This window comes from Anomaloglossus baeobatrachus, chromosome 3 (genome assembly GCF_048569485.1).
Source record: "Anomaloglossus baeobatrachus isolate aAnoBae1 chromosome 3, aAnoBae1.hap1, whole genome shotgun sequence".
NCBI classification, from domain to species: Eukaryota; Metazoa; Chordata; class Amphibia; order Anura; family Aromobatidae; genus Anomaloglossus; species Anomaloglossus baeobatrachus.
The window spans coordinates 470700116-470988473 of record NC_134355.1 but is presented as its reverse complement, the minus strand read 5'-3'; the positions used below and the strand labels follow the sequence as shown (position 1 = coordinate 470988473).

General features: G+C 47.8%; 2 protein-coding genes across 3 annotated transcripts; one reads left to right on the top strand and one right to left on the bottom strand.

Moving 5' to 3' along the window:
• Nucleotides 1-37864: 37864 nt before the first annotated feature.
• On the top strand, nucleotides 37865-122796 carry TTC14 (tetratricopeptide repeat domain 14). Its single transcript, XM_075340587.1, is given in 13 exon segments — nucleotides 37865-38045; nucleotides 40160-40284; nucleotides 50718-50917; nucleotides 51016-51100; nucleotides 53150-53279; nucleotides 63611-63763; nucleotides 65678-65749; nucleotides 65843-65962; nucleotides 84879-85001; nucleotides 94995-95112; nucleotides 105070-105179; nucleotides 121606-122356; nucleotides 122358-122796. Coding segments are annotated over 13 exon segments (2148 nt in total). The 5' UTR covers nucleotides 37865-37911; the 3' UTR covers nucleotides 122385-122796.
• A 6756-nt stretch (nucleotides 122797-129552) lies between these two features.
• On the bottom strand, nucleotides 129553-267264 carry CCDC39 (coiled-coil domain 39 molecular ruler complex subunit). 2 transcript variants are annotated; one of them, XM_075338542.1, is made up of 20 exons: nucleotides 266993-267264; nucleotides 255050-255169; nucleotides 237144-237290; nucleotides 212667-212825; nucleotides 212307-212399; nucleotides 211762-211890; nucleotides 208848-209039; nucleotides 203134-203237; nucleotides 195382-195514; nucleotides 191619-191813; nucleotides 189090-189254; nucleotides 188440-188577; nucleotides 186670-186878; nucleotides 186268-186391; nucleotides 173916-174075; nucleotides 170865-170971; nucleotides 153266-153406; nucleotides 141884-142063; nucleotides 135059-135141; nucleotides 129553-130600 (listed from the first exon to the last, which is right to left on the bottom strand). In XM_075338542.1, exons 1-20 carry the CDS (start codon nucleotides 267080-267082, stop codon nucleotides 130441-130443), a joined length of 2829 nt encoding a protein of 942 aa, XP_075194657.1. In that variant the 5' UTR covers nucleotides 267083-267264; the 3' UTR covers nucleotides 129553-130440. The 2 variants fall into 2 exon arrangements, with proteins under 2 accessions (XP_075194657.1, XP_075194658.1); XM_075338543.1 differs by lacking the exons at nucleotides 129553-130600; nucleotides 135059-135141; nucleotides 141884-142063; nucleotides 153266-153406; nucleotides 170865-170971 and adding an exon at nucleotides 171708-172646.
• Between the last annotated feature and the right edge of the window lie 21094 nt (nucleotides 267265-288358).

The window sequence follows — 288358 nt, the reverse complement described above, 5'->3', positions numbered from 1 at the left end:
CTGGTTCTTCACCACCAAAAGAGTCTGAAGCATCAGCAGCAAAAAGGGGACCGGGGACTGAACCCCTTAAATAGTCCAGGCTGCCTGCAATAGGACCAAGAGAAACAGAGGGGTTTCCAAGTAGCTCTAGACCATGGGAGCTTATCAACAACAAGTGTGCACGGAGGACAGCCAACCCAGGTCACAGCTGGCATGGAGAACAAGGGGAGCAGATACACCTGGGACCGGCACCCGTGGGTTCAGGTACCAGCACAGCAAAGTAAACAAGGCAAGTTAAACTACAACACTGATGTGGACTGTTTCCTTAATGGCGTGCACTCACATAGACTGTTCCCAACTACAACCCCCATCGTCCACTGCTGGGACCTGTCCCTGCTTGCGGAGGGCTCTAACCATCCAGGCTGCATCACTCCATCAGCCCCAGCAGAAACCTGCAGCGGCGACCCCAAATCACCTGGCCGCACACCGCAAGTAGCGTAGTCGACAAAAACTCTTTTTATTTTATTTTCTTTTATTTAAAACCCCCTTTTATTTACCCCAAAAGAATCGGACCCCGCCACGTTTGACCTCCCCGGACTAGTCCGGCCTGGTTCTGAGTCCCCCGGCCCTGGGGCGGACGCGTCATATGTAAAAAAGTATACACACATTACATCACAAGATCATAAATATTTTTTCTTGGAAGTAAAATATTTTTAAAAAACAGCAGAGACATATTTTACCTCACAAAAAGAATCAGTTATAATCCTGTGCTGTAATGTATTTATAATTTTTACAGCCTCCCCGGCCCAGGAGATGTGATATGATCAGACCATGTCCCTGTAAAGCTAGACATAACAATTAAGGGGGTGTTACACGCAGCGATATCACTAGCGATATCGCTGGTGAAAGCACCCGCCCCCGTTGTTTGTGCGTCACGGGCAAATCGCTGCCCGTGGCACACAAAATCGTTTGGAGCCGTCACACGTACTTACCTGTCTAGCGACGTCGCTGTTGCTGGCGAACTGCCTCCTTTCTAAGGGGGCGGTTCGTGCGGCGTCACAGCGGCGTCACTAAGCGGCTGCCCAATAGAAGCGGAGAGGCGGAGATGAGCAGGACGTAACATCCCACCCACCTCCTTCCTTTAGCATTGCTGGCGGCCGTAGGTAAGCTGCAGTTCGTCGTTTCCGAGGTGTCACACGTAGTGATGTGTGCTGTCTCGGGAACGACGAACAACCTGCGTGCTCAACAATCCGCAGGTATGTCCGCAGGTTTCCTGCAGCTGCTCCCCGGAATCCGCAACTATACATAGCTGCGGGATCCCAGTGAAACAGCTGCGGTAAACCTGCAGACATTCGTACGACTTACCTACGGATGTCCCTCCCTGTATCTCCATAGTGGACAGGCGGTATTTCCGAAGGTATTTCCCCAGGAATAATTGACATGCAGTTATGTGCAGCTGTGGGACATATTCCGCAACATATTCCGTAGCCGCATATACCGCAGCATGGACACAGACACTCCCCATGTCCCATAGGATAACATAGGAAGTGTCTGTACTTGCTAAAACCTGTGGATTTATCTAGAAAATCCAGATAAATCTGCAGGTTTTCCGCGGCAAAATCCACGGGTACAGAGTTCTGTGGGCATATACTGTAGCCTTAAGACAAAAAGACCCACAAACAAGCAAATACTGAAATCAGTTTCAGCAAAGGCCTGGCAAAGCATCATAAAGGAGGAAACCCAGAATTTGGTGACGTCTATGGCTTCCAGATTTCAGACAGTCATTGCCTAAAATGGATTCTCTACAAAGTACTAAAAATGAATATAATATTCCTCATAACCATCTATGACGATGTAGGTCTACGGATGCCCCAAAAGGGGGACAATCCATAGCCAGCACCTACTCCATAGTATCAATAGAAAACAGGAGAATGGGAGTACTATATAGTGCAAAATCTAGCAAAAATTTATTAAGCAATGCAATATACAAAAAACACACACACAAGGAAAAATTGGCTATGATTAAAAATGACATTAAAGAAGGGAATTTTGTTTACTTACCGTAAATTCCTTTTCTTCTAGCTCCAATTGGGAGACCCAGACAATTGGGTGTATAGCTACTGCCTCCGGAGGCCACACAAAGCACTACACTAAAAAGTGTAAGGCCCCTCCCCTTCTGGCTATACACCCCCCCGTGGGATCACGGGCTCCTCAGTTTTAGTGCAAAAGCAAGAAGGAGGAAAGCCAATAACTGTTTTAAAGACAAATTCAATCCGAGGAACAACATCGGAGAACTGAACTCTTCAACATGAACAACATGTGCACCCGAAAAAACACAATCCCTAAGAAAACAGGGCGGGTGCTGGGTCTCCCAATTGGAGCTAGAAGAAAAGGAATTTACGGTAAGTAAACAAAATTCCCTTCTTCTTTGTCGCTCCTAATTGGGAGACCCAGACAATTGGGACGTCCAAAAGCAGTCCCTGGGTGGGTAAAAGAATACCTCGTGATAGGGCCGTCAAACAGCCCTTTCCTACAGGTGGGCCACCGCCGCCTGAAGGACTTGTCTACCTAGGCTGGCATCCGCCGAAGCGTAGGTATGCACCTGATAATGCTTGGTAAAAGTGTGCAGACTCGACCAGGTAGCCGCCTGGCACACCTGCTGAGCCGTAGCCTGGTGCCGTAATGCCCAGGACGCACCCACGGCTCTGGTAGAATGGGCCTTCAGTCCTGATGGAATCGGAAGCCCAGCAGAACGGTAGGTGTGAAGAATTGGTTCCTTGATCCACCGCGCCAGGGTGGATTTGGAAGCTTGCGACCCCTTACGCTGACCAGCGACAAGGATAAAGAGTGCATCCGAGCGGCGCAGGGGCGCCGTGCGGGAAATGTAGATCCTGAGTGCTCTCACCAGATCCAATAAATGCAAACCTTTTTCAAATTGATGAACTGGATGCGGACACAAAGACGGTAAAGTGATATCCTGGTTGAGATGAAAGGAGAATACCACCTTAGGAAGAAATTCTGGAATTGGACGCAGAACTACCTTGTCCTGGTGAAATACTAGGAAGGGAGATCTGCATGATAACGCCGCCAGCTCGGACACGCTCCGAAGAGACGTGACCGCCACTAGAAAGGCCACTTTCTGTGAAAGACGAGAAAGGGAAACATCCTTCAAAGGCTCGAAAGGCGGCTTCTGGAGAGCAATTAGGACCTTGTTCAGATCCCAGGGTTCCAACGGCCGCTTGTAAGGGGGGACGATATGACAAACCCCTTGCAGGAACGTGCGTACCTGAGGAAGTCGCGCTAGGCGCTTCTGAAAAAATACGGATAGCGCGGAGACTTGACCTTTAAGGGAGCCGAGCGACAAACCTTTTTCCAACCCAGACTGCAGGAAGGAAAGAAAAATAGGCAATGCAAATGGCCAAGGAGAAACTCCCTGAGCAGAGCACCAAGATAAGAATATCTTCCACGTCCTGTGGTAGATCTTGGCGGAGGATGGTTTCCTAGCCTGTCTCATGGTGGCAACCACTTCATGAGATAAACCTGAGGCCGCTAGGATCCAGGACTCAATGGCCACACAGTCAGGTTCAGGGCCGCAGAATTCAGATGGAAAAACGGCCCTTGAGACAGCAAGTCTGGACGGTCTGGCAGAGCCCACGGTTGGCCTACCGTGAGGTGCCACAGATCCGGGTACCACGACCTCCTTGGCCAGTCTGGAGCGACGAGGATGGCGCGGCGGCAGTCGGCCCTGATCTTGCGCAGCACCCTGGGCAACAACGCCAGAGGTGGGAACACATAAGGTAGCCTGAACTGCGACCAATCCTGAACTAGGGCGTCTGCCGCCAGAGCTCGGTAATCGTGGGATCGCGCCATGAAAACCGGGACCTTGTTGTTGTGCCGTGACGCCATCAGGTCGACGTCCGGCATCCCCCAGCGGCGACAGATCTCCTGAAACACGTCCGGATGAAGGGACCATTCCCCTGCGTCCATGCCCTGGCGACTGAGAAAGTCTGCTTCCCAGTTTTCCACGCCTGGTATGTGAACTGCGGATATGGTGGATGCCGTGTCTTCCACCCACGTCAGAATCCGCCGGACTTCCTGGAAGGCCTGCCGACTGCGTGTTCCCCCTTGGTGGTTGATGTATGCCACCGCTGTGGAGTTGTCCGACTGAATTCGGATCTGCTTGCCTGCTAGCCACTGCTGGAAGGCTTGTAGGGCAAGATAGACTGCTCTGATTTCCAGAACATTGATTTGAAGGGTGGACTCTTTCCGAGTCCACGTACCGTGAGCCCTGTGGTGGAGAAACACTGCTCCCCACCCTGACAGGCTCGCGTCTGTCGTGACCACCGCCCAGGATGGGGGTAGGAACGACTTTCCTTTCGACAATGAGGTGGGAAGAAGCCACCACCGGAGAGAGTCCTTGGCTGTCTGAGAGAGGGAGACATCCCTGTCGAGGGATGTCGACTTCCCGTCCCATTGGCGGAGAATGTCCCATTGAAGTGGACACAGATGAAACTGCGCGAAAGGAACTGCTTCCATTGCTGCTACCATCTTCCCTAGGAAGTGCATGAGGCGCCTCAAGGGGTGCGACTGGCCCTGAAGGAGAGATTGCACCCCTGTCTGTAGTGAACACTGTTTGTCCAGTGGAAGTTTCACTATCGCTGAGAGAGTATGAAACTCCATGCCAAGATATGTTAGTGATTGGGTCGGGGTTAGATTTGACTTTGAAAAGTTGATAATCCACCCGAAACCCTGGAGAGTCTTCAGTGCCACGTTCAGGCTGTGCTGGCATGCCTCTTGAGAGGGTGCCTTGATAAGTAGATCGTCCAAATACGGAATCACAGAGTGACCTTGCGAGTGCAGGACTGCCACTACTGCTGCCATAACCTTGGTAAAGACCCGAGGGGCTGTCGCCAGCCCGAAAGGTAGAGCTACGAACTGCAGGTGTTCGCTTCCTACAACGAAGCGTAGAAAACGCTGATGCTCTGGCGCAATCGGCACGTGGAGATAAGCATCCTTGATGTCTATTGATGCAAGGAAATCTCCTTGAGACATTGAGGCGATGACGGAGCGGAGGGATTCCATCCGGAACCGCCTGGTTTTCACGTGTTTGTTGAGCAGCTTTAGATCCAGGACGGGACGGAACGACCCGTCCTTCTTTGGCACCACAAACAAATTGGAGTAAAAACCGCGACCTCGTTCCTGAAGAGGAACGGGAGTCACCACTCCTTCCGCCTTTAGGGCGGACACCGCTTGCAGAAGAGCATCTGCTCGGTCGGGAGGTGGAGAAGTTCTGAAGAAGCGAGTTGGAGGACGAGAACTGAACTCTATCCTGTACCCGTGAGACAGAATGTCTCTCACCCAACGGTCTTTGACCTGTGACAGCCAAATGTCGCCAAAGCGGGAGAGCCTGCCACCGACCGAGGATGCGGAGAGAGGAGGCTGAGAGTCATGAGGAAGCCGTCTTGGTAACGGTTCTTCCGGCTGTCTTTTTTGGTCGTGATTGAGTCCGCCAAGAATCTGAGCCCCTCTGATCCTTTTGAGTCCTTTTGGACGAGGAGAATTGGGACCTGCCTGAGCCTCGAAAGGACCGAAAACCAGACTGTCCCCTCCTCTGTTGGGGTTTGTTTTGTCTGGGTTGAGGTAAGGATGAATCCTTACCCTTGGAGTGTTTAATGATTTCATCCAAACGCTCACCAAACAGTCGGTCACGAGAAAGAGGCAAACTGGTTAAGCACTTCTTGGAAGCAGAATCTGCCTTCCATTCTCTCAACCACAAGGCTCTACGTAAAACCACAGAGTTGGAAGACGCCACTGCCGTACGGCTCGTAGAGTCTAGGACAGCATTAATCGCGTAAGACGCGAATGCAGACATTTGAGAGGTTAAGGGTGCCACCTGCGGAGCAGATGTACGTGTGACCGTGTCGACCTGTGTAAGCCCAGCTGAAATAGCTTGGAGTGCCCATACGGCTGCGAATGCTGGCGCCAACGACGCTCCAATAGCTTCATAGATGGATTTCAACCAGAGCTCCATCTGTCTGTCAGTGGCATCTTTAAGTGCCGCCCCATCTTCCACTGCAACTAAGGATCTAGCTGCAAGCCTGGAGATTGGAGGGTCCACCTTGGGACACTGGGTCCAGCCCTTGACCACGTCAGGGGGAAAAGGATATTGTGTATCTTTAAGCCGTTTGGAGAAACGCTTATCTGGATAAGCGTGGTGTTTCTGGATAGCGTCTCTAAAGTCAGAGTGGTCCAGAAAAGTGCTCAATTTACGCTTGGGATACCTGAAATGGAATTTCTCCTGCTGTGAGGCTGACTCCTCCGCAGGAGGAGCTGGTGGAGAAATATCTAACATTCTATTGATGGACGCTATAAGATCATTCACTATGGCGTCACCATCAGGTGTATCCAGATTGAGAACGGTCCCAGGATCAGAATCCTGATCAGCCACATCCGCCTCATCACACAGAGAGTCGTCCAGCTGGGACCCTGACCAGTGTGATGAAGTTGAGGGCCGCTCATAGCGAGCCCGCTTAGGCCGTCTGGGACTGTCGTCCGAGTCAGAGTCGTCACCCTGGGGTGCATGCGACACCTCCTGAGCTCGGGAGAGATCCAGCTGAGGGGGACCAGGGAGCAATGATTCAACAGTGCCCATGGTCTGAGTTATTGGTCTAGACTGCAATGTTTCAAGAATTTTAGACATAGTCATAGACAATCTGTCAGCAAAAACTGCAAACTCCGTCCCTGTCACCTGGACAGCATTCACAGGTGGTTCTCCCTGGGTCACCTCTAGCAGCGGCCCCGGCTGAGCAAGTGCCACAGGGGCCGAGCACTGCACACAATGGGGGTCAGTGGAACCTGCCGGTAGAGCAGCCCCACATGCGGTACAAGCAGCATATAAAGTCTGTGCCTTGGCACGTTTGCTTTTTGCGGACGACATGCTGTTGTCTGCCTTGAGTAACCTAGGAGGGTATATAGCAGAGAGTCACCAGCGACCGTACAGTGTAATGTATAGGATGCAAGCACAAAAATACAAAGTACACTTCGGCACAAGTGGGGGTGAGCCCTTGAGGGCTGCTTACCGCCCGCTGAAAAGCGGGTGTGAGGTCGCAGAATCCCGTGTCTGGGTCTCCCAGTCTCCCCTCTCCAGCTCAGCGTGCAGACAGGAATGGCTGCCGGCGTCCTGTGAGGAGGGGCGGAGCGTGGGCGTGCCACAAACAAAGAGCGGGAAACTGGCGTCCCACTGTGCCCAGTGTGAGGGCTGGAGTATGTAAAGCAGACTCCAGCCCTCAGCGCTGATGGTCTGTACAGCGTCCCGCCCTCCCCCTGACTGGCAGGTCTGGGGGCGGGAACGAAACGAACTAGGCCGCAAAAGCCGGGGACTGTAGTAATAAGCGCGGCCGTCATACATGCACGGCTAGCGCGGAAGTCCCCGGCGCACCACAAGTCCCAGCCGCGTCGCAGTGAAAACTGACCCCAGCGGCCGGCGCGGCCGTTCGTACTAAGTCTACTCACTCAGCAGAGCTGTAGTGAGGAATGGCACAAGCGCAGCAGCGCTGATGTCCCCGGCGCACTAACACGCCCAGCATGCTGCGGTGTGCGCGCGGTATGCCCGGGGACACAGAGTACCTTAACGAAGCAGGGCCCTGTCCCTGACGATACTCAGCTCCATATCCACCCGATTCTCCGGGGGCTGTGGAAGGAGCACGGTCTCAGTGCCTGGAGACCGGTAAAGTCCCACTTCACCCAGAGCCCTAATGGGGATGGGGAAGGAATCAGCATGTGGGCTCCAGCCTCCGTACCCGCAATGGGTACCTCAACCTTAACAAACACCGCCGACAGAAAGTGGGGTGAGAAGGGAGCATGCTGGGGGCCCTAGAATGGGCCCTCATTCCTTCCATCCGACATAGTCAGCAGCTGCTGCTGACTAAACAGTGGAGCTATGCGTGGATGTCTGACCTCCTTCGCACAAAGCATAAAACTGAGGAGCCCGTGATCCCACGGGGGGGTGTATAGCCAGAAGGGGAGGGGCCTTACACTTTTTAGTGTAGTGCTTTGTGTGGCCTCCGGAGGCAGTAGCTATACACCCAATTGTCTGGGTCTCCCAATTAGGAGCGACAAAGAAAACAGCATGAAAAGGGAGAGTAACCCCTAATTATGGGGACAACGATGGTATTAAGCACTCATATGCCAAAGATGGGTTATTGGTATAGCACAATATAACTGTTATGTGCAAAAACAATGTTTATACAATTGCCCCAAACTGGAGAGGACAGTATACAACCTAATCACATATTAATCATAGAGCGTCAAAAAAGGTTCACACAGTGGCAGGTAGGCATGTAAATCACACTGTCCAAAGGGTATAAGTCAAAAACACATATGGTAAAGTGCTAAGTGCAAAAGAAAATTGTCCCAAAACAGGGGATCCCCCCATGAAAATGCCCCCAGACCATCTTATGTACGTTTCGCCAAAAATAGATACCCATGTGGTTAGGGCTTCATCAGGGAAAAAGAGGCCTCTTTTTCCTTGTGTGTGTTTTTTGTATATTGCATTGCTTAATAAACTTTTGCTAGATTTTGCACTATATAGTATTCCCGTTCTCCTGTTTTCTAAAGTATTAAAAAATGAACATTTTATTTATGGTAAAGTTACTTTGTCCAATTACTTTTGAGCACTTAAAATGAGGAGGATTTGTAGAGAAATGATTGCAATTCCTAAACATTTCTCAGGATTTTTTTGTTCAACCCATTTAATCACACCGTAAAGTCTGCACTTCAATTCAGTGGTTTCATTTTAAATAAAAAATATTATCATGCAGAGGCCAAATCACGAAGATTCAGTCACTGTCCAAATATTACTGGACCTAACAAACTGTCATAAAGCATCTAAAAGCTGTAAACAGAAACTTGGGCTTTAGCTGCCTCTATAATCATGTAAAGGATATGAAATAAAAAATCTACAATTAAAAAATAAAACAGATTAGAAAAGTAGAGTATGCTTCACAATCAGGTTTTAGTTCTTAAAAATACTATAGGTGATACATTCTTATTATGTTCAGGTACTTTCTACAAATGACCTAGATAGAGCAAGTATCAGCAATTCTGCATACTCAACCGGTCATATACAATAAATGCATTATTTTGTACATTTATATATATTTTATATCTTTATTTTCATTATTATTTTAACTGTCAGAAATAGCCAGTACTAGAGAAACTATTCACAAATAATGCAGTTGTCTTAAAATAAAGTCTTCACTTATTAACGTAAACAGCTACAGATCAATAATGTGACACAAATAAGTTCCAACAAAAGTTTTAATTTGGAAAACTAGTTCACACCTCTATAGCTAATGGTTGGAGAAAAATGGTGTTTCGCAGTATGATTTTTTTTAATGCTGTATTCAAAGGTGTCAGAGCACCCTCTGGTGGAAGTTCAAACAAATGGTAGGACAGACTGATTTTTATTCCCTTGAAGAATATAATATTTCACATTAAAGTCTCCAATTGATACATGCAAGCAGTGCTGTGAAGCCGGTAACGTTCCAACTATGTCTCCTTTTATGTTTCCACACTCTGACCAATGAATGGCCAAAGATTAGTAATAACTAGGGCTGGGCAGACCCGTACTGTAAAAGTCGATCCAGGCGGTTTCAAAGATGCCCAGGTGCAGGGCCCGGAGTTCTAGGTGTTTGATCTGGATTCGGCACTGGGGAAATTTAAAAAAAATAAAATAAAAATAAAGAAAACAAAAATGAAGCGAACACTTCATACTTACGAATGTCATGGCGGCACACTGCTTTTCACGTTGCGCATTCACTTCCTGTGCCACGCATTATGCTCATTGCATACACACGGCTTTCCCTGATTTCCCCGCCCACTGGGAGTCCTGTCGCCTGTGATTGGTTGCAGCCAGACGCGCCCCCCGCCTGTGACAGTGTCTGCCTGCAATCACTGACAGACGCTGTATACGGGTCAGTACCAAGGTATAAAAATAAATAAATAAAACAATTGTAGCAAGGTCCCCCAGTATTCTAATACTTAGCACAAATAAAGCCCATGGCTACAGGCTACCGACCCAGTCCTGCACTTATCTTGGCTGTGTATCAAAAGAAGAGGAACTGCATGCGGCTTTTTTTCCCTCAGTTATTTAAATAAATAATGAAAAAAAAAACAATTTTCATACCCAGCCATGATAAAGCCAGCTGGGGGCTGGTATTTTCAGGCTGGGGAGACCCAGCCTAAAAATATCAGCCTACAGCCTCCTGAAATTGTTGCATCCATTAGATACCACCGAATGCCCTGGTGTGGTGGCAATCAAGGTAATAAAAGGGGTAAGTAACAGCCCACAGCTGCTACTAAACCCTAGCATCCCTTGGCCCAGAAATGCAAAAAAACCTCTTTTATTCTGCCAGGAAGTGCAAATTAGGTGCTGAAATCTGGTGCAGGTGATTTCAGCACCATAATATGCAACTCCTGGCAGAAAATCACAGCAAAAATATGCGTCAAAAGAAACTTTTTTTTTTTCTTTGCCAGAAGGTGTAGATTTGGTGTGAAAAGATAATCACCAAATCTGCATCTCTTAAGCCCGCTTTACCTGCTTCAATATATCTCACAATCCGTCGTTGGGGTCAAGTTGTAAGTGACGCACATACGGCATGGTTTGTGAGGTATCTGCGTGTGACACCTACGTGCGATCAGGATTGAACGCAAAACCGTTGATCGCAAACACATCGTATCTTTGTCTAGAATTGAACGTTTTGTTGCACGAACCTAGTCAATTGAAATGTGTGACATCCCTCATACGATTTTGATGTCTGAGGCTATGTGCGCAGGTGTGCGCTCTGCACCGCAGCTTAAAAAAGGTCCGCTTTAGAGCGCAGCTGAAAAGCTGCGTTCTGAAGCGCCTCACAATGTCTGTCATTCACTAATCTCTGTCAGTCGGTCACTATCTCTGTCCCTCTCTCTCTGTCCATGTCAGTCTATCCCTCTTACCCCCTCTCTCATACTCACCGATCCCCGGCGCGGCGCTGCACGGCATTCACAGTGCTCCGGCGGCTTTTACTATTTTAAAAAAGTCGGCCGCTCATTAAACAATCTCGTATTCCCTGCTTTCCCCGCCCACCGGCGCCTGATTGGTTGCAGTGAGACACGCCCCCACGCTGAGTGACAGGTGTCTCACTGCACCCAATCACAGCAGCCGGTGGGCGTGTCTATACTGTGCAGTGAAATAAATAATTAAATAATTAAAAAATCCGTCGTGCGGTCCCCCCCAATTTTAAAACCAGCCAGATAAAGCCATAAGGCTGAAGGCTGGTATTCTCAGGATGGGGAGCTCCACGTTATGGGGAGCCCCCCAGCCTAACAATATCAGCCGGCAGCCGCCCAGAATTGACGCATACATTAGATGTGACAGTTCTGGGACTGTACCCGGCTCTTCCCGATTTGCCCTGGTGCGTTGGCAAATCGGGGTAATAAGGAGTTATTGGCAGCCCATAGCTGCCACTAAATCCTAGATTAATCATGTCAGGCGTCTCCCCGAGATACCTTCCATGATTAATCTGTAAGTGACAGTAAATAAACACACACACACCCAAAAAAATCCTTTATTAGAAATAAAAAACACAAACATATACCCTCGTTCACCACTTTAATAAGCTCGAAAAAGCCCTCCATGTCCGGCGTAATCCAGGATGGTCCAGCGTCGCTTCCAGCTCTGCTGCATGGAGGTGACCGGAGCTGCAGAAGACACCGCCGCTCCTGTCACCTCCACGCAGCAACTGAAGACATCCGCGCGATCAGCTGAGCTGTCACTGAGGTTACCCGCTGTCACTGGATACAGCGGTGGCCGCGGGTAACCTCAGTGACAGCTCAGCTCATCGCGTGGCTGTCTTCAGTTGCTGCGTGGAGGTGACAGGAGCGGCTGTGTCTTCTGCAGCTCCGGTCACCTTCATGCAGCAGAGCTGGAAGCGACGCTGGACCATCCTGGATTACGCCGGACATGGAGGGCTTTTTCGAGCTTATTAAAGTGGTGAACGAGGGTATAGGTTTGTGTTTTTTATTTCTAATAAGTAGATTTTGGGTACTCACCGTAAAATCTCTTTCTCGGAGCCTTCATTGGGGGACACAGGAAACCATCGTTGTATGTTGCTGAGACTAGGAGGTGACACTATGCAAATAAGAAAGTTGGCTCCTCCCACGTAGTATACACCCACTGACCGGAGCTGAGGAGATCAGTTTGTGTAAAAGCAGTACGAGGAGAAGCTTGAAATCTAGAACATTCCGGATCCATTGAAGTCTTAGAAAAGGGCGGGTGCTGTGTCCCCCAATGAAGGCTCCGAGAAAGAGATTTTACGGTGAGTACCCAAAATCTACTTTTCTCTATCGCTTCATTGGGGGACACAGGAAACCATGGGACGTCCTAAAGCAGTCCCCAAGTGTGGGAAGAGAAAGACCCGAAAACAGGGTTAGCAGAGACAAGATTCTGTGACCGGAACCTGGTCCTAGACCCCGTAAGGAACCCCTACCCGGCCAGGGCCCGAAGTATAGGAGAAGAGTTAGAGTACTAGGGAGTAATAAGAACTAGTGTAAAATGCGTGTGCTGGGGAATAGGATGATCAGGGAGAAACTGCATCCTCTGAGATCTGTACCTAAGGAAGCTAAGAATCTAAGGCGACTGACAGCAATAGTTCGGGCTAAGAGCAAAAAACCCAACAGGCCATGGTACTACGTCTGAGAGTGGAAGAATGAGCAAAGAACTAGGGCACCTGGTAGAGGTAGGTGCCAGGTAAGCGGAGGCCAACGGAGCCTTGGCCCTTTACTGCCGCAGGACAACTAAAAGGGAAAATCGACTGCCTAAAATGGTGCAGGGGAGTCGAAATACTCGAGAAGAGTGTAGGGGGATTCCGCCATAGGGGAACTTGACCTGTTGATTACACAGCACCTGAGGGAAGTGATCTGACCCTAGTGGACGAAACAGCCTGCAGGCGGGAAAATAATACGGGAGATAATTCCCTTGTGTAAAGAAGCGGTCCAGAGAACTTGTGAAGTCCAGAGAAAAAAGAGAAGGGTAAGGAGCCAAGGAAATCCAATAACCAATTTCCACTATGACGTGACAGACAGGAGAAGGGAGTCCGGGCATCTACAGTGGCGTGACTGGGAAAACTCGAACTCTGGAATCGGGTACTAGATGACCATTGAAGTGAATTACTGGAAGGAGAACCCCCTATGGGGGAGGGCTCTTGCGAATGAAAAAAAGGGCACAAGACCTGGGATGTATGTCCTGGAATGGGAGAGGGGAGAACCCCTTCAAGGGAGACTCAAGGAAGGGCTCGGACTATGTGACCGGCCTAAGCGCTAGCCGACCAGAGGAGTGACGCCTATCCTTGGACGGTGGCAAGGAAAAAACGGAGGAGTGACAGAAGAATGAGTAAAATGTTATTATCATTATTATTATAAAACGCGTCACCACGTCACAACCAGAAGTGACGACGAAGGGAAAGAAATGACAGAGAATATGTGAGTCTAAATGGTCTGGCAGGAACTCTGATTGAATAGTGCAAGAATGCACAAGTGTCTGAGACCAAGCGGTGGCGAGTGGTCGCAGAATTTGGTATGGCGGGGACTTCGGAGAGATCTAGCATATCTCCAAGAGCCATCTAGAATGGCTACGAGAGGGGGAAAAGGAGGTAGACCAGGGACAGGGAAAATGAAGACCCCTCTTGGCCGGAAACTGAAGCAGGTCATGTCTAGGTGTTAGCGGAGATTAGCAGATCAGACAGGGACCACTCGCTGTAGTGTGGAGTGTTCGGGTGGGAACACCCCGTGGCCTGAGCATTCAGGGCTCCCTGAAGAATTCTGCTGCGGAAAGTAGACAGAAGACAATTATTTGAAACCTTACAGCTTGTCCGGAAGAGTGGTCCCACTGGGCCGTCAGGATACTAGAAGTCCCTTGGTGAAACTGGTCCTCCGTGGAATCCATACTGGTTAGACGATCCTGTGTCTGGTTCTTAACTTCATCTGTTGACTGTGAAGGGACTGAGGGAATCTGATCTCTATCTGAAAGGGAGAGAATGTAAGTAATGATCTAAGGTTTAAACCTTTACAGTACCTGGCCGGAACCCTAGTGGAGGGCGCAGCCAAGGCTGTTCTAGGCCAAGGAATAGGCAGATACCAGAAGTACTACGAACCACCTGAGGAAGGTGGCAGGAAGTAAAACGGACAACATACTGGTTAGCAGACAGAGCTGCACCTTGCTTACCTCATTTGAGAGCCAAAATGACTGCTGCTTCAAGAAACGACGCAGCCAACGTACGGTCAAGAGATGGTGTGAGGTAGGAGAAGGTCCCGGGCCACTGGGAAGCGACCAAATGAGAGCTGCTGCTGCTGTGCTGCGTTATGGGGTCCGTGGTTGCTGCAGGGAGTGAATCACATGACCCTCCAGTCAGAAGGTCGCGTGTTACCTTACCTCGAGATCACGTTACACGTATGGTGTGAGGTAGGAGATGGATGCAGATCGCTGAGAAGTGAGTAAATAACTGCTGCAGAAAGAGAAGACAATGAACTGGCCAGAGGACCATGGCCTACCTTCTGTTTACCTGAATGAGTGGTTTGAAGTAGGAGAAAACCCCCGGGTCACTGGGAAGCAACCTAATGACAGTTGCTGCCGTACCGCATTAGGGGTCCATAGAGACCAGTCCTCGCCTCAGTCGAAGATGAAGGCGATACATGACCCACTAGGTGAGGTAAACTGTTCGACTCACTGGGTCGTGAGCAGAGCAACACATGCCTGTTACAGTATCCAGCTTCTGGTCTGGAGAAATGCCAGCCTATTGAACAGCGGGCAGGATCATCGATCTTGAATACTGGCACTGAATGTGACTGCTGCTGGCGTGCCGCCTCATGGGGCAGTGTTGGATGGAGCTCTCGCCTCGGTCAAAGATGAGCGGAAAAGCTGAACAAGGCACTCAAGCCTGTTGCTGTATTCGGCTTCTGGTTCTGATAAGTGCTGGCCCATAGGCAGGTGGGCAGGCTCATCAATCAATGTCCCGCTGTAGTAGACAGGTGCATACAGAAACACTGGCACACAGAATAGAGGGTACGTTCTGGAAAACCCTAGCACACTGGATGGTGGGTAGGTGCATAGAGAAACACTGGAAGTACTGGCATCCTGGAAGATGGACCGACATATAGAGACACTGGCACACAAGCAAGTGGACGGGTCTATGGAACTGTCAATCTGGATGATGGACAGGTTGACAGAAAAAGTTATAGCACACTGAAACTGACAGGTGCAAGAAGAAACCTGATACCCTAAACAGTGGGAAGGCTCACACAACACTGTTACAGTGGTGTAGACAGGTGCGCATAGAAACCCTGTTACACTGAGTAGTGTGAGGGCTTGTGAAAACACTGGTACACCAGAGTAAACAAATGCACGTAGAAACATTGGCCCACGGAATAGCGGGCAGGATCCCCAAAGCACCTGTGTATTGGAGCACACAGGCATGACGCAGGCACTGGCACACTGGATAGTGGACAGGTACAGGGAAACGCTGGCACACATGAGTAGGTCCGTGCAGAGTGAGAGACGCTGGGCCACTGGATAGTGGACAAGTAAGAGAAAACACTAGCACACAGTTGAAAACTAGTACATAAAGAAACACTGCCACACAGGTGTAGGCCAGCGCGTAGAGAAACGCTGGCATGCCGGTGTCGACCAGTGCGTAGAAAAACACTGGCACACCGGATAGTGAACAGGTACATAGAGACACTTGCACACTGGTGAAGACTAGTGCATAGGGAAAAGACAGGCACACTGGATAGTGGACAGGTGCGTAAGACACTGACACACAGGTGGAGATCACGGGCACACTGGTGTAGACCAGGGCAGAGGGAAACACTGACACACTGGGTAGTGGACAGGTACATGAAGACACTGACACACTGGATAGAGGGCAGGTACCTGGAGACACTGGCGCACTGGTGTAGTAGACTAGTACGACGAAAAAATACTGGTACACTGGGTAGAGGACGGGTACTTGGAGACACTGGCACACTGGATAGTGAACAGGTTGACATAAAAAGTGGACAGGTCAAGAGAACACTGACCCTGTGGTAGATAGGTACAAAAGGAACACTGACACGCTAGATAGTGGGTACAGGAGAGTAGGCAGGAGCACGAGACACATTGACAGTGGAAGTGGACAGGACCACAGAACACTGGGGTACTCCTAGAAATGGGTAGGTCAGGGACAGCACATTGGAGAAGGGTGACCTGACAGAGAGCCAGTGGTCCCTAGCCGAGCGTGCGTGTAAACGGGTGCTATCCCGAACTTGTAGAAGCAGGGGAAATCTGGTGAGGTAGCTAATACTCCCGGGCTGAAGTAGTTCTGTAGAGCAGAGGTTCCAACTCCAGTCCTCAAGGCACACCAACAGTGCATGTTTTCAGGATTTCTTTAGCATTGCATGGGTGTTGGATTCAGCACCTTTGCAGGTGATTAAATTATCACCTGTGCAATACTAAGGAAATCCTGAAAACATGCACTGTTGGTGTGCCTTGAGGACTGGAGTTGGGAACCTCTGCTGTAGAGATATATTGTGGGTAACAGGGGAGACAGGTCACTGTAAGTGAGCGGGAGCTCCGGCAACAGGAGTAGATGCCTATCGGGTTCAGAGGCATGGTAGAGGTGTCTTTTTTTTTCTTCTTTCATTTGTCTTGCAGAGACTGGGGGCAGAGGCCAGTGGTGACTGGACAGCCCAGAGAAGTTACTGCGGTGGGAAACCTGGCTGCAGGTAGCGCAGGGAAGCTGTTTGGCTGCGAGTGCGCGCTGGACCCTGAATCGCTCTGGCTGGCTGCAGGGAGCGCTGAAGCTGCAGCGGCGGCACTTACCAAACCGGGAGGCTTGGTCCGTGGGGCTGGAGGGGCGGGAGGATGACATCCCCCAGAGGTCTCGGCGCCGGGAAGTGACATCAGGCGCCAGGAATGAGGGGGGCGGCGCCTGCACGGGGAAGCAGGAGGGTCGGATTGTGGACTCGCGCGACAGGGGAGGCGGGCCCAGTTTGAAAAGCCTGCGCGCGCAGGCAGGAGAGATTCTGGCTGAGGGCGCGCAAATGCTTAGCGGTGAGAGGCCGGGACGCTGAAGGGGGCGTGCAGCTGAGGAAGGAGGCCGCAATGGAGCCGGGGGCTAAATTTTCTAAGGTAGGCCGCCGGAGGGGACGCCTATTAAGGAACGGCACAGCAGGGGATAAGCCTGGGGGAGAAGGAAGGGGGGGGAAGGGTCTGCCGATCGGGGGAGCGCAGAGAGATCACACTACAAGGGGAGCAAGCTATAGACAGAGATGGCTATAGGGGAAAAATCAGGACCCCCTGACCGTTGTGAAGGGGCTGTGGTGGATATAAAGACAGGATCCCTCCCCCCATGGCCCGGAACGGGGGAGGGGAGAGTACTTATCTTGAAGGTCCCGGCTTGTCCTGAGGTGATCCTGGAATCATCCTGGAAGGCGAAGACATCTCGACAGTCGTCCCGGGCATCGTCAAAGGGAGCCGAAGGGGTACCTCTCCATCCCAGGTACGGTCTTCGTCCTCCTACCCCACAATCAGGCTCGGGAGCGAGAGAGTTTGGGGAGGGGGGCAAGGACCATCCGCCTGTCCCTCTGTGCGGATGCCCCCCAAACCGTTGAAAGTGTTAGGGGGGTAGGGTCCTGCCAGACAGACACAGAAGACAACAGTAGTGGCGGACGGACGCCACTTCTGTGTGACCGGTCTCTATGTGGGAGAGCAGGGTGAGCGATTACACCCTGTCGCCCGACGAGCTGTGTCTGAAAAACAAAGGGAAAACATTAATAAAACACAACACTACAAACCTGAGGGGCTGAGAGCAGCCCCTGCGTGTCCAACCTCCTCGGACACTAAGCAAAAACTGATCTCCTCAGCTCCGGTCAGTGGGTGTATACTACGTGGGAGGAGCCAACTTTCTTATTTGCATAGTGTCACCTCCTAGTCCCAGCAGCATACACCCATGGTTTCCTGTGTCCCCCAATGAAGCGATAGAGAAAAGGGATTTTTTCGGGTGTGTGTATTTATTTACTGTCACTTACAGATTAATCATGAAAGGTATCTCGGGCAGACGCCTGACATGATTAATGTACGATTTAGTGGCAGCTATGGGTTGCCAATAACTCCTTATTACCCCGATTTGCCAACGCACCAGGGCAAATCGGGAACAGCCGGGTACAGTCCCAGAACTGTCGCATCTAATGTATGCGGCAATTCTGGGCGGCTGCTGGCTGATATTGTTAGGCTGGGGGGTCCCCATAACGTGGAGCTCCCCATCCTGAGAATACCAGCCTTCAGCCGTATGGCTTTATCTATATACGGATAAGGCTGCACATCAAACTTAGATAATGGTATAATGCCTCAAGCATATGGACAATTATTGGAATATACAATGAAAAATGCTACTTGCTAATTTGAACATGTGAATAATGAATTGCATACCTGCCATGAATATTAGGAAAAAGGAGATATTTAGCAATCGCATTGATCAATGTAACTGAGCCCCAAGGCCTCGTCAAGGCATATCTCTATATTGGGGTCCCTAGCTCTGTGACCCTAACTGTGTGTCATCTCATTGCAATTAAAAACTGCTATGGGTGGAGAGGGGTAACTAAGGACTTTCTTATATTGGAGATGGAAAAAACATGGCCGAAAGGGGCGGAGCTGTGTTCACATTCAGAAAAAAACTACATATAACTGAATAGGATAACTGAAGTGAGCACTAATATATATATTATGAGTGCAAGCCAAAAATTACATACTATATACGGATAAGGCTGCACATCAAACTTAGATAATGGTATAATGCCTCAAGCATATGGACAATTATTGGAATATACAATGAAAAATGCTACTTGCTAATTTGAACATGTGAATAATGAATTGCATACCTGCCATGAATATTAGGAAAAAGGAGATATTTAGCAATCGCATTGATCAATGTAACTGAGCCCCAAGGCCTCGTCAAGGCATATCTCTATATTGGGGTCCCTAGCTCTGTGACCCTAACTGTGTGTCATCTCATTGCAATTAAAAACTGCTATGGGTGGAGAGGGGTAACTAAGGACTTTCTTATATTGGAGATGGAAAAAACATGGCCGAAAGGGGCGGAGCTGTGTTCACATTCAGAAAAAAACTACATATAACTGAATAGGATAACTGAAGTGAGCACTAATATATATATTATGAGTGCAAGCCAAAAATTACATACTATATACGGATAAGGCTGCACATCAAACTTAGATAATGGTATAATGCCTCAAGCATATGGACAATTATTGGAATATACAATGAAAAATGCTACTTGCTAATTTGAACATGTGAATAATGAATTGCATACCTGCCATGAATATTAGGAAAAAGGAGATATTTAGCAATCGCATTGATCAATGTAACTGAGCCCCAAGGCCTCGTCAAGGCATATCTCTATATTGGGGTCCCTAGCTCTGTGACCCTAACTGTGTGTCATCTCATTGCAATTAAAAACTGCTATGGGTGGAGAGGGGTAACTAAGGACTTTCTTATATTGGAGATGGAAAAAACATGGCCGAAAGGGGCGGAGCTGTGTTCACATTCAGAAAAAAACTACATATAACTGAATAGGATAACTGAAGTGAGCACTAATATATATATTATGAGTGCAAGCCAAAAATTACATACTATATACGGATAAGGCTGCACATCAAACTTAGATAATGGTATAATGCCTCAAGCATATGGTCCATATGCTTGAGGCATTATACCATTGTCTAAGTTTGATGTGCAGCCTTATCCGTATATAGTATGTAATTTTTGGCTTGCACTCATAATATATATATTAGTGCTCACTTCAGTTATCCTATTCAGTTATATGTATGTTATATGTAGTTTTTTTCTGAATGTGAACACAGCTCCGCCCCTTTCGGCCATGTTTTTTCCATCTCCAATATAAGAAAGTCCTTAGTTACCCCTCTCCACCCATAGCAGTTTTTAATTGCAATGAGATGACACACAGTTAGGGTCACAGAGCTAGGGACCCCAATATAGAGATATGCCTTGACGAGGCCTTGGGGCTCAGTTACATTGATCAATGCGATTGCTAAATATCTCCTTTTTCCTAATATTCATGGCAGGTATGCAATTCATTATTCACATGTTCAAATTAGCAAGTAGCATTTTTCATTGTATATTCCAATAATTGTCCATATGCTTGAGGCATTATACCATTATCTAAGTTTGATGTGCAGCCTTATCCGTATATAGTATGTAATTTTTGGCTTGCACTCATAATATATATATTAGTGCTCACTTCAGTTATCCTATTCAGTTATATGTAGTTTTTTTCTGAATGTGAACACAGCTCCGCCCCTTTCGGCCATGTTTTTTCCATCTCCAATATAAGAAAGTCCTTAGTTACCCCTCTCCACCCATAGCAGTTTTTAATTGCAATGAGATGACACACAGTTAGGGTCACAGAGCTAGGGACCCCAATATAGAGATATGCCTTGACGAGGCCTTGGGGCTCAGTTACATTGATCAATGCGATTGCTAAATATCTCCTTTTTCCTAATATTCATGGCAGGTATGCAATTCATTATTCACATGTTCAAATTAGCAAGTAGCATTTTTCATTGTATATTCCAATAATTGTCCATATGCTTGAGGCATTATACCATTATCTAAGTTTGATGTGCAGCCTTATCCGTATATAGTATGTAATTTTTGGCTTGCACTCATAATATATATATTAGTGCTCACTTCAGTTATCCTATTCAGTTATATGTAGTTTTTTTCTGAATGTGAACACAGCTCCGCCCCTTTCGGCCATGTTTTTTCCATCTCCAATATAAGAAAGTCCTTAGTTACCCCTCTCCACCCATAGCAGTTTTTAATTGCAATGAGATGACACACAGTTAGGGTCACAGAGCTAGGGACCCCAATATAGAGATATGCCTTGACGAGGCCTTGGGGCTCAGTTACATTGATCAATGCGATTGCTAAATATCTCCTTTTTCCTAATATTCATGGCAGGTATGCAATTCATTATTCACATGTTCAAATTAGCAAGTAGCATTTTTCATTGTATATTCCAATAATTGTCCATATGCTTGAGGCATTATACCATTATCTAAGTTTGATGTGCAGCCTTATCCGTATATAGTATGTAATTTTTGGCTTGCACTCATAATATATATATTAGTGCTCACTTCAGTTATCCTATTCAGTTATATGTAGTTTTTTTCTGAATGTGAACACAGCTCCGCCCCTTTCGGCCATGTTTTTTCCATCTCCAATATAAGAAAGTCCTTAGTTACCCCTCTCCACCCATAGCAGTTTTTAATTGCAATGAGATGACACACAGTTAGGGTCACAGAGCTAGGGACCCCAATATAGAGATATGCCTTGACGAGGCCTTGGGGCTCAGTTACATTGATCAATGCGATTGCTAAATATCTCCTTTTTCCTAATATTCATGGCAGGTATGCAATTCATTATTCACATGTTCAAATTAGCAAGTAGCATTTTTCATTGTATATTCCAATAATTGTCCATATGCTTGAGGCATTATACCATTATCTAAGTTTGATGTGCAGCCTTATCCGTATATAGTATGTAATTTTTGGCTTGCACTCATAATATATATATTAGTGCTCACTTCAGTTATCCTATTCAGTTATATGTAGTTTTTTTCTGAATGTGAACACAGCTCCGCCCCTTTCGGCCATGTTTTTTCCATCTCCAATATAAGAAAGTCCTTAGTTACCCCTCTCCACCCATAGCAGTTTTTAATTGCAATGAGATGACACACAGTTAGGGTCACAGAGCTAGGGACCCCAATATAGAGATATGCCTTGACGAGGCCTTGGGGCTCAGTTACATTGATCAATGCGATTGCTAAATATCTCCTTTTTCCTAATATTCATGGCAGGTATGCAATTCATTATTCACATGTTCAAATTAGCAAGTAGCATTTTTCATTGTATATTCCAATAATTGTCCATATGCTTGAGGCATTATACCATTATCTAAGTTTGATGTGCAGCCTTATCCGTATATAGTATGTAATTTTTGGCTTGCACTCATAATATATATATTAGTGCTCACTTCAGTTATCCTATTCAGTTATATGTAGTTTTTTTCTGAATGTGAACACAGCTCCGCCCCTTTCGGCCATGTTTTTTCCATCTCCAATATAAGAAAGTCCTTAGTTACCCCTCTCCACCCATAGCAGTTTTTAATTGCAATGAGATGACACACAGTTAGGGTCACAGAGCTAGGGACCCCAATATAGAGATATGCCTTGACGAGGCCTTGGGGCTCAGTTACATTGATCAATGCGATTGCTAAATATCTCCTTTTTCCTAATATTCATGGCAGGTATGCAATTCATTATTCACATGTTCAAATTAGCAAGTAGCATTTTTCATTGTATATTCCAATAATTGTCCATATGCTTGAGGCATTATACCATTATCTAAGTTTGATGTGCAGCCTTATCCGTATATAGTATGTAATTTTTGGCTTGCACTCATAATATATATATTAGTGCTCACTTCAGTTATCCTATTCAGTTATATGTAGTTTTTTTCTGAATGTGAACACAGCTCCGCCCCTTTCGGCCATGTTTTTTCCATCTCCAATATAAGAAAGTCCTTAGTTACCCCTCTCCACCCATAGCAGTTTTTAATTGCAATGAGATGACACACAGTTAGGGTCACAGAGCTAGGGACCCCAATATAGAGATATGCCTTGACGAGGCCTTGGGGCTCAGTTACATTGATCAATGCGATTGCTAAATATCTCCTTTTTCCTAATATTCATGGCAGGTATGCAATTCATTATTCACATGTTCAAATTAGCAAGTAGCATTTTTCATTGTATATTCCAATAATTGTCCATATGCTTGAGGCATTATACCATTATCTAAGTTTGATGTGCAGCCTTATCCGTATATAGTATGTAATTTTTGGCTTGCACTCATAATATATATATTAGTGCTCACTTCAGTTATCCTATTCAGTTATATGTAGTTTTTTTCTGAATGTGAACACAGCTCCGCCCCTTTCGGCCATGTTTTTTCCATCTCCAATATAAGAAAGTCCTTAGTTACCCCTCTCCACCCATAGCAGTTTTTAATTGCAATGAGATGACACACAGTTAGGGTCACAGAGCTAGGGACCCCAATATAGAGATATGCCTTGACGAGGCCTTGGGGCTCAGTTACATTGATCAATGCGATTGCTAAATATCTCCTTTTTCCTAATATTCATGGCAGGTATGCAATTCATTATTCACATGTTCAAATTAGCAAGTAGCATTTTTCATTGTATATTCCAATAATTCTCCATATGCTTGAGGCATTATACCATTATCTAAGTTTGATGTGCAGCCTTATCCGTATATAGTATGTAATTTTTGGCTTGCACTCATAATATATATATTAGTGCTCACTTCAGTTATCCTATTCAGTTATATGTAGTTTTTTTCTGAATGTGAACACAGCTCCGCCCCTTTCGGCCATGTTTTTTCCATCTCCAATATAAGAAAGTCCTTAGTTACCCCTCTCCACCCATAGCAGTTTTTAATTGCAATGAGATGACACACAGTTAGGGTCACAGAGCTAGGGACCCCAATATAGAGATATGCCTTGACGAGGCCTTGGGGCTCAGTTACATTGATCAATGCGATTGCTAAATATCTCCTTTTTCCTAATATTCATGGCAGGTATGCAATTCATTATTCACATGTTCAAATTAGCAAGTAGCATTTTTCATTGTATATTCCAATAATTGTCCATATGCTTGAGGCATTATACCATTATCTAAGTTTGATGTGCAGCCTTATCCGTATATAGTATGTAATTTTTGGCTTGCACTCATAATATATATATTAGTGCTCACTTCAGTTATCCTATTCAGTTATATGTAGTTTTTTTCTGAATGTGAACACAGCTCCGCCCCTTTCGGCCATGTTTTTTCCATCTCCAATATAAGAAAGTCCTTAGTTACCCCTCTCCACCCATAGCAGTTTTTAATTGCAATGAGATGACACACAGTTAGGGTCACAGAGCTAGGGACCCCAATATAGAGATATGCCTTGACGAGGCCTTGGGGCTCAGTTACATTGATCAATGCGATTGCTAAATATCTCCTTTTTCCTAATATTCATGGCAGGTATGCAATTCATTATTCACATGTTCAAATTAGCAAGTAGCATTTTTCATTGTATATTCCAATAATTGTCCATATGCTTGAGGCATTATACCATTATCTAAGTTTGATGTGCAGCCTTATCCGTATATAGTATGTAATTTTTGGCTTGCACTCATAATATATATATTAGTGCTCACTTCAGTTATCCTATTCAGTTATATGTAGTTTTTTTCTGAATGTGAACACAGCTCCGCCCCTTTCGGCCATGTTTTTTCCATCTCCAATATAAGAAAGTCCTTAGTTACCCCTCTCCACCCATAGCAGTTTTTAATTGCAATGAGATGACACACAGTTAGGGTCACAGAGCTAGGGACCCCAATATAGAGATATGCCTTGACGAGGCCTTGGGGCTCAGTTACATTGATCAATGCGATTGCTAAATATCTCCTTTTTCCTAATATTCATGGCAGGTATGCAATTCATTATTCACATGTTCAAATTAGCAAGTAGCATTTTTCATTGTATATTCCAATAATTGTCCATATGCTTGAGGCATTATACCATTATCTAAGTTTGATGTGCAGCCTTATCCGTATATAGTATGTAATTTTTGGCTTGCACTCATAATATATATATTAGTGCTCACTTCAGTTATCCTATTCAGTTATATGTAGTTTTTTTCTGAATGTGAACACAGCTCCGCCCCTTTCGGCCATGTTTTTTCCATCTCCAATATAAGAAAGTCCTTAGTTACCCCTCTCCACCCATAGCAGTTTTTAATTGCAATGAGATGACACACAGTTAGGGTCACAGAGCTAGGGACCCCAATATAGAGATATGCCTTGACGAGGCCTTGGGGCTCAGTTACATTGATCAATGCGATTGCTAAATATCTCCTTTTTCCTAATATTCATGGCAGGTATGCAATTCATTATTCACATGTTCAAATTAGCAAGTAGCATTTTTCATTGTATATTCCAATAATTCTCCATATGCTTGAGGCATTATACCATTATCTAAGTTTGATGTGCAGCCTTATCCGTATATAGTATGTAATTTTTGGCTTGCACTCATAATATATATATTAGTGCTCACTTCAGTTATCCTATTCAGTTATATGTAGTTTTTTTCTGAATGTGAACACAGCTCCGCCCCTTTCGGCCATGTTTTTTCCATCTCCAATATAAGAAAGTCCTTAGTTACCCCTCTCCACCCATAGCAGTTTTTAATTGCAATGAGATGACACACAGTTAGGGTCACAGAGCTAGGGACCCCAATATAGAGATATGCCTTGACGAGGCCTTGGGGCTCAGTTACATTGATCAATGCGATTGCTAAATATCTCCTTTTTCCTAATATTCATGGCAGGTATGCAATTCATTATTCACATGTTCAAATTAGCAAGTAGCATTTTTCATTGTATATTCCAATAATTGTCCATATGCTTGAGGCATTATACCATTATCTAAGTTTGATGTGCAGCCTTATCCGTATATAGTATGTAATTTTTGGCTTGCACTCATAATATATATATTAGTGCTCACTTCAGTTATCCTATTCAGTTATATGTAGTTTTTTTCTGAATGTGAACACAGCTCCGCCCCTTTCGGCCATGTTTTTTCCATCTCCAATATAAGAAAGTCCTTAGTTACCCCTCTCCACCCATAGCAGTTTTTAATTGCAATGAGATGACACACAGTTAGGGTCACAGAGCTAGGGACCCCAATATAGAGATATGCCTTGACGAGGCCTTGGGGCTCAGTTACATTGATCAATGCGATTGCTAAATATCTCCTTTTTCCTAATATTCATGGCAGGTATGCAATTCATTATTCACATGTTCAAATTAGCAAGTAGCATTTTTCATTGTATATTCCAATAATTGTCCATATGCTTGAGGCATTATACCATTATCTAAGTTTGATGTGCAGCCTTATCCGTATATAGTATGTAATTTTTGGCTTGCACTCATAATATATATATTAGTGCTCACTTCAGTTATCCTATTCAGTTATATGTAGTTTTTTTCTGAATGTGAACACAGCTCCGCCCCTTTCGGCCATGTTTTTTCCATCTCCAATATAAGAAAGTCCTTAGTTACCCCTCTCCACCCATAGCAGTTTTTAATTGCAATGAGATGACACACAGTTAGGGTCACAGAGCTAGGGACCCCAATATAGAGATATGCCTTGACGAGGCCTTGGGGCTCAGTTACATTGATCAATGCGATTGCTAAATATCTCCTTTTTCCTAATATTCATGGCAGGTATGCAATTCATTATTCACATGTTCAAATTAGCAAGTAGCATTTTTCATTGTATATTCCAATAATTGTCCATATGCTTGAGGCATTATACCATTATCTAAGTTTGATGTGCAGCCTTATCCGTATATAGTATGTAATTTTTGGCTTGCACTCATAATATATATATTAGTGCTCACTTCAGTTATCCTATTCAGTTATATGTAGTTTTTTTCTGAATGTGAACACAGCTCCGCCCCTTTCGGCCATGTTTTTTCCATCTCCAATATAAGAAAGTCCTTAGTTACCCCTCTCCACCCATAGCAGTTTTTAATTGCAATGAGATGACACACAGTTAGGGTCACAGAGCTAGGGACCCCAATATAGAGATATGCCTTGACGAGGCCTTGGGGCTAAGTTACATTGATCAATGCGATTGCTAAATATCTCCTTTTTCCTAATATTCATGGCAGGTATGCAATTCATTATTCACATGTTCAAATTAGCAAGTAGCATTTTTCATTGTATATTCCAATAATTGTCCATATGCTTGAGGCATTATACCATTATCTAAGTTTGATGTGCAGCCTTATCCGTATATAGTATGTAATTTTTGGCTTGCACTCATAATATATATATTAGTGCTCACTTCAGTTATCCTATTCAGTTATATGTAGTTTTTTTCTGAATGTGAACACAGCTCCGCCCCTTTCGGCCATGTTTTTTCCATCTCCAATATAAGAAAGTCCTTAGTTACCCCTCTCCACCCATAGCAGTTTTTAATTGCAATGAGATGACACACAGTTAGGGTCACAGAGCTAGGGACCCCAATATAGAGATATGCCTTGACGAGGCCTTGGGGCTCAGTTACATTGATCAATGCGATTGCTAAATATCTCCTTTTTCCTAATATTCATGGCAGGTATGCAATTCATTATTCACATGTTCAAATTAGCAAGTAGCATTTTTCATTGTATATTCCAATAATTGTCCATATGCTTGAGGCATTATACCATTATCTAAGTTTGATGTGCAGCCTTATCCGTATATAGTATGTAATTTTTGGCTTGCACTCATAATATATATATTAGTGCTCACTTCAGTTATCCTATTCAGTTATATGTAGTTTTTTTCTGAATGTGAACACAGCTCCTCCCCTTTCGGCCATGTTTTTTCCATCTCCAATATAAGAAAGTCCTTAGTTACCCCTCTCCACCCATAGCAGTTTTTAATTGCAATGAGATGACACACAGTTAGGGTCACAGAGCTAGGGACCCCAATATAGAGATATGCCTTGACGAGGCCTTGGGGCTCAGTTACATTGATCAATGCGATTGCTAAATATCTCCTTTTTCCTAATATTCATGGCAGGTATGCAATTCATTATTCACATGTTCAAATTAGCAAGTAGCATTTTTCATTGTATATTCCAATAATTGTCCATATGCTTGAGGCATTATACCATTATCTAAGTTTGATGTGCAGCCTTATCCGTATATAGTATGTAATTTTTGGCTTGCACTCATAATATATATATTAGTGCTCACTTCAGTTATCCTATTCAGTTGTATGGCTTTATCTGGCTGGTTTTAAAATTGGGGGGGGGACCGTACGCCGGATTTTTTAATTATTTAATTATTTATTTCACTGCACAGTATAGACACGCCCACCGGCTGCTGTGATTGGGTGCAGTGAGACACCTGTCACTCAGCGTGGGGGCGTGTCTCACTGCAAACAATCATAGGCGCCGGTGGGCGGGGAAAGCAGGGAATACGAGATTGTTTAATGAGCGGCCGGCTTTTTCAAAATAGTAAAAGCCGCCGGAGCAGTGTGAATGCCGTGCAGCGCCGTGCCGGGGATCGGTGAGTATATGAGAGAGGGCTGCTCACTTCAGTCACTCAGGGGATTATCGGTCACCGGTGAGTCCTTCACAGGTGACCGCTAATCAGGACGCGACACAGACAGAGCCGCAGCATAACAATGAAGTCGGGTGAAGTTAACCCGAGTTCATTCTGATCGTGCGGCTCTTTCTGTGTCTGCTGTCATCTGCCATTCAGCTCTGCTACATGGCTGTCTGTGTCTGCTGTTAGCGGCCATGTAGCAGTGCTGAATGGCAGATGACATAGTAAAAACGCATCCCTACACATTACACACACTTGGCAAGTCAATAAATAAATAAAAAAAAAGGGTGCCCAATGCATACGTCACAGAACACATGATCTAAAGGATCGCACACAAAATTGATCAATTTAACATAGACTACTAACGCACGTGTGACAGCAAATGAACGACCAACGTGCAATCTCATTAGATCACATGCGATCTGGGCGTGTCACATCGCAAACGTGATTGCACAACAAATTGCAACGTGTAAAGCAGGCTTTAGTAAAAAACTGTGGTTTTCTACCAGGAGATGAAGGCCTGTGAACTCAGTGACCTCACCTGAGGTCAGGTTACCTGTGATCGCAGGTGGGAACCTCCAGCTGTGACCACAAATGACCTGAGTGACGTCACTGCTCATTACGCAGCTCATTCATTCTCTGCACTTAAAGCGGGCAGTCATGTTCTATGCCCGCTCGCTATGACTTTGAGCTGAATCGCTGTACGATCTCATGAGGATTACTTCGGACCTGCAATTGTGTTTGGGGGTTGATAAAGTGTTGAAAAGGGAGCTTTTTTCAGTGTTTATGTGGGAATAGGAAGGTAAAGCGCCGGGGTTGTCTCATATAATGGATATGACAATTCTGAGCGGCTGGAGGCTGATATTTTTAGGCTGGGTCTCCCCAGCCTGAGAATACCAGCCCTCAGCTGGCTTTATCACGGCTGGGCAAAATTTAGGGGAACCACATGTCGTTTTTTAAAATTATTTATTTAAATAAAAAAAAAAAATAACTGGTGATTGACTTGGCCATTGTTGAATATTCCACCTTTTTGCCTTACAAATCTCCTGGGTTGCTTTCGCAGTATATTTTGGGTCATTGTACATCTGTACTGTGAAGCCCCATCCAATCAACCTTGCTGCATTTGGTTGAATCTGAGCAGAAAGTATCGCCCTGTACACTTCAGAATTCATCCAGCTACTTCTGTCTTTAGTCACATCATCAATAAACACTCGTGACCCGGTGTCATTGGAATCCATGCATTCCCAGCCATCACACTGCCTTCATCATGCTTTACAGAGGATGGGGTGTACTTTGGGTCATGAGCTATTCCAAGCTTTCTCCATACTTTCTTCTTCCCATCATTCTAGTTGATCTTAATTTCATCTGTCCAAAGATTGCTTTTGAAAACCTACAGAATTTGTCTGAAGCCACTGAGCAGACTGTAAACCAAACATACTGGTTGTATTCAAATATACAATTATTAAACCTACTAGAAGGTGGCCCGATTCTACGCATCGGGTATTCTAGAATTTACGTATTGTGTAGTTCATGTATGATTTTTGTTATATATATATATATATATAGAGAGAGATGTTGTTGTCTGTAGTTACCAAGTGTTTGTGTAGGCGCTGTACATGTTCTGGGTGTTGTCTGGGTGTGACGGGGGGTGAGAGCGGTGTTGTATGTGTGTTGCGTTGTTTGTGGAGCGCTGTGTGTCTGTAGCGTTGTGTGTGTGTTGCGCGGTTTGTGTGTGTGTGGTGTGTTTTGGGGGGAGGTATGTTTTGAGCAATGTGTGTGTTGTGCGGTATGTGCGTATATTTGTGTGTGCCGCGGTGTTTGTGTGTTGTGTGTGTGCAGCGTTGTCTGTGTGTGTGGGTGTCTGTGTAGGGCAGTTGTTTGTGGTTCCCAGTGTGTGTGTGTGGTGTGTTGTGCAGTGCGCGCGCGTGTGTGTGTGTGTGTGCATCAGCCTCTCTTCTCTCAGCCTACCTCTCCCAGCCTCCCTCCTCCCAGCCTCCCTCAGCATCAGCCTCCCTCTCCCAGCCTCCCCAGCATCAGCCTCCGCCAGCATCAGCCTCTCTCCTTCCAGCCTCCCCCAGCATCAGCCTCCCCTTCCCAGCCTTCCCCAGGATCAGCCTCTCTCCTCCCAGCCTCCTTCCTCCCAGCCTCCCTCTCCCAGCCTCCCTCAGCATCAGCCTTCCGCTCCCAGTCTCCCCCAGCATCAGCCTCCCCAAGCATCAGCCTCCACCAGCATCAGCCTCTCTCCTTCCAGCCTCCCCCAGCATCAGCCTCTCTCCTTCCAGCCTCCCTCAGCATCAGCCTCCCGTTCCCAGCCTTCCCCAGGATCAGCCTCTCTCCTCCCAGCCTCCTTCCTCCCAGCCTCCCTCAGCATCAGCCTTCCCCTCCCAGTCTCCCCCAGCATCAGCCTCCCCAAGCATCAGCCTCCACCTGCATTAGCCTCTCTCCTTCCAGCCTCCCCCAGCATCAGCCTCCCCATGCATCAGCCTCCACCAGCATCAGCCTCTCTCCTTCCAGCCTCCCCCAGCATCAGCCTCCCCTTCCCAGCCTTCCCCAGGATCAGCCTCTCTCCTCCCAGCCTCCTTCCTCCCAGCCTCCCTCTCCCAGCCTCCCTCAGCATCAGCCTTCCGCTCCCAGCCTCCCCAAGCATCAGCCTCCACCAGCATCAGCCTCCCTCGTCCCAGCCTCCCCCTCCCAGCCTCCCCCAGCATCAGCCTCTCTCCTCCCAGCCTTCCCCATGATCAGCCTCTCTGCTCCCAGCCTCCTCCAGCACGCCGTGCTCCTCTGCCGACACTCACACACCCGATCGCATCCACTCACACACACCCGATCGCATCCACTCACACACACCCGATCGCATCCACTCACACACACCCGATCGCATACACTCACACACACAGACACTGACGATATCGCACATACGCGCTTATACTCACAACATCCGGGGATATCACATGCTTCTGGCCATGTGATCCTCCGGCAGGTCCTGGAAGATCACAACAGCCAGTATCGCCGCCGAGAAGCAAGCGATATCCCAGGATGTTGTGAGTATGTGGATGCGATGTGATGTGTGTGTGTGTGTGAGTGTGATCTGATTTGTGTGTGTGTATGTGTGTGCTGTTATGTGTGTGTGCTGTTATGTGTCTGTATTTTCCGGCGCTGCAGGACCTTGATGTGTGGATGCGATGTGATGTGTGTGTGAGAGTGAGTGTGAGCCGGTGTACACTGGTAACTATGATACACATCGGGTAACTAAGGGACCGATGTGTATAATGGTTACCAGCGTTCACGGTCTCCGTGAAGATCCCAGCATCGCAAGGTTATGTCTGGCGCTGCTGGGATCCTGACGGAGCCGGTGTAGTAGCAAGCGATATCCCAGCATGTTGTGATGTGTGAGGTGTGTGTGAGAGTGAGTGTGAGAGTGAGTGTGATCTGATGTGTGTGTGTGTACTCACCTGGGAATCGGGGCTCCGTGTCAGTTGGGCCAGAGCGAGCGAGCGTGCATTGCGTGAGGGGGGCGGGGCCTGCAGAGAGCCGGGGCGAGAGGCCAATCCGTGTGGGGGGGCGGGGCCATGGCGAGCCCAGCGGCCAATCAGCTTTGTGTCACCGTAAGGACACAATTTCGGAGCATGACAGACAGACAGAATAAGGCAATTATATATATAGATAAAGAAAGATTACTCTTACCATAAATAATAAAAAATAGCTTAATTATTAACATAAAGAAAACCAAGAAAAAAGAAAAGATGTGCAGTGACAGGGCGCTGACCGATTCCCAACCAGATGCTAAACACCACTACAGGACTCGGGGTCCTTCCTGTGTGATGCCTTATGACACCATTACAGCATTGCCTGTGATCAGAGATTATCTGCCTTCCTGGATGGGGCACACTTTGGGATTCTGCATCTGGACACTTGGTGTTTGCTATTATCTATTTTGGGCCTCTTGATGAACCGCATGAACGGGGAAATGCGTCGAGGCGGGCAATTATTTACTTATCTCACATAAAGAGGACCTTTTCCATACAACAAGTATTTAGAACAAGTGGACTTCCAAAGGTGGAGAATTCCACAGAGACGCTGATTGCTGGATTAGGGCGTTTTCGACGAATGTATAAAAGACACATGTGAAGGACTATCTATAATATATGAAGCTAAGTATTGCTCATTGTGCATCTCCTTACTAATTATGTGTACATCTTATGTCCTTGTGTGAATATTACCATTATGGTGTAAATCCAGTTTCTGTTCAACCTTGCCTTCTGAGGTATATCTTGGGCTACTGGATAGCCAATATCCATCTAATCTTCATCTTTTTGTCTTTATTGGCTCCAGGGAGATTAAAGTCTATATGGTGGAAGGCTGGATTTAATGGGGTGGATTTTTTCCATATGTTAATTTAATTCTATGGAATAACAAGCTGTACCCTATACATACTATGATATAAGAATTGCACTGTCTGTCTATACCTGTTTAGTGTGTTTTTTGCACGGTTGCGTCTAAATTTTAATAATTTATTGTAATAAAATTTGGATTGGGAAATTTTGTGAATTTTTTTAGAGTATATATTTCCCATATGTATATTTTCCCTAAATGCACAAATACAATATACTATGTATCTCCTGAGTGAAATGACCTTATGTGAACTGGTTGGCTACGCCAAGAGTGCACCAATTGCCTGGGCTTGAACAGTCATTTTGTACCGACAGACTCCTTTCAACCCAGATATTTTTTTTATTTTTGCACTTTTATTTTTATACCCATTGCTCAATGGGTCATAACTGTTTTCATTTTTCTCTCAACAAAGCCATTTGAGGGGATGATTTTCTTGTGGGACTAGTTGCCATTTTGAATGATATTAATAACATTATCATAACTTATTAAATTCTATCTGAATCATGATAACAATATTGCAACATCATCCAACTCTGGCCACATATAGGCTACATGCACACACTGCAGTTTTAACTACACCCAACTGCAACCAAAACTGCCCATTGTCACAGGTAAGAGCCTGGAAATGAAGAAAGAAAAAAATGCTTGTAACGATGGTACGTTTTTGCTGCAATTTTGTTAATGCGTTTTTTAAAGGAGAAACAAAATATGATAGGATAATTGATAAATAGGTAGAATAGATAGAAAGAATAGATAGAAATAATAAATAGAAGGAATAGATAGAACATATAGAATAGATGTAAGAAAGAATAGATAAAAAGAAATAAGAGAATAGCTCGAGAGGGATTGCTAGCTCAGCCAGCTGTTTTTTTTTTTTTTCTGATAAAAAAAAGATGATGTGGGGTCCCCCCCATTTGTCATATCCAGCCAAGATACAGCAGCAGCTGCAGGCTGCAACCCTCAGCTGTCTGCTGTACCTTGGCTGGTTATGAAAAATAGAGGGGATCGCACATTTTTTTTTTTAAATGATTTTATTTAAAAAAAAAAAAAGACATCAGGTCCCCCCCATTTTTCTAAAATCAGCCAAGGTACAGCAGACAACTGGGGGCTGATATTATTAGGGTGGGGAGGGGCATGGTTATTTGGCCCTTTCCAGCCTAAGAATAGCAGCCCACAGCCGCCCCAGAAGCGCCGCATCCATAAGATGCACCAATTCTGGCGCTGGATCCAGCTTTTCACTTTCCCCTGGTGCGGTGGCAATAGTGGTAATAAGGACTTAATAGCAACCTATGTAGCTATTTAAACTCGGCGCCCTTTTCACGCTGACGCCCCCCCGTAGAAGCAGGGCGATACATATGTCAGGGTGTGAGGACCGAGGCACTCTGCACTTTTCATCCAGGTAATTACCGTAGGCTATGATTGACTCACATTATGCCCATTTTGGGAGTTGTGGTTCCTTATGATATAATTTATGCATAAACATTATTGCACTATATATTTTACTTATCATACTATTGCCATCTGGTGGACATCTGATCTCATTACATAGCCTTTTTCTTGTTCTTTGAGCATCTGTTATATTTAAATGGACAACTCTGTTTTTATTTACAAATTACTGCAGTAGACACGTTATGTAATAATCCATGATAGGGGCTATTGACACTTGTTCTGTCTCTATATATAATATTGGAGTTTATTATCACTATAATATAGGCTATTTTCATATCATATTGCATGTATTAATTTATGCACAGAAGTACTTTATAGAATTTGACTATTATTGCACTTCACATTGCACTTTAGTGAGGAATTTCCTTGGAGTTGCCTGTATTTATCAGTTTTTATTAATTATATACAAGTTGATACCGTATATTCCCATTAATCATTGTGGTAAAATTTTGTGGCGCTCATTGTTAGATTTGAGTTATGGTCCTCCTATTTATTGTGCAACAATCTCATGTTTTATTTATTTTTCTACTTTTAATGGATATCAATAAAAATAATTGTTTTATATTGGAATTCTTGCCCCTTTATTTTGGAGGATTACAGGATACACCTCCAATCCTTTGATACATAATTTATTGCAGTTTTTCCTTGAGATACTGGGACCAATTTTTTGCTAAGTCCGTTTTTTTAACCCATTTTTTCTGAGGAAAACACTTCCTAAATTCTGCACACCTTGATAAAGGGTATTGATATTGTTGGACCATATCCTCCATCATTACACAAATACTCATCACCTGGTAATCTTCATTCAATAACCCCTGGTAGTATTATTCTGAAGGTCAGTAACATTAAAGTCTAAATAAAGTGATGTTTCTTTTAGTGATTAAATAATTGAGACCCTTATTTAAAAAAAAATAAATAAATAAAAAAATAATAATAAAAAAAAAAGTCTGTCTCCATTTTCTGAGGCCCATAATGTTTTTATTTTTCCATCCATGGATCTGGATGACAGCTTGTACACAGAGAATGACAGAATAACAATGAAAAGGCGACATATGGTAACACAAAGATCCCCGTGTGAGCCGGCTAGTCTGATCAGGGGTCACACGATGATGAAGAGGATCGGATCGCTGATATCATAAATAAGAAAAGTTAAAAAAAAAAATGTTGCTTCATCGCTAGTAGCCAAGTGGCCATAACATTATTTCTAGCATTTTGTCCCATTGAGCAGAATATCCCTCCACTCTTCTTTCAACATACAGTCCCATGTAAATAATCTCACTCTCTATTTTTCCATCCCTTACAAAAATCTCATGTAAATAACACCACTGCCCTCCTTTCAACAGTGTCCAATGTAAAACATCGCTCTGCCTTTTTAGTGTTCTCCAACACAGTCCTATGTAAACCTGAATTTCCCCTTTCTAGCCCCCTCCAACATAATGTATCGATATCACCTGCCCCCCTCAGCCTCTTCCAATATACAGTCCTAGGGAAAACCATAATTCCCCCCCCCCCCCTCTTTTCAGACCCCTCCAGCAAATAGCCATGTTATAATTCAGGATTTACAGTTTAAAGCAGGGCTGTGGAGTCGGTAAGCCAAACCTTCGACTCCGACTCCGACTCCTCAAATTCTCTTGCACCGACTCCGACTCCGGCTCCGACTCCGACTCCTACATATATTGCTTAGATAGGTGAAAAATTTATTGTGGTACATGAATATGTGTATGTGAACATCAGACATTTAATAATTTTTATGATACGATAATCAAGATATTTGGATAGAACATAAAATATATTTATTGGAATACAACTTTAGAACACAAAAAACTGTAATAAATTGTAAATATGTAATACACTATGTAATATACAGTAGATTACATATATATCTTGTGTGTGTATATACACTGTGTGTATATATATATATATATATATATATATATATATATATATATATATATTACATATTTACAATTTATTAGTTTTTTGTGTTCTAAAGTTGTATTCCAATAAATATTTTATGTTCTATCCAAATATCTTGATTATTGTATCATAAAAACAATTAAATGTCTGATGTTCACATTGTACTACAATAAATTTTTCACTTAAATATAAGCATTATACTAAATGTTATTATTTAGTAAAATATTCAGCACATTCTGCATTGCACTCCTGTCCCCAATTTATTATATATTTTAGGAGTCGGAGTCGGTGCATTTTATACCGACTCCGACTCCACGACTCCGACTCCACAGCCCTGGTTTAAAGCAGGCCCATGTAAAACCATAATCCCCCATTTCAGCCCCTCCAGCACACAGTCCCATGTAAAACCATAATCCTCCTTTTCAGCCCCCCAGCAAACAGTCCCATGTAAAACCATAATCCTCCTTTTCAGCCCCCCAGCAAACAGTCACATGTAAAACAATAGTTCAGCCCCTCTAGCGCACAGTCCCATGCAAACCATGGTCTCCCTGTGCAGACCCCTCCAGCACACAGTCCCATGTAAACTATACTCTCCCTGTGCAGACCCCTCCAGCACACAGTCCCATGTAAACCATAATCTCCCTGTGCAGACCCCTTCAGCACACAGTCCCAAGTAAACCATAACCTCCCTTTGCAGACCCCTCCAGCGCACAGTCTCATGCAAACCATGGTCTCCCTTTGCAGACCCCTCCAGCACACAGTCCCATGCAAACCATGGTCTCCCTTTGCAGACCCCTTCAGCACACAGTCCCAAGTAAACCATAATCTCCCTTTGCAGACCCCTCCAGCACACAGCCCCATGTAAACCATACTCTCCCTTTCCAGACCCTTCCAGCACACAGTCCCATGTAAACCATACTCTCCCTGTGCAGACCCGTCCAGCACACAGTCCCATGTAAACCATACTCTCCCCTTGCAGACCCCTCCAGCACACAGTCCCATGTAAACCATACTCTCCCTGTGCAGACCCCTCCAGCACACAGTCCCATGTAAACCATAATCTCCCTGTACAGACCCCTCCAGCACACAGTCCCATGTAAACCATACTCTCCCTGTGCAGACACCTCCAGCACACAGTCCCATGTAAACCCTAATCTCCCTGTACAGACCCCTCCAGCACACAGTCCCATGTAAACCATACTCTCCCTGTGCAGACCCCTCCAGCACACAGTCCCATGTAAACCATACTCTCCCCTTGCAGACCCTTCCAGCACACAGTCCCATGTAAACCATACTCTCCCTGTGCAGACCCTTCCAGCACACAGTCCCATGTAAACCATACTCTCCCTGTGCAGACACCTCCAGCACACAGTCCCATGTAAACCCTAATCTCCCTGTACAGACCCCTCCAGCACACAGTCCCATGTAAACCATAATCTCCCGGTGCAGACCCCTCCAGCACACAGTCCCATGTAAACCATACTCTCCCCTTGCAGACCCTTCCAGCACACAGTCCCATGTAAACCATACTCTCCCTGTGCAGACCCTTCCAGCACACAGTCCCATGTAAACCATACTCTCCCTGTGCAGACCCTTCCAGCACACAGTCCCATGTAAACCATACTCTCCCTGTGCAGACCCTTCCAGCACACAGTCCCATGTAAACCATACTCTCCCTGTGCAGACCCTTCCAGCACTGGCGCAGCTCTCATCTCTCAGCTTCCTGGTCCGAGTTCTGCACTGTGCGGAGGCTCCGCCCCTTCCCGTGACGTCACCCCTCACAGGCGCAGCTCCATTGTATACAGGCCGGTGATGGCCGCCGTGCGGTGAGGTGCTGGTGTCATGGACAAGGACTTGGTGCGGCAGAGCCTCAGCTACCACGGCCCCACTCTGCTCTCCCTGGTGAAGTGTGAGCAGCATGAGCACGCCGGCTTCAGGCAGCTGCTGGGAGAGCTGTCCAAGTGGCCGCAGTACAGGTAATGCAGGCGGGGCAGGCTGGGGTCACAGCAGAGCAGGGTGTATGTATGTTTGCTCGTGTGCTCTTTGTCCCCCGTGAGCTCCATTACTGGGTGATGCTCAGAGTTAGGGCACATTGCGGCTGAATACGGTCCGGACCCTTGTGGTCCCTTCCTCTTCCAGCTGCTCCTCCTGCCACCTTCTATGTGTCCATATGTTTCTCACATGGAGCTTATGGGAGTGGAAAACCGACCATTATTTCCAGCAGAATTTGCCTTAAAGACCAATTTGGATTGATCCCATCACTGCTCGATTTGCCCCATTTAGGGTGGTCTATGCCTACCCTCTGTAACTAACACCACTGAATCCTCGCAGCGTACAGTGTGTGCAATGTGAGGATTAACAGTCTGCAGTCACTTGGAGGGACACACACTGACTGCAGATCGGGGATCTAGACTATGCAGATAAGCAGGATTAAAATCTCTGGATGATAAATTTCCTATTGCAAATAATGGGATCTGTGCACATTTTTATTGAGGATCTTACAGCAAAATATTTGACAATCCACAAAAAACCCCTGTAGGCTGAATGTATAAATATGCCTAGTGCTGTCACATGAGTAAATGTAGCGCCCCATGGGGCAGGCGGGCAGCCTACTTGTTGCCGGGTCGTTTCGGGTCAGGTCAGGCATTGTCACGGGGTGGCCTTGCCTGGTTCCATTGCTTCAAGGCGTACAGTTAAATGGTGGGGGAAGCGGGGTATTGCGAAAAGTTTGTTGTGACGCCACCTGTGGTATGCGGCCGGGGCAGTTGTTAAGGCAGCCAGGATGGTGTCGCTCCCCACAGGCGGAGCGGGCCCCAGGTGGATGATGAGGGTTTTAATAGCCGTTGGCGCCTAAGCGCTGGGCGGCGGCACCATTTAGAACGAGCCAAACACAGTCTCTTCGGGTTCAGGGTGTAGTTTACTCACAGCTTCAGCTGCCAGCCCAGTCACACTGGTCACTGCCGTGATGGGCTCCGGTCAAACCCAAATCCGGTCAGGGGTCACCACCGGTGTTTTGAGTGAGTCCTATTTCTAGGGTGTCCCCCTCTGCAGTTAGGTACCCCGGTTGAGCGCCCGCTCCAAGCCCCTGGGCCTAGGAAAGTGCAAGTTTTCCAAAGATTTGTTGCCAGAACTATGGTCCTGACAGGTCTGTTCTCCCCTTGAAGTGTGTTGTGCCTATTTCTACTCCAGGCGGAACCAACCCCCCCAGGTGGCTGGCTTCAGTGATCGGGAAGTCCATGTTTGTATGGCCAACCCACTCTGTGTGAAGGTTCCTAAGCTGTGAGTAGTGTGTGAATGTGGAACACCGGTGATTAACCCCCCTCCTTACTTGAGATAGATACTGCACCCTAATTGGGGTGCAGTACCCTGTGGCAACGAGAGCCTCAGGGGCACGACATAAAGAGGTAATAAAAGAGATCTGTACAGTAAGTTTCCAAAAACTGCTTTTTTTTTCTAATTTTAAAGTAACAAAACTTAATTGGCAGTTAACATTTTGTTGCCATATATATTTCTGTTATAGGCTTCTCCATCTCCAGACAGTGAGTGTTCGTGAAAGGGTTCAAAGCCTCTAAACTGGGCTGTTGGTGTCCATTCAGCTTTCTCCCATGTGTGGGGTTTTTTGTTTGGTTTTTAGAAGTGGATGGTTCCTATTCCAAGGAATTTGCGACTTTTTATTTTATGCTAGTTGTTGTTTCCAGTATTTTTGGCCGATAGAGGGTCCCAGGCAGAGGTCCTCAGCCTCTTATGTCCATATGCTGACTCAGGCTAGATGTGGGTTGTGGGATCCAGTGTCCCCACTTCACACTTAACTTATACTTTAGTACTGCTTAATGAATCTGTGTCTCTAGGTGATATTAGCCTCTCCCCTCTTGTCTATTAGTGTTATAGAGGACACACTATAGTCCGCAGCACTTTCTGGGCAGACCCTATTATGAGTCTGTAGGGGGATTTGTTGAGATTTGGGGGTTTCTTCTAATGGCTGCACTAACAGAATCTGTGACACTGCTAGGAGTAGAGCCAGGTTTATCTTTGCCCTTGCACTGACAAATCACCATTGATTTCACTGTTTCCTCTTTTTTTTTTTTTGCAGGAAAGAGAGGAATCTTGACAGCATTGAAATTCAGCAGTTCATTGCTAGGAAAGCAGATCTGCTCTTTGCCCTGTCATGGAAATCTAATGTCCGGGAACATGCAGCATCACATGAATCGTCAGAAGGTACACTCACATTTCATGCTTGATGAAACTGCTTCATGCTCTTCTAGCGTCTTGGAATGGAAGAATGGCCTGCTACAGGTCAAAAATTGTATAAAAGAACTGAAGTCCTCAGTGGTTGATACCTTTTTAATGGCTAACTGAAAAGATGGTGATAATAGCAAGCTTTGGAGACTACTCTGGTCTCTTCATCAGGCTCAGTATAACTCAAAATCTGAACACAACATCATATTTATACACAACAGGACATAGAATGGGGCAGTAAATAAAACAAGTTATGTGAAGCAGAACTATCACTATGGCAAGAGGACAAACTGTTGTGGCCATAAATATGGCTGCAGTTCATAGATAAGCAGTGTGAAAGTATCTACCTGTGGGCGAACATTTCTGTAACCCCGACCACGGCATCATGGACATGACATTGCTGGTATTGAAAGGAAATTTCAAGTCCCAGAGAGACAGGAGACTCTGGGAGTACAAAGTTATGATGACCTTTGATACATTCAGAGCAGGAATGAATGTGTCACATGGATTTATGTCTTTTTAGATCAATTAAGAAATGTGCTCCTCTGAGCATCTGGGGGCAACACAACTCTGGACCAGATCTCAATCAGAGGACAATAAAACTTTACCACTGCTTATTTATGAACTGCAGCAATATTTATGGCCACAACAGTTTGTCCTCTTGCCATACTGATAGTTCTGCTTCACATAACTTGTTTTATTTACTGCCCCATTCTATGTCCTGTTAAGAATAAATATGTGACTCTTCAGATTTTGTGTTATACCATGCCTGATGAAGAGACCTGAGTAGTCTCGAAAGCTTGCTGTTATTACCATCTTTTCAGTTAGCCATTAAAATGTATCCACCACTGAGGACTTTTTTTTTATCTCTACTCGCTAGCACGGTACAAAGATATATTTCTTTGTCGCTCTATTGGGAGACCCAGACAATTGGGTTGTATAGGCTATGCCTCCGGAGGCCGCACAAAGTATTACACTCAAAAGTGTTAGGCCCCTCCCCTTCTGCCTATACACCCCCCGTGCTCCCACGGGCTCCTCAGTTTTTTGCTTTGTGCGAAGGAGGTCAGACACGCACAGCACAGCTCCACAGATTGGTCAGCAGCAGCTGCTGACCATGTCGGATGGAAGAAAAGTGGGCCCATATAGGGCCTCCAGCATGCTCCCTTCTCACCCCACTCTTGTCGGCGGTGTTGTTAAGGTTGAGGTATCCATTGCGGGTACGGAGGCTGGAGCCCACATGCTGCTTTCCTTCCCCATCCCCCTCAGGGCTCTGGGTGAAGTGGGATCCTATCGGTCTCCAGGCACTGAGACCGTGCTTCATCCACAACTCCTGTGGAGCCTGCTGGATAGGAGCCGGGTACCGTTCAGGGACATGGCCCTGCTACTTGAAGGTACTCTGTATCCCTGTGGGGACCGCGCACGGCAACACCTCAGCTTTGCTGGGTGTGCTAGTGCACCGGGGACCGCGGCGCTGCCGGGTTAAACTGTGCCATTACACACTCAGCGTCGCTGAGTGTGTTTTATATGTAGGGGCTACCGCGCTAACCGCCGCTGCCTTGGGAAACTGCGGCGCGGCTGGGACTTGTAGTTCGCCGGGGACTTCGGCGCCGGCCGCGCTTTTACGGCGGCCATGCTTATACTCGAGTCCCCGGCTTTCTTGCGGCCTAGTTTCCTTTTCTCCCGCCCCCAGCCCTGACAGGCAGGGGAAGGGCGGGACGCTGCACGGAACGAGCAGCACTGAGGGCTGGAGTATGATTTGCATACTCCACCCCCCTCACTGTGCACAGTGTGAGCACCAGTTCCCGCACTTTCTCGGCCACGCCCACGGCTCCCTCCTCTCGTCAGGACGCCGCAGCCATTCCTGTCAGCTCCTCCGACGCTGCAGAGAGGGACAAACCCTGGGAGACCCAGACACGGTCTCTGGTGGCCTCACAACCGCTTTAGGCGGCTGGTAAGCAGCACCTGTGGTGCTAGCCCCATGGTGCTGTAGTGTATTGATACATTATTTGTTATAGTATATACTCTACACTGTATGAGCACAGTTCATTCTGGCTATATACCCTATTGTGTTACTCAGGGAAAACAATAGCATGGCGCCCACAAAAGGCAGGGGTGCCAAAACACAGGCTTATTATGCTGCCTGCGCCGCATGTACGACCCCGCTACCGGCAGGTTCCACTGACCCTCATTGTGTGCAATGTTCGGCCCCTGTGACACTTCTTCAGCCAGAGCCTCTGCTATGAGGGGCCCAGGGGGAGCCACCTGTTGACACTGTCCAGGTGACGGGGACTGAGTTTGCAAAACTCTCTGAGACTATGGCTAAGATACTAGAAGCCTTGCAGTCCAGGCCGGTATCTCAGCAAAGGGACTCTGTTGAATCATTGTTCCCTGACCCCCCTCAGTTGGTCCAACAATGTCCTCCCGGGGTATCTCATACATCCCAGGCTGAGGGTTATGACTTAGACCCCAGCCCCAGACCGAATAAGCGGGCTCGCTTAGAATTTCCCTCGACATCATATTGTTTAGGGTCTCAGCGGGGGGAATCTCTGGTTGATGATGCGGAGACAGCTGATCAGGATTCTGATCCTGAGGGCGCTCTCAATCTTAATACTCCAGACGGGGACGCCATAGTGAACGATCTTATTGCGTCCATCAATCAAATGCTGGATATTTCTCCCTCAGCTCCTCCGGCGGAGGAGTCAGCGTCTCAGCAGGAGAAATTCCGTTTCAGGTTCCCCAAGCGTACACCGAGTATGTTTCTAGACCACTCTGATTTCAGAGAGGCAGTCCAGAATCACCATGCTTGTCCAGATAAGCGTTTTTCTAAGCGCCTTAAGGATACACGTTATCCTTTTCCCCCTGACGTGGTTAAAGGTTGGACTCAGTGTCCCAAAGTGGATCCTCCAATCTCCAGACTGGCGGCTAGATCCATACTTGCAGTGGAAGATGGGGCCTCGCTCAAAGATGCCACTGACAGGCAGATGGAGCTCTGGTTGAAATCCATCTATGAAGCTATCGGAGCTTCTTTTGCCCCAGCATTCGCAGCCGTATGGGCGCTACAAGCTATCTCAGCAGGTCAAGCGCAAATTGAAGCAGCCACATGCACGGCCGCGCCACAAGTGGCATCCATTACCACCCAGACCTCGGCAATTGCGTCTTACGCTATTAATGCTGTCCTGGACTCTGCGAGCCGTACGGCGGTTGCGGCCGCTAATTCGGTGGTACTCCGCAGGGCCTTGTGGCTACGGGAATGGAAGGCAGATTCTGCTTCCAAAAAGCGCTTAACCAGTTTGCCAATTTCTGGCGACAGGCTGTTTGGCGAGCGTCTGGATGAAATCATCAAACAATCCAAGGGAAAGGATACATCCTTACCCCAGCCCAAACAGAACATACCCCAACAGAGGAGAGGGCAGTCGAGGTTTCGGTCCTTTCGGGGCGCGGGCAGGTCCCAATTCTCCTCGTCCAAAGGGTCTCAGAAAGAACAAAGGAACTCTGATGCATGGCGGTCTAAGTCACGTCCTAAAAAGACCACCGGAGGCGCCGCTAACAAAGCGGCTTCCTCATGACTTTCGACCTCCTCTAGTAGCATCCTCGGTCGGTGGCAGGCTCTCCCGCTTTTGCGACACCTGGCTGCCACAAATAAAAGACCGCTGGGTGAGAGACATTCTGTCTCACGGTTACAAGATAGAGTTCACCTCTCGTCCCGCGACTCGATTCTTCAGGTCATCCCCGCCTCCCGAGCGAGCCGAGGCTCTTCTGCAGGCGCTGGGCACTCTGAAGGCAGAAGGAGTGGTGGTCCCTGTTCCTCTTCAGCAACAGAGCCACGGTTTTTACTCCAACTTGTTTGTGGTCTCAAAGAAGGACGGGTCTTTCCGGCCGGTCCTGGACCTGAAACTGCTCAACAAACACGTAAAAACCCGACGGTTCAGGATGGAATCCCTCCGCTCCGTCATCGCCTCAATGTCCCAAGGAGATTTCCTTGCATCGATCGATATCAAAGATGCTTATCTCCACGTACCGATTGCTCCAGAGCACCAGCGCTTCTTGCGCTTCGCCATAGGAAACGAACACCTGCAATTCGTGGCACTGCCGTTCGGCCTGGCAACAGCCCCACGGGTTTTTACCAAGGTTATGGCTACTGTAGTAGCGCTCCTACACTCGCAGGGTCACTCGGTGATCCCGTATTTGGACGATCTGCTGATCAAGGCACCCTCTCAAGAGGCATGCCAACGCAGCCTCGACGCTACCCTGGAGACTCTCCAGGGTTTCGGGTGGATCATCAATTTTCCAAAGTCAAATCTGACACCGGCCCAATCGCTGACATATCTTGGCATGGAGTTTCATACCCTCTCAGCGATAGTGAAGCTTCCGCTGATCAAGCAGCAGTCACTACAGAAAGGGGTACAATCTCTCCTTCAAGGCCAGTCACACCCCTTGAGGCGCCTCATGCACTTCCTGGGGAAGATGGTGGCAGCAATGGAGGCAGTCCCTTTCGCGCAGTTTCACCTGCGTCCCCTTCAATGGGACATCTTACGCAAATGGGACAGGAAGCCGACGTCCCTCGACAGGACCGTCTCCCTCTCTCAGGCGACCAAAGCTTCCCTTCGGTGGTGGCTCCTTCCCACTTCATTATCGAAGGGGAAATCCTTCCTACCCCCATCCTGGGAAGTAGTCACGACGGACGCGAGTCTGTCAGGGTGGGGAGCGGTTTTTCTCCACCACAGGGCTCAGGGTACGTGGACCCAGCAAGAGTCCTCGCTTCAGATCAATGTTCTGGAAATACGGGCAGTGTATCTTGCCCTGAAAGCGTTCCAGCAGTGGCTGGAGGGCAAGCAGATCCGAATTCAGTCGGACAATTCCACAGCGGTGGCATACATCAACCACCAAGGCGGCACACGCAGCCGGCAAGCCTTCCAGGAAGTCCGGCGGATTTTGATGTGGGTGGAAGCCACGGCCTCCACCATATCCGCAGTTCACATCCCAGGCGTGGAAAACTGGGAAGCAGATTATCTGTCGCCAGGGCATGGACGCAGGGGAATGGTCCCTTCACCCGGACGTGTTTCAGGAGATCTGTTGCCGCTGGGGGGTGCCGGACGTCGACCTCATGGCGTCCCGGCACAACAACAAGGTACCAATGTTCATGGCACGGTCTCAAGATCCCAGAGCTCTGGCGGCAGACGCCTTAGTTCAGGATTGGTCGCAGTTTCAGCTCCCTTATGTGTTTCCTCCGCTGGCACTGTTGCCCAGAGTGTTACGCAAGATCAGGGCCGACTGCCGCCGCGTCATCCTCGTCGCTCCAGACTGGCCGAGGTGGTCGTGGTACCCGGATCTGTGGCATCTCACGGTCGGCCAACCGTGGGCACTACCAGACCGACCAGACTTGCTATCTCAAGGGCCGTTTTTCCATCTGAATTCTGCGGCCCTCAACCTGACTGTGTGGCCATTGAGTCCTGGATCCTAGCGTCTTCAGGGTTATCTCAAGACGTCATTGCCACTATGAGACAAGCTAGGAAACCAACGTCCGCTAAAATCTACCACAGGACGTGGAAAATTTTCCTGTCGTGGTGTTCTGCTCAGGGTATTTCTCCCTGGCCTTTTGCCTTGCCCACTTTTCTGTCCTTCCTTCAATCTGGACTGGAAAAGGGTTTGTCTCTCGGCTCCCTTAAGGGACAAGTCTCAGCGCTCTGTGTTTTTCCAGAAGCGCCTAGCCAGACTTCCACAGGTACGCACGTTCCTGCAGGGGGTTTGTCACATCGTCTCTCCTTACAAGCGCCGTTAGAACCCTGGGATCTGAACAGGGTGCTGATGGTTCTTCAGAAACCACCATTCGAGCCAATGAGGGATATTTCTCTCTCACGCCTTTCGCAGAAAGTGGTTTTTCTAGTAGCAGTCACTTCACTTCGGAGAGTGTCTGAGCTAGCAGCGCTTTCATGCAAAACCCCTTTCCTGGTGTTTCACCAGGACAAGGTGGTTCTGCGTCCGGTTCCGGAATTTCTCCCTAAGGTGGTATCCCCCTTTCATCTCAATCAGGATATCTCCTTACCTTCTTTTTGTCCTCATCCAGTTCACCAATGTGAAAAGGATTTGCACTTGTTAGATCTGGTGAGAGCACTCAGAATCTACATTTCTCGTACGGCGCCCCTGCGCCGCTCGGATGCACTCTTTGTCCTTGTCGCTGGCCAGCGTAAAGGGTCACAGGCTTCCAAATCAACCCTGGCTCGGTGGATCAAGGAACCAATTATCGAAGCTTACCGTTCGGCTGGGCTTCCGGTTCCCTCAGGGCTGAAGGCCCATTCTACCAGAGCCGTGGGCGCGTCCTGGGCTTTGAGGCACCAGGCTACGGCTCAGCAGGTGTCAGGCGGCTACCTGGTCGAGTCTGCACACTTTCACGAAGCACTATCAAGTGCATACCTATGCTTCGGCGGATGCCAGCCTAGGTAGACGAGTCCTTCAGGCGGCGGTTGCCCACCTGTAGGAAGAGGCCGTTTTACGGCTCTCTTACGAGGTATTATTTTACCCACCCAGGGACTGCTTTTGGACGTCCCAATTGTCTGGGTCTCCCAATAGAGCGACAAAGAAGAAGGGAATTTTGTTTACTTACCGTAAATTCCTTTTCTTCTAGCTCTAATTGGGAGACCCAGCACCCGCCCCTGTTTTTTTGTGTACACATGTTGTTCATGTTGAATGGTTTCAGTTCTCCGATATTCCTTCGGATTGAAGTTACTTTAAACCAGTTTATAATTCTTTTTCCTCCTTCTTGCTTTTGCACCAAAACTGAGGAGCCCGTGGGAGCACGGGGGGTGTATAGGCAGAAGGGGAGGGGCCTAACACTTTTGAGTGTAATACTTTGTGCGGCCTCCGGAGGCATAGCCTATACAACCCAATTGTCTGGGTCTCCCAATTAGAGCTAGAAGAAAAGGAATGTACGGTAAGTAAACAAAATTCCCTTCTTTACCTGCTACAGGTCAATCATTATATTTTTTTAAACCTAAGTCTATGGTATGTATAAAATATAGATTTTAAAGGGGTGACCCCACTAATCACCTATCCCCAGCATGTGATGTGTATAATAAGCAGCAGTCCAACTGCTCAGATGCCCACCAATCACAAAAATGGAAGATCTTTGACCACCGTTCTATTCATGGTGTTTGGGAGTTGTGGACACATTGAGACGTATATATGTGAATCGGTAATCATGCATGTACATTACTGCCTCCATAAAGCCATAGTCATGCATGCACACTACTGCTTTATTGGGAGCCCCCAATTTTCAGGGTCAGTGGGGTCCCAAAAGTCAAATGCCTTCTGATAACACATTTATCACTTATCTTGTGGATTAGATGATAAAGATTTTATCTAAAACCAATATCAATTTTTATCCTAAGGGTGCACACTATCAATGTTATCAGCGTTTTGGACCAATCATGTTTTTGCTGTGTTGTACAGTACAAGGACAGTGTATGAGATTTATAGAAATCCCATGCCCACTTGCTTCTTTTAGACACCCCCTAAACAGACATGTGGTGCAGCTTTCCGAGCAGCAGCATGTGAATTTATTCTTGTGGCGACACGAGTCTTCTCAGCAGTAGAACACAGCGAAATTACACTGCATAAATCACCCTGATCATGTGCACGGAGAGTGTGTTTTCCTGCACAGGACACTAGTATCTCAGCAAGAGAAAACATGCTGCATCTGTTTTCTCGTACATTTTAATTAAAAAGTTCCTATTGTTCCCGCTTTAATATATGCTTTTTTTTTTTTTTTTTTTTTTTTTTTTTCTTTCTTTCTTTCTCTTGTATCTAATCCGTTTTGATGACATTGTGTTTGAGAATCTCCAGTGCATGCTGGGATACATAAATGGGAAGTTGGCAGAGGCTGCATCATCAGTAACCTCCATTTCTTTCAATGGACAGTGACAGTGCACTCACTCGCCGAATTTAATAAGAGCCAGCATGAAAGAGCACTGTCAAAACAAATGCCACTTTTAGGACCTCTGCTCGCCCTGCTTCTGTGTTTACAAAGTGCACTGACATGGAGCACTCTTGCTGTATTTACACTATATCACGTTGCGCAAATGCTACTTGTCTCTGACTTTGCTAAATGTTTGATGCAAATGAGTTAATATAGTGTTCAAATCATCAACCATTAAGGCTATGTGCCCACGGGGACAGTGTCCTGCGGATATATCCGCAAGACATTCCGCAGGTGCTCCCAGAAATCCGCAACAGAACTTTCTCTGTTTCAATGCTGCGGATATACAGCGGAATGTTGTGCGGATATGGTGCGGACATTCTGCATTGAGGATACAGTACCATGGCTTCGGCACTGCTTCCTCAATGCAGAACAAGTGCTGCAGTGATCGGGGTGCTCATACTTACCTCCATCATGCAGCACCTCACTTTCCGGCGGCCGGGTCACTGTCCGAGTCTGGTCTGGTGCACTGTGCTGGAGGTGGGCGGGCCTGAACTAGCTCCGGCTGTCACATGACCGTAGCTCGTGCAGGCCCCGCCCACCTCTTCCTTCCTGTACCTGGCTGGATCCACCGCGCTGCTGTACACTGGACGGAGAAAGTGACTCGGGTGTCTATCAAGGCAGGTAAGTATATGGAACCCTGCGGAGAAATCCGCAACAATAATTGACATGCTGCAGATTTTTCCGCACGAAAATCCGCACGATTTCCGCTGCGGAAAAATCCACAGCGTGGGCACAGCATTTCCCAAATGCCATAGAAATGGCAGGGAAGTAGCTGAGCTGCAGATTTCTGGAAAATCCGCGGCTTTTCCGCGAGAAATTCGCGGCAAAATCCGCGCATTTTCCGCAGCGTGGGCACATAGCCTAAGAGTATAAATTACAAACCTCCTAATGATATGAAAGCAAAAGTAGTCGGCAGTCCGAAATCGGACACGCCCCATCGAAACATCCCGTTAGCAATGAGTTGGCTGGCACCCCCATGTTCATTAAAGTGTAGCTGAACCCTTCAATACTGGCAGATATCTTACATCAGACTATTGGATATGGGGGGCTTCAGGAGATTGCATTTCATCAATTGTTGGAAAGTGTGATATCTACACCTCGTTCTCCGTATCCTTTAAAGGGAACCTGTCAGGTGTAATATGCACCCAGGAGCACGGGCAGTTCTGGGTGTATATCTCTAATCCCTGCCTAACCATCCCTGTATACACTTGCAAAAGTATTTCTAAAGATTTTACCGTATGCTAATGAGTGAGGGCACTAGTCCCCTGGGCGTTAGTTTCCTGGCCAGTCGCCCCCATTAGCATGTTATTACGTCCCTGTGGGTGTGCTAACATGCTAATGAATACGCAGCGTCACAGGATGATCTCACTTGCCTCTCTGCTGCCATCATGTCCGACGGGTGATTGCGGGTCAGTGCGCATGACCCAAGAGTTTGGGTCATGCGCACTATGAAGCCGGGTGTACGCGTCCTGGCTTCGTACTGAAGTATTGCGCATGATCTAAACTCCGGGGTCATGCGCACTGAGCCAAAATCCAGCAATGGCGGTGGAGAGGTGAGTGAGCTCATTCTGTGACGCTGCGTATTCATTAGCATGTTAGCATGCCCCTGTGGGTGTGCTACCATACTAATGGGACACCCAGGGTACTAGTGCCCTTGCTCATTAGCACACGGTAAAAGATCTTTAGAAATACTTTTTCTAAAGATCTCTTTATCTATGCTAGTGTATACAGGGACATATTGGCAGGGATTGGCAATATGCACCCAGAACTGGTGGAAGTCTAGGCCCTGATACACCCAATCAGTCATGCGTTAGACCCCAGACCCTGTGCTCAGCAGACAGGAGGACACATGCAGTTCTATAGAAATAAAGCCACTTTTTCAGTAAACGTATACAGCACCTGTCATCAGAGATCACACCTCTGAGTGTCTGAATGATGGATCACAGTGCATAGAGCAATAGTGAATATTTGTGATCACCACTCACTGTGTAAACGGCTAGTTTACATAGCCAAGCACTGGTGAAGGCATAGCGCCACTGTTTTACAGGGACCATATAGCAGTGAATATTTGAGTAATAGAAGTCTAATATACAGTAGTTCTAATACAACCCCATTGTGAGATTTGGAATTTTACCCTTGCATTCTGCTATTCCATCCAACCATAACTGCTGGAGATGCTTCACTAGATGCCAGGAATGTCTGGAAGTGTAAGATGAAAATAAAATATTAACCCAACCTTAAACCACTGAAACTGGTCTTCACTTCGACACTTCCTTACACCACCCAAAGTATCACATATACTTTTTCCGTTGTCTGGGGTGCATCTTATAGTCTGAAAAATCGGGTATGTCTTGCATCTAGTCAAACACCTCCAATGTCTACTGCCTGGATACTGTCCACGAGAAAGCTTAATCTGCTTTGTATTTTTATACTGTAGGTTGCTATGTAGTCATGCCCCCTTTGGAGCAATTCATGGAGGTCCCTGGCGGTCAGAAAAGAGAATTGTTCTTCAGAGATGTTGAGCGTGGGGATGTTGTAATTGGAAGAATAACTTCGATCCGTGACTTTGGATTTTTCATGGTGCTGATCTCAATGGGCAGTGGCATTTTGAGAGTCCTAGAGCCATTAGAGATAAGTGTAGGTATTTATTCTGTTGGGCCTCCTAATTGTGTTTTGTGATCCGATTGTAGTACCTAATATATTTTTAATGTTTATCATTTTATTTTCTAAATCAGGCTTTGTGTCCTATTAGAGATGTGCCTTCCCAAAGTAATCATGGAGACCCTTTGTCATATTACCAAATTGGAGATCTAATACAAGGTAACACTTTACATTGCAATGTATACTTCATATAGAGATTAATCCCAATTCTATTTATAACATGGGGACCCTTTATTCGCATGGATTTATGACCGCTCTGTGTGCGATTCAAAAATTGCTTTCGATCCTTCCATGACAATCTATCCTTTATTTTACTTTGAAGCTGAATTTAGAAGTCCACTGCCTGATGTGCAAACCAGCTGCCGGTCACCTCATCCAAACTCAACATCTTCATACATGCCTATAAGGTTATTTAGATTGGGTGAGGAGACAAGCAGCCTGTCCAGATATTGTGGACCTTAAAATGTGCTTAATGGACATCTGAATTTGGCCTTACCCAGAGCTGTGTAAATGCAGCCTCCATGAACATGACAGAACCATGGGCATCGAGGTCATAAGTCTCTAGTATATGCACCCTTTGTTGGGCTTTGTGTTATGCTCTAGAAGAAATGGTTTTAATGGCGAATACCTCTGCACATAAAATAACTAAAATACAGTTACCGCCATTAGTGTACAAGGAAATGGTACTACATCTACAGAGACTTTTACATCTTTACTAGAGTCCAGGAGTAGGCACTAACGTGATCACAAACATGCAATTTGCTTACATACATGTGGTCACATGCAGACTAGACGTGCAGCCTCATTTAAAGGGAACCTGTCACCACTTTTTTGGCCTATAAGCTGCTGCCACCACCAGCGAGCTCTTATATGCAGCATTCTAACAAGCTATATATAAGAGCCCAGGCCGCTGTGAGAACATAAAAAACACTTTATAATACTTACCTAATGGTTGCACGGTTGGCCATATGGGCGTCTCCGTTGTCCGGTGCCAGCGCCGCCTCTTTTGGCCATCTTTGTTCTCCTTCTCTAGCCGCGGTGCATGACGCGTGCGACGTCATACACACTCGTGAGCATTCAGGTCCTGAGCAAGGCAGATCGAAGTATTATAGTGCGCCTGCGCACGACCGGTGAGTGTGTATGACGCAGACGCGTCATGCACACAAGCTTCAGAAAGAGGACGAAGATAGCCGAAAGAGGATGCGCAGGCACTGGACAATGGAGACGCCCATATGGCCAACCGCGCGACCATTAGGTAAGTATTATAAAGTGTTTTTTATGTTCTCACAGCGGCCTGCGCTCTTATATATAGCTCGTTAGAATGCTGTATATAAGAGCCCGGTGGTGGTGGCCGCCGCAGCTTATAGGGCAAAAAAGTGGTGACAGGTTCCCTTTAATATAAGGAATTGAGCAAGGCCAGACACATCTAGTCCAAATGTGGCCATAAGTATGCATATTGGAGAATCCTGACCATGCACATACTGCAGGCTGTGAGGATTCACAAGTCTACAGTCACGTTGTGACTACAGACTTGAGCCCCAAGCCTGGACAACCACTTATAAGGCCATGTGCCCACAGGAGAAAATATTTGCGGATTTTGCCTCGGAAAACCTATGGATTTTCCAGACAAATCCGCAGGTTTACGCAAGTACAGACACTCCCCATGCTATCTTATGGGATTTGGGGAGTGCCGAAGCAATGCTGCGGTTTTTTGCGGCTGTGGAAAAGGCTGCGGATTTCTCGCAGCCGCACGTAACTGCATGTCAATTATTCATGCGGATTTTTCCACGCGATCCTTATACTTGCCTGCCTTGATTGAAGACACCGGAGATTCTTCCTTCGGTGTAGAAGAACGGGACGGAACCAAGAGCGGACTGCAAGAGGTGGGCGGGGCCTGCACGAGCTGTGGTCATGTGACAGCCGGAGCTTGTCCAGGAGCCGGCCGGATAACCAAGTTGCTGTGTGATACAAGTAAGTATGAACTCCCCGATCACTCAGCACTTGTTCTGCATTGAGGATGCAGTGCCGAAGCCATGGTACTGTATCCTCAATGCAGAATGCCCGCAGCATATCCGCAGGACCTCCGCCACAAAAACACAGCACAACTCGGACAAAGTTGTGCTGCGGATTTCTGGGTGTTATCAGATGCGCTTATGTGTTCTGAATGCAGTTATTAGATGTCACTTCATTTCTACCAATCTCTTCCAGCTGCTGTAAAGGACATTGACCGCTACCATGAAAAGATCACTCTGTCTCTGCATAAGTCTTCACTTCCAAGTCATCTGTCTCATTTAAAGCTTGGAGTTATTAACTCTGAAGATATGCCTGAATACTATAAGTATGATTAGAAAGCTTCTCTCAGATATTTCTTCTTTAATATATTTTGTGTCTGAAAAGTAATTTAATGCTTTGATAAACTTTCATTGGCATAATCGGGTCTGGCAAGTTTCCATAAGACATTCTGATATTTTCTTCATCGTTCCTTATGGGAGACCCAGACCATGGGTGTATAGCTTCTGCCTCCGGAGGACACACAAAGTACTACACTCAAACGTGTAGCTCCTCCCTCCGGGCTATATACACCCCCTGGATGACAATCTAACCAGTTCAATGCTTTGTGTTTCAGGAGGTCACACACACACACATGCATTCTCTGATTTTTAATTGTTAAGATTTTTGATTTCAATGATATGGAAGAAAAGCGGGTCCAGTCTGGATTCCCGGCATGTCCCTTCTCACCCCACTGTGTCGGCGGTGCTGTTAAGGTTGACTTTACAAGGCTGGAGCCTTCACATGCCGCGCTCCTTCACCATCCCCTGGGGCTCTGGCTTGAAGTGGGAGCCATCGCGGTCCTCTCTGCTTTGCAGAAGACCGGTCTCCATCCGCAGCCCTGTCAGGTTCCTGCCGGACGGAGCGCTTAACCCTCTCCCAGGGACATGGCCCTGCGTCTCAAAAGCTAAGTATTGAGACGCTTTTCAGGGGTCCCGGGTACATTTATTGTGGGGAGAGTGTGTTTTGTTACTTTGTTGTGATTTCCGGCCGGTTCTCTGGGTTTTTCCTGAGAACCGCGCCGAGGGTGCCTGCTCGTCGGCCGCATGTAAAAATCTAGGCCCCGGCTTTAGATGCGGCCTAGTTTCGGTTTCAGCTTCCCCTGCATGTCATTCATGCAGGGGAACAGTGTGGCGCCGCCCACCGGCCGTTCAGCAGAGGGGAGGACACTCCTCTCTGAGGAGATGTTTCCCTCCCCTGTATCTCTCCTTGGCCCTCCGGTTTCCCGCTCTTGGGCTAATCCCCGCCCCCCCTCCTCACCCCAGCGCCATTTTATCAGCGTTCTCACACTGATCGGCGCTGGCTGCTGCAGCTCTGCATCCTCGAAAGCAGAAGCTTCACTGGGGGTCCGAGCTGTGGAATCCGGAGGGCACACACGGTCTGGTAAGCCACAACCTCTGGTTGTGGGCTTTATTATACACTCTTAGGGGGTCATTCTACAGGAGTGTATTCTTACTGCAGAGTCTCCACCTCAGCAGCATGTGTGTCACTAGGAGCAAGTCTGCTAAGCTGTACGCTATATGCACTGCATGTAAGCTCATTCTGCCAGAACCGAGCACATATCCACATTGTGAAGCCTGCTCTAACATGGTGGTGCCTCAGCCTGGAGCCTCTTCAGGGGTCCCTCCGGCTGCTCCGGCCCCGGTGGCTGAACCCCCGGCTTGGGTAACATCTTTTTCTAGAGCTATTTCCCAGTCTTTTGCCGACTCCATGGGACAGCTGTCCCGGACTCTGCTGACCATGCATCAGCCCCCTTCTCAGGGCGCCTCTGCTGCTCCGAGCTCTGCAGAGCCCTCAGAGCATGTTTTAGGACCCCGTCCTCCTAAACGGAGACGCAGGGACCCTTCTCCTTCCTTGTCCCACGGCTCTGATTCACAAGCTGAATTGCAGGGCGAGGAGGATACTTTTACTGTGGGCTCAGACGCTACCTCTATGTACCCCATTGACTTATCTGAGGGTGATTCGGATGTTAGTGACTTGATTGCATCCATTAACTCCGTACTGAACCTCAATCCCCCAGTGTCAGAGGAACAAGCCTCTCTGGTAGAAATACACCAGTTTACCTCTCCTAAGAGAGCTAGGAGTACGTTTTTTAACCACTCCAGTTTTCAGGCCACTGTTACCAAGCCCAGGGCCTGTCCTGACAAACGCTTCCCAAAGCGTAGTTCTGATGACCGTTTTCCCTTCCCACCAGAGGTGGTTAAGGAGTGGGCTCAGTCCCCAAAGGTAGACCCTCCGGTGTCTAGAATCTCAGCCCGGACAGTCGTATCTGTGGCCGATGGCACCTCTCTTAAGGATCCCACTGACTGCCAGGTTGACCTTCTGGCCAAATCTGTATATGAGGCGGCAGGAGCCTCGTTCTCCCCGTCTTTTGCAGCAGTGTGGGCTCTTAAGGCAGTCTCTGCCTCTCTGGCGGAGATACATTCCCTCGCCAGGGACTCTATACCCGAGATGGTTGCTCTAACTTCCCAGGCTTCGGCTTTTTCGTCCTACGCCATGTCTGCCATTCTGGAAGCTTCTCACCGCACGGTGGTGGCTTCCGCTAATTCTCTCGCGATCCGCAGGATTTTGTGGCTTCGAGAGTGGAAAGCAGACGCTTCTTCTAAGAAGTACCTTGCTGGGCTCCCCTTTGCTGGGTCCCGGCTGTTCGGTGAACAACTGGATGAAATTATTAAGGAAGCTACTGGCGGGAAGAGTACTTCCTTGCCACAAACTAAAACCAGGAAACCTGTCCAGGGCAGGAACCAGTCGAGGTTTCGTTCCTTTCGTTCCTCTAACTGGTCATCCTCTAAGCCCTCAGCCTCGTCCACTAACCCAGCCAAGGATCGCAAACCCAACTGGCGCGCGAAGCCGCGTCCTCAGAAGAACGGAGGAGCAGCTGCCACTAAGGCAGCCTCCTCTTGACTATCTGGCTGTGCCAGCAACGTCCTTGGTCGGTGGCAGGCTCTCCCACTTTGGCGACGTGTGGTTTCAGCACGTCTCCGATCAGTGGGTGCGGGATATCATCTCCCACGGCTACAGGATAGAATTTTCTTCCAGCCCGCCAAACAGATTTTTTCTGTCCATTCCCCCCTGCTCCAAAGCTGCCGCCTTCTCACAGGCCGTGGCATCCTTGCAGGCCAACGGTGTAATTGTTCCGGTTCCTGCCCGGGAACGGTTCAGAGGTTTTTACTCAAACCTCTTCCTAGTCCCCAAGAAGGACGGTTCCTTCCGGCCCATCCTGGATCTCAAGCTTCTCAACAAGCATGTTCAGGTGCGGCGCTTTCGCATGGAATCTCTGAGATCGGTCATTGCCTCAATGACCCAAGGATATTGGAGATTTCCTGGCATCCATCGACATCAGAGATGCCTATCTGCATGTGCCTATTGCGGTTTCCCACCAACGTTGGCTACGCTTTGCAGTCGGAGAGGAACATTTCCAATTCGTGGCTCTCCCCTTCGGGTTAGCCATGGCCCCTCGTGTTTTCACCAAGGTCATGGCAGCAGTGGTTGCGGTCCTGCATCTCCAGGGGTTGGCAGTAATCCCTTACCTGGACGACCTTCTAGTCAAGGCCTCATCCAGTGCAGACTGCCAGCGGAGCGTCTCGCTCACTCTCGCCACGCTTGTCCAATTCGGGTGGCTTGTCAATCTGCCCAAGTCCACTTTGTCCCCGACCCAGGAACTTACGTACCTAGGGATGCAATTCGAGACCCTGCCGGCACTTGTGAAGCTGCCCTTAGTCAAACAGCAGTCCCTTCATCTGGCGGTGCGCTCTCTGTTGAAGCCCCGCCGTCATTCCATCAGGCACCTCATGCAGGTGCTGGGTCAGATGGTGGCGTCAATGGAAGCGGTTCCCTTTGCCCAGTTCCATCTGCGTCCCCTGCAGCTGGACATTCTCCGCTGTTGGGACAAGCGGACCTCTTCCTTGCACAAGCTAGTGGCTCTGTCGCCGCAGACAAGGAGCTCTCTTCAGTGGTGGCTTCAGCCCCTCTCTCTGTCACAGGGACGCTCCTTCCTGACTCCATCCTGGGTGATCCTCACCACGGATGCCAGCCTCTCCGGCTGGGGAGCAGTATTTCTCCACCACCGAGCACAGGGCACTTGGACTCCGTCCGAATCAGCCCTCTCGATCAATGTGCTGGAAATCAGGGCTGTTCTTCTAGCTCTAGTAGCTTTTCACCACCTGTTGGCGGGCAAGCACATTCGAGTCCAGTCGGACAACGCGACTGCGGTTGCCTAGATCAATCACCAGGGCGGAACTCGCAGCCGCCTGGCGATGCTGGAGGTTCAACGAATCCTTCAATGGACGGAGGACTCCAAGTCCACCATATCCGCAGTCCACATCCCAGGCGTAGAAAACTGGGAGGCCGATTATCTCAGCCGTCAAACCGTGGACAGCGGCAAGTGGGCCCTGCATCCGGCAGTGTTCAGGTCAATCTGCCGCAAGTGGGGCACGCCGGAAGTGGATCTGATGGCATCCCGGCACAACAACAAAGTTCCGGTTTACGTGGCTCGCTCCCACGATCCTCAGGCTTTCGCAGCGGACGCGCTGGTTCAAGATTGGTCCCAGTTCCGTCTGGCCTATGTATTTCCACCTCTAGCGCTCTTGCCCAGGGTTCTGCGCAAGATCAGAATGGAGGGCCGTCGGGTCATAATCATTGCTCCAGACTGGCCCAGGCGAGCTTGGTACCCAGACCTGCTCCGTCTGTCCGTAGAAATGCCGTGGCTTCTCCCGGACCGCCCAGACCTTCTCTCTCAAGGTCCGTTTTTCCGCCAGAATTCTGCGGCTCTCAGATTGACGGCGTGGCTCTTGAGTCCTGGATCCTGACGGCTTCAGGCATTCCTTCTGAGGTCATCTCCACTATGACTCAGGCTCGGAAGTCTTCCTCGGCCAAGATTTACCACAGGACTTGGAAGATTTTCCTGTCCTGGTGTCGCTCTTCCGGCCATGCTCCTTGGCCGTTCTCCTTGCCGACCATCCTGTCCTTTCTACAGTCCGGTCTGCAGCTAGGACTGTCCCTCAATTCCCTCAAGGGACAGGTGTCGGCTCTGTCGGTATTATTCCAGCGGCGTATCGCCCGACTGGCTCAGGTGCGCATCTTCATGCAGGGCGCATCTCACATCATTCCACCTTACCGGCGGCCTTTGGATCCCTGGGACCTTAATTTGGTCCTCACGGCCTTACAGAAACCCCCCTTTGAGCCTCTTAGGGAGGTTCCCTTGTTTAGACTTTCACAGAAAGTGGTCTTTCTGGTGGCCATAACTTCTCTCAGGAGAGTCTCTGATTTGGCTGCGCTCTCTTCGGAGTCACCTTTTTTGGTGTTTCACCAAGATAAGGTGGTTCTCCGTCCGACTCCGGATTTTCTCCCTAAGGTGGTGTCTTCTTTCCACCTTAACCAGGACATTTCGTTGCCTTCCCTTTGTCCGGCCCCTGTGCATCGCTTTGAGAAGGCGTTGCATACCTTGGATTTGGTGCGGGCGCTCCGAATCTATGTGTCACGCACCGCCGCTTTTAGGCGGTGCACCTCACTTTTTGTGCTAACCACGGGTCAGCGCAAGGGTCTCTCGGCTTCTAAACCGACCCTAGCTCGTTGGATTAGGTCGGCCATCTCCGATGCCTACCAGTGTTCTCAGGTGCCCCCACCGCCAGGGATTAAGGCGCACTCGACCAGAGCTGTCGGTGCCTCCTGGGCTTTCAGGCACCAGGGTACGGCTCAGCAGGTTTGTCAGGCTGCCACTTGGTCTAGTCTGCACACCTTTTCGAAGCACTACCAAGTGCATGCTCATGCTTCGGCAGATGCGAGCTTGGGCAGACGCATCCTTCAGGCGGCTGTCGCCCATTTGTGAAGTTAGGTTTTGCCTACTTCTCAGTTTGGTTTATTTCCCACCCATGGACTGCTTTGAGACGTCCCATGGTCTGGGTCTCCCATAAGGAACGATGAAGAAAAAGAGAATTTTGTTTACTTACCGTAAATTCTTTTTCTTATAGTTCCGACATGGGAGACCCAGCACCCTCCCTGTTGCCTGTTGGCAGTTCTTGTTCCGTGTGTTTCACCGGCTGTTGTTGTAGACAGAGGTTCCGGTTTTTCCGAGTTTTACTCTCTCTACTTATGGGTGGATGTCCTCCTTCAGCTTTTGCACTGAACTGGTTAGATTGTCATCCAGGGGGTGTATATAGCCCGGAGGGAGGAGCTACACGTTTGCGTGTAGTACTTTGTGTGTCCTCCGGAGGCAGAAGCTATACACCGCTGGTCTGGGTCTCCCATGTCGGAACTATAAGAAAAAGAATTTACGGTAAGTAAACAAAATTCTCTTTTTTGTACTGCACTTCCTCATTCCGCAGTACTAATCTTGCCATCAGAAATGTGGTTTCACTGTCAGACCCCATTAAAGTTAGTAGCACTACCAGGATTCACTAGCATACACTTGAACAGTGACCCAGCATAGCTGTTGTCTGTAATAAAGGGAAGTCAGGAACCTTGTGTGAACACAGACCAAAGCAGTACTTAAATATGCTGTCTAAGTTAAAGGGGTATTCCCATCTCCAAGATGCAATATAGTTCTCCTGATATAGCCATGTTTCTTACCTCATGTGTAGGGCATTGCATGGCCACGACTACCAGCAACTGACTAATTTGTCACCCTGGTGGTGTGGACCCACTACTCCACTGGGACCGGGCTTACCTTTTTGAGGTGCGTGCCTAAGCGAGTACCTTGAGCTACTGATGGAATGGTTACATCCACTCATATCGTGACAGTTCGTTGCTCTTGGTTGTAACCAAGGATATCTAAGCTGCAATGCCCTGCACATGAAGTAAGAGACATGGCTATATCAGGAAAACTGTATTACATTTCTAATTGGAGGTATTTGCTAATATTTTTATTATTACATATACTACAGATTGAGATTAGGATTTTGGAGATGTGAATAATTCTTTAAGATGAGCATATGAAAGATCATATATTTGTCAGCCACAAAAATAAAGCAGCCAATTTTTCATTCAAATATCCTTTAAACATAGACGTAAAAAAAAATTTTTTTTTCATCCACAAGTAAAAACAATTTAAAAAATAAATCTAATTCCGTTTCCCTTTTTAAAGCTTGGCACTGGATGGTTAAAAAAAAGATAAAAGTGAGGCGGAGTATGAGTTGGCATACATGTAGCTTGTTGACACATGTAAGGTTTTAATATTAGAGAGTGTAGGTACTGTCCTGACTGGGTACACCTTGTCGCGGTGGGATGGCTTTAAGCTTTTTTTTTATGATGATAAAAAAGTGTTTACTAAGCTCCCTATGTTTATTTATATGCATTATGCTTCTATTTAGTTACAGCAGAGTATGTTTATATCTTCTTCTTTGGATTTCATTAAAAAAAGATGCAATATAGATGATCTCAGTATGGCATCTGTTTCTTTTAGACACAGTACACACAGAGCTCTATGATCGAGTGTCATCTGTATAATTGAAGAGACTGCTGCTTTTTTTTTTTTTTTTTTTTTCTTCCACTCTCCCCTCTAACATTACACTTGGTCCATGTGAAAATAAACTCTGATCAGAACTATACTATTCAATAGCAGTTGTTCATGTGGTATCTGTTTTGCACAAGCACATGGGCAGTATACTAAAAGCATGACCATCGTTTTAATTTGTATTTCCTAAATCAATAGCACACATGAAAATAAGCATCTTTGATATATATTTTATCAGCTAAATCTGCTTCTTTCTCTGCCAGAATTGATCAGTCATTATCAAAATTCTCAATTCTGAGGTAAAATCTGTATTCAGTGAAGACTTTCCCATTACTGAGAGAAGGTGGGGTGGGTAGTGATGAGTTTCCATGATGGGAGGAGCTACAGGCAGAGCTCCTCCCCCTTCTATCTACAAAGAATCTCATCAGTACCATGTAGATAGAAGTGGGAGGAGCTCTGCCTGTAGCGCCTCCCATCATTAAATCTTGTAACAACTGCCATCTCCTATCTCAGTAATGGGAAAGTCCTCACTGAATACAGATTTTTACCTCAGAATTGAGAATTTTGATAATGGCTGATCAATTCTGACAGAAAGTAGTAAATTTGTCTAAGAAGATATATTACAGAGTTGCTTTATTTTCATGTGTGCTATTGATTTATGAAATAATTAAAATGATGGCTGCTTTTTAAAAAGTAACTACTGTTCTCATGTTTAGTCCATAAATCAGTAGCACACATGAAAATAAGCAATTTTGTAATATATCTTATCCGACAAATCTGCTTCTTTCTCCTCCTGGACTTTCGACCTCAAAATGTATTTCCAAATGGGTAAGATCTGTATTCAGTGAATAGAATTTCATAGAATCTCATCAGTAGTAACTAATCTTTCTCAGTCATGTAAAAATCTATGTAGAAGAGAGAAAAGCGGGAGATGGGAGGAGCTTGAGGCAGAGCTCCACCCCCTCCTACCACTTTGCTCTACATAGAATCTTATCAGCATCAACTGCCATCTCCTATCGAAGTAATGTAAAATATCTTTCTTCACTGAATACAGATTTTATCCGGGAACTGAGAATGACCAATTCTGGCAGAGAAAGAAGCAGATGTCATTGATAAGACATATTACAAAGTTGTTTATTTTCACATGTGCTATTGATTTGAGAGATATAAATTAACACAATGGTTACTTTTCAACTTGTTTTCATCAGGCAAACCCTTTATTGCCATCTAAAGGCCGGGTGATAACTTGATTGGTGGGGGTGCCAGCAGTAGCATGCTCACCAATCAGTATAATGGGAAAGTTTTACCTCTTTAAACAGGAGTGGCGGTGCGCATAGGCGACTGTCTTTAGTAATTCCCTATAGTCCTCTGCTTTTCAGCAGTCCTATATAGAATGCTGTATCACACAGGTAGAAGAGAAGACCGGGTTTATGCCGCGCTAAAAACCACTGATGCGTGTAAATTAATAGATTTCCTTTTTATTGGACAGTTCCTACGCGTTTCAGAGACATCCGTCTCCCATCTTCTTCCTTGATTTCTTTTCCTGAGGAAGGAGACGGATGTCTCTGAAACGCGTAGGAACTGTCCAATAAAAAGGAAATCTATTAATTTACACGCATCAGTGGTTTTTAGCGCGGCATAAACCCGGTCTTCTCTTCTACCTGTGTGATACAAAATTCCTCTCCCGGGGCTGCAGCTAAACCACCGGGCACTCACAGGCTATCATAAGGGGTTGTGACTGGCACAACCTCACCAGGTGAGTGCTTCTTTGTCTTGTCTGTCCACCCTCATCCCGAGTAAGACCCTATTGCGCTTTTTTCCCCTTTACAGCTATATAGAATGCTGATTGCTTCAGATCTCGCTGGTGGGACACCCATAGATCAGCATGTTATCACCTAGCCTATATATAGGCGATAAAGGTGTCGTCTTGTAAAAATAAATGAAAGTACAGTGGAACCTTGCTTAACGAGAACAATCCGTTCTGGGACTGTGCTTGTTAATCAAGGTACTCGTTCAGCAGAGCAAGGTTTCCCATAGGAAATAATTGCAATGCCGACGATCCGTTCCACAATGTGTTAAATGTCCCATCCTGGTCCCCTATTCTATCATTCCACACATGTACAAATGCACACAAACATGTACAAACACACACAAGCACACACACACATATTATATGCTCACCTTACCTTCCGTTCCATCGCCGGTCTCCTGGGACTTGCTGTTCTCCGGTGCGGGCCGTGTATCAGGTGACCATAACAACGAGGGCGGAACTTCCTGCCAGAGCGCTGACGTCAAAGGCAGAGCCGCTTGCCTCTGATTGGCCAGCGCGCTACCTTTGACAAGCGGTGACAGGAACCAGGAAGTTCCTGCTTCGTGGCTATGGATGCCGATACCTGGAGCAGAGCGGCGCGGCGCACTACAGGACCCAGGAGGCCGGTGATAAAACGGAAGGTACAGATATTATATGCTCACCTTACCTTCCGTTCCACTGCCGGCCTCATGGTACTTGTAGTTCGCCGCGAGGACATCGCGATGTCCCGGGAACTACAAGGACCATGAGGCCGGCGGTGGAACGGAAGGTAAGGTGAGCATAATACAGTAGTGTGTGTGTGTGTGTGTGTGTGTGTGTGTGTGTGGACAGTGCAAGTGCGGGTCAGAGTGTGGTGGATGGACGAAACCGGAAGTGTGTGCGGTGAGAATTTCGCTCGTACAGCAAAGCTTTCTCGTTAAGCGGGTTGCAAATTTACAGAAAGCTTTGCTTGTTAAGCGAAATTCTCGTTAAAGAGAGTTACTCGTTAAGCGAGGTACCACTGTACTGATATAAGTTAAATACAGATTGATAAGAGCTGAAGTTACACTAATGAATCTGTGGCCGGCAACATGCCACATGTTTCAGGCAAACTGTTAGTCACTGTAATAGCTGCCTCCTAGTAATTATCACCCTGTTATGTTCAATTCTTTCTTTTTTTTTTTTTCTTCAGCTGTCCAACAAGTTTGCTGTGATAGTTGTATAAGTATATATTTGTTTTCCCCATAAAACGGCAGACAAGAAATTTATGAAAACCTGAAAAAAATTTCTATGTCGGCAGATAGAATAAAATAGTTTGCACTTCCTTTTTACTGCAATGATAAGCGTAAACTAACTGCTGGGTAAATTTGTGTCCATCTAGACACAGTACTGCCTTCTCCAACAGCAACAACACTTATGAAAAGGTCCTGCGGCAATCTTTGGCGTTTTCCAACCCATCTACTGTGGAATTCCTCTTAAGTACTCTTGGAATTGATGAATCTAAGCCACCATCTCTAATACGAGGCCTTCAAAGGTGATGTTACATAACAAAAACAAGCTCTAAAATTATGCGATTTAGTTGCAGGAGATGCTGCTGCATGTTGCCTTGTCCCATTTACTAATGCTATGAACTTATGAAATGCTACTGTGACTAATAAATCACTCCCACTGCATGGTTTTTCAATCATAAAACAGACTGCCGCCACTCCTCTGCATTTATGCTAGATGTTCTTTTGTCTGTGTTTTGCAGTGTGATCCTAAAGGGAATCTGTCGGCAGGTTTTTGCTACTTTCAATGAGAGCAGCATGATGTACGACTTTGAATCCAATCATGTCACACTGATTGCTGGCTGCAGCCATTCTGACACAGGATTTAGATTTACCGAAGCAGCAGAGCTGAGAGGTGTCCCTGCCCACACCAGGCTCTCGATAGAGATTATACATTGACTGAGGTGTCAATCACAGGAGAGGTTGTGCCGAACAACATGGCACGAGCCAGCTAGTCACATCCATGATAATCACTAAAGGTGGCTTTACACGCTACGTCACGGAATTTGTGACGCACATCCGGCCGCTTTAGCGATGTCGTTGCGTGTGACACCTATTAGCGATTTTGAATCGTTGCAAAAACTTTCAAAATTGCTAATCGGTGACTTGCCCCCCTCTTCCCAAATATCGTTGCTGCTGCAGTAACGATGTTGTTCCTCGTTTCTGTGGCAGGCAGACAAAGCTCCGTGTGACACTGCAGGAACGAGGAACCTCTCGTTACCTGCGTCCCGCCCGCAATGAGGAAGGAAGGAGATGGGCGGGATGTTCGTCCAACTCATCTCCGCTTTGATTGGGCGGCCGCTTAGTGACGCTACTGTGACGTCGCTGTGCCGCTAAATGAACCGCCCGCCCCCTTAGAAAGGCGGTTCTCCGGTCACAGCGACGTCGCAGAGCAGGTATGTGCATGTGACGCTGCCGTAGCAATAATGTTCGCTACGGCAGCGATCACCACATATCGGCCGTACGATGGGGGGCGGGTGCTATCATCCTCCACATCGCTAGCATCGGCTAGCGATGTCGCAGCGTGTAAAGCGGCCTTTAGTGATAAAGCAATTAGTTTAAGGAAACAGCACAGTCTGAGGCAGTTTTTTTTTTTTTGTTTTTTTTTTTTAAAACCCCGAAACCCCCCCTTCCCCCTACAGCATGCTGTCCTCAGATTACATAGTCAAAATCTGTTGGCAGATTCCCTTTACGGCCATAACACATTTTTAAAGCTATACTGTGTCCTACCATTTGTGATTTTTTTTTTTTTTTTTTTTTTTTTTCTTTTTTCCACCCAACCTTTGTGCCACTACTGCTACGCAAAAATGGTGTATAAATAAATGCTATATTCTCAACTGTTTTGTACGTTTCTACTGCACTTTTTTACTAGTGCATATGCACGCACTTTAAGACCTCTTTGGTCCTTAACAGGTATTTCCATTATCAAAGATGACTATAACTGAAAAGTGCTTATAAAAACAATTTACTGTTCACGAAAATGTCCCCCTTGATGATTTAAAATTGCAAATAAATTCCTGTCTTGCAGCAGTTGCTGGACATGCACAATGCTGACAAGCTGTTGACTGTTGTGCTTGAGAGCGATGCACTAAAGCTGGGCAGGATCTCTGGAGTGCAAAGTTCGCTCCGATTCCTGGCTAGCTTGCTTCTCCAATTCTGCAGAGACCAAACGGTCTCATATAGCAGCATCGGAGAGTGCACAGTTCACGCCAGTTGAGCGGTCCCACCCCCACCAAGCAGGAGGTTGGCGAACACTGCGTTCCTGAAAATGGAATCTAGGATAAACCCTTTTTAATTGTTATATTAAGGCATTTGTGTAAGTTGTTGTTGTGTTTTTTTTTTTTTTTTTTTCTCCAGCCTTCAGATGGCGAAAAATTAAAAAAATAAAATTGTTTCCACAGGGAGAATTTTTGTGATCAAGATTATGCTCCTTCTTTAAGAAGAAAGCAGTCATCCTCATGGGCATTAAAGTGGTAATTTTATTTTCATTTTTTGTGTGCTGGTAAAATGTAAGTTTGAATAAATATTAAAATGCCTTTTGACTTCCGTATTTATTTTTTTTTCAGTGTGAAGATGGGAGTCGATTTCTTCAAGCTGGGACGTCATGTTGATGCCATGAATGAATATAACAAAGCTTTGGAAATTGATCCCAAAAATGTTGAAGCTTTAGTAGCGCGAGGTGCCTTGTGAGTATCTCCAAACTGCCATATTCTTATGGGGAGTCTACAAGAACTTAAAATTGGGGATTCATGTGTCATAATATATGGCCATGTTAATCATAGGTGGAGCTATGTTATTTAGTTTGGTACATAAGTATTTTGATCCGTACTCATCCTTGCAGTAGGCGTGATGTCCTCTCCCCTCTCAAGTCTCGATGCGGAAGTGAGGTAACCTTTAAATGGCTGTGTATCAAAACTGCAGCAAGCAGGCCAGTAGGTGAATGGATCAGGGTCTCTGTCTGCATCATGCTGCTTTCAGATGGTATATCCAAAACCTAGTGGCAGACTCTTTTTAAGAAGGCCTTCACTGCAATGTTTGGTTTTTTTTTCCTTATCGTTCCTATGGGAGACCCAGACATTGGGTGTATAGCTTCTGCCTCCGGAGGACACACAAAGTACTACACTAAAAATTGTAGCTCCTCCCTCTGAGCTTATACACCCCCTGGAGAACCAGATCTAGCCAGTTTATCGCTTTGTGTTCAGGAGGCATACATCCACACATGCATTCTCATCTGATTTTTCATTTTTAAAAAGAGTTTGAAGAAAAGCGGGTCCAAGCCTGGACCCCCGGCATGTCCCTTCTCACCCCACTGTGTCGGCGGTGCTGTTAAGGTTGATTCCAAGGCTGGAGCCTTACATGCCATGCTCCTTCACCATCCCTCCTGGGCTCTGGCTTGAAGTGGGAGCCAGCACGGTTCTCCATGCTTGGCAGGAGACCGGTCTCCATCCGCAGCCCTTCAGGATCCTGCTGGACCGGAGCACTCATCCCCGGGGACTTGGAACCCTGCGTCTCAGCAAGCTAAGTACCTGAGACGTTTACATATTGGGGGTCCCTGTACTTTATTGTTGTGGGAGAGTGTGCTGAGTGAGTTTTATGACATTTCTGGCGGGTTCTCTGGCTGTCGCTGGAGAACCGCGCCGATGGTGCCTGCGCGCCGGCCGCACCGCTCAAATTTAGGCCCCGGCTTCGCCGGAGGCCTACTTTTGGTTTCACTGCCCTCGCATGTCATTCATGCAGAGGGACAGCGCGGCTCCGCCCAGCGGCCGTTCTGCACAGGGGAGGGACCCTCCTCACTGGGTACATGTCTCCTCCCCTGTAAGTCTCTATGGCCCTCCAGATCCCGCTCTCAGAGTAGGTCCCGCCCCCTCTCTTCGCTCCGGCGGCTATTTTCTCAGCGTTTTTCCCTGCGATCAGCACTGGTCTGCAGCATCCCTGCTGAGGTGCTTGGGGGTCCGGGCTTCGGGATCTGGAGGGCACACAACACCGCTCCAGCGGTCTGGTAAGCCTCAACCTCTGGTTGTGGACCTTCTGTATATACTCTCTGGGGGTCATTCTGGCAGAGCCCACACTCCAGCAGCATGTCGCACACGAGGAGCAAGGCTCCAAAGCTGTATTCAGTATGCACTGCATGTAAGCTCCTACTGCCTGAACCGAGCACCTATCCACATTGTGATGCCTGCTCTAACCTGACGATGCCTCAGCCTGGAATCGCACCCCCAGTGGTCCCTCCGGCTGCTCCGGCTCCTGTGGCTGAACCCCCGGCTTGGGTAGAATCCTTCTCTAGGTCAATCTCCCAGTCTTTTGCCGACTCCATGGGACAGCTGTCCAGGACTTTGCTGAACATGCATCAGCCCCCTTCACAGGGTGCCTCTGCTGCTAGGGCTCTCTCAGCGGAGCTCACAGAGGATTCATCATCTGGTCCCAGACCCCGTCCTCCTAAAAGGAGACGCAGGGCTCCCTTTCCTTCCTCGTCCCGCGGCTCTGTTTCAGAAGCTGACTCGCAGGATGAGGAGGATGCCTTTACAGGGGGCTTGGAGGCTACCTCAATGTGCCCCATTGATCTGTCCGAAAGTGACTCAGATGTTAGTGATTTGATTTGCGTCCATTAATTCTGTACTGGATCTCAATCCGCCAGTATCAGAGGAGCAACCCTCTCTGGCAGAAAAGCACCAGTTTACCTTGCCTAAGAGGACAAAGAGTGTGTTCTTTAACCACTCCAGTTTTCAGGCCGCTGTGACCAAGCCTAGGGCCTGTCCTGACAAACGCTTCCCAAAGCGTGGTTCTGATGACCGTTTTCCCTTTCCACCTGAGGTGGTCAAGGAGTGGGCTTATTCACCAAAGGTAGACCCCCCGGTGTCTAGACTCTCAGCCCGGACCGTTGTATCAGTGGCTGATGGCACCTCTCTTAAGGATTCCACTGATCGCCAGGTTGACCTTCTGGCCAAATCTGTATATGAGGCGGCAGGAGCCTCGTTCTCCCCAACTTTTGCAGCAGTGTGGGCTCTCAAAGCCATCTCTGCTTCTCTAGAGGAGATGCATTCCCTCGCCAGGGAATCTATGCCCGAACTGGTTACCTTAACTTCCCAAGCTTCCGCTTTTTCATCCTATGCCATGTCTGCCATGCTGGAGGCTTCTCACCGCACTGCGGTGGCTTCGGCTAATTCCCTCGCTATCCGCAGGATCTTGTGGCTTCGAGAGTGGAAGGCAGATGCTTCCTCAAAGTACCTTGCTGGACTCCCTTTTGCTGGGTCCAGGCTGTTCGGTGAACAGCTGGATGAAATTATTAAGGAGGCTACTGGCGGGAAGAGTACTTCCATGCCACAAACCAAAACCAGGAAACCTGTCCAGGGTAGGAACCAGTCGAGGTTTCGTTCCTTTCGTTCCTCCAACTGGTCGGCCTCTAAGCCCTCGGCCTCGTCCACTAACTCAGCCAAGGACCAAAAATCCAACTGGCGCACAAAAGCGCGTCCACAGAAGACCGCAGGAGCTGCTGCCACTAAGGCAGCCTCCTCTTGACTATCTGTCCGCGCCAGCAACGTCCATAGTCGGTGGCAGGCTCTCCCACTTTGGCGACGTGTGGTTTCAACACGTCTCCGATCAGTGGGTGCGGGATATCATCTCCCACGGCTACAGGATAGAATTCTCTTCCAGCCCGCCAAACAGATTTTCTTTGTCGCCTCATTGGGAGACCCAGACAATTGGGTGTATAGCTTCTGCCTCTGGAGGCCACACAAAGTATTACACTTTTAAAAAAGTGTAACCCCTCCCCTCTGCCTATACACCCTCCCGTGGATCACGGGCTCCTCAGTTTTATGCTTTGTGTGGAAGGAGGCACACATCCACTCACTCATTCTCATACATAGTTATGTCGGATGGAAGAAAAGAGGACCCCGATGGGGTCCCCGGCATGTTCCCTTCTCACCCCACCCCACGCCATGTCGGCGGTGTTGTTGAGGTACCCATTGCGGGTACGGAGGCTGGAGCCACATGCCGTCTCCTTCACCATCCCTTATGCGGCTCTGGGAGAAGTGGGATCCTAAGCGGTCATCCATGAGCTGGGACCGTGCTCCATCCGCAGCCCCTGGTGGAACCTGCCGGCCGGAGCTTCTTCACCCCCAGGGACCGGGCCCTGCAACTGGAAGGTACTCTGTGTCCCCATGTGGGGACCGTACAGAGAGGGTCGCACCTTATCCCCGGAAGCCGCGGTAGTTCCGTCCGTTGTCTTTTCGGCAGACTTCCGCGCCGACCGTGCCTGCTTGTCGGGCACGGCCTTAAATTTAGTCCCCGACTTCGCCGCGGCCTAGTCGCGAAAAATCCCGCCCCCGAGCCTGCCTGTCAAGGGTTAGGGCGGGATTGCCGACATGACGTCGGCTTTGAGGGCTGGAGCATCCTGCATGTTTCCCTCCCCCCTCATTGACCACTGTGGGGACTCCAGATTCCCGCTCTTTGCTGGCGCCGCCCTCGGCTCCACACCCCCCCTGAGAGCTCCGGCAGCCATTTTTAGCATTCTGCCGGTGGATGCTACTCAGCAACAAAGCTCTGCAGCTCCGGGGGATCCACGACAGGGAATCTGGAGGACACACTCCGCTCGTTAGCGGTTGGTAAGCCACACCGGTCACAGTGCTGGTCCCCCTAGGTTGCCGGGATATATATATATATATATATATATATATATATATATATATTTCTTTGTCGCTCCTAATTGGGAGACCCAGACAATTGGGTGTATAGCTATGCCTCCGGAGGCCACACAAAGTATTACACTAAAAGTGTAAAGCCCCTCCCCTTCAGCCTATACACCCCCCGTACTGCTACGGGCTCATCAGTTTTTATGCTTTGTGCGAAGGAGGTCAGACATCCACGCATAGCTCCACAGCTTAGTCAGCAGCAGCTGCTGACTATGTCGGATGGAAGAAAAGAGGGCCCATAACAGGGCCCCCAGCATGCTCCCTTCTCACCCCACTCTTGTCGGCGGTGTTGTTAAGGTTGAGGTATCCATTGCGGGTACGGAGGCTGGAGCCCACATGCTGCTTTCTTTCCCCATCCCTCAATTAGGGCTCTGGGTGAAGTGGGATCCCATCGGTCTCCAGGCACAGGAGACCGTGCTCCATCCACAGCTCCTGAGGACCATGCTGGATAGGAGCCGAGTATCGTTCAGGGACATGGCCCTGCTACTTGGAGGTACTCTGTGTCCCCGTGGGGACTGCGCACAGCAACACTCCAGCATTGCTGGGTGTGCTAGTGCACCGGGGACAGCAGCGCTGGCTGCATGTGTGCCACTATACACTCAGCGTCGCTGAGTGTATTTGTGTAGGGGGACTGCCGCGCTGACCGCCGCTGCCATGGTTATGCCTGCGGCGCGGCTGGGACTGTTAGTGCGCCGGGGACTTCCGCGCCGACCGCGCTTATACGGCGGCCGCGCTTATAACTATAGTCCCCGGCTTCTGCGGCCTAGTCTCATTCTTTTCCCGCCCCCAGCCCTGCCAGTCAGGGGAAGGGCGGGACGCTGTACAGGTCGGCAGCACTGAGGGCTGGAGCATGCTTTGCATACTCCACCCCCCTCACTCTGCACAGTGGGGCACCAGTTCCCGCACTTTTCTGGGTCACGCCCACGGCTCCCTCCTCTCCTCAGGACGCTGGCAGCCATTCCTCTCAGCTCTGCTAACGCTGGAGAGGAGAGACAAGCTCAAAGAGACCCAGGCAGGAATTCTGGTGCCCACACAAACGCTTTGCGCAGGCGGTAAGCAGCACCTGTGGTGCTGGCCCCACTAGTGCAGAAGTGTATTTATAGTTTATATGATTATAGTCTATACTTTACACTGTATGGTGCACTGTTGATTTGTGGCTATTTACCCTCCTGTATTGCTCAGAGGAGACAACAGCATGTCGTCCACAAATAGCAAGGGTGCCATGGCACAGACTTACTATGCTGCCTGTGCAGCATGTACGGCTATACTGCCGGCAGGTTCCACTGACCCTCATTGTGTGCAATGCTCGGCCCCTGTGGCACTTTCTCAGCCGGAGCCTCTGCTAGGGGTGGCCCAGGGAGAACCACCTGTTAACACTGTCCAGGTGACAGGGACGGAGTTTGCAGTTTTTACTGAAAGACTTTCTGAGACTATGGCTAAGATATTAGAAGCCTTGCAGTCCAGGCCGGCATCTCAAGCCAGGGGCACTGTGTTATCATTGTCCCTTGGTTCCCCTCAGTTGGAACAGCAATGTCTTCCCGGGGTGTCTCATGGATCCCAGGGTGAGGTCTCTGACACGGACCGCAGCCCCAGACCGACTAAGCGAGCTCGCTATGATATCCCCTCGACATCATCACAATGTTCAGGGTCTCAGTGAGAGGACTCTCTGTATGATGAAGCGGAGGTAGCTGATCAGGATTCTGATCCTGAAGCCGCTCTCAACCTTGATACTCCTGATGGGGACGCCATAGTGAATGATCTTATTGCGTCCATCAATGAAATGTTGGATATTTCTCCCTCAGCTCCTCCAGTGGAGGAGTCAGCTTCTCAGCAGGAGAAATTCCGTTTCAGGTTTTCCAAGCGTACAAAGAGTATGTTTCTGGACCACTCTGACTTCAGAGAGGCAGTCCAGAAACACCGAGCTTATCCAGATAAGCGTTTTTCCAAGCGCCTTAAGGATACACGTTACCCTTTTCCCCCTGACGTGGTCAAGGGCTGGACTCGGTGTCCCAAGGTGGATCCTCCAATCTCCAGACTGGCGGCTAGATCCATAGTTGCAGTAGAAGATGGAGCTTCACTCAAGGATGCCACTGACAGACAGATGGAGCTCTGGTTGAAATCCATCTATGAAGCTATCGGCGCGTCTTTTGCTCCAGCATTCGCAGCCGTATGGGCACTCCAAGCTATCTCAGCTGGTCAGGCGCAAAATTGACGCACTCACGTACGTCTGCGCCGCAGGTGGCGTCCATAACCTCTCAAACGTCGGCATTTGCGTCCTACGCTATTAATGCTGTCCTGAACTCTGCGGCCCGTACGGCGGTTGCAGCCGCCAATTCGGTGGTAATACGCAGGGCCTTGTGGCTGCGGGAATGGAAGGCAGATTCGGCTTCCAAAAAGTGCTTAACTGGATTGCCATTTTCTGGCGACCGTTTGTTTGGTGAGAGATTGGATGAAATCATCAAACAATCCAAGGGAAAGGAAACATCCTTACCCCAAGCCAAACCAAAAACACCCCAACAGAGAAGGGGACAGTCAAGGTTTCGGTCCTTTCGGGGTGCGGGCAGGTCACAATTCTCCTCGTCCAAAAGGCCTCAGAAGGATCAGAGGAACGCCGACGCATGGCGGTCTAAATCACGCCCTAAAAAGACCGCCGGAGGTGCCGCTACCAAGGCGGCTTCCTCATGACTTACGGCCTCCTCACACCGCATCCTCGGTCGGTGGCAGGCTCTCCCGCTTTTGCGACACCTGGCTGCCACAAGTAAAAGACCGTTGGGTGAGAGACATTTTGTCTCACGGTTACAGGATAGAGTTCAGCTCTCGTCCTCCGACTCGATTCTTCAGAACATCTCCGCCTCCCGAGCGAGCCGAGGCTCTTCTGCAGGCGGTGGGCATTCTGAAGGCAGAAGGAGTGGTGGTCCCGGTTCCTCTTCAGCAACAGGGTCACGGTTTCTACTCCAACCTGTTTGTGGTTCCAAAGAAGGACGGGTCCTTCCGTCCTGTTTTGGACCTAAAACTGCTCAACAAACACGTAAGGACCAGGCGGTTCCGGATGGAATCCCTCCGCTCCGTCATCGCCTCAATGTCCCAAGGAGATTTCCTAGCATCGATCGATATCAAGGATGCTTATCTCCACGTACCAATTGCTCCAGAGCATCAGCGCTTCTTGTGCTTCGCCATAGGAGACGAACACCTTCAGTTCGCGGCACTGCCGTTCGGCCTGACGACAGCCCCAAGGGTTGTCACCAAGGTCATGGCTACAGTAGTTGCGGTCCTCCACTCTCAGGGTCACTCAGTGATACCTTACTTAGACGATCTGCTGGTCAAGGCACCCTCTCAAGAGGCATGCCAACACAGCCTCAACGTTACTCTGGAGATTCTCCAGAGTTTCGGGTGGATCATCAATTTTCCAAAGTCAAATCTGACACCGGTCCAATCACTGACATATCTTGGCATGGAGTTTCATACTCTTCCAGCGATAGTGAAGCTTCCGCTGGACAAACAGCGTTCACTACACACAGGGGTACAATCTCTCCTTCAAGGTCGGTCACACCCCTTGACGCACCTCATGCACTTCCTGGGGAAGATGGTGGCAGCAATGGAGGCAGTCCCTTTCGCGCAGTTTCACCTGCGTCCTCTTCAATGGGACATCCTACGCAAGTGGGACAGGAGGCCGACGTCCCTAGACAGGAACGTCTCCCTCTCTCAAGCAACCAAAGCTTCCCTTCGGTGGTGGCTTCTTCCCACCTCATTATCGAAAGGGAAATCCTTCCTACCCCCATCCTGGGCGGTGGTCACGACGGACGCGAGCCTGTCAGGGTGGGGAGCAGTTTTTCTCCACCACAGGGCTCAGGGTACGTGGACTCAGCAAGAGTCCTCACTTCAGATCAATGTTCTGGAGATCAGGGCAGTGTATCTTGCCCTAAAAGTGTTCCAGCAGTGGCTGGAAGGCAAGCAGATCCGAATTCAGTCGGACAACTCCACAGCGGTGGCTTACATCAACCACCAAGGTGGGACACGCAGTCGGCAAGCCTTCCAGGAAGTCCGGAGGATTCTGCTGTGGGTGGAAACGCCTTAGTTCAGGATTGGTCGCAGTTTCAGCTTCCTTATGTGTTTCTTCCTCTGGCTCTGTTGCCCAGACTGTTACGCAAGATAAGGGCCGACTGCCGCCGCGCCATCCTCGTCGCTCCAGACTGGCCGAGGAGGTCGTGGTACCCGGATCTGTGGCATCTCACGGTCGGCCAATCGTGGGCACTGCCAGACCGACCAGATTGCTGTCTCAAGGGCCGTTTTTCCATCTGAATTCTGAGGCCCTCAACCTGACTGTGTGGCCATTGAGTCCTGGATCCTAGCGTCTTCAGGATTATCTCAAGAGGTCATTGCCACTATGAGACAGGCTAGGAAACCAACGTCCGCCAAGATCTACCACAGGACGTGGAAAATATTCCTGTCGTGGTGCTCTGCTCAGGCGTTTTCTCCCTGGCCATTTGCCTTGCCCACTTTTCATCTCAATCAGGACATCTCCTTACCCTCGTTTTGTCCTCATCCAGTTCACCAATGTGAAAAGGATTTGCACTTGTTAGATCTGGTGAGAGCACTCAGACTCTACATTTCTCGTACGGCGCCCCTGCGCCGCTCCGATGCTCTCTTTGTCCTTGTCGCTGGCCAGCGTAAAGGGACACAAGCTTCCAAATCAACCCTGGCTCGGTGGATCAAGGAACCAATTCTCGAAGCTTACCGTTCCTCGGGGCTTCCGGTTCCCTCAGGACTGAAGGCCCATTCTACCAGGGCCGTGGGAGCGTCCTGGGCCTTGCGACACCAGGCTACGGCTCAGCAGATGTGTCAGGCAACTACCTGGTCGAGCCTGCACACTTTCACGAAACACTATCAGATGCATACCTATGCTTCGGCAGATGCCAGCCTAGGTAGGCGAGTCCTTCAGGCGGTAGTTGCCCACCTGTAGGACGGAGCCGTTACGGCTCTATTATGAGGTATTATTTACCCACCCAGGGACTGCTTTTGGACGTCCCAATTGTCTGGGTCTCCCAATTAGGAGCGACAAAGAAGAAGGGAATTTTGTTTACTTACCGTAAATTCCTTTTCTTCTAGCTCCAATTGGGAGACCCAGCACCCGCCCCTGTTTTTTGTATACACATGTTGTTCATGTTAAATGGTTTCAGTTCTCCGATATTCCTTCGGATTGAATTTACTTTAAACCAGTTTATAATTTTTTCCTCCTTCTGGCTTTTGCACCAAAACTGATGAGCCCGTAGCAGTACGGGGGGTGTATAGGCTGAAGGGGAGGGGCTTTACACTTTTAGTGTAATACTTTGTGTGGCCTCCGGAGGCATAGCTATACACCCAATTGACTGGGTCTCCCAATTGGAGCTAGAAGAAAAGGAATTTACGGTAAGTAAACAAAATTCCCTTCATCTGTTCGGAAAGGCTGTATACCCTTTTCCTATATACCCTCAGTGGTCACTCTCCTAAGAGACAACAGCATGTCGTCCACAAGGAGCAAAGCTACTAAGGCACAGATTTTTTTCGCGGCCTGTACCTCTTGTGGGGCTATGTTGCCTGCGGGATCCACCTACCCTCACTGTGATCAATGCTCGACTCCTGCCACGCTTGCTCAGCCGGAGCCTAGGGCATTTGTGGGCCCCTCGGCTCATGTAGATCCCCCTGCTCCCACTGAACAGGCTGCAGGGACAGAGTCACCGTCGTTGGCCTCTTTCGCTGAGAAACTCTGTCACTTTCTCAGTCCATTGCACAGTCTATGTACAAATGGTCATCTAAGCTCCTTGAAGCTTTGCAGTCCAGACCGGGCCCTTCACAGGCCCCGGCCCCTGTTAGTCTGTCTCCTCCAGGCCCTTCTCGGTCCGCGCCGCAGCGCGCTCCCAGGATAGCCCCTAGGCCCCAGGCGGAGGACTCCTGCACGGACCGCAGCCCCAGACCGGCTAAGCGGCCTCGCTGGGACTCTTCCCCGGCCTCCTCACGCTGCTCTGGATCCCAGCTTGAGGACTCTCAGGACGACGAGGCGGACGGGGGAGCTCAGGGCTCTGACCCTGACTTCGCCCTTAACCTTGATACCCCTGAGGGGGACGCCTTAGTAAATGATCTTATCTCGTCCATCAACCAGGTGTTGGATCTCACACCACCGCCGCCTCCTGCAGAGGAGTCGGCCTCTCAGCAGGAGAAACACCAATTCCGTTTCCCCAAACGTACGCGCAATACGTTTTTTGATCACTCTAACTTCAGGGATGCTGTCCAGAAGCCCAGAGCTGTTCCGGACAAGCGCTTTGCTAAACGGCTCACTGACACGCGTTATCCCTTTCCACCTGAAGTCGTTAAGGGCTGGGCACACTCTCCCAAGGTGGATCCTCCAGTCTCTAGATTGGCTGCTAGGTCCGTTGTGTCTGTTGCCGATGGCTCATCCCTGAAGGATGCCACTGACAGACAGACAGAGCTCTTGGTGAAGTCTATTTATGAGGCCACGGGCGCGTCTTTCGCCCCGGCCTTTGCGGACGTGTGGGCTCTCCAAGCAATCTCGGCATGTCTGACTGAGATTAATGCTGTCATGCGGAATTCTGCTCCACATGTTTCTTCCTTGACCTCTCAGGCATCAGCATTTTCGTCCTACGCCATGAACGCCGTCCTGGACTCTGCTAGCGTGTACGGCTGTGGCATCCGCTAACTCCGTGGCAGTCCGCAGGGCCATGTGGCTGCGCGAATGGAAAGCAGACTCTGCTTCCAAAAGGTTCTTAACTGGTTTGCCTTTTTCTGGCGACTGTTTGTTTGGCGAACGGTTGGATGAGATTATTAAGGAATCCTCGGGAAAGGACTCCTCCTTACCCCAGTCCAAACCTAAGAGACCTCAGCAGAGAAAAATCCAATCGAGGTTTCGGTCCTTTCGTCCCTCCGCCAAGTCCCAATCCTCTTCGACCAACCGGCCGGAGAAAGGCCAGAGGAACTCCTATGCGTGGCGGTCCAAGTCACGCCCCCAAAAGGCCACAGGAGGCACTGCCTCCAAGACGGCCTCCTCATGACTCTCGGCCTCATCTAGCCCCATCCTCGGTCGGTGGCAGGCTCTCCCGCTTTGGCGACGCCTGGTGGCCACACGTTGAAGACCGATGGGTGAGAGACATTCTGTCTCATGGTTACAGGATAGAGTTCAGCTCTCGACCTACGGCTCGTTTCTTCAGAACCTCCCCACCCCCCGCGCAGGCCGACGCACTTTTTCAGGCAGTGGACGCTCTAAAGATAGATGGAGTTGTGATTCCCGTTCCCCTTCAGGAACGTGGTCGCGGTTTTTACTCCAACTTGTTCGTGGTGCCAAAAAAGGACGGGTCATTCCGTCCCGTTCTGGACCTCAAGCTGCTCAACAGACATGTGAGAACCAGACGATTTCGGATGGAATCGCTCCGCTCGGTCATCGCCTCGATGTCACAAGGAGACTTCCTAGCATCGATCGACATCAAGGATGCTTATCTCCATGTGCCGATCGCACCCGAACATCGTTTCCTGCGTTTCGCCATCGGGGACGAACACCTCCAGTTCGTCGCATTGCCCTTCGGCCTGGCGACAGCCCACGGGTTTTCACCAAAGTCATGGCATCCGTCGTGGCGGTCCTGCACTCTCAGGGCCTTTCTGTGATTTCCTACTTGGACGATCTCCTAGTCAGGGCTCCTTCTCGGGTGGCGTGTCAACGAAGTCTTTCAGTCACTCTGGAGACTCTCCAGCAGTTCGGGTGGATCATCAATTTCCCGAAATCCAAGTTGACGCCGACCCGATCACTGACTTACCTCGGGATGGAGTTTCATACCCAGCCAGCGTTAGTCAAGCTACCGCGGGACAAACAACTTTCTCTGCAAGCGGGGGTGCAATCACTTCTTCGGAGTCAGTCACACCCCTTAAGGCGCCTCATGCACTTCCTGGGGAAGATGGTTGCAGCTATGGAAGCAGTGCCGTTCGCGCAATTCCATCTACGGCCACTCCAATGGGACATTCTTCGCAAATGGGACAAGAGTTCGGCTTCCCTCGACAAGAACGTCTCTTTCCCTTGCAACCAAAACATCACTTCAGTGGTGGCTCCTACCCACATCTCTGTCTTGGGGAAAATCCTTCCTACCTCCAACCTGGGCCGTGGTCACCACGGACGCGAGCCTGTCGGGTTGGGGAGCGGTTTTTCTCCACCACAGGGCTCAAGGAACCTGGACTCCAATCGAATCGTCCCTTCAGATCAATATCCTGGAGATAAGGGCAGTATATCTAGCCCTATTGGCTTTTCATCGGTGGCTGGAGGGCAGGCAGATCCGAATACAGTCGGACAATGCCACTGCCGTCGCATACATCAACCACCAAGGCGGCACTCACAGTCGTCAAGCCTTCCAGGAAGTCTGCCGAATTCTGCAGTGGGTGGAAGACACAGGCTCCACCATCTCCGCAGTTCACATCCCGGGCGTAGAAAACTGGGAAGCAGATTTTCTCAGTCGTCAGGGCATGGACGCGGGGGAATGGTCTCTTCACCCAGACGTGTTTCGAGAGATCTGTCGCCGCTGGGGAACGCCGGACGTCAACCTCATGGCGTCACGACACAACAACAAGGTTCCGGCCTTCATGGCTCGGTTTCAGGATCACAGAGCTCTGGCATCGGACGCCTTGGTCCAGGATTGGTCGCAGTTTCGACTGCCATACGTGTTTCCCCCTCTGGCGATGCTGCCCAGGGTACTACGCAAGATCCGGTCCGAATGCCGTCGCGCCATTCTCGTCGCTCCAGACTGGCCGAGGCGGTCGTGGTATCCGGATCTGTGGCATCTCGCGGTGGGTCAACCGTGGGCACTTCCAGACCGCCCAGACTTGCTGTCACAAGGCCCGTTTTTCCATCTGAATTCTGTGGCCCTCAACCTGACTGTGTGGTCATTGAGTCCTGGCTCCTAGCGTCTACAGGGTTATCTCAGGATGTCATTGCCACCATGAGACAAGCCAGGAAGCCAACGTCCGCCAAGATCTATTACAGGTCTTGGCAAATCTTCTAATCCTGGTGCTCTGATAACGGTTTTTTTCCATGGCCGTTTGCCTTACCCGCATTCCTTTCATTTCTACAATCTGGAATGGACAAGGGTTTGTCACTCGGCTCTCTCAAGGGCCAAGTTTCGGTGCTCTCCGTGTTTTTTCAAAAGCGTCTAGCCAGGCATCCGCAGGTCCGCACGTTCCTGCAGGGGGTTTGCCACATGGTTCCACCTTACAAACGTCCGTTGGAACCTTGGGATCTTAACAGGGTCCTGACGGCTCTTCAAAAGCCGCCTTTTGAGTCGCTGCGGGATGTCTCTCTCTCCCGTCTTTCCCAGAAGGTGGCCTTCCTGGTGGCAGTCACATCACTTCGGAGAGTGTCTGAGCTTGCAGCGCTGTCATGCAAAGCTCCCTTCCTGGTTTTTCACCAGGATAAGGTGGTTCTGCGTCCTTTCCCGGAATTTCTCCCTAAGGTGGTATCCCCTTTTCATCTAAATCAGGATATCTCCTTGCCTTCCTTTTGCCCTAATCCAATTCACCAGTGTGAAAAGGATTTGCACTCTTTGGATCTAGTGAGAGCACTCCGGCTCTAAGTGTCTCGCACGGCGCCCCTGCGCCGTTCAGACGCGCTCTTTGTCCTTGTCGCTGGCCAGCGCTAGGGCTCTCAGGCCTCCAAGTCGACCTTGGCTCGGTGGATCAAGGAACCGATTCTCGAGGCCTACCGTACTTCTGGGCTTCCGCTCCCTTCAGGGTTGAAAGCCCATTCTACCAGAGCCGTAGGTGCGTCCTGGGCATTGCGGCACCGGGCGACGGCTCAGCAGGTGTGTCAGGCAGCTACGTGGTCTAGTCTGCACACTTTCACGAAGCACTATCAAGTGCATACCTATACGTCGGCAGACGCCAGTCTAGGTAGGCGAGTCCTCCAGGCGGCGGTTGCCCACCTGTAAGAGGGGGCCGTTTTTCGGCTCTTTCTATTGAGGTATTGTTTTTTACCCACCCAGGGACTGCTCTTGGACGTCCCAATTGTCTGGGTCTCCCAATGGAGCGACAAAGAAAAAGGGAATTTTGTTTACTTACCGTAAATTCCTTTTCTTCTAGCTCCTATTGGGAGACCCAGCACCCACCCCTGTGCCCTTCGGGCTGGTTGTTCTTTTGTGTACGCATGTTGTTGATGTTCAATTGTTCTTTTGGTTCATGGTCTTCAGTTCTCCGAACATCCTTCGGATTGAATTTACCCTAGACTAATTTATAAGTTTTCTCCTTCCTGCTTTTGCACCAAAACTGAGGAGCCCGTGATCCACGGGAGGGTGTATAGGCAGAGGGGAGGGGTTATACTTTTTTAAAAGTGTAATACTTTGTGTGGCCTCCAGAGGCAGAAGCTATACACCCAATTGTCTGGGTCTCCCAATAGGAGCTAGAAGAAAAGGAAATTTACGGTAAGTAAACAAAATTCCCTTTTTTTCTGTCAACTCCCCCCTGCTCTAAGGCCGCCGCCTTCTCTCAGGCCGTAGCATCCTTGCAGGCCAACGGAGTAATTGTACCGGTTCCCGCCCGGGAACGGTTCAGAGGTTTCTACTCAAATCTCTTCCTAGTTCCCAAAAAGGACGGTTCCTTCCGGCCCATCCTGGATCTCAAGCTTCTCAACAAGCATGTTCAGGTGCGGCATTTTCGCATGGAGTCTCTGCGGTCAGTCATTGCCTCAATGACCGAAGGGGATTTCCTGGCATCCATCGACATCAGAGATGCCTATCTGCATGTGCCAATTGCAGTTTCACACCAGCGTTGGCTACGTTTTGCAATCGGAGAGGAACATTTCCAATTCGTGGCTCTCCCCTTTGGGTTAGCCACGGCCCCTCGGGTATTCACCAAGGTCATGGCAGCAGTGATTGCGGTTCTGCACCTCCAGGGGTTGGCAGTGATTCCTTACCTGGACGACCTTCTAGTCAAGGCTTCATCCAGCGCAGACTGTCAGCGGAGTGTCTCGCTCACTCTCGCCACTCTAGCCCAATTCGGGTGGCTTGTCAATCTGCCCAAATCCACTCTGACTCCGACCCAGAGGCTCACGTACCTAGGGATGCAGTTCGAGACTCTGCCGGCACTTGTGAAGTTGCCCTTAATCAAACAGCAGTCCCTCCAACTGGCGGTGCGCTCTCTGCTGAGGCCCCGCCGTTATACCATCAAGCACCTGATGCAGGTGCTGGGTCAGATGGTGGCGTCAATGGAGGCTGTTCCCTTTGCCCAGTTCCATCTGCGTCCACTGCAGCTGGACATTCTCCGCTGTTGGGACAAGCGGCCTTCCTCCTTGCACAGGTTAGTGGCTCTGTCGCCACAGACCAGGAGCTCTCTTCAGTGGTGGCTTCGGCCCCTCTCTCTGTCTCAGGGGCGCTCCTTCCTGGCCCCGTCCTGGGTGATCCTCACCACGGATGCCAGTCTATCCGGCTGGGGAGCGGTATGTCTCCACCACCGAGCGCAGGGCACTTGGACTCCGTCCGAGTCAGCCCTCTCGATCAATGTGCTGTGGAAACCAGAGCTGTGCTTCTAGCTCTCCTAGCCTTTCACCACCTGTTGGCGGGCAAGCACATGCAAGTCCAGTCAGACAACGCGACAGCGGTTGCCTACATCAATCACCAAGGCGGGACACGCAGTCGCCTTGCAATGTTGGAGTTACAACGTATCCTTCAATGGACGGAGGACTCCAAGTCCACCATATCCGCAGTCCACATCCCAGGCGTGGAAAACTGGGAAGCAGATTATCTCAGCCGTCAAACCGTGGACAGTGGCGAGTGGTCCCTGCATCCGGCAGTGTTTCAGTCAATCTGCCGCAAGTGGGGCACTTCGGAAGTGGACCTAATGGCATCCCGTCACAACAACAAGGTTCCGGTTTACGTGGCTCGCTCCCACGATCCTCAGGCCTTCGCCTCGGACGCTCTGGTTCAAGACTGGTCCCAGTTTCGTCTGTCCTACGTGTTTCCCCCTCTATCTCTCTTGCCCAGAGTCCTGCGCAAGATCAGAATGGAGGGCCGTCGAGTCATCCTCATTGCTCCGGACTGGCCCAGGCGAGCTTGGTACCCAGGCCTGCTCCATCTGTCCGTAGAGGTGCCGTGGCATCTTCCGGACCGTCCAGACCTTCTCTCACAAGGTCCGTTTTTCCGCCAGAATTCTGCGGCTCTCAGATTGACGGCGTGGCTCTTGAGTCCTGGATCTTGACGGCTTCTGGTATCCCCCCTGAAGTCATCTCCACTATGACTCGGGCCCGTAAGTCTTCCTCTGCCAAGATTTATCACAGGACTTGGAAAATTTTCCTGTCCTGGTGTCGCTTTTCCGGCCATGCTCCTTGGCCTTTTTCCTTGCCGACCCTTCTGTCTTTTCTACAGTCCGGTCTGCAGCTGGGACTGTCCCTCAACTCTCTCAAGGGACAAGTTTCGGCTCTGTCAGTGCTGTTCCAGCGGCGTATCGCCCGGCTGGCTCAGGTCCGCACCTTCATGCAAGGTGCGTCTCACATCATTCCGCCTTACCGGCGGCCCTTGGATCCCTGGGACCTCAATTTGGTTCTCACGGTTTTGCAGAAACCCCCCTTTGAGCCTCTTAGGGAGGTTTCTTTGTTTCGTCTTTCACAGAAAGTGGTCTTTCTAGTGGCCATAACTTCCCTCAAGAGAGTCTCTGATTTGGCTGTGCTCTCTTCGGAGTCACCTTTTTTTGTTTTTTCATCAAGACAAGGTGGTTCTCCATCCGACTCCGGACTTTCTCCCTAAGGTGGTTTCTCCTTTCCACCTTAACCAGGACATTACCCTACCTTCCTTTTGTCCGGCTCCTGTTCATCGCTTTGAAAAAGCGTTGCATACTCTGGATCTGGTGCGGGCGCTCCGGATCTATGTGTCTCGCACCGCTGCTCTTAGGCGGTGCACCTCTTTTTGTGCTAACCACAGGTCGGCGTAAGGGTCTCTCTGCTTCTAAGCCGACCTTAGCCCGTTGGATTAGGTCGACCATTTCGGATGCCTACCAGTGTTCTCAGGTGCCTCTCCCGCCGGGGATCAAGGCACACTCGACCAGAGCTGTCGGTGCCTCTTGGGCTTTCAGGCACCAGGCTACGGCTCAGCAAGTCTGTCAGGCTGCCACTTGGACTAGCCTGCATACCTTTTCAAAGCACTACCAAGTGCATGCTCATGCTTCGGCAGATGCGAGCTTGGGCAGACGCATCCTTCAGGCGGCTGTCGCCCATTTGTGAAGTTAGGCTCCGCCTACTTCTCAGTTTTTCTGTTTATTCCCACCCATGGCCTGCTTTGAGACGTCCCAATGTCTGGGTCTCCCATAGGAACGATAAAGAAAAAGAGAATTTTGTTTACCGTAAATTCTTTTTCTTATAGTTCCGTATTGGGAGACCCAGCACCCTCCCTGTTGCCTGTTGGCAGTTTCTTGTTCCGCGTGTTTTCACCGGCTGTTGTCGTGGACAGAGTCTCCGGTTGTTCCGGTTCTTGCTCTGTTTTTACTTGTGGGTGGCTATTCTCCTTCAGCTTTTGCACTAAACTGGCTAGATCTGGTTCTCCAGGGGGTGTATAGGCTCAGAGGGAGGAACTACACTTTTTAGTGTAGTACTTTGTGTGTCCTCCGGAGGCAGAAGCTATACACCCAATGTCTGGGTCTCCCAATACGGAACTATAAGAAAAAGAATTTACGGTAAGTAAACAAAATTCTCTTTTTTCTTTTTTCTTTTGGACGCTAAACTTCTTTTGTAAAATCGTTTCCTGGTGTGACACACTTCCTATTACATACAGTGGTGCGTCAGTCATTGCCCCCTCTATTCCTGCGCAACCATTTTACCTTAGGTATGTAGTAACATCAAAGTGGGGGTGTAAGAAATGGAGCGCTTTCTCTCAGGACCTCTTGATCCTGAATATGCAGAAAATGTATGAAGCTGGCTGACAAGCTGAACCGTTGCCATACCTGGCACTTGTTGGCACCTACTTGTTACAATAGTGATTGGAGTAGAGCTTAAATGCTGCAGTAAATTCCGAGTGCAGTTTTGGGTGCCCATTAGTCCCCCACAAACTGTTTAAGGTGGGCTGATAGGCTGCCACGTTAGTATTCCTGAGAAGTCCAGATATACAGCGGGTGAAATAAGAAATTGGTCATGTGTTCAATACTTAAAGCGCACCAATCACCAGGATTTTCGTATATAACCGAAAGCCAGTGCTATACTAGCACTATCAGGGTGATTTTAGTGGTCAGATCGGATGTATAGGTTTTGAAATCCAAAAAAGAAAAGTTTATAAAATCAGCTGCTTGTTGAGTGTCAGTTGCAGTGGAGTAGATAATATATTCATAGTTATACCCTCCCCTCCTAGAATTAGCATAAGTATTTTACAAACAATTCACTTTGTTGCAGGACCTGTTTGAGGTCATACCCATGTGACCTGGTATCCAGCTTGTTCGCTGAGGCCCCGCACCTTCTGGTCACATGGGTATGACTCTCGGACAACTCTTCTGATAATTCTTTTCACTTTTCTGTCTGAAATCTTGTGGGGAGCACCTAGTTGTGGCCTGTTGATGGTGAAATTGTTATTTCCACTTCTGGATTATGGCCTCAGCAGTCTGTTGAATCAACATGCTGCTTTTATTTTTATAAACTAGTTTTGATATAAACAAGTATTATTACTCGCGTTCTCCCTTTTTTTGGATGCTAAAAACATCTTCCTTTTTCCTGCTTGAAAAATGGTATCAATAACACTCAGTGGAAAAAAACCAAAACAATCTTTCATATGTCTATGTCGAGGGGAAAAAAAATTATGACTTGAAAACAAAGGAGTATAAGGAAAAAACACACAAACAAAATTGGCCAAAAATGGCAAGAAGTTAAGGTTGTGCAGACTTACTGATGAAATGTAATGTGCTCTCCTTATGTGTTTCCTAGATATGCTACAAAAGGCAGCTTAAATAAAGCAATTGATGATTTTGAAGTTGCCTTAGAAAACTGCCCCACTCATAAGAATGCAAGAAAATACCTTTGCCAAACACTTGTGGAGAGAGGTGGCCAGTGAGTATACGTTATGCTTTGTCAGATCATTATTTTCCATCTGTAAAGTACATGTTTTCCTTACTAACTATATTTGCCTTCTTCTTAAACACAAAAGGCCCAATATATGCTTATTTATAAATTTTAACGAGTTACTTGCTTTTTTTATTTCATAAAAATACTGAGCTAGAATGTGGCAATTGTTACTGATGACATTCTGTGTGTGTATATATATATATATATATATAGATAGATAGATAGATAGATATAGATATATAGGGTGGAGCTCTGCCTCTAGCTCCCCCACCCCGCCTCTAGTTTCTCTGCCTGTAGCTTCCCCGCCCCTCTGCCTGTAGCTTCCCCGCCCCTCTGCCTGTAGGTTCCCCACCACCCCCACACCCCTCTGCCTCTAGCACCTCCCATGGTCATGGAATCTCACCAGTACCAACTGCCATCTATCTCAGTAATGGGAAAGTCTTCACTGAATACAGATTTTACCTCCAGAATTGAGAGTTTTGATAATAACTGATCGATTCTGGCAGAGAAAGAAGCAAATATGTCTGATAAGATATATTACATAGTTGCTTATTTCTCTGACGCCTCATTGGGGGACACAGGACCATGGGTGTTATGCTGCCTATCCATAGGAGGACACTAAGTAGATGCAAAAGCATAGCTCCTCCTCTGCAGTATACACCCCCTGGCCGGGCCAGGCAAGCTCAATTTTAGCTTAGTGTCTGTAGGAGGCACTTCCTTTCAAAGTTTATTTTTTGAGGGCGACGGTTTCCTTTTGGGACCGATCTCCCACTACCATCAACGGGCGGGAACGTGGAGTGTCGCCTCCACGTATCCCCTCATGCGACGCTGGATCCTGCTCAAGGGCGTTGGACGCCCCAGGAGTCTTTCCTACCCATCAGCAGCCTGGAACTCCGCGCGATCTTCCTCACGCTCAGAGCGTTCTGCCCTCTGCTAGCAGGTCGTCCGATTCGAGTCCAATCGGACAATGCGACAGCTGTAGCCTATATCAATCGGCAGGGGGGCACCCGCAGCAAAGCGGCTTATCTCGAGGCCCACAAGATCCTCAGCTCGGCCGAATCGACGGGATCAGTGATATCAGCGGTACACATACCGGTGGTAGAGAACTGGGCAGCAGACTTTGAGTCGCCAAGGCCTGGGTGCCGGAGAATGGTCTCTCCACCCAGATGTGTTTCTACACATCTGCACTCGCTGGGGCACACCAGACGTGGACCTAATGGCCTCAAGGTTGAAAGCAAAGGTACCCGCGTTCATAGCCAGGTCACGCGACCCGCAGTCCATTGGCGCGGATGCTCTAGTCTGCTCCTGGCACCACTTCCGCCTGCCTTACATATTTCCACATCTACTCCTGCTGCCGTGGGTAATCAGGAAGATCAAGGCAGAGGGAGTCCCGGTGATACTGATGGCATCGGACTGGCCCAGGCGCGCCTGGTACGCCGAATTAGTACAAATGCTCACAGACGCACCGTGGCGCCTTCCAGACATCCCAGACTTGCTGACCCAGGGGCCCATTTCCCATCAGAACTCCAGAGCCCTGAAGCTGACGGCATGGCTATTGAGACCTGGGTATTAACAAGAGCGGGATTCTCCCCCGCGGTTATTGCCACCATGATCAGCGCCCGAAAGCCTGCTTCATCCCGCATTTACCACCGTACGTGGACAATCTTCCTTTCATGGTGCAGGGAAACTAATGTCCAGCCTATGCCTCTGGCCATCCCCAGAATTCTCGACTTTCTACAGTCTGGCTTGCAAGCGGGGTTGTCTCTCAGTTCCCTTTTAAAGGGCAGGTCTCAGCGCTCTCAATCTTCTACCAATGCCGCCTGGCTCAAAAACCGCAAGTCAAGACCTTCCTCCAGGGCGTTTCCCATCTAGTTCCCCCGTACAAACGGCCGCTGGAACCATGGGACCTCAACCTCGAATCCTCCCTTGCTCTTCTGTCTTGGAAGGTAACATTCTTGGTGGCAATTACGTCCATCAGACGTAATTGCCGCGAGCCTTTTCTGATCTTTCACCAGGACAAGGTGGTTCTGCGCCCCCTTCCGGATTTCGTTCCAAAGGTTCTTACCCCGTTTCATTTGAACGAGGACATTGTTCTGCCTTCCTTTTGTCCACACCCGGTTCATAGGGTGGAAAGGTCTCTGCATTCGTTAGACCTCGTCAGAACTCTCAGTTATTACATATCCAGGACAGCTCCCTTTAGGAAAACGGACTCTTTCTTTGTCGCTCCATTGGGAGACCCAGACAATTGGGTGTATAGCTTCTGCCTCCGGAGGCCACACAAAGCACCACACTTTAAAAAGTGTAACCCCTCCCCTCTGCCTATACACCCTCCCGTGGATCACGGGCTCCTCAGTTTTATGCTTTGTGTGGAAGGAGGCACACATCCACTCATGCATTCTCATATTAGTTATGTCGGTTGGAAGAAAAGAGGGCCCCCACGGGGCCCCCGGCATGTTCCCTTCTCACCCCACTACGTCGGCGGTGTTGTTAAGGTTGAGGTACCCATTGCGGGTACAAAGGCCGGAGCCTCATGCCGTCTCCTTCACCATCCCTTAGCGGCTCTGGGAGAAGTGGGATCCTGAGCGGTCATCCATTTACTGGGACCGTGCTCCCTCCGCAGCCCCTGTGGGAATCTGCCGGACCGGAGTCTATTCAACCTCAGGGACCGGGCCCTGCATCTCAAAGGTACTCTGGGTCCCCATTGGGGACTGTGCAGGGAGCGCACCTTCTTCCCGGACGCTGCGGCAGCTGCTGAATTAAGAAGGCCGGCGGACTTCCGCGCCGACCGTGCCTGCTTGTCGGGCGTGGTCTCAAATTTAGTCCCCGGCTTCATCGCGGCCTAGTCGCAAAAATCCCGCCCTCGGGCCTGCCTGTCAGGCGTAAGGGCGGGACTGCCGACCTGACGTCGGATGTGAGGGCTGGAGCATCCTGCATGTTTCCTCCCCCCTCACTGATCACTGTGGGGTCCCCAGATTCCCGCACTTTCCTGGCGCCGCCCACGGCTCCACTCCTCCCCTGAGAGCTCCGGCAGCCATTTTTTTTTTTTTTTTTTTTCGGCATTATGCCGGTGGAGGATTCTCAGTGAAGAGCTCTGCAGCTCCGGGGGACCTAAGGCAGGGAATCTGGAGGACACACACACTCCACTTGTTAGCGGTCGGTAAGCCACACCGGTCACCCGGTGCTGGTCCCCCTGGGGTGCCGGAATAGATACGTATTTATATATATATTTCTGTTCGGTCGGGCTGTATACCCTTTTTTGCCCATATACCCTCAGTGATCATTCTCCTAGGAGACAACAGCATGTCGTCCACAAGGAGCAAAGCTGCTAAGGCACAGGGGTTTTTTTGCGGCCTGTACCTCTTGTGGGGCTATGTTACCTGCGGGTTCCACCTACCCTCACTGTGAGCAATGCTCGACCCCTGTTTCGCTTGCTCAGCCGGAGCCTCGGTCACTAGTGGGCCCCTCGGCTCATGTAGACCCCCCTGCTCCCCCTGTCCAGGCGGCAGGGACAGAGTTCGCCTCTTTGGCTGAGAAACTCTGAGTCACTTTCACAATCCATGGCTCAGTCTATGGACAAATGGTCTGCCAAGCTGCTAGAAGCTTTGCAGTCCAGACCGGTCCTTACACAGGCCCCGGCCCCTGTTGGATCGTCGCCTCCAGGCCCCCCTCGGTCCGCGCCGCAGCGCGCTCCCAGGTTGGGCCCTAGGTCTCACGTGGAGGACTCCTGCCCGGACCACAGTCCTAGACAGGCTAAGCGGGCTCGCTGGGAATCTTCCCCGACTTCTTCACGCTGCTCGGGTTCCCAGCTTGAGGATTCTCTGGAGGACGAGGCGGACGTCGCAGCTCAGGGCTCTGACCCTGACGTCGCCCTTAACCTTGATACACCTGAAGGGGACGCCTTAGTGAATGATCTTATCTCGTCCATCAACCAGGTGTTGGATCTTTCTCCCCCTGCCTCCTACTGTAGAGGAGTCGGCGTCTCAGCAGGAGAAACACCAGTTTAGGTTCCCCAAACGTACACGTAGTGCGTTTTTCGATCACTCTAACTTCAGAGACGCTGTCCAGAAGCCCAGAGCGGTTCCGGACAAGCGCTTTACTAAGCGCCTCACTGACACGCGTTACCCCTTCCCCTCTGAAGTCGTTAAGGGTTGGGCTCAATGTCCCAAGGTGGATCCTCCAGTCTCTAGATTGGCGGCTAGATCCGTGGTATCGGTTGCAGATGGCTCATCGCTAAAGGATGCCACTGACAGGCAGAGCTCCTGGTGAAGTCCATCTATGAGGCCACGGACGCGTCTTTTGCCCCGGCCTTTGCAGCCGTGTGGGCACTCCAAGCTATCTCAGCTTGTCTGGCTGAGATTAATGCTGTCACACGCAATTCTGCTCCGCAAGTTGCGTCTTTGACTTCTCAAGCGTCAGCTTTTTCTTCCTACGCCATGAACGCAGTCCTAGACTCTGCTAGCCGTACAGCTGTGGCATCCGCTAACTCTGTGGCAGTCCGCAGGGCCATGTGGCTGCGCGAATGGAAGGCAGACTCGGCCTCCAATAGGTTCTTAACCGGTTTGCCGTTTTCTGGCGACCGCTTGTTTGGCGAACGATTGGATGAGATTATTAAGGAATCCAAGGGAAAGGACTCCTCCTTACCCCAGTCCAAACCTAAGAGACCTCAGCAACGGAAAATACAATCGAGGTTTCGGTCCTTTCGTCCCTCCGCCAAGCCCCAATCCTCTTCGTCCAGCAGGCCGGAGAAAGGCCAGAGGAACCCCTATGCGTGGCGGTCCAAGTCACGCCCCCAAAAGGCCGCAGGAGGCACTGCCTCCAAGGTGGCCGCCTCCTGACTCTCGGCATCCCCTAGCCGCATCCTCGGTCGGTGGCAGGCTCTCCCGCTTTGGAGACGCCTGGTGGCCACATGTTCAAGACCGATGGGTGAGAGACATTCTGTCTCACGGTTACAGGATAGAGTTCAGCTCTCGTCCTGCGGCTCGTTTCTTCAGAACCTCTCCGCCCCCCGCTCAGGCCGACGCACTTTTTCAGGCAGTGGACGCTCTGAAGACAAAAGGAGTTGTGATCCCTGTTTCCCTTCAGGAACGTGGTCGCGGCTTTTACTCCAACTTGTTCGTGGTGCCAAAAAAGGACGGATCATTCCGTCCCGTTCTGGACCTCAAGCTACTCAACAGACATGTGAGAACCAGACGGTTTCGGATGGAATCTCTCCGCTCGGTCATCGCCTCGATGTCACAAGGAGACTTCCTAGCATCGATCGACATCAAGGATGCTTATCTCCACGTGCCGATCGCACCCGAACATCAACGCTTCTTGCGTTTCGCCATCGGGGACGAACACCTTCAGTTCGTGGCATTGCCTTTCGACTTGGCGACAGCCCCACGGGTTTTCACCAAAGTCATGGCATCCGTTGTGGCGGTCCTACACTCTCAGGGCCACTCGGTGATTCCCTACTTAGACGATCTCCTAGTCAGGGCCCCTTCTCGGGTGGCGTGTCAACACAGCCTTACCGTCGCTCTGGCGACTCTCCAGCAGTTCGGGTGGATCATCAACTTCCCGAAATCCAAGTTGACACCGACCCAATCACTGACTTACCTCGGGATGGAGTTTCATACACAGTCAGCGGTAGTCAAGCTACCGCGGGACAAACAGCTTTCTCTGCAGGCAGGGGTGCAATCACTTTTTCGGGGTCAGTCACACCCCTTAAGGCGCCTCATGCACTTCCTGGGGAAGATGGTGGCAGCAATGGAGGCAGTGCCGTTCGCGCAATTCCATCTGCGGCCACTCCAATGGGACATTCTCCGCAAATGGGACAGGAGGTCGGCTTCTTTCGACAGGAACGTCTCTCTTTCCCTTGCAACCAAGACGTCACTTCAGTGGTGGCTCCTTCCCAACTCTCTATCGCAGGGAAAATCCTTCCTACCCCCAACCTGGGCTGTGGTCACCACGGATGCGAGCCTGTCAGGGTGGGGAGCGGTTTTTCTCCACCACAGGGCTCAGGGAACCTGAACTCCGATAGTCTTCCCTTCAGATCAATGTTCTGGAGATAAGGGCAGTGTATCTAGCCCTATTGGCTTTTCATCAGTGGCTGGAGGGCAGGCAGATCCGTATCCAGTCGGACAACGCCACTGCCGTCGTATACATCAACCACCAAGGCGGCACCCGCAGTCGTCAAGCCTTCCAGGAAGTCCGGCGGATTCTGCAGTGGGTGGAAGCCACAGCCTCCACCATCTCCGCAGTTCACATCCCGGGCGTAGAAAACTGGGAAGCAGATTTTCTCAGTCAGGGCATGGATGCGGGGGAATGGTCTCTGCACCCAGAAGTGTTTCGAGAGATCTGTCGCCGCTGGGGAACACCGGACGTCGATCTCATGGCGTCACGGCACAACAACAAAGTCCCGGCATTCATGGCACGGTCTCAGGATCACAGAGCTCTGGCGGCGGACGCGTTAGTTCAGGATTGGTCGCAGTTTCGACTGCCTTATGTGTTTCCTCCTCTGGCGATGCTGCCCAGAGTGTTACGCAAGATCAGGTCCGACTGCCGTCGCGCCATTCTCGTCGCTCCAGACTGGCCGAGGCGGTCGTGGTACCCGGATCTGTGGCATCTCACGGTGGGTCAACCGTGGGCGCCTCCAGACCGCCCAGACTTGCTGTCTCAAGGCCCGTTTTTTCCATCTGAATTCCGTGGCCCTCAACCTGACTGTGTGGCCATTGAGTCCTGGCTCCTAGCGTCTACAGGGTTATCTCAGGATGTCAATGCCACCATGAGACAAGCCAGGAAGCCAACGTCCGCCAAGATCTATTACAGGTCTTGGCAAATCTTCTTATCCTGGTGCTCTGATAACGGTTTTCTTCCATGGCCGTTTGCCTTACCCACTTTTCTTTCATTCCTTCAATCCGGAATGGACAAGGGTTTGTCACTCGGCTCTCTCAAGGGCCAAGTATCGGCGCTCTCCGTATTTTTTCAAAAGCGCCTAGCCAGGTTTCCGCAGGTCCGCACGTTCCTGCAGGGAGTTTGCCACATAGTCCCACCTTACAAGCGTCCGCTGGAACCCTGGGATCTTAACAGGGTACTAACGGCTCTTCAGAAGCCACCTTTCGAGCCGCTGCGGGATGTCTCTTTATCACGTCTTTCGCAGAAGGTGGCATTTCTAGTGGCAGTTACATCACTCCGGAGAGTGTCTGAGCCGGCAGCGCTGTCATGCAAAGCCCCCTTCCTGGTGTTTCATCAGGATAAGGTGGTTCTGCGTCCGGTCCCGGATTTTCTCCCTAAGGTGGTATCTCCTTTTCATCTCAATCAGGATATCTCCTTGCCTTCATTTTGCCCTAATCCAATTCACCAATGTGAAAAGGATTTGCACTCTTTGGATCTGGTGAGAGCACTCCGACTCTACGTGTCTCGCACGGCGCCCCTGCGTCGTACAGATGCGCTCTTTGTCCTTGTCGCTGGCCAGCGTAAGGGTTCGCAGGCTTCCAAGTCAACCTTGGCTCGGTGGATCAAGGAACCGATTCTCGAAGCCTACCGTTCTTCTGGGCTTCCGCTTCCTTCAGGGCTGAAAGCCCATTCTACCAGAGCCGTGGGTGCGTCCTGGGCATTGCGGCACCGGGCTACGGCTCAGCAGGTGTGTCAGGCAGCTACGTGGTCTAGTCTGCACACTTTCACGAAGCACTATCAAGTGCATACCTATGCTTCGTCAGACGCCAGTCTAGGTAGGCGAGTTTTTCAGGCGGCGGTTGCCCACCTGTAAGAGGGGGCCGTTTCGGCTCTTTTTATTGAGGTACTCTTTTACCCACCCAGGGACTGCTTTTGGACGTCCCAATTGTCTGGGTCTCCCAATGGAGCGACAAAGAAGAAGGGAATTTTGTTTACTTACCGTAAATTCCTTTTCTTCTAGCTCCTATTGGGAGACCCAGCACCCACCCCTGTTCCCTTCGGGCTGGTTGTTTTTTTGTGTACACATGTTGTTCATGTTGAATTGTTCTTTTGGTTCATGGTTTTCAGTTCTCCGAACATCCTTCGGATTGAATTTACCCTAGACCAATTTATAAGTTTTCTCCTTCCTGCTTTTGCACCAAAACTGAGGAGCCCGTGATCCACGGGAGGGTGTATAGGCAGAGGGGAGGGGTTACACTTTTTAAAGTGTAATACTTTGTGTGGCCTCCGGAGGCAGAAGCTATACACCCAATTGTCTGGGTCTCCCAATAGGAGCTAGAAGAAAAGGAATTTACGGTAAGTAAACAAAATTCCCTTCTTGTTCGTCATTTCTGAGGGGCCTAAGAAGGGAAAGGCAGCTTCAAAGGCGACGCTGGCTCGCTGGATTCGCTCTGCGATCCAGGAAGTCTACCGCTTGCAACTCAAGCCCGTTCATAGTGGGTTGCGGGCTCATTCCACGCGAGCAGTTGGCGCTTCGTGGGCCATTCGGCATCAGGCTTCAGTGGAACAGGTGTGTAAGGCTGCGACCTGGTCTAGCCTACATACGTTTTCAAAGCATTACAGAGTCTATACCCAGGTTTCAACTGAGGCAAATCTGGGTAGGAAAAATCTGCAAACGGCAGTAGAGCACCTCTCTCAGTAGGCGCTCCAGGCTGTCTCGGACTGGTTCCTAGTCCTTGGGTTGTGTTGTCGTCTTTTATGTTTCCCACCCATGGGCTGCTTTAGGACGTCCCATGGTCCTGTGTCCCCCAATGAGGCGTCAGAGAAAAACGGATTTTTGTGTACTCACCGTAAAATCGTTTTCTTTTAGCCATCATTGGGGGACACCGCACCCACCCTGTTGCCCTGTTGGGCCTTGGTTCTCTCAGTACCTTATTTGGTTATGACTCTTCTTTTCTCATGTTCCTCTGTTGAGGTAAGTTTTTACTGTTTTTTTTTTTTGGTTTTTTTTTCCTCCTACTGCTTGTGTACTAAAACTGAGCTTGCCTGGCCCGGCCAGGGGGTGTATACTGCAGAGGAGGAGCTATGCTTTTGCATCTACTTAGTGTCCTCCTATGGATAGGCAGCATAACACCCATGGTCCTGTGTCCCCCAATGATGGCTAAGAGAAAACTATTTTACGTTGAGTACACAAAAATCCGTTTTTTCCAGTGTAGTATTGATTTGTGAAATAAAAATTAAACAATCACTTAGTTAAAACTTTATCATCCTAATTTTTAATCTGTACATTTATTCTGCAATCCTTCAAACAGTGGTGGCACAAAACCACTGGTAAATATTTACTGATCACTAGTTTTTTAGTAGTTTAGTTACGCAGGCAGTCCTCTTAATTGATTGTAGGACTATCATTCTCTGCAGCGCAGGCCTCTGGATAATGTGATGCCAAGAACAGTGATTTTTAAGCCCGCTAAATTAATTTCACACTATAAAACAAGCATTTTTTTTTTTTCTTGATGATTGGCAGTTAGTTTATGTTGAAAGATTACCGTGAAACAAGCTCTCCTAAGTAGACATGAGCGGACCTGTTTAAGTTCGGGTTCTGCAGGTTCAGCCTGACTTTAGATAAATTTCTGCTTTGGACCTAGACTTAACCTGAACCTCATTGAAAGTTACTGATTGGGCATTTTGGGTCTCCACACACATACAGCCAGCCATTAACAGCACTTCTGGGGTCGGGGGTTTTCATCTTGTAATTATTTTTTATTTTTTTCTGGGAACACGCATCTAATAACATTGATGTTACGTCCAGTGCGGAACCATTTATAACAATGGAAGCGGCTCGCACTTGGCTGAGCTACGCGTGTACCCGAGCACAGCGATGCTCCCTCGAGTGGTATGCATATGTAATATGCATATGTAAAGCACCTGAACTACGAACATGAACTCTAAAGTTTGGCATTCGCACTGAACACAGACTTTACAAAAATATCAGAGTTCGGGTTGCTCACCTCTGCTCCTAAGAAGTAGTATTGTTCATAATAATCTTTCAGTGTACATGCACCTTAAGTCTGGTATGTTAAAGCTAACATGATGACCTAATTACAGGTTGGAGGAAGAGGATAAATTACTGAATGCAGAGAGTTATTATAATAAGGCTTTAACCATAGACAAATCCTTCGTAGAGGCTGAGGAGGCTCTGAACAAAGTGCGCCAATGTATACAGGTGAGACTTTATTTTCTCAATATTCTATGAACCGGGGACAAATGAGCAAGATGCTAGCCTTATAGTAGCTCAAAAATATCAATATAAAGGTTATGTGCCCACGGGGGAAAGTGTCCTGCGGTTATATCCGCAGGACATTTCGCAGGAGCTCCCAGAAACCCGCAGCACAACTTTGTCTGTTTCCATGCTGCAGTTGTATTGTGGAATGTCCTGCGGATATGGTGCGGGCATTCTGCATTGAGAATACAGTACCATGGCTTCGGCACTGCATCCTCAATGCAGAACAAGTGCTGCAGTGATCGGGGAGTTCATACTTGCCTCCATCACACAGCACTTCTCCCCGGTGTCTGTCAGCATCTCTACACTGTGCAGGAGAAGGTGGGCGGGCCTAAACTAGCTCCGGCTGTCACATGACCGGAGCTCGTGCAGGCCCTACCCACCTCCTCCTTCCTGCTCATGGATCCACCACGCTCCAGCCTCCTGTGCACCGAGGGAAAGTGACTGGGTGTCTGCTATCAAGGCAGGTAAGTATGGGACCATCTGCAGGTGAATCCGCAGGAATAATTGACATGCAGTTATGTGCGGCTGCGGGATATCCGCAACATATTCCGCAGTCGCACATTCTGCAACGTGGACACAGACACTCCACATGTCCCATAGGATAACATGGGGAGTGTCTGTACATGCTAAAACCTGCGGATTTATCTGGAAAATCCAGATAAAGCCGCAGGTTTTCCGCGGCAAAATCCGCAGAAGCAAGCTCCCGTGGGCACATGGCCTAAGAACTTCAATACAAGCTGCTATTTCTCAATAATTAATACTTAAGGGGCTCTCCAGATATAAATGAGAACAGCTTAGAATATTATGAAATAATAAAGTAAGTGTTCTTGGTGCTCTGGTTTGGCGCTCTCTGGTCCTACAGCAGTCTCTATACTTGCCTGCAGCTGATCATGTGCCGTCTACGCACAGGACAACTGCAGCCAATCGGTGTGCAAAGCTACAAGCAATGGCTGCAACTGTCATGCTGGTAAACCAAATTATCAGCTATAGGAATGTTCAGACACTCGGGTCTTTTTTAAGAGGACTCAAAAACATTAAAAAAGGACCTTTCCTTACCTGATACACAGTGGAATATTGGAAGCAGAGCTGAATAAAAGCCTTTTTTTAATTCTTAGTGGATGTTGTCCGTTTTAATTGGGGGTGTGTACTTATCCATGCATGATGCTGACCAATCATATGCAGGCAGCAACACTCAAAGGAAAGAAGAACATGCATTCACCATTGCTTAGAGCAGATTTGTCACCATGTGACCAGATACAGCCCTGGTCTCCTGGTCAAACCTCCTACATGAAGTTGGTGTGGGGGGAGGGGCACAAACCCTTCTATAATCTCTCCTCTCAAAATATGGTCACCTCTGCTGTGCTGGCCCTCCCCTGTTGTGCTGAACTTGTAAGCGCTCTGCAGTGAGATGAGCAGGATGTCATTGCATCTCACATTGTAGTCCAGAATAGGCAGAGTACTCTTGTGATATGTAATGACAGCCCTGATTTCACTACAGAGTGAGTAGAAGTTGCCTCAGCACAGCAGCCATACATGTGATACTCGCACACTTTGTAATCAGGAGAGCTGATAGAAGGGTTTGTAATGTAACAGTGCTAAATTTATCTATGCTCCCCTTGCCCCCACAGAAACCTTTATCTGAAGGGAGTTGTTAATCTAATCATGCAGGAGGTTAAGGCCACGTCTCACTAAGCAACATCGCTAGCAACATTGCTGCTGAGGCACGACTTTTGTGACGTAGCAGCGATGTTGCTAGCAATGTTGCTGTGTGTGACATCCAGCAATAACCTGGCCCCTGCTGTGAGGTCGTTGGTTGTTGCTGAATGTCCTGGACCATTTTTTAGTTGTTGCTCTCCCTCTGTGAAGCACACATCGCTGTGTGTGACAGCGAGAGAGCAACAACTGAATGTGCAGTGAGCAGGGAGCCGGCTTCTGCGGACGCTGGTAACCAATGTAAATATCGGGTAACCAAGGAGCCCTTTCCTTGGTTACCCGATATTTACCTTTGTTACCAGCGTCCGCCGCTCACACGCGGCGAGTGCCGGCTCCCTGCTCCCTGCACACATAGCCAGCGGCTCCCTGCACACATAGCCAGACTACACATCGGGTAGTTAACCCGATGTGTACTCTGGCTAGGAGTGCAGGGAGCCAGCGCTAAGCGGTGTGCGCTGGTAACCAAGGTAAATATCGGGTTGGTTACCCGATATTTACTTTAGTTACCAAGCGCAGCATCGCTTCCACGCGTCGCTGGGGGCTGGTCACTGGTTGCTGGTGAGATCTGCCTGTGTGACAGCTCACCAGCAACCCGTGTAGCGACGCTCCAGCGATCCCTGCCAGGTCAGGTTGCTGGTGGGATCACTGGAGCGTCGCTTAGTGTGACGGTACCTTTAGACCCAGGAGATCAGGGCTGTCTGTTAAGCATCTTCCGAGAAATCTGCTCTAAGCTATGGTGATCTTCTTTCCTTAAATGCTGCTGCCTGCTTTTGATTGGCCAGAATCATACAGGAAGAAGTTCCCGAGCCCAGTGAAAACTCTCAACACCCACTTCGACTTAACGTCTTTGGAACTCGTTAGGTGCTAAATTCTTTGATTACTGATGTCTCCATAACAAAGAGGCAAAAAATGTTTATTCTGCTTTGCAACCACTATTACACCCTAAAGGCCGCTTTACATGCAATGACATCGCTAACGAGATGTCGTTGGGGTCACGGAATTCGTGACTCACATCCGGCCTCGTTAGCGATGTCGTTGCGTGTGACACGCACGAACAACCGTTAACTATCAAAATTACTTACCTAATCGTTGACGCGTCGTTCTATTCCCAATTATCGTTGCTGTTGCAAGACACAGGTTGTTCGTCGTTCATGTGGCAGCACACATCGCTATGTGTAACACCGCAGGAACGAGGAACATCCCTGTCCCTGCGGCCACCCGCAATGAGGAAGGAAGGAGGTGGGCGGGATGTTCCGCCCGCTCATCTCTGCCCCTCCACTTCTATTGGGCGGCCGCTTAGTGACATCGCTGTGACGCCGCACGAACCCCCCCTTAGAAAAGAGGCGGTTTGCCGGCCACAGCAACATGGCTAGGCAGGTAAGTACGTCTGACCGTTCTTAGCGATGTGTGCCACAAGCTGTGATTTGCCCGTGACTCACAACAGACAGGGCCGGGTGCTTTCACCTGTAAAGCCCGCTTAAGCCAAGTTCAATAGGAAAAATTTTGCAAATACTCATTTTCTGGGGTTAACAATTTTTTTATTTCTTTTTCGTTCCTATGGGAGACCCAGACATTGGGGTGTATAGCTTCTGCCTCCGGAGGACACACAAAGTACTACACTAAAAAGTGTAGCTCCTCCCTCTGAGCCTATACACCCCCTGGAGAACCAGATCTAGCCAGTTCATTGCTTTGTGTTCAGGAGGCATACATCCACACATGCATTCTCATCTGATTTTTCATTTTTGGAAAGAGTTTGAAGAAAAGCGGGTCCAAGTCTGGACCCCCGGCATGTCCCTTCTCACCCCACTGTGTCGGCGGTGCTGTTAAGGTTGATTCCAAGGCTGGAGCCTTACATGCCGCGCTCCTTCACCATCCCTCGGGCTCTGGCTTGAAGTGGGAGCCAGCACGGTTCTCCATGCTTTGCAGGAGACCGGTCTCCATCCGCAGCCCTTCAGGATCCTGCTGGACGGAGCACTCATCCCCAGGGACTTGGAACCCTGCGTCTCAGCAAGCTAAGTACCTGAGACGTTTATATTCTGGGGGTCCCTGTACTTTATTATGGTGGGAGAGTGTGCTTAGTGAGTTTTCTGACATTTCCGGCCGGTTCTCTGGCTGTCGCCTGAGAACCGCGCCGATGGTGCCTGCGCGCCGGCCGCACCGCTCAAATTTAGGCCCCGGCTTCGCCGGAGGCCTACTTTCGGTTTCACTGCCCTCGCATGTCATTCATGCAGAGGGACAGTGCGGCTCCGCCCAGCGGCCGTTCTGCACAGGGGAGAGACGCTCCTCACGGAGTACATGTCTCCTCCCCTGTAAGTCTCTTTGGCCCTCCAGATCCCGCTCTCAGGGTTGGCCCCGCCCCCTCTCCTCGCTTCGGCGCCATTTTATCAGCATTTTCTCTGCAATCAGCACTGGCTGCAGCATCCCTGCTGAGGTGCTTGGGGGTCCGGGCTTCGGGATCTGGAGGGCAAACAACACCGCTCCAGCGGTCTGGTAAGCCACAACCTCTGGTTGTGGGCCTCTGTATATACTCTCTGGGGGTCACTCTGGCAAAGCCCCCACTTCAGCAGCATGTCTCACACGAGGAGCAAGGCTCCAAAGCTATATTCAGTATGCACTGCATGTAAGCTCGTGCTGCCTGATCCGAGCACATATCCACATTGTGATGCCTGCTCTAACCTGACACAGCCTCAGCCTGGAATCGCACCCACAGTGGTCTCTCCGGCTGCTCCGGCTCCTGTGGCTGAATTCCCGGCTTGGGTAGAATCCTTATCTAGGTCTATCTTCCAGTCTTTTGCTGACTCCATGGGACAGCTGTCCCGGACTTTGCTGAACATGCATCAGCCCCCTTCACAGGGTGCCTCTGCTGCTAGGGCTCTCTCAGCGGAGCTCACAGAGGATTCTTCATCTGGTCCCAGGCCCCGTCCTCCTAAGAGGAGACGTAGGGCTCCCTCCCCTTCCTCGTCCCGCGGCTCTGTTTCAGAGGCTGACTCGCGGGACGAGGAGGATGCCTTTATAGGGGGCTCGGAGGCTACCTCCATGTCCCCCATTGATCTGTCCGAAAGTGACTCAGATGTTAGTGATTTGATTGCGTCCATTAATTCTGTACTGGACCTCAATCCGCCAGTATCAGAGGAGCAACCCTCTCTGGCAGAAAAGCACCAGTTTACCTTGCCTAAGAGGACAAAGAGTGTGTTCTTTAACCACTCCAGTTTTCAGGCCGCTGTGACCAAGCCTAGGGCCTGTCCTGACAAACGCTTCCCAAAGCGTGGTTCTGATGACCATTTTCCCTTTCCACCTGAGGTGGTCAAGGAGTGGGCTCATTCACCAAAGGTAGACCCCTAGGTGTCTAGACTCTCAGCCCGGACCGTGGTATCAGTGGCTGATGGCACCTCTCTTAAGGATTCCACTGACCGTCAGGTTGACCTTCTGGCCAAATCTGTATGAGGCGGCAGGGGCCTCGTTCTCCCCATCTTTTGCAGCAGTGTGGGCTCTCAAAGCCATCTCTGCTTCTCTAGAGGAGATGCATTCCCTCGCCAGGGAATCTATGCCCGAAATGGTTGCCTTAACTTCCCAAGCTTCCGCTTTTTCATCCTATGCCATGTCTGCCATGCTGGAGGCTTCTCACCGCACTGCGGTGGCTTCGGCTAATTCCCTCGCTATCCGCAGGATCTTGTGGCTTCGAGAGTGGAAGGCAGATGCTTCTTCAAAGAAGTACCTTGCTGGGCTCCCTTTTGCTGGGTCCAGGCTATTCAGTGAACAACTGGATGAAATTATTAAGGAAGCTACTGGCGGGAAGAGTACTTCCATGCCACAAACCAAAACCAGGAAACCTGTCCAGGGTAGGAACCAGTCGAGGTTTCGTTCCTTTCGTTCCTCCAACTGGTCGTCCTCTAAGCCCTCGTCCACTAACTCAGCCAAGGACCAAAAATCAAACTGGCGCACAAAAGCGCGTCCACAGAAGACCGCAGGAGCTGCTGCCACTAAGGCAGCCTCCCCTTGACTATCTGTCCGCGCCAGCAACGTCCTTAGTCGGTGGCAGGCTCTCCCACTTTGGCGACGCGTGGTTTCAACACGTCTCCGATCAGTGGGTGCGGGATATCATCTCCCACGGCTACAGGATAGAATTCTCTTCCAGCCCGCCAAACAGATTTTTTTCTGTCAACTCCCCCCTGTTCCAAGGCCGCCGCCTTCTCTCAGGCCGTGGCATCCTTACAGGCCAACGGAGTAATTGTACCGGTTCCCGCCCGGGAACGGTTCAGAGGTTTCTACTCAAATCTCTTCCTATTCCCCAAAAAGGACGGTTCCTTCCGGCCCATCCTGGATCTCAAGCTTCTCAACAAGCATGTTCAGGTGCGGCATTTTCGCATGGAATCTCTGCGGTCAGTCATTGCCTCAATGACCCAAGGGGATTTCCTGGCATCCATCGACATCAGAGATGCCTATCTGCATGTGCCAATTGCAGTTTCTCACCAGCGTTGGCTACGTTTTGCAATCGGAGAGGAACATTTCCAATTCGTGGCTCTCCCCTTCGGGTTAGCCAAGGCCCCTCGGGTATTCACCAAGGTCATGGCAGCAGTGATTGCGGTTCTGCACCTCCAGGGGTTGGCAGTGATTCCTTACCTGGACGACCTTCTAGTCAAGGCTTCATCCAGCGCAGACTGTCAGCGGAGTGTCTCGCTCACTCTCGCCTCTCTAGCCCAATTCGGGTGGCTGGTCAATCTGCCCAAATCCACTCTCACTCCGACCCAGAGGCTCACGTACCTAGGGATGCAGTTCGAGACTCTGCCGGCACTTGTGAAGTTGCCCTTAATCAAACAGCAGTCCCTCCAACTGGCGGTGCGCTCTCTGCTGAGGCCCCGCCGTTATTCCATCAGGCACCTGATGCAGGTGCTGGGTCAGATGGTGGCGTCAATGGAGGCTGTTCCTTTTGCCCAGTTCCATCTGCGTCCTCTGCAGCTGGACATTCTCCGCTGTTGGGACAAGCGGCCTTCCTCCTTGCACAGGTTAGTGGCTCTGTCGCCACAGACCAGGAGCTCTCTTCAGTGGTGGCTTCGGCCCCTCTCTCTGTCTCAGGGACGCTCCTTCCTGGCTCCGTCCTGGGTGGTCCTCACCACGGATGCCAGTCTATCCGGCTGGGGAGCGGTATGTCTCCACCACCGAGCACAGGGCACTTGGACTCCGTCCGAGTCAGCCCTCTCGATCAATGTGCTGGAAACCAGAGCCGTGCTCCTGGCTCTCCTAGCTTTTCACCACCTATTAGCGGGCAAGCACATCCGAGTCCAGTCAGACAATGCGACAGCGGTTGCCTACATCAATCACCAAGGCGGGACACGCAGCCGCCTGGCAATGTTGGAGGTTCAACGCATCCTTCAATGGACGGAGGACTCCAAGTCCACCATATCCGCAGTCCACATCCCAGGCGTGGAAAACTGGGAGGCAGATTATCTCAGCCGTCAAACCGTGGACAGTGGCGAGTGGTCCCTGCATCCGGCAGTGTTTGTCAATCTGCCGCAAGTGGGGCACTCCGGACGTGAACCTAATGGCATCCCGTCACAACAACAAGGTTCCGATTTACGTGGCTCGCTCCCACGATCCTCAGGCCTTCGCAGCGGACGCTCTGGTTCAAGACTGGTCCCAGTTTCGTCTGTCCTACGTGTTTCCCCCTCTAGCTCTCTTGCCCAGAGTCCTGCGCAAGATCAGAATGGAGGGCCGTCGGGTCATCCTCATTGCTCCGGACTGGCCCAGGCGAGCTTGGTACCCAGACCTGCTCCATCTGTCCGTAGTGGTGCCGTGGCATCTTCCGGACCGTCCAGACCTTCTCTCACAAGGTCCGTTTTTCTGCCAGAATTCTGCGGCTCTCAGATTGACGGCTTGGCTCTTGAGTCCTGGATCTTGACGGCTTCTGGTATTCCTCCTGAAGTCATTTCCACTATGACTCGGGCCCGGAAGTCTTCCTCGGCCAAAATCTATCACAGGACTTGGAAAATTTTTCTGTTCTGATGTCGCTCTTCCGGCCATGCTCCTTGGCCTTTTTCCTTGCCGACCCTTCTGTCCTTTTTACAGTCCGGTCTGCAGCTAGGACTGTCCCTCAATTCTCTCAAGGGACAAGTCTCGGCTCTGTCAGTGCTGTTCCAGCGGCGTATCGCCCGGCTGGCTCAGGTCCGCACCTTCATGCAGGGCGCGTCTCACATCATTCCGCCTTACCGACGCCCCTTGGATCCCTGGGACCTCAATTTGGTCCTCACGGCCTTGCAGAAACCCCCCTTTGAGCCTCTTAGGGAGGTTTCTTTGTTTCGTCTTTCACAGAAAGTGGTCTTTCTAGTGGCCATAACTTCCCTCAGGAGAGTCTCTGATTTGGCTGCGCTCTCTTCGGAGTCACCTTTTTTGGTTTTTCATCAAGACAAGGTGGTTCTCCGTCCGACTCCGGACTTTCTCCCTAAGGTGGTTTCTCCTTTCCACCTTAACCAGGACATTACCCTGCCTTCCTTTTGTCCGGCTCCTGTTCATCGCTTTGAAAAAGCGTTGCATACTCTGGATCTGGTGCGGGCGCTCCGGATCTATGTGTCGCACCGCTGCTCTTAGGCGGTGCACCTCTCTTTTTGTGCTAACCACAGGTCGGCGTAAGGGCTTCTCTGCTTCTAAGCCGACCTTAGCCCGTTGGATTAGGTTGACCATTTCGGATGCCTACCAGTGTTCTCAGGTGCCTCCCCCGTCGGGGATCAAGGCACACTTGACCAGAGCTGTCGGTGCCTCTTGGGCTTTCAGGCACCAGGCTACGGCTCAGCAAGTCTGTCAGGCTGCCACTTGGACTAGCCTGCATACCTTTTCAAAGCACTACCAAGTGCATGCTCATGCTTCGACAGATGCGAGCTTGGGCAGACGCATCCTTCAGGCGGCTGTCGCCCATTTGTGAAGTTAGGCTCTGCCTACTTCTCAGTTTTTCTGTTGATTCCCACCCATGGACTGCTTTGAGACGTCCCAATGTCTGGGTCTCCCATAGGAACGATAAAGAAAAAGAGAATTTTGTTTACTTACCGTAAATTCTTTTTCTTATAGTTCCGTATTGGGAGACCCAGCACCCTCCCTGTTGCCTGTTGGCAGTTTCTTGTTCCGCGTGTTTTCACCGGCTGTTGTCGTGAACAGAGTCTCCGGTTGTTCCGGTTCTTGCTCTGTTTTTACTTGTGGGTGGCTATTCTCCTTCAGCTTTTGCACTAAACTGGCTAGATCTGGTTCTCCAGGGGGTGTATAGGCTCAGAGGGAGGAGCTACACTTTTTAGTGTAGTACTTTGTGTGTCCTCCGGAGGCAGAAGCTATACACCCCAATGTCTGGGTCTCCCAATATGGAACTATAAGAAAAAGAATTTACGGTAAGTAAACAAAATTCTCTTTTTTTTTCATTTTATTTATTTTTTTTTTTTAAATGGGCTCCGCATTCTTTGAGCGCCATAGTTGGAATTCTGTGTATAGTAAACTATTGACTGCTGTTGATATACTATGGGTATGTTGCTTATATTTGCGTTCTTTGCAGCTACTGTTTTGGGGGAGGGGAGCTTGTGACTCTGTCAACATTTGTTGGAGGACTAATCTGTTTAGGATATGGGGTAATGTAGGTAACTGGGTTTCACACATCAGATCTGTGGCTTTGTAAATGAGATCACCATTAGCTGCTAGATCACTTGATTTCAGCTGTTGTGTCCTGTAATACTGATGATGTGTCTCTTTGTGTCTCCTCCTGCCTTGAACTCTTGGTGCTGTGGCTGTGGATATCCATTACTTATCTTACTGCTTTGAAAATGGATTGATTCCTAAACTACCACTATAATGGACTCGGGACAATGTCAACTGGTTTGTATGAACATTTTATCAAAACCTCTATTGATTACCATTTTGGTCTGTGTGCCTTATTGTACTTATGGGCATATTAATAAACCCTTGACCTGAATTCCATACTTGGTGAATTAATGTCATGTCTATCATGATTATTGGCAAATTATATGTAATGGGTTTAATGTGGACATTGCTATTTCACCTTTTATGCCCCATTTATCCTTTTGTATATATCTTGGATCTTTTAAAACTATACACATGGCTGATTGTTATCTATAATGTGGGTGATGGGTCTGTTGAATATTACTTCTAAAATGATGTGTTATAACAATATCTTTTTGATAACTTGATAAAAAGAAATCTTTCGAAAAAAGAGAGAAATGTGAAGAAAAGGAAGAACAAACTAAAGAAAAGAAGATAGAAACCAGTGCAGAGAAATTGCGTAAACTCCTAAAAGAAGATAAAAGGTATAGATATTCCTATTCCATAATCTCGTAACGATCCCGATAAACCGATTTTTAATGCCTGCATTTAATGCAGTTGAGGATTAAAGTTGTTTTATTCTCTGTAGGTTTATACCCTTCCTGAGCCCAAATAATACCTGGCAAATGCCTCTGTGTTGCACATCCAGCATCTACCTTTAATTCCAGTGATTGCAATTGGAGTTTAACCCTATACAAACATCCGACATACATGTATGGCGTAATTCGGTAGCAAGTGTATGGAGGGAGCTTACTCGGTGAGCTTGCCCCATATCTGGCAGGTAATGTCTGTTTGTTAAAGCCATAACATGCCACCAATAATGTTAACAGGCTCAATGTCTGACAAACTGCATTAACAGCACGCCAGCATGGAGTAGCATCATTCTATTTGCCACGAGGTGCATGATGTGATTATGGGCCCTCGATGGCCTGCTAAGGCAGCCAAGGATCTGTTGAAGACCTCCATACTTAGTCATTATGGAGCTCACTTGACACTGTGCCTGTGGTCAGGCTTCAATGAATACAGTTTTGTTGTTTTTTTTGTTTGTTTTGTTTTTTCACTAGATGCAGCAACACAAAAGTGAGTACACCCCTCACATTTTCTTTTCATGGGATAACATTGACAATATGACACTTTGATACAATGTAAAGTAGTCAGTATACAACTTCTATAACACAATAAATTTGGTGTGTCCTCTAAATAACTAAACACACAGCTACTCGTATCTAAACCGTATCTAAACCAAGTGAGTACACCCCTAAGTGGAAATGGCCTAATTGTGCCCAACTAGCCAGTTTCCCTGTCATGTGATGCATTAGTCTTACAAGGTCTCAAGTGTGAATGGGGAGCAGGTGTGTTAAATTGTGTTTTCTTCATCGTTCCTATGGGAGACCCAGACCATGGGTGTATAGCTTCTGCCTCCGGAGGACACACAAAGTACTACACTAAAAAGTGTAGCTCCTCCCTCTGAGTATATACACCCCCTGGATAACCAAATATAGCCAGTTCAATGCTTTGTGTTCAGGAGGCATACATCCACACATGCATTCTCATCAGTTTTTTCATTTTTGGAAAGAGTTGGAAGAAAAGCGGGTCCCAGCCTGGATCCCCGGCATGTCCCTTCTCACCCCACTGTGTCGGCGGTGTTGTTAAGGTTGATTTCAGGGCTGGAGCCTTACATGCCGTGCTCCTTCACCATCCCTCGGGCTCTGGCTTGAAGTGGGAGCCAGCACGGTTCTCACTGCCTTGCAGGAGACCGGTCTCCATCCGCAGCCCTTTCAGGATCTTGCCGGACGGAGCACTCATCCCTCAGGGACCTGGCCCTGCGTCTCACAAGCTAAGTATCTGAGACGTTATTGTCGGAGGGTCCCTTGTACTTTATGGTTGGGGAGAGTGTGCTGTTTAACTTTTGTAACATTTCCGGCCGGTTCTCTGGTTTTCACCTGAGAACCGCGCCAAGGGTGCCTGCGGGCCAGCCGCATTGTTAAATTTAGGCCCCGGCTTCGCCTGAGGCCTAGTTTCGTTTTCTCTGCCCCTGCATGTCAGTCATGCAGAGGGACAGAGCGGCTCCGCCCACCGGCCGTTCGGCACAGGGGAGGGACACTCCTCTCTGAGGAAATGTTTCCCTCCCCTGTATATCTCCTTGGCCCTCCGGATCCCGCTCTTAGAGTAGGTCCCGCCCCCTCTCCTCGCTCCGGCGCCATTTTATCAGCGTTCTCACACCGATCAGCGCTGACTGCAGCATCTCTCTGGGGGTCCGGGCTGTGGGATCTGGAGGGCACACAAACTGTCTGGTAAGCCACAACCTCCGGTTGTGGACCTGCTTATACATTCTCTGGGGGTCATTCTGGCTCAGAGCCCCCACTTCAGCAGCATGTCTCACACTAGGAGCAAGGCTGCAAGGCTGTACTCAATATGCACTGCATGTAAGCTCGTACTGCCTGAACCGAGCACATATCCACATTGTGATGCCTGCTCTAACATGGTGGTGCCTCAGCCTGGAGTCTCCCCAGTGGTCCCTCCGGCTGCTCCGGCCCCGGTGGCTGAACCCCCGGCTTGGGTAGAATCCTTCTCTAAGTCTATCTCCCAGTCCTTTGCCGACTCCATGGGAGTTGTCCCGGACTCTGCTGAGCATGCATCAGCCCCCTTCTCAGGGCGCCTCTGCTGCTACGGCTCGCTCTGCAGAGCTCACAGAGGACTCTTCATCTGGTCTCAGACCCCGTCCTCCTAAAAGGAGACGCAGGGTCCCCTCTCCTTCCTCGTCCCGCGGCTCTGATTCACGAGAGCTGACCACAGGTCGGCGCAAGGGCCTCTCGGCTTCTAAACCGACCCTAGCTCGTTGGATTAGGTCGGCCATTTCTGATGCCTACCAGTGTACTCAAGTGCCTCCCCCGCCGGGGATCAAGGCACACTCGACCAGAGCTGTCGGTGCCTCTTGGGCTTTCAGGCATCAGGCTACGGCTCAGCAGGTCTGTCAGGCTGCCACTTGGTCTAGTCTGCACACCTTTTCGAAGCACTACCAAGTGCATGCTCATGCTTCGGCAGATGCGAGCTTGGGCAGACGCATCCTTCAGGCGGCTGTCGTCCATTTGTGAAGTTAGTTTTCGCCTACTTCTCAGTTTTCTGTTTATTTCCCACCCATGGACTGCTTTGAGACATCCCATGGTCTGGGTCTCCCATAGGAACGATGAAGAAAAAGAGAATTTTGTTTACTTACCGTAAATTCTTTTTCTTATAGTTCCGTAATGGGAGACCCAGCACCCTCCCTGTTGCCTGTTGGCAGTTTCTTGTTCCGTGTGTTATCACCGACTGTTGTTGTAGACAGAGGCTCCGGTTGTTCCGGTTTTTGCTCTATCTCTACTTGTGGGTGGCTATTCTCCTTCAGCTTTTGCACTAAACTGGCTATATTTGGTTATCTAGGGGGTGTATATGCTCAGAGGGAGGAGCTACACTTTTTAGTGTAGTACTTTGTGTGTCCTCCGGAGGCAGAAGTTATACACCCATGGTCTGGGTCTCCCATTACGGAACTATAAGAAATAGAATTTACGGTAAGTAAACAAAATTCTCTTTATTGCTCACAAACGCTCTCATACTGGTCACTTGAGGTTTAGCATGGAACCTCATGGCAAAGAATTGAGGATCTGAAGAAAAAAGAAAAAAAATAAATTGTTGCTCTACATAAAGATTGCTAACACACTGAAACTGGGATGCAGCACAATGGTCAAGACCAAACACTGGTTTAACAAGACAGGTTCCACTCAGAACAGGCCTCGCCATGGTTGACCAAAGAAGTTGAGTTCACATGCTCAGCGTCATAGCCAGAGGTTGTCTTTTCAAAATAGATCTTAAAAGCAGAACATGTGAGGGCGCATGCGCCGTCCTCTCAGTCGGAAGAATAGAATAGCAGGAGGTAACATGATATTCACAAAGATTGCGCCGGAGATGAGTGCTATTCGCAGGCGCCAACTCCGATACCATCTTGGTGAATAGTAAAATTAGCATAGACAACAGAGAGAGGGAGGAACAGGCGGCAGGGGGGGCAGGAATCCAGATGAATACCCACCCGGTTATTATCTGCTCCGGTGCAATTGTTAGTCAAGAAGCTGCTGAATTTATAAATTTGACTTTCTTGGATTTATAAACTTGACTTACTTGAATTTGAAAACCAAAACATCCAAGCTGACTACTACAGGTATGTATAGACTCAGCCTCATAGTGCCAGTATAGCACTGGCTTTAGGTTACCGTATATGCCGGCGTATAAGACGACTGGGCGTATAAGACGACCCCCAACTTCTGCCCTAAAAATATAGAATTTGGGATATACTCACTGTATAAGACTACCCCGCTCCCAAATGAAAAAAAGTCTGCTTTGATTGCAACATGTTAATTTTAATTCCGCGAGAGCCGTACAATATGTTTTTAAAGGGCCATTGACAGATCAATCGCTCCAATGTTCACTTAGTACAGCAAGGAATGCTCCTCCCTGCTGTATAAAGCCACAACTGGACTGAAACAATGGTACTACACTCTGCTACAAACAGACACACACAACTCTGCTACAAACAGACAAACACACACAACTCTGCTACATACAGACAAACACACACAACTCTGCTACATACAGACAAACACACACACACAACTCTGCTACATACAGACAAACACACACACACAACTCTGCTACATACAGACAAACACATACAACTCTGCTACATACAGACAAACACATACAACTCTGCTACATACAGACAAATACACACAACTCTGCTGCTCTGTGGGGCCTGCACCCGCGGCTCGGCGGGTACAGCACCCGCGGCATCGGCGGGGGGGGGATTGGCAGGGCATACATCTGGGGGGTTAGAAGCAGCTCACCGGGGCCCATAATGGGGAGGCGGGGAGGGCATTTACCCGATTAGGTCACGGTGGAGAGGGGGCCCACACAGCGCCGGACAGAAGCTCGCCTCCTTCATCTATGGGACTGAGAAGGTGGTAGCTCCGCCCACAGATGAAATTCAAAACAGGATGTCTGCGCGCCTTAAAGTGACGGCGCCGCAGATTGCTGCCGAGGACTGCGGTCCCCGGAACTCGGCCGGGGGCAGCAGAACTATAAAGGCGAGTGGGCCCCGGCCAAGGGACAGGAGAACTGACGAGGCCGAGTGGGCCCCCCGGCTCTCCAGGGCCCCGGCATTTGCCCATAGACAGGTAGGAGCCCTGTCTGCGAGCCAGATACGGCCATCAAAAGAGCCATATCTGGCTCGCGAGCCATAGGTTCCCGACCCCTGCTGTATGATATATACCGTATTTTTCGCTTTATAAGACGCACCTGATTATAAGACGCACCCCCAAATTTGGTGAAGGAAAAGAGAATTCTTTTTTTTTTAATGTTAAATGGGGTCCATCTTATAATGCCAGTGTCCCTCTAACAAATCATATAGGGTATATGTCCCTCATAGCCCCCCATCCTATAATTAGCCCCCTTAATCTGGATATGGCCCCCTTATATTGAATATAGCCCCCTTGTGATGGCACACGTTCCCCTGTGCTGCCTATGGTCCCCTATGGATTGCACACGTTCCCGTGTTAGATAACGCCCCCATGCTGCTGCCCATGGCCCCTATATAGATCGCACAAGTCCCCCTGTGTTAGATATCTCCCCCATAGTGCTGCCCATGGCCCCTATATAGATCGCACAAGTCCCCCTGTGTTAGATATCTCCCCCATAGTGCTGCCCATGGTCCCTATAGATCGCACAAGTCCCCCTGTGTTAGATATCTCCCCCATAGTGCTGCCCATGGCCCCTATATAGATCGCACAAGTCCCCCTGTGTCAGATATCGCCCCCATAGTGCTGCCCATGGCCCCTATAGATCGCACAAGTCCCCCTGTGTCAGATATGGCCCCCATAGTGCTGCCCATGGCCCCTATAGATCGCACAAGTCCCCCTGTGTCAGATATGGCCCCTAGGCTGCTGCCCAAAGTAAAATAAAACCCTCTTTCCTTATCTCCTCCAGCGCTGAGCTCCCTCCTGTCTGGCTCCGTGCTTCTGTTCTTCCACTTCCTGGTTCTCAGTGCGGTCATGTGATCGGCACAGCAGGCTGAGCACTCTGCCTGCCTGATCACAGTGGAAGCAGGGACACGGGGAGAAACGCTGCAGGGGTAAGTAAAGCTTTTTTATTTTAGAATGAGCAGCAGCCTGGGGGCCAAATCTAACACAGGGGTGGGCATGTGCGATCACACTGGGACGCAGGCTCATATAATATGCACCGCTGCCCCAGCCCCTCACTGCATGCGATTTCAGCACCATTGGAGATGGACAGCGGCTGTGCATATTATATGAGCGGGTGCAGGAGATCAAAGGCTGCAGCCCGCAGCGTTCCCCTGTGCTCCAGAGCTGCTGCCCCCACCTCCCCTGGACGCTGCAGTGTACATATATATATACAAACCCCCCCCCCCCGTATATCCGGCGTATAAGACGACCCCCCACTGTAGCCATTATTTTAAGGGGGTAAATAGTCGTCTTATACGCCAGTATATACGGTATATATGAAAATCTTGGTGATTGGTTCCCTTTAAGACAGTGTTAGAAATAAATGGCACACAAAATATTGACTCTTTGGGCACAATTAGGTCATTTTCACTTAGGGGTGTGCTCACTTGTTGCCAGCAGTTTGACATTAATGGATGTGTGTTATTTATAGAACACTCCAAATTTATACTGTTATACAAGCTGTACACGGACTACTTTACATTATATCAAAGGGTCATCTCTTCAGTATTGGTCCATGGAAAGAAGTAATTAAATATTTACAAAAATGTGAGGGATGTAATCAGTTTTGTGATATATATTGTACAAGTGATCAGACAATTGTAAATACAAGTTCCCTAAGGAGACTAATAAGGTAATAAAAAAAAATCAAACCTCCACCTTTTTTCTTCTATTAAAAATAAGATAATAAAAATACACATATATGGTATCCCTGATCTCAAAGTTTGATCTATCAAAATACAATTACCCGATTCATAAACACTGTACACAGAAAACATTTAAAAATATATTTATTTTCTTTGTTTTTTGTCTCTGCAACACCACAAAAATATTCTGACAAGTGATCAAAATGTCATCTCTATCCCACAATGGTGTCAATAAAAACATCTCGACCCACAAAAAACAAGGCTTCATACAGTTTAACGGGAAAATGAAAACGTTAAGGGACATTTTTCAGCCTTCATACTTTCCCAAAAAATGCTATAAAAAGTGATCAAAATGTCTCATATTCCCCCCCCCTCAAATTACCGTATTCTTTGGTTTATAAGATGCACCCCAAGTTCAGAGGGAAAAAAGGGGTCAATCCTACAATCTGGTGGTCTCTTACAGGGAGGGGGGGATGGCAGCGGTGATGGAGCAGGGTCACAGGAGGAAGAAGCTGTGGTGAAGCAGGTCGATGCTGCGGCGGGTGTCCCAGATGCTGTGAGGGAGAGAACTTCCAGAGTCGGTGGTGCGGGCTTCAAAGAAATGGTGCCCGGAGTCAGCACATGCGCAGATTGAGCTATCTGCTCAATAATAAGCCGGAATCTCATCTGTGCACGTGCCACCTCCGGGTGCCATTTTCCTTTATTCCGCTGCTGGGAGATCAATGGGCTGGAGGCAATGCGTGAGCAGATGAGATCTTGAGCCGAGAGCTCCATCTGTGCATCTGCTGCCTCTGGGCCCCATTATTTTGAACCCAGCACCACCATTTTCAGGATGCCCCTGGCTCACAGCCCTTCACCGCACTGTTGTCCCCGAAACAGTCCGCAGCTGCATCATCGTCCCCAGCATAGTCTGCCTGCCTCCTATGACCCCTATGAAAGTTCTAATTTTGTTGTTTTCAACCCTAAAATAAAACTTAAGAGTTTGCTAATACCTTACTCATACCGACGTGGAGAATTATGTTGCTTGGTAACTTTTACTTCTTGATGAACGCCTTAAAAACAAACTATGGCAGAATTGCAGATTTTTGTGATGTAACCAAATTTGCCTGTTTTCCAGCACCGTATATGATAAAAAGATTGCTTTTCTTAAAAACTACCAGTCATCCTGCAATAAGAAAAAACAGCATTCATACAGTGTTATCCTTCTGTTCTTCCAGTATCCATAAAATGAAAGCTCAAAAAGTAAAAATAGCTGTGATAGAAATGGGTTAATGAACTTCTCAAGCTTTTGTACTATACCATATTTTTCTTGGAAATACATTGTAAGGTGCACTCCGGTTTACACAACAAAAATGCAGAAAACATGCCTTCTACTAATATATGGCAATTTAAAGTGAAGGGGTCAATATCATTAATTTTACTGCAATATGATAGAATAGGAAAGTAAAAGATCCATTGTTAGTTTTTCTCCTGCATGTGTATTATACACACAGCTTTTACAGCATGCACATTATGTTCACTGTCTGCTCCATGGACAGTACATACAATCATGGACTCTACATAACTGAAACATGTGCTTGGCCGAATTACCATGGTTTGATGTTCCTTTAATGTAGGTTACTGATCACATGACCTGAAAGATTGTTCTGCTACCATGTTACCCTGAAAATAGGGCAATGCCTTATGTTATCTTTTTCTGCCCTGAAAAGTGCGCTAGGGCTTATTTACGGGGTAGGTTTTATTTTTGGGTAAACACGGCTAAGTTTACCCCCCAAAAGAAGGCAGATTTACCCTCTCAGCACCCCCAGGAAAATCACACTTGCCAGACCCCAGACATCTGCGTCGCTATCAGGTCTCCCTGCATTCCACAGCAGTCGCTGTCGCCCCCTACCCTCCGGCTGGCCGGAAAGAAGTATCACTCGCGCATGGTTAGTGAAAGCTAAGTGATAGAGTGAGTGTGTGTGATGTTACTGCTATTGTGTGTAAGTTACATGAAAGATCCTTCAGCTATTCTCTCCTGCCTGCTCCAATTAAATCAGTCAGGCAGGAGGATTGACGGTAATTAACAGTGATCGGTAAAGGCTCTGTGTTGGCATATACTCAGAGGAAACTGCCTCAGAACCTTAAGGCACACACTCTTAAAAGCAAGTATTAGTTTTTCTTTATCGTTCCTATGGGAGACCCAGACATTGGGTGTATAGCTTCTGCTTCCGGAGGACACACAAAGTACTACACTAAAAAGTGTAGCTCCTCCCTCTGAGCTTATACACCCCCTGGATAACCAGATCTAGCCAGTTCATTGCTTTGTGTTCAGGAGGCATACATCCACACATGCATTCTCATCTGATTTTTCATTTTTGGGAAGATTTTGAAGAAAAGCGGGTCCAAGCCTAGACCCCCGGCATGTCCCTTCTCACCCCACTGTGTCGGCGGTGTTGTTAAGGTTGATTCCAAGGCTGGAGCCTTACATGCCGCACTCCTTCACCATCCCTCGGGCTCTGGCTTGAAGTGGGAGCCAGCACGGTTATCCATGCTTTGCAGGAGACCGGTCTCCATCCGCAGCCCTTCAGGATCCTGCTGGACGGAGCACTCATCCCCAGGGACATGGCCCTGCGTCTCAGCAAGCTAAGTACCTGAGACGTTTATGTTCTGGGGGTCCCTGTACTTTTATTATGTGGGGAGAGTGTGCTGAGTGTTTTTTGTGACATTTCCGGCGGGTTCTCTGGCTGTCGCCTGAGAACCGCGCCGATGGTGCCTGCGCGCCGGCCGCACCGCTCAAATTTAGGCCCCGGCTTCGCCGGAGGCCTACTTTCAGTTTCACTGCCCTCGCATGTCATTCATGCAGAGGGACAGTGTGGCTCCGCCCAGCGGCCGTTCTGCACAGGGGAGAGACACTCATCACTGAGTACATGTCTCCTCCCCTATAAGTCTCTTTGGCCCTCCAGATCCCGCTCTCAGGGTTGGCCCCGCCCCCTCTCCTCGCTCCAGCGCCATTTTATCAGCGTTTTCTCTGCAATCAGCACTGGATGCAGCATCCCTGCTGAGGTGCTTGGGGGTCCGGGCTTCGGGATCTGGAGGGCACACAACACCGCTCCAGCGGTCTGGTAAGCCACAACCTCTGGTTGTGGGTCTCCGTATATACTCTCTGGGGGTCACTCTGGCAAAGCCCCCACTTCAGCAGCATGTCTCACACGAGGAGCAAGGCTCCAAAGCTATATTCAGTATGCACTGCATGTAAGCTCCTACTGACTGAACCGAGCACATATCCACATTGTGATGCCTGCTCTGCCCTGACAATGCCTCAGCCTGGAATCGCCCCCCCAGTGGTCTCTCCGGCTGCTCCGGCTCCTGTGGCTGAACCCCCGGCTTGGGTAGAATCCTTCTCAGGCTGATGACACCTCTCTCTTAAGGATTCCACTGACCGCCAGGTTGACCTTCTGGCCAAATCTGTATATGAGGCGGCAGGGGCCTCGTTCTCCCCATCTTTTGCAGCAGTGTGGGCTCTCAAAGCCATCTCTGCTTCTCTAGAGGAGATGCATTCCCTCGCCAGGGAATCTATGCCCGAAATGGTTGCCTTAACTTCCCAAGCTTCAGCTTTTTCATCCTATGCCATGTCTGCCATGCTGGAGGCGTCTCACCGCACTGCGGTGGCTTCGGCTAATTCCCTCGCTATCCGCAGGATCTTGTGGCTTCGAGAGTGGAAGGCAGATGCTTCTTCAAAGAAGTACCTTGCTGGGCTCCCTTTTGCTGGATCCAGGCTATTCGGTGAACAACTGGATGAAATTATTAAAGAAGCTACTGGCGGGAAGAGTACTTCCATGCCACAAACTAAAACCAGGAAACCTGCCCAGGGTAGGAACCAGTCTAGGTTTCGTTCCTCCAACTTGTCATCCTCTAAGCCCTCGGCCTCGTCCACTAACTCAGTCAAGGACCAAAAATCCAATTGGCGCACAAAGGCGCGTCCACAGAAGACCGCAGGAGCTGCTGCCACTAAGGCAGCCTCCTCTTGACTATCTGGCCGCGCCAGCAACGTCCTTAGTCGGTGGCAGGCTCTCCCACTTTGGCGACGTGTGGTTTCAACACGTCTCCGATCAGTCGGTGCGGGATATCATCTCCCACGGCTACAGGATAGAATTCTCTTCCAGCCCGCCAAACAGATTTTTTTCTGTCAACTCCCCCCTGCTCCAAGGCCGCCGCCTTCTCTCAGGCCGTGGCATCCTTACAGGCCAATGGAGTAATTGTACCGGTTCCCGCCCGGGAACGGTTCAGAGGTTTCTACTCAAATCTCTTCCTAGTCCCCAAAAAGGACGGTTCCTTCCGGCCCATCCTGGATCTCAAGCTTCTCAACAAGCATGTTCAGGTGCGGCATTTTCGCATGGAGTCTCTGCGATCAGTCATTGCCTCAATGACCCAAGGAGATTTCCTGGCATCCATCGACATCAGAGATGCCTATCTGCATGTGCCAATTGCAGTTTCACACCAGCGTTGGCTACGTTTTGCAATCGGAGAGGAACATTTCCAATTCGTGGCTCTCCCCTTCGGGTTAGCCACGGCCCCTCGAGTATTCACCAAGGTCATGGCAGCAGTGGTTGCGGTTCTGCACCTCCAGGGGTTGGCAGTGATTCCTTACCTGGACGACCTTCTAGTCAAGGCTTCATCCAGCGCAGACTGTCAGCGGAGTGTCTCGCTCACTCGCCATTCTAGCCCAATTCGGGTGGCTTGTCAATCTGCCCAAATCCACTCTCACTCCGACCCAGAGGCTCACGTACCTAGGGATGCAGTTCGAGACTCTGCCGGCACTTGTGAAGCTGCCCTTAATCAAACAGCAGTCCCTCCATCTGGCGGTGCGCTCTCTGCTGAGGCCCCACCGTCATTCCATCAGGCACCTAATGCAGGTGCTGGGTCAGATGGAGGCGTCAATGGAGGCTGTTCCCTTTGCCCAGTTCCATCTGCGTCCTCTGCAGCTGGACATTCTCCGCTGTTGGGACAAGCGGACTTCCTCCTTGCACAGGCTAGTGGCTCTGTCGCCACAGACCAGGGGCTCCCTTCAGTGGTGGCTTCGGCCCCTCTCTCTGTCTCAGGGGCGCTCTTTCCTGGCCCCGTCCTGGGTGATCCTCACCACGGATGCCAGTCTATCCGGCTGGGGAGCGGTATGTCTCCACCACCGAGCGCAGGGCACTTGGACTCTGTCCGAGTCAGCCCTCTCGATCAATGTGCTGTAAACCAGAGCTGTGCTTCTAGCTCTCCTAGCTTTTCACCACCTATTGGCGGGCAAGCACATCCGAGTCCAGTCAGACAACGCGACAGCGGTTGCCTACATCAATCACCAAGGCGGGACACGCAGCCGCCTGGCAATGTTGGAGGTTCAACGCATCCTTCAATGGACGGAGGACTCCAAGTCCACCATATCCGCAGTCCACATCCCAGGCGTGGAAAACTGGGAGGCAGATTATCTCAGCCGTCAAACCGTGGACAGTGGCGAGTGGTCCCTGCATCCGGCAGTGTTTCAGTCAATCTGCCGCAAGTGGGGCACTCCGGAAGGTGATCTAATGGCATCCCGGCACAACAACAAGGTTCCGGTTTACGTGACTCGCTCCCACGATCCTCAGGCCTTTGCAGCGGACGCTCTGGTTCAAGATTGGTCCCAGTTTCGTCTGTCCTACGTGTTTCCCCCTCTAGCTCTCTTGCCCAGAGTTCTGCGCAAGATCAGAATGGAGGGCCGTCGGGTCATCCTCATTGCTCCGGACTGGCCCAGGCGAGCTTGGTACCCAGACCTGCTCCATCTGTCCGTAGAGGTGCCGTGGCATCTTCCGGACCGTCCAGACCTTCTCTCACAAGGTCCGTTTTTCCGCCAGAATTCTGCGGCTCTCAGATTGACGGCTTGGCTCTTGAGTCCTGGATCTTGACGGCTTCTGGTATTCCTCCTGAAGTCATCTCCACTATGACTCGGGCTCGGAAGTCTTCCTCAGCCAAAATCTATCACAGGACCTGGAGAATTTTCCTGTCCTGGTGTCGCTCTTCCGGCCATGCTCCTTGGCCTTTTTCCTTGCCGACCCTTCTGTCCTTTCTACAGTCCGGTCTGCAGCTAGGACTATCCCTCAATTCCCTCAAGGGACAAGTCTCGGCTCTGTCAGTGCTGTTCCAGCGGCGTATCGCCCGGCTGGCTCAGGTCCGCACCTTCATGCAGGGCGCGTCTCACATCATTCCGCCTTACCGGCGGCCCTTGGATCCCTGGGACCTCAATTTGGTCCTCACGGCCTTGCAGAAACCCCCCTTTGAGCCTCTTAGGGAGGTTTCTTTGTTTCGTCTTTCACAGAAAGTGGTCTTTCTAGTGGCCATAACTTCCCTCAGGAGAGTCTCTGATTTGGCTGCGCTCTCTTCGGCGTCACCTTTTTTGTTTTTTCATCAAGACAAGGTGTTTCTCCGTCAGACTCCCGACTTTCTCCCTAAGGTGGTTTCTCCTTTCGACCTTAACCAGGACATTTCCCTGCCTTCCTTTTGTCCGACTCCTGTTCATCGCTTTGAAAAAGCGTTGCATACTCTGGATCTGGTGCGGGCGCTCCGGATCTTTGTGTCTCGCACCGCTGTTCTTAGGCGGTGCACCTCTCTTTTTGTGCTAACCACAGGTCGGCGTAAGGGCCTCTCGGCTTCTAAGCCGACCTTAGCTCGTTTTATTAGGTCGGCCATTTCCGATGCCTACCAGTGTACTCAGGTGCCTCCCCCGCCGGGGATCAAGGCACACGCGACCAGAGCTGTGGGTGCCTCTTGGGCTTTCAGGCACCAGGCTACGGCTCAGCAGGTCTGTCAGGCTGCCACTTGGACTAGCCTGCATACCTTTTCAAAGCACTACCAAGTGCATGCTCATGCTTCGGCAGATGCGAGCTTGGGCAGACGCATCCTTCAGGCGGCTGTTGCCCATTTGTGAAGTTAGGCTCTGCCTACTTCTCAGTTTTTCTGTTTATTCCCACCCATGGAGTGCTTTGAGACGTCCCAATGTCTGGGTCTCCCATAGGAACGATAAAGAAAAAGAGAATTTTGTTTACTTACCGTAAATTCTTTTTCTTATAGTTCCGTATTGGGAGACCCAGCACCCTCCCTGTTGCCTGTTGGCAGTTTCTTGTTCCGCGTGTTTTCACCCGCTGTTGTCGTGGACAGAGTCTCCGGTTGTTCCGGTTCTTGCTCTGTTTTTACTTGTGGGTGGCTATTCTCCTTCAGCTTTTGCACTAAACTGGCTAGATCTGGTTATCCAGGGGGTGTATATGCTCAGAGGGAGGAGCTACACTTTTTAGTGTAGTACTCTGTGTGTCCTCCGGAGGCAGAAGCTATACACCCAATGTCTGGGTCTCCCAATACGGAACTATAAGAAAAAGAATTTACGGTAAGTAAACAAAATTCTCTTTTTTTTTTTCTTGCCTAAAAAAAGTGCATCTTAAAGTCTAAAGTTTGGCGCTTTGTATCAACGTTTTGGCCTGGAATGCAGATCTCTAGATTTGATAGCGGAGACCTCAAAGAGTGTAGTTTGTGTTTTTAATATGCAGTAGCGTAAACCGTTTTATTTTTGACCATGAGTACAGATGAGTAGACCCATGATGTTCGATTTGGTGGGTTCAGCCGGACTTTAGATAAAGTTTGGGACCTGAAGATCATTGGAAGTCACTAATTGGGCAGTTCGGGTCTCTGGCCAGATGCAGAGAGCCATAAACAGAGTACTTCTTGGGGCAGGTGGGCCTTTATTATTTTTTATTTATTTATTTTGCTAAAAGCTCGACAGTTCGAGTTACGTTCGAGAACGGTTCGAGCACCAAAAACGTAGCCTTACTGTGAAAAGCCATGTGCGCACGTTGCTGTCTGCATGCGTCCGGCGTCCCCAGCACAATCCCTCTCTTTCCTACTCACCGATCACGGGCGTCTCGCTGCACGGCTGTCACAAATCTGCGGTGTCTCTTCCTCTTTTGAAAATGGCTGCCGCTTCATTATTCAATCAGTTATTCCGTGCTTTCCCCGCACACCAGCGCCCATGATTGGTTGCAGTCAGACACTCCCCCACGATGAGTGACAGCTGTCTCACTGCAACCAATCACAGCCGCCGTTCAAACACTGCAAGTGGTTCACACTGGGCTGAGCACCAAGCGTAGCGAAGCTTGAGGGAGTGGGTTGCATACGTGAAGCACCCGAATGCCCAACTGTTTGGTTTTTTTTTTTGTGTAAAGTTGGTGCTTGAACATCGAACCTCAGGTTCGCCCATCTCTAACCATGAGTTCTACACTACTGTTCAAAAGTGTTAGGTAGATATGTAAAAAAATGCCATAAAGTAAGAATGCTTTCACAATGACAGTGTTAATAGCTCATTTTTATCAGGTTGAATGAATGAAAGGGAGATGTTTATCAAATCAATATTTGGTGTGACCAACATTTACTTATAAAACCGCATTAATTCTTCCAGCTACATGTCACAGTCCGGGATTTTGTATTAGTCAGATGTATCAGCAACCAATCATACTAGGCAGGTGATAATAATCATTATTTTCATATGTAGGTTAAAACACAGTAATAAACAGCAACCCTGTTGTGGGAGGCTTATGACTGGGTCAGGCACAGCTCAACGCTGCTACAAAGGTGAGGTTGTGAAAGACAGTTTCATGTCCAGGTCATGCTCTATGGCAAGACTGAGCTGCGAAGCAGGTCAACAAGTAGTTATTCTTCATTGGGAAAGTCTCCCAGGCAAAAATTTCAAAGTAGCCTCAATTCTAAGATTTACTGTTAAACGGTGCCTATTTGTTGATTCTTCTTCAAAAGAGCTTGAAGAATGTAGATGCTGTGATCAGCCAAGGAAACTTAGTGCAGCAAATAAAAACCGTATTATTCGTACTTTCCTCTTGAAATCGAATGTTCAGTAATGTCATCAGTTCAGAAATCACTGCAACCAGTGGGACCCAGCTAAACTTATCTACTGTTCGGCAAATTTTGTCCAGAAGTGGTGTTCAAGGAGGAATAGCAGACAAAAAGCCGTACCTTTTTGACATGGAAATGACATCAAGCAGCTCAACTATGCATGAAAACATAGGAAATGTTATGCACAAAAATAGCAGTAGGTGCACTGGACAATTAAAGTCAAAATGTGAAATAATTTGTTGTAACAGAATGCAGATTGTTCACTGATGGGGTGGTAAGAGAAAATAATCTGTGTTTGCATGCAGCAGTGTAGCACGGTGGAGGCTCCTTGCAAGTTTGCAGCTGCATTTCAGCAAATGGGAGTTGAGAATGTGGTGAAGATTAATGGCTTCCTCAATGTTAAGAAATCCAGACTGATATCCATCTGGTAGGCGTTTGACTGCAAATTTGTTCTGCAGCATGACGACCGCCCCAAATGTACAGCCAATATCTTTAAGAACTATCTTGAGTGTAATGAACAAGGAGTCCTGGAAGTGATGATATGCACCCCACAGAACCCTGATCGCAACATAGTGTCTAGAATTCTATGAAGACCGCGTTTGCACCCATAGATCTGTGGTTGGTTTTCAAAGATGTTTGGACCAACCTCCCTGCCAAGTTCTTTCAAAACTGTGTATGTTTTTACCTAGAATTGATGTATCCAAAGTGTGGTCACACTAAATATTGATTTGATTTAAATTTCTCTTCTGTTAATTCACTTTTATTAGATTTTGTTAATTTATAACAATTGATAAAAAAGCCAAAACATTTACATAGTGTACTATACATTAGAGGACCACATTTGCACATGCACTTACAAACTTTTAGCTCTTTAGATGTCTGTACACTTATTTAATAACCTTATCTTTTACGCTGACACGTAATAATGGTAGTTTAGTGTGTTGGCTGTGCATACTAAATAATATCACCAAGTCATGTTTTCTCTTAAACATTTGATGTTTCTCTTGTTTTGTTTTTAAGCAGTTCCACTGTCAGATTTCAGCTATGTATGCTTCTGAAAATATGTTTACTAAACTCCTTTTGTCAATTACTATTTATTGTGCTAGAAAGAAGAAATACAAAAGATCTTCATCTTCCTCATCAAGTACGTCTACTTCAGAGAGCTCTTCATCTTCTGCAAGCTATAAAAAACATAAGAAAAAGAGGAGTAGAAAGCATTCTGTATCTTCAAACCGCTCACGAAGACATTCATCTAGTGTGCCAGCTCGTGAAGATGATCAGCTTTCCCCACCTGCAGACACTTCAGCCTCCTTTCTCAAACAAGAAGATCGCAGAATATATGACAGCCGAGATAGACCTCACAGAAAATCCCTCGAATTCAAAACGAGGAATCGATCCCTGTCGTCTTCGTCTTTGGAATTTATAGATACTGCTGGAGGAAGGTCTGAAGATTCAAGAGATTCTTACAGTAGTGCAAAAACTCATGCGAGTGGTGGGACATCAAAAAGTGCGACTTCAGCCAGTAAGTATAGACCTAGTAAAAGAGATTCTACGACTTCAAGCAGCACAAGAGCAGAGACGAAGTACAGAGACTATCCTAAGGATTGTCACAAAGACAGCAAAAAATCATTCAGCCGAAAGTCAGACTCCAATCAAAGTAAGTATTTGACGTCTGACTGTGGAACCAACGAAAAAAAGCCTTATGATGGTGGTGGTGGTACATCACATGAACAGTCTCTCCAAAGAAGTGCGAAGACATCCCATAAAGAGACCACAAATGGTAATACAGGCACCAGTAAGGATTTACCTGGAAATTTACTTAATATTCTCGAACAAATTGCTGAGTTTGAGAAGGAAAAAGGGGGTCAAACAAAAATGTAACTAAAATGTTCTCCGTGTTAAAATGGGCCTTTTATTCTGAAAGAGCAATTTTATTTTCTGGGTTTATAATGGAACAATTCAGATTTGTTATATCTACATTTTCCTGATTTATGGAAGAGCTGTTTCTTTTGTACAAAGATGCTGCCTGTACTGTGAGTGTTCTTTATTTGTAATGTGCAGTCTTCATTATACGTCTGTGCACAAAGCTGCTTTACGTTCATAAAAGAGAAATAAGTTGCAGCACACCCCAACAGTGAGCCGCTGAGTTATTGGAATCATCCAAACAGAACTACACGATTGTCCACTGCCTTTTGACTTTTCCTGGTGTCTTCAAACAGTACAACAGTGTGTATCGAAAGTGCATCCAATGTGGTGCAGTATTGTTTTAATAAACTGATCCTGGCCTTTTCCTCATATTTATCAGTGTTGAACGTTTTTCTCAGCTTGTCTAAAGCCCCCGTCACATTTAGCGACTTACCAGCGATCCCGAAAACGATGCGACCTGATAGGGATCACTGGTAAGTCGCTGGGGAGATGTAACACAGTCAGATCTTACCAACGACTCAGTAATGATCCAGGTTGCAGTAGCGACCTGTATAACTATCTCTGCTGTCATTGGGACCCTGTCACACAGTGTCAAACATAGCGATGCGTCCTGCCCAGCAGGACATCGCCTTTGAAGAAGATTGTCAAGGACATTCAGCAACGACCGGCGACCTCAAAGCAGGGGCCAGGTCGTTACTGGATGTCACACACAGCGACATCGCTAGCAAGATCGCTGTTGCGTCACCAAAACCGTGACTCAGCAACGATGTCACTAGCGATGTCGCTTAGTGAGACGTGGCCTTTAGTATGCATCTTTATATAGTAGAGTTGCAGAGTCATGATGCTCACTAGGTGGGTACAACTGCAGAGATGCATATGGGTCTAACATTCTAGGTCTCTATCGGAGCAAAAAGCTGCACATTGGTTATCTAAATTAGTGAGCAGTCATATCCTGGTTAACAGAACGAAGGTACTACACCACATTATGGTCTTCATTTTGGAGTAAATCTTGTTCTAACTTGTCTTACAGGGAATCTGTCAGAAGGTACCCTAAAAGTAGCATAATGTAGGGGAGGAAAACCTGAAGCTAGGGATGTCACTTGTTCAGCAGCTTGTTGTTGGTTCTAATATAATCAGTGTTTCTTCAGCGCTCTATTGGGAGACCCAGACGATTGGGGTATAGCTACTGCCCTCTGGAGGCCACACAAAGCACTACACTAAAAGTGCAAGGCCCCTCCCCCTCTGGCTATACCCCCCCCGTGGTATCACGGGTTCTCCAGTTTTAGCTTTGTGTGCGAAGGAGGTCAGACATTCCATGCATAGCTCCACAGATTTTAGTCAGCAGTAGCTGCTGACTATTTCGGATGGAAGAAAAGAGGACACATATAGTGTCCCCAGCATGCTCCCTTCTCACCCCTGGATGGTGTTGTAAGGTTGAGGTACCTATTGCTGGTACAGGGCTGGAGCCTGACATGCTGTTTTCCTTCCACATCCCCTGGTAGGGCTCTGTGGAAGTGGGATCCTGCCGGCCTCTCAGCTCTGACGCCGGGCTCCATCCACAGACCCATTAGAACCTGATGGAGACGGAGCAGGAGTACGATCAGGGACAGGCCCTGCATCATACAGGTACTCTGTGTCCCCGGCAGGCACAGACACACTCCGGGCTGGCTGGGTGTTGTAGTGCGCCGGGGACCGCAACGTTGGAGTTAGTGTCCCTACAGATTACTGGGGGATTTTTTGTGTATGGGAACGCAGCGCCGACCCCCTCTGGACCGGGCGGCGCTGCTGTGACTTGTGGTGCGCCGGGGATCCGCCGTCCGCGCTTTTACGGCGGCGGCGGTTATAAATTGAGTCCCCGGCTTTTTGGGCCTAGGACGCCGGCAGCTCCGATTCGTTCCCGCCCCCACCCTGTCATTCAGGGTAGGGGAGAGACGCTGTTCGCTAGCAGCGACGAGGGCTGGAGCCTGATTTACATGCTCCAGCCCTCACACTAGGCACAGAGGGAAGCAGGCTTCCCGCTCTTAGCCAGGAACGCCCAGGGCCCGCCCCCCTTCTCTCTCAGGACGCCGGCAGCCATTACATGCAGTCTGGCTGGAGGAAGGACGCAAGGTTCTGGGAGACCTGGACTAGGGGCTATCTGGCGACCACACACCCGCTTTTTAAGCGGGCGGTAAGCGATTTTTCTGTGCTGGTCCCTCTAGTGCCTCACGGTGTATCGGTGTACTGTGTAGGATATAGAGATATTGTATTTCTTGCACTGTGAGGTCGCTTCTGGCTGCATCTCCCAGATCCCTCTGTGGAAGCAACAACATGCCATCCTCAAAACGCAAGGCTGCCAAGGCTAGGGCTGTGTATACTGCGTGTGCTGCATGTGGGGCTAATCTACCAGCAGGCTCCGATGACCCCCATTGTGTGCAATGCTCCGACCCGGTGCTGCTTCGCCAGCCGGAGTCAGGAGGGGTAGTGACCCAGGCTGAGACGCTTGTAAGTTCTGCCCCGGTGACAGGGACAGACTTTGCAGTTTTTGCTGATAATATGTCTGTGTCTATGGCAAAAATCCTTGAAACCTTGCAATCTATGCATGGGGCTCAGTCTTTGGGCACGGCGAGGCCTCTGTCCTCAGGTCCCCCTCACTTGGAATTAATCCAGCCCACAGGGGGGTCCCCGGCTTCACAGGCCGAGGATTATGACTCAGATGATAGCCCCAGCCACCCTAAGCGAGCTCGCTGGGAAAGACCCTCGACGTCATCACACTGCTCAGGGTCTCAGCGCAATCAGTCTCCCTGTGATGTGTCTGATGAGAGTGATCAGGAATCCATTCCTGGAACCCCTCTCAACCTGGATACCCCTGATGGGGATGCCTTGGTAAACGACCTTATCTCAGCCATCAATAGGCTGTTGGATATTTCTCCCCCAGCCCCTTCAGCAGAAGAGGCGGCTGCGGAGCAGGAGAAGTTTCGTTTCCTTTATCCCAAGCGTAAATTGAGTGCTTTGTTGGATCACGCTGACTTCAGAGAATCAATCCAGAAGCACGACGCTCACCCAGAAAGGCGTTTTCTCTAAACGATCTAAAGATACGCGTTTCCCTTTCCCCCCTGAGGTGGTCAAGCGCTGGACACAGTGTCCAAAGGTAGACCCCCCGATTTCCAAACTCGCAGCTAGGTCCATAGTTGCAGTGGAGGATGGCGCTTCACTTAAAGATGCCAATGACAGACAGATGGACCTTTGGTTAAAATCTGTCTATGAAGCTATCGGCGCGTCGTTTGCTCCGGCATTCGCAGCCGTATGGGCACTCCAGGCTATTTCAGCTGGCTTAGCAAAAGTGGATGCTATCATACATCCAGCAGTGCCGCAAGTGGCGCACCTTACCACGCAGATGTCGGCGTTTGCGTCTTACGCTATCAATGCGGTCCTAGAATCTACCAGTCGCACCTCAATGGCGTCCGCCAATTCGGTAGTTTTGCGCAGAGCCTTGTGGTTAAAGGACTGGAAAGCAGATGCTGGTTCCAAAAAATGTTTAACCAGTTTGCCTTTGTCTAGAGAGAGACTGTTTGGCGAGCCATTGGCTGATATCATTAAGCAGTCCAAGGGTAAAGACTCCTCTTTACCACAACCCAGAACAACCAAACCTCAGCAGAAAAAGTGGCAGCAGAGGTTTCAGTCCTTTCGAGGTTCGGGCAAGACACCGTTTACCTCGTCCAAAGGGACTCAGAGGACGCAAAGAAACTCAGATTCGTGGCGGGCTCACACGCGCCCCAAGAAAGCAAATGGAGGTACCACTTCCAAAGCGGCTACCTCATGACTTCCAGCCCCCTCCCTCCGCATCGCCGGTCGGGGGCAGGCTCTCCCGCTTTTCCGGCATTTGGATGTCACAGGTCAAAGACCGGTGGGTGACGGACATTTTGTCTCGCGGGTACAGAATCGAGTTCAATTCTCGTCCTCCAGCTCGGTTCTTCAGAACCTCCCCACATCCAGACCGAGCAGATGCTCTGCTGCAGGCGGTGGACTCCCTAAGAGCGGAAGGAGTGGTGATCCCAGTCCCTCCTCAGGAACAAGGGCAAGGGTTTTACTCCAATCTCTTTGTGGTTCCAAAAAAGGACGGCTCGTTCCGTCCTGTTCTGGACCTAAAACGGCTCAACAAACATGTGCACGCCAGGAAGTTCCGGATGGAAACCCTGCGTTCTGTCATTGCCTCAATGTCCAGATTAGACTTCCTTGCCTCAATAGACATCAAAGATGCTTATCTCCACGTGCCAATTGCTACAGAACATCAACGTTTTCTACGTTTTGTGATAGGAGACGACCATTTTCAGTTCGTAGCTTTGCCATTTGGTCTGGCGACAGCCCCACGGGTCTTCACCAAGGTCATGGCGGCGGTGGTAGCAGTCTTGCATTCTCAGGGACACTCGGTGATCCCTTACCTAGACGATTTATTGGTCAAAGCTCCCTCTCAAGAGGCATGTCAGCACAGCCTGAATGCTACGCTGGAGACCCTACAGTCTTTCGGATGGATCATCAACTTTCCAAAGTCGATCCTATCACCGACTCAATCACTAACGTATCTTGGCATGGAGTTTCATACTCTAGCAGCGATAGTGAAGCTTCCGCTGAACAAGCAGCGGTCACTACAGACAGGGGTGCAATCTCTTCTGCAGGGCCAGTTGCATCCCTTGCGGCGCCTCATGCATTTCCTAGGGAAGATGGTGGCAGCCATGGAAGCAGTTCCCTTTGCGCAGTTTCATCTGCGCCCACTTCAATGGGACATTCTCCGCCAATGGGACGGGAAGTCAACGTCCCTGGACAGGAAAGTCTCGCTTTCCCAGACGGCCAAGGACTCCCTACAATGGTGGCTCCTTCCCACCTCATTGTCTCAGGGAAGATCCTTCCTGCCCCCATCCTGGGCAGTAGTCACGACAGATGCGAGTCTGTCAGGGTGGGGAGCAGTATTTCTCCACCACAGGGCTCAGGGGACGTGGACTCCGCAGGAGTCCACCCTTCAGATCAATGTTCTGGAGATCAGAGCAGTGTATCTTGCTCTACTGGCCTTCCAACAGTGGCTGGAAGGAAAGCAGATCCGAATCCAATCGGACAACTCCACAGCGGTGGCATACATCAACCACCAAGGAGGGACGCGCAGTCGGCAAGCCTTCCAAGAAGTCCGGCGCATTCTAATGTGGGTGGAGGACAGAGCATCCACCATATCCGCGGTTCACATCCCAGGCGTAGAAAACTGGGAAGCAGACTTCCTCAGTCGCCAGGGCATGGACGCAGGGGAATGGTCCCTTCACCCGGACGTGTTTCAGGAAATCTGTCGCCGCTGGGGAGTGCCGGACGTCGACCTAATGGCATCCCGGCACAACAACAAGGTCCCGGCATTCATGGCGAGGTCGCGCGATCAAAGAGCTCTGGCGGCAGACGCCTTGGTTCAAGATTGGTCGCAGTTTCAGCTCCCATACGTGTTTCCGCCTCTGGCGCTCTTGCCCAGAGTGCTACGCAAGATCAGATCCGAGTGCAGCCGCATCATACTCGTCGCTCCAGACTGGCCGAGGAGGTCGTGGTATCCGGATCTGTGGCATCTCACGATCGGTCGACCGTGGTCACTGCCAGACCGACCAGACTTACTGTCCCAAGGGCCGTTTTTCCATCAGAATTCTGCGGCCCTGAACCTGACTGTGTGGCCATTGAGTCCTGGATCCTAGCATCTGCAGGATTATCTCAAGGAGTCGTTGCCACAATGAGACAAGCTAGAAAGTCGAATTCGGCTAAGATCTACCACAGAACGTGGAAGATTTTCTTATCCTGGTGCTCTGCTCAGGGAGTGTCTCCCTGGCCATTTGCATTGCCCAAGTTTCTTTCCTTCCTGCAATCGGGGTTAGAAAAGGGCTTGTCGCTCAGCTCCCTTAAAGGGCAAGTTTCGGCACTATCCGTGTTTTTTCAGAAGCGTCTAGCACGTCTTTCTAAGGTGCGCACGTTCCTGCAGGGGGTCTGTCATATTGTGCCCCCGTACAAGCGGCCGTTAGATCCATGGGATCTGAACAGGGTACTAGTTGCTCTCCAGAAGCCGCCCTTCGAGCCTCTGAAGGAAGTTTCCTTTTCTCGGCTGTCACAGAAAGTGGCGTTTCTTGTTGCGATCACATCGCTTCGGCGAGTGTCTGAGCTGGCAGCTCTGTCATCCAAGGCTCCCTTCCTGGTGTTCCACCAGGACAAGGTAGTGCTGCGCCCTATTCCGGAGTTTCTCCCTAAGGTCGTATCCTCTTTTCATCTTAATCAGGATATATCCTTGCCTTCTTTTTGTCCTCATCCGGTTCACCGGTATGAAAAGGACTTACGTTTGCTAGATCTGGTGAGAGCACTCAGAATCTACATTTCCCGCACGGCGCCCATGCGCCGTGCCGATGCACTTTTTGTCCTTGTCGCTGGTCCGCGCAAGGGGTTGCAGGCTTCTAAAGCCACCCTGGCTCGATGGATCAAAGAACCAATTCTAGAGGCCTACCGTTCTGCGGGGCTTCCGGTTCCTTCAGGGCTAAAAGCCCACTCAACCAGAGCCGTGGGTGCGTCCTGGGCATTACGTCACCAGGCTTCGGCTCAACAGGTGTGCCAGGCAGCTACCTGGTCCAGTCTGCACACTTTCACCAAGCATTATCAGGTGCATACCTATGCTTCGGCGGATGCCAGCTTAGGTAGAAGAGTCCTGCAGGCGGCAGTGACACCCCCGTAGGGGAGGGCTGTTTTGCAGCTCTAACATGAGGTATTTCTTTACCCACCCAGGGACAGCTTTTGGACGTCCCAATCGTCTGGGTCTCCCAATAGAGCGCTGAAGAAGAAGGGAATTTTGTTACTTACCGTAAATTCCTTTTCTTCTAGCTCTTATTGGGAGACCCAGCACCCGCCCTGTTGTCCTTCGGGATGTTTTTTTGTTGTTTGCGGGTACACATGTTGTTCATGTTGAACGGTTTTTCAGTTCTCCGATGTTATTCGGAGTTAATTTGTTTAAACCAGTTATTGGCTTCCTCCTTCTTGCTTTGGCACTAAAACTGGAGAACCCGTGATACCACGGGGGGGGTATAGCCAGAGGGGGAGGGGCCTTGCACTTTTAGTGTAGTGCTTTGTGTGGCCTCCAGAGGGCAGTAGCTATACCCCAATCGTCTGGGTCTCCCAATAAGAGCTAGAAGAAAAGGAATTTACGGTAAGTAACAAAATTCCCTTCTTTACCAGCAGGAGACTATCACTTCTGGACCTCAATTCTCAGCTATCCAGATAAATGAAGTTTGGCTAATCTAAGCTAATGTAATTAGCCAGTTCACAATAGATTTATTCAATAGCTGTTTTTTATTTTTGCTTCTTTTTTTTGTGACTGCTTTTATAATTTTGTGAGAAATTGAGTCTGCATATTTTGCTCCTTGCTAGAACGCTTCTGCTCTGTGCTTGTAACTTCAAAGCTTCACTTCAACTGTTTTTCTTTATATTAAATTCTCTGCTGGAGGGATGTTTTAAATCTAAGACCCCTGACCCCTGTCTCATAAAAGCCTTCCTGCGGCTTCATCTTCTCACCAGCGCTAATGTGAGTCTTCTCCGGCAATTTGTGACTTGCCAACAGCTCCAATGTTTCATGGAGCGCGCTGGAGGTCACAAATCAATACAAGTCTATGAAAGTACCGTCCTTGCTCTAATAGACTTGTATTGAGCTCTTGTGATGTAACACAACTTCTGTCCAATCAGACGTCATGGGCACAAGATGGCGGTGTGGGACCGGAGCAATGAAATTAAATGTCCATAGCCGGACAGGAGACCTAGATTTAAATCACTACTCCAGTGATCGGAGGAAAAAAAAAATTAAGTGCTGCTTTGAAGCCAGAAGACTGATATACTTTTTCAGTCCAAAATGATTATACTAAATTGAGGAATATAGAGAATTGGGAGGGGGGGAGGGGGTCACCGCATCGGCCTTTTATACCACAGTACACAAATCAATAAGATTAAGCAACGTGGAAATTGATATTTTTTTCTTTGCACTTCTACTTTGAGCTTCTTTGGCTGCTCCCTCTGCTTGATGCCTTAGAGCTGCGAGCTGTTGAAGATGCACTTGATGGTGGAGAGCCCGCAGGAAGATTAAGTTGGACTACGTTTACTCTCGATGATGGAAGAGAGCTTGTTGAAGCTCTTGAAGAAGTTGACCTGCAAATGGAGTAAATAAATGCACATATCAGAATTAATTATGAATAGTTAAAATTATTAAATCACATTTAAATGAGCCGTCTCAATGAAAAAAAAATGCTTAAAATTGCAAAGGACTTATAAAAACAACATAGTCACTTACCACTATCCCTTTCTCTGTTAATCCCTTCAACCCCAGCCTGTTTTCACTTTCCTGACCAGGCCAATTTTTCCAATTCTGACCGGTGTCACTTTGTGGTAATAACTCAGGCATGCTTTAAAGGGAACCTGTCACTGCTCTTGACCTATAAGCTTCAGCCACCACCACCACCGGGCTCTTATATAAAGCATTCTAACATATGTTATACCCCAGAGGCCGGGGGTATAACATAAAAAACACTTTATAATACTTACCTAATGACCGCTGCGGTGGGCCTTATGGGCGTGTCCGGTGCCGGCACCACCTCTTTCGGCAATCTTCGTCATGTTTCTGAAGCCTGGGTGCATGACGCGGCTGCGTCATACACTCGCCGGTCCTGTGCAGGTGCACAATACTTTGATCTGCCCTGCTCAGGGCACATCAAAGTGCGCCTGCTCAGGACCTGAATGCCGGCGAGTGTGTATGATGTCGGATCCGTCATGCACCGCGGCTAGAGAAGGAGCACAAAGATGGACAAAAGAGGCACCAAACAGAGGAGACGCCCGTAAGGCCCACCGCGCGACCGTTGGGTAAGTATTATAAACTGTTTTTTATGTTAAACCACCACCGGGCTCTTATATACAGCATGTTAGAATGCTGTATATAAGAGCCCGGTGGTGGTGGCCGCAGCTTATACGCCAAAAAAGTGGTGACAGGTTTCCTTTAATATATTCCAATAATTCTGAGATTGTGGTTTTCATGAAACGTTGTACTTCTGTGTGATTCCCTAAGTGGGATTTCTAAGTGGGCAATCAGAAATATTCCAAAAATGTCCCAGAAGTGGCCAGAAGGTGAGCGAAACCTCTTTCACTTTGTCTTTTGCTTGCATTCTCCCCCCCCCCCTTTTATTCACATTTGTAAACTTTATTCTCACTATGTTCACCTATGCCCTCACAGTCTTTGCCCCTCTCCTTCTCACTCTCCTTCGCTATCCCCAAACCCCAGCACTCTCCAAACAAATATTTATCTCCCCTTCCCTCTTACCTCCCCACCTGTCCACATCTACTGACCTGCTCCTAAATCTCAGATCTCTTTTAATAACACGCAAACCACGCCGTCCACTCTCCTTCTCCCACCTGCTCTCCCTTTCTCTACTTCTCACTGCTGGTGACATATCTTCTGGACCCCCACAGATGAGACACTCCTCTTTATCACCCCCACCTATCGCTCCCCACCTAGTAGTAACTACCGCAACCTCTCCAATATAAAATCCATTCACCCTCTCTCTGGAGCACTCTGGAATGCCCGTTCTGTCTGTAATAAACTGCATGTCATTCACGATCTCTTTACCTCTAGCAATCTATCCTTTCTGGGCCTCACTGAAACATGGCTGACACCCTCCAACACTGCCTCCCCTGCTGCGCTGTGCTACGGTGGCCTTCACTTCACCCACACTCCTCGCCCTGGCAATAGACAGGGTGGAGGAGTGGGCCTCCTTCTAACAACTGCAGCTTTAACCCAATCCCACCTCTACCCTATCTTGTCCTGCCTTCCTTTGAAGTGCACGCTGTCCGCATCTATTCTCCCTCCAAACTCCAAGTGGCTGTCATATACAGACCCCCGGGCCCAACAACTACCTTTATCGACCAGTTCTCTGCCTGGCTTCCACACTTTCTCTCTGCTGACATTCCCACTATCATCATGGGTAACTTCAACATCCCCTCTGACACCCGCCAGTCAGCTGCTTCCAAACTCCTCTCCCTCGCTTCATCTTTTGGTCTAACTCAGTGGTCCGCCTCTGTCACCCATAAAGATGGACACACACTAGACCTTATCTTCACCCGTCTCTGTTCTCTATCTAACGTCACAACCTCCCCTCTCTCCTTATCCGACCACCATCTACTGACTTTTTCAGCCCTGTCCTCCTCACCTGCCCCCCCCCCCCTGTTCAGCACCTAGCACACCCCGCAGAAACCTTGCACACATCAACATACACACCCTTTCAGACTCTATCCTACCTCTGTCCTCCATATCTTCACTCCACGACACAAACGGTGCTATCAGTTTTTACAACGCCACTCACATCAGCTATTGATTCAGTCGCTCCCCTTGTACACGGCAGCGTGAGACGAATCAATAGACAGCCCTGGCACAACAGCCTCACTACGGCAAGTGTCTAGGGCTACAGAGCGGCGCTGGAAGAAAATGCACTCCCAGGAAAAGTTCACCACATTCAAAAATGCGATTCATACATTTCGCTTGGCCCTCACCTCCGCTAAACAGGATTATTTCAGAAACCTCATATCCTCTTTAACACACAACCCCAAACAGCTATTTAATACTTTTAATTCCCTTCTTCGCCCACCGCTGCCCCCTCCAACCTCCCTCATCTTCGCAGAAGAATTTACTACACATTTGAAAGAAAAGATCGACCAAACCAGACAAGTCTTTTCTGCTCAACCACCACAACCCCCTCATCTTCTCTCAAAAGCGCACTTCACAACCTGCGCACTTGACCCCATCCCATCCCACCTCCTCCGCAACCTCACCGCTATGCTTATTCCAGCCTTAACCCATCTCTTCAACCTATCTTTAACAACTGGTATCTTCCCTTCTGCCTTTTTAAACATGCAGTCACACCCATCCTAAAGAAACCTTCCCTTGACCCAACCTCTGCTGCCAGCTATCGCCCCATATCACTACTCCCATTTGCCTCAAAACTCCTGGAACAGCATGTCCATGCTGAACTTTCCTCCCACCTCTCCTCTAACTCTCTCTTTGACAACCTACAGTCCGGCTTCCGTCCACATCATTCCACTGAAACTGCCCTGACTAAAATCACAAATGAATGACTTACTGCCAAAGCTAACAACCACTTCTCTATACTCCTACTTCTAGACCTGTCCTCAGCCTTTGACACTGTCGACCACTCCCTGCTACTACAGATCCTCTCTTCCCTTGGTGTCAGAGACCTCACCCTCTCTTGGATCTCTTCAGAACCTCTCCAACCGCACTTTTAGTGTCTCCCACTCCCACACAACCTCTTCATCCCGCCATCTCTCTGTTGGCATCCCTCAAGGGTCTGTCCTGGGACCCTTACTCTTTTCCATCTATACATTTGGCCTGGGACAACTCAAAGTACCACGGCTTCCAGTACCACCTATATGCCGATGGCACTTAGATCTACCTCTCTGGTCCAGATGTCACTTCTCTGCTGTCCAGAATCCCAGAGTGTCTATCGGCTATATCTTCCTTCTTTTCCTCTCGCTTCCTAAAACTCAATGTGGCCAAAACGAACTGATCATCTTTCCTCCATCTCGCCTACACCCTCTACCTGATCTACCTTTTACAATCGATAACCTCACGCTCCCCCCAGCACACAAAGTTCGGTGCCTCGGAGTGACGTTTGACTCTGCCTTGTCCTTCATACCACACATCCAATCCCTGACCACCTCCTGCCGTCTTCAACTCAAAAATATTTCCAGAATCCGCCCTTTCCTCAATTCCCAATCTACAAAAATGCTAGTGCATGCCCTCATAATCTCCCGCCTCGACTACTGCAACATCCTCCTCTGTGGTCTCCCTGCTTACACGCTCGCCCCTCTCCAGTCCATCCTTAATTCTGCTGCCGAATGATCCACCTCTCTCCGCAATACCACCCTGCTTCTCCTCTCTGCAAATCCCTCCATTGGCTCCCAATCTTCCACCGTATCCAATTCAAATTACTAACACTGACCTACAAAGCCATCCATAATCTATCTCCTCCATATATCTCTGAACTAATTTCTCACTACTCTCCAAAACGCAATCTCCGATCCTCCCAAGATCTCCTTCTCTCCTCTCTCATTCGCTCCTCACGCAACCGACTCAAAGACTTCTCCCGAGCATCCCCAGTCTCCTGGAACTCGCTGCCTCAACATGTCAGACGATCTACTACACTTGCAAACTTCAAACAGAACTTGAAAACTCATCTGTTCAGAAATGCCTATAACCTTCAATGACCTCACTGCTTCACCACCACCGTGCGCAGCTGCCGCCCCACCACCGTGCGCAGCTGCCGCCCCACCACCGTGCGCAGCTGCCGCCCCACCACCGTGCGAAGCTGCCGCCCCACCACCGTGCGGAGCTGCCGCCCAACCTACACCCCACCTACTGTCTCCTCCCCAAAATCCTATAGAATGTAAGCCCGCAAGGGCAGGGCCCTCTTCCCTCTGTACTAGTCTGTCTATTGCAACGTATATATGTATTCTGTATGTAACCCCCTTCTCATGTACAGCACCATGGAATCAATGGTGCTCTATAAATAAATAATAATAACCATTGATTAACTGTTTACTTACCGGACAGATGATACTGAACTTCGTATGGAACCTGATCTTGAGCTTCCTGGTGTTGAAGTCCCGGTGGGTATTTGTAAACCAAACTAAAACAAAGCATTGTATATGTAAATTAGCTTTTATATAGCTATCGATTCTAGGTTGTACAGTGATGAGCAAAAGGATAACAATGTTTTGAACTTTTGACTTTTAGGTTCCATATCTCACCACACAACATCTTTTGCGCATGAGACAACATTAATTTTATAGACAATATTCTTGGTTATCTCCCTCTATTGCTTGTGAGGTAGGCTTTGAAGGCAATTTAAATAAAACGTCCAGGCTGCTTTATTAAAACTCCATAAAGCATGCTGTCAATACAGAAAATAAATGGCCTTTCAATGCAAGAAAAACAGGATACATAGTGCTAACAATGGCACTTTAGTGATAGTCCAGTATACAAGTCTTAGCATGGAGACTATATACAGGAGGCCTTCTTACCTCCATAAATAGATACCTAACGATACACCTGGACTTCCTTATATTCACCATACCACGCCCTGGGTTGAGGATATGTGAGCAGCCAGTCCTACCCTTCTCTATGACTGCTTATAAATAAGGCCCTTGCCATGCCCTTTAAACACTCTCAATACTATACGTACTGGATCTTGCTTTTGGACTTACGTCACTGAAGATTACCTCTGTGATACATACCTTCCCTCCATGACTTGTTCGGTGGCCATGTTGCACTCACTATATAGTTTCCTAATGGCTTATATAGTTCTCTAATGAACATGGCAGATATATATTTTTTTTAAGCTCTTTGACAACTGCTCTAAATAATCTTAATTAATCTTGATTAATAATAACGCAATCGGTAAATGATGCCATTAGCAAGTTTCACTAATTTCAGACTAGTGTGAATAATGTAATATGGCAATACACATTTGTGTCAGCTGAACCAACTGACAACAAATATGGGGGTGTTTTCGCATCTTTCAGATGTTGGGGCATAAAAGAATAAGACTGCTGGATTTCAACATGACTAATCCTTTCTTCTGAAGGAAACTAAGCCGCTATCAGGAGTTTGGCCACAGCTGTCGCCCCTCTTCCCAACCAGAATACAATCATGCTGAGCGGAATCCTATGTGCAAATGTATAAAACGGGGGCAAGGGTTGAATAAACATATACAGCAATCTGAAGTGTATGGCCACCTTAAGAGACTACATCTTTTTTACTGCAGGTGACAAGTCATTAACCCCTTAGAGCAAAATAACATACATGTACATTAGTAATAGCATCACCATGTGAGGATAGGCTCATCTGAGCTTTCTCTACCATTTAAGTGATGCTATTAATCTCTGACAGTGGCCTAAAATAGTGTAATTGTCGGAGCACGTGCACTGGCTTCTATCAGTCCCTCGCAACACAATTGCAGGGCACTGATGGCTTTCATAGCAGCCAGGGGCCTGCTGGAGTACCTCATCTCTGCCATCTTTGTACTCCACAAGCTGCGGTTCACAGGAGACCGCAATTTTCACTATACACTGAAATACTGTGGCATTGCAAAATATAGTATAAGTGGTCAAATGCTCACAGGTTCAAGTCCCTTAAGGAGGCTAAAAAATAAAATAAAAGATTTTACAAGAATAAAATAAAAGTGTACAAACCCGAACTGCTGTTGCATTTGTAAAAGTCGGTCAATCAAAATATAAAAATAATCCACTCAGTAAAACCTATAAAGACAAAAAAAAAAACTAAAAACAAACAAAACTGTGGCATTTGGTAAACAGATGTTGGGGGTGCCTAAGGGTTATAATAACACTAAGGCCAGAGTCACACTTGCGTATGACTCGCACGAGTGCAATGTGAGAAAATCTCGCGTTGCACTCGGCCCCATGTTAGACAATGCTGCAGCTCAGATCTGCGAGTTTTTCCTCAGCCCTAAATAGACTGAGGAAAAAATTGCAGCATGCAGCGATGGTCTGCAAGAGCAGTGTCACTCACACCCATACAAGTCTATGGGTACAAGAAAAACATCGGACTGCACTCGGGTGTTATTCAAGTAGAGTGCGATATACGCACAGACTGACAATGGAGGAGATGGGGGGGATTAAACCCTCCCTCTCCTCCACAGCGCCCACCCTCTCCTCCGCAGCTGTGACCCGATTGCAAGATTGGGTCACAGACGCATGATACTCTGCTCACGCTCGCAGCAGAGCCTGAGCCGAGGGTCATTCGCATATCGCATCCATTGCTCTGGCATCAGAAGCGATACACAAGTGTGACCCCCAGCCTAATTAGCGTACTTTCACACTGGTGTGGAAAAAAGTGATCCCATTCCCTTCTAGAAAAGTGAGACAAGTGAAATCCGTTTTGAATTCCGTATGTCATGTACGGGTGCATTTTTTTTTTTTCTCACCTAGCATCCATATGCCACACGTATGACGTGCGTTTTTTTTTCCTCAACAACTATTATTTTATAGTCATTTACAAGATCATTTACAGTTTTCTATACTACAGATTACTAATGTAGCAGTAAAAAAAGACGTCACACGTATGCCACATGGACGGCAAACGGATGTGCACGAGGAGTCAAATGTTTATCTCTAATCTATTGACTTGAATTGACGAGTTCTGTCCAATAGATGAGTGTAATCGCTGCATGCTGCAATGTTTTTCTTCAGTCCAATTTGAGCTGAGGAAAAACTCTCAGGTCTGCTGTGTCTCATTGACTTACATTGGTCGGAGTGCAATGTGATTTTTTTTTTTTTTTCTTTTCTTTTCTCACATTCCACTAGTCCATTTTATATGCCAATATGAGAGGACCCTAAGGGTATGTGCCCATGGTGCTTTTTTTTTCAGCACAAAAAAGTTGCTTTTTTTTGTGCTTTTCATGCTTTCATGCTTTTTTTTTCTTGCTTCTTTTCATGCTTTTTTTTTCATGCTTTTGTGCTTTTTGTCATGCTTTTTTTTCATGCTTTTTTTGTTACTATTGACTGCTTGTTTCAGCTCATTAAAGTTGGATGAGGAAAAAAAAAGGTGTTCTGATGTCATTTCCTTGTTCAACCCATTTTCTTCAATCTCCATTTTGGACTAAAAGTGACAGGAAAATGATGATCTATGAAATCATTTACCGGCGCCGCTATTCACCGGCTCATGCAGGTGAATAGTGGCGCCAGGAATCAGGTGCTCAGAGATCATCGTTGCTATAGTAACCCGCTCATTAGGTTACTATGGCAACAGTGGCAGCGGTGATGTCTTTGCTTACCAACCTGCAGTCTCTGCTCACTCATTGAGTGATTAGATAGCATGGGGAGCAGAAGCGTTCTTTCTCCCCCGTGCTTTCTGATATAACAGAGCTAGATCGGTGACAGAAGACCAGGATTGAGGAGGGGTGAGAGGGAGTAATAAAGATGGAGTCCTTAAGTGTGTCTGTGTATTTATTTCTAATAAAGTATTTTTTCTCTGTGGTGTCTTTTTTTTTTTTTTTTTAACCCTTTATAGGAGATTCTTAATGGCCAGGTCAAACTTGGCCTGACATTAAAAATCTTGGGCTTAATACAAGCTGGTAAAACAAAGCTGGTATTAACCCCTTATTACCTAGCGTGCCACTCGGCACCAGGTCCGCTGGAAGAGTTGTATACAGCGCCAGAAGATGGCGCTTCTATGAAAGCACCATTTTCTTGGGCAGCTGCCGACTGCAATACGCAGCGAAGGGCCCAGAAAGCTTGGGCCACTTAGCGCTGTCGATTCCAGTCCCCAGCTGTCTGGTTGAACTTGGCTGGACACAAAAATTGGACGAAGCCCACGTAATTTTTTTTTTTTTTTTTTTTTTTTTTTTTTTTAATTTTTTGGCAAAAAAACTCAAGAAAAAAGGGCTTCCCTGAATTTTCCATTGCTAGTGAAGGTAACACCAAGCAGTAGGGGTTAGCAGCCAGTAGCTGTTTGATTTACCCTTAGCTAGCAATAGAAAATGCAGCGGAAGCCTTTTTTTTTTTTTTACCCCTAACCCTTTTGGGTTGTGTTTTGGGTTTTTGTTTTTTTTAAATGAATTAAAAAAAAAAAATCGACATGGGCTTCGCCATATATTTCTATGCCAGCCAGGTACAGCAGGCAGGTACAGGCTACCCCCAACCTCCAGCTGCCTATTTGTACCCAGCTGGGAACCAAAAATATAGGGAAGCCCTTTTTTTTAATTATTTCATGAATTTCATAAAATAATTAAAAAAACAAAAACAAAACGTGGGCTTTGCCCAATTATGTGTCCAGCCAGGTACAACTAGGCAGCTGGGGACTGGAATCCGCATACTTTCTGGGCCCCCCTGCTGCAAATTGCAGTCCACAGCCGCCCCAGAAAATGGCGCGTTCATAGGAAGTGCCATCTTCTGGCGCTGTATCCAACTATTCCAGCGACCCTGGTATCGGGTGGCTCGCTGGGTAATAATACAAAGCTGGCCCTAACCCCATTATCAGCTGGCCCTAAACCTGAAACTCATGGTGTCACGCCAATATTAGACATAACCACCATGAATTTCTAGTAACAATATAAAAACACAACACAGAGAAAAATATTTTTATTAGAAATAAAACACAACAGAATTAGTGACTCCATCTTTATTGACCCCCCCCCCCACCTCTGCCGTAATCCTGGGTAGAGGGTCCTACTATGTCCAATCCTGATCCAATATCATCTGAGCGGAAAGCAAACTGGTTTGCCTTCTGATCAGATGATATTGGATTCAGGTCTTTGAACCTGACACAGGTTTAAGGACCTGAATCAGATTACACATCAGCTGATTGTTTAAAAGCCTTTGCAGACTACTGGGTTGCGTCCCATGGGCTCCAGGACCCGCCAGTAATCAGCTGATGCTGTCACCTGATAGCATCATCTGACCGTTTACGTCCAGCGAAGATCAGCTGATTCATCATATGATTGTTAAAAAGCCGGCAGGCATTTCACTGCTGGACATAAACAATCAGCTGCTTACCGGCGGGTCCTGGAGCCCATCGGCTCTCCACTGGGATGAACTCTTTACCTTGTGACGTCAGCGGGGGGTCCCTGTAGAGAGGTGTCGCATAAACAATGGGAGATAAGGAAATAGCTGTTGACCCTGGCTATGTGGCTTTCTTCTATGAGGGAATCTACATAGCCATAGCTTTCTTTTCTACCTAAAAACGCCCAAACGCATGAAATATAAAGCAACTTGGGCATTACAATGCGTTTTTTGCTGCTTTTTTTCCCTGACTCCATAGAAATTAATTGGGGAAAAAAGCAGGAAAAAACGCTAAAACAATTGACGTTGCTTCTTTTTTCAGCAAGAAAAAAAGCAACTGAAAAAGAAGCAACGGGGCTCAGCAAGTCCCGATTCTCATAACTTTTCAGGGATGCATTTTCCTTGCTTTTATTGATTAAAAAAAGCAATGCAAAACGCTAGAAAAAAATGCTATAAAAACGTCCTGTGGGCACAAGGCCTTACACTGATTACGTGTGTGTCTGAAGTTATAAGCCCTTTTGGGAAGCGACTTATGTGCATGTTGCAAACTTCTGTACACTGCTGCAGAATATGTTGCTGCTATAAATACAATGGGAAATATATACAGACGTTCCGCACACTCTTCTTCTCTACAGCCCCACTTTATAATAAGGAGTTGAGTTTACCTGAGACATGGTAGGCTCTAATATGCCTCTAGATATTAATGTTTACCAAAATCGGCGATGGACTAGTTTACTTTACAATATGGTTTTCAAATCTGGACGGATAGCGGAGAATCAAACGGAAACTCATGCAAAAATGTGACCACATACAACCTCCATGCAGATATTGTCCTTAGATTTAAACATGAACTACAATGTTGCAAAGTGGAATACTGGTGAGAGTGGACACACTGCGACATGGGCCGGACTCGCCCTGGAAGGGTGTAACTACTGGGTATTCACTAGAGTCTCTGATGGCGATGATAGGTTCTGCGCTGCCAGTAGTCACCAGATGCAACACCTAGACAGTCCCCAGGACTGCAGCAGCTGAAGAGAGGGTCAGAGACTTTGGTACGAGGTACAGGCGGACAAATGCAAAAGACATGGTCTGACTATCAGGTCAGCGCAGGCAACACAGGTTAAATATTCGTAGCCGACATCAGGAGTAGAGGTGTCGAGAAAAGCGAGTAGACGAGCCAGGTTGGAAAACAGCAGAAACAATAACAGAAAGCACCTTGTAGGAGTCTAGAAGGGAACTGAACAAGAAGTATATATCAAGTGAGCAGTAGTGGGAGGAGCTGCCTAATAAACCCTCTGCTACTTAGGGATAGGTCAGGGCTGCTTTCCATCACTTACCACCAATGCAAGTCACAGGCGTGACACAAGGCAACAGTGCTTTACAACAGAGAAATATTCCCCACTTATTCATCCCATAAAATTATTTGGCCTAAAAGGGACCCTGTCACCTCAAAAAATACTGTTTACCTTCACATATAGCGATAATTTGTAGGTAAATTGAGCGCTAACGCTGACTGGCTGCCTTTCTAAAAGTGTGTCTACCGTGAGCTACCCGCCTCCAGTCATGGGGGTGTGTACAGAGTGGTTACAGTTACTGTTTAACTATACTGTGACCGCTAGGCTGTAGGTACACCCCGGCACTTTGACAGTGGGCTCTGCAGAGCGAGCCATCAATCACTTTCAGTAAGGTGTTCAGCCAGAATTATAGCGCCATTTACCGGCAAATTAGCCCATTATATGCAGGTAAATAGAGGGGGTTTTTTTTCCAAAGTTGACAGGTTTCCTTTAATTGGGGGACGTTTCTGTTTGACATAGATGATAAAGCATAGTAATTTAACAACAATATACTGACCTGGTGAAAGTACATCTGTAAAGGTTCATTGAGCTCGGGGTGTTCATCCATTGCTCGGGTCAGCATCTTATTGATGGATTTGTTAAAGTCTCTCAGCTCACGAACATTAATATCACATTCATCTTGAGTTTCTCCTTTGCTTTTCTTTGCAGAACGGATTTCTTTTACCAGCTTGGAACTCTAGTGGATATGAAACATTTTGTCAACACTGTTAATTGTCCAGGCCAACAATTTTTTTTTTACTTTAGATGTATTCATTTTTTATTACATAAATTGAATTGGTCTAGAGTTGAGTGAGTACCTATTTGTACTCGCTATACTCATAACGAGTACTAATACTCGTGTATTCATTCCGAATAGCGTGTGCAATGCAAGTCAATGGGGAAAAACTCAAAGTAATGAGTATTAGACTATTCGTTATGAGTATAGTGAGTACAAATAGTTAGGTACTCGCTCAACTATAAATTGGTCACTTTAGTTGGAATCTCATATATAAAGTGATCTGTAGTTGTATGTACAATGCAGAAAAATTATGTAGCTTGTATATTGTGGCTGCAATGCAAACATAACACAAAATGCTACAGCACTCTCGAAACATTGTACATATAAAAGTGGTGGACAATAGCTTTCGTACTCCTACCCCTAACGTTAGAAATCGCGTCATGTATTATAATGTTTTGTGTCTTTTGTACATCTTGTGTTTTTTGTAGGTATTGTATTATGTGAATGATATTGTTATGTGATGTTTGCTTGTGTACTGTATAGTAATGTGTAAGGTATAACGTCTGGCAGTGATAATGTTAATGTGATGTTTGTAAGGAAATTCTGCACAGCAATAGACAGCAGTGTCAGAGACAGATAAGTGTTGGGACTATTGCATCCTGGGAGGGCTCAAGTGAAGGGGAAAGTGACAATTCAATCCAGAAGAGTCAGTGAAGATATAGTGAGCAAAAGTGACAGACTTGTAGTTGGTCAGTCGTAAATGTCACAAACAGTAAGTGGTTTGTGGCAAAGAAAGCGAGGGGACGGAAGGCAAGATGGTGTGAATCGCAAATGTTAACAGAGATACAGGGTGTGACCACTGTTTAGACATCTAAGGGGAAAACGTTTCTCCTTGTGGAGACTGACAAACCAATCTGGCTGTCAGTGGTGAGGAGTCATATAGCTGCAATGCTCCTCCGGGTAATATTCAAATTGTCTCTTCATGGAGGAAGGAGACGAACTCTAGTGCCACCTATTGGAAGAAGCAATCCTAAAAGTCAAAAGTGGCCCTTTAGGCCTGTTTCACACATCCGGCATTTTGGCGGATTGCCGTATCCGGCACACTCCAGTACGGTGTAATACAGTAAAATGGCACCGCGGCAACCTGACATGACATGCATGTGACCGGAGCTTACCGCAATGCCATTGTAAAGTATTAACACTATACTGGAGTGTGACGGATCCGGCAATCCGGCGAAAAGCCGGATGTGTGAAACGACCCTTAACGAGCCTTTTCATATGACTAATGATTTATGCCAGATCAGAACCTTAATTTGGAGACAGTGTTTGGGGATGATTGTGCCTCGTCAGTGCAAAGTATACGATCTGATCTGGCTGTATGAGAAGCTCTACTGAGGTCTAAGGGGAAACGATTTTGACATGAAACCGTTACTTGAACAGAGTGGCCCAGACAATAAAAGCTGGAGGACAGAACCCTAGCAGCCAGGCCTCTTAACTGTCAAGGTACCGGGAGATCTCTTCGGTGCAGCACTCTAGTGGCCGTCAAGGTACCAGGTGGACTTTAACTGGTGTGTGAATGTAGTCAACCAACTGAGTGGTCAGGGTCGGGTTATTATCGGACCCTTAAGGAGACTGCACATGAGACTGCTGGAGAGGAAGGTGATCGTCATGATGTATGCAGTTAAGCTGGACTGGGATGCGCTGGGACTCAGGATGAGTTAGATCAGGAGCAACCCAGAGGGAAGTTGAACTGTGTCTGATAATGTGTAACGTTAATGCGCTGGAATATATGGGCCCTCTATCTGGAACATGAAGTTGCAACAGAGCATTAAACCATACAGTAAAGAGTTGTGGTTTAAACTGAACTGTTGGTCTCCTTGTGAGTCGTCATCCGGTTCTGGCCAGCCTACACCAGTGGCACTATGCGGACTACATGAGTTCCCAGCACACATGGTCAGAACCAGTAATTTCATGTTGCATTTCGGGGCATCCGGAGTTAATCCCTCGCCCATGACTACCGCCCTGTGCTACACTACAGAAACGTGAAGTTACAAATGTTAAATCTCTTTGGTACATTTTCATCAAAGTGTAGCCACCTGCCAGAGACAAGGTGACCACTTTCAGATGGGATCCAATAGTAAAAATTAAACCATACATTTACTTGTGCCAAGGCTTCAAATTCATTTAGGGAAAGTAGAATCTAGCTATGCTCAGTTCTAATTAAAATAAGGAAAGATCTGAGGATAGGATGCAAGATCAAAATAAAGATAGCAACTCCCCTATCTTCTTAAGGTATAATTTAGAAAAACAAGAGAGGCCAGCACTTTCTATAGTATCAAATGAATGTATGCTGTGGTTACAATGTGAGAAGATGTATATCCTAAAAAGTGGGCCTACAGCAGAAGTACTAGAGGAAAGATGAAGTGCCAAGTAGGTTGGTAGCGGGACCTGTAAGTCATTCTCCCCCCAGTACGAGATTTTCAGTTTGTCCTTATTAAAGTGTTATTCCTCAAAAAATATTACCTATACATGTGTGTGGATTTCCTCCAGGTACTCTGGTTTCATCTCACATTCCAAAGACATACTTGATATGAACTTTAGGTTATAAGAGCAAATAAGGATAGAGATAACAATGCCTGTAAACGACTGCATGTTAGCACTATATAAATAAATACTGAAAAAACCCAGCGATTCAGACATAAGGGCTCTGAAACCCTGAGAATGGGGCTATGGAGCCCCATCCTTAAAGGGGTGGTTCACCCATATTTTTTATTGTCTAGTTCGATATTCTATTGAGACACAATGTTTCTCTCAAATACCTTGTGTTGGCAATAGTGCCTGTGAGAGGCGCTATTGCAGACAGCTGTTCCTGCTCCAGTGACGTCCCCGTCAAGTGCTGCACACGTCACATCCGTGCAGCCGGCTGCATTCTTCCACACTCACTGAGCTGTGAACGGTGTTTCACCGCTGTCACTGCCCATCTTCTCCCTCCTCCCTCACAGCACAGAGTGTCGCGTCTCTTGCTTGCAGCGTTCTGCTATGAGGGAGGAGGGAGCAGACGGGCTGTTATAAGTGATGAAACACCGCCCACAGCTCTGTGAGTCTGGAAGAATGCAAACAGCTGCACGGATGTGACGTGTGCGGCACTTGACTGTGACGGCACTGGAGCGGGAACAGCGGTCTGCAGTAGCGCCTCTCACAGGCACTATTGCCAACACAAGGTATTTGAGAGAAACATTGTTTCTCAATATAATATCAAACTAGACAATAAAAAATATGGGTGAACCACCCTTTTAATGGAGTGGACATGTGCATGCTGCACCTCCAGAATTCTCCAGCATCCTCGTAAACAAAGGATGGAGCAGAGGCCGAGTATGCTCATTCCACTCTATTTAGCTTTGGGGCTGTACACCCTCGATCTTTGGATTGCTGAGGGTCTGGCTGCTAGGACATTGATTTTTTTTTTTTGGGTGGGAATAACCCTTTAAACTAAAGTTAAGCTGCTGTGCTTATTAATGCAGTATACAGTCTTTAGTTAGTGAAAATAGAGTGAGAGAGACAAAAAGCTGTATGTGCTATGTTCAACTTAGGTTTAGGTGTGGAAATGTTTAGTTAGTGGCCAGTAGCCCAAAGTGTTTATTATTAGATTTAATACTGGGAATTTTTCTACTATACATAAGACCGGTTCCTCTCTTACTATTATAAAAGTTCCTCTTGTACCCACCATCTACATTATATCAAAGGGAGTACACCCCTCACATTTTTGTAAATATTTATTATTTATGGGACAATACCTGAAGTTATGACACTTTCATATAATGTAAACTAGTCAGTGTACAGCTTGTATAACAGTGTAAATTTGATGTGCCCTCTATATAACTTAACACATATCAATTAATGTCAAACCACTGCAACAAAAGTAAGCATACTTCTAAAGTGAAAATGGACAAATTGTTCCCAAAGTTTCAATATTTTGTGTGGCTATCATTTTCAAGCACTGCCTTAACTCTCTTGGGCATCAAGTTCAATAGAAATTCACAGAAGCCACTGGAATCCTCTTCCACTAATCCATGACAACATGATGGACCTAGTGGATGTTAAAGAGCTTGTGCTCCTCCACCTTCCGTTTGAGGATGTACAATAGATACTCAATAGGGTTTACATCTGGAGACATGCTTGGCCAGTCCAGCACCCTTACCCTGTTTCTTTAGCAAGGCAGTGGTCGCCTTGGAGGTGTTTAGGGTCGTTATCTTGTTGGAATACTGCCCTGCGGCTCAGTTTTTGAAGGTAAGGGATTATGCTCTGCTTCAGTATGTCATAGTACATGTTGGCATTTATGGTTCCCTCAATGAACTGTAGCGTCCCACAACCAGCAGCACTCATGCAGTCCCAAATCATGATGCTCCCACCACCATGCTTGACTGTGGGCAACACACTTGTTTTTGTACTCCTCACCTGCTTGCCGCCACTCATGCTTGACACCATCTGAACCAAGTAAGTTTATTTTGGTTTCATCAGACCACAGGACATAGTTCCAGTAATCTTGTCTTCAGCAAACTGTTTGTGGGCTTTTTTGTGCATCATCATTAGAAGAGGCTTCCTTCTAAAACTACAGCCATGCAGACCAATACGATGCAGTGTGTGGCATATGGTCTGAGCACTGACAGGCTGCCCCACCGCATTAACCTCTGCAGCAATGCTGGCAAACAACCTCTGAATATGATGTTGAGCACGTCCACTCAACTTGTTTGGTCAACCATGGTGAGGCCTATTCCAAAGTGAACTTGTCTTGTTAAGCCACTGCATGGTCTTGGCCTCTATGTTACAGCTTAGTTTCAGGGTGTTGTCAATTTTATTATAACCTAGACCATCTTTATGTAGAGCAACAATTATTTTTTTCAGATGCTCCGAGAATACTTTGCCATGACGAGCTGTCACACGGAGGTTTGCACAAACTTCCTTGACTGTCATGGTGGCGTTGGGTGCTGTTCAGATTGCAGATTCTGACACTCCACCCGATAGTTTCTTTGGTGTCTGGGATCAACACAGGTAGACTCTGGCGTCGGCATACGGTGTGCTGATTCATAGGCAGGCTAGCATAAGTAATCTCTGCTGGTCTGCTTGCTCCTTTGCTTACATCTTGTGGGGAGGTCTATCACATCTACTCCCCTCCTATTTATGCTTTACCCTTTCAATCATGCCAGCTATTGTTCTATGTTGGTCTGTGAGGTGTGGTGTACCAGACTTACTGGTAAAAGATGTGCTCTTTGCTTAGTGCGGTTGTGGAGTTTACTCCTGTTTTGTAGCTTCGTTCATGCTCTTGTTTTTCCTCCTGAACCTCTTAATGTCTTTACCTTTTGTGTGTGAGTACTGTGAGAGTTTTTGTTTTCCCTTGTCAGTCTTTATCTGTGGGTTTTACCACAGTTCTGTCCCATCCCTCCCTGAGGGGAGAGGGAAGGGGAATCAGATTAGAACTGGTCAGGAGCAGGGCCAGGAAAGATACTCTGGCATCTCAGCCATCAGGAGTATCAAAGAAGTTAGGGATAGCATAGGACTCCCTACCTTGAGAGACAACTTAGGAGCCCCAGTTCCCCGCTATCCCATAGTCATCGTGACAGGAGCCATGTTGGAGTTACACACGGTCATACTGGTTATTGTGAGTGATATCAAATTTAACACACCTGCACACCATTCACACCTGAGACGTTGTAACACTAATGAGTCGCATGACACCATGGGGAGAAAATTGCTAATTGGGCACAATTTGGCTATTTTCACGTAGATGTGTACTCACTTTTGCTGTCAGTGGTTTAGACATTAATGGCTGTGTTATTTAGATGAAACTCTAAAATTACATGATTATACAAGCTGTGCACTGACTACTTTAGATTGTATCAAAGTGTGACATCTTCAGTGTTGCCACAAGAAAAGATATAAAATAATTACAAAAATGTGAGGGGTGTACTCACATTTGTGATATACTGTAACCTAGAATATATTGATCCTGTGAGTAAACCTTTAGGCTATGTGCGCACTAGAAAAGTGATTTTTCTCAAGAAAATGTCTTGAGAAACTTCTGGGAGTTGAAGATTACCGCACCTGCGGTAAAAAAAACGCACCAAAACTGCGGGAGAAACGCATGCGTTTTTGCCGCGATTTTGCCGCGGTTTTTCCGCAGGTTGGTCCCTGCGTTTTTTTTATGCTGAACTGCAATAAATAATATAGATAATAGATAATCGATAGGCAGATAATAGATAGAGGGAAAGATGGATAGATGAATAGATAGATGAGAAAGACCTATATAATGTCCCACCCCCCTGCATATTCTAAGCTGGCACCCTTTAGTGACTTTCATGTGGCAAAGGGTGCAAAGCCTTGTATTTAGCCAAAAAATAAATAATTAAAAAAAAAATGACGTGAGGTCCCCCCATCTTTTGTAGCCAGCTAGGGTAAAGCAGATGACTGCAGACCACAGCTGGCAGCTTCACCTTGGCTGGTAATCCAAAACAGAGGGCACCCCATGCTGTTATTTTACATTAAATACATAATTTAAAACAAAAAATGTGGGGTCCCCCCAAATTGGATCACCAGCCAAGGTAAAGCGAACAGCTGGTGTCTGATATTCTCAGACTAGGGAGGTCCACTGTTATTGGACACTCCCCAGCCTAAAAATAGCAGGCTGCAGCCGCCCCAGAAGTGGCGCATCCATTAGACGTGCCAATCCTGGCGCTTCGCCCCAACTCATCCCGTTGCCCTGGTGCGGTGGCAAACGGGGTAATATATGGGGTTGATGCCAGATCTGTAATGTCACCTGGCATCAAGCCCTGGGGTTAGGGATGTCACAGCGTCTATCAGATACCCGACATCACCAACCCAGTCAGTAAGAAATAAAAAATAGACAACAAAAAAAGTTTTATTTGAAAAAACACTCCCCACATTCCCTCTTTCACCAATTTATTGACAAGAACAATCAAATCCGGGTCCGGCGTAATCCAAATGGGGGGGGTCCCACGACGATCCATACCATAGTCACTGTCCCAGTCAATGAAGAACAGAAGGTTCCCCATTGGCTGGGAGAGTAATGCAGTGACCTGAGCTAACATCAATAGGTCAGCCCAGGTCACTGCAGGGGATGATGAGCGCTGCCATCAGGAGGATAGATGAGATCATTACCTGCTGTGATGATCTCCTGCAGTCCTGCCATCAGCGCTGACGTCACTGCCTTCTATGCCCGCCGCGTTCTCAGCAGTATCGCGAGAGCCTGTGACGTCACCGCCAGTGACAGTCTCGGGCCGTGGGCATAGACGGCAGTGACCGCGGTGACGTCAGGAGGCAGATCGTCACAGCAGGTAATGATCTCATCTCACCTCCTGACAGCAGCGCCTGTCATCCCCGCGGCTGCACGCACTGCTGTGTGTCAGTGTCTGCCTGCGCTGCAGGGTGACAAGCTTCTGATACTGCGGGCAGACACTGACACACTGCAGGGCAGGCAGCCGCGGGGCCGGAGCGGGACACAGACTGCACGGGCACCTGGAGGTCACACTGAAGTGCTTCTGTGCGGCGTCCAGGGAGTGTGACGTCTGTGGTTACTTTGCTCCCCTTCCTCTTCTGTCATAATGACATCACTTCCTGCAAACCGCAGGCAGCGATGAACATTACCGCAGGTAAATCGCGGCTATACCGGGGGTATACCGCACATCATTTGCTACCTGCGGTATACCCCCGGAATTTTGAGATTACATTACAATGAATGGAGTGAAATACCGGGGGTATACCGCAGGTACCTGCGGAAAAGAAGTGACATGCACATTTTCTCAAGAAATTTTCTCAAGAAAATCTTCAGAAAGAATTTTCTTGAGAAAAAAACGCAGTGTGCGCACAGCTATTTTTTTTTTCCCATAGGTTTTGCTGGGAAATGTCTGCAGAAAGATCACAAGCATTTCTCAAGAAATTTCCGCAGCAAAACCGTGGGTAAAAATGCCTAGTGCGCACAGGGCCTTATATTGCGTTCTCAACCTGCTCTTTTTAATGACTGAAGACTATGCAACGTCTAACCTAAACAAAGATAGGACTGTAAATGTATGCCCTACGAGATGTTCCTTGTGTGGCACCTTGGTAATGACATACCTTTTTATAGGCTATCAGTTGAACCAGCTGATATTATTTTTCACTAAGTGGCAGGATAATTCCTTTCTAATTACTGATGGATTTTAGTTGGTGCATGACTTTCCACGACTTTATACACTTCCCTTTCTCCATACAGTCAATGCTTTTTTCCTGTGTCATTTCTCAATATTACACGTAACAACTTGTGGACATGTTTGGTTTGATTTCTTTGCCTTTGTGGATTGGATGGGTTGTTACAGACACCTTGTGAGAAATTCATGTCAAAAGAACCTTTAGAAATATAGTTACTTATTAAATTGGTGACATGCTCAATATGTATTTCATCTGGTGGGTGGGTGTGTGTGTGTGTGTGTGTATATATATTATATAATATATATATATATATATATATATATATATATATATATATATATATATATTATACACTTTATTCATAGATAAAATTGCCAGTAAGAGGGGCGGTAAATGACGTATCTCTTAAATGTTCTTTGAATCATGTACCTTTCCTACTAGGCGCAGCACTAGACACAACAGCTTATTTTGCCTGTATCAATCCTTTTATGAATGTTGCAGAGAAGCTACATTATATGTACTGTATGCTAATCATTAGTGATGAGTGAACTTAAACTGTAATATTCGGGGTTTGTATCGGACACCTCATGTTAAAGTTCGGAGTTCTGATGCAGAATAAAGTTTGTTGAATTGAAGAATGACCTCGGCACTTCTGTTTGTGGTGCCCAAGTAGGATACAATCCCTTGGTATGGCATGAAAGAGATACTTGGCACTCAGATTGCTGAACAAAAGCTGAGATTTTTTATTTCTGAAATCCTTACAAAGTCAACAGAGCACAGACGTTTCGATCCTAATACCTCGGACCTTCATGCTGGAGTTCACTTGTGGTTTGTTTCATACACGTTGATAAGGAGCCTGCGGTGTCCACCCTGACACAGCGGAAGATACTAAGAAACTAAGCCAGAAGTGAACTCCAGCATGCACATTGATGAAGGTCTGAGGTATGAGGACCGAAATGTCTGTGCTCTGTTCACTTTGTAAAGATTTCAGAAATAAAAAATCACAGCTTTTGTTCTGCAATCTGAGTGCCAAGTATCTCTTTAATAAAGTTTGTTGAAAGGGTGCAGTGCAGCCAATCAACAACCTTTTCAGCTGTGGGCACTTCCGGAGCAATCTATGGATTGGCCAGCGTACCACATGACCTGACCTGTATAAAGGCCAGATCACGGGTGGTGCTGCCATTCTATTCTAAAGGCCACGTCACACTAAGCAACATCGCTAGCAACATCGCTGCTAAGGAACGACTTTTGTGACATAGCAGCGATGTTGCTAGTGATGTCGCTGTGTGTGACATCCAGCAACAAAATAGGCCCCTGCTGTGAGGTCGTTGTTGCTGAATGTCCTGGACCATTTTTTAGTTGTTGCTCTCCCGCTGTGAAGTACACATCGCTGTATGTGACAGTGAGAGAGCAACAACTGAATGTGCAGGCAGCAGGGAGCCTGCTTCTGCGGACGCTGGTAACCACGGTAAACATGGGGTAACCAAGAAGCCCTTTCCTTGGTTACCCGATATTTACCTTCGTTATCAGCGTCCGCCGCTCTCAGCTGTCAGTGCCGGCTCCCTGCTCACTGCACACGTAGCTGGAGAACACATCGGGTAATTAACCCGATGTGTACTGTGGCTAGGAGTGCAGGGAACAGGGAGCCGGCACTGGCAGTGTGAGAGCGGCGGACGCTGGTAACGAAGGTAAATATCGGGTAACCAAGGTAAGGGCTTCTTGGTTACCCGATGTTTACCATGGTTACCAGCTCCCTGCTGCCTGCACATGTAGCAGAGTACACATCGGGTAATTAACCCGATGTGTACTGTGGCTAGGTGTGCAGGGAGCCAGCGCTAAGCGGTGTGCGCTGGTAACCAAGGTAAATATCGGGTTGGTTACCCGATATTTACCTTAGTTACCAAGCGCAGCATCGCTTCCATGCGTTGCTGCTGGCTGGGGGCTGGTCACTGGTTGCTGGTGAGATCTGCCTATGTGACAGCTCACCAGCAACCCGTGTAGCGACGCTCCAGCGATCCCTGCCAGGTCAGGTTGCTGGTGGGATCGCTGGAGCGTCGCTTAGTGTGACATCTCACCAGCGACCTCCTAGCAACTTACCAGCGATCCCGATCAGGTTGTATCGTTGTTGGGATCGCTGGTAAGTTGTTTAGTGTGACTGGGCCTTAAGCCTAGTGCAGAGTACCCTAATAGAGCTTGGTGCACAGTACCCTAATTGAGCCTTGTCACACATCACCCTAATAGTCTAGTGCAAAGTACCCTAATGTATCCTGGCGCAGGGTGCCCAAACACAACCTGGAGTACTGCAACCTAATACAGCTTGGTGCAGAGTGTGCAGAGTGCCCTAACAAAGCCATGTACACAGTACGCTAATCGAGTCTGCTGCAGAATGCCGTAACAGAGCCTGCTGCACAGTACCCAAATTGAGCCTAGTGTAAAGTGCCCTAACACAGCCCAATGCAGAGTGCCCTAATAGAGCCTGGTGCAGAGTATGTTTTATAGTCCAGCTGATTTCGTGCATGGTCATGTCCCTGCACTAATTTAGCAGCACTCGTATTTTAAATAATATGTGAAATGTTTTGGTCATTCTAACATTATTGGTTTGTTGCCTGTATAGTGAAGTTGAGTCAAAGGTGATGCTTCCTATAAAAGGTAATAGGTGTACTACAAAGAGTGGGGAGCATTCAATACCTTCAATTAGCAATTTGCTGCAATTACATTCTTTTGAAACTGGTCAATGCAGCTTTAAGTAATCCTTTTATATGGACTTGTGTGAGAGTTTTACTTGGAAACATAAAGGTGCTTTCTTAAGATTTGATGTAAAGTTACAAAAGGTAAAAGATTACACATTGGAGCTTTTGTGAACAGAAGTCACTTGAAACAAAACCGATCCTTGTAAGAAATCGCCTCTCTGTCTGTACAGAGCATAAGCCATGTTTCTCCTGCACAATTGTGGACATTAACCTGTTTTATGACTCTCTCCAACTTGTTCTTTTGATCCTCCATCTCTTTGTGAAGCTGTGTAATGCAGGGAAGCATATCATTCACCTTCTCCTGGTACGACGATTCCTCTTTCATCATGCTATCAAACGTGTTTTTCATAATCTGGAATAAAGTAACAGTTTCTTTCTAGATCATATAGAATCTGTTGTTATGGTTTTCAAAGTCTGGTTTGTCTTTCAACACTAAGAAGACATTTTATCAGCAAGTGTATCTGTACAGCTGGATACAGTGCTAATGGGTAATGACTACAGGTAGCATTCATCAAACTCCATCTTAATGTAATTTTGCCTTCTTATATGTGACCATTTGACAAATAAGATTGCCCTACATTTGCTAGGAAGTTTAAGATGAACCGAAAAAGTTATGTGCTTAACTATTAAAGGGAATCTGCCAGTAGGATCAACCACAATAAGCCATCTATATGGTCATGTATTTCACTGGAAGATGAATAAAATGATACCTTGATATCTGTGGCCAAATATCGTATTCCAGAGAAATCCACATTTTTACAATATGTAAATGAGCTGTTAAAATCTTTGGGCAGAACATAGATCTACCTAAGAATCTGCCTCCACAGTTTTATTTGAAATTAAAGGCGGCATCACCCTGGTAACTCCCCCTTTCATATAAAATAAGCTCTGGAGGCAGATTCTCACCGAGATAAGTGTCTGGTCCATAGATCTTCTTAACACCTCATTTGCATATAAGAAAAACATCTATTTCTCTGGAATAAGAAATCAGATTTTCACCTTTCTATGCCCTATATGCCCATATAGATAGCTTAAGAAGGTTGATCCTACTGGCATATTCCGTTTAAATAGACAATGTACTATATAAATATATAATTTAGCAAGGCGAAGAAGACCAATTATTCTGCTTATATGTAAAGGTGGCCATACACACTAGTATAAAGTATATTCAAATAGATAATTCAACCAAATTACTTCTTTATTCAAATTGTAAAATATCACATTATAATTGTTTAGTAAGCAGACGACCATGTTTATCCCCTTCCCAACCAGCAATTTTCCATTATTGCACTTTTTTTCTACTTCCCCTTCTTTCAAGAACTTTTAAAATGTTTCTGTTGACAGTGTACAAGTGTACAGCCATATAACGGCTTGTGTTTGCAAGAAGAGTTATATGTTATGAATGATGCCATTCATTTTATCATTTGATAAATCTGAAAACAGGAAAAAAAATTCAAGTGCAGTGAAATTGGAGAAAAAAAAACAAAACACAATTCCACAGTTGTTTTTTGGGTTTTTGTTTTTACAATACATTGCGCATATATATATATATATATATATATATATATATATATATATATATAGTTATAGTGTGTGTGTGTGTTGTTGATACATATACCATCTGTATGGGAATTGAGTGTCTTTCTTTGGCCTATTGTGTTGTCACACTACCCCCACTTCTTTCACCCTGCACAATATATATGATGCTACAAAAGAATATATATATATATACATACATATATATATGTATGTCTGTGTATATTTTTCACACCAGAGAGGCAAAGAGAGATCAGAGAGGTTAACAGGTGGCTCAGGAATTGGTGTAGGAACGAGGGTTTTGGGTTCCTGGAGAATTGGGCCGACTTTTCAGTTGGCTACAGATTCTATGCTAGGGATGGGCTGCATCTTAATGGGGAGGGTGCAGCTCTGCTGGGGCAGAAAATGGCTAGAAGGTTGGAGGAGTGTTTAAACTAGGAATGGGGGGTGAGGGTATTCACTTTATAGAAGGGGAATGTAGTGCAGATAGTGACCAGGGCACAAGTAATGAAATTGGGGGTGGTACGGGGGGAAGGGTTAGGACAGTTAATACTGTAAGCAGGAATACAGGTACAGAGTCATACGTAACGTGCATGTACACTAATGCCCGAAGCCTCACAAATAAGGTGGAGGAATTAGAATTAATATTGTTAGAAGAAAATTATGATATAGTGGGGATATCAGAGACATGGCTGGATGAGAGCTATGACTGGGCTGTTAATTTACAGGGTTATAGCCTATTCAGGAATGACCGTACAAATAAGCGAGCTGGAGGTGTGTGTCTATATGTAAAATCATCCTTAAAACCCATCCTGCGTGACAACATATGTGAGGGTACTGAGAATGTAGAGTCCCTATGGGTGGAGATAAGGGGGGGGAGAATGAATAATAAAATACTGATAGGGGTGTGTTATAAGACGCCGAATATTATGGAAGAGGTAGAGAATCTCCTCATAAAGCAAATTGATAAAGCAGCGAGTCTCGGAGACCTAATTATTATGGGGGACTTTAACTATCCTGATATAAATTGGGGAACAGAAACTTGCAGTTCCAGCAAAGGAAATAGATTTTTGATAACAATGAAAGATAATTACCTTTCACAAATGGTACAGGACCCCACAAGAGGGGGAGCACTACTAGACTTGTATTAACCAATAGGCCAGACCGCATATCAAATATACAAGTTGGGGGTTACTTGGGGAATAGTGATCACAAAATAATAAGTTTTCATGTATTCTTTAGTAAGATGTCTAGTAGAGGGGCTACAAGGACACTAAACTTCAGGAAAGCAAATTTTAAACGGTTGAGAGATGATCTTAGTGCAATAAACTGGGATGATGTACTAAGTAATAAAAGTACACAAAGCAAATGGGAGACTTTTATGAGCATCCTGAATAGGGCTTGTGCAGAAAATATACCCTATGGGAACAAACATGCTAGAAATAGGAGGAAACCCCTATGGCTAAATAGAGCTGTAAGGGAAGCAATAAAAGAAAAACAGAAAGCCTTAAAAGAATTAAAGAGGGTAGGTAGTGATGAGGCATTATATAATTATAGAAAATTAAATAAAATATGTAAAAAGCAAATTAAGTTAGCTAAGTTTGAGACAGAGAGACTCATTGTGAGAGAAAGTAAAAATAATCCTAAAATATTCTTTAACTACATAAACAGTAAAAAACTGAAAAGCGATAGTGTTGGCCCCCTTAATAATAGTCTTGGTGAAATGGTGGAAGGGGAGGAGGGTAAAGCCAACCTGCTGAATGACTTTTTTTCTACGGTTTTTATACAAGAAAATGCCATGGCAGATGACATGACCAGTGATACGATAAATTCACCCTTGAATATTACCTGCTTAACCCAGCAGGAAGTACGCCGCCGCCTCGAAATCACTAAGGTTGTCAAATCTCCGGGCCCGGATGGCATACACCCCAGAGTACTACAGGAATTGAGTTCTGTGATATATAGACCATTATTTTTAGTCTTCTCAGATTCCTTAATAACAGGGTCGGTACCGCAGGACTGGCGCATAGCAAATGTGGTGCCAATATTCAAAAAGGGGACAAAAACTGAGCCGGGAAATTATAGGCCGGTAAGTTTAACCTCTACGGTTGGTAAAATCCTTGAGGGTTTCTTGAGAGATGCTATACTGGAATATCTCAAGAAAAATAACCTTATGACAGAGTATCAACATGGGTTTATGAGGGATCGATCCTGTCAAACTAATTTGATCAGCTTCTATGAAGAGGTAAGTTCAAGCCTGGACCAGGGAAATGCAGTGGATGTTGTGTATATGGACTTTTCAAAAGCTTTTGATACGGTGCCACACAAAAGGTTGGTACATAAAATGAGAATAATGGGGATAGGGGAAAATATGTGTAACTGGGTTAAAAACTGGCTCAGTGATAGGAAACAAAGGGTGGTTATTAATGGTACGTACTCGGACTGGGTCTCAGTTCATAGTGGGGTACCACAGGGGTCAGTATTGGGCCCGCTTCTTTTCAACATATTTATAAATGACCTTGTTGGGGGCATGTGGAGTAGAATTTCAATATTTGCAGATGATACTAAACTCTGCAGGGTAATCAGTACAGAGGAGGATAATTTTATATTACAGGGAGATTTATGTAAATTGGAGGATTAGGCTGAGAAGTGGCAATTGAAGTTTAATGTAGATAAATGTAAGGTCATGCACTTGGGTAGAGGAAATAACATTTATGATTATGTGCTTAATTGTAGAACACTGGGTAAAACAGACACAGAAAAAGACTTGGGTGGATGGTAAACTTCACTTTAGTGGACAGTGTCAGGCAACTGCTGCCAGGGCTAATAAAATAATGGGATGTATTAAAAGAGGTATAAGTGTTCATGAAAAAAATATAGTTCTACCTCTGTACAAGTCACTAGTGCGACCGCACTTAGAATACTGTGTACAATTCTGGTCACCGATATATAAGAAGGACATAGCTGAACTGGAGAGGGTGCAGAGAAGAGCGACCAAGATTATTAGAGGAATGGGTGGGCTGCAATACCAAGACAGGTTATTAAACTTGGGGTTATTTAGCTTGGAAAAACGAAGGCTTAGGGGGGATCTAATCACAATGTATAAATATATGAGGGGACAGTACAGAGACCTTTCCAAAGATCTTTTTACACCTAGGCCTGCGACTGGAACACGGGGGCATCCGCTACGTCTTGAGGAAAGAAGGTTTAATCATAATCACAGACGAGGATTCTTTACTGTACGAGCAGTGAAACTATGGAACTCTCTGCCGCATGATGTTGTAATGAGTGATTCACTACTAACATTTAAGCAGAGCCTGGATGCCTTTCTTGAAAAATTTAATATTACCAGTTATGTATATTAGATTTTATGACAGGGTATTGATCCAGGGAACTAGTCTGATTGCCGGATGTGGAGTCAGGAAGGAAATTTTTTCCCCATTGGAACTTGTTTGCCACATTGGGGTTTTTTTTTTTTTGCCGCCTTCCTCTGGATCAACATGTTAGGCTACGGGTTGAACTAGATGGACTTAGAGTCTCCCTTCAACCTTAAAAACTATGATACTATGATACTATGATAATGTAGAAAAGAGAGAAAGATGTCCAGCTCTCCAGGCAAAGAAATCACGTCTTTATTTCATCATGCAGACACAAAGAATCTTTGTGTCTGCATGATGAAATAAAGACGTGATTTCTTTGCCTGAAGAGCTGGACATCTTTCTCTCTTTTCTACAGTAAATTGTATTACTGTAATGAGTTTGTATAAATACAGCAAATATTTTTGGGTTGTGGCATACATTGTCTGTGTTTTCAATTATTTCCTATGGGAAAATTCGCTTTGATATAAGAGTAATTTGGTTTAAGGGGTACTTTGCACGCTGCGACATCGCTAGCCGATGATAGTGATGCCGAGCGCGATAACACCCGCCCCCATCGCACATGCGATATCTTGTGATAGCTGCCGTAGCGAACATTATCGCTACGGCAGCTTCACACGCAATTACCTGGTCGGCGACGTCGCTGTTACTGTCGAACTATCCCTCCTTCAAGGGGGATGTGCGTTCGGCGTCACCGCGACGTCACTAATCGGCCGGCCAATAGAAGTGGAGGGGCGGAGATGAGCGGGATGTAAACATCCCACCCACCTTCTCCCTTCCGGACGGCGGGTGCAGGTAAGGAGATGTTTGTCGCTCCTGCGGACCCACCGACATTATGAAAATGACAAACGTGACACAGATCACCGATTTTTGACTGTTTCACACTCGTTCATCTTCTCTCCTAGGCTTTACCTGTTGCAACGTCGTTACCGGCGCCGGATGTACGTCACTTTTGATTTGACCCCAACGATATCGCAGTAGCGATGTCGCAACGTGCAAAGTATCCCTAAGAGCATGCTCCCGGAACCAATTATGCTCGTCATCCAAGGTTCCACTAATATATATATATATACAGTATGTATGTGTGTGTGTGTGTGCGTGTATGTATATATATATATATATATATATATATATATATATATATACACACACACACACATATAATAAATATACATACACACACACGCACAGATACACACAAACACACACATTTACTGGCTGTAGTACCCGACATTGCTCGGGAAAGTAACCGTCTGTCTCCCTCTCTCTCTCTCTCTCTGTCCCTCTGTCTCTCACTGTCTGCCTGTCTCTGTCTCTCTCTGTTTCTCTGTCTGTCTCTCCATCTGTCTGTCTGTCTTTTTTGTCTATGTCTCTCTATCGGTCACTCACTAGCGCTCTCTGTCTCTGTCTGTGTCTCTGTTTCTCTCTGTGTCTCTGTTTCTCTCTGTGTCTCTCCACCAAAATCATATTAACTGACAAGCTGTTACTAAGAATGGCCTTCGTTGCCTATAGCAACAAATCATTGCTCCTATGAATGAGCTGTAGCTCCCAGTTCCATTGACTTTAATGTAAGCAGGTTTTTTTGATGAATAACTGTAAAGCATGGGGTTAAATTTTCCTCTCAAAACATGGTCTATGACGTTCCCCGAGTCACAGAAGGTGGCTGTGCAAAATTGTGATTGCACTGCACATTCAATTCCAAATGAAATCATGAGTAATATATAATTTATATAATTAAACTAAAAATTAAGAAAAAGAAATAATAGGATGTTTAATAAAAAAAAAAAGCGTCATCATTACCTTTTTCAAACTTGAATATTTACGGTATAAAGTGAGATTTGTTTACAGACTTAAGCCCGCTACACACGCTTCAATATATCTCACAATGCGTCGTTGGGGTCAAGTTGTAAGTGACGCACATCCGACATCGTTTCTGAGGTATCTGCGTGTGACATCTACGTGCGATCAGGATTGAACGCAAAACCGTTGATCGCAAACACATCGTATCATTCTCTAGAATTGAGCGTTTTGTTGCACGAACCTAGTCAATTGTAACGTGTGACATCCCTCATACGATTTTGGTGTCTGATGCTATGTGCGCAGGTGTGCGCTCTGCACCGCAGCTTAAAAAAGGTCCACTTCAGAGCGCAGCTGAAAAGCTGCGTTCTGAAGCGCCTCACAATGTCTGTCATTCACTAATCTCTGTCAGTCGGTCACTATCTCTGTCCCTCAGTCTCTGTCCATGTCAGTCTATCCCCCTCTCTCATATACTCACCGATCCTCGATCCCCGGCGCTGCACGGCATTCACACTGCTCCGGCGGCTTTTACTGTTTTGAAAAAGCCGGCCGCCCATTAAACAATCTGGTATTCCCTGCTTTCCCCGCCCACCGGCGCCTATGATTGGTTACAGTGAGACACGCCCCCACGCTGAGTGACAGGTGTCACACTGCACCCAATCACAGCAGCCGGTGGGCGTGTCTATACTGTGTAGTGAAATAAATAATTAAATAATTAAAAAAAACGGCGTGCGGTCCCCCCCAATTTTAAAACCAGCCAGATAAAGCCATACGGCTGAAGGCTGGTATTCTCAGGATGGGGAGCTCCACGTTATGGGGAGCCCCCCAGCCTAACAATATCAGCCAACAGCCGCCCAGAATTGCCGCATACATTATATGCGACAGTTCTGGGACTGTACCCGGCTCTTCCCGATTTGCCCTGGTGCGTTGGCAAATCGGGGTAATAAGGAGTTATTGGCAGCCCATAGCTGACAATAAGTCCTAGATTAATCATGTCAGGCATCTATGAGACACCCTCCATGATTAATCTGTAAATTACAGTAAATAAACACACACCCGAAAAATCCTTTATTAGAAATAAAAAACACAAACATATACCCTGGTTCACCACTTTAATCAGCCCCAAAAAGCCCTCCATGTCCGGCGTACTCCAGGATGCTCCAGCGTCACTTCCAGCGCTGCTGCATGGAGGTGACCGGAGCTGCAGAATACACCGCCGCTCCGGTCACCTCCACGCAGGTAATGAAGACAGCCGCGCGATCAGCTGCTGTCACTGAGGTTACCCGCTGTCACTGGATACAGCGGTGGCCGCGGGTAACCTCAGTGACAGCTCAGCTGATCGCGCTACTCACCTCAGTTGCTGCGTGGAGGTGATAGGAGCGGCGGTGAGTAGCGCGATCAGCTGAGCTGTCACTGAGGTTACCCGCGGCCACCGCTGGATCCAGTGACAGCGGGTAACCTCAGTGACAGCAGCTGATCGCGCAGCTGTCTTCATTACCTGCGTGGAGGTGACCGGAGCGGCTGTGTCTTCTACAGCTCCGGTCACCTCCATGCAGCAGCGCTGGAAGCGACGCTGGAGCATCCTGGATTACGCCGGATATGGAGGGCTTTTTGGGGGTGATTAAAGGGGTGAACCAGGGTATATGTTTGTGTTTTTTATTTCTAATAAAGGATTTTTTCGGGTGTGTGTGTTTATTTACTGTAATTTACAGATTAATCATGGAGGGTGTCTCATAGACGCTTAACATGATAAATCTAGGACTTATTGGCAGCTATGGGCTGCCAATAACTCCTTATTACCCCGATTTGCCAACGCACCAGGGCAAATCGGGAAGAGCCGGGTACAGTCCCAGAACTGTCGCATATAATGTATGCGGCAATTCTGGGCGGCTGTTGGCTGATATTGTTAGGCTGGGGGGCTCCCCATAACGTGGAGCTCCCCATCCTGAGAATACCAGCCTTCAGCCGTATGGCTTTATCTGGCTGGTTTTAAAATTGGGGGGAACCGCACGCCGTTTTTTTAAATTATTTAATTATTTATTTCACTACACAGTATAGACATGCCCACCGGCTGCTGTGATTGGGTGCAGTGTGACAGAGTGGGGGTGTGTCTCACTGTAACCAATCATAGGCGCCGGTGGGCGGGGAAAGCAGGGAATACGAAATTGTTTAATGGGCGGCCGGCTTTTTCAAAACAGTAAAAGCCGCCGGAGCAGTGTGAACGCCGTGCAGCGCCGGGGATCGGGGATTGGTGAGTATGAGAGAGGGCTGCTAACTTCAGTCACTTAGGAGATTAGCGGTCACCGGTGAGTCCTTCACGGGTGACCGCTAACCAGGACGCGACAGACAGAGCCGCAGCATGACAATGAAGTCAGGTGAAGTTCACCCGAGTTCATTCTGACAGTGCGGCTCTGTCTGTGTCTGCTGTCATCTGCCATTCAGCTCTGCTACATGGCTGTCTGTGTCTGCTGTTAGCGGCCATGTAGCAGAGCTGAATGGCAGATGACATAGTAAAAACGCATCCCTACACATTACACACGCTTGGCAAGTCAATAAATAAAAAAAAAAAAAAATGTGCCCAATGCATACGTCACAGAACACATGATCTAAAGGATCGCACACAAAATTGACCAATTTAACATAGACTACTAACGCACGTGTGACAGCAAATGAACGACCAACGTGCAATCTCATAAGATCCCGTATGCAACCTGGGCGTGTCACATCGCAAATGCGATTGTACAACTAATTGCAACGTGTAAAGTGGGCTTTAGCCTTTCTGTTAATCGCTGAACTAATATTTGATTTACATCTGTGTGACATAGTGTAGTAACATCTGTCACCTGAGAACAGAGATTTCAGCCCAAACTGACTGGACTACATTCCACAGTTCTTTTACATTGTTAGGTTTTGCATCAAAAATAGAATTTTTTATATCACTCCACAAATTCTTAATTGGATTGAGGTCTGGGGATTGGGCTGGCCATTCATAACATCAATCTCGTGGGTCTGGAATTAGGAGGTTACCAACTTGCTGGTGTGGTTGAGGTCATACTTCTGCCTGAGCATTTCGTCTTCAGAATAAAGCAACATGACCTCTTCAGGAATTTTGATAGTGGCCGGTATGCGATAAATGGGCCCAACTCCTGAGTATGAGAAACATCCCCAAACTATTATGCTTTCACCTGCATATTTTACAGCCATCATAGTGTACTGTGGCTTGAATTCAATGTTCATCTCTCAAACTGTCTGCAGCATTTAGATCCAATAAGAACAATCTTGCTCTCATATGTCCATAGAATGTTGCCCCACTTCTCTTTAGGCCAGGTAATGTGTTCTTTGGCAAACTATAACCTTTTTAACACGTCTATTTTTCAGCAATGGTACATTACGAGGGTTTCTTGCAAATATGCGTTTCTTGCCTTCACAAAGGCGTCTTCTGATGATTGCAGTACACACAGGTAACTGAATATCCTCTTTGATGTCCCTGAAGCTGATCATTGAAGGCTTCTTTGCTATTCTTTTTATTCTATGAACTATGCGCATGGTAGTATTTATTTTCCTACCACATGTTTCAGATTTTGTTCAAGCATTGAAAATCTTTTTAGCTGAGCAGCCAATTATTTTCTGCGCTTCTTTATACACTGTATTTTCCCCTCTCCAATCAACTTCTTCATCAAAGTTCTTTCTCGTTCGGTACAATGTCTGGAACGACCCATTTTACTCACTGAGCAAGGACTAAAACTAGCAGGTACAACATTTTCTGCCCTCCATCAATATATATAATTTGCTTATTCTGTCTGTCTGTCTTGCTCCAAAATGAGTCATTACAGTGACAACTGTCGCATTGGCGGCTTGGCCCGGCCACGCCCCCACATGCATTGGCCGCTCGGCTTGGCCATGCCCCCCGCACATTGTGCCCGCTCGGCCACGCCCCCCCGCACACTCTGCCCGCTCGGCCATGCCCTCCACACACTCTGCCCGCTCGGCCATGCCCCCCACACACTCTGCCCGCTCGGCCATGCCCCCCACACACTCTACCCGCTCGGCCACGCCCCCCCACACCCTGCCTGCTCGGCAATGCCCCCACAGACTCTGCCCGCTCGGCCACGCCCTTCACACACATTGGGCACCTATACACCTCCCCCCAGGACTACTCCACCTATTAGACACCTCCCCCCAGGATTACTCCACCTATTAGACACCTCCCCCCAGGACTACTCCACCTATTATACTCCTCTCCCCCCAGGACTACTCCTCCTATTATACTCCTCTCCCCCCAGGACTACTCCTCCTATTATACTCCTCTCCCCCCAGGACTACTCCTCTCCCCCCAGGACTACTCCACCTATTAGACTCCTCTCCCCCCAGGACTACTCCTCCTATTATCCTCCTCTCCCCCCAGGACTACTCCTCCTATTATCTTCCGTTCCCCCCAGGACTACTCCTATTATCCTCCACTCCCCCCAGGACTACTCCTCCTATTATCCTCCTCTCTCCCCAGGACTCCTCCTCTCTCACCAGGACTACTCCTCCTCTCCCCCCAGGACTACTCCTATTATCCTCCTCTCTCCCCAGGACTACTCCTCCTATTATACTCCTCTCTCCCCAGGACTACTCCTCCTATTATACTCCTCTCTCCCCAGGACTACTCCTCCTATTCTACTCCTCTCTCCCCGGACTACTCCTCCTATTCTACTACTCTCCCCCCAGGACTACTCCTCCTATTATCCTCCTTTCACCCCAGGACTACTCCTCCTATTATCCTCCTTTCACCCCAGGACTACTCCTCCTATTATACTCCTCTCCCCCCAGGACTACTCCTCCCATTATCCTCCTCTCCCCCAGAACTACTCCTCCTATTATACTCCTCTCCCCCCAGGACGACTACTCCTCCTATTATCCTCCTCTCTCCCCAGGACAACTACTCTTCTTATTATCCTCCTCTCTCCCCAGGACTACTCCTCCTATTCTACTCCTCTCTCCCCGGACTACTCCTCCTATTCTACTACTCTCCCCCCAGGACTACTCCTCCTATTATACTCCTCTCTCCCCAGGACTACTCCTCCTATTATACTCCTCTCTCCCCAGGACTACTCCTCCTATTATCCTCCTCTCTCCCCAGGACTACTCCTCCTATTATCCTCCTCTCCCCCCAGGACTACTCCTCCTATTATCCTCCTCTCCCCCCAGGACTACTCCTCCTATTCTACTACTCTCCCCCCAGGACTACTCCTCCTATTATCCTCCTCTCACCCCAGTACTACTCCTCCTATTATACTCCTCCCATTATCCTCCTCTCCCCCAGAACTACTCCTCCTATTATACTCCTCTCCCCCCAGGACGACTACTCCTCCTATTATCCTCCTCTCTCCCCAGGATGACTACTCTTCTTATTATCCTCCTCTCTCCCCAGGACTACTCCTCCTATTATCCTCCTCTCCCCCCAGGACTACTCCTCCTATTATCCTCCTCTCCCCCCAGGACTACTCCTCCTATTATACTCCTCTCTCCCCAGGACTACTCCTCCTATTATACTCCTCTCTCCCCAGGACTCCTCCTCCTATTATACTCCTCTCTCCCCAGGACTACTCCTCCAACACACACACACTGCACAAAACATACCTCCCCCCAAAACACAAACACCCACACAAACCACGCAACCCACACAGCACCACACACAGAACGCTGCAGACACAGCAGTCCACAAGCAACGCAACACACACAACGCAACACACAAACAACACCGCTCTCACACCCACACAACATCCAGAACATTTACAGCGCCCTACACAAACACTTGGTAACTACACACAACAACATCTATATAATATATACAAGAATCATACATTAACTGCACAATAAATTCTAGAATACCCGATGCGTTAGAATCAGGCCACTTTCTAGTCGTTAAATAAGGGCCATAATTGACACCTGTTTCTTCACAGAACGAATGATCTCACTAATTGACCTCCGCACTGCTAATAAGTAGAACACTCTCTTTCATTATTGAGTCAATTACACCCAATTAGCAGTATGCATGTCATGACTGTTGATTCAGTTGGTTGTCCATTACTCGCCTATACCTAGTCATTCATTTTTTTCCATGTTGAATTATATCTTTTCTGTCTAAAATAGTAATTAAACATATTAGTGATCTTAGACTGCTGTTACTTTGCAAATAACTGTATGTATATACAGTATGTAATAGAAGTGAGTATACCCCTCAACAATTTTGTAAATATTATATCTTTTCATGGGACAATGCTGAAGATATGACACTTTCATGCCATGTAAAGTAGTCAGTATACAACTTGTATAACAGTGTAAATGTGGTGTGCCCCCTACATAACTGAACACACAGTCATTAATGTAAAACAGCTGGCAACAAAAGTGAGTACACCCCTAAGTGAAAATGCCCAAATTGTTCCGAAAGTGTCAATATTTTGTGTGGCACCAATAATGTTCACTAGAGCTTCGCAGTAGCCACTAGAATCCTCTTCTACTCTTTCATGATGGCGTCACAGACCTGTTGGATGTTAGTGAGCTTGTGCTCTTCCACCTTCTGTTTGAAGATGCCCACCAGATGCTCAAAACGGTGTAGGTCTGCTTGGCCAGTCCAGCACTTTTACGCTCAGTTTCTTTAGCAAGGCACTGGTCGTCTTAGAAGTGTGTTTGGAGTCATTATCATGTTGAATTTACTGCCTTGCGTCCCAGTTTTGAGATGGAGGGGATCATGCTGTGTTTTCGTATGTCATAGTACATGTTGCCATTCATGGTTCCCTCAATGACCTGTAGCTCCCCACAGCCGGCAGCACTCATGCATCCCCAACTATGACACTCCCACCACCATGCTTGACTCTAGGCAAGATACACTTATCATTGTACTCCTCACCTTGTTGCTGCCACACACGATTGATACTATCTAGTAATGACAGCCACGCAAACCAATTTGATGCAGTGTGCTGAGTATGGTCTGAACACTGACAGGCTGACCCCCCACCCCTGTTACAACTGCAGCAATGCTGACAGCACTCATATGTCTATATTGTAAAGACAACTTCTGGATATAATGCTGAGCATGTGCACTCAACTTCTTTGGGCAACCATGGTGATGCCTGTTCTGAGTGGCACTTGTCTTGTTAAACCACTGTATAGCTTTGCCCAATGTGCTGCAGCTCAGTTTAAGGGTGTTGATAATCTTCTTATACCCTAGGCCATCTTTATGTAGAGCAAAAAATGTTTTTTTCAGATCCTCAGCTAATCTTTGCCATGAGGTGCCATGTTGAAGTTACAATGGCCAGTATGAGAGAGTGTGTGAGCGATAACATCAATTTTAACATTCCTGCTCCATTCACACTGAGACCTTCTAACACTAATGAGTCACATGACATCAAGGAGGGAAAATAGTTAATTGGGCACAATTTGGCCATTTTCGCTTAGTGATGTATTCATTTTTACATTGTATCACAGTGTCATATCTTACCGTGTTGGACCATGAAAAGATACAAAATATGTACAAAAATGGGAGGAGTGTACTCACTTTTGTGATAGATATAATATACAGTACAGACCAAAAGTTTGGACATACCTTCTCATCTCTAGAGCAACTGTTAAAAGGAGACTTTGTGCAGCAGGCCTACATGGTAAAATAGCTGCTAGGAAACCACTGCTAAAGACAGGCAACAAGCAGAAGAGACTTGTTTGGGCTAAAGAACACAAGGAATGGACATTAGACAAGTGGATATCTGCTTTGGTCTCATGAGTCCAAATTTAAGATCTTTGGATCCAACCACCGTGTCTTTGTAAAAAAGGTGAACGGATAGACTCTACATGCCTGGTTCCCACAGTGAAGCATGAAGGAGGAGGTGTGATGGTGTGGGGGTGCTTTGCTGGTGACACTGTTGGAGATTTATTCAAAATTGAAGGCATACAGAACCAGCATGGCTACCACAGCATCTTGCAACGGCGTGCTATTCCATCCGGTTTGCATTTAGTTGCACCATCATTTATTTTTCCACAGGACAATGACCCCAAACACACCTCCAGGCTGTGTAAGGTCTATTTGACTAAGTAGGAGAGTCATGGGGTGCTACGCCAGATGACCTGGCCTCCACAGTCACCAGACCTGAATCCAATCGAGATGGTTTGGGGTGAGCTGGACCGCAGAGTGAAGGCAAAAGGGCCAACAAGTGCTAAGCATCTCTGGGAACTCCTTCAAGACTGTTGGAAAACCATTTCCGGTGACTACCTCTTGAAGCTCATCAAGAGAATGCCAAGAGTGTGCAAAATAGTAATGAAAGCAAAAGGTGGCTACTTTGAAGAACCTAGATTATAAGGCATATTTTCAGTTGTTTCACACTTTTTTAAGTATTTCATTTTACATGTTTTAATTTATAGTTTTGATGCCTTCAATGTGAATGTACAATTTTCAGAGTCCTGAAAATAAAGAAAACTCTTTGAATGAGGTGTGTCCAAACTTTTGGTCTGTACTGTGTATGTGTGTGTGTGTGTATAAATATATATATATATATATATATATATATATATATATATATATATATATATATATATATATATATATAATCAGTATATATAATCATAACTGAAGGACCAATTTGAACAACTGCAATCAATATGGCGTGAAATGATTATGGCTGCATCAGCAGAATGATAGTTTATCCACCTGTCTATCGCTACCTTTAGTGTTATGTCTACCTCTACTTGGCATTTTGCTACAATCCTTCTCATGTTTGCATTGTTTCCTTTTCTGATGCTTTTACCTCAATGTCTTGAATTATTGACACTATTTTTGTTACTAGGAAGATAAGTGTTACCAGAAGTATGTACTAGGTACACGATTAATAGATTTTTTTTTTTTTTCTATCCTATGTATATTTAGAAAGAGACTTGGTTTCATGGTTTAACCATTTTGCAATTGCTTTTACACCTATTCAAGTTATTGCTAGTAATGTTTTATAGCATTACAGAGTCACATTCATAATTCTTCATGCTTCAGTCCTAAAATACTTGTCAGCTCTTTGTCCCTCGGTGTGCATCTCATACTGTATAATTTGGGACAAATATTGTATGTGTGGCCCTGATTTTAGGTCTTTTATATATCCTCAGTCATTCCATCAGGCATTACATAGTAATGATATAAGTGAAAAGGAATTGTAGTGCCCCTGAGCCATCAGGAGCTACAGGGAACTGCATCCTGTCAAAGATGCAGGGCATACCCCCAGGGACCCAGAAGACCAGTGCCGGTAACATCAAAACATTCATATAATCCCTGTTTTTTTTCTCCCCAAGAACTGGTGACGGGCTAGGGTTGGACCCAATGGATGGCCACCTAGGGGTGGAACCGATCCAGTCCACTAGACAACAACCAGGGAGGAGGGGTCAGACAGTCAGTAAGTGGAAGTGAAAGGAGACGACGTAACGACACTGACTGGATAGTGTAAGAGTGACCTGTCAGGCTCAGGCGTGTGGTTGCTGAAGGAGTACGGTGGAGTACTCTCGGAACCATAACACCGGCGGGGTACAGAGCCCTAGGTCAGGAAAACGCTCCAGGCAGACCTGATAAAATCTTCACGGTGAGGGGACCATCCAGGACCTCACCAATCATAGAGTTCAGGGCACAGCAGTGACTGGAGAACCAGGGGACCGGGAACTGAGGACCGACCCGACAGGGTTCAAACTGCCTGCCATACGGACCAGAACTGAAAGACAACCAGGAAAGGACCTCCAGATGCTCCAAGCCACGGGGACCCACCAACCAGAGAAAGGTGCAGGGGAAGTAAGCCACCAGGTCACCACACCAGCACTGGAACTACGGGGACCAGTGGTGAGGACCAGCCTTCATCAGGTTGCAAACATCACCATCGTGAGTAAAGAACCAATTACACTGCAATCCCTTGTGTGGTCTACCTTCTTTCCGCGCCTCGGTATTGTGAACGGACTTAACAGCAAACACCATCATTTATCCCCTAGGGCCTGGCCCTACTTGCAGAGGGCCACAACATCCAGGTTGCCATTAACATCAGCCCCAACATTGAGAGACTGTTCAGCGGCGGCTCTATCTCTATAGCCATAACCCGCAAGTGGCGTCATGACAAAAACTTTATTACAATCCCTGTAAATACCCCCTTTTAAAAGCGACCCCTTTGGGTCAAGGAACCGGGCACCGGCCATTGCACCCGTGACACTTCCCAGTGAAACAAGGCCCGGGACCGAGTACCCCATAGCCCTGGGGTGCAACAGAATTATAGAAGACTGCAGCTAAGCTGCTATGCATGTCAAGCTTGATGGCACCCAACAGAAACCTCTCTGGAGTGTAATACAGGCTGTAATTCTTGATCAGAATATGATACTGAAAGAAGTAATCAAATTGTCTCTTCCAAGAGGAAGGACACATACTCTAGTACCACCTATTGGAAGTAGCAATCCTAAAAGTCAAAAGTGGCCCTTTAACAAGCCTTTTCATATGACTTAGGATTTATGCCAGATCAGAACCTCAATCAATCAACCTATTGGTAGTAGCAAATTGAGATTCTGTTCTGGCATAAGTCCTAAATCATATGAAAAGGCTAGTTAAAGAGCCACTTTTCACTTTTAGGATTGCTACTTCCAATAGGTGGTACTAGAGTCTGTCTTCCTCTCGGAAGAGACAATTTGAATATTTCCCAGAGGAGCATTGTAGCTACAAGACTCCTCATCGACAGCCAGATTGGTTTGTCAGTATCTGCAAGGAGAAAAGTTTTCCTCTTAGACCCCACTATAGCTTCTCATTCAACCAGATCAAATCTCATACTTTGCACTGACGAGGAGCAATCACCCCGAAACACTGTGTCTGCAAATTGAGGTTTTGATATGGCATAAATTCTAAGTCATATGAAAAGGCTCGTTAAAGAGACACTTTTGACTTTTAGGATTGCTACTTCCAATAGGTGGTACTATAGTTTGTGTCCTTCCTCTCGGAAGAGACCATTTGAATATTTCCCAGAGGAGCATTGCAGCTATAAGACTCCTCACCGACAGCCAGATTGGTTTGTCAGTCTGTGCAAGGAGAAAAGTTTTCCTGAAAGAAATAAATCATACCTGTGTGTCTTCCTGAATCTCCTTTATCTCTCTTCTCTTGTACCTATATTTTTCCTCAGCTGCTTTCTTTTGCTCTTCTAGTTGCATTTTTTCTTCATACTCCTCACCTAGGATTCAGTGGTTACTGTCCATTCAATACATTTGGCTTAATTCAATCGTACAAATGATAAACATAATATCTACTTCTTTCTCCAATTATTAGTCACTTCTTTCCCACCTCACTTTTCTCGTGAACTCATCAACAGCTGAAATCTTTCTTGGTTAAAACAAGATGGAGAGCCAGCACAATTAGGTTACACCTCCTATTGTACTTTGTGGAATGGGAAGGGGAAAGAGAATGAAGAGCACTCATGAAAGTGAAACACACAGAGACTAATGCTGCAGCTTTGAGCAACATTTATACATCAGTACTGTGCTGGATTTCCATCCACACCGCTCAGTACTTCTGTATAATAACCTGCATGCTAAAGTAAATTGTCATCTATGCTGTTGCTGCTTCTAAATCTGTGCTACCAAGAAAGAGTAGGGATCCCCCTGTTTCTGTGTGATATGGCCAGGAGCAATTAGACTCTTCCCAATAGATCACAGAGAACTTAAATATAGAGAGAGAGAAGTCAAAGAAAGGAAAAGTGGTGAAAAATGAAGAATACAAGACATACAATCATAACTGGAAGTGTTGACACCATTGAAATTGTTACAGAAAATGAAGTATTCCTCCCCAAAAATTACTGCACTTACAAGTGTTGTTCTACACATGTTTATTTCATTTGTGTGTATTGGATGAACACAAAAAAGGGAAAAATGGCAAATTTGACATAATTTCACACACAACTCCCAAAATGGGCAAGATAAAATTGTTAGCACTTTTCCAAAATTGTGGGTTAACAACTTTATTTCAAGCATGTGATGCTCGTTCAAACTCACCTGTGGCAAATAACAGCTGTGGGCAATATGAAAATCATACCTAAAACCAGATACAAAAGGGGAGAAGTTGACTACATTTTTGCATTGTGCATCTAAGCATGCAGAACAGAAAGAGAAGAAAAGAACTGTCTGAGGACTTGAGAACCAAAATTGTTGAAAAATATCAACAATCTCAAGGTTACAAGTCCATCTCTAGAGATTCTGATATCCCTTTGTCCATGGTGCGCAACATAATCAAGACGTTTACAATCCATGGCACTGTAGCTAATCTCCCTGGCTGAGGAAAGGCAGAGAAAAATTGATGAAAGACTGCAATGCAGGATCGTCCCCATGGTGGATAAGCAGCCCCAGTGAAGTTACAACGAAATTCAAGCTGTCCTGAAGGCTCAGGGTGCACCCTTGTCAGATTGAAGTATCAGCCGACATTTGAATGAAATAAAACACTATAGCAAGAGACCCAGGAGGACCCCCATGTACGTGACTAAGCCAATATCTTTCTGGGAAAGTGTCTTGTGGACAGATGAAACCAAGATAGAGCTTTTTGGTAAAGCACATCATTTAACTACAGTCAAATATGGTAGAGGTTCAAGGGTGTTTTGTGGTTGTTTTGCTGCCTCTGGCACTGGATGCCTTGAATGTCTGCAAGGCATCATCAAATCTGAAGATTACCAAAGGAATTTGGGTCGTAATCTAGTGCCCAGTGTCAGAAAGCTGAGTTTGTGTCCTAGGTCATGGGTCTTCCAGCCGGACAATGACACCAAACATACTTCAAGAAGCCACCAGAAATGGATGGAAACAAAGTGCTTGAGAGTTCTGAAGTGGCCAGCAATGAGTCCGGATCTAAGTCCCATTGAACACCTGTGGAGAAATTAAAATTGCTGTTGGGAGAGTTTACTATAGACGAATGGTCAAAAATTCCAGTTGGAACGTGTAAGAAGCTTGTTGATGGTTATATGAAGCTTTTGATTGCAATTATGTATTCCAAAGGGTGTGCAACAAAATATTAAGTTGAATGACAATAATTTTATGTGGCCCATTTTTGGAGTTTTGTGTGAAATGATCCCCAATTTGCACTTTTTCTCGGTTTTGTTTTCTTTTGTGTTGTTTAAGTACACAAAGGAAATACACAAAGGAAATAAACATGTGTATGACAAAACATGGGTAATGGCAATAATTTTCTGGGAGAAATACTTCATTTCCTGGAACAATTTTACGGGTGTCAACAGTTTTGGTCATGACTGTGTAAGGGTATTATTCCTCATGGGCACATATATAACAACTTATTTTGAAAAGTTACCTGGAATGGCAGGTACAGTGGAACCTCGGTTTACGAGTAACCCGGTTTGCGAGCATTTCGCTATACGAGCAAAGCTTAGTGTAAATTTGTAACTCAGTTTACGAGCAAGTTTTGCCGTAAGAGCAAATACTCCCCACACACACTTCCGGTTGTGTACTTTAACCTCGCTCTGACCCGCTCTTGCAGTTCGCACAAAACACACACAAACACGCATGCAAACACACATATTATGCTCACCTTACCTTATGTTCCATCACTGGCCTCATGGTTCTTGTAGTTTGCCAGTACAGGATGTGTATTGGGTAACCATCGCGATGATGGAGGAACTTCCGCTGTCAGCCACTACTCAAAGGCAGCGCGCTGCCCAATCAGAGGCACGCAGCTCCTGCCTTTGACGTCAGCACTCTGGCAGCGGAAGCTCTGGCATCGATCGCAATGATTACCCGATGCACATCCTGTACTGGCGAACTACAAGAACCATGAGGCCGGCGATGAAACGGAAGGTGAGGTGAGCATAATCTGTGTGTGTGTGTTTGTGCATGTGTGGAATGGCACAATAGGGGACCAGGATGGGACGTTGAACAAGTTGTGGTACAAATTGTCTGAGCTTGCATTTTTTCCTATGGGAAATTTTGCTTTGCTAGACGAGTAACTTGGTTTACAAGCACACTCCCAGAACGGATTGTTCTCGTAAACCAAGGTTCCACTGTATACTCTACTGTATGTGTGTCATGTATATAGTAAGCACTAAAACCAAAAATAAACCTTCATGTAGCTTCATGAAGTTTTGCACAGGGATCATGTTTTATATAACGGTAAATAATACTTACTTGTTTCAGTCACTTTATTGAATGATTTCCTATATGAAGTGTTACAGCCATTTATGACTTGGAGGGTGTTTTCTAAAGCACTGATTTCTTTTTCAGCCTTGCGAATTTTAGCATCAAGCTCATCACCTACTCGCTGAAGTTCTTCTTTATCTTGTGCAGCCTTTAAAGGACAATATATTAAGTAAATAACATTATTCACATAAATAACTCTCTTCGGTAACAAGAAACTATTCTAAATGGAGACTAGAGGTTTTTAGAATCCTGGTTATTATATTTTTATTATTTATTTTATAAATATTTTATTTATTATTTTACATTATATTTTTTATTATTATATTTTTCAATACTTAATTCATACAAAAGACCCCGGAGAAGTGTGCAGCTTAGGAGACAGGAGTGCACAGATCCTGCCTGATTGTGCACACGAAGTGTAGAGGAGATTCAATAAAAAACATAGGCAAAATATAAAAAAAAGAGAATTTTGTTACTTACCGTAAATTCTTTTTCTTATAGTTCCGACATGGGAGACCCAGACCATGGGTGTATAGCTTCTGCCTCCGGAGGACACACAAAGTACTACACTCAAACGTGTAGCTCCTCCCTCCTAGCATATACACCCCCTGGTAGCCAGTCCTAGCCAGTTTAGTGCAAAAGCTGAAGGAGGACATCCACCCACAAGTAGAGACAGATCAAAACCCGGAACAACCGGGACCTCTGTCTACAACAACAGCCGGTGATAACACACGGAACAAGAAACCTGCCAACAGGCAACAGGGAGGGTGCTGGGTCTCCCATGTCGGAACTATAAGAAAAAGAATTTACGGTAAGTAACAAAATTCTCTTTTTCTTCATCGTTCCTTATGGGAGACCCAGACCATGGGACGTTCTAAAGCAGTCCATGGGTGGGAATAAACAGAAAAACTGAGAAGTAGGCGAAACCTAACTTCACAAATGGGCGACAGCCGCCTAAAGGATGCGTCTGCCCAAACTCGCATCTGCCGAAGCAAGAGCATGCACTTGGTAGTGCTTCGAAAAGGTATGCAGACTAGTCCAAGTGGCAGTCTGACAGACCTGCTGAGCCGTAGCCTGGGCCTGAAAGCCTAAGAGGCACCGACAGCTCTGGTCAAGTGTGCCTTGATCCCCGGTGGGAGAGGCACTTGAGTACACTGGTAGGTATCGGAAATGGCCGACCTAAACCAACGAGCCAGGGTCGGCTTAAATGCCGAAAGGCCCTTACGCTGACCAGCGGTCAGCACAAAAGAGAGGTGCACCACCTAAGAACAGCGGTGCGAGACACATAGATCCGGAGCGTCCGCACCAGATCCAGAGTATGCAACGCCCTTTCAAAGCGATGAACAGGAGCCGGACAAAAGGAAAGCAGGGAAAATGCCCCGGTTAAGGTGGAAACAGCAACCACCTTAGGGAGAAAGTCCGGAGTCGGACGGAGAACCACCTTGTCTTGATGAAGGGAGGGCTCCGAAGAGAGTGCAGCCAAAACAGAGACTCCCTTGAGGGAAGTCATGGCCACTAGAAAGACCACTTTCTGTGAAAGACTAAACAAAGAAACCTCCCTAAGAGGCTCAAAGGGGGGTTTCCGGAAGCCGTGAGGACCGAATTAAGGTCCCATGGCTCCAAGGGCCGCCGGTAAGGCGGAATGATGTGAGATGCGCCCTGCATGAAGGAGCGCACCTGGGCCAGCCGGGCGATACGCCGCTGGCACAACACTGACAGAGCCGAGACCTGTCCCTTAAGGGAATTGAGGGATAGTCCTAGCTGCAGACCGGACTGTAGAAGGGACAAGAGGGTCGGCAAGGCCAAAAGGCCAAAGGATACTTCCGAGCTCGAGTCATAGTGGAGATGACTTCAGGAGGGATACCAGAAGTCGTCAAGATCCATGACTCAAACGCCACGCCGTCAACCTGAGAGCCGCAGGTTCTGGCGGAAGGACGGACCTCGTGAGAGAAGGTCTGGACAGTCCGGGAGATGCTATGGCACCTCTACGGACAGACGGAGCAGGTCAGGGTACCAAGCTTGCCTGGGTCAGTCTGGAGTAATGAGAATGACCCGACGGCCCTCCTTTCTGATCTTGCGCAGGACTCTGGGCAAGAACTAGAGGGTGAAACACGTAAGACAGACGAAGCTGGGACCAAACTTGAACCAGTGCGTCTGCCGCAAAAACCTGAGGATCGTGGAGCCACGGTTTGACGGCTGAGACAATCTGCCTCCCAGTTTTCCACGTCTGGGATGTGGGCTGCGGATATGGTGGACTAGGAGTCCTCCGTCCACTGAAGAATGCGATGAACCTCCAACATTGCCAGGCGGCTGATGTCCCGCCCTGGAGGTTGATGTAGGCAAACGCTGTAGCGTTGTCTGACTGGACTCGAATGTGCCTGGCCGCCAACAGATGGTGAAAGGCTTAGAGAGCTAGAAACACAGCTCTGATTTCCAGCACATTGATCCAGAGGGCTGATTCGGACAGAGTCCAAGTGCCCTGCGCTCCATGGTGGAGATAAACTGCTCCCCAGCCGGATAGATTAGCATCTTGGTGAGGATCACCCGGGACGGAGCCAGGAAGGAGCGTCCCTGAGACAGAGGGGACGAAGCCACCGCTGAAAAGAGCCCCTGGTCTGTGGCGAAGCCACCGCCCCGTGGAAGGAGGAAGTCCGCTTGATCCAACAGCGGAAAATATCCAGCCGCAGAGGACGCAGATGGAACTGGGCAAGGGAATTGCTTCCATTGACACCACCATCTGATCCAGCACCTGTATTAGGTGCCTGATGGAACGACGTCGACCGCCAGCGGAGGGACTGCTGTTTGACTAAGGGCAGCTTCACAAGTGTCGACAGAGTCTCGAATTGCGTCCCTGGGTATGTGAACTTCTGGGTCGAAGTCAGAGTGGACTTGGACAGAATGACAAACCACCCGAATTGGTTAGAGTGGCGAGAGTGAGCGAGGCACTCCGCTAACAGTCTGCACTGGATGAAGCCCAGACTAGAAGGCTGTCCTGGACAAAAGGATCACTGCCAACCCCTAGAGGTGCAGGACCGCAATCACAGCTGCCCCGACCTTGAAAATACTCGAGGGGCCGTGGCTAACCCCAAGGGAAGAGCCACGAATTGGACCATTCTGATTGCAAAACGTAGCCAACGCTGGTGTGAAACTGCGATTGGCACATGCAGATAGGCATCTCTGATGTCGATGGATGCTAGGGAGTCTCCTTGGGTCATTGATTGATCGCAGAGACTCTATGCGAAACTGCCGCACCTGAACATGCTTGAGAAGCTTGAGATCCAGGTCGGAAGGCACCGCCCTCCTCGGGTAGTAGGAATAGATTTAAGCAGAAATCTCAGAACCGCTCCCAGTCGGGAACCGGTACAATTACTCCAGTGGCCTGCAAGAATGCCACAGCCTATGAGAAGGCGGCGGCCTTGGAGCAGGGGGGAGTTGACAGAAAAAATCTGTTTGGCGGGCTGGATAGAATTCTATCCTGTAGCCGTGGGAGATGGTATCTCGCACCCACTGATCGGAGACGTGTTAAAACCATACGTCGCCAAAGTGGGAGAGCCTGCCACCGACCAAGGACGTTGCTGGCGTGGCCAGATAGCCAGGAGGAGGCTGACTTGGTGGCAGCATGTCCTGCGGTCTTCTCGTGCGCCATTTGGGTTTACGATCCTTGTCTGAGCCAGTGGACGAGGCCGACGAAACCTCGACTGATTCCTGCCCTGGACAGGTTTCCTGGTTTAGGTTTGTGGCATGGAAGAAACTCTTCCCGCCAAGAGCTTCCTTAATAATTTCATCCAGTTGTTCCCGAACAGTCTGGTCCCAGCAAAAGGGAGCCCAGCAAGGAACTTCTTTAGAAGCATCCGCCTTCCACTTCCGAAGCCACAGGAGCCTGCGGATAGCGAGGAAATTAGCCGAGGCCACCGCAGTGCGGTGAGAGTCTCCAGCATGGCAGACATGGCATAGGATGAAAAGACTGAAGTCTGGAAGTTAAGGCAACCATTTCGGGCAAAGAGTCCCTGTGAGGGAATGCATCTCCTCTAGAGAAGCAGAGATGGCTTTGAAAGCCGCACTGCTGCAAAAGCTGGGGAGAACGAGGCCCCTGCCGCCTCCATACAGATTTGGCCAGAAGGACAACCTGGCGGACAGCAAAAGCCGTAAGTGAGGAGCCATCAGCCACTGATACAACGTCCGGGCTGAGAGTCTAAATACCGGAGGGACCACCTTTGGTGAATGAGCCCACTCCTTGACCACCTCTGGTGGAAGGGGAAAACTGTCATCAGAACCACGCTTTGGGAAGCGTTTGCCAGAGCAGACCCTGGGCTTGGTCACAGTGGCCTGAAAACTGGAGTGGTTAAGGAACACACTCCTTGTTCTCTTAGGCAAGGTAAACTGGAGTCTTTTTGCCAGAGAGGGTTGCTCCTCTGATACTGGCGGATTGAGGTCCAGTACAGAATTAATGTACAGTGGGATCCTTAGAGAGGTGCCGTCAGCCACTGATACAACTATCCGGGCTGAAATACTAGACACCGGAGGGACCACCCTTGGGAATGAGCCCACTCCTTGACCACCTCTGGTGGAAGGGGGAAACAGTCATCAGAACCACGCTTTGGGAGCGTCTGTCAGGACAGGCTCTGGGCTTGGTCACAGTGGCCTGAAAACTGGAGTGGTTAAGGAACACACTCCTTGTTCTCTTTAAGGTATACTGATGCCTTTCTGCCAGAGGGGGATACTTCCCTGATACAGGCGGATTGAGGTCCAGTACAAATATAATGGACGCAATCAAATCATTAGCATCTGCATCACCTTCGAACAGATCAATGGTACATTAAGTAGCGTCCGAGCCCCCAGTAAAGACATCCTCCATGTCCAGTGAGTCAGTTCGTGAATCAGAGCTGCGGGATGGGGAAGGACAGGGGACCCTGCGTCTCCATTTTAGGAGGACGGGGTCTGAGACCAGATGAAGAGTCCTCTGAGAGCTTGCTGAGCGAGCCGTAGCAGCAGAAGCGCCCTGAGAAGGGGGCTAATGCATGCTCAGCACCACCGGAGCAGCTGGAGGGACCACTGACGAGCCTCCAGGCTGAGGGACCACTGTGTTTATGTGCTCAGTACAGGCAGTACGAGTCTACATGCAGTGCGTACTAAGAACAGCCTTGCAGCCTTGCTCTGATGTGAGACATGCTGCAGAAGTGGGGGCTCTGTGAGGGAATGCATCTCCAGAATAACCCCCAGCAGAGTATATAAACAGAGAATATAAGCAGCTGCACAACTGGAGGTTGTGACTTGCCAGACCGTTTAACATACATTTCTTTGTCGCTCCTAATTGGGAGACCCAGACAATTGGGTGTATAGCTATGCCTCCGGAGGCCACACAAAGTATTACACTAAAAGTGTAACGCCCCTCCCCTTCAGCCTACACACCCCCCGTGCTGCTACGGGCTCATCAGTTTTTATGCTTTGTGCGAAGGAGGTCAGACATGCACGCATAGCTCCACAGCTTAGTCAGCAGCAGCTGCTGACTATGTCGGATGGAAGAAAAGAGGGCCCATAACAGGGCCCCCAGCATGCTCCCTTCTCACCCCACTCTTGTCGGCGGTGTTGTTAAGGTTGAGGTATCCATTGCGGGTACGGAGGCTGGAGCCCACATGCTGCTTTCCTTCCCCATCCCTCAATTAGGGCTCTGGGTGAAGTGGGATCCTTTCGGTCTCCAGGCACAGGAGACCGTGCTCCATCCACAGCTCCTGAGAACCCTGCTGGATAGGAGCCGAGTATCGTTCAGGGACATGGCCCTGCTACTTTGAGGTACTCTGTGTCCCCGTGGGGACCACGCACAGCAACACTCCAGCATTGCTGGGTGTGCTAGTGCACCGGGGACAGCAGCGCTGACTGAGTTTGTGCCATTACACACTTCAGCGTCGCTGAGTGTGTTCGTGTAGGGGGACTGCCGCGCTGACCGCCGCTGCCATGGTTATCACTGCGGCGCGGCTGGGACTGTTAGTGCGCCGGGGACTTCCGCGCCGACCGCGCTTATACGGCGGCCGCGCTTATAACTCTAGTCCCCGGCTTTTGCGGCCTAGTCTCTTTTTCTTCCCGCCCCCAGCCCTGCCAGTCAGGGGAAGGGCGGGACGCTGTACAGGACGGCAGCACTGAGGGCTGGAGCATGCTTTGCATACTCCACCCCCCTCACTCTGCACAGTGGGGCACCAGTTCCCGCACTTTTCTGGGTCACGCCCACGGCTCCCTCCTCTCCTCAGGACGCCGGCAGCCATTCCTCTCAGCTCTGCTAACGCTGGAGAGGAGAGACAAGCTCAGGGAGACCCAGGCAGGAATTCTGGTGCCCACACAACCGCTTTGCGCAGGCGGTAAGCAGCACCTGTGGTGCTGGCCCCACTAGTGCAGAAGTGTACTTATAGATTATATGATTATAGACTATACTTTACACTGTATGGTGCACTGTTGATTTTTGGCTATATACCCTCCTGTATTGCTCAGAGGAGACAACAGCATGTCGTCCACAAATAGCAAGGGTGCCAAAGCACATACTTACTATGCTGCCTGTGCAGCATGTACGGCTATACTGCCGGCAGGTTCCACTGACCCTCATTGTGTGCAATGCTCGGCCCCTGTGGCACTTTCTCAGCCGGAGCCTCTGCTAAGGGTGGCCCAGGGAGAACCACCTGTTAACACTGTCCAGGTGACAGGGACGGAGTTTGCAGTTTTTACTGAAAGACTTTCTGAGACTATGGCTAAGATATTAGAAGCCTTGCAGTCCAGGCCGGCATCTCAAGCCATGGGCACTGTGGAATCATTGCCCCCTGGTCCCCCTCAGTTGGAACAGCAATGTCCTCCCGGGGTGTCTCATGGATCCCAGGGTGAGGTCTCTGACACGGACCGCAGCCCCAGACCGACTAAGCGAGCTCGCTATGAAATCCCCTCGACATCATCACAATGTTCAGGGTCTCAGCGAGAGGACTCTCTGTATGATGAAGCGGAGGTAGCTGATCAGGATTCTGATCCTGAAGCCGCTCTCAACCTTGATACTCCTGATGGGGACGCCATAGTGAATGATCTTATTGCGTCCATCAATGAAATGTTGGATATTTCTCCCTCAGCTCCTCCAGTGGAGGAGTCAGCTTCTCAGCAGGAGAAATTCCGTTTCAGGTTTCCCAAGCGTACAAAGAGTATGTTTCTGGACCACTCTGACTTCAGAGAGGCAGTCCAGAAACACCGAGCTTGTACAGATAAGCGTTTTTCCAAGCGCCTTAAGGATACACGTTACCCTTTCCCCCCTGACGTGGTCAAGGGCTGGACTCAGTGTCCCAAGGTGGATCCTCCAATCTCCAGACTGGCGGCTAGATCCATAGTTGCAGTGGAAGATGGAGCTTCACTCAAGGATGCCACTGACAGACAGATGGAGCTCTGGTTGAAATCCATCTATGAAGCTATCGGCGCGTCTTTTGCTCCAGCATTCGCAGCCGTATGGGCACTCCAAGCTATCTCAGCTGGTCAGGCGCAAATTGACGCACTCACACGTACGTCTGCGCCGCAAGTGGCGTCCATAACCTCTCAAACGTCGGCATTTGCGTCTTACGCTATTAATGCTGTCCTGGACTCTGCGAGCCGTACGGCGGTTGCAGCCGCCAATTCGGTAGCAATACGCAGGGCCTTGTGGCTGCGGGAATGGAAGGCAGATTCGGCTTCCAAAAAGTGCTTAACTGGATTGCCATTTTCTGGCGACCGTTTGTTTGGTGAGAGATTGGATGAAATCATCAAACAATCCAAGGGAAAGGAAACATCCTTACCCCAGGCCAAACCAAAAACACCCCAACAGAGGAGGGGACAGTCGAGGTTTCGGTCCTTTCGGGGTGCGGGCAGGTCCCAATTCTCCTCGTCCAAAAGGCCTCAGAAGGATCAGAGGAACTCCGACGCATGGCGGTCTAAATCACGCCCTAAAAAGACCGCCGGAGGTGCCGCTACCAAGGCGGCTTCCTCATGACTTACGGCCTCCTCACACCGCATCCTCGGTCGGTGGCAGGCTCTCCCGCTTTTGCGACACCTGGCTGCCACAAGTAAAAGACCGTTGGGTGAGAGACATTTTGTCTCACGGTTACAGGATAGAGTTCAGCTCTCGTCCTCCGACTTGATTCTTCAGAACATCTCCGCCTCCCGAGCGAGCCGAGGCTCTTCTGCAGGCGGTGGGCATTCTGAAGGCAGAAGGAGTGGTGGTCCCGGTTCCTCTTCAGCAACAGGGTCACGGTTTCTACTCCAACCTGTTTGTGGTTCCAAAGAAGGACGGGTCCTTCCGTCCTGTTTTGGACCTAAAACTGCTCAACAAACACGTAAGGACCAGGCGGTTCCGGATGGAATCCCTCCGCTCCGTCATCGCCTCAATGTCCCAAGGAGATTTCCTAGCATCGATCGATATCAAGGATGCTTATCTCCACGTACCGATTGCTCCAGAGCATCAGCGCTTCTTGCGCTTCGCCATAGGAGACGAACACCTTCAGTTTGCGGCACTGCCGTTCGGCCTGGCGACAGCCCCAAGGGTTTTCACCAAGGTCATGGCTACAGTAGTTGCGGTCCTCCACTCTCAGGGTCACTCAGTGATACCTTACTTAGACGATCTGCTGGTCAAGGCACCCTCTCAAGAGGCATGCCAACACAGCCTCAACGTTACTCTGGAGATTCTCCAGAGTTTCGGGTGGATCATCAATTTTCCAAAGTCAAATCTGACACCGGTCCAATCGCTGACATATCTTGGCATGGAGTTTCATACTCTTCCAGCGATAGTGAAGCTTCCGCTGGACAAACAGCGTTCACTACAGACAGGGGTGCAATCTCTCCTTCAAGGTCGGTCACACCCCTTGAGGCGCCTCATGCACTTCCTGGGGAAGATGGTGGCAGCAATGGAAGCAGTCCCTTTCGCGCAGTTTCACCTGCGTCCTCTTCAATGGGACATCCTACGCAAGTGGGACAGGATGCCGACGTCCCTAGACAGGAACGTCTCCCTCTCTCAGGCAACCAAAGCTTCCCTTCGGTGGTGGCTTCTTCCCACCTCATTATCGAAGGGGAAATCCTTCCTACCCCCATCCTGGGCGGTGGTCACGACGGACGCGAGTCTGTCAGGGTGGGGAGCAGTTTTTCTCCACCACAGGGCTCAGGGTACGTGGACTCAGCAAGAGTCCTCACTTCAGATCAATGTTCTGGAGATCAGGGCAGTGTATCTTGCCCTAAAAGCGTTCCAGCAGTGGCTGGAAGGCAAGCAGATCCGAATTCAGTCGGACAACTCCACAGCGGTGGCTTACATCAACCACCAAGGTGGGATACGCAGTCAGCAAGCCTTCCAGGAAGTCCGGCGGATTCTGCTGTAGGTGGAAGCCACAGCATCCACCATATCCGCAGTTCACATCCCAGGCGTAGAAAACTGGGAAGCAGACTTTCTCAGTCGCCAGGGCATGGACGCAGGGGAATGGTCCCTTCACCCGGACGTGTTTCAGGAGATCTGTTGCCGCTGGGGGATGCCGGACGTCGACCTAATGGCGTCACGGCACAACAACAAGGTCCCAACATTCATGGCTCGATCTCAAGATCACAGAGCTCTGGCGGCAGACGCCTTAGTTCAGGATTGGTCGCAGTTTCAGCTTCCTTATGTGTTTCCTCCTCTGGCACTGTTGCCCAGAGTGTTACGCAAGATCAGGGCCGACTGCCGCCGCGCCATCCTCGTCGCTCCAGACTGGCCGAGGAGGTCGTGGTACCCGGATCTGTGGCATCTCACGGTCGGCCAACCGTGGGCACTGCCAGACCGACCAGATTTGCTGTCTCAAGGGCCGTTTTTCCATCTGAATTCTGCGGCCCTCAACCTGACTGTGTGGCCATTGAGTCCTGGATCCTAGCGTCTTCAGGATTATCTCTAGTAGCAGTCACCTCACTTCGGAGAGTGTCTGAGTTGGCAGCGTTATCATGCAAAGCCCCTTTCCTGGTGTTTCACCAGGACAAGGTGGTTCTGCGTCCGGTTCCGGAATTCCTCCCTAAGGTGGTATCCCCTTTTCATCTCAATCAGGACATCTCCTTACCCTCGTTTTGTCCTCATCCAGTTCACCAATGTGAAAAGGATTTGCACTTGTTAGATCTGGTGAGAGCACTCAGACTCTACATTTCTCGTACGGCGCCCCTGCGCCGCTCGGATGCACTCTTTGTCCTTGTCGCTGGCCAGCGTAAAGGGACACAAGCTTCCAAATCAACCCTGGCTCGGTGGATCAAGGAACCAATTCTCGAAGCTTACCGTTCCTCGGGGCTTCCGGTTCCCTCAGGACTGAAGGCCCATTCTACCAGGGCCGTGGGAGCGTCCTGGGCCTTGCGACACCAGGCTACGGCTCAGCAGGTGTGTCAGGCAGCTACCTGGTCGAGCCTGCACACTTTCACGAAACACTATCAGGTGCATACCTATGCTTCGGCAGATGCCAGCCTAGGTAGGCGAGTCCTTCAGGCGGCAGTTGCCCACCTGTAGGACGGAGCCGTTACGGCTCTATTATGAGGTATTATTTACCCACCCAGGGACTGCTTTTGGACGTCCCAATTGTCTGGGTCTCCCAATTAGGAGCGACAAAGAAGAAGGGAATTTTGTTTACTTACCGTAAATTCCTTTTCTTCTAGCTCCAATTGGGAGACCCAGCACCCGCCCCTGTTTTTGTATACACATGTTGTTCATGTTAAATGGTTTCAGTTCTCCGATATTCCTTCGGATTGAATTTACTTTAAACCAGTTTATAATTTTTTCCTCCTTCTGGCTTTTGCACCAAAACTGATGAGCCCGTAGCAGCACGGGGGGTGTATAGGCTGAAGGGGAGGGGCGTTACACTTTTAGTGTAATACTTTGTGTGGCCTCCGGAGGCATAGCTATACACCCAATTGTCTGGGTCTCCCAATTGGAGCTAGAAGAAAAGGAATTTACGGTAAGTAAACAAAATTCCCTTCTTCTGTGCCCTCCAGTCCCCCAGCCCAGGCCCCCATTTGTCACAATGTGGTATCTCTGTGCCTATACAGACATTGAGAACGCTGAGAAAATGGCGACCGGAGCGAGGAGAGGGGGCGGGGCCTACTCTGAGAGCGGGCAAATGAGGTATACAGGGGAGGGAATCTTTCCTCAGTGAGGAGTGTCCGTTCCATGTGCTGAACAGCCGCTGGGCGGAGCCACACTGTCCCTCTGCATGCTGACATGCAGGGGGAGTGAAACCGAAACTAGGCCTCAGGCGAAGCCGGGGCCTAGATTTAAACATGCGGCCAGCGTGCAGGCACCATCGGCGCGGTTCTCCAGTGAAAACTGGAGAACCGGCCGGAAATGTTACCACAGTCATATAACACACTCCCCCCAATAAATAAAGTACAAGGGACCCCTGGAAAGACCACTTTCTGTGGTAAAAACGTCTCATACTTAGCTTTTGAGACGCAGGTGCCAGGTCCCTGGGGGGGGGTTAAACGCTCCATCCGACAGGATCCTGAACAGGGCTGCGGATGGAGACCGGTCTCCTGCAAAGCAGTGAGAACCGTGATGGCTCCCACTTCAGCCAGAGCCCGAGGGGTGGTGAAGGAGCGCGGCATGTGAAGGCTCCAGCCTTGTAAAATCAACCTTAACAGCACCGCCGACACAGTGGGGTGAGAAGGGACATGCCGGGAGTCCAGACTGGACCCGCTTTTCTTCCAAATCTTTGAAATCCAAAAAATCAAAAATCAGAGAATGCATGTGTGTGTGTGACCTCCTGAACACAAAGCATTGAAAACTGGCTAGGACTGGCTACCAGGGGGTGTATATGCTAGGAGGGAGGAGCTACATGTTTGAGTGTAGTACTTTGTGTGTCCTCCGGAGGCAGAAGCTATACACCCATGGTCTGGGTCTCCCATAAGGAACGATGAAGAAAAATGCTGAAAATATATTTATTTTATAAAAAGTTACCAAAAATATCTACATTACATTGTATACTGATCTTGTTCAACTCGACATATTAAAATACCCTTAGATGTGGCTCTTGCTTCTTCCAAGGACTGCACACTATAATTACTGACCTACTTCTTTTAGTTTGCAGAGCAGAGGTGACCACACATGATTAGTCACTCTCCATTGTAGTCCATGGAGAATAACTGCAGACGTGAGGTCACTTCTCTCCTGCAAGTATGGGACACAAACCTCCAATTCTCGGTTTTAGTGCTGATAATGCCAAAAAAAAGGTCACAGATTGAGACTTAAACTATATAAAATCTGGGGTTCAGCGGTCTGAGCATGATATCTTATGGCACAAACACAGATGGAAGAGAGCAATAACAATCCAAAGAAAGATCTCCGGAGGATTGCTAATACCTTTATGATATAATACGCCTGTGACTTCTCCTCTTCACCCTCTGGTGGCATCATTGCAATGGTAATTATTTCAAATCTTTTTCTCATTTTATCAACTTTTGCAAGTCTCTCATGAAGTTCCTGGCTATAAAGAGAATCAAGACTTTTACATTAACCTATAGTTTAAAATTATACATAATATGCACGCAAGAATATAACACAGATTACCCTACGTTTGCAGGTTATTCTCCATGTTGGCAGCATTGTCACAAGACCGCACACACCAGTGAGTAACATTTAATACTGAATGGTGGCTAGAGCTCCAGCTCCACATTCTCCTTACTAAAGTTGTAATAAATTGTATAACTTTCACATAATATAGTATGGCTCATACACATTGGTATTAAAAGAATAAACAGATACCTTATAGTCTGTCTTTCCTGGTCCGCAAGCCGTATCTGAGACTTCAGCATCTCTTTGTGTATAGCAATCTCTTGTGTCCGCTCTTTCATAGCCGCCTGTAAATTCAGCTTACGTTTTTCCAAAGAGAACACATCATCAGCTTTGTTATGTAGCATATCTCTCAGGCGCTTGATTTCCAGCTTAAGAATATTGTCTTCAACCATTAAATCCTGCAAAATATAACAAACATAAAATAAAAAAAAAAAGTCTCCATTTGTGATAAAGTTGGTGAGGCTTAAAAGAGGGTCATGGTCAACTACAGCCCTACATATTTTCTATAATATTTGTCACAGATTAACATAACATATCTAGTGTACATCCGTCTTATGGTGCACGGACAGCCCAAAAAAGCACTAAGGCTTTGTTCACACTAGAAAAAGGATTTTTCTCAAGAAATTTCTTGAGTCTGAAAGATTACCGCACTTACAGTCAAAAACCGCACCAATACCACATTCTAATTTTGCCGCGATTTTGTGCGTTTTTGATGCATTTTTTGTGCGTTTTTTCTGCAGGTTTTTACCATTATCTATGGCAAAAAACGCAGGTACCTGCAGAAAAAAAGTGACATGCATATTCTTTTTCTCAAGAAATTCTGCAGAAAGAATATTCTTGAGAAAAAAAACGCAGTGTGTGCACAGCTATTTTTTTTCCATAGGGTTTGCTGGGGAATGTCTGCAGAAAGGTTACAACCATTTTCTGCAGAAATTTCTGCAGCCAAACTGAGGGTAAAACCGCAGTGTGTGAATAAGGCCTAAATGTATTAAGAAGTGCTGCTTTTGATTAATTATCCTTTTGGTGTCTTCATTCTGACAAAAGAAGTCTTTATTTAACCACCTATCCTTTGGTGGAAGCACTCCTCTATATCAAGGAACTAAGTAGTTTGAGGTTGTAAACAGGAGAGGCACCAGGAATGTTCCATGTACCATGTTTTCCTGAAAATAAGACCTACCCCGAAAATAAGCCCCAGCATGATTTTACAGGATTTTTGGAGTTTGCTTGAAATATAAACTTTACTCCAAAAATAAGCCCTAGTTACAGTCATGGCCAGTGTTTGTGGGAGTTAAACGTCTTCACGGCTCCACTCTCTTAGGGACCCAAGCAGTTGTATTCTGAGGTTAAGATTTATTTAAGGACTTTTGATGACTTCAGTCATGTGACCAAATGTCTCTTAATTGCAGTCAAAACGAACTGGGAAATTTCACATTTTCTAACATCACATCATGTGACCAAAGGTCACTGCAGGAATCTAAAGCTGAAGAGGAGACAGGCTGGTATGTGCAATCTATGGATTATAGATGGATGGATGGATCGATAGATGGATGGTTGGTTGGATGGATGGATAGATGGATGAATGGATAGATGGATGGATGGATACACACGTGTTACACACAAGGTTTAGAGAGTTATGTTGATGTTCTAGAATGTGATATGACTAGATTTGAATAAATGTTGATGTTTCTGTTCAAAAATAAATGCGGATTGTTGTTCATGGAAAAAAATATAATATCCCTAGAAAATAAGCCCTAGCCCATTTTTAGAGAAAAAAATAATATAAGACCTGTCTTATTTTTGGGGAAGCACAGCAGTAGTAGGACGTTCAAGGTGTTCTGATCTGGTAGCCATAGAGTACCGACAATACCAATGAAAAAAAGGTCCTGCAAAACTCTACTACAGTGCCAAAAACTACTCTTTATTTTTTATTTATGCAATGATTTTGAGACAATGAATTACCTGTTTAGAAGTCTTGAGTTTTTTCAGTGCTTTATCAGACATACTATTGAACAGTTTCAGTTCCTCCATCTTGCAGATAAGGTTCCCCTTTTCCAGACCAGTCTTTTCAAGCTCTCGTTTGATATTACGAACATCTCCCTGTTTTATAAGCAAATGCCATTTAGATAAACCGGTACAAAAGACAAATGCAACAGCTCACATTAAATAATTGTGGGAAAAATGCCATATGTCCTCTTAAAGCTGTAAACAAATGGAAGGTAATGTCTTAGGCTATGTGCGCACGTGTGCGCTCTGCACCGCACCTAAAAGGTGCGCTTCAGAGCGCAGCTGAAAAGCTCCGTTCTGAAGCGCATGGTGCCGGCAGAGAACGTGCGCTCTGCATGCTGCCTCTCTCTATAGACAGCATGCAAACCGCACGGAAGAAGTGACATGTCACTTCTTAGAACGCAGCGATTCGGGCAGCAGCCGAATCGCTGCGTTCTAATATGCCGCGTGCGCACGGCTCCTGCACAATCTCCATAGACTGTGCAGGGGATGCAGGATGCATGCAGTTACGCTGCGCTGCAGATCGCAACGTAACTGCATGTAATACGCACACGTGCGCACATAGCCTTAATTGCTAGTATGTATTTATGTAGGTAAACTCTTACTTGGAGCTTCTTGTGCTGAGAATTTAGTATGTTAAGGGCAGCTTTACGCTCCTCAAATGTTTTACTGAGACCAGATACTTTCATCTCCAGCGCATGCTTCTCATCTGTGTTCACTTCTCCTTTCAGTCTTGCTAGTCTGCGTTCCAGCTGTTGTATCTGGAAATCCTGGAAAATAAAAATAGCCAGTCAGAGTACGCCCGAAATATGTATCTCAAGCAAGTAATAAGTGGAGCCATGTACATAACATTGTGGTCACAATTTATAACCTCCTTTTCTGTTAGAAAGCTCCAGCGCGTCATTTACTTTGGAAACAAACATTTTTAACCAATAATTGACCAATAATAACCACACTCAAGCAAATACCATAATTATTAAGGTGTTGTTCTTTTCTTCCGGAGTGCATTGCTCTCTGCCTCCTGTTTGCTGGAGTGTTGGGCTCCTAAAGATTTACAGCTCAGGTCAGTAGAGCTGTCCCAAACTGAACGCACTATCAATCTGCAAACAGAAGCAGGCTTGCCTCTACAGCATGGGAGACACATAGCGACTGAGGCTGGTAGAATCAGCGATCTGGCCACTGTAGAGCAGGATTATCAAACTCAAATACACAGAGGGAAAAAATTAAAAACTTGGACAAAGTCGTGGGCCAACCTAGTTACAGGCCCTATATAGTACTCCATATACATTAATGGGCTCCATAGTCCTCCATACAGGATAATGGGCAACACATAATCATCCATACAGAATAATGGGCCCCACATAGTCCTCCATACAGAATAATGGGCCCCACAAAATCCTTCAAACAGAATAAGGGGCCCCACATAGTTCTCCAAACAGAATAAGGGGCCCCACATAGCCCTCCATACAGAATAATGGGCCCCACATAGTTCTCCAAACAGAATAAGGGGCCCCACATAGTTCTCCAAACAGAATAATGGGCCCCACATAGTTCTCCAAACAGAATAATGGGCCCCACATAGTCCTCCATACAGAATAATGGGCCCCACATAGTCCTCCATACAGAATAATGGGCCCCACATAGCCCTCCAAATGGAATAATGTGCCCACATAGTCCGCCATACAGAATAATGGGCCCCACATAGCCCTCCATACAGAATAATGGGCCCCACATAGCCCTCCAAATGGAATACTAGGCCCCACAAGGAAAGAAGGTTTAATCATAACCACAGACGAGGATTCTTTACTGTACGAGCAGTGAGACTATGGAACTCTCTGCCGCATGGTGTTGTAATGAGTGATTCACTACTAACATTTAAGAAGAGCCTGGACGCCTTTCTTGAAAAATATATTACCAGTTATGTATATTAGATTTTATGACAGGGTGTTGATCCAGGGAACTAGTCTGATTGCCGTATGTGGAGTCAGGAAGGAATTTTTTTCCCCATTGGAGCTGTTTGACACATTGGGTTTTTTTTGCCTTCCTCTGGATCAACATGTTAGGCTACGGGTTGAACTAGATGGACTTAGAGTCTCCCTTCAACCTTAAAACTATGAAACTATGAAACATAGTAATCCATACAGTATAATGGGCCCAATTGTCCTTCATACAGAATAATGGCCCTCACATAGTCCTCCATACCCACATAGTGGTATGGCCATTTGGCCAAAGTGTCACAGGAGCCTTTTTCCAACAAGACAATGCCAGGCCACATGTTACTTATACTACTGTGAGCAGCCTGTGTGGCTTAAACTTGGTACCATGGCCTGCAGTGTCTCCAGACTAGTCTCCAATCAAGCACACATGGAATGTCATTGAGCAGCATTTGTAAAGGTAGCTGCCAGCAGCAGACATTGATTATTTGCGTGCTTAAGTGCATTCAAAGAGGCAGAACGTTCCTGAAACAACCATTAATGCCCTCACTGATATCAGCCAAGTTCTATAAGTTGCATGTATTTCAGTATGTGGCACTCATACTCGAGTCCTGAATAAATCGAGATGTTTTAAAAACTTTGTGTATCCATCCTGTGATTTCCATAATTCCATAAATCTTCCTTCTCTGTGTTGCAATTTCAATGTTGAGGAGTGTAATTACATCTATAATTATGCCAGGATATTCAATTAATTGTGAGGCCCTGAAAATGGACTAAATTTGAAGAAAAATTGGTCTACTTCCTAAATGCTTTTTATAAGCTGTCCATAATTCAATTCCATTGTACTGATGTATAAAGGCTACATTATATGTAGTTGTGCTCATGAATATCTCTACATATATAGATATATATGTATGTGTGTGCATATATATTTATATATAGATATATATATGCATACACCACTAATGTACATGGTAATTACTGTAATTCATCTAAAACCCTATTCTTAATCGTGATTTCTGACCCTTTGTTACCCTTCAGATGCTTGGTTATTTTTCTTGCAAAGCTTTTTCCTCGCTGTCTTTCTATATTTGAAAATATTCCAATTACAAAAAAACGTCCTGCATGTGGTTCGCTTTTCTTAATCACAGCAATGGCATTTAAGGGATTTAATGGTTGAAAACCAGCATGAGTTTGTACCTGATTGTAAATGATCCCCTGTTGCTTTAAAGCATGCAGGTCAAGTTTTTGCAGTTGACTATTAAGGTTTCTCAGCGAGGCTTGGCTTCCATTAATTTCTGATATCATGTGCTTTTCTTTTGTCTTGTGCTCATGCAGCTCCTGTGATTTCTTGAAATGTTGCTCTCTTATCTGTTGTAGCTGGGCTTCAACATCCTGGGGAGATAAATGACAATATTATGATAGTAGTTCTACACAATATCTGAAAAAGACATTTCAGTTTTATTCACATAAGCTTCGCTTTAAGGAGATGGAGCCATTTAATTGATCGCATTTTAGATTTATGATTTAATGTATGAATGTCCACCTCACTTTTATGTCACGATAGGATCCAAACCAAAAGATCAGTGTAAACGACTAACTGTAATATAGGGACAGTACAACTTATTGTGAGAGATTGTCGGTATGGTTTAGTTTTTTGTATTAAACGGCAAAGATGTGGGAAGCGTCGGTATTATAGGAAACATACACTGAAAGGGAAAAACATCTATATAAGTCTAGTTCAACATGTTGTTAACGCTTCTGGATATTTAAAGGGGTATTCCCATCTCCAAGATCGTAGCCCAATATGTAGTAGGTGTAACGCTAATAGTAATTTTAGCAAATAGCTCCAATTAGATATATAGTAAAGTTCTCCTGATTCACTATGTCACTTACCTCATGTTCAGGGCATTGCAGGACCTTAGGTATCCATGGTTACGACTACGCATATAGTCACAGTTGGTTACTTAAGGCCACTTTACACGCAATGACATCGCTAACGAGATGTCGTTGAGGTCACGGAACTCGTGACGCACATCCGGCCTCGTTAGCGACGTCGTTGCGTGTGACACCTACGAGCGACTGCTAACGATCCAAAAAGCGGAACAAATCGTTGATTGTTGACACGTCGTTCATTTTGAAAATATCGTTGCTCGTTTTGGACGCAGGTTGTTAGTCATTCCTGAGGCAGCACACATCGCTACGTGTGACACCCCGGGAACGACGAACAACAGCGTTCTAGCGTCCTCCGGCAACGAGGTGGGAGTGACGTTAATGCAGCTGCTCTCCGCCCATCTGCTTCTTTTGGTGGCCTGCTGAGTAACGTCGCTGTGACACCGCATGAACCTCCCCCTTAAGATTGTTCGCCGGCCACAGCGACGTCGTTAGGAAGGTATGTTGGTGTGACACGTACCAGCAATATTGTTCGCCACGGGCAGCGATTTGCCTGTGATGCACGCACGACGGGGGCGAGTGCGATCGCTAGCGACATCGCTAGCGATGTCGCAGCGTGTAAAGCGGCCTTTAGTTGCTCGTGGTCATATCCATCAATACCTAAGATCCTGCAATGCCCTTAACATGAGGTAAGAGACATAGTGAATTAGGAGAACTATACTACATTTCTAATTGGAAGTATTTGCTAATATTATTATTAGTATTACACCGACTACATATTGGGATAGGATCTTGGAGATAGGAATACCCCTTTAACATAAAATAGTCACTAAGGAAGAGAAGTCAATAGATTCCTTCGACAAAATTTAAGGCCTCTGTGTAGGTGCTGGGCAATAATCTCCTCCATGTTGGATATCTTGAGAAAAGTGTTCAGCCATTCTTGCAAGATATGCAAATTTTTCAGTAGAAATAAATGACCAGGCGCGCATTCTGCATAAAGAACTGCCAATGGCTATTTTTCCAATGTCCTGCTATGGGTTAAAATAATAAATTAGATGTTACTCATCTTCACTCAGGCCTAGTGCTGCCTCTCCACTGCTACTTTGGTCTTTCAATACTGGCTGCAAAGGTGACATCATGTCTACAGCGCACATCACCGCTGCAGCCAATCACTGAGCTCATACACTGGCACCCGACAATGTAACATATTATGTCACTGGTTGGGAAGGAGTGACACACACTATAGAGACCCTTTTGCGTTGTTTACCTCTATGTCTAAAGCAATATGTATACCACCAATTTGCTGACATTTTCCATACACCCTTCCATTATGCTGCCTTTACATGAATGATGAGGATCTATCTTATACAAATACAGGACAGTAAATATCGCCTGTAATATGTTGATGGTGTAATATATTATCTGATATCCAAGGGACAGGGGTTCCTATGAACGCTTATTCACAAATTCTCTGCCCAACTAAATGTACCTTTAGAATAGCGGTCCCCAACCTTTCTGACCTTGAGAGCCACATTCAGGTCAGAGAGAGGGTCGAGAGCCAAATCTAGCTAACGCCCCTCACAGTAGTGATACTGAGAGCTCCCCTAACTTTTATAACAACAGACAAAGCTGTTCCACAGAAATCACACTGAGGCAGTATACTAAGATCCGATCTAAGAGTTCCTTCCTACCATATGCCCTTTCTGATCCACTCTTTTATGTGAGGCTACTCAAAAAAGTCACCATCTGAAGACCTGCTCTTCATAGCTGTTTGCTAGATCTGGGGCTAAAGCACCAAGCTGGAAGACAGTCGCAAGCCCCATATCAAGGGCCCTCGATCCACAATTGGCTCCCGAACCACAGGTTGTGGACCTCTGCTTTAGAATGAAGTTATGGTATTAGTCATTACTACCTTCTGTGGTGGAGCATTCCATAGCTAGGACTACTCTAACTAAAAAGAATCCTTTCCAATACAGATATCTAAAATGTCTCTCTTCCACAAGTCACAAATATTCCCTTGTCCTTTGTATAGTCATTTGAAAAAAATTATGTGCCAGTTCTTTGTATTAACCACAAATAATAACAAAATCACCTCCAGTGTATACAGCCAGATCAGATCTCATACTTTGCACTGACAAGGGGCAATCACCCCAAAACATTGTGTTTGCAAATTGAGGATCTCATCCGGCATAAATCCTAAGTCATATGAAAAGACTTGTTAAAGGGTCACTATTGACTTTTAGGATTGTTACTTCTAATAGGTGGCGCTAGAGTTCGTCTCCTTCCTCCCTGAATTTGAATATTTCTTACACTAAACAGGCCTGATTTTTGTTGCCCCCATTATAACAGAGACCTCCTATCCTACTTAACGATCAAGTCACCTCTTTCCAGTTCACCAATATACTTTTATAAACTCTAAAAACTTGTTTGCTTTTGAAGCTGCTGCTTGAGACTGAGCGCTGCTGCTCAGCTTACTTGGAACCAGTATATCCTTCTCCTGTTCTGTAGTCTCGAGTATATTTCCATTTTATGTATGCAGCAATATGAGTACTCTGACCTAGGTGCACTACTTTAAATTTATTAACTTGATATTTTATCTGCCATATTTCTGTCCAGGCTTCCAGCATATCTAGGCCTAAATGATGTTTGTTTTGACATTTTCTATTCTTTAAATCTAGCTTTGTAAAGTTGACCATGCACATTTCATGTATATTGTCAGAATCTCTCAATTTGGTGGGTCCAGCCAACCATCAAATATGTATAGGAGGCCTGCCAAGTTTCCCTTGACAGCTGATGTTGGCAGAAATAAAGATACAAGGATTCAAGATATCTAAGATATGCCTGCTGCCACCAGAGGTGTCGGACAGACTTAGAGATACACACGAACTGATACACACAAATCTAGGCAAGCATGAGTATAGGGTGAAGGGGGGTGGAATCACAGGTAATACCATGCTTAATATTCTCTATGTTCCTATAAATATACAGATATATGGTTAAAGCATCTTACTGCTTGTAGTTGTGTTAATCTGTGTCTGGTTCAGCACTCTTGGGTACAGTGTACACTCACCTTTACTGTTTTCTCCTGCTCCTTTAGCATGTCCTCTATATGTTGGGCCCTTTCTTCCATACTCAGAGCTGAGTCTGTCACAAGCTTCAATTTTTCAGACAAACCTTTGTTATATTCTTCAGCCTGACTTAGTCTAAAAACATAATTCCAATTATGCAATTTATGCTCAGCCACAATACCTCATTCATTACAAATTACAATATGACCATGATTAATACATATGTCACAACAGTCTGATGGGTAGGGGCCTTCACCTCTGAAACCTCAGCACGAAAAATGAAAATTATGGGTTTTCTGACCTGCAGTTATCAATAAGCATGGTCATGACTTCTTTACATGAGTGATACAGGATATTACAAGAGCTAGGAGATAAACTCACTTTACTAAGCATCACTTTGAGTGGATTTAGTCTGCAGGTAAGGTCCCCTATGCCTTTCAACCCAGCAGAATTCACATGTGTATACCAAATGCCCTCTCTAACCATCCCTGTATGACGCTATTTACTAAAATCAAAGCATTTATAAAGTGCGCTGTTCATAAGCTAATAAGGCCTTTGACTGGTCAAAGGTGGGGGTTGTTTCACCAGACTAGTCGGCCCTCTTTCCATGTTATCACGCCCCTATGAGCATGATAACATGATTCCTAAAGGTACTGTCACACTAAGCGGCGCTCCAGTGATCCCACCAGCAACCTGACCTGGCAGGGATCGCTGGAGCATCGCTACACGGGTTGCTGGTGAGCTGTCACACAGGCAGATCTCACCAGCAACCAGTGACCAGCCCCCAGCAAGCAGCGACGCGTGGAATCGATGCTGCACTTTGTAACTAAGGTAAAGATCGGGTAACCAACCCGATGTGTAGTCTGGCTATGTGTGCAGGCAGCAGGGAGCCGGCACTGACAGCGTGAGAGCGGCGGACGCTGGTAACGAAGGTAAGTATTGGGTAACCAAGGAAAGGGCTTCTTGGTTAGCCGATATTTACATTGGTTACCAGCGTCCGCAGAAGCCGGCTCCCTGCTCACTGCACATTCAGTTGTTGCTCTCTCGCTGTCACACACAGCGATGTGTGCTTCACAGCGGGAGAGCAACAACTAAAAAAAGGTCCAGAACATTCAACAACGACCAGCGACCTCACAGCAGGGGCCAGGTTGTTGCTGGATGTCACACACAGCAACATCGCTAGCAACATCGCTGTTGCGTCACAAAAGTCGTGCCTCAGCAGCGATGTTGCTAGCGATGTTGCTTAGTGAGACGTGGCCTTAAGAGTCGGCATCATCGCAGATTCTGAAAATCTTGCGCATGCGTGAGGCTTATTTTGTGAGTGTCAGTGCGCTTCAGAAACTGGGTGTACGTGTCCCGGCTTCAGAGAGGCGCACAGTCAATGATCAAAAGTGCATAAGCTGTTTTTCCGATTATGCAATGACGCAGGCCCTTGGAAATCATGTAATCACGGCAACATTGTCTTAATAACATGGAAAGAGCACCTCCAACTAGTCAAACACCTAAGTAGCATAGGAGCAACACACTTTATAAATTGCTTTTCTTTGTCGCTCCATTGGGAGACCCAGACAATTGGGTGTATAGCTACTGCCTCCGGAGGCCACACAAAGTATTACACTTTAAAAAGTGTAACCCCTCCCCTCTGCCTATACACCCCCCCGTGCATCACGGGCTCCTCAGTTTTTATGCTTTGTGTTGAAGGAGGCACACATTCACTCATGCTCCCATTTTAGTCAGCAGCAGCTGCTGATTATATCGGATGGAAGAAAAGAGGGCCCATAACAGGGCCCCCGGCATGCTCCCTTCTCACCCCACTGAGTCGGCGGTGTTGTTAAGGATGAGGTACCCATTGCGGGTACACAGGCTGGAGCCACATGCCGTTTTCCTTCCCCATCCCTTAGGGGCTCTGGGAGAAGTGGGATCCTATCCGGTCATCCAGGCACTGGGACCGGGCTCCCTCCGCAGCCCCTGTGGGATTCTGACGGACAGGAGACTGAGTATCATCAGGGACAGGGCCCTGCATCTACAGGTACTCTGTGTCCCCTTGGGGACGGTGCATGGAGCACTTTGGCCTCAGACGCTGCAGCGACTGCGGTGTTGGTATGAGACCGGGACTACCTCGCCGACCGCGCCTGCTTGCCGGCCGCGGTTTTAACTTTAGTCCCCGGCTTTTGCGGCCTAGTGCCTTAAACTCCCGCCCCCGGGCCTGCCAGTCAGGGGAAAGGGCGGGACGGTCGGTCTGACGCCGACAGTGAGGGCTGGAGCACACTTAGCTGTCCTCCTCCCCCCTCACTAATCACTCTGGGGCACCAGATTCCCGCACTTTTTTAGTTACGCCCACGGCTCCCTCCTCCCCTGTGAACGCCATAAGCAGAAACCTGTGGGAAAAAAGCGCATAGGGTCTTACCCTGACAAACAGGGGGTGTAGTAAAGAGTAATCCTACTCACCAATTAGAGTTGTGAAAGGCACAACTCCTGTAACCGAATATGTAGATCAACGGCAGCAGTACCCCGATTGGCAGATAACAGAGAGAGATAGCGGAGATGGGTTTTTAATAACCGCGCCAGAGATCCCAGATGTAAGCTTGATCAATGTACACTTTATTTCGGCATAGGTCTACGCGTTTCAGGGGTCTCAGCCCCCTTCCTCAGGACCAGCAAGCACAAGATACATCAAATCTCTATTTGATTTGATGTATCTTGTGCTTGCTGGTCCTGAGGAAGGGGGCTGAGACCCCTGAAACGCGTAGACCTATGCCGAAATAAAGTGTACATTGATCAAGCTTACATCTGGGATCTCTGGCGCGGTTATTAAAAACCCATCTCCGCTATCTCTCTCTGTCCCCTGTGAACGCCGACAGCCATGTTTTAAGCACATTCTGCCGGTGGAGGACTTCTGGCTGCAGCCCTGGAAGGCCAGAGGCAGGGAATCTGGTGGCCACACACCGCTTGAGCGGTCGGTGCTGGTCCCCCTAGAGTGCCGAACTGTGTATATATATATATTATATTTGCATATTTTTTCTCGGTTCGGCTGTACTGTTAGCTTGTGGCTATATATCCCTCAGGGATCACTCTCCTGGGAGACAACAGCATGTCGTTCACAAGGAGCAAGTGTGCCAAGACACAGGGTTATTTTGCAACCTGTACCTCTTGTGCGGCTATGCTACCTGCAGGTTCCACCTACCCTCACTGTGAGCAATGCTCGGGCCCGGTGGCACTCGCTCAGCCGGAGCCTGGGGCACTGGTGGTACCCTCGGCCCAGGTAGAATCGCCGGCTTTCCCTGTCCAGGTGGCAGGGAAGTTTTAGCTCAGTTTTAGCTGAGAAACTCTCTGAGTCACTGTCACAATCCATGGCTCAGTCTATGGACAAATGGTCTGCTAAGATACTAGAAGCCTTGCAGTCCAGACCGGCCCTTACACAGGCCCCGGGCACTGCGGGATTGCAACCCAGGCCCCTCTCGGTCTGCGACGAAGCGTGCTCCTGGGGTGCCTCTAGTTATTACGTGGAGGACTCCGGCACGGACCGCAGTCCCAGACCGGCTAAGCGGGCTCGCTTAGAATCTTCCCCGACTTCATCACGCTGTTCGGGGTCTCAGCTTGAGGACTCTCTAGAAGTTGAGGCGGAGGTCGCAGCCCAGGACTCTGATCCTGACGTTGCTCTCAATCTTGATACACCTGAAGGGGACGCCATAGTAAATGACCTTATAGCGTCCATCAACCAGGTGCTAGATCTTTCTCCCCCAACTCCACCTATAGAGGAGTCGGCCTCACAGCAGGAGTAACACCAGTTTAGGTTTCCCAAACGTACTCGGAGTGCTTTCTTCGATCACTCTAACTTCAGGATGCTGTCCAGAAGCACAGGGCTTTTCCGGACAAGCGCTTTACTAAACGCCTTAATGACACACGTTACCCCTTCCCCTCTGAAGTAGTTAAGGGTTGGGTTCAATGTCCCAAGGTGGATCCTCCAGTCTCTAGACTGGCGGCTAGATCCGTAGTATCAGTGGCAGATGGTTCATCGCTCAAGGATGCCACTGACAGGCAAATAGAGCTCATGATGAAATCCATCTATGAAGCCATAGGCGCGTTCTTTGCCCCAGCCTTTGCAGCAGTGTGGGCACTCCAAGCTATCTCAGCTTGTCTGTCTGAGATTAATGCGGTCACCCGTACCTCTGCTCCGCAAGTAGCGTCGTTGACTTCTCAGGCGTCGGTATTTTCATCCTACGCCATGAATGCTGTCCTGGACTCGACTAGCCGTACAGCGGTAGCATCCACCAATTCGGTGGCAGTCAGCAGGGCCATATGGCTACGCGAATGGAAGGCAGACTCTGCTTCCAAGAAGTTCTTGACCGGTTTGCCTTTTTCTGGCGACCGATTGTTGGGCGAGCAATTGGATCCAAGGGAAAGGACTCGTCCTTACCCCAGCCAAAACCAAAGAGACCTCAGCACGGCTCCAAGGCGGCCTCCTCATGACTTTCGGCCTCCCCAAGCCGCATCCTCGGTCGGTGGCAGGCTCTCCCGCTTTTGCGTCGCCTGGTGGCCACATGTCCAAGACCGATGGGTGAGAGACATTCTGTCTCACGGTTACAGGATAGAGTTCAGCTCTCGTCCTCCGACTCGTTTCTTTCAGAACATCTCCGCCCCCCGAGCGAACCGTTGCACTTTTTCAGGCGGTGGACACTCTGAAGACAGAAGGAGTTGTGATCCCCGTTCCCCTTCAGGAACGTGGTCGCGATTTTTACTCCAACCTGTTCGTGGTGCCAAAAAAGGACGGTTCATTCCGTCCCGTTTTGGACCTCAAATTGCTCAACAGACATGTGAGAACCAGGCGGTTTCGCATGGAATCCCTCCGCTCTGTCCTCGCTTCGATGTCTCAAGGAGACTTCCTAGCATCAATCGACATCAGGGATGCCTATCTCCATGTGCCGATCGCTCCAGAGCATCAAGGCTTCCTGCGTTTCGCCATTGGACGAACACCTTCAGTTGTGGCACTGCCTTTGGGCCTGGCGACAGCCCCACGGGTCTTCACCAAGGTTAAGGCATCCGTTGTGGCACTCCTACACTCTCAGGGCCACTCGGTGATCCCGTACTTAGACGATCTCCTAGTCAAGGCACCCTCCCGGGTGGCATGTCAACACAGTCTGACCGTTGCTCTGGAGACTCTCCAGAGGTTCGGGTGGATCAGCAATTTCCCAAAGTCAAAATGGAATCCGACCCAATCACTGAATTGCCTCGGGATGGAGTTTCATACTCTCTCAGCGATAGTCAAGCTACAGCTGGACAAACAGCGTTCGCTGCAAACAGGGGTGCAATCTCTCCTTCGGGCCCAGTCACACCCCTTGAGGCGCCTCATGCACTTCCTGGGGAAGATGGTGGCAGCAATGGAGGCAGTTCCCTTTGCGCAGTTTCATCTGCGTCCACTCCAATGGGACATTCTCCGCAAATGGGACAAGAGGTCGACATCCTTAGACAGGAACGTTTCTCTTTCTCTGGCAGCCAAGACCTCTCTTCAGTGGTGGCTTCTTCCCTCTTCTCTGTCGAAGGGAAATCTTTCCTGCCCCCATCCTGGGCTGTGGTCACGACGGACGCGAGTCTGTCAGGGTGGGGAGCGGTTTTTCTCCACCACAAAGCTCAAGGAACCTGGACTCCGACAGAGTCCTCCCTTCAGATCAATGGTCTGGAGATAAGGGCAGTGTATCTAGCCCTAAAGGCGTTCCTCTGGCAATTCTGCCCAGAGGTTGCGCAAGATCAGGTCCGGCTGCCGCCACGCCATCCTCGTCGCTCCAGACTGGCCGAGGAGGTCGTGGTTCCCGGACCTGTGGCACCTCACGGTGGGTCAACCGTGGGCGCTCCCAGGCAGACCAGACTTGCTGTCTCAAGGGCCATTTTTCCATTTGAATTCTGCGGCCCTCAACCTGACTGTGTGGCCATTAAGTCCCGGCTCCTAGCGTCCTCAGGGTTATCTCAAGAGGTCATTACCACTATGAGACAGGGCAGGAAACCAACGTCAGCCAAGATCTATCACAGGACTTGGAGGATCTCCTTAGCCTGGTGCCCTGATAAGGGGTTTACCCCCCGGCCGTTTGCCTTACCCACGTTTCATTCCTTCCTTCAATCCGGAAGGGACAAGGGTTTGTCTCTCGGCTCTCTCAAGGGACAAGTATCGGCGCTTTCCGTGTTTTTTCAAAAGCGTCTAGCCAGGTTTCCGCAGGTCCGCACGTTCCTGCAGGGAGTTTGCCACATAGTCCCACCTTACAAGCGGCCGCTGGAACCCTGGGATCTCAACAGGGTTCTACGGGGTCTTCAGAGACCACCTTTGAGCCGCTGCGGGATGTCTCTCTATCACGTCTTTCGCAGAAGGTGGCATTTCTAGTGGCAGTTACATCACTCCGAAGAGTGTCAGAGCTTGCAGCGCTGTCATGCAAAGCCCCCTTCCTGGTATCTCACCAGGATAAGGTGGTTCTGCGTCCGGTCCCGGACTTTCTCCCTAAGGTGGTGTCCCCTTTTCATCTCAATCAGGATATCTCCTTACCTTCATTTTGCCCTCATCCAATTCACCAATGTGAAAAGGATTTGCATTTGTTAGATCTAGTGAGAGCAATCCGGATCTACGTGTCTCGCACGGCGCCACTGCGCCGTTCTGATGCGCTCTTTGTTCTTGTCGCTGGCCAGCGTAAGGGGTCGCAGGCTTCCAAGTCAACCTTGGCTAGGTGGATCAAGGAACCGATTGTTGAAGCCTACCGTTCTTCAGGGCTTCCGATTCCTTCAGGGCTGAAAGCCCATTCTACCCGAGCCGTAGGTGTGTCCTGGGCATTGCGGCACCGGGCGATGGCTCAGCAGGTGTGTCAGGCGGCTATCTGGTCTAGTCTGCACACTTTCACGAAACACTATCAGGTGCATACCTATGCTTCGGCGGATGCCAGCCTAGGTAGGCGAGTCCTTCAGGCGGCGGTTGCCCACCTGTAAGAGGAGGGCCGTTGTCGGCTCTTTTTATCGGGGTATTCTTTTACCCACCCAGGGACTGCTTTTGGACGTCCCAATTGTCTGGGTCTCCCAATGGAGCGACAAAGAAGAAGGGAATTTTGTTTACTTACCGTAAATTCCTTTTCTTTTAGCTCCTATTGGGAGACCCAGCACCCGCCCCTGTTCCCTTCGGGCTGTTTATTTTTTTGTGTACACATGTTGTTCATGTTGAATTGTTCTTTTGGTTCATGGTTTCAGTTCTCCGAACATCCTTCGGATTGAATTTACCTTAGACCAATTTATAAGTTTCCTCCTTCCTGCTTTTGCACCAAAACTGAGGAGCCCGTGATGCACGGGGGGGTGTATAGGCAGAGGGGAGGGGTTACACTTTTTAAAGTGTAATACTTTGTGTGGCCTCCGGAGGCAGTAGCTATACACCCAATTGGCTGGGTCTCCCAATAGGAGCTAGAAGAAAAGGAATTTACGGTAAGTAAACAAAATTCCCTTCTTTTTAAACATTGCTTTTAGTAAATAGCATTATACAGGGCTGGATAGGCAGGGAATTTTGCATACATGTGTGAATGTTGCTGCGTTGGAGGGCATAAGGGACCTGACAAGTTCCCTTTAAGCAAATACAAGCAAAATAATTGATAAGTAAAAAAAAAACCCCAGATTTAAATTAAATATCCCCTGAATAAGAAGTTAATTATGATCTGTAATATATTGTATTCATCTTTTTATTAAATATTCTTACACACTGCACATTTCTGTAAAGTAAATGGCGTATACAGTACCTTTCATCCTTTTTCCGAACCTCTTTCTTCAGGTTGGTAACTTGAACCCGCATAACTTCTAATTCAGTAGCTGTCCTATCAACTGTCCCTTTAAGTGTGTCTAGCTATACAGATAGAAGAAGATACATATAAATACAACAAGTTACATAATAAACACATTAAAATATATCTCAATGTATTTAAGGTGAAAAATTAAACCTTAACCTCTTCGTAACAGGGATATTTGTAATTTTTGAGCTTGGAGGGGTGATACTAATTTTTAGAAATTTTTCAGATTTTTAAGTTTTTGTTTCATTATTTTAGTTTTTTGTCCCATTAGGTGAACACGGTAATCACTTCTACTATATACTGTAATACAATTATATACCATTGTATAGATAACAAAACATTCTCTTCCACAAGGTAAGCTTCACAGTAGAGGTCCAGTCACACTAAGCAACTTACCAGCGATCCCAACAACGATAGGGATCGCTGGTAAGTTGCTAGGAGGTTGCTGGTGAGATGTCACACTGCGACGCTCCAGCGATCCCACCAGCAACCTGACCTGGCAGGGATCGCTGGAGCGTCGCTACACGAGTTGCTGGTGAGCTCACCAGCAACCAGTGACCAGCCCCCAGCGCCGCATGAAAGATGCTGCGCTTGGTAACTAAGGTAAATATCGGGTAACCAACCAGATATTTACCTTGGTTACCAGTGCACGGAGCTACACGTGCAGAGAACAGGGAGCAGCGCACACTGAGCTCTGGCTCCCTGCTCTCCTAGTTACAGCACACATCGGGTTAATTACCCGAGGTGTGCTGCAGCTAAATGTGCACAGAGCAGGGAGCAGCGCACAATGCTTAGCGCTGGCTCCTTGCTCTCCTAGTTACAGCACACATCGGGTTAATTACCCGATGTGTGCTGCAGCTAAATGTGCACAGAGCAGGGAGCAGCGCACACTGCTTAGCTCTGGCTCCTTGCTCTCCTAGTTACAGCACACATCGGGTTAATTACCCGATGTGTGCTGCAGCTAAATGTGCACAGAGCAGGGAGCAGCGCACAATGCTTAGCGCTGGCTCCTTGCTCTCCTAGTTACAGCACACATCGGGTTAATTACCCGATGTGTGCTGCAGCTAAATGTGCACAGAGCAGGGAGCAGCGCACAATGCTTAGCGCTGGCTCCTTGCTCTCCTAGCTACAGCACACATCGGGTTAATTAACCCGATGTGTCCTGCAGCTACATGTGCACAGAGCAGGAGCCGGCACTGACAGTGAGAGCAGCGGAGGCTGGTAACAAAGGTAAATATCGGGTAACCAAGGACAGGGCTTCTTGGTTACCCGATGTTTACTGTGGTTACCAGCCTCCGCAGAAGCCGGCTCCTGCTGCCTGCACATTTAGTTGTTGCTGTCTCGCTGTCACACACAGCGATGTGTGCTTCACAGCAGGACAGCAACAACTAAAAAATGGCCCAGGACATTCAGCAACAACCAACGACCTCACAGCAGGGGCCAGGTTGTTGCTGGATGTCACACACAGCAACATCGCTAGCAACGTCACAAAAGTTGTTCGTTAGCAGCGATGTTGCTAGCGATGTTGCTTAGTGTGACGGGGCCTTAGGACAAAAATGGGAGCCAGGGGCGCCTATTCTAGGCCCACAACTGCCACGACAACCCATTAACTCCCCATAATTGCATAGTAGGGGGCTGATGGAAGTAATGCATGTGATCACGCAGTGTAATTGTCAGTCAGAGATTGATATCAGCATTTAAATTGTTAAACAGGAGCGATTGGAGCATGCTCCGGTCAATGCTATTACAACATGCTGCCTGCTGTGTATCAACCAGTGATGATGTGGGCTTAGCTCCTGAGCCAACTCCATACATTGGCAACCAACATAAAGTATATGATATGTCAGGAAGCGGTTAAAAACACAGTTTTGGCAATTTTACTATAAATCTCTGAATAGTGCTATCAATACAAGATTTATTTTCCATATATCCTCTGGCAGTCATTATTGTGATTCCTTAGGTCAGTCGTATGACTTAACTCTGACAAAATCATAAGCTTTGGCTAAGGCGGGCTTTGCACACTACGACATCGCAGGTGCGATGTCGGTGGGGTCAAATTGAAAATGACGTACTTCCGGCATCGCATGCGACATCGTAGTGTGTAAAGGTTCGATAATACAATTAACGAGCGCAAAAGTGGCATAATCGTATCATCGGTGCAGCGTCGGCGTAATCCATAATTACGCTGACGCGACGGTCCGATGTTGTTCCTCGCTCCTCCGGCAGCACACATCGCTGTGTGTGAAGTCGCAGGAGCGAGGAACATCTCCTAACGGCGTCACCGCGGCTTCCGTAGGATATGCGGAAGGAAGGAGGTGGGCGGGATGTTTACATCCTGCTCATCTCCGCCCCTCCGCTCCTATTGGCCGCCTGCCGTGTGACGTCGCAGTGACGCCGCACGACCCGCCCCCTTAATAAGGAGGCGGGTCGCCGGCCAGATCGACGTCGCAGGGTGGGTGAGTCCATGTGAAGCTGCCGTAGCGATAATGTTCGCTATGTCAGCTATCACAAGGATATCGCAGCTGCGACGGGGGCGGGGACTATCGCGCTCGGCATTGCAGCATCAGCTTGCGATGTCACAGCGTGCAAAGTACCCCTAAGACTGAAGCTCAATCTCATAAGATGTGAACTAATACAGCAGCACTCTGTAAGTGCTACAATATATGAAAACATTGAATATATGGAATTTGGACTTCATAATTGCTATATGGAATATCCTTCTAAAATGAAGGTATAGAAATTGGCCAATTCATGAGAGCCCACCAGCCAAGACAAGGTGTACAGTTTTTTGATTGGACCCGAAACCTAATATTTATCAAACATGCCCCTCCCAGGCTTAAAAAAATCCTACAAGTTTAAAGGGAAGGTAGGATTCGGCATTAATTTTAAAACAGCCCCAGGCTGATGGGAGGAGTGCTCAGCAAAATAAGGAGGCAGTCACCACCTCCAATAGTATACTACAAAAAAAATGACCAGCACCTCCAAAAAAATTATAAACTGGCCAATTTGTGGGCTAATTACCTTCATTTTATAAGTATATTCCATAGAGATTTAATGCAGTCCAGATTTCATATATTCGATGGTGTGCATACATCTTAGTACATACGGAGTGCTGCTGTATTCTATTGTTTGTGTATTATGCAGTGATAGAAGCTTGTACCTGTACACAATTGCTTTATTCTGTTCACATGACATGAATGACTTTTGCTCAGCCACAATGTGACATCACTTCACTGTGAGAACCTCCATAGTCCTTGCAGTGTTCTAGCCCATCATGTAAATTCACCCCCTTAAAATCTCAACTTAGAAGAAAGGCATGTCAGGAAATAAAGTAGCTATCTCACAGTGTGAGGCTGCATAATTACGCTCTGTACACTCCTTCTGCCTTGTTCAAGATTGCAATAGAAGTCAAATATGGTGGGCGGAAGACAAAGAATCAGTTCTTGAAAAATACCATTAGGTAATTACTTCTTAATTTTTTATACCTTTCTAAATGGCTGATACTAATGGCATTATGTTGCTATTAAAAAAAGGCTTAGTTGTAGCTCTATTCAATGTGTAGTGGCCATTACGAGTATATTCAATGCGGCCACAACGCATTAAATGGAGTTATGCAGAGCAGCTCTGTTAAATGCTTACACTCGGTTGGCACAGGAGCGAATAACATCTGAATTATGGGGGTACCAGGAGTCAGATCCCCCCGATCTGATATTGATGATTATTCAATATCATATGATAGGACAACCTTTTAATGTTTAACTTTTCTTTGACATTAGCTTATAACGTAGAAACTATGTGGGGAATATTAAAAATACAGAAACTTTCATGACTTTGACAACCACCGCAACAGCTGTAAAGAAAATAATTTATGCAATTCTATTTCTTAAAAGGACGATTGTGTCTTCAAAGCGTGATCTCTGGACACTAAAGGTACCGTCACACTAAGCAACATCGCTAGCAACATCGCTGCTGATGCACAACTTGCTAGCGATGTTCCTTAGTGTGACATCCAGCAAGAACCTGGCCCCTGCTGTGAGGTCGTTGGTTGTTGCTGAATGTCCTGGGCCATTTTTTAGTTGTTGCTCTCCCGCTGTGACGCACACATCGCTGTGTGTGACAGCGACAGAGCAACAACTAAATGTGCAGGCAGCAGGAGCCGGCTTCTGCGGACACTGGTAACCACGGTAAACAGCGGGTAACCAAGAAGCCCTTACCTTGGTTACCCGATATTTACCTTCGTTACCTGCGTCCGCCGCTCTCAGCTGTCAGTGCCGGCTCCTGCTCCTTGCACACATAGCCAGACTACACATCGGGTAATTAACCCGATGTGTACTGTGGCTAGGAATGCAGGGAGCAGGAGCCGGCACTGACAGCTGAGAGCGGCGGACGCTGGTAATGAAGGTAAATATCGGGTAACCAAGGTAAGGGCTTCTTGGTTACCCGCTGTGTACCGTGGTGACCAGCGTCCGCAGAAGCCGGCTCCTGCTGCCTGCACACGTAGCAGAGTACACATCGGGTAATTAACCCGATGTGTACTGTGGCTAGGAATGCAGGGAGCAGGAGCCGGCACTGACAGCTGAGAGTGGCAGACGCTGGTAACGAAGGTAAATATCGGGTAACCAAGGTAAGGGCTTCTTGGTTACCCGCTGTTTACCGTGGTTACCAGCGTCCGCAGAAGCCGGGTCCTGCTGCCTGCACACGTAGCAGAGTACACATCGGGTAATTAACCCGATGTGTACTGTGGCTAGGAATGCAGGGAGCAGGAGCTGGCACTGACAGCTGAGAGCGGCGGACGCTGGTAACGAAGGTAAATATCGGGTAACCAAGGTAAGGGCTTCTTGGTTACCCGCTGTTTACCGTGGTTACCAGCGTCCGCAGAAGCCGGCTCCTGCTGCCTGCACACGTAGCAGAGTACACATCGGTAATTAACCCGATGTGTACTGTGGCTAGGAATGCAGGGAGCAGGAGCCGGCACTGACAGCTGAGAGTGGCAGACGCTGGTAACGAAGGTAAATATCGGGTAACCAAGGTAAGGGCTTCTTGGTTACCCGCTGTTTACCGTGGTTACCAGCGTCCGCAGAAGCCGGGTCCTGCTGCCTGCACACGTAGCAGAGTACACATCGGGTAATTAACCCGATGTGTACTGTGGCTAGGTGTGCAGGGAGCCAGCGCTAAGCGGTGTGCGCTGGTAACCAAGGTAAATATCGGGTTGGTTACCCGATATTTACCTTAGTTACCAAGCGCAGCATGCTTCCACGTGTAACGACGCTCCAGCGATCCCTGCCAGGTCAGGTTGCTGGTGGGATCGCTGGAGCGTCGCTTAGTGTGACATCTCACCAGCGACCTCCTAACAACTTACCAGCGATCCCTATCAGGTTGTATCGTTGTTGGGATCGCTGGTAAGTTGTTTTAGTGTGACTGGGCCTTAAGACATCAGATTACAAAGCAGGTATTATAGTATTGTCCGGTCAGATTTGTTTGCTTAATTCCTACATGTGTTTTTCAACCATACGATCTGCAGACATTTAAGAGTCCGTGCATATCATAGGGTTTCACCGATTTGCCATGCTTCCTAGTAGAACCGGGGCCAGGAGTTTGCATTTGACCAAGTCATCCCTTGTGTTTTTAGAAGCTTCTTAATGAAGAACATTTCTTTTCTTCCATACCTCATCTTGTAGTTGACTTTGAATATTCTCTTGCTCCTGATAGTCCTGCCTCAGTTTGGCAGCCTTTCTTTCTACACTAGAAATCTTCTTTTCATATTCCTTATTATTCTCTATTTCGCTGTTCAAAAACTGAATTTTCTCTTTTATAATATTTTCTCTTTCTCGTAATTCTTGTTTCACCTGGGCCAATCGCTAGGATAAAAAAACAGAGTATCTCATGTAGCACATCAATTGTTGTGTGGTTCACGATCCTTAGAAAAAAGAAGGAAGTTTAAGGCTGAACATTCAGTCTAAGAACGATGTAAGAACGATTCTGGACAAACTTTTAATAAACAAAATTTAATTCTAGATAAACACATTTGTAAATCTTTTTTTTAAAGAATCATCAACATTTTATACCCCAAACTAATTATATATTTTTAAAGGTGCTTTAATGCTCAGTAAATCCTCACCTTTCTTGTAGAAATGTATTTTACTGTTTTAGAGAAATCCTTTATTGAAATTGTATGGTAATGAGTTGCAAGTGCAGTGGGGGTGGGCACTGCCCTTCCAGCCCTTCTGCCTCTCTCCTGATTCCCCACCTCCCACCTCTGACTGACAGGTTACTGAAACATGAATGACCTAGAAAAAGGAGGCATGCCCCTGGTTGGGAATAGGGAGAAAACCAGGAAAGATATAAGTGCAGTGGGGGTGGGCACTGCCCTTCCAGCCCTCCTTCCTCTATTCCGATTCCCCACCTCTTGCCTCTAACTGACAGGTTACTGAAACATGAATGACCTAGAAAAAGGAGGCGGGGAATAGGCGAGAAGCAGGAAAGCTATAAGTGCAGTGGGGGTGGGCACTGCCCTTCCAGCCCTCCTTCCTCTAGTCCGATTCCCCACCTGCTGCATGCCTCCTGCCTCTGACTGATAGGTTACTGAGACATGAGTGACCTAAAGAAAGGAGGCAGGCATCGGGTGGGGAATAGGGAGTGAGGCAGGAAATCTGGAATTGCAGTGGGGTGAGAACTGTCCTTCCAGCCCTCCTGCCTCACTCCCGATTCCCCACTGGCTGCCTGCTGCCTCTAACTGACAGGTCACTGAAACATGAGTGACCTAGAGAAAGGAGTCTGGGAATAGGGCGAGATGCAGGAAAGCTGTAAGTGCAGAACCTACATCAGTCAAGAATAACCCTTACCTCTACACTCTGTTTGAACCAGAAAACCAACCACCACATTTTTATTGATTTTTCAAAATATTATTTCATACATGCAAAAATATGTTTAGCAATTTTGTAAAAGTAAATGCATTGCAATGCCATTGGTTATGATGTATGGTAAAAATGTGGAATAAATTGTAGTTGGCATACATCTTATTTTCTGTCTCATAGAAAGCCTAAAGATGTGACTCTTACTAAATTTAAAGCACCTTACTCCAACCAGTTATAGCGCAAGAGTGGCATATAAGACATCAGACTTGATATAGTCTCCTATGGAGTTCAAATATGGATGTGCAAGCAGTTTGATAAAAAAAATGAAATCATTCAATTAGATAGTTTGCCTTACTTAGCAGGTAACTGTACTTTCAATTAACTTTTCAAAATGAGCAGTTTTTGTTGTGGGAGTAACATTATTTCTGGCCATAATATGACTTTTATCATGCATTTTCCCCAGTTTCCCCCTCTTCAGGCTCTATTTCTTAACTTGCAATTGAGCAGATGAAAAAAGAGACTACCTGCTATGATGTCTTCCATACACAGATCAAAACACAGAGATGGATTCCTGCAATCATTCCTTAGTTCATACACACACAGAAGCAGAATAATGGAAATTATAGTAGAGCAGGGTAGCTGTGAATCTAGCTCTGTGGCATGAGGTAAAAGACTTCTTAGAAAGCTCAGAACAATTTTTATTGTCTACTCCTGCTTGTTATACCACTCTGTTCCTCACTCTTCTTCCCTCTCCATAGAATATAATACAAGGTGTAACCTGACATCTGATTGTGCTGCCATATTTTTGTCTTGGGAAAGACGGAATAAGGCGGGCTTTGCACACTACGACATCGCAGGTGCGATGTCTGTGGGGTCAAATCGAAAGTGACGCACATCCGGCGTCGCAGTCGATATCGTAGTGTGCAAATCCTTTTTGATACGATTAACGAGCGCAAAAGCGTCGTTATCGTATCATCGGAGTAGGGTCTGACACTTCCATAATGCTGGTGCAGCGACAGGTACGATGTAGTTCCTCGTTCCTGCGGCAGCACACATCGCTGTGTGTGAAGCCGCAGGAGCGAGGAACATCTCCTCCCGGCTGCAATGCGGAAGGAAGAAGGTGGGCGGGATGTTTACATCCTGCTCATCTCCGCCCCTCCGCTGCTATTGGCCACCTACCGTGTGATGTCGCTGTGACGCCGCACAACCCGCCCCCTTAGGAAGGAGGCGGGTCACCGGCCAGAGCGACGTCGCTCGGCAGGTGAGTGCATGTGAAGCCGGCGTAGCGATAATGTTCGCTACGCCAGCTATCACAAGATATCACTGCTGCGACGGGGGCGGGGACTATCACGCTCGACATCACAGCATCGGCTTGCGATGTTGCAGCATGCAAAGTACCCCAAAGGCTTTTATCAAAGTAGAAGGTGAATTCAAGGGGCAGGCTGAAGGAGAAGAATTGGCTTATAAATGAAGAAAAAAACCATATCTGTCTGATAAGATATATTCCAAAGTTTCTTATATGTTTATACTTTTGATTTATGCAAAGTTTGTTGAAAGTACAGTTCGCATTTACGCAGATTAAATAAATTCAGAAGTGGCCTTACACCCCACTGTTTCCATGACTATTTCATGTCACTTGGCTTATATCCCAATATGCCTGACACATAATTCTGTGACCGGTTTAATTGGTTTAACAGTTACTACTGGAGAGAAATGCCTCACTTACCAGGGCACACTGGTCAATTTCTCTATCTCTTTTCTGCATCTGATCAATGGTGTTTTCCCACTGTTGAATAAGCTGTTGTCGCTCTGAGTGGGCCTTGCGGAAATCCTCGGCTGCTTTGTCCAATTCAATCTGAAAGGCAAATCTATCTGTGCAGTAACCTGTTTTTAACATTACTTGTATAATCATATTAAGCAATACAATAGTTGTAGTTTATACACAAAAAAACATATTTCTATTATTATAAGAATTGGTCAGATATCTGGGTCTGTGCACATCTATGTTTTTAAATTCCGTCTTTGTATTTTTAGTTTCACACTAGGAACCGATTAATGGAATATATACGGAGGGTGGGTCTGTTAACTAATGGATGCTTTGTCTATTTCCAAGTAACATCTGCACTGAAGAGATGTATATGGTTGTAGAAAACAAAAAATAACTTGACATCAATGCAATAATTGTTCACCCACCCGGGCTGAGTTCACAGCCTCTCTATTAATAATGGACTAATAGATCAAATATTGGAAGATTCTTGTGCAAATACAAACCTGTGTAGTGATTGTCTCTGTAAGCTCATTATCCAAAAGTTTGCGTTTGTGGTTGGACTCTACGGTCAGTCTTTCAACCTGTAGTGACAGATCCTAGAGAAAGAAATAAGAGTTATGCAATAGATACATATAGAATATTATGCATGAATTTAATGGGGTTACCAGTGAAGTGAATAATGCCATTCTGCAGTTCCCTGCATAGCCATGTAAGGGTAACTGTGAAGGAGCTGCAGCACTAAACCAGAATCAGAGGGCCCTTTCTCGGTTCTCACACCAGTCACTAAGCAACGGGATATTCATGTGATATAACACTACTTTCGACAACAGGAAAATACTTTTAAGTTATATAAGGTGACTTACCTTAATTTTTCCTTCATCCTTCTGTGCATACTTTTGAATGGCAACAGTATCTTCATCTTTACGAGCAGATTCTTCAAGCCAGGCCTCTAGAGCTTGCTGGTCCCAATTAAGTTGACACTTCAAATTCTCTAGTTTTTGTGAAGCCTTGAAGATGTTATTCTGAATTAAATAAAAGATGCAAAGAATAGATGGATGACCCTTTACAATTCTGAGCTTTGATTTTTCACTGCCAAGATTAGTCTAGATCTAAGTAATTAACTCTAAAGGCTACTTTACACGCTGCGATATCGGTACCGATATCGCTAGCGTGGGTACCCGCCCCATCTGTTGTGCGACACGGGCAAATCGCAACATCGCCCAGACATGTCACACATACTTACCTGCCTGGCGACGTCGCTGTGACCGGCGAACCGCCTCCTTTCTAAGGGGGCGGTTTGTTCAGCGTCACAGCTGCGTCACTGAACCGCCGCCCAATAGAAGTGGAGGGGCGGAGATGAGCGGGACGAACATCCCGCCCACCTCCTTCCTTTCGCATTGCGGCCGGGAGGCAGGTAAGGAGAGCTTCCTCGTTCCTGCAGCGTCACACGGAGGGATGTGTGCTGCCGCAGGAACGAGGAACAACCTCGTTACTGCTGCAGTAACGATATTTGAGAATGGACCCCCATGTCACCGATGAGCGATTTTGCACGTTTTTGCAACGATGCAAAATCGCTCATAGGTGTCACACGCAACGGCGTCGCTAATGCGACCGGATGTGCGTCACCAATTCCGTGACCCCAACGAGTTCGCATTAGCGATGTCGTAGCGTGTAAAGCCCCCTTAACTCCTTCAGGACAATTTTTCAATTCTGATTTTCGTGGTTGTATTGTTCCTTCCTTGTCTTCCAAGAACCATAATAATAATAATAATAATAATAATTTTTATTTCTATAGCACCAACATATTCCGCAGCGCTTTACAATTCAGGGGACATGTACAGACAATATGAGACAATACAAAATAACAACATTAAGATACCAGGAGGAGTGAGGGCCCTGCTCGTAAGCTTACAGTCTATGAGGAAATAGGGGAGGCACAAAAGGTGAATGGGGGGGAGAAAAGCTTGTTATATATGGTCCAGCCATCGATTTAATAGGGGGTTCAAAAGCAGCTGCATGAACCCGTCATTGCCCAGAATTTATACAGGTACAGGGGACAAAAATTGGAAGTAAATTTTTGGGAAGGGCAGAAAGGGACTAGATTAGATCAGGGCAGTGAGGTGATAGGCTAGTCTAAAGAAATGAGTTTTTAGGGCTCGCTTAAAGGTGTGGATGTTGGGAATTAATCGGATTTCTCTTGGTAGTGAGTTCCAGAGCATAGGCGCAGCTCGTGAGAAATCTTGAAGACGGGAGTGAGAGGCTCGAATTGTTGAGGATGTCAGTCTTAGGTCATTAGCAGAGCGGAGGGCACGGGTGGGATGATAGACAGAGATGAGGGAGGAGATGTAGGGTGGTGCAGAACCGTGGAAAGCTTTGTGAGTGAGAGTGATAAGCTTATGTTGGATTCTGTAGCGGATGGGCAACCAGTGCAATGACTGGCAAAGAGCAGAGGCATCAGTGAAGCAGTTGCAGAGGAAAATGATCCTGGCTGCGGCATTCAGAATGGATTGGAGAGGGGAGAGTTTAGTAACAGGGAGGCCAATTAGTAAAGAATTGCAATAATCCAGGCGAGAATGAATGAGAGCGACAGTTAGGCTATGTGCGCACGCTGCGAATTTACCGCGGATTTTGCAGCGGATTTGCCACGGATTTACCGCGGATTTTCCGAAAATCTGCAGCAGCGGCACTTCCAAGCCATTTCTATGGCATTTTGGAAATGCTGTGTCCATGCTGCGGATTTTTCCGCGGCGGATTTGCCGCGGATTTTGATCCGGAAAAATCTGCAGCATGTCAATTATTGTTGCGGATTTTGGTGCGGATTTTGGGTATAGAATGGGGGAAAAAAAAAAATCCGCGGCAAATTCGCGGTAATCCTCGGTAAATCCGCGGCAAAAATAAGGTGCGGATTTGCCGCGAAAGTCGCGGATTTTCATGCAGAAAAATCCGCAGGTACATTCTACCGTGGACACATAGCCTAAGAGTTTTTGCAGAGTCAACGGTAAGAAAAGGTCGAATTCTCGAGATGTTTTTGAGGTGGAATTGACAAGAACGAGCAAGTGAACGAATGTGGGGAGTGAAGGAGAGATCAGAGTCAAATATAACCCCAAGACAGCGGGCGTGCTGCTGGGGCGTAATGGTAGAGCCACACACAGAAATGGTAATATTGGGTTTCGGAAGGTTAGGAGAGAGAGGAAACAGAAGGAGTTCAGTTTTTGACAGGTTCAGTTTTAGATAGAGGGAGGACATGATGTTGAAGACAGCGGATAGACAATCGATAGTATTTTGTACTAGTGCAGGGGTGATGTCAGGAGAAGATGTGTACAGTTGGGTGTCATCAGCATAGAGATTGTACTGGAAAACAAATTTGCTGATGGTTTGACCAATAGGGGCTGTGTATAGAGAGAACAGGAGGGGGCCTAGGACTGAACCCTGAGGAACCCCGACCGTAAGTGGAAGAGGAGAGGAAGAGGATCCGGCAAAGGATATAGTGAATGAGCGGTCAGAGAGGTAAGAGGAGAACCAAGAAAGAACGGTGTCCTTGAGCCCGATAGAGCGGAGCATAGTGAGAAGGAGCTGGTGATCCACAGTATCGAATGCAGCAGAGAGATCCAGGAGGATCAGCAGGGAGTAGTGACCATTAGATTTAGCTGTAAGTAGATCATTAGAGACTTTAGTAAGAGCAGTTTCAGTAGAATGTAAGCAGCGGAAACCGGATTGTAGAAGGTCGAAGAGAGAATTATCTGACAGATAGCGGATTAGACGGGAGTGGACCAGGCGTTCCAGGAGTTTTGAGATGAATGGGAGATTAGACACAGGTCTGTAGTTAGCGGCACAATTTTGGTCCAGGGATAGTTTTTTAAGTAATGGGTGTATGCTGGCATGTTTGAAGGAGGAGGGAAAGACACCAGAGGAGAGAGAAAGAGATTTAATATTTTAGTTAGATGAGTGGTGACAGCTGGGGTGACAGATTTAAGGAGATGTGAGGGAATAGGGTCACTGGTGCAGGTAGTAGGGCGAGAAGATGCGAGGAGCCTGGTGACTTCTTCTTCTGTGACCAGATCAAAGAGTGAAAGTGAGCTAGATGAAGTGTAGGAGGGTAGACAATGTTTGGTGTTATGAGGTTGTGAGGATATTTCCTGGCGTATATGGTCAATTTTTTCTTTAAAATAATTGGCCAGGTCATCTGCGCTGAGGTTGGTGGTTGGGGCCAGACCTCTTGGTCCAAGGAGGGAATGGAGGGTATCAAAGAGTCGTTTAGGATTGTTGGCTAGAGAGGTGATGAGGGTGTTAAAGTACGCTTGTTTGGAGAGGTAAAGGGCAGCATTGTATGTTTTGAGCATAAACGTAAAATGGATGAAATCTACGGCTAGCTTGGATTTTCTCCACAGACATTTAGCACACCTGGAACACCGCTGGAGAAAGCGTGTTTGCAACGTGTGCCAGGGCTGCTGCCATCTGTGCCGAGTTGCTCTGCGTGTAGCAGGTGCAGCTTCATCTAGGGCACTCTGTAGGGTTTCATTATAATGTTTTACAGCAGAGTCAGGATATGAGAGGGAGGATATTGGGGCCAGTGATGACTGCAACTTCTTGAGAAATTTCTGGGTGTTAATGGCGTGTATATTCCTATATGAGAGGTAAGTGGGGGTGTCCTGAGTGGGTTGACAGCTCTTGACCAAGAATGAAAGAAGGTTGTGGTCAGAGAGTAGGAGAGGGGAGTTAGTAAAATCATTCACTGAGCAGAGGCGAGAGAAAACCAGGTCCAGCGTATTCCCACCTTCATGTGTAGAAGAGTTAGTTAGTTGTGCAAGACCAAGAGAGGAGGTAAGAGATAAAAGATGAGTGGCAGCTGGGGAGAGGGGATCATCAATAGAGATATTAAAGTCCCCCATGACAAGAGTGGGGAGTTCACAGGCTAAAAAATATGGAAGCCAGGTAGCGAAATGATCCAAGAACTGGCTGGTTTGGCCTGGAGGGCGATATGCAACTGCTACCTGCAGGGAGAAGGGTCTGTAAAGCCTGACAGTGTGAACCTCAAAAGAAGGGAAGATAAGTGAGGGAACAGGAGGGATGACCTGAAAAGTGCAGTTTGGGGAAAGCAGCAGACCGACACCTCCACCTGATCTGTTGTCAAGTCTAGGGGTGTGAGAACCACAACTGTTTCCATGGTCTATATTGTGATAGGACAAGGCAATATGATTCTCCAGGTAAAGTCTTGATATATATATATATATATATATATATATATATATATATATATATATATATATATATATATATAATATATATATATATATATAAAATAATAAAATAATAAAAAGCACATTTTTGGCGGCTTGTTACATTTTTATTTTTCTGTACATTAACTTTGAAGGCATAATTTTTGCGTGCCGAGCTAAAATTTTTAATTCATGTCATTTTGGGGTACATACGAAATATTTGTCACTTTTTACTGTATTTTTTTGAGGGAAGTGCGTGATTAAAAAATCGCAAATCTAGAATTTGCATTCTTATGATTCTGACCTTTAGTGTATGTTTTACAATTACGGTACTTATTGTCTTGACAGAGACCGGGCTTTCATGATCTTCATGATATCAATTACAGTGTGTATAAAAAGTTTACACATCACTGTTACAATCCCAGGTTTTTGTTATGTAAAAAAAAAAGAAAAACAAATCATACCAAGAAGAATAATTTGATAACTTTTCCCACTGTAACGTCACCCATAATTCTGTATAATTCAATTGATAAACAAAACTGAAATATTTTCAGTTGCAAAAAGAAAAATAAACAATTAAGGCTAGTTTCACACTTGCGTTGGACGGGATCCGTTGCTATCCGCAGCCTTGAGGAATTAGGGTATGTGCGCACGTTGCTTTTTACCTGCTTTTTACCTGCTTTTTTGCTGCTTTTTCTTCTGCGCTGTTTAATGCCAAAATGGATGTGTTCTTCTATTCAAGCAAAGTCTATGGGAATTTGGGTTTCTTGTTCACACTATGTTGTTCAAAATGCTGCCTTTTTGAGGCAGAACTTTGGTCAAAAACTCAGCTTTGCAGTGCAAAACCCAAATGGCAAAAACAATTGACATGTTGCTTCTTTGAAAAGCTGAGTTTTTGACCAAAGTTCTGCCTCAAAAAGGCAGCATTTTGAACAACATAGTGTGAACAAGAAACCCAAATTCCCATAGACTTTGCTTGAATAGAAGAACACATCCATTTTGGCATTAAACAGCGCAGAAGAAAAAGCAGCAAAAAAGCAGGTAAAAAGCAGGTAAAAAGCAACGTGCGCACATACCCTTACGGTAACCCTTACAGGAAACTGTTATATTCCTCATAGACTTCTATTAGCTACGGATAGCAACGGATAGTCTTGAATTGCATCCGCCCCGCAGCGCATCAGTTGTTTTGACGCTGACCGTCAGTGAGTGTCGGGCGGATGGAACGCTGCATGTAACGTTTTTTTGAGCAGCGGAAACCTCTATTTTTCACTGCGCATGCTTTTTTTTTAATCACAAACTTTATTTTATTTCTTGGTGGCCGAACGTTCAGCTGAGCGCTCGGCCGCCGGCATGTCAGGGCGCTCAGCTGATCCACCGGCATGTCAGGGCACTCAGCTGAGCGCTCGGCCGCCGGCATGTCAGGGCGCCCAGCTGAGCGCTCGGCCGCCGGCATGTCAGGGCGCTCAGCTGATCCGCCGGCATGTCAGGGCACTCAGCTGAACGCTCGGCCGCCGCCATGTCTGTGCGCACAGCTGAGCGCTCGGCCGCCGGCATGTCAGGGTGCTCAACTGATCCGCCGGCATGTCAGGGCACTCAGCTGAGCGCTCGGCCACCGGCATGTCAGGGCGCTCAGCTGAGCGCTCGGCCACAGGCATGTCAGGGCACTCAGCTGAGCGCTCGGCCGCCGGCATGTCAGGGCACTCAGCTGAGCGCTCGGCCGCCGGCATGTCAGGGCACTCAGCTGAGCGCTCGGCCGCCGGCATGTCAGGGCACTCAGCTGAGCGCTCGGCCGCCGGCATGTCAGGGCACTCAGCTGAGCGCTCGGTCGCTGGCATGTCAGGGCGCCCAGCTGAACGCTCGGCCGCCGGCATGTCTGTGCGCCCAGCTGAGCGCTCGGCCGCCGGCATGTCAGGGCACTCAGCTGATCCGCCGGCATGTCAGGGCGCTCAGCTGATCCGCCGGCATGTCAGGGCACTCAGCTGAGCGCTCGGCCGCCGGCATGTCAGGGCGCCCAGCTGAGCGCTCGGCCGCCGGCATATCAGGGCACCCAGCTGAACGCTCGGCCGCCGGCATGTCTGTGCGCCCAGCTGAGCGCTCGGCCACCGGCATGTCAGGGCGCTCAGCTGGGCGCACAGACATGCCGGCGGCCGAGCGTTCAGCTGAGTGCCCTGACATGCCGGCGGATCAGCTGAGCGCTCGGCCGCCCGCATGTCAGGGCGCTCAGCTGATCCGCCGGCATGTCAGGGCACTCAGCTGAGCGCTCGGCCGCAGGCATGTCAGGGCACTCAGCTGAGTGATCGGCCGCCGGCATGTCAGGGCACTCAGCTGAGCGCTCGGCCGCCGGCATGTGAGAGCGCTTGGCCGCCGGCTATTAAGAGCGATCAGCTGATCGTTCACAATAGTCGGCTGCCGGTAAACTGTAAGAAGAAAAGAAAAAAAAAAAAAAGCTTTCCGTTATTTTGTACGATCCGTAGCATTGCGTTGTGCCACTATATGCAACGCATCCATGCATGCATCACACAACGCAATGCTACGGATCCCGTCCAATGCAAGTGTGAAACTAGCCTTAATTAAAATAATGTGGTTACATAAATATACACACCATAAACAAATACTTAGTAGAAGTTCCCTTTGAATTTATGACAGCCATATTTGAATAGGCGTCTATCAGTATGGATACATCAAGAAGTAGTAAATCTCTCAATCTGTCAGATTATGACGACATCTCCTGTGTATACCACTCCACCCTCTTCAGATCACTCACGTTTTCAAATATATTTAGGTTTGGCTGTGGTGGGCCTTTAAAAACGCTGATCTTCTGGCGGAGTCATTCTTTTGTTGATTTGGAGGTGTGCTTAGGGTCGTTGTCAGGCTGAAAAGTTAAATTCCTCTTCATCTTTATCTTTTTAGCAGAGGCCTGCCATAGCGTTTAATTTCATTCAACTATCAATGGATAGTTCAAACTGACACTGATGCACCCTGAGCCTACAGGACAGCTTGAATTTATTGGGAACTTGATTGGGGCTGCTTATCCTCCATCCAGACTATCCTGCATTACAACCTTTCTTCAAATTTTCTCTACTGCCACATCAAGGAAGATTATCTACATCGCCATGGGTTGTAAACTTCATTATGTTGTGCACCGTGGCCAAAGGAACATCGAGATCTCTGGAGATGAACTTGTAATTAGAGTTGAGCGCGGTTCGTGGTTCGTGGTTCTCCAGTTCGCGGCTCGAGTGATTTTGGGGCATGTTCTAGATCGAACTAGAACTCGAGCTTTTTGCAAAAGCTCGGTAGTTCTAGAAACGTTCGAGAACGGTTCTAGCAGCCAAAAAACAGCTAAATCATAGCTTGGTTTCTGCTGTAATAGTGTAAGTCACTCTGTGAATCAAACTATTATCACATTTCAGTGTATAGTGTGCGTGAACAGCGCCTTCAGATCACTGCTGTTTCTATAATGGCGATCGCCATTTTTTTTTTTTTTTTTTCTTGTCTTCCTTCCCTAAGCGCGCGCGTCTTGTGGGGCGGGCCAGCATGTCAGCCAATCCCAGACACACACACAGCTAAGTGGACTTTGAGCCAGAGAAGCAACGGCATGTGTGATAGGATCTGCATGTCACATGTCCCTGCATTATAAAACCGGACATTTTCTTCACGGACGCCATTATCTGCCTTCTGCGTCTTTGGTGTCAGACATCACTGTCGCAGCTCCGTCTTCCTGAGTCCTATAGCCGATACAGCTGTATGCGCTGCATACACAGCGTTAGACAGCTTAGGGAGAGCACTTTATAGCAGTCCTTTTAAGGGCTCCAACCGGCAGGGTCAGAGAGCCATAGGTGACAGGTCCTGCAAACAGCAACAGCGTCTGTGTAGCCCAGGTCAGGGATTTCCTACCTGCATTTCACCATTAGGAGGGAATAGAAAGGCAGTCTTCCATTCCTCTACCCAGAGCACCACAATCCTGCCACTGTACCCTCTTGTCCTCTGCACACTCCAACTGATAACTAAGCCATTATACTAGCAAACACTCAGTGTACCTAGTGGCATCCTATACGTGGCTATTGGACTTTGCTATAGTCCCACTAGTGCAAAGACATTTGCAGAGCGCGTCTGCCTGCATTGCACACTACAACTCATTCTAACCAAGCCATTATACTAGCAAACACTCAGTGTACCTAGTGGCATCCTATACGTGGCTATTGGACTTTGCTATAGTCCCACTAGTGCAAAGACATTTGCAGAGCGCGTCTGCCTGCGTTGCACACTACAACTCATTCTAACCAAGCCATTATACTAGCAAACACTCAGTGTACCTAGTGGCATCCTATACGTGGCTATTGGACTTTGCTATAGTCCCACTAGTGCAAAGACATTTGCAGAGCGCGTCTGCCTGCGTTGCACACTACAACTCATTCTAACCAAGCCATTATACTAGCAAACACTCAGTGTACCTAGTGGCATCCTATACGTGGCTATTGGACTTTGCTATAGTCCCACTAGTGCAAAGACATTTGCAGAGCGCGTCTGCCTGCGTTGCACACTACAACTCATTCTAACCAAGCCATTATACTAGCAAACACTCAGTGTACCTAGTGGCATCCTATACGTGGCTATTGGACTTTGCTATAGTCCCACTAGTGCAAAGACATTTGCAGAGCGCGTCTGCCTGCGTTGCACACTACAACTCATTCTAACCAAGCCATTATACTAGCAAACACTCAGTGTACCTAGTGGCATCCTATACGTGGCTATTGGACTTTGCTATAGTCCCACTAGTGCAAAGACATTTGCAGAGCGCGTCTGCCTGCGTTGCACACTACAACTCATTCTAACCAAGCCATTATACTAGCAAACACTCAGTGTACCTAGTGGCATCCTATACGTGGCTATTGGACTTTGCTATAGTCCCACTAGTGCAAAGACATTTGCAGAGCGCGTCTGCCTGCGTTGCACACTACAACTCATTCTAACCAAGCCATTATACTAGCAAACACTCAGTGTACCTAGTGGCATCCTATACGTGGCTATTGGACTTTGCTATAGTCCCACTAGTGCAAAGACATTTGCAGAGCGCGTCTGCCTGCGTTGCACACTACAACTCATTCTAACCAAGCCATTATACTAGCAAACACTCAGTGTACCTAGTGGCATCCTATACGTGGCTATTGGACTTTGCTATAGTCCCACTAGTGCAAAGACATTTGCAGAGCGCGTCTGCCTGCGTTGCACACTACAACTCATTCTAACCAAGCCATTATACTAGCAAACACTCAGTGTACCTAGTGGCATCCTATACGTGGCTATTGGACTTTGCTATAGTCCCACTAGTGCAAAGACATTTGCAGAGCGCGTCTGCCTGCGTTGCACACTACAACTCATTCTAACCAAGCCATTATACTAGCAAACACTCAGTGTACCTAGTGGCATCCTATACGTGGCTATTGGACTTTGCTATAGTCCCACTAGTGCAAAGACATTTGCAGAGCGCGTCTGCCTGCGTTGCACACTACAACTCATTCTAACCAAGCCATTATACTAGCAAACACTCAGTGTACCTAGTGGCATCCTATACGTGGCTATTGGACTTTGCTATAGTCCCACTAGTGCAAAGACATTTGCAGAGCGCGTCTGCCTGCGTTGCACACTACAACTCATTCTAACCAAGCCATTATACTAGCAAACACTCAGTGTACCTAGTGGCATCCTATACGTGGCTATTGGACTTTGCTATAGTCCCACTAGTGCAAAGACATTTGCAGAGCGCGTCTGCCTGCGTTGCACACTACAACTCATTCTAACCAAGCCATTATACTAGCAAACACTCAGTGTACCTAGTGGCATCCTATACGTGGCTATTGGACTTTGCTATAGTCCCACTAGTGCAAAGACATTTGCAGAGCGCGTCTGCCTGCGTTGCACACTACAACTCATTCTAACCAAGCCATTATACTAGCAAACACTCAGTGTACCTAGTGGCATCCTATACGTGGCTATTGGACTTTGCTATAGTCCCACTAGTGCAAAGACATTTGCAGAGCGCGTCTGCCTGCGTTGCACACTACAACTCATTCTAACCAAGCCATTATACTAGCAAACACTCAGTGTACCTAGTGGCATCCTATACGTGGCTATTGGACTTTGCTATAGTCCCACTAGTGCAAAGACATTTGCAGAGCGCGTCTGCCTGCGTTGCACACTACAACTCATTCTAACCAAGCCATTATACTAGCAAACACTCAGTGTACCTAGTGGCATCCTATACGTGGCTATTGGACTTTGCTATAGTCCCACTAGTGCAAAGACATTTGCAGCACGTCTGCCTGCGTTGCACACTCCAACTAATTATAACTAAGTTGCATTGTCAGGGATATTTATTCTTTATTATTCTGCTGTTAATAAAGCTAGACCACCACTGCAATCTTCACCACCTCTCAATTTTTACTACCACATTTTCAGTCCACAATCTTGTCGCAATCAACATGAGTGGCAAAATGACAGATGCTGGTGGAAAGGGGAAGAGGCGTGGTGGAAAAGGCAAAAAAGGTTTTGTCCGTGGGGAAGGTGGCAAAGCTCCATTATCATCTGCTGAAGATAGACCATCTACCAGCAAAAGTAAGATGTCTACTACTTACCGTGGACAATCCGATGTGCTCCCTTTTTTACGGACACGAACAACAGGAAGAAAGGTAGATGATGGGCAAAAAAGGAAAATGCTTGAATGGATCTCAAGTGGTCCAACAAGTGCCCTCTCAGCCACTTCAAGTACCGCATCCAAAAAACACCAGTCCTCTGAGTTGTCATCCCAATCACACTTGATTTCTCCCAGCTCTGAAGTCTCCATCAGCCCTGCACAGTATGGTGGAACTGAGATGGCTGAGTCTGCAGAGCTGTTCAGTCACACTATAGCCTGGGAATCAGAGGTCTGCTCCCAAGCTACAGTGAGTACAGAACAGGAAATGGTCTGCAGTGATGCCCAGAACCTTTGTGACTCAGATTCAGGCCGTGAGGACCAAGTTTCTGAGCATAATGTTGACCCTTTGTCACAAACTGTAACACCTGTGGTTATAGACAATGAGGAACATACTGATGAAGATGAGACGCAGATACCCGATTGGGATGACAACTTAAATATTCCGTCAGGGCAAGAAGAGGCTCGGTCTGAGGGGGAGGGGAGTGCAAACACAACAATTGATGATGACGTTCTAGATCCCACCTACTGTCAACCCCCAGTCAGGCACTCGAGGAGGTCAACAGAGGCGGTGGAGGAGGATGCAACCGACGACGAAGTTACCTTGCGCCTTCCTGGACAGAGTCGGAGCACTGGTAGCACGTCTACAACTGCATCCTCAGCCACCACTCTGCCTATGAGCATTATTCGGGGTGGATCAACAGGTCGCATGGCCTCTAAGCCTTGCCTAGCCTGGTCCTTTTTTCACATCGAAAAAGATCGCCCAACTCATGTGATATGTAACATTTGTCATGATTCTCTTAGTAGAGGTCAAAAGCTCAGCAGTTTGACAACTTCTTCCATGAATCGTCACATGAATAAATATCATAAGTCCCGGTGGGAAGCTCACCGTGCTGCAATGCGGCCTAGCGGAGCGAACCATCCACCGCCCGCCCCTTCCACTGCATCCGCGCGCTCTTCATCTTCTAGGACTGTGGGGACAGCTGCCACACCTGTTTTTCCACGCAAAACTTCCACCACTGTAACCGCAACAGGCAGTTTGCTTGTAAGGTCGTCAGTTGGTTTGGAAGGGGAAACAAGTGAGTGTGTACAGCTCTCTCAGACATCGATAGCACCAACGTTGGATGAAGGCAACATCATGTCTCCGCCTGCACTTTCCTCACAAACCTGCATTTTTCCAGGGACACCCTACTCAACACCGTCTACACACAGCAGCCAGATCTCTGTCCCTCAGATGTGGTCAAATAAAAGGCCACTTCCTCCGACCCATGACAAAGCTAAGAGGTTGACTCTATCCCTCTGTAAGCTGTTGGCTACCGAAATGCTGCCTTTCCGCCTAGTGGACACACAGGATTTTAGAGACCTTATGTCTGTCGCTGTGCCCCAGTACCAGATGCCTAGTCGCCACTACTTCTCTAAGAAAGGTGTGCCCGCGCTACACCAGCATGTCGCACACAACATCACCGCTTCCTTGAGAAACTCTGTGTGTGAACGGGTGCATTTCACCACCGATACTTGGACCAGTAAGCATGGACAGGGACGTTACATGTCGCTGACTGGGCACTGGGTAACTATGGTGATAGATGGTGAAGGGTCTGCTGCACAAGTCTTGCCGTCCCCACGACTTGTGTGTCAATCCTCTGTCTGTCCAAGTTCCGCCACTGCTTCTGCATCCTCCACCTCATCTGGGTCCTCCACCTCCGCCCCAAGCCTGCCTGGTCAGGCCACCAGCGTTCTCACTGCGCAGAAGGAATCACGCACCCCTCATTACTATGCTGGCAGCAGAGCGCAACGGCATCAGGCGGTCTTTAGCTTGACATGTCTTGGTAATAAGAGTCACACAGCTGAGGAGTTGTGGTCAGCTTTGCGGTCCGAGTTTAATAAATGGTTGTCTCCACTCAAACTGCAGCCTGGTAAGGCCGTGTGCGACAATGCTGCAAACCTGGGTGCGGCACTTCGCCTGGGCAAGGTGACACACGTACCTTGTATGGCTCACGTGTTGAACCTTGTCGTGCAGCAATTTTTAACACACTATCCCGGCCTAGATGGCCTTCTGAACAGGGCACGAAAACTGTCAGCTCACTTCCGCCGTTCAAGCGCCGCAGCAGAGCGACTTGCATCGCTCCAGAAGTCTTTCGGCCTGCCGGTTCATCGCCTGAAATGCGATGTGGCGACACGCTGGAATTCAACTCTCCACATGTTACAGCGACTGTGGCAGCACCGCAGAGCCCTGGTGCAATACGTCATGACGTATAGCCTGGGCCAACGAGATGCAGAGGTGGGGCAGATCACCCTGATGGAGTGGTCTCAGATCAAGGACCTATGCACCCTTCTGCACAGTTTCGACATGGCGACGAATATGTTTAGCTCTGACAATGCCATTATCAGCATGACGATTCCAGTCATTTACATGCTGGAGCACACGCTAAACACTATTCGGAGTCAGGGGGTGGGACAACATGAAGGGGAGGAACTACAGGAGGATTCATATGCGCAAGGGACAACAACATCACGAAGGTCCAGACGTTCATCATCACCAACGCAGCAGGCATGGGACCATGGGGGACAGGGATCGACAAGGGCGCATAGTAGCAGGCGAAATGTTGAGCAAGGTGCAGGAGAACATGAAGAAATGGAGGACGAACTGTCCATGGACATGGAAGACTCAGCGGATGAGGGAGACCTTGGTCAAATTTCAGTTGAAAGAGGTTGGGGTCAGATGTCAGAGGAAGAAAGAACGGGTAGCACCTCTATGCCACAAACACAGCATGGACTTGGTCCGCATGGCTGCGCAAGACACATGAGTGCCTTTTTGTTGCACTACCTCCAACATGACAGTCGTATTGTCAAAATTAGAAGTGATGATGACTACTGGATTGCCACACTATTAGATCCCCGGTACAAGTCCAAATTTTGTGACATAATTCCAGCCATAGAAAGGGACGCACGTATGCAGGAGTATCAGCAGAAGCTGTTACTAGATCTTAGCTCGGCTTTTCCACCAAACAACCGTGCAGGTGCAGGGAGTGAATCTCCCAGTTGTAACTTGACAAACATGGGACGGTCTCGTCATCTTCAACAGTCTACCCGTACCAGTAGGACCTTTTCTGGTGCCGGTAACAGCAATTTTATGGAATCTTTTCATAATTTTTTTAGACCCTCTTTTGCAAGGCCACCAGAGACAACAAGTCTGACACATAGTCAACGGCTGGAGAGGATGATACAGGAGTATCTCCAAATGAACATCGATGCCATGACTGTGCAACTGGAGCCTTGCTCCTTTTGGGCTTCAAACCTACAAAAATGGCCAGAGCTCGCAACTTACGCCTTGGAGATTTTGTCGTGTCCAGCTGCCAGCGTTGTCTCTGAACGTGTATTCAGTGCTGCTGGGTGTGTGCTGACAGATAAGCGCACGCGTCTGTCCAGTGACAATGTGGACAGACTGACGTTCATCAAAATGAACAAGTCATGGATCCAGAAGGAATTTACTACCCCTGTGTCATCCTGGGGAGAGTAAATGCTTGTGGATTTGGAATGTGCTTGATGCAAATCAAAACATCCTGTTTGCAACTAGGGCCCAAGTGCTGCCACTGATGGGGTGGGTGTCTGTGTGGCCCAATTTTTGGAAAAAAGGGAGACTCCGCTTGGAGTAACCCTTGCTTACATTGTTTTTAAAAGAAGCCAAGATGAACAAGTCATGGGTCAGCAAAGACTTTGCTACCTACCCCGGTGTCATCCTGGGGACGGCTAAGAATAGCGTATTTTTGAATGTGCTTGATGCAAATCAAAACATCCTGTTTGCAACTAGGGCCCAAGTGCTGCCACTGATGTGGTGGGTGTCTGTGTGGCCCAATTTTTGGAAAAAAGGGAGACTCCGCTTGGAGTAACCCTTGCTTGCTGTGTTTTTAAAAGAAGCCAAGATGAACAGAGCTGGGATCAGGAAAGACTTTGCTACCTACCCCGGTGTCATCCTGGGGACGGATAAGAATGGCGTATTTTTGAATGTGCTTGATGCAAATCTAGCTGTGAAGTGTACAACTGGGGCACAACTGCTGCCACTGAATGGGTGGGTGTGTGTGGGGCCCAATTTTTGGAAAAAAGGGGAGACTCCGCTTGGAGTAACCCTTGCTTACATTGTTTTTAAAAGAAGCCAAGATGAACAAGTCATGGGTCAGCAAAGACTTTGCTACCTACCCCAGTGTCATCCTGGGGACGGCTAAGAATAGCGTATTTTTGAATGTGCTTGATGCAAATCAAAACATCCTGTTTGCAACTAGGGCCCAAGTGCTGCCACTGATGGGGTGGGTGTCTGTGTGGCCCAATTTTTGGAAAAAAGGGAGACTCCGCTTGGAGTAACCCTTGCTTGCTGTGTTTTTAAAAGAAGCCAAGATGAACAGAGCTGGGATCAGGAAAGACTTTGCTACCTACCCCGGTGTCATCCTGGGGACGGCTAAGAATAGCGTATTTTTGAATGTGCTTGATGCAAATCAAAACATCCTGTTTGCAACTAGGGCCCAAGTGCTGCCACTGATGGGGTGGGTGTCTGTGTGGCCCAATTTTTGGAAAAAAGGGAGACTCCGCTTGGAGTAACCCTTGCTTGCTGTGTTTTTAAAAGAAGCCAAGATGAACAGAGCTGGGATCAGGAAAGACTTTGCTACCTACCCCGGTGTCATCCTGGGGACGGCTAAGAATAGCGTATTTTTGAATGTGCTTGATGCAAATCAAAACATCCTGTTTGCAACTAGGGCCCAAGTGCTGCCACTGATGGGGTGGGTGTCTGTGTGGCCCAATTTTTGGAAAAAAGGGAGACTCCGCTTGGAGTAACCCTTGCTTGCTGTGTTTTTAAAAGAAGCCAAGATGAACAGAGCTGGGATCAGGAAAGACTTTGCTACCTACCCCGGTGTCATCCTGGGGACGGCTAAGAATAGCGTATTTTTGAATGTGCTTGATGCAAATCAAAACATCCTGTTTGCAACTAGGGCCCAAGTGCTGCCACTGATGGGGTGGGTGTCTGTGTGGCCCAATTTTTGGAAAAAAGGGAGACTCCGCTTGGAGTAACCCTTGCTTGCTGTGTTTTTAAAAGAAGCCAAGATGAACAGAGCTGGGATCAGGAAAGACTTTGCTACCTACCCCGGTGTCATCCTGGGGACGGCTAAGAATAGCGTATTTTTGAATGTGCTTGATGCAAATCAAAACATCCTGTTTGCAACTAGGGCCCAAGTGCTGCCACTGATGGGGTGGGTGTCTGTGTGGCCCAATTTTTGGAAAAAAGGGAGACTCCGCTTGGAGTAACCCTTGCTTGCTGTGTTTTTAAAAGAAGCCAAGATGAACAGAGCTGGGATCAGGAAAGACTTTGCTACCTACCCCGGTGTCATCCTGGGGACGGCTAAGAATAGCGTATTTTTGAATGTGCTTGATGCAAATCAAAACATCCTGTTTGCAACTAGGGCCCAAGTGCTGCCACTGATGGGGTGGGTGTCTGTGTGGCCCAATTTTTGGAAAAAAGGGAGACTCCGCTTGGAGTAACCCTTGCTTACATTGTTTTTAAAAGAAGCCAAGATGAACAAGTCATGGGTCAGCAAAGACTTTGCTACCTACCCCGGTGTCATCCTGGGGACGGCTAAGAATAGCGTATTTTTGAATGTGCTTGATGCAAATCAAAACATCCTGTTTGCAACTAGGGCCCAAGTGCTGCCACTGATGTGGTGGGTGTCTGTGTGGCCCAATTTTTGGAAAAAAGGGAGACTCCGCTTGGAGTAACCCTTGCTTGCTGTGTTTTTAAAAGAAGCCAAGATGAACAGAGCTGGGATCAGGAAAGACTTTGCTACCTACCCCGGTGTCATCCTGGGGACGGATAAGAATGGCGTATTTTTGAATGTGCTTGATGCAAATCTAGCTGTGAAGTGTACAACTGGGGCACAACTGCTGCCACTGAATGGGTGGGTGTGTGTGGGGCCCAATTTTTGGAAAAAAGGGGAGACTCCGCTTGGAGTAACCCTTGCTTACATTGTTTTTAAAAGAAGCCAAGATGAACAAGTCATGGGTCAGCAAAGACTTTGCTACCTACCCCAGTGTCATCCTGGGGACGGCTAAGAATAGCGTATTTTTGAATGTGCTTGATGCAAATCAAAACATCCTGTTTGCAACTAGGGCCCAAGTGCTGCCACTGATGGGGTGGGTGTCTGTGTGGCCCAATTTTTGGAAAAAAGGGAGACTCCGCTTGGAGTAACCCTTGCTTGCTGTGTTTTTAAAAGAAGCCAAGATGAACAGAGCTGGGATCAGGAAAGACTTTGCTACCTACCCCGGTGTCATCCTGTGGACGGCTAAGAATAGCGTATTTTTGAATGTGCTTGATGCAAATCAAAACATCCTGTTTGCAACTAGGGCCCAAGTGCTGCCACTGATGGGGTGGGTGTCTGTGTGGCCCAATTTTTGGAAAAAAGGGAGACTCCGCTTGGAGTAACCCTTGCTTGCTGTGTTTTTAAAAGAAGCCAAGATGAACAGAGCTGGGATCAGGAAAGACTTTGCTACCTACCCCGGTGTCATCCTGGGGACGGTTAAGAATAGCGTATTTTTGAATGTGCTTGATGCAAATCTAGCTGTGAAGTGTACAACTGGGGCACAACTGCTGCCACTGAAGGGGAGGGTGTGTGTGGGGCCCAATTTTTGGAAAAAAGGGAGACTCCGCTTGGAGTAACCCTTGCTTGCTGTGTTTTTAAAAGAAGCCAAGATGAACAGAGCTGGGATCAGGAAAGACTTTGCTACCTACCCCGGTGTCATCCTGGGGACGGATAAGAATGGCGTATTTTTGAATGTGCTTGATGCAAATCTAGCTGTGAAGTGTACAACTGGGGCACAACTGCTGCCACTGAAGGGGTGGGTGTGTGGGGCCCAATTTTTGGAAAAAAGGGAGACTCCGCTTGGAGTCACCTTGCGGTGTTTTACATGACTTTAGAAGGGCGTGCCATGCCTATATCTGTGTGTCCTCCTCTTTTTCCTTGTCCAGCTGTTTTGTTTTCGCATGAGTACATGTCCTTGTCACTTTCCCATGTGTTTGTGTTGTGTTGTGAGTTGTTTGTCACCTTTTGGACACCTTTGAGGGTGTTTTCTAGGTGTTTTACTGTGTTTGTGATTGCCTGCCATTGTTTCCTATGGGCTCGAGTTCGGTTCGTCGAACGTTCGACGAGCCGAACTCGAGCCAGACCCCCCGTTCGGCGAACCGCCTCGAGCCGAACCGGGACCGGTTCGCTCATCTCTACTTGTAATCTTGAGATTGTTGATATTTTGGTTCTCAAACCCTTAGCCAGTTCTCTTTTGCTCTTTCTGTTCTCCATGCTTAGTGTGGCACACACAGGCACAATGCAAAGACTCAGGGTATGTGCGCACGTGTGCGTATTACATGCAGTTACGCTGCGTTCTGCACCGCAGCGTAACTGCATGCGTCCTGCGTCCCCTACACAATCTATGGAGATTGTGCAGGAGCCGTGCGCACGTGGCATGTTAGAACGCAGCGATTTGGCTGCTTGCCGAATCGCTGCGTTCTAAGAAGTGACATGTCACTTCTTTCGTGCGTTCTGCATGCTGTCTATAGGGAGAGGCAGCATGCAGAGCACACGAATCTGCCGGCACCATGCGCTTCAGAACGCAGCTTTTCAGCTGCGATCTGAAGCGCACATTTTTGGTGCGGTGCAGAGCGCACACGTGCGCACATAGCCTAAATCAATTGCTCCCTCTTTTAACAGATTTCAGGTGTGATTATTTTACTTTCCACAGGTGAGTTTAAACAAGCATCACATGCTTGAAACAAAGTTGTTTACCCACAATTTTGGAAAGGTGCCAACAATTTTGTTTGGCCCATTTTAGGGGTTTTGAGTGAAATTGTGTCCAGTTTGCCTTTTTTCCTCTGTATGTGAACAACACATTAAAACAAAGGAAATAAATGTGTATAACAAAACACGTGTAATGGCAATATTTGTATGGGATAAATACTTAATTTGTTAGGACAAATTCAAGGTTGCCAACACTTTTGGCCATGACAATGTTAATTTTATTTTACATGAGAACTACTTCCTATAGAAAGGGGTTATCCAAGTATTGGATAACCTCTTTAACCTTCACGACATTTGATGTACCTATACATCATGGTCGGATAGGGGTTCCTGACCGATACTGTATAGGAACGTCATGGTGATCGGGCGGGGCACAGAGTTGTGCCCGCAGAATCGCCATCGAGAGCTTGCCATAAGATATAGACAGCTCCTGCTCCGCCCCTGACTGTTTAGCCTCTAAATGCCAAGATCAGTAGCGATCGCAGCATTTAGGGGGTTCGGAGAAGAAGTATGCTCTCTATCTCTACTGATCGAGGCCCCCATGAGGTGATCACGGGAGTTCAACTGTTGCCGTGGAAACCCGAGGTCGTCACAACGGCCTACGGCTCAGCCATCTGTGGAAAGCCTGTTAGACCATGAGATGAGAATAAGTAAAAAAAAATGTAAAAATCAGAAAATAAAGAACAAAAAAATAAAAAAATATTTCCATAAATCCGTATATTTACAGTATGTTACATAGGTTAAAAAAAAATAAGGTCCATCAAGTTCAACTTTCCTCCACCAATTATACATTTTTGTCACCAAACGATCTAAAACCCACAATGTTATGTGTACTGAGGAAACCATCCACCCTTTTTTAAAATCTGTTATAATGTATGCCATTACTACTATGGATGAGGACCCGGATTGTAAAAGTTTGGATCTGCGCGGTTTCAAAAGGTACTCGGGTGTCTGGCCCGAACCTGGGATTCTGGGTGTTTGATCCAGATTCGGCACTCAAGAAATAAAAAAAAAAAAATAAAGGAAAAATAAACAAAATAAGAATAAAGTTAGCGCTTCATACTTACCGAGGCGCCGTCATGGCGGCAAACTGCTTCCAGGTCGCACATTCACTTCCTGGGCCGCTCATTATTGCTCATCGCATATGACGTCTGCACTCACAGCGGGCAGTCATGCTTTATGGCTGCTTGCTGTGACTGGGATGAAGCACAGCTGAATCTCTGTGGCAGCTTGTATGGATTACACCGGACCTACAGGGGGTTAATAAAGTGGCAAAAGAGGGTATTTGTATTCCAAATAAAGGATTTTTCTCTGTGTTTGTGTTTTCTTTCTTTTTACTTATAGGATTAGTGATGGGGGGGTCTCATAGACCCCTATTCATCACTAATTTTGGGCTTGATGACCATTGTGCACTGCTATTAACCCCTCATTACCGCAATTGCCACTGCACCAAAGCAATCGGGAAGAGCCGGGTAAAGCACCGAGCTTGTCGCATCTAATGGATGCGACAATCTCGGGCAGCTGCAGCTTGCTATTTTTATTTTAAATAATTTAAAAAAAAAAAAGTTCCTCTTACTTTGATAGCACAGGGCTGGGGATTTATCTGTCACGGGAATCATGATATGCGGGGACTGTATGCCAATTTTTTAATTTATTTATTTTTACTGCACGGGTAGTCACACTGACGTATGACTCGCCCGAGTGCAATTTGAGAAAATCTCAAAGTAAGACAATGCTGCAGCTCACATCTGTGAGTTTTTCCTCAGCCCTAATCAGAAAAAAAATCACAGCATGCTGCGAATGTCTGCGAGTCTCCTATCACTCGCACCCATACAAGTCTATGGGTGCAAGAGAAACAAAAAACTGCACTGATGACATTCAAGTGCAGAGCAATATATACAGAAGCTAACAATGGAGGAGATGGGGGGGAATCCCTCCCACTCCTCCACACCTGTGATTCCATTGCAGGATCAGATCACAATCACATGACACTTGGCTGACGCTTGCAACAGATCCTGAGCAGAGCATCATTAGCGTATTTCATACAATGCTGTCGCATCTGATGCCATATGACTCCGGCCTACGATATAGACGAGCTGTGACTGGAAGCAGTCAGCTGACACGCTGACACTCAGTGTGGGGGCGCGTCTACCTGCAAACAATCACAGGTGCCAGTGGGCAGTGAAAGCTGTGCATATTCAATTAAAGTTAATTAGCTGCTCCAGAAGTGAATGTGCAACCTGGAAGCAGCTTTTCGCCATGACAGATCTTCGGAAAGTACAGCGTGCGCGCTCCTATCTCTTCTGACAACATTTTTAATCTCCGGTTTCTGATCCCCATACACTTATACAGGGACCGGATTCCAGACCGGAACCTGATTTAAAAAAAAAAAAAAAGATAACAGGGTCCCGCCGATCCTGGTTTTCTGTGAGTCCGCTCATCTCTAATTACTACCTATCATGGTGAGGCATTCCATAGACTGAATGCTCTAACCGTAAAGAGCCTTTCCTATTTGGCTGACAGAATCTCCTTTTTGCTACTCGTAATAAATGCTCATTGGTCCTTAATATTGTCTTTAAAAGGATTTAAATGAGATCTCCTCTGAGATATGTCTTTCTTCTAAGCTAAACAAGCCCAACTTTTCTGACCGCTCATCTTATGGGAGGCCTTCCATCCCTTCTAATAACCTAGTTGCCCACCTTTGAACTGACTAACTTCTTAATATCCTTTGTAAAATGTACAGCCGAAAACTGATTCCCACATTACATATGTGGCAATACAAGTTGTTTATAGAAGGGTAATAATATGTTGGCAACACAGGATTTCATTTCTCCTTTTATACACCCTAAGATCTTGTTTGCTTTTGAAACAATATAAATGTGGTATCGCTGTAATCATACTGACCCGAAGAATAAAGCTGTCTTATCACTTCTACAGCCTGGTGAATGGAGTAAAAAAAACAAACAAAAAAAAAAAACAATTCCTTAATTGCTGGCTGGTTCTTCTGAATTTTGCCTCATAAAAAGTGGAATAGGAAGCGATCAAAAAATATTATGTGGCCTAAAATGGTACCAATAAAAAATCCAACTCATTCCACAAGGGAAACAAGCTTTCACATGACTGTCAGCAGAAAAATAAAAAAAACTATAGCCTTCAAAATTTCGTAATGCAAAAAATTTTTATTTCATAAAAAAGCATTTTTTAATGTGATAGCCAAACCTAAAAAAAATCTATAAATCTGGAATCACTGTAATCCTACTGAGGAATAAAGCCACCCTATTACTTAAGTCACAAGGTGAACGGCGTAAATAATAGAAAGTCTTCAAATGAAGTTGATTTGTTTATTCTGCCTCCCAAAGATCGCAGTAAGGCTTAGCTTACATTTATTCGGCGCTGTATGCTTAACGCTTACATTGGGGATTAGATGTAACTCTCTAAAAAACTTGATTCAGATAAAATTCCCAATGGAAAATTCACTGTAATGAGGCAGACAGTCACTTTGAACTCCCATCTGGCTTGTGGTCGGGCGGTGTCCATCTTTCTATGCCTCTTTTAATATGTGAACAAAAGTGCAGTCAACAACAGTTTCTTGTGCACCTTTGAAAAGTAGAACACTGCTGAACAGATACCAAACAGAGTCCGGAGTAACTCTTCTGCCTTATTACAGTTAATGAATCAGTCATGGGTTTCACCTGAATCATGTATTTCAGAGTTATAGAAAATAAATCTAATGTAAGTACTCAGCATAGAGCATAGGATAAATGTAAACTGATCCAAAATGTTCTGTACCCCAAATTGCCACCAATAGCATTCAACTCAACCCACAAAAAAACCCCAAAAAACCAATTCCCCACTCAGTTCATTATTTGTTAACAGAAATATATGGGGCTTCCAAACTACTGGTAGCACAAACGCCCTGAAAAAGTGCGATGGCTCACCCCCAAAAGGAAATCCAGCTAAATTCAAATGCCCCCCTCCTTCCTGAGCACCACAAACTGTCTGAATGTGTGAATTTAGTACTCATACTTCCGTGTCACATAGTGTCAGTGGGAGTGTCTTAAAATTGTGACTGTGCCGCATATCTCCATCAGTAACCTATGCACCGGCTTATGCACGCATCTGTTAGTTCCACCCAGCAGAATATACAAGGCAGCATCTCTCTTCCTTTTTGATTTTTGTGATCACTCACCCAAAACTAACAGCACAATATAAAGGGCACTTCTTCTAATACATCTAAGTGATGGTTTACTTTATATTTCATATTCTTGGATCCCTCATTTTATGATTAACAAATGGACACCTCTTTGTCTCACTCAATCAAACATGAACTTTCACTACACAAACCCGAATGTTCCCACCTCCCACAACCCATGTCTCCTGAGGAAGTACATATGAAACATGTGGATGGGACCTACATTCATTACCTTCCATCCACCTCCGTAAATAATTCTGTGAGCTTCTATAATACTACCGTATATTGTTGCCAGTTTTCTCTAGGAATTTTTCCTTATTTGTCGGATTATTCTAAACCACAGACTCCGGTTTCTTATTATACACATAATCTGTGATAGTGGCTCCATTCTACACATATGCTTTGTTCATAACTACATGATTTAGCGCTTTAGTTACACCCTTAATTTATTACGTATTACTTTTAGCATATTATTTGGTGTTCTGTGAAAGGGTCTTTTATCCATATACATGCTACTGTGTTACCTTTGTTTTATATTTAGAAACATTTGTATTTATTTGTGTAACAATTATTAGCACTCTCCTGGTGTTGAATTTGCATTGAGTTATAGCCTGATCATTTTCTATAACCTCATTTTCTATAACCTCATTTTCTATACCCCTGTCTTTTGAGCATGCACTTACTTTTGATTAAGGACTCTGTTTTTAATATGTAAGGTCCAAAACGCGTCAAGTTTTTTCATGCTTACTGTTTTGCGTTATGGAGCCTTTCTATGTTCTATTCTATAAAGAAACGATTGAATAACATTTTTTGATTTTTACTGATTTGAAATTGGTGCTGGGTCCATCCCCCCTCTCTTTTGTTGCTTCTATCTCCTGATTGGCATGCCTGGCGGACTGCGTGTGCCCTGTTAAGCCCTGGAGTACACTGGACAAGGTGAGCTGAAATCCTCCTTTTTTTCCCTTTTATAAATTCTATTGCCTAGACATCAAAATTAAATAGTAATGCAAAATATTATAATATAATATTTCTGATCTTCCGATTTTGTCCCAAATCATCAAAAAATTTAAGTTTTTGGGATTCTTGATAAAAGGAAATTCATTGTATTTGTAACACATGTATACATAAAACACAGATACTTTTTATTATTGCGGACTTTCCATTTTTGTAACTTAAATAAAATTAGTTAATTATTGAAAGCTATGAAATATCTAAATGTAATAAATTCAAATACCCATCATATTCTTTAGTAATAATGACTTGATTTACTGTATATTAGTCATATATATACTGTATATATAAACACTATACATACTAACTACAATGTCTAAAGCTAAAGAAAACCCCCTGTACATCTGTATTTATCTTGAATACAGAACAATGTGGAAAAATAAATATACAAAACTGATCCTTACTTCTTGACTATTTTTCTTTTCTCTCAAGGACACCAGCTCATTTTCAAGTCGATGTATTTCTTGGGTAAGACGCCCAATTTCCCTTTCTGTTAGAGTCTTAAAGTGTTCTTCACTTTCAATTTCTTTTTCTCTGGCCCTACAAAGAGACTGGAAGAAGAGTTATAATGAAGGCCCCCTGTCTGTGTTATTCGCCAAATACAACACATTTTGAAAAAAAAACACAACAAAGAAAATGTATCAATGTTTTGTCAATGCGGCACAGCTTCCCGCATCTCACAAAGTAGCTCTGCCATCACTGCTCACACAAGGCTTCACGGATTTATCCACCAAACAAAACTTGCTCTCAGCAAATTGATAGAATAGAAGTAAAAAAAGCTCTAGTAAATGATCAAAATTAAGATTTAAAGTATCGATGGGATAGCAAAATCTGTTTATGGGATGATAGTTTTAGGTGAGATGCCCTGGAGTTATTGAGGTAGATATCAAGATTCTAGAAAAATTGTAGACTCTGCCATAAATGTTATGTTTTATAATGATATAATAATCTTTATTTCTATAGCGCCAACATATTCCTCAGCGCTTTACAATTAGGTGGTTCATATACAAACAAACATAACTAACGCTTATAGAAGATACAATAATTAGAGAAAAAATAAAGACAACCCTGCTCGTAAGAGCTTAAATCTACAATGCATTGAGGTGGGGGTTACACAAGGTTCAAGTGCTTATATAAAACCACGATCCAGCCATCTCCAAAAAATGGGGGGATAGATAAAAAGCTGCATGAGCCAGTCATCAGTGATGTGACAGCTAAAAGCCATTTTCAGATTAAATGCTGACCAGAGGTCGCAGTATTGCCAGTATAAGCCCCAGACACCCGTGCACGCTATTGTATGCTTTAAAAGAAAAAAAATGATCATGCATATTACTATGTATGAGACTTCTTGTGCACAGAGGCATAGGCAGCTAATTAAATCAGATGGCCGATGCCCTGTGGACACACATCCAAAAGAGGAAAGACTTTCCTGTGCTTTATGACCCAGCCCTTCATTCATCGTAGCCCCTCCTCTGCTGCTTCAGTCACCCCGGCCCTTGCTTCGCTCTCCTGCTCTCTGCTTCAGTCACCCCGGCCCTTGCTTCGCTCTCCTGCTCTCTGCTTCAGTCACCCCGGCCCTTGCTTTGCTCTCCTGCTCTCTGCTTCAGTCACCCCGGCCCTTCCTTAGCTCTCCTGCTCTCAGCAGCAGTCACCATAACCCCTCTTTTGCTCTCCTGCTTTATGATTAGCTCACCTTGGTCCCTCCATTGCTCTCCACTTCAGTCACTCCAATCCCTACTTCACCTTCTTACTCCTAGTTTCAGTCAACGATGCCCCTCCTCCGCTCTCCTGCTCTATGCTTCAGTCACCATGTCTCTCCTCTGCTCTCCTGCTTGCTCTCTGTTCAGTCACCCATGTCTCTCCTCTGCTCTCCTGCTCTCTGCTTCAGTCACCCATGCCACTCCTCCGCTCTCCTGCTCTCTGCATCAAACACCCCATCTTCTTCTTCCCTCTAATGCTCTCTGCTTCAGTCAGCCTGGTCCCTCCTTCACTCTCCTGCTTTTTGCTGCAGTCACCTTGGCCCCTCTTTCACTCATCATCTCTTAGCATCAGTCACCTGGGCCCTCATCCACTCTCCTTGTTTCTGGTGTGCACTGAAGATAGCATGAAATGAGAAAAAAAAAAATCAAACAAGCAGATATAGCTGGACACTCGGTTCTGCTACATTTGTGCATACTATGATTTTACATTATTTGTGGTTTCACATAAATATATGACATGCTGATCTCACAGCAAAGTACAGTTTGTTAGGAGCAGGTTTACCTGCAGTCCTATGCAAATCAACAGAGCTGAAACATTATACCACAATACACTGACAAGCAAAAGGTTAACAATGTTTTAACATTTAACTTTCAGGCTCCATATCTCACCATCCACTACAGTTTCGGACGTGAGACTTACTTCATTTTATATACAATCATCTTGGCCATCTCATACTTAAATTTGACTTGCAACTATATAGCAAATGATTTGTTATGCACATTCTTGTCATGGCACTGTATTGTTACTGTTTTGCTCCTGGGGAAGGAAAAATCTTTTTCTTTCCTTACACTACAAATTACAACCTGTTTTCACATTCCCTAACAACTCAGTATGTTATTAGGTTGATTCCCAAGCAAAAGGTCACTGGTTCAAATCGAAGATCAGCAATAAAGATTTCCGAAGAAAAGAGACACGGTATCATCCATTTGATCAATTGGGGTTTCTTGACCAAGAAAATTGCCAAGCTGCATCATGTGAGTGCCGTGAAGAATGAAGTTGGAAGAATAAGAAATGAAGTCCGTCCATCCATTCAAAAGGCTAGAGGTGGACGTCCAGACAAAATATTGGAGTCAACAAGTATGCTCATCACAAGGTCTTTCAGTTCTGGCGCAAAAAACATGCCAGTGGAGCCGGCTCGTATGCTTCGTAATAGTGAGATCACAGACCTACAAGCAAGCACTGTGTGATGCACGTTACACAAGTCTGGAATCGTGGCCCCCAAAAAGGTGAAGAAGCCTCGACTTCAATATCGTCCTAAGAATAGTTTATGAAAAGTAGACCATAGAGGGTTGGAAACGGATGATGTGGAGCAATGAGATGAAAGTCAATAGACACACTCTGATGGGTGAAAATGATCTGGAAGAACCCAATTGCACCCCTCACATATAGCTCAGCATTGTGGTTTCAATGCTGAACAATATGTAAGTTTACTGCAAGACAAGTTATTTTGTACACTCGAGTACTATAGGTATGAAAAGGACAACATAGTGTTCAAACAAACAACAACCAGAAGCACACTGTCACACGGTGTTTGGCTCTAAACACTCGCCAAGTGTCATGGCGGCAATAGATGCTGTTCACACTACAGACTCTGACATTCCACACTCCGCTTTCTCTCTTGCTTCTGAGTTGCACAGGCAGGCTCAGGCGTCGACCAGCTGTGTGCTTGTGACGCCCTGGCCTATCAGGTCGTCACAAGGGTGCCGTGCAATCTGCCCTTCTGCATGGTATCCGCTCCTCCTTGGTTACGGATCCTGTCAATTTGGTGTTGCTACCAACAGGTGTACACAAATCCTGAGGAACACTCTGCACCCCACCTACCAACCACCCATTAGGCAGCCTGAGGGGAATAGGGCCACCCAGATGGGGGGATGGAAGAGGGAGAGCAGAGATGTCAGTAGATGAGAGGAGTAGAGTTGAGCAGTGAACAGCGGTGACAGGACAGGTCACGCTGTGGAGCTGGGTGCCTGTACCCGTCCCAGGTGTTAGACGTTGGCCTGGCCGGAAGGATCTGGAACCCCGGTCACAGGGGGTAGTGACAGGGGGTACGGTGCTGCTATAGAGAGCAGGCCGGCTGCCTTGTGCTACAAACGGGCAGGGGCTAGGGCACGACGGGGTACGCAGACCCTAGGCTGGGAAGTAGCTTCACGCAGCCCAGCAATCACCCGATGGGAACGGAATCTTCAGGAACCGTTTCCCACCCGCTCCAGAATCGGGGTACTAACGCAACGAGGGGGATAGGACTTCCCAAAATCGTCCAGAAAATCCCAAGCGTGAACCCTGAGAGCAGGCTCACCTTGCTAGCCATGCAGGTGAGCGGGACCCGAGTAGCGTTGGCGAAAGGGATCCACCAAGTTACACACAGTGCCAAGGGACAAGGCTTTAGACCAACCAGCAACACCAAAGGGGCACGGACCCAGCGTCGACCAAGAAAAGCAGAGCATTTCAAGAGTTTAGTTTACCTGGTGTCAGCATCAGTGACTTTGGACTGTGTGAGTACCCGATATCCCTTCGCCCCAACGGGTTCCCCACTCCATCCTATCACCGGGCCCCGGGACACCAAGCCCCCTACCCACGGAGGGGTTTAAACATCCTGCTGCTTCAACATCATCACCGGGCTCCCCAACAGCAGCAGTGGTCTCTCCTATTACCACGCACCGTGGATGGCGTCACGAACATTATCCCATTCACCACCCAAAACAAACCCCCTTTTTATTTTCGAGGTAGCCGTGCGACCCCGCCTCGGATCCGGAGACCCCTCGAGCCACTGCGGATCCGGGTCCGAGCAGCCCGTCGGCTGTCGCGGGGGCGGCACATGCTCATTAGTGATCAGGCTAGGAAGAGTTAACCTCTGCTAGCCTACTGGTCACCTTTTAGATTTTTATGTTGTGGGAGACCTATCACAGCTACTCCTCGCCTTTTTAAGATGGAGGAAACTGTCTTCCCATGCTGACTATAGCTTTTGCATATCCGTGTGCTGTTGTGTGTGTACACTTATGGGTAGAGTTGAAGAAAAAGCTGTATACATACCAAACAGTATATACCAACATTGAGAACATGTAGAGGAAATCTAAGATCAGATTTCGGTAGACACATGCTTGAATCTGATAAATTAAATACAAGATGCACTGGTTTCAGCGCCAATCCAAGCTCTTCAGGCCAATAAATAGGAGGAAATTCAATCTGCTATACAAGTATGTGCAAATGAATGATTTAATTAAAAAAATATGTTTTGGGGTTTTTTTTACAAGAAAATGTTGTTTTTTTTAATTGTTTTTACATGAAGATAAAACATATAGATAAAATCTCTACATGCTCCGATTGGCAGCATATCTTGGATGATGTTCACTTATTCAAGTTTATGGGTGTATGCACAACATGAGACTGCACTGTCATCCAAGTGCAGTCCGATATATACTGACACAGACAAGGGAGAAGATGGAAAAATTAATCTCTCTTTCTCCTCACCTATGCTCCAACTCTCACATGTCAGAGAATCGGAGCAATATTAATGACTCTCAGAGATGGCTGTGATTTGCATATCACATCCGATTTTCTCTCATGAGAAAATCATCAGATGCTATACGTTAATGTGAGTGTACCCTTAAAGGAACTGTCCAGGCTTGGGATAAAAGTCTCCAATCACTCCATTACTGCTGCCTATCCGTATCATGACAGCATGTGGGGCACACAAATCCACACTAGTCGCAGTGCAAGCAGGCGGTTATGTCACTGCTTGCATGTGATTTGCGTAGTTGCAGATGTAGCGCCCCTGAGCCACTCAGGGCACTACTAGGAGCTGCATCCTCACAAGGATGCTGGGCTTACCCCCAGGGACCTGGAACACCAGTGCCAGTAACACCTAGACACACCAAAATCTTAGTTACCACTCCACATCAAGAGTAATTGGCTAGTCGGAGACAAGGGGATGGCCACCTAGAGAATGGAGCCAGAGCAAGGGACTAGACAACCTGGTGAGAGGGGACAACAAGCAGTCAGTAGTAGTGAGTGAAAGTGGAAAGACGTGCCTAGAGCTGGGTCGTATAACAGTGAACTGGGGGCACAGGAGAGTGGTCACCAGGGCAGGTACACCCGAGTACCGCTGGGACCAGAGCACCGATGGGGCACAGGGCCCTAGGTCAGGTGACAGTTTGGCCTGGCAAATACCTGCACAGTGAGGGGACCTTCATGAACCTCACTGACCCACAGATCCGGGGGCACCAGCAGTAAAGCAAGGATCAGGGTTCGGAACACAGACCAGCCCTACTGGGTCCACACTGCCCGCCGTACAGACAGGGAGACTACCACAAAAAGGGACAGTCAGGCCCCAATTCGCTGCACGCTATGGGGACCCAACCACACTGAGGGTGCTGGGGACAGAGCAACTGAGTCATCAACTGGCACTGGAACTACAGGGACCTGAACCAGCCGTCCGAGGGTCAAGAGTGAGTAGAGATTGTTAACTGCAACCCACGGTCTGGCCTCCCTTATTAACGGTGAAAGTCTCAATCATACATCTTCCCAGGCTCAGCTCTACCTGCGGAGGGCCTACACCACAGCTGCCATTACCACCAGCCCTAGAGATAACTTACTCAGCAGTGGCGGTTCCCCCATATTAACCGCAATCCGCAGGTGGCGTCACACCAATGACTTTAATCTCCCCTGTAAATACTCCCCATTAAAAAGTACCCAGGGCATGGGACCGGGCAACGGCCACCAAGGTGACATTCCCCAGTTATACACTGCCCGGGACCGAGTACCCCAACATAGCTTTTTCCTGGCGTCACGAACCGGATATGGACTAGGCCCGTTAACCCGGGTGACGTGCGCCTTATGGACTGTTTTCTTCAAAAACTACCGCTATCTTTATTTTTGTGAAAAAACTGGCTGCGCCAACACTGTGCCAAAAGCGCGCGAAAAGCCGACTCCATCCCTGGGAGTGTGCAGCATGCAAAAGCAAAACTAACAACAGGAAGCCGGAAGAGGCGGCGGCAGAATGCACCCTGGTGTGCTGGAGGGACGGCAGTTCTGGATCGAGAAACCAGTGAACCCGCAGCAAAAGACAAGATGTCTGCTCCCACAGACTGGAGATCAGTGTGACACGGCCGCGGAACCTTACCCTGGCTCGAGGAGGAACTTGGGCGGCTGTGCCTCTGGATGCGGGCACAGATGATCCAGCAGATTGAGGACTGGAATTCGGAGATGATGGGGATGGTGGTGACCGTGCTCGCCTAAGAAGAGTGGGCCCTGTATGAAGAGCAGCGCCGGGAGCCGGTAAGAGTGCAAGCCTCCTTGGCCCCACTAGTCCCCATGGCAGCGGAACCTGTACCACCCCTGGCCGCTGACCAGCCGGTATCACCGGACCCTCCGTCCATGGCCAGACCAGACCAGGCCGCAACGCCTCTGTCCACGGCCAGACCAGACAAGGACGCAACGCCTCCGTCCACAGCCAGACCAGATCCAGCCACATCACCTTCTCCGGAGGAGAAGGCCCCAGCTGCCCCTGCCTGGCAGCTCGACAAGACCCGGCTGTGCTGCAGGATGCAGCCCTGGAAGACCCGACGACCACCAGAGGAGTCGCCGGTGACCAGGCCTAGCAGATACCCGCTGATGGTGATCCGGATGAGGACTGTTCGGGTTCGGGGAGTCTGAGGTTCGAGCCGGCGTGCGGCATGGCTAGGGCTGCACAACGGGCTGTCGTGGAGGAGGAGGTCGACAAAGCTTGTCAGGCCACCATCCAGCAGCTGGCCCTGGAGCAGCAGGAGCGTGCAACCAAAAGGAAGCAGGTGAAGGCTGCGATCTGTGCAAGAAACAGAGCCTGTGCCAAGCCAGCTGGGGAGCCCAGGGGGTCCGGTACCAGGGTACCGTGGACAGATTTCACCAACAAAAAGGTTGGGGCTTTATCAAAGAGCCCGGCATGCAAGCAGGAATCTTTGTGTCTCGCAGGGACGTACTGGACTACCTACAGAAGGGACATCCAGACCGTTACCTGTACCTGGGTGACGTGGTCACATACACCAGACACCATGGACAGCGGGGCTGGTATGCCTTAGACGTCCAGAAGATCCGAGAATTGTCAGCCCCTGTTCCTCCTGCTCCTCTGCAATACCCAAGTTCATCTACACTGTGGTAGCTGAACCAGGATACCCAAGTTTGTTGTTATTGCTGTGTCATATAAATAATGCTGAAAAAGTTGAATAGTGTTTGAAAAATTGATATAAAAATGGACCACTGGTCATTGGACTGGGAATGACCCGAACTCTCGCAGTGTACATATGTGGCACCAATTATCCCTCCCAGAGTAAACCATGGGAGGAATGCTCATGAAACGTTCCAGGAAAGCCTCTCCTGTGTGGGAAGAATGGTTATATTTTGATGTTTGATAAAAACTTTATTCTCTTTACGGCCCAAGGACGTGCTGTGTTTCACAAAGGGGGAATGTAGCACCCCTGAGCCACTCGGGGCACTACTAGGAACTGCATTATCACCAGGATGCAGGGCCTACCCCCAGGGACCTGGAACACCAGTGCCAGCAACACCTAGACACACCAAAATCCTATTTACCACTCCACACCGGGGGTAGTTGGCTAGTCTGAGACAAGAGGATGGCCACCTAGAGGGCGGAGCCAGACAAGGGGATTAGACAACCTGGTGGGAGGGGACAACAAGAAGTCAGTAGTAGTGAGTGAAAGTGGAAAGACGTGCTTAGAGCTGGGTCGTGTAACGATGACCCAGGGGCACAGGAGAGTGGTCGCCATGGCAGGTACACCCGAGTACCGCTGGGACCAGAGCACCGACGGGGCACAGGGTCCTAGGTCAGGCGACAGTTTCATATGGCCTGGCAAATACCTGCACAGTGAGGGGACCTTCACGGACCTCACTGACCCACAGATCCGGGGGCACCATCAGTAAAGCAAGGATCAGGGTTCGGGACACAGACCATCCCTACAGGGTCCACACTGCCCGCCTTACTGACAAGCAAACTGCCACAAACATGGACTGTCGGGCCCAAAATCGCTCCACGCTACGGGGACCCAACCACACTGAGGGTGCCGGCGACAGAGCAACCAAGTCATCAACTGGCACTGGAACTACAGGGACCTGAACCAGCCGTCCGAGGGTCAAGAGTGAGTAGAGACTGTTAACTATAACCAACGGTCTGGCCTCCCTTATTAACGGCGAAAGTCTCCACCATACATCTTCCTGGGCTCAGCCCTACCTGCGGAGGGCCTACCACCACAGTTTCCATTACCACTAGCCCTAGAGATAACCAACTCAGCAGCGGCGGTTCCCCCATATTAACCACAACCCACAGGTGGTGTCACACCAATGACTTTAATCTCCCCTGGAAATACTCCCCATTAAAAAGTACCCAGGGCACGGGACCGGGCAACCGCCACCAAGGTGACATTCCCCAGTTATACACTGCCCGGGAGAGAGTACCCCATTCCCTGGGCGACACACAGATACGTGCTGACTACATACATTTGGCTTCTAACCATAGAAGTCAATTGAGAAAAGCTGGACCTATCTAGTCAGCTTGTTACCGCAACTATGCATATCACATACATGTGATGATGTGGCTGCCCACTTTCTTCATGAATACTGGAGAATCGTGATTGTCTAAAATGACTGCAAACTTTTATTCCACGCCAACCTTTACAGACTCCATAAACATTAGATTTAAGTCATCCAAGTATGGTGATTTCAGTGCGATCAGCCCACAAACTAATGTGAATGGGGGCTGCCTACTTTTCCCCAACAGAAAATGTTGAAAAATATATGGACACGGTCTGTGGAATTTCAATGTTCAATCCTGTTGTTCCACAGGGGATAAGATGCCACCAGAAGAGTCTGGCAGCAACTCTCTCATAGAGGACAGATGGCCACTATCCGAGAGCGCCTGTGAATGGGGAAGATGTAAAATATGTAATGCAAGCTCTGATTCTGACCTTCATGCATCAACAGCAGTACAAGGGTACAACATGCTGCAGCCTATAGAATCTACGTGCTCAAGGCACATTATTACTGTTTAAAAGGTTAAAACTTGGGGGATATCGTTCAATCTTTCTCATCTCTCTCTCATTTGTACGAGATTAATTGAGCTAATGAAACAATCTACCTACTGTGTCCTTACAGAAACTCACATAAGATCGGGGGACAAGACTTTAAAAGGAACCGTCAGAAACTTATTTACATGATAATGCACTTTTAGTTCCTCGGCCTCGCCCTCCTTTGACTGATTGATGTGTCCCTGGCCATGTAACGGAAAGCTAGACAGTGCAAAGCAGGGAATACAGTTTGGGGTTGAGGAGATGGTGCTGTGCCGTCACAGCCTAATGGACTTCCACACTCAAGTTAGAAAACTTCAAAACACAATTCCCTACTAGAAAAGCTCTTTAGGGCCAGTGGTTGGCTGCAGCATTCAAGTGCACTGTAGTCATAATGTCTCCATGCTACCTGTCATCAAAGAACGGGGTCATCGGTCGAGAGGCAGAGCTGAATCTGCAGTGAATGATTCTAGCGGACTTTATTTTTAAAGCAAGCCTAATGAATAAAAAAATTACACTTAGACAACTCTTTTAATTCTACATTTAGGATAGGTGCCCACTGAGGGTTTCCTATGACACTTCAGGAAAAACACTTTTTTTCCTGTAGCAGCTTTGTTCATGGTTTCAAAGTCTTTTTGTGCCAGCTCCTAGCACAATAACAAATGAACATACTACTTCTTTTATCCGCATCATGGTTTCTTAATGCGGTTAAAAGCAGTAACAAAATACTGAATGTCTGCACAGCAATGTCGTTTTTAAATTGCTGTGCACTATGTTCATTTTTTGCAGTGTTTTTACAGAGGGAATCTGTCTGAAAAACACCTTAAATGCACATACCCTTTGACATGTGATTTGGCAGGGCCATTAAATGACTGTCAATTAGATACATGAAAACCTATTATACAGGTCGACTGCACTTCAATGCGTACAGAATGATTTTTAATGTCCTTCTGTGCATATAGGACATCAAGCATTCAGCACACATCTTGTGCCTACAAAGGACGATATGCTGCCAAAAACAAAGCTTTTCTAGGCCACTTTTACACATCAGTTTTTTGCCATCAGTCGCAATCCATAGTTTTGTGAAAAAAACAAACTCAGCGCAGGATCTGTTTTTTCTTATTGACTTGTATTAGCGACGGATGGCCTCACGTTACATCCGCCGTGCAACGGATCCGTCGTAAAATGTTTGTCTGGCACAGAGCCGACGTCCGCATGAACGTTTTTTGTCTGCGTTGAAAAAGAAGGGAATTTTGTTTACTTACCGTAAATTCCTTTTCTTCTAGCTCCAATTGGGAGACCCAGACAATTGGGTGTATAGCTATTGCCTCTGGAGGCCACACAAAGTATTACACTTAAAAGTGTAAGGCCCCTCCCCTTCTGGCTATACACCCCCAGTGGGATCACTGGCTCACCAGTTTTAGTGCCAAAGCAAGAAGGAGGAAAGCCAATAACTGGTTTAAAGACCAATTCAATCCGAGGAAACATCGGAGAACTGAACCATACCACATGAACAACATGTGTACCCGAAAAAACAGAAAAACCCCGAGAAAACAGGGCGGGTGCTGGGTCTCCCAATTGGAGCTAGAAGAAAAGGAATTTACGGTAAGTAAACAAAATTCCCTTCTTCTTTGTCGCTCCATTGGGAGACCCAGACAATTGGGATGTCCAAAAGCAATCCCTGGGTGGGTAAAAGAATACCTCATGATAGGGCCGTCAAACGGCCCTCTCCTACAGGTGGCCAACCGCCGCCTGAATGACTTATCTACCTAGGCTGGCGTCTGCCGAAGCGTAGGTATGCATCTGATAATGCTTGGTAAAAGTAAGTAGACTCGACCAGGTGGGTGCCTGACACACCTGCTGAGCCGTAGCCTGGTGCCGTAATGCCCAGGATGCACCCACGGCTCTGGTAGAATGGGCCTTCGGCCTTGAGAGAACCAGAAGCCCAGTAGAACTGTAGGTTTCAAGAATTGGTTCCTCGAGCCCCCGAGCAAGGGTGGATCTGGAAGCTTGCGACTGTTTACGCCGACCAGCGACAAGGACAAAGAGTGCATCCGGGTGGCGCAGGAGCGCCATGCGGGAAGTAGAACCTGAGTGCTCTCACCAGAACCAACAGATGCAAATCTTTCTGAAATTGATGGACTGGACGAGGACACAAAGAAGGTGAGGTGATATCCTGATTGATATGAAAATGGGATACCACCTTAGGGAGAAATTCCGGAACCGGACGCAGAACTACCCTGTCCTGGTGAAGGACCAGGAAGGGAGATTGTATGAGAGCGTTGCTAGCTCGGAAACTCTCCTAAGAGACAAGACCGTTACTAGAAGGCCACTTCCCGTGAAAAACGGGAAGGGAGACATCCTTCAAAGGCTCGAAAGGCGGCATCTGGAGAGCAATTAGAACCTTGTTCAGATCTCAGGGCTCTAACGGCCGCTTGTACGGAGTGCTGAGAAGACAAACTCCCCGTAGGAACGTGCGTACCTGAGGAAGTCGTCGTTTCTGAAAAAATACAGATAGCGCTGAGACTTGTCCCTAAAGGGAACTGAGCGACAACCCATTTTCCTACCTAGATTGCAGGAAGGAAGGAAACATAGACGATGCAACCGGCCAGGGAGAAACACCCTGCGCCGAGCACCGAGATAAGAACATCTTCCACGTCCTGTGGTCAATCTTGGCGGACGTTGGTATGCTAGCCTGTCTCATGGTGGCAACCACGTCCTGAGGTAATCCTGACGACACTAGGTTCCAGGACTCAATGCCACACCATCCGGTTGAGGGCCGTAGAATTCAAATGGAAGAATGGCCCTTGAGACAGCCAGTCTGATTGGTCTGGTAGTGCCCCCGGTTAGCCTACCGTGAGGCACCACAGAACCGAGTACCACAACATCCTCGGCCAATTTGTAGCGACGAGGATGGCGCGGCCGCAGTCGGTCTTGATCTAGCGCAGTACTCTGGGCAACAATGCCAGAGGTGGCACCTAAGGTAGCTGGAACTGCGACCAATGCTGAACTAAGGCGTTTGCCGCCAGAGCTCGATGATTGTGAAACCGTGCCATGAAGCTGGCACATTGTTGTTGTGCCGTGACGCCATTAGATCGACGTCCGGCCTCTGTCAGCGGCGCCAGATCTCCTGAAACCCGTCCGGGTGAGGAGACCATACTCTTTCGGCCACACCTCAGCGACTTAGGAAGTCAGCTTCCTAGTTTCCACACTTGGGATGTGAATTGTGGATATGGTGGATGCCGTGTCTTCCACCCACATCAGAACCTGCCGGACTTCCTGGAAGGCTTGCCGGTTGCGCGTTCTACCTTGGTGGTTGATGTATGCCACCGCTGTGGAGCTGTCCGACTGAAGTCGGATATGCTTGCTTTCCAGCCGCTGTTGGAAGGATTGTAGGGCAAGATACACTGCTCTGTGTTCAAGAACATTGATCTGAAGAGTGGACTCTTGCTGAGTCCACGTACCCTGAGCGCTGTAGTGGAGAAAAACTGCTCCCCACCCTGATAGACTCGCGTCTGTCGTAACTATCGCCCAGGACGGGGATAGGAAGGACCTTCTTTTTGACCAAGAGGTGAGAAGAAGCCACCACCGTAGAGATTCCTTGGCCGCCTGAGAAAGAACGACGACTCTGTTGAGGGACGTCGACTCCTCGTCCCATTGGCAGAGAATGTCCCATCGTAGTGGACGCAGTAAAACTGCGCGAAAGGAACTGCCTCCATTGCTACCATCTTACGTAGGAAGTGCATGAGGCGTCTCAATGTGTGCGACTGGTTCTTAAAGAAGAGCTTGCAGCCCGTAGTGAATGCTGTTTGTCTAGCGGCAGCTTCACTATCGCTGAGAGAGTAAGAAACTCTATGCCTAGATATGTTATCGATAGGGTCGGGGTCGGATCTGACTTTAAAAAGTTGATGATCCACCCAAAACTCTAGAGAGTCTCCAGCGCAACGTTCGGGCAGTGTTGGCATGTTTACTAAGAGAGTGCCTTGACAAGTAGATCGTCTAAATACGGGACCACAGAGTGACCCTGAGAGTGCAGGACTGTGACTACTGCTGCCCTGACCTTGGCGAAGACCAGTTGGACTGTCGCTAGCCGGAAGGTAGAGCTACGAACAGAGGGTGTTCGTCTCCTATAACGAAGCGTAGAAACGCTAGTGCTCTGGATCAATCGGCACGTGTGGATAAGCATCCTTGATGCCTAATGATGCTAGGAAATATCCTTGGGACCTTGAGGCGAAGACATGGCGGAGGGATTCCATCCGGAACCGCCTGGTGTCCACGAGCTTGCTGAGCATTTTTAGATCCAGAACGGGACGGAACGGCCCGTTGTTATAGGTACCGCAAAGAATTTGGGGTAAAAACCGTGACCTTGTTCCTGAAGAGGAACGGGGGTCATCACTCTTTCTGCCTATAGAGTGCACCCTGTTTGCAGAAGAGCAGCGGCCCGGCCGGGAGGTGGAGAAATTCTGAAGAATCGAGTTGGAGGACGAGAAGTGAGCTCTATCCTGTACCCGTGAGACAGAATGTCTCACACTCAATGGTCATTGACCTATGGCAGCTAAATATCGCCAAGGCGGGAGAGCCTGCTACCGACCGAGGCCGCAAGTCATGAGGAAGCCGCCTTGGAAGCGGGTTTTCAGACTGTCGCTTTTTTGGGCGAGACTGAGCCCGCTAAGAATCTTAGCTCCTCTGATCCTTTTGAGTCCACATTGGACGAGGAAAAATGGGACCTGCCCGAGCCTCGAAAAGGCCGAAAACCCCGACCTCTGTTGGGGTTTGTTGTGTCCGGGCTGAGGAAAAGATGAATCCTTACCCCTGGACTGTTTGATGGTTACATCCAACGCTCACCAAACAGTCGGTCAGCAGAAAAAGGCAACTGGTTAGGCAACCTTTTTTGGAAGCAGAATCTGCCTTCCATTCACTTAACGATCAGACCAGGCTCTGCTTAAAAACACGGAGTAGCGGAGGCTACCGCCGCACGGTTCGCAGAGTCCAGGACAACCTGAATCGCGTAAGAAACAAATGCAGACATTTGAGAGGTTAAGGATGCCACCTGCGGCACAGATGTACGTGTAACCGTGTCAATCTGTGTAAGACAAGCTGAAATAGCTTGGAGTGCCCCAAGGGAGAGAATGCCGGAGCCAACGGTGCGCCGACAGCCTCATAGATGGCTTTCGACCAGAGATCCATCTGTCTGTCAGTGGCATCTTTGAGTTTGCAGTTCCATCTCCCACTGCAACTATGGATCTAGCTACAAGCCTGGAGATTGGAGGATGCCGCTCGGGACATTGGGTCCAGTCCTTGACCAAGTCAGGGGACAGGGATAACGTGAATCCTAAGCCGTTTGGAGAAGCGCATATCTGGATAAGCGTGGTGTTCCTGGACTGCCTCTCTGAAGGCAGAGTGTCCAGAAAAAAACGTGAAGCTGACTCCTCCACTGGAGGAGCTGTGAGAAATAACCCACATTCTATAGATGGACGCTATAAGATTATTTACTATGGCGTCACAATCAGGTGTATCCAGATTGAGAGCGGTCTCAGGATCAGAATCCTGAGCCGCTACTTCCGCCTCATTACACAGCGAGTCCTTCTGTTAGGACCCTGATGAAACCGAGGCCGCTCATAGCGAGCCCACTTAGGCTGTCTGGGACTGACGTCCGTGCAGAGCCGTGACTCTGGGATGCGTGTGACATTCCCGGAGCTGTTAGTTATTCACACTGAGGGGGGCCATGGATCAATGATTCAACAGTGCCCATATTGTGAGAGACATGTCCGGACTGCTAGGCTTCTAGTATCATAGCCATAGTCTCAGAAAATCTGTCAGTAAATACTGCAGACACCGTCCTCATCCCCTGGCCATTAGTGCATACAATGGGGGCCGTATAGCCGTACATGCTGTACCAGCTGTATAGAAAAACATGTGGTTCTGCACCTTTGTTTTACACAGAGAATATGCTGATAACTCCTCCGCATAATCCAGGAGGGTATATACAACGTGCGAGCAAACAGTGCAATGTATATAGTACAAGCATATCTATAAGTGCACTTCTGCACTAGTGGGGTTAGCACCACAGGTGCTGCTGAACGCCTGTCACAGCGATTGTGTGACTATCAGAATGCCAGGGTCTTCCACACTTGTCTCTGTATCGTACAGAAACTGACACTAATGGCTGCCGGTGTCCTTGTAGAGAAGGAAGCCGTGGGCGTGCCTGAGAAAGTGCGGGAATCCGGATTCACAGTGCACACAGTGAGAGGGGTGGAGTATGCAAAACATACTCCAGCTCTCAGCTCTGCTCTATGCAGCGTCACGCCCCTACCCTGACTGTCAGGGCTGTGGGCGGTAACGAAGGGAGACTAGGCCCAGAAGCCGGGGACTCGAGTTAACAGCGCGGCCGCCGTAAAAGCGCGGGCCGCGCTGAAGTCCCCGGCGCACCACAAGTGCCAGCCGCGCCGCAGTTCCAGCGGCCGGCGCGACCGATTCATAGAAGTGGCCAGCGTCCCGCCCCTCTCCTGACTGGCAGGTCTGGGGGCGGGAACGAACGGAAGCAGGCCGCAAAAGCCGGGGACTCTAGTTATCAGCGCGGCCGCCGTAAAAGCGCGGGCCGCGCTGAAGTCCCCGGCGCACCACAAGTGCCAGCCGCGCCGCTGCCAGCGGCCGGCGCGAGCGATTCCTGGAAGTGGCCAGTGTCCCGCCCCTCTCCTGACTGGCAGGTCTGGGGGCGGGAACGAACGGAAGCAGGCCGCAAAAGCCGGGGACTCTAGTTATCAGCGCGGCCGCCGTAAAAGCGCAGGCCGCGCTGAAGTCCCCGGCGCACTACAAGTGCCAGCCGCGCCACAGTCCCAGCGGCCGGCGCGACCAATTCCCATAAGTGAGCCTGCTTCAGCAAAGCTGAATGAGGCCATGGCACAGGCGCCGCAGCGCTGATGTCCCCCGGCGCACTACAACACCCAGCATGCTGCGGTGTGAGCGCCAAATGCACGGGGACACAGAGTACCTTGAGGAAGCAGGGCCATGTCCCTGATGTACTCCGCTCCATCCAGCATCTTCTCCAGGGGCTGTAGATGGAGCACGGTCTCAGTGCCTGGAGACCGGTAAATCCCACTTCACCCAGAGCCCTGTAAAAAGGGATGGGGAAGGAATCAGCATGTGGGCTCCTGCCGCCGTACCCGCAATGGGTACCTCAACCTTACAAACACCTCCGACATACAGTGGGGTGAGAAGGGAGCATGCTGGGGACACTATGTGTGTCCTCTTTTCTTCCATCCGACATAGTCAGCAGCTGCTGCTGACTAAAAAGTGGAGCTATGCGTGGATGTGTTGCCTCCTTCGCACAAAGCACAAAACTGGTGAGCCAGTGATCCCACTGGGGGTGTATAGCCAGAAGGGGAGGGGCCTTACACTTTTAAGTGTAATACTTTGTGTGGCCTCCAGAGGCAATAGCTATACACCCAATTGTCTGGGTCTCCCAATGGAGCGACAAAGAAATGGACAGCGACGGATCCGTCGGAGTCCGTCGTTTGTTATAATGGAAGCCTAAGGGCGCAGGATCCGTCACAATCCGTCACATGACGGATTCCGGTGACAATCCGTTTTTTTCAACCGAGCATGCTCCGATGAGGTGTAGTCTCTCTCTCATGGGTTCAAATAGATTTGTTGTTATATATCTATCAAATCATCTTTGACAAAAGTTGTATGACAGATCCGTTTTTTTTTTACAGGATCCGTTGCATCAGTTTTACCACAATCTCCGAAGGATCCTTTGCATCAGTCACAAAACGGATTGTGACTCATGGCAAAAAAACAAATGTGTGAAAGAGGCCTAAGCTTGCGAAAAATCAGGTGATTGGCGGCTTGAAGAATGCTTGTACCCATCTATTGACCTGTCTAAATGGGCTTCATACACATGATTTTTCTGTTTTTTAATGTGTCAAATCTGACAGTCCTTAAAACTTCCTATACCGGCCCCATGACTTTGATGCAGGCTCAGGGAGGGAAATGTGTTACTTCAGGCAAGGAACTATGAAAAAAGCAGCATCTGTGAGCCCCTGCTGTGTCATCCATACGTTCACTCATCACTTATACTTTCCCCCTTTGGCCAGGAGATACTGGAGCAACTCTGTACAGTCAGACAGGGCTATTACACAATACATAGCAGGGGCACATATACAAGATTATCTCAGCACAGGAACATTGTTTAACACATCCAATTGTGGAAATTATTACTATTTAAAGCTCTATTAATTAAAATTTATTCTGTTTGTGGAAAACTCCTTTAAGGTCTAATAAAAAGCAATAGATGAAGCTAATTCATAAAAAAAACCTTTAACACCCCTTTAAAGAAGTGTAATGCCATTTGTGAGTATAAAATTAAAAACAAACTTTGCGGCAAAGAAGCCCCCTCATAATGTTGGGGTCCATCATGACAATACTTTATCATATTACAATAAAAGAATACTCCTAAAAACAAACATTTATTTTCAGAATACACCTTGCTCCAGTACCTGTGTGTAGTTCAGCTCTTGTCTGACGTTTTTAAGGTGGTCAGCCATTGCTTGAATTCGATCTTCTAGTTCTTTTATCAGGTTTGACAAATTCATTTTTTCCTTTTGTTTTCTTTGGAACTAAAAGAAATATTATTATTGTGTCTGCAGGGAGGAAAAGGGGGACATTGATGTGCCTTAGTATGATGGTTACAAAAACTCAAGCCTAGATTACACATTCTGGGCAAAGAGCAATTCTTGGGCATTTTACTTTTTTTCTGTTTGCAATACTAAAATTGAGTCTAAAAGTCCCAAATTGAGCTGTTCTCAGATGGGGTGGCAAAAACCTGTTGACAGATTCCCTTTAAATGGAACCTGTCACTTTGGAAAATGCTATTTATCATTCAGTCATGGGGACAGTACAGGGAGTGATTACAGTCACCGCTGCCTATTCTCGGGATGGCAGCTGTAAGCACACCCTGGCTGTATGATTGACAGCTCACTATGCAGACGCTGAAGAGTTGGCTGTCAATCAAAGTGCTGGGGCGAGCTGAAACTGCAGCCAGTCTGAAACTGCAGCCAACTGAAAGCCTGCGGATCCCGGAATAAAATATGTTACTTTTCTCCTAGTAGCTGCACTTTTAGCAAGGTAGCTGAGCATTTTACCCCTACATCTGCAGTTAAAGGGAACCTATCACCAGGATTTTCGTATGTAAGCTAAAGCCAGTGCTATACTGGCACTATCAGGCTGAGTCTATACATACCATTAGTGGTCAGCTCGGATGTATAGGTTTTGAAATCCAAGAAAGTTTATAAAATCATCAGCTGCTTGAGTGACAGCACCTAAGGATCAGATAATATCTGGGGGGGGGTATTCATAGTTATCCCCTTCCCCTGTTAGAATTAGCATAAGTACCGTGTTTCCCCGAAAATAAGACAGTGTCTTATATTCATTTTTGTTCCCAAAGATGCACTAGGTCTTATTTTCAGGGGATGTCTTATTTTTCCATGAAGAAGAATTCATATTTTTTGTTGAACAAAAAAAATGAACATTTTTTATATACTGTACGGAGTTTTCATCAAAAACCAGCATAAACAGACAAACTGTGAATCCTATCAAGAATTTCTTGTTACTGCCATTATTTCCATGTACAACATGCCCTAGTGTTCTGTTCGGCGGGCATGCTTCCAAAGAAAAACTTTGCTAGGTCTTACTTTCAGGGGAGACCTTATATTTAGCAATTCAGCAAAAACTCTACTAGGTCTTATTTTTAGGGGATGTCTTATTTTAGGGGAAAGAGGGTATTATACAATCAATGTAACTTTTCACCCATGTGACCAGAAGGGGCGGGGCCTCAGCCAACAAAGCTGATACCACAAAGCAACATTTTCCTATTGGCTGAGGCCCCGCCCATTCTGGTCACATGGGTATGACCTCCCCACAGGTCCTGGAAGTGAAAAGTTACATTGATTGTATAATACTTATGCTAATTCTAACAGAGGGAGGGGATAACTCTGAATACCTCCCCAGATATTATCTGATCCTCAGCTACTGTCACTCAAGCAGTTGCCGAATTTTTATACTTTACTTTTTGGATCTCAAAACCTAAATATCTGAGCTGACCACTACAGGTATGTAGAGAATCAGCCTGATAGTGCCAGTATAGCACTGGCTTTAGCTTATATATGAAAATCCTAGTGATTGGTACCCTTTAACTGCAGATGTAGGGTTCCCTTAAAAAGTGTTTTAAAAGGTGACATGTTCCCTCTAAATTAGCCACATCATGGAATAATGGTTGCAGAGGTGAATAAAAAGGTTTCTTTTCTTTAATTTCTCACCTCTGTTTCAGGCTTCCGACACACATCCGTGCCGCCGGTACGTGTTTGCCATTTTTTGCATGTACCGGCGGCACGGAGACACGTTCAGCAATGCTACCCTATTGTAGCAGGCACACACACGTAAAACTACACGGAACGAGTGTCCGTGTGCGTTTGTACGTGTGTGCGTTTTTCTACACGCTGACATGTCCACGTTTTCTCTGGCAGTACGGGTGTCACACGGCCCGCACCCATACCACACGGGTGTAGTGTGGATGCGGTCCCGTGTGACACGCGCCGGAGAAAACACACGTGTCAGTGAAAAGAAAAAAAAATTACTCACCTTCTCCAGCCCTCCTGTCTCTGCTGCCACTTGCTGTCGACCGCCGCTCAGTATGCTCATTTAATATTCACTTCACTGCGGCCGGTAGCAGCAGCAGCAGCGGGGAGACGGCAGGGATGGAGACCGAAGATCAGTACCCTGGACAGCACGTGAGTTTGCAAATTACCGGTTCTACGTCTGCTATCGCGGATAGCACACGTGGACCGCACGTACCCGAGACACGTACTTACCACACGCAACACGCAGGATAAATACGTGTCTCACGGCACGTGCGTGTTTTTAACGGAAGTGTGTTTCAGGCCTCAGAGATATTATTTGCTCATTTACTTTTCAACAATGGGGGTATTAGTATACTTTTTTCTTTGAGGGCAGCTAATTTTCCCCTTTTTTCTTTGAGGGCAGCTAATTTTCCCCTTTTTTCTTTGAGGGCAGCTAATTTTCCCGTGTTTATTACCAAACAATCATTAGCAGGCGGCATCAAGCAGAAACAAAAACCTCCCACAGAGAAGGCCAGAATCGGGTTTCTCAGCGTGATATGGTAAGACTTAATGACACACAGCTCTGCTCTCCTCCCAGGTCACAAAGATCTGACTGCCGACACCTAAGGCTAGGTTCACACTTCCGTTAAATTGTATCAGTCACAATCCACTGCTCTGGTAAACAACGGAATCCGTTTAGCGGATTCCGTTGTTCCCATAGACTTGTATGAGTGGCGGATTGTGACTGATGATGCTGCGTTGTACCCTCCGCCCGACTGATCAGTCATGGAACGACTGACCATGGGGCAGGAAGGAAGGAAGGAAGGAACGCAGCCTGTAACGTTTTCTGAGCAGCGCAATCCGTAGGATTTCTCTGCGCATGCTCTCTCTGGCTCCCTGCACACGTAACCAGGATACACATCGGGTTACCAAGCAATGCGCTTTGGTTAGTTACCCGATATTTACACTGGTTACGTGTGCAGGGAGCCAGCGCTAAGCGGTGTATGTGTGGCGCCCCTGAGGCTTCCGTCGCCACAGGTCATTGCACCCCACCAGCGGTGTGATGCCCCATTCTGGGAGAGGAAGAGAGTGAACTCCGGTCCCTGGGTAAATCCACACTACACCCATTGTTAGGGACATACAAGGACCAGGGAAAGTGGCAGGCAACCCTCCCATGCTGCATGCTGGGAGGGGCTGTAAGACCCATCCCTGCTCCTATAGGTTACAGCTTAGCAACTGGGAGGTGGGAGGAGCCACAAGAGTGCAGACACAGATAGGAAGGTCTAGTGAAGTCAGTCTACCTCAGGGAGAGCAAGGGTGAAGAGCCAGCATGTAGTGGGAAAACAAGAGCGAGAGCAAGGAGGGAGGAGGAGGCCTGCTGGAGGCAGGCAAGGAGGAGAAAGAAAGGAAAGAAAGAAAGAAGGAAAGAAAGCTCCAAGTCAGCCAGGAGCAGAGGAACTGAAAGAGACGCTTCCTGGTGAAGACCCTGGGACCCAGAAGTCCAGGTGACACCACGTAGGAGACAGAAGGAGTCGCAGGGCCACGGGTAGTCCTGGAGGTACCACGAGCAGTCCTTGATAGGTACCGAAGCGAGGGCCTAGAGGCGCCACGGGTAGTTGCAGGCTGCGGTGGCCTGTTCCACATTGACATCGGTGGAGTGATTAAGCTGCGACAGGGGACGGTCCCTAGAGACTGGAGGAGTGCAAAGACAATCTCCAAACAGTAAAAACCGAGGCCCAGGGACGTTGTAAGCTCCCAGGGCCAGAACCCATAGCAGACCTTCAGAAAAGGGGTAATCAGCCGACAGGTGACCCCCCAGCCTGGAGGCTGTAGTGGAGGCCAAGCCAGGTCCACCCTAACAAAGGCAAAGCTAAGGGAGACAGCAGAAGAAAGAGACACTAAGAGGAGGGCACCGGCTTTTACTCTCTGAATCACCCAGAAACGGCGGAGGTCCCTGACAGTGGTCCCAGCAGTCTGAGGGTCCCTACAGCTGTGACAAGGACTGTGAGTAAAGAACTTGAACTGCACCCTTGAAGTGGTCTCTGTTATTTTCGCTGCATAGACATTCACAAGCACTAACTGTGCCCCGGGCATTGCTCCACCTGTGGGGAGCAGTACTACCATTGCTGCAGTAACATCATCCCGGAGGCCTCACACAGCAGCGGCGGCTTATTAGCCGCATACCACAGGTGGCGTCACGAACACAACCATTAACAAGCAAGCCACATATTCAACTGACACCCACCAGGGCCACGGAGCCGGGCCCAGCCACTACTGACTACCACCGGACTAGTCCGGCCCGGCACCGGGTGTCCCATAGCCCTGGGGTGGGAGAGTCAACTTTGGCGTCACGAACAGGATTTCGTGCCCGGTCACACCGGGTACTGTGCGCCTGAAGAATCGCGAAACAGACTGTGTATTACAGCGAGAAACCGCCGCCATTAGCACTGCTGAGAGCGGGAAGAAGGGGGGCGTGAAAGAAGAAAGGGCGCGAAGAGAAGCCCCGCCCCCTTGTCCAAGAAAAGAGCGCGAAGCGGTGCCCGCCATGGAAGGCGGAAGAAGAAGCAATGGCGACTAGACAAGCTGGCGACTGGCAGAGAGAGTCTAAATGCCAGACCAGCAGATAAAGAAAATGTACCTTATCGCAAGCGGAGTGATGCCGGCCGTGATGGGCTGGGCGCCCGTCTGGCGCCAGATGCAAGTGCAGCCTCCGGCCCCACCGCCGAGAAGGGAAAGGGAGAAGCCGAGTGGCGTGGTCGAGCACCCGAGCAGTGATCCAGCAAGCGTCCCCCAGGTCGGCAGCATGGCGGAGAGGCTGCAGGAGTGTACACCAGGGACCGGGAAGATGGATCCCGAGCTGGACCTGCTCCGGGAGGAAATGCAAATCCTGGCTCGGAGACTGCGTAACCTGCAAGCAGAGGTGGACCGGCGGAGTGAAACACCGATGGTGCCGGAGAGTGTGGGCCACAGGATGGAGGCCGCGGAGCAGCGACCGGGTGAGCAATGTGAAGCCCCGACCCGTCCGGACCCACTGACCCACCAAGCGCCACCGCCCTGTCCCTCCACTGTCCCGCAGGCCTTCCCCGCCAGCCCCGCAGATGCCCGGTGGGGCACCGGAGGCCTGCCCGAAACCCCCCGCAGACGGAGCCTGGGGAGGGGTGGATCCCGACCAGCTAGTGGGCCCCCTACCGAGTCCCCCTGTGAGTCTCCTGGGAGCGACATCCCCGGGAGTGCACTGGGACGCAGCGCCCATAGAGAGTAGGGGACTGCAAAAGCCCCTGCGCCCCAAGGAAACCGCACTGCCAAACGAGCTGACCTGCCGGAGATTGGTGCAGGAGTACCAGCAGGAGCGGGAGGCCCGGGAGGAGACGGCCTCAGAAGAACCGGAGTGGCGCCGCACTATGCCAGCGTGCAGCGTCTCCCCTGTCAGCAGCAGCCGCAGCACTACCCCAACGCAGGCCCAAGCCGCAGAACTGAGCAGCGGGCCTGCAACAGCCACGCAGGAGACACAGACCCGGATCTCCATGGCTTGTTTGATGCAAGGTGCACGGCCAAAGCAGGACACCAAAGATCACAGCAACAGCCCCCTGCAAACAAGCAGCCCTTTGCTGGAACGCAGTGTTGTGCCTGCAAGCAGCCCTACTTCTATTCAGGCTGCAGCGCCTCGCAGAAGGTCAGTGACCAGTGCCCAGGGCCCTGCCAAAGAAGGACCCCTGCAATGAAGAGTGAGCAGCTGAACTGTATATAGCCCCTGTCTGCCCCTCATTCTTTTCGAAGATGACACCCTTTCTTGCTGTACTGCCCCTGATGCTTTTTGAAGACGTCACCCCCCATGTTTATGTGTTACCGGGCCACTGAACTGGAATGTGGGCCCCGGTGAATGTGATGTGTATGTGTCTTATGTAACCAGGCCATTGGACTTAGTGGCTGGTTGATTTTGTCCCATTATTGTTTGATTGAAAGAAACGAACTGCCGGGCTACTGGACTTGTTGTAGCCGAAAATGTCTATAGTTGCACCCGTTGTGCCCCCTACCAGAATTATGGGGGAAGTGCCCAAACCGTGCAATGGACTGGAAGTGCACACTTAGAGTTTTTCTTTGTAAGAAGTTTGAAACGGTTACTTTCATGTGCCTCCCATAAAGGGAAGAAATGTTTTATTGTTTTATGTTTTGCATACCAAAAATGTTTTGCAGTTCTTCCACATGTTTTTGTTGTTTTTCAGCCCGAGGACGTGCTGGGATTTGCTGTGGGGGAGTGTGGCGCCCCTGAGGCTTCCGTCGCCACAGGTCATTGCACCCCACCAGCGGTGTGATGCCCCATTCTGGGAGAGGAAGAGAGTGAACTCCGGTCCCTGGGTAAATCCACACTACACCCATTGTTAGGCACATACAAGGACCAGGGAAAGTGGCAGGCAACCCTCCCATGCTGCATGCTGGGAGGGGCTGTAAGACCCATCCCTGCTCCTATAGGTTACAGCTTAGCAACTGGGAGGTGGGAGGAGCCACAAGAGTGCAGACACAGATAGGAAGGTCTAGTGAAGTCAGTCTACCTCAGGGAGAGCAAGGGTGAAGAGCCAGCATGTAGTGGGAAAACAAGAGCGAGAGCAAGGAGGGAGGAGGAGGCCTGCTGGAGGCAGGCAAGGAGGAGAAAGAAAGGAAAGAAAGAAAGAAGGAAAGAAAGCTCCAAGTCAGCCAGGAGCAGAGGAACTGAAAGAGACGCTTCCTGGTGAAGACCCTGGGACCCAGAAGTCCAGGTGACACCACGTAGGAGACAGAAGGAGTCGCAGGGCCACGGGTAGTCCTGGAGGTACCACGAGCAGTCCTTGATAGGTACCGAAGCGAGGGCCTAGAGGCGCCACGGGTAGTTGCAGGCTGCGGTGGCCTGTTCCACATTGACATCGGTGGAGTGATTAAGCTGCGACAGGGGACGGTCCCTAGAGACTGGAGGAGTGCAAAGACAATCTCCAAACAGTAAAAACCGAGGCCCAGGGACGTTGTAAGCTCCCAGGGCCAGAACCCATAGCAGACCTTCAGAAAAGGGGTAATCAGCCGACAGGTGACCCCCCAGCCTGGAGGCTGTAGTGGAGGCCAAGCCAGGTCCACCCTAACAAAGGCAAGGCTAAGGGAGACAGCAGAAGAAAGAGACACTAAGAGGAGGGCACCGGCTTTTACTCTCTGAATCACCCAGAAACGGCGGAGGTCCCTGACAGTGGTCCCAGCAGTCTGAGGGTCCCTACAGCTGTGACAAGAACTGTGAGTAAAGAACTTGAACTGCACCCTTGAAGTGGTCTCTGTTATTTTCGCTGCATAGACATTCACAAGCACTAACTGTGCCCCGGGCATTGCTCCACCTGTGGGGAGCAGTACTACCATTGCTGCAGTAACATCACCCCGGAGGCCTCACACAGCAGCGGCGGCTTATTAGCCGCATACCACAGGTGGCGTCACGAACACAACCATTAACAAGCAAGCCACATATTCAACTGACACCCACCAGGGCCACGGAGCCGGGCCCAGCCACCACTGACTACCACCGGACTAGTCCGGCCCGGCACCGGGTGTCCCATAGCCCTGGGGTGGGCGAGTCATATGCTGGTAACCAGTGTAAAAATCGGGTAACCAAGGAAAGTGCTTTGCTTTTAGTTACCCGATATTTACCATGGATATGTGTGCAGGGAGGCCGACACTTCCCTACTCGGCTCTGCCCCCTCCCGCACTCAGCATGTACACACACACACACACATGCGCGCGCGCGCTCACTCACTCACCTGTCCCACAACGGAGTCCGACAATGAATTCTGTTCTTTGTCATCCGTTGTACAACGCATCAGTCACATGCGTTAAGCAACGCATGTGACTGATGCAAAACAATGGAAATGTGAACCTAGCCTAATGTGTTTGTGAGCAAGAGCTGTGTATCTTATACACACAAAGACAGTTCCAACATTCTCTGGGGACTCATACAGTATAAAGAGGTATGTGGGGCTCATACTGCATATAGGGGTGGCTATGTAAGGGCTCATACTGTAAATAGGGGGCTATGAGAGGGCTCATACAGTATATAAGGGGGCTATTTGAGGGCTCATACTGTAAATAGGGGGCTATGTAGGGGCACATGCTGTATATAGTGTATATAGGGAGGTTATATGAGGTCTCACACTGTATGTAGCTGGCTAAGGCTATATGCACACTTTTTCTGAGTGCATTTTGACTGCATCTTTTTTCCTATGGTCACAGAAAAACACAGCTTGTAGCCCAAAAACGCATGGTGTTTTACCGCGTTTTTGTTAATGCATTTTTTAAAGGAGAAACAAAATATGATAGGATAGACTTGATAGATAGCTATAATAGATATACAGATACATAGAGAGAAAGAACATATAAAATAGAGAGAACAGAATTGCTTGATAGATAAAGCAATAGCTAGCTTGGCCAGCTGTTTTTTTAATTATTCTTTAGGTAAAAAAATGACATGGGGTCACTACCAATTTTCATATCCAGCACAGGAACAGCAGCAGCTGTGGGTTTCAACACTCAGCTGTCTGCTGTACCTTGGCTAGTTATGAAAAATAGAGGGGATCCCAAGCTTTTTCTTTTAATTATTTGCTTTATTTAAAAAAAGAAAAAATAATGACATGGGGTCCCCCCCATTTTTCTGAAACCAGCCAAGGTACAGCAGTCAACTGGGGGATGATATTAATAGGGTGGGAAGTGTGCTTATTTGGCCCTTTCCAACCTAACAATAGCAGCCCGCAGCCTCCCCAGAAGTGGCGCATCCATTAGATGCGCCAATTCTGGCCCTGGACATGTATCTTCCCATTGCCCTGGTGCGGTGGCAACTGGGGTAATAAGGAGTTAATGGCAGCCCACAGCTGCCATTAAGCCCTAGATTAGTAATGGGAGGTGTCTATGAGCCCCCCCATCACTAATCTGTAAGTGAAAGTAAATAAATACAAACACCTAAAAATCCTTCATTTGAAATAAAAGACAAAAAAGCACCTTTTACCACTTTATTAACCCCCAAAACACCCCTGCAGGTCCGACGTAATCCACACAAGGTCCAACGATGCTTCCAGCACTGCTACATTTGAATTCACACCGAGCGGCCATAGAACATGACCGCCTACTGTGAGGTTCAGGCAGCGACTGAAGTGAGCTGCGAGACAGTGACATCACTCAGGTGATTTGCGGTCACAGGTGGAGGACTCCAGCTAACCTAAGTAACGTCACCGGTGATCGAGCGGCTCACTTCAGTCACTGCCTGAACCTGTTTGGAGGTTAAAAAGTGGTGAAAGAGGGTGTTTTTTTTGGCTTTTATTCCAAATAAAGGATTATTTCGGTGTCTGTGTTTATTTCTTTTCATTTACAGATTAGTGATGGAGGTTCTAATAGACGCTCCCCATTACTAATCTAGGGCTTAGTTACAGTTGTGAGCTGCCATTAACTCCTTATTACCCTAACTGCCACCACACCAGGGCAATTGAGAAGAGCCGGGTAAAGTGCCGGGACTGTCTCATCTAATGGATGCAGCAATTCAGGGCTGCTGCAGGCTGATGTTTTTAGGCTGGGGTGCCCAATAACCATGGGTACCCCCAGCCTAAGAATACCAGCTCTCAGCTGCCAGGCTTTATCTGTGCTGGGTATCATAATATGGGGATAATAAGCAATTTTTTTTTATTGATTTTACTGTACGATATAGACCTGACCACTGGCGTCTGTGATAGGAAGCGTCAGACATGCTATCACTCAGCGTGGGGGCTCATCTGACTGCAAGATGCAGCGTGCGCATATAGCCTAATACTGTATATAGGGGGGCTGTGTGTGGACTTGTATGGTGTATAGAGTGCTATGGCAGGGCTGATACTGTATATAGGGTGCTATGTAAGGGCTCATCCAGACATATGGAGCTATGTGGGGGCTCATGCTATATAGAAATTTGGCTGTGTGTGGGCTCATACTGTATATAGGTGGATGTCAGCATACATTATTCTGGTCAATATTAAGTGCTAAGTGTATGTATGTATGTGTGTGTGTGTGTCCGTAAAGGAATCCGCACCGTTGCATTTACAATCACGAAATTTTCCACAGACACTCCATGTGACTCAGGGAAACGTCATAGACTATGCTTTGACAGGAAAATTTAACCCCGCGCTTTACAGTTACTCTCTAAAAAACATGTCTCCATTAAACTGAATGGAGGTGGGAGCCAGAGGCTATTAATAGCAACTGTCAGTGGTTGCTATAGGAACAAAATAAACTGTTAGTATAAGAAGCTTATGTGTGAGGTAATAAGATGTCGGTGGGGAGACGGATAGAGAGAGACAGAAAAAGACAGAAAGACAGACAGAGACAGACGGGCAAAGAGACAGACGGGTAAAGAGACAGCAATGGAAAAGAGACAGCCCTGGAAAAGAGACAGCCCTGGCAAAGAGGCAGCCCTGGAAAAGAGACAGCCCTGGAAAAGAGACAGCCGGGCAAAGAGACAGCCAGGCAAAGAGACAGCCAGGCAAAGAGACAGCTGGGCAAAGAGACAGCCGGGCAAAGAGACAGCCAGGCAAAGAGACAGCCGGGGTAAGAGACAGACCTGAAAAGACACAGACCTGGAAAGAGACAGACCTGGAAAGAGACTGACCTGGAAAGAGACTGACCTGGAAAGAGACTGACCTGGAAAGAGACTGACAGACAGACACAGAGAAAGAGAGAGACACAGAGATAGAGACAAAGAGATAGAGAGAGACAGAGAGAGAGAGAGAGAGAGACAGAGACAGACAGAAACTCGAAGAGAGACAGTTACTATCCTGGGGAACGCCCGGGTACTTCAGCTAGTCTAATATATATAAAGCTCAATGTATGTATGTGTGTATATATGTGTGTATGTCTGCTAAAGGAATCTGCACCGTTGGATTTACAATTACGAAATTTTGCACAGACACCCCATGTGACCCAGGGACCGTCATAGACTATGTTTTGACGGGAAAAATGTAATGTCGCGTTTTACAGTTATTCACCAAAATCCTGCCTCCATTTAACTGAATGGAGGTGGGAGCTACTGGCTATTAATAGCAACTGTCAGTGGTTGCTATAGGAACAAAATAAACTGTTAGTATAAGAAACTTATGTGTGAGGTAATAAGATGTCGGTGGGGAGATGGATAGAAAGAGACAGACAGACAGAGAGAGACACAGACAGAGAAAGACGGGGAAAGAGTCAGACAGAGAAAGACGGGGAAAGAGTCAGACAGAGACAGACGGGCAAAGAGACAGCCCTGGAAAGAGACAGCCCTGGAAAGAGACAGCCGGGCAAAGAGACAGCTGGGCAAAGAGACAGCCGGGCAAAGAGACAGCCGGGCAAAGAGACAGCCCGACAAAGAGACAGCCCGACAAAGAGACAGACCTGGAAAGAGACAGACGGGAAAGAGAGAGACGGGAAAGAGCGAGACGGGGAAAGAGACAGACCTGGAAAGAGACAGACGGGAAAGAGAGAGACGGGAAAGAGCGAGACGGGGAAAGAGAGAGACTGGGAAACAGAGAGACAGACACACACATAGATGGAGACAGATAGACAGATACAAATACAGACAGAGAGATAGACACAGACAGACAAAAAAAGACAAGACAGAGAGACAGACAGCGACACACAGACAGAGACTGGGAGACAGACATAGAGACAGTTACTATCCCGGGCAACACCGTGTGTGTGTTGTAAATATATATATATATATATATATATATATATATATATATAAATAATGTGGATGTGTTGGTGTGTATATTATATACTGTATGTATATACTGTATGTGTGTATAGAGTGCACACAGTCCTCACCTCATCCTCCAGCGCTTTATTCTCGGCATTCGCTACCGGAATAGCAAAGCCGTCTGCCCAGCGCAGCTCCGCCAGCACCTCCCGGCTCATGTTCCCGAGCAGCAGACACCACAGCACGGAGAGCAGAATACAGGGACGCGGCTGTGATGGAGCACGGCCAGGCCTTACCTCCGGGCTGCGGTGTGTTGTGCTCAGCGCCCCTAGCAACGGCACGGTCTCCAGGAAGCGGGAGGTTGTCAGCGGCAGCCGGCCCCACTCGCCCTCCGGTTCCTGTCACCTATTACCGGCAGCACACTGTGTATCTGCACACACCGCCTCTCACTGCTATTATTAATTCTCATGGTATTTTAACATTATTATTACTATTAGTAATACATTAACCCTTTCAAAGCCTGAAAATTTTTAATTTTTTTGCTTTTTTGTTTTTTCTACCCGATTTTCCATTTTGCGTTGACAGAGATCTGTATGAGGACGTTGTGTGTTATATGTGCAGCAAGTTGTAGTTTTCATTGTCACCATTTGTTTTGCCATTGCACTGACAGGCAAAAAAATAATGCAGGTGAGGTGAAATGGTGAGAAAAACGTCATACCGCCATTGTTTTTTGGGGTTTTGCTGGTAACATAAGGTTTTTGGGTGTATAGGATGTTATCGGTTTCTATTATATTTGAGGGGCACTGCGGACTGCGGTGATCGAAAAAAGACAATTCTAGCATTTCAATATTTTTTTTCTTTTCAGTGTTTAACCCCTTCACTCTCCGGCAATTTTCCATTTTCGTTTTTTCCTCCCCTTCCTCCAGGAGCCATAACTTTTTTTTTTATTTTTCTGTGAATGAGGGCTTGTTTTTTGAATGACTTTTGTACTTCTAAATGACACCATTCATTCTACCACACATTGTACTGGAAGACTGGAAAAGAATTCCGATCCACCCGCACCTGTTAGGCCGGCGTCACATGCTACAATATATCGGGCGATATGTCGTCGGTGTCACGGATTCTGTGACGCACATCCGGCATCGTTAGACATATCGTAGCATGTGACACCACCGAACGACTGTGAACGAGCAAAAATACTCACCTTATCGTTGCTCGTTGACACGTCGTTCATTCTCAAAATGTAGGTCCTCCTTCTGCGTGCCGGTTGTTCGTCGTTCCCAAGGCAGCACACATCACTCCTTGTGACACCCCGGGACTGACGAACACAGCTTACCTGCATCCTGCCGGCAATGCAGAAGGAAGGAGGTGGGCGGGATGTTACGTCCCACTCATCTCCGCCCCTCCGCTTCTTTTGGCCGGCCACTGTGTGACGTCGCTGTGACGCCGAACGTCCCTCCCCCTTCAGGAAGAGGATGTTCGCCGCCCACAGCGAGGTCGTCCGGAAGTTAAGTGCGTGTGACAAGGGGTTAACAACTTTGTGCGCCACTGACAACTAATTGCTCGTGACGCACAAACGACGGGGGCAGGTACGATCGCTCGTGCGATCGCACGATAGATCGTACTGTGAGACGCCGGCCTTAGTAGCACGGCTGCTGATCTGATCAACAGACATGTGCGAGATTTACCACAGGGAGGCAACCTAGGATGAATATATACATCCTAGGTCATAATTCATATTTTGATAGATCAGTCTTTTATGGAATCAACTACAACAAATAAGATTTTTTTTTTTTTTAATAGGTGAAAAGGGGAAGTTTTAAAGGCAGCTTGTGATGTAAAAATACCTGCTTATATTGGATCAATCTGCAGGTTAATAGCATTTTGACACTTTACGCAGCTGCACTGAGATCCCCACTGCCGGGAGGAAATTATTTTTATTCCTACCAGTGACCTTGTTCTTTTAGTCTAAGGGCTCACTCACACACGTGTGGCGCTCCTGAGGCTCTGATTGCCACAGGGTACTGGACCTCAGTTAAGTTGTGGTACCCATCTCTGGTGAGGGGGTTTAACCATCGGTGTTACTACATTTCACTTCACATACAGTAAAGGGTGCTTTACACGCTGCGACATCGCTAACGATATATCGTCGGGGTCACGTCGTTAGTGACGCACATCCGGCGCCATTAGCGACATCGAAGCGTGTAACACCAAGGAGTGACGATCAACAATCGCAAAAACGTCAAAAATCGTTGATCGTTGACACGTCGCTCCTTTTCATAATATCGTTGGTGGTACATGCCGCTGGTTGTTCGTCGTTCCTGCGGCGTCACACATCGCTATGTGTGACACCGCAGGAACGACAAACATCTCCTTACCTGCGTCCACCGGCAATGAGGAAGGAAGGAGGTGGGCGGCATGTTCCGGCCGCTCATCTCTGCCCCTCCTCTGCTATTGGGTGGCTGCTTAGTGACACCGCAGTGACGTCGCTATGACGCCGAACGCACCTTCCCCTTGAAGGAGGGATTGTTCGGCGGTCACAGTGACGTCGCTGAAAAGGTATGTGCGTGTGATGCTGCTGTAACGATAATGTTCGCTACGGCAGCGATCACCAAATGTCACACGAACGACGAGGGCGGGTGCTATCGCGCACGACATCGCTAACGATCGCTAGTGATGTTGCAGTGTGTAAAGCACCCTTTAGGTGCTTCCAACTGGGGAGCTGTCTTAGGGCATACGGGGGCTGGCCATATAGAGTCATGGGACTTTCCAGTCGCTAGGGCAACCGCCAGGGGGTGGGCACCATTGGGGGTAGAGGTAGGCGCAACACACTCATACAGAAAGACAAGTCGGGACCATAGTTCTGACAAGACACTTTTGGAACTCTTGGACTTCACTAGGCCCGGGGCTTGGAGAGGGCGCTCAGCCCGGGTTCCTAACTGCTGAAGGGGACATCCTAGAAAAAGGACACTCTCTCTCTCTCCAAACACTGGTGGTGGCCCTGCGCTCCGGCGCTTCCAAGGGACTGCCAACCTTAGTCATTCCACCTGGGCCCTCTCCGCCTGTGGGGAGTGACACCATCCCGGCTGCCATAACACCCGCCCCGGTGAGGAATTCTGCAGCGGCGGCTACTCCATGGCCGCATACCATAGGTGGCTTCACGACAAACTTTCCCAATCACCCCACTTTCCCTTCCTTTTACTGTACGCCTCGGGGCAACGGAACCGGGCAAGGCCACCCGTGACATCACCTGACCCGACCCGCAACGACTCGGCAACGAGTAGGTTAACCAACTGTCCTGTGGGGCACTACACAAGCATATAACACAGCTAAGTGTTGTCTGATGTTTTATCAGATAGCTGTCGCTCCCATGTTATACTGTGAGGCAGTGCCAATCTGCAATTTTATTTTTCTCATGCAGATTTGGCATGAGAAATAATGACAGCATCCGCAAATCGGATGCTATGGGTGCGTGTGAAACATCTGTTTGTAAGGGAAAACGCAGTGGCAAAAAAGCGTTTTGTTGCATTTCCTATGCATTTTTGCTTGTGTTTTCACCTGCATTTTTTAGCGTTTTTGGACTACAATGAATGCGTTAGAGACAATTATAGATAGACAGACAGATAGACAGAGAGACGTATAATTGCACAACCCCCCGACAAATAATAAAATTGCACCCCGTGGAGCTTATTGGACAGCTTATTATGTTTGAATAATGAAATAAAAAAAATGGTGTGGGGTCCCCCTATCTATATATATAATTGCCTTATTGTTTCTGTCTGTCTGACTGTCTTGCTCCAAAATGACGTCATTACAGTGACAATCGTCACCACAGCGCGTGCGCTAAAGAGCCTGCGACCAACGGCTCAGCTAAGGCTCCCTGCACACGTAACCAGGGTACACATCACTTTGCTTAGTTACCCGATATTTACCCTTGCTACGTGTGCAGGGAGCCTAACTGAACAGCCCGAACTACGGGCTGACAGGACGACGCCCGACACTTCCTCGCTCGGCTCCACCCCCCCGCACTCCGCATGTATACACTGAACACACACACACTCACCTGTCCCCAGCCATGCAGTCCCCGGCACTGACGTCCTCAGCGCCATGGGCCCGCTCGGCTCCACCCACCCCGCACTCCGCCCCCCACACACATTAGGCTGCTTTCACACTTTCGTTGTGAGGCATCCATCACAGTGCGTTGTGTGACGCATGTGACGGATGCGTTGCAAATAGTGAGCTAATAAAGTAACAGATTCCTGTAAAAGAATGTTTTGCGGGGTTTTTTTTTTTGTTTTTTTTTTTTAATGTTTCGCCGGGAAAAGGAGATTTGCGGTCGGGAGGAGAGAGAGAGAGATGACCGCTAATCCCCCGAGTGACCGCAGTGAGCCGTGCGATCAGCTGTGCCGTCACTCAGGTGACCCGCGGCCACAGCTGCAGTCCTCCACCTGAGAGTTGTGTCCGCGGGTCACCTGAATGAGGGCACAGCTGATCGCGCGGCTCACTTCAGTTGCTGCGTGGAGCTGATAAAGAGCGGTTGTGTTCTACTTCCGCTCCTGTCAGCTTCATGTAGCAGAGCTGAAAGCATCGTGGGACCTCTGTGGATTACGTCGGACCTGGAGGGGTATTTGGGGGTTTAATAAAGTAGTGAAAGAGAGGGGTTTTTGTCTTTTATTCCAAATAAAGGATTTTTTTTGGGTGTGTGTGTTTATTTTCTTTAACTTACAGGTTAATCATGGAAGGTATCTCGGGGAGATGCCTGCCATGATTAACCTAGGACTTAGTGACAGCTATGGGCTGCTGCCATTAACTCCTTATTACCTCGATTGCCACCACACCAGGGCAATTTGGGATGAGCTGGATAGAGTCCCGGGACTGTCGCATCTAATGGATGCGGCAATTTCGGGCGGCTGCTGGCTGATATTGTTAGGCTGGGGGGCTCCCCATATGTGGGGCTCCCCTTCCTGAGTATACCAGCCTTCAGCCGTGTGGCTTTATCTTGGCTGGTATCAAAATTGGAGGGGACCGCACGTCGTTTTTTTTTAAAATTATTTATTTATTTTACTGCACGATGTAGACCCACCCACCGGCGGCTGTGATTAGTTGCAGTGAGACAGCTGTCACTCAGCGTGGGGGCGGGTCTGACTGCAACCAATCATAGGCGCCGGTGGGCGGAGGAAGTAGGGAATACGAGATGGAATAATGAGCGGCCGGCATTTTCAAAAGAGGAAAAGGTGGCGGAGCTTTGTGACAGCTGTGCAGCTGATCGGTGAGTAGGAAAGAGAAAGGGATTGTGCTGGGGACGCAGGACACATGCAAAAACACAACGTGCACACATAGCCCTACTGTGAAAAGCCACGCTTTTGGTGATCGAACCATTATCGAACGCTAACTCGAACCGACGCTCATTATTCAATCGGTATTCCCTGCTTTCCCCACCCACCGGCGCCCACGATTGGTTGCAGTCAGACCCGCCCCCACGCTGAGTGATAGCTGTCTCACTGCAACCAATCACAGCCGCCGGCGGGCAGGTCTATACCATGCATCATAAAATAAATAAATAATTAAAAAAAAACAACAACCTGCGGTTCCCCCCAATTTTGATACCAGCCAAGATAAAGCCACACGGCTGGAGGCTGGTATTGTCAGCATGGGGAGCGCCACGTTATGGGGAGCCCACCACCCTAACAATATCAGCCAGCAGCCTCCCGGAATTGCCGCATCTATTAGATGCGACAGTCCCAGGACTCTACCCAGCTCATCCCGAATTGCCCTGGTGCGGTGGCAATCGAGGTAATACGGTTTGGTTAATCATGACAGGCGTCTCCCCGAGATACCTTCCATGATTAACCTGTAAGTGAAAGTAAATCAACACACACAACGAAAAATCCTTTATTTGGAATAAAAGACAAAAAAAACTCCTCTTTTACTACTTTATTAATCCCCAAACACCTCCAGGTCCAAAGTAATCCACACGATGCTTTCAGCTCTGCTACATCAAGCTGACAGGGAGCGCCGTAGAACACGATCGCTCTCTGTCAGCTCCACACAGCAACTGAAGTGAGCCGCGCTGTCACCGGAGACTTCACTGAGGTAGTGCCTGCGTGTGTGCGGAGATAATGATGAGTGTGGTAGTGCTTGTGTGTGCGGTGATGATGATGAGTGCGGTAGTGCCGGGGTGTGTGCAGAGATAATGATGAGTGTGGTACTGCCGGGGTGTGTGCGGTGATGATGATGAGTGCGGTACTGCCGGGGTGTGTGCGGGAATGATGAGTGCGGTAGTGCCAGGGTGTGTGCGGTGATGATGAGTGCGGTAGTGCCGGGGTGTGTGCGGTGATGATGAGGAGTGCGGTAGTGCCGGGGTGTGTGCGGTGATGATGTTGAGTGCGGTAGTGCCGGGGTGTGTGCGGGGATGATGATGAGTGCGGTAGTTCCGGGGTGTGTGCGGGGATGATGATATGTGCGGTAGTGTCGGGGTGTGTGTGGGGATGATGATGGGGGCGGTACTGACGGGCTGTGTCCGGGGATGATGGGTGCGGTAGTGTCGGGGTGTGTGCAGGGATGATAATGGGGGCGGTAGTGCCCGCGTGTCTCTCTCTCTCTCTCTCTCTCTCTCTTCCCTCTCTCTTCTCCCTCTCTCTTCCCTCTCTCTTCTCTCTCTTTCTCTCTCTCTTCTCTCTCTCTCCTCTCTCTCTCCTTTCTCTTCTCTCTCTCCTTTCTCTCTCCTCTCTCTCTCCTCTCTCTCTCTCCTCTCTCTCTCATCTCTGCTCTCTCTCTCCCCTCTTTCGCCTATCTCTCTTCTCTCTCTTTCTCCTCTCTCTTCTCTCTCTCTTCTCTCTCTTCTCTCTCTCTTCTCTCTCTCTTCTTTCTCTCTTCTCTCTCTCTCTCTTCTCTCTCTCTCGGACCTGGCGATGATCAGCTGATGCGGTCACCTGACAGAATCAGCTGACACTATAAGTTGAGCAGTGAGGCCGGCTTTTTACTGCCATCACCGCTCGACTTATAGTGTCAGCTGATTCCGTCAGGCGGGACACCATAAATTTCGGGCTTAGGGTCAGTTGATAATATACAGCTAGCCCTAACCCCATTATTACTCAGCGAGCCACCCGTCACCATGGCAGCTGGAAGAGTTGGATACAGCGCCAGAAGATGGCGCTTCTATGAAGGCTGCAGACTGCAATTCGCAGCAGGGGTGCCCAGAAAGCTTGAGCACCCTGCGCTACGGATTTCAATCCCCAGCTGCCTAGTTGTACCGGGCTGGACACAAAAATTGGGCGAAGCCCACGTCATTTATTTTTTTAATTACTTCATGAAATTCCTGAAATAAGGGCTTCCCTATATTTTTGGTTCCCAGCCGGGTACAAATAGGCAGCTGGGGGTTGGGGGCAGCCCGTAGCTGCGTGCTGTACCTGGGTAGCATACAAAAATATTGGAAAGCCCACGTAATTTTTTTTTGGGGGGGGGGGGGGCAAAAAACTCCTGCATACAGTCCAGGATGGAGTATGCTGAGCCTTATAGTTCTGCTGTCTGTGGTCTGTCTGTATGGAGAAGAGCAGACAGCAGCTGCAGAACTACAAGACTCAGCATCCTCCATCCAGGACTGTATGCTGAGGGAGAGGCAGGGGGAGCAGAACTGCAAGGCTCAGCATACTTCATCCACTAGTAATGTACGCAGGAGAGCAGACAGCAGCTGCAGAACTACAAGGCTCAGCCATCTGCATCCAGTACAAGGCTCAGCCATCTGCATCCAGGTCTGTATGCTGGAGGGAGAGACAGTGGGAGCAGAACTATAAGGCTCAGCATGCCCCATTCACTAGTGTATGCAGGAGACCAGACAGCAGCTGCAGAACTACAAGGCTACAGTACAAGAGCACCGCATACCGGAAAGATGCACTGACAGGACCTAGCATGACGTCTAGCCATGTGACCAGTCTGTAGCCAATGAAATAATATACACGTGACTGGTCACATGCTATGACGTCACGGAAGGTCCTATCATCAGTGCTGGTTACCGGGAGGGCACAGCGATGATCGGAAGGAGAAGCGGCGGGAGACAGAGTCTGCAGGATGCGTCGCGGGGACCTGTAAGTATAATGGCAATGTTTATTAACTGTATGTGTATATGTATAATGTATTTGTATGTGTTTGTGTTTGCCTGCCATTTTTTTCAATGGGGGTTCGAAGGTGTTCGTCGAACGTTCGTCGAACGTTCGACGAACACACCCGCCGTTCGACGAACCGAACTGAACTCGAACACTAGGGGGATGGCTCATCACTATTCACATTAATGCCAGTAGCCAACATGGATGGCAGGCATTTCCTGCATGTTGATGTGCAGTGCAACGGCTGCACGGCATAAGAACACTATTAACCTACAAATTAACCTTATATCTGCAGACTCATTGTATTTTTTATATGACAGGTTCCCGTTAAACTTTTAGATTTTTTTTTATAATTTTTTAATGATTTTTTTTTACTTTATTTTTTAACTTCCTGTCGGAGTTGAACACAGGTGTTTTTTCGCCCACTTTATCTACTGGAATAATACAGTACTTCATAATGGCCATCGCCCGTTTACATTTCGCCGTCTATAGGGATCGGATTTGTGACAAGCAAATGGCAGCTGTGTATCAAAACCAACTACTGCTCACTATCCTGATCCCAATCCATACACCATGAAACCAGTGATGAAAATGTACATCACAGGTCATTAAGGAGTTAAGAGTTATAGTCTCATAATCAGCCCCAGATACTGTGCATATGAAGATATTTTCTATTAGAATCATGCATCATCATACATACCAGAAGCAATAATGTCACAATTATTTTCTGGGATACATATGGTAACCGAAAAATAAAGTCAGTATGAAATTGAAAGCACATGGAGGTAAAATAGCGGACTCATGATTTTCAGTGGCAGCCCTATATTTTACCCTGTATGCAACAGAAAGTTAACACTGCTGCATGAGAATGAACTCTAAGTTCAACTAATAATGCAAATAAAATCATGTTTAATTTTTTTTCACAAATCACCGAGCACAAAGTTGTATGGGCTGTGACACTTATAAGAATACCAAATGTGCAATACATTATGTTTTGTCAGTTGTGCATAATAATTTAAGTATTAATTTTTTATAAACTATTAGATTTATTGCACTAAAAATAAAACAAATTTTACACGCTCTATGTATAGCAGAAAAAAATGTTTTGCTGAGCCCAGTGATTGGTTGCAGCAGTCACATGTGCTGAAGTCGTGGCGTCATTGCTACATATTTTTGAACAATCACGGAGAGCAACGGTTGAGTCGGTACTAGAGCAGGGATCTTTAAGTAATTTGCAGCACAGGATTTGCACATCAGGATTTGGAGCACAATTTTACGAATGCACATAGCCTAAAGGCCGCTTTACACGCAACGACATCACTAAAGAGATGTCGTTGGGGTCACGGAGTTCGTGACCAACATCTGGCCTCATTAGCGACGTTGTTGCGTGTGACACGCAGGAGCGACCGTTAACGAGCGATAATACTCACCATATCGTTGATCGTTGACACGCTGCTCTATTCCCAAATATCGCTGCTGGAGGTACGATGTTGTTCGTCGTTCCTGCGACAGCACACATCGCTATGTGTGACACCGCAGGAATGATGAACCACATCGTACCTGCGGCCGCACGCAATAAGGAAGGAAGGAGGTGGGCGGGATGTTCGTCCCGCTCATCTCTGCCCCTCCGCTTCTATTGGGCGGTCGCTTAGTGATGCCGCTATGATGCCGAACGAACCGCCCCCTTACAAAGGAGGCGGTTCGCCGGTCACAGCGATGTTGCTAGGCAGGTAAGTAGTATGACGGGTGTAAGCGATGTTGTGCGCCACGGGCAGCGATTTGCCTGTGACGCACAACCGATGGGGGCGGGCACGCTAGCATTTAGTCCCTGTCCTGTGTCCTCCCCCGACAATTTATCATAAGTCCCTGATAGCTTCAAAATTAATTGTGTGGTGGGAGAGACAAGATACAACCAGGGCCATATAATGAATTGTGGAGTGAAGGGATCCTATGAGGGCCATATAATGAATTGTGCGGTGGAGAGGATGCTATGAGGGCTCTATGATAAATTTTAGTATGGGTAGGAGGTTATAAGGGCCATATAATGAATTGTGGGGTGGGGGGAGTGTTGTGAGGGCCATATAATGAATTGTGGAGTGAGTAGGAGGTTGTCAGGGCCATATCACGAATAGTAGGGTGGGGAGGACACTATGAGGGCGATATAATGTATTGAGGGGCTCGGGAAGACGCTATGAGAGCCACGTAATGAATTGTGGGGTTCAGGAGGACACTATAAGGGCCATATAATGAATTGTGGAGTGGGGGAGGAGGCTATGAGGTCATATAATGAATTGTGGAGATTAAGCTATGAGGAACTTAGCATCCTCATCCACCATCTAATTAATTTTAAAGAGGTACCTGTCAGGTCCCCCATGACCTCCAACACAGCAGCATTCCTAGCAGTATGTCAAAATTCCCTGCCTATTCAGCCATGTGTAATGTTAAATTAAAAATTGCATATTTAAAAAATTATTTATAAAGTGTGCCATTTCTATGCTAATTAGGGCCTTAATTAGTCGATGATGCATTGTTTCCCCAGACAAGCTGACCCTGGGTGTGATAACATAATTTCCACAAGCCAGCGTCACCACCAGCCCCTGGAAATTTGGCGCATGGGTGCGGCTGTGTTAGCTCACATTGAATCTCATCTAAAGTTGGGTGTATATATCCCAGCTTTAGAGAGGTACACTGGACATGATCGGAAGAACAGTTTCTCAATTCCTGATCATGCTCAGTGCACACTGTCTGAAGCTGTGATATGTACACCCGACTTCACTAACTGCAGCATGCACAATGCAGGGCATCACTCACACACGAGCACAGCGCTATACTCAATTTGGTGATTTTCACGTCATTTTCCGAGCCTAAGCCTCGGGCCTAAGGTTCGGTCATCTCTAGTGGTGACGTCATCAAGGTGTATGCGCCTGTATCAGAGAAAAAGTGCTGGGCAGGAAGCAGAGAAAAGATTCCTGTGTTACATTGCCTGCACTATTTAGAGCTGCAGGATTACTTCCTGCCCGGCACACTGCTTGTGATGAGGGCAATCTGGTCAAGGGCTCCCGAAGCCTCGAGCTCCAGATAACGGGACAGATTTCCCTCAATATTAACCAGCCAGCATGGGCCCCCTGAACCTCCAAGCCCCCGTGCAGCTGCATCAGTGGTATACCCACCACTGCTCTCAGTACTGTATGTACTTGAGTGGCTAGCTTCCTGGCTTACATCACAGAGGAAAAGCACCTAATCACCTCTGTTATACATATCTCTCCTACGGCAGCTATCTTACTATATATATATATATATATATATATATATATATATATACATATATATATATGTATATATATATATAATATGTATGTATTATTTTTTTTTAACCTCTGGTACCTTCTCTCCTTCTTTCAAACATGCAATAGTCACAGCCATCCTAAAGAAACCTCTTGGTCCGACCTCTACTGCCAGCTATCTCCCCATATCACTGCAACCATTCGCTTTAGGGGCGTAACTACCGCGGTCTCAGCGGTCGCCATTGCGACCGGGCCCGGGAGGCTAGGGGCCCGCGGCCGCCAGACAGATCAGCAGCCAGCTCCTTTCTGTGAGAGGTGCTGCGTTGTTCTGCCGCAGACCACACAACCGCTATATGACCCGGTCGCCGCCGGTGACACCGGGCCCCCCTGCCTGGTGGCAGCGGTGGCAGCACCGGCTGCTATGATATTGCATAGAGCGGCCGGCGCTGCTCTATGCATCATCAGTCTTCCCCCATGCCTGCGCGGTGACATCACTCTTGTGCGACTGCTGTGCTGAGTGCACAGAGCGCAGGACGGAAGGACGCCGACCGGGGAACGAGGACAGAGGTGAGGACGAGCAGCGGTGAAACAAGTAGATGTGATGACAGCGCAGCGGTGGAAGGAGAAGACAGGTGAGTACTTAGTTTTTGGGGGTTTTTTTATCAATCATTGAGTAAGCGGGGAAGCTAGCTGCAGGACACATGGAGGCCTTGGTGGGGGGGCTGGCTGCATGACACATGGAGGCCCTGGGGGGGCTGGCTGCATGACACATGAAGGCCTTGGTGGGGGTGCTGGGTGCATGATTCATGGAGGCCTTGGGCGGCCTGGCTGCATTACAAATGGAGGCCCTGCGGGGGCTGGCTGCATGACACATGGAGGCCCTGGGGGGGCTGTCTGCAAAACACATGGAGGCCCTGGGGGGGCTGGCTGCATGACACATGATGGCCCTGGGGGGCTGGCTGCATGACACATGGAGACCCTGGAGGGCCTGGCTGTATGACACATGGAGGTCCTGGGCGGGGCAGGCTGCATGACACATGGAGGCATGGGGGAATGGCTGTATGATTCATGGAGGCCCTGGGGGGGCTGGCTGTATGATACATGGAGGTCTATGGGGCTGCATAATAAACATGAAGGACAACTTATACATGGACTGTAGGTGTGCATTATACATGGAGGAGTATGGAGCTGCATAATACAAAATGAAAATTTATGGGCCTGCATTATAATACATATAGAACTATGGGGGCTACATTATAATATATGGAGGACTATGGAGGCTACCTTATAGATGGACTATGGGGGTGCGTTATAAAACATGGAGGGCTATGTGGTGCAGTATAATATATGGAGAATTATGGGGTGAATTATAATACATGGAGAACTAAGGGAAATTCATTATAATAATTGGAGGGCTATGAGGGCTACTTTATACATGGAGGACTATGGGGGTGCATTATAATATATGGAGGACTATGTGGTGCAGTACAATATATGGTGAACTATGGGGTGAATTATAATATATGAAGGACTATGGGGTTAATTATAATACATGACGAACTATGGGAAATGCATTATAATACATGGAGGACTATGGAGGTGTATTCTAATATATGAAGGGTTATATGGGACCCTTTATACTATATGAAAGGCTATGTGGGGGCCATTACAGTATTTGGAGAACTGTATACGAGGGGACAAAGATACAAGCATGGGATGGGAATGTTTTGTGCTGAGGGAAAAAGGCTCTTTCCCTCAGCACCCAGCTTTCCCATGCTCTGCTATACATCTCTCAGCACCCAGCTTTCCCATGCTCTGCTGTACATCTTCTCTCAGCACCCAGCTTTCCCATACTCTGATATGGGAAAGCCGGGTGCTGAGGGAAAGAGGTATAGCAGAGCATGGGAAAGCTGGGTGACGAGGACAAGGTGGATATCCAAACATGGGAAAGCTGGGTGCTCATAGAGGGATTTCAGATCATGGGAAACCTGGGTGCTGAGGGTAAAAGCCAAGTGTCAGCGTCATTATCCTGTACCCCGAGTGTCAGTGTCATTTTCCCTTACCCTAAGTGTTGGTGTACATGGAGGGGGGGCTCCGGTCCAAATATTGCACCAGGGCCCATCAAACTATTGTTACGCCACTGATTCGCTTCAAAACTCTTTGAACAGCACGTCCATGCTCAACTTTCCTCCCACCTCCCATTTAACTCTCTTTTTGACAACCTACAATCCGGTTTCCATCCACATCACTCTACTGAAACTGTCCTGACTAAAATAAAAATTGACTTACTGCCAAAGATAACAGTCGCTTCTCTATACTCCTCCTTCTAGACCTGTCCTCAACCTTTGACACAGTCGACCACTCCCTCCTATTACAGATCCTCTCTTCCCTTGGTGTCAGAGACCTTGTCCTCTCTCGGATCTCTTCATACCTTTCCAACCGCACTTTTAGTGTCTCCCACTCCCACACAATCTCTTCATCCCACCTCCTCTCTGTTAGACTCCCTCAAGGCTCTGTCCTGGGACCCTTACTCTTCTCCATCTATATTTTTAGCCTGGGACAAGTCAAAGTCCCATTGCTTCCAGTACCACTTACAGCATATGCTGATGACACTCAGATCTACCTCTCTGGCCCAGATATCACATCTCTGCTGTCCAGAATCCTGGAGTGTCTATCGGCCATATCCTCCTTCTTCTCCTCTCGCTTCCTAAAGCTGAATGTTGCCAAAACTGAACTAATCATATTTCCTCCACCTCACCTATCTTCCCTACCTGATCTAACTATTACAATAGGTAACATCACGCTCTCCCCAGTACCCGAAGTCTGCTGCCTCAGAGTGACCTTCGACTTTGCCTTGTCGTTCATAGCAAACATCCAATCCTCGGCCCACCCCTTCTTGTAGTTAAATTCATCCACCACACCCTGGTACCAGACTCCGTGGTCTTTCCAGCTAGCCCGCCGCAGACTCACCTTCTCACGGAGGTCGCAGGCACATACATGCTCCTCCCGTGCCTCACGCTCCTCTTGCTCCTGGGCCAACTGGCAGATCGTGGCCTGGAATGCCGCGCGGAGCTCCTCCAAGACTGCGGCATTCAGCTTGGAGGCCTGGACCAATGTGGGAGCTGGTCGCATCTTTCCTGTCCTGTTCCTGTCCTTTCAGTGTCCGCTCCTGTGCTGGAGGCAGGGGCAGAGCAGAACTTAGCGTGCAGCAGTGTGTTGAGGTCATCACACTGCTGCAGGAAAGCAGGAAAGCAGAGCCGTGGAGGTGGCGAGGACTCGCAACCGGCAGAGACAGGTATTCGCTCTGTGAACCGAAGACAGGTGCGGGATGATCGCCAGGAGTGTTGGAGGGGCCCGCTGACCCCGGTCCCCGCCTTGCTTCAGCTGGATGTGCGTTTGAGGGCGCATATCCAGCTGAAATGCATCGTGGCTCAGAGAAGACGCCGGGGAGGGTGAGTAAAATATATATTAAATAAATATATATATATATATATATATATATATACAGTGCCTACAAGTAGTATTCAACCCCCTGCAGACTTAGCAGGTTTACACATTCGGAATTAACTTGGCATTGTGACATTTGGACTGTTGATCAGCCTGGAAGTGTGAAATGCACTGCAGCAAAAAAGAATGTTATTTCTTTTTTTTTTTTTTTTTTTTTTTTTAAATTGTGAAAAGTTTATTCAGAGGGTCATTTATTATTCAACCCCTCAAACCACCAGAATTCTGTTTGGTTCCCCTAAGGTATTAAGAAGTATTTCAGGCACAAAGAACAATGAGCTTCACATGTTTGGATTAATTAACTCTTTTTCCAGCCTTTTCTGAGTAATTAAGACCCTCCCCAAACTTGTGAACAGCACTCATACTTGGTCAACATGGGAAAGACAAAGGAGCATTCCAAGGCCATCAGAGACAAGATCGTGGAGGGTCACAAGGCTTGCAAGGGGTACAAAACCCTTTCCAAGGAGTTGGGCCTACCTGTCTCCACTGTTGGGAGCATCATCCGGAAGTGGAAGGCTTATGGAACTACTGTTAGCCTTCCACGGCCTGGACAGCCTTTGAAAGTTTCCACCCGTGCCGAGGCCAGGCTTGTCCGAAGAGTCAAGGCTAACCCAAAGACAACAAGGAAGGAGCTCCGGGAAGATCTCATGGCAGTGGGGACATTGGTTTCAGTCAATACCATAAGTAACGTACTCCACCGCAATGGTCTCCGTTCCAGACAAGCCCGTAAGGTACCTTTACTTTCAAAGCGTCATGTCAAGGCTCGTCTACAGTTTGCTCATGATCACTTGGAGGACTCTGAGACAGACTGGTTCAAGGTTCTCTGGTCTGATGAGACCAAGATCGAGATCTTTGGTGCCAACCACACACGTGACGTTTGGAGACTGGATGGCACTGCATACGACCCCAAGAATACCATCCCTATAGTCAAGCATGGTGGTGGCAGCATCATGCTGTGGGGCTGTTTCTCAGCCAAGGGGCCTGGCCATCTGGTCCGCATCCATGGGAAGATGGATAGCACGGCCTACCTGGAGATTTTGGCCAAGAACCTCGGCTCCTCCATCAAGGATCTTAAGATGGGTCGTCATTTCATCTTCCAACAAGAGAATGACCCAAAGCACACAGCCAAGAAAACCAAGGCCTGGTTCAAGAGGGAAAAAATCAAGGTGTTGCAGTGGCCTAGTCAGTCTCCTGACCTTAACCCAATTAAAAACTTGTGGAAGAAGCTCAAGATTAAAGTCCACATGAGACACCCAAAGAACCTTGATAACTTGGAGAAGATCTGCATGGAGGAGTGGGCCAAGATAACTCCAGAGACCTGTGCCGGCCTGATCAGGTCTTATAAAAGACGATTATTAGCTGTAATTGCAAACAAGGGTTATTCCACAAAATATTAAACCTAGGGGTTGAATAATAATTGACCCACACTTTTATGTTGAAAATGTATTAAAATTTAACTGAGCAACATAACTTGTTGGTTTGTAAGATTTATGCATCTGTTAATAAATCCTGCTCTTGTTTGAAGTTTGCAGGCTCTAACTTATTTGCATCTCATCAAACCTGCTAAATCTGCAGGGGGTTAAATACTACTTGTAGGCACTGTATATATATATATATATATATATATATATATATAGATATATATATATAATGTTTTTCCAAGAGTAGTGGCAGACTGTGGAAAGTTTGTGGGGTGGAGGCGGAGCAGGGGTGGAGCCTGGGCAGAGTCTCAAGGGGGCCCCATAATTTTGCCAGTATGGGGCCCTGAAATTCCTAGTGGCAGCCCTGGATGTGCCTTGCCAAAAAGTTCCACTTTTGTCTCATCTGTCTATATGACATTCTCCCAGAAGCTTTGCTGCTTGTCAACATGTAGTTTGGCAAATTCCAGTCTGGCTGTTTTTATGATTTTTTTTCAACAATGTTGTCCTCATTGGTCATCTCCCATGAAGTCCACTTTGGCTCAAACAACGACGGATGGTGCGATCTGACACTAATGTTCTTTGACTTTTAAGTTCAACATTAATCTCTTTAGACATTTTTCTGGGCTCTTTTGTTACCATTCGTATTATCCGTCTCTTTAATTTGTCATCAATTTTCCTCCTGCGGCCACATCCAGGGAGCTTGGGTATGGTCCCCTGGATATTAAATTTCTGAATAATATGTGCAACAGGAACATCAAGTTGCTTGGAGATGGTCTTATAACCTTTTCCTTTAACATGCTTGTCTATAATTTTCTTTCTAATATCCCGAAACAACTCTTTCCTTCGCTTTCTCTAGTCCATGTTGAGTATGGTACACACCATGTCACCAAACAGCACAGTGAATATCTGTAGCCCTATATACAGGCACACTGACTAATTACAAGATTGTAGACATCTCTGATGCTAATTAGTGGACACAACTTGATTTAACATGTCCCATTTGTCACATTATTTTCAGGGGTACCATCATTTCTGTCCAGGCCTGTTTCATTAGTTTTATTTTTAAAACATTCTGTGGAAGCATAATTGAAAAGCAATGTCTGACTTTCGTTTGTTCATTTTCATAGATTTTTTTATTTATTATTACTTTTGTCAGAGTCAAGATATTTCTGTGACGATTGTGGGATGTTCTTTCATTAAATGAGGGGTACCAACAATTTTGACCACGTGTATGTGTGTATATACAGTGTGTCCACCCATATCCTGTCCACCGCCATTAACTTGAGAACGGCGGCAGTTATAGGCATAGAAGTGGTGTCTAGGTATAGTAAAGTAGCCATGCGCTACGCAATGAAATTACCTATAGCGCCACCTGGTAGAAAACAACGAAGTTAGCATTTTTATTTCGAAAATGGAACGAGATAGAGAAAAAAAAGTGAATTAAAAAATTGTAGGGCATCATCAATTCAATATGAATCGACACCTTGCATACAGAAATGCTATGATATGAAACCCATGACCCCCCCCCCAAAACATTGAATGCTCGTCACGCATATGGTGCTCATTTAACTTTGATGCTCAAAGTGGCCACCGTCAGCTGCAATGTAAATCTGGACTCTGGACAGCATACTGTATCTTGCTGCACGTTGTGCAATATGGTAGATGACACGTTTGCACAAGCATCTGTGATACGTCATCGTAGGTCCTGAAATGTTGGTGGAGGGGGTCGCATACACCTGCTGTTTGATGTGACCTCACAGAAAAAAGTCCAATGTGGTCAGGTCAGGTGCGCGTGGAGGCCACTCCACGCAGACCACCATACCCAATGACTTGTAGGAAGGTCTCTATGAGATATTGCTTCACGTCCACAGCCTTGTGAGTTTTACACGTTTTTAAAAGATGTCGATTCGTATTGAATTGATGATGCCCTACAACTTTGTAATTCACTTTTTTTTTTCTCTAGTTTCGTTTTCGAGATAAAAATGGTAACTCCATTTTTTCCACCAGGTGGCGCTATAGGTGGTTTCATTGCGTAGCACATGGCTACTTTACTATACCTAGACACTAGTGATGAGCGAGTACCAAAAAGCTCGGGTGCTCGAGGCTCGGGCCGAGCATCCCAAGATACTAGTGTACTCGGCCCGAGCACAGATGGAGATTACATGAAAGATTTTACGTGAAAACATTGTGTGGCACTCCGATGTCCCTGAAAAGAGATGTACATGAAGGCCTCTTGAGTCTAATGTGCCCATTTTGAGGAAGTGAGTCTTTGTAGTATTTTCCTTTGATGGCCTGTAAACCTGAAGTGCCCATTGTAAGGAAGTGGGTCTATTGTAGTATAGCCCTTAGGCAGGGCAGCCAAAAATTGGGAGGCTCCACATTGTCCCTGGATAGAGACGTGCATGATGGCCTGTAAACCTGAAGTGCCCATTGTAAGGAAGTGGGTCTATTGTAGTATAGCCCTTAGGCAGGGCAGACAAAAATTGTGAGGCTCCACATTGTCCCTGGATAGAGACGTGCATGATGGCCTGTAAACCTGAAGTGCCCATTGTAAGGAAGTGGGTCTATTGTAGTATAGCCCTTAGGCAGGGCAGCCAAAAATTGGGAGGCTCCACATTGTCCCTGGATAGAGACGTGCATGATGGCCTGTAAACCTGAAGTGCCCATTGTAAGGAAGTGGGTCTATTGTAGTATAGCCCTTAGGCAGGGCAGCCAAACATTGGGAGGCTCCACATTGTCCCTGGATAGAGACGTGCATGAGGGCCTCAAAACATTGTTCCCATTGCAAAGGAGCGGGTCTCCTGTCGTTGTAATGCCCATTCTGAAAGAATGGGTGAAAAAATTTACCACTGTTGGTATACCTGAAACAACGGCCTAACTATTGTAACGGTCATCATGGTGGTGCATGAGGAGAAGAAGGAGCAGTCCAGCGATTAGCCAAACTCCAGAAGTGTGTACCCATGGGTGAGTGGAGGTACATGGCAAATTCCCGTTACAAACTTTAAATTCCGCTCTCATTTGCTGGTGGTGTGGTGAAGTCTGGCCCAATCCAACCCTTGTTCATCTTGATCAGAGTCAGCCTGTCAGCATTTTCAGTTGACAGGCGGGTGCGTTTATCCGTAATGATTCCACCTGCGGCACTAAAAACACGCTCTGACAAAACGCTAGCGGCAGTGCAGGCCAGGACTTCCAAGGCGTAGAAAGCCAATTCATACCACGTGTCCAGCTTGGATACCCAATAATTGTAAGGCACAGAGGAATGTCGGAGTACAGTTGTTCGATCTGCAAGGTACTCCTTGAGCATCTGGGCAAACTTAGGATTTCTTGTGGCACTACCCCGCACCTCAGGGGCTGTGGTACGTGAGGGGCTGAGAAAACTGTCCCACATCTTAAAGACTGTTCCCCTACCTCTGGCGGATTGGACTTGTGCCCCTCTCGGCTGTACGCCTTGGTTGTCCACTGATTCCTGACCTATGCCGCTAGTGTTTTGTGAGGGGAATGCTTTGCCTACTTCCGTGACTATGGCCTTCCGGAACTGCTGCATTTTGGCTGACTTCTCCGCCTCGGGAATAAGAGACATAAAGTTCTCCTTGTAGCATGGGTCTAACAGTGTTACCAACCAGTAATGATTGTCGGCCAAGATGTTCTTAACGCGAGGGTCACGAGACAGGCAGCTTACCATAAAGTTAGCCATGTGCGCCAGACTCTTAACAGACATCCCTTCAGTATCCTGACCAACACGATGACTGAACATGCTGTCCTCCTCCTCCTCCTCCTCCTCCACCCTGTCCTCTGGCCAGCCACGCTGAACCGAGAATATGACTGGTGTGCATGTCATATCCTCAATTTGGCCGGAGAGTTGCTCCATGTCTTCATCCGCCTCCTCGTCATAGTCCTCCACTGCACATTGTGATGAGACGAGGCTGGGCTGTGTGTTATTACCCACACCCATTAATGTTTCTTGCTCCAACTCATCGCGCTCCGCCTGCAATGCATCATGTTTGTTTTTGAGCAGAGACCGTTTTAGAAGGCAGAGAAGCGGTATGGTGACGCTAATAATGGCGTCATCGCCGCTCACCATTTTGGTGGAGTCCTCAAAGTTTTGGAGGATGGTACATAGGTCGGACATCCATCTCCACTCCTCAGGTGTTATGTGTGGAGTTTGACCCATTTCCCGACGGCTTAGGTGATGCAGGTACTGAACAACTGCCCTCTTCTGCTCACATATCCTGACCAACATGTGCAGAGTTGAATTCCAACGCGTGGGGACATCACACACCAGTCTGTGAGCCGGAAGATGCAAACGGCGCTGAAAGCCGGCAAGGCCGACTGAAGCAGTAGGTGACTTTCGAAAATGTGCAGACAGGCGGCGAACTTTTACCAGCATATCAGACTCTCTGGGTATGACTTTAGAAACCGCTGAACCACGAGATTGAGCACATGGGCCATGCATGGAACATGTGTCAGCTGGCCTCACCTCAAAGCCGCCACCAGGTTCCGGCCATTGTCACACACGACCTTTCCTGGCTTTAGGTTCAGAGGTGTGAGCCAGTGATCTGCCTGCTGTTTCAGAGCTGTCCACACCTTTTCTGCATTGTGGGGTTTGTCACCTATGCAGACTAGCTTCAGCACAGCCTGTTGCCGCTTCGCCGAGGCAGTGCTGTAGTGCTTCCAGCTTGGGACTGGTGTGGAGGGTAAAGTGGATGAGGATGCGCAGGAGGAGGAGGAGGCTGAGGAGCATGACATTCCGGAGCTGTAGAGTGTGGGTGAAACCCTGACTGAGGTAGGGCCTGCAAACCTTGGTGTGGGAACGACGTGTTCCGTCCCTCGCTCAGACTGGGTCCCAGCTTCCACAATATTAACCCAGTGTGCCGTCAACGAGATGTAGCGGCCTTGCCCACAAGCACTTGTCCACGTGTCTGTGGTTAGGTGGACTTTGGCTGAAACAGCGTTGTTCAGGGCACGTGTGATGTTTTGTGACACGTGGTTATGCAATGCGGGGACGGCACACCGGGAGAAATAGTGGCGGCTGGGGACTGAGTAACGTGGGACAGCTACCGCCATCAGGTTGCGAAATGCTTCTGTCTCCACCAGCCTAAAAGGCAACATTTCCAGCGCAAGCAGTCGCGAAATGTTAGCATTTAGAACAGTGGCATGTGGGGCGTTGGCAGTGTATTTGCGCC

Bases quoted from the DNA above. Each gene is read 5' to 3' on its own strand.
- CCDC39 (XM_075338542.1), bottom strand. From the start codon at position 267,082: ATGAGCCGGGAGGTGCTGGCGGAGCTGCGCTGGGCAGACGGCTTTGCT. The intron at 188,578-189,089 runs GTAAGAGTTTAC...CTTATAAAACAG, and splicing joins CTCAGCACAAGAAGCTCCAA to GGAGATGTTCGTAATATCAA. The intron at 186,879-188,439 runs GTAATTCATTGT...TATATTTTGCAG, and splicing joins AACTCAAGACTTCTAAACAG to GATTTAATGGTTGAAGACAA.